This window comes from Pagrus pagrus (assembly GCF_965226575.1).
Source record: "Pagrus pagrus genome assembly, chromosome: 9".
NCBI lineage: Eukaryota > Metazoa > Chordata > Actinopteri > Spariformes > Sparidae > Pagrus > Pagrus pagrus.
This window is the reverse complement of record NC_140193.1, coordinates 10,204,291-10,492,648: the sequence shown is the minus strand read 5'-3', so window position 1 is coordinate 10,492,648 and position 288,358 is coordinate 10,204,291. Positions and strand designations below refer to the sequence as shown.

Sequence of the window (288,358 nt, the reverse complement as noted above, 5' to 3'; positions counted from 1 at the left end):
AGATAATCTGGATGAGTAAAAATTGGAAAGGAACATGAAGTGATGTGAAAATGTATTTTTTCAGGGTCAGCGGTGTTACAGATAATGTAACAGCTCTCAGAAAACCCGTTTCCTAAAATATATAACCATACAGAACTAGGTTGCATTGACAATTTTGTCTTGTAAGAAAAATGAATGCTACACAGATTGTTTTATAAGCGCCACATTGTATGTACTGTAGATCACTTTGCTTGGTTGGTTTTTCCCAGGCAATTTTAGCATATGTGCTCTTATGTGTTTTTACTGTACTGTGTGGTTTGATGCAGCAGTTTCCTTAATCCAAGACAGGTTTCTCCCATAGGTGACAATAAAGTAACCTTAACCTCAACCAGTGGCTGATAGCTCCCTCAAACTTCCTGCATTTCGTTTTTAATGTTTAATCTTTTAATCAGTTATTTTTTGGCTTTATCAAACACATATCTCCTATGTAAAGTACATTCATTGGTTACGGTTTGGGATTAAGAGAAATGGACTTTGATACGATCACTGCTTCCAGCTTCTTTCAACGATCCAACCTGACCGGCTGGACCACTCCAAGGAGGAGTGGTGAACGAGCCAGGATAAGAGTCATGCTAATCCATCTTGGATTTAAGGTTGCTGCTGGCTAATGTCCGGTAACAAGGAAATTAAATCCCATAACAAGCTTTGGACCCAACGGGCCAACAAAGTGCAGGACTGTGGCAGGACGAGGTGACGTGGACTCTGTGTTTATGTTAACGATGCTCGGTGCTCGAATGCATCAAAGTTGATGGAAAATGTTTCCCAGATGTCAAACCTTTAATGTGAGGATGAAAAGCATATTATCATCACTATCTTCTTACTGCTGTTTACAATCACACTGACACAAATTCACAAAACAGAATTATTTCCTTGGTGAATACGTGTTTCTGTATATATATATGTATATACATACCTGTACATACTGTATGTTTTATATTTGTATAGCATGGAGGAACTGCAAACTTTCATTTCATTATGCAACCCTGTGTTGAATCATGACAAATAAATTGGGTTGATCTGCAAAATGTTTGCTGTCAGCATGTTAAATTAATTTTCCATATATCCTGTTTTTTCTGGTCATGTTCAGGTAACTCAAGCACTTGGTTAAGGTAAGGGGACCTTTAGTCTGATTCACCAGATGCAGACTGTGGGTATAAGCCTGCCATTTGCCGTCTTTTTCAGTGTTATACTGTTCTTTCCTCGTCTCTATGGGAAATAACTACATCAACCTCTGAACTTGCACATTTCAAAAGGCAAATTACCCCAACCTGGTTGCTAACAAGCTGCTGTAACCTTTTCTTTTGTGGGTATTTAGCCATTTTAATGCCAAGGTTTGCCTCCCAAAGTGCAAATGTTCCACCAAAACAAGTTCCCCCTAGACACTTTTTGCAGGTGCACCACTCTGTGCCACCCAAGATGATTGTGATTGGTTTACAAACAAGCCAGAGCGTTTCCCCCCTATTCCAGTATGATAACTGCAGCCAGCCCTGTCCCCAGTGTTGACACAGCCCTGTGGAGATAGGTCTGGCTATGCAAGGCTAGGAAACCTTGGTCAAGTGCTCTTAGTTCGATATGCAGATGTGAGCTGTGTGATGCATTGACACTCTAAATATTTAAGCAAAACCAGTCTTTCCCTATCTTTAACCAATATTTCAGCAGCCTAACCAGGCTTACTGAGTGCACCGGTTTCCTGTGCCATGTGCTTGATTATGCCCAGCTGTCACTCTTAACACTGCGTATAATGACACTTCACTGGTTGGTACAGAGCATTGCTAGTGAATGGAAAATGCTAGAACTAGGGTTGCAATGGAGTACAATAAAATCATACAAGAATAAATGATAATGATTGATGCTTAAAACATCCAAAAATCCAGCCAGGCTTCGTTTCAGTCGATAAGGAAATGTTCCCACGTCCCTTCACAAAGCACACACACACACAAACACTACATGCACATTATTGTGGCACAGAACGGCTCATTTTTATCTTATCATTTGGGTATTTTAGAAAACAAGTGCGTCCGCATTAGGGGAATCCACCTTTTAAAGGTTGTGGTAAAGGGCAGCAGCCACAGGGGTGGGCAGGGCCCCAGCTGATATTGACAGCATCTCTAAGTGATGTCTCCAGATTCTTCATACATTATTCAGGCATCGACTGGGGGGACGACTCTCCCCAACTAGACTTCCCTCAGAGATTTTACACTGGCCTGTGTCTGTGTCAGCTTTGTTTAGGCTAGGGAGCATACCCGCAGGAAAAATACACTATTTATTTTCTACATATTTATTGGAGGTTTGCATTCAGAATAATCCCCCTGATCTTGTGTAGAAAAACTGCACAATAATAAGTAAAAAAAAGGGAAGTGTGATGTCCAAGCAAACTGTCATAAATTATTGAATTTTTGGATTCGCCTTCGTAGTCTACAGCTGTTATACCAATATAAACACGCTCTTCATAGGTCACCCCTGTGCTAATTAATATAGATAAACGAATGAATAATCTGCCCTTATCTCAGACACCTGGTAATTATGTATAATAGTTCAGAATCACAGTCATTTAACATGCTAATTAAAGGCTTAGCATTTATGGCTGTGCCTCAGAGGATGATTTTGTTAAAGAAACACAGCCTAACTGATGTTTTAGGCACCAGGGGTTTCTATTTCTTCAGATCAATGTTAGTCTTTCATCAATTGATGATCTTTAAGCTGCCACACAATTGTTCATTTATCTCAACAAGGGTGATGGATACAATTGACCTTCTCCTCCTAATGAAATGGCATTTGTACCGCCAAGCTGTGCACAAAATGTCTTGCTGCTCTCAGAACGGTGCTTGTTTGCTGCTGTAACGCCCCCCTCCCCCTTTCTTCAGTCCTGCTATCAAAGGTTAAAAAGAAAAAAATGGATAATTTTACAGTAAGTGACAGCTGCATACAGTCAAGATGTGGTAGATCTCAACCACATCTTCAGGCAGCAGATTTTCTGCAGCTAAAAATGTCTCATTGTGACACGTTTTTCACACATTGAGAGATTATGATACTAAATACCTTATACAGCATGTGTCGCTTCCTTCATCTCATTATGACATGTGCAATCTGTAATAACTGGTGAATTGTACACGTGAGTGCTGCTGCTGTTAGGTAGAAAATATCCTGCACTTTTTAGGAAGGAAACAATGTTTTGTACTTGGTGCATCATATCTTTATTTACTATTTGTGATGTAAAGTTACTAGGTTTAATGTTGAAATTAAACTACATCATACAATTCTGCAGAAAATGATTTAAACTTCTCTGTGGAGTTTTCCCTACATTGATCAATTGTTGGTTCGTGAGTCTGAATGGTTGTCCAATCTCTATGTGATGGCCCTGTGATAGACCAGTCACCTGTCCAGGGTCTACCCCAGCTTCACGTCCAGTGTAAGCTTGGTTCGGTATAGAAAATGGACGTGATGGGACTGTTGGAATTGGTTCTATTATGCTTGTGGACTGGTTATCTATCCTTTAGTTCCCTTTCCCTCCTGCATTCAGGGACATGTGAAGTGAATCAGGTGTGTAACTAGTGTGGTGTAAAGCAGAGGGAATTGCATGCTGCAGTCCTCTGTTCACGTTATGCCTTCAACGTGTGGTGGGAGGTGGCAGCGGAGAAGTGGTGGGAGGTGGAGCTTGCGAGGTGATATCTCGTTTCCCTTGATCTTGGCTGCGTTAAAGCTGCTCCACTGCCGTCTGTTGTGAATTCTGAAGTGCATGTGCTCTTTTATGAGTCAGAAGTACCTGTATTAATGTGATGTACAGAGTTACAGAAGCTGCTTTAAACTATCTAATCAGTTCTCCTGTGTGGCAGTCAGTTCGCATGTTTGGGTTTTTGGAATAAATTAAGCAGTGACAGAAAACAAACAACAGAAACAAAAAACAAACGAAAACAAATGAACAAATAAAAAAAAAAAAAGTCAAGACTAAGAATATACACACATGCTAGCTGCTATGTAGCCTCACAAAGCCACTACATGTAGCATGGCTGACTCTTATGAGGCTTTTCCACTGCATGCCACATTTTGCCGCTCTGAGTCAAACCCCTGCCGTGCTGATTTGCTGTTGCATCACCAGTTTTACAGACACACCTTTAAGCAGGTATCCCTGTTGCGATTGAACTGCAGACCCCTGCCGTGCTGGGCTGTTGTGCCAAGTCTAACCGGGTCGTGCCGAGCCAACACATATGAAAAAGCCCCACTAGTCTTGCCTTGGTGTACTTACCTGCCTTACTCACCCTCATAGATGCAGTGCTTTTTAGCAAAACAGTAAGTCTGTATGTCAGATGTGGAGAGGATATCTGTTCTGATCCATACTACAATAACTCCGTACCAGAAAGGTGAGCTTAAATAGAAATTTATATCTGAAATAAATGGTGTATAAATGAGAAATCATTTTAAAACAAGTTGCTAGTGTTAAAAAAAAAGAAATAGGTACAATTGCCTCATGTTGATCAAGCATTAAAACTAAAGCTTATGAATGAGGGGTTCTTTTAATGTAGATTCATTATTGCTCTAGTTTTGCCTCGAGGACACGGTTAGACTTCAATCAAACTTTGAGTTTGCTGTCAGGAGTACAGAGGTTGTGCCAGGCCTTAAACCAGAGGTGACCGTCTGATAAATGGAAGATGTCCAGGCTGTAAAATTTTATGTGCCATTCTAGGTAATGTGTTAATGGGTTGTCTGCCACCTGTGAGGGTGATGACACTGGTTCCTGCTCAGGGATTAATAATAACTGGCTGCATGAGGTTTGGGGTTGACACCATTGGTATTTGCCATGCTTACAATAATTATTATTCAGCTTCTTTTTTGCAAAAACCTTGCCTACGTATTCTACATATTCCTGCATAAGCACAACATTGTTATAGAATAGAAGTCTGAATCTATAGAAATATTAAGTTGCAACATAAACAAATGAAGTTTCAACATATCCGATGTGTCTTGCAAATCATTGTAACTGATTGGCTTAATAGACTTCTTAACTCTCACGCTTATATCCATGCCGACTCCTCTCATGAAGGCATTTTTTATATCGGCCATGTTGTCCTCTCCTACTAGTACATTTCAAATGGCAGTTTAAAGGTAGAGCTATTAATACTTAGTGATATATTAGCACTCACACTACTGCCTGAAGTAGTGTTAAAACTATTCATGCACACAAATATGCACTATCACCCGTCCTGCTTAAGTTACTCCTGGTTGAGTGTTACCATATTACATCCAGTCTGGCAGCCATGCAGTGCTCCCTCACATTCACTTGGCAAACACCCAGAATCAGAAAACTGATTACTGGGATACGCTCCGAGCAGCAGGCACACTCAAAATGAGGTTCTTTTGCTTATATGCCTCTCATGAAGACTTTATGGTTTCAGGTCATGATGGCGCTATGGCAACGAGGTTTGATATCTGCATCTGTTTGACACAGGTCTTACTCATTATGCCTCACACATACAGTACAGTGCAGTAACATCCTTCATTTTATTTTTGCAACATCTAGTTGTTGTTGTTGTGACAGGTTCAAGGGTTTTTGAGGGATAATCAAAACTCCCTGAAATGTCTCAGCGTATGTTGCCTGTTGGCATTGACATTCCTGCGAACCACGGATACGTTCAAACTTGTGTGTCTCCACATCTGGAACACGTTAGCTCCCAACTCGTCAAGTATGGCTGCTTGTTCAGTGGCCATATGCTTTAAAGTATGATGCTTTTCTTAGCCCTCTTGCATTAGATTTGCACAAACAAGGGTCAAGTAACAAACAATATGCACTGTCCGATAAGACTTTCAAAATAAAACTTGCTGACAAACTTACTATGATTACATATAATGAGTTTTTGTTGTTGTTATTGCCCATGTGACGGTCACGTTTTGGTTAGGTGTACGCACCAAAACTACTTGGTTACGTTTTGGAAAAGATTCTGTTTTCAGTTCAAATAACTACGCTGAAATAAATCAACTTTGACATCTGATTACACACAGGCACTCAAACCCTGGTCTCCTGGGGGAGAGTCTCATGTATGACCCATCCACCAACCCTGACCACCCCCTGACTTTTCTGGCTCTTTATACTACTGCACTTGAGGGTCACTAGTGGGGTAATTACAGTGTCATACTTTGAAGCATAGGGCCACTGACCAGGCTGCTCTATTTGATGTGTCGGGGGTGAGAACGGGCTCATCATATCACGTTCACATCACTTGTATATGAGCTGACTTTCATGTCCAGAAGTGAAGGGGATGGTGGTGTTGATACAGCTGGTCAAGACGGCTGACAAGCCAGAGGCTCCCGTTGGAACATTCAGCATTTCTAAGCATGAAACCAATATTCATAGATACAAATTTGGATATTTCTATGAGACGCTGCGACATTTCCGTCCAGGTTTGTGGCGACAAAACTAGGTGTTTTTTTTTTCATTCATATCTGTGGTTTGCATAAATGTATGTTGCCAACATTTTTTCTGGCAATTGGGCTGAAGACAACAATCTTACAGCTGCTTAATGAAAACATTTAAAATCAGAGCTCAGTGGATTCAACATTCAATCCTTTTTTCTCTATATACCGTATGTGTGCTATGCTAAATCTATAAAAAAAAAAAGATAATTGAATATAGGAAATATTATAAAGCCGTCATTTTGGGGGAATAAATTCGCAATAATTATATATTTTCAGCCACACTGTTTGCACGCCTTCCCTTCTTTCTACTTGGCTGAGTAAATCCTCTTTCATTGTAATGGTGGATGCTGTTCCTTTGTCAGAGTGATGGGGTGCAGGGCTGACATTAAACCAGTCCTTCTCTGTCCTGGGGGAGCCGCTGGTGTTCCTGTGCATCAGATTTTCTCTCTAATCTGTTTCTTCCTTCATCTCTCTGTGGGACCTGCACTTATCTGCGCTGTTGATGGAGGGAAAGGGCCTCAGACTGAGTGAGAATGGTGCCCTCGCTGCATTGAAGGTTGGGAACAAAAGATCTGCCATCGTCACAGTCCCCTTGTATCTTGCTGCAACTCTTTAAATAGCTCTTCTGATGGCTATAGGCTGTTATCTCCTATTCACTCATTTAGCCCCCCTTTTGCAGCTCTACAGGCCATTATCAGATCCAGATTCAGCTGTTTTCATTTCCCTTTATTGTAAAAACATGAGCATAGTTAGTGCTGAAACGCTTACCAGGCACAATCGCAAATGGCTGCTAATGCTGGGAGGTGCTGTAAAGGTTGCTGTGAAATTGAAGACAAGCTCATTGTTTCCACACCATTTGAACAGGCTACTAGCTGCGATATAAAAGCATTACTGATGGCGCGTCCCTTTGCTGATTGATTGTAGTATCTGGGCATCTGGTCTACAATCTGACATGTCTTTCTCTTGCTCTGCTAAAATTTAACCCAACTATCCAGTTAGCAAACAAATCCACTGAAACCGGGAAGCAGGCATTACATGGTAACAGTCTCTCAGAACTCAATGCCATTATTGAAGTGTCTGTATTTTTTTTCCCAACTCAATCAAAGGAAGAGGAAACCTTGAGCATGAACCTTCTTTTGAGTTGTGGTCAATGCAGGTTGGATCATTGTCGCAGAAATATGTTCAAAATATGCTGCAAAAAAATATATAACTATTCCAGCTTTACGCGCTTTAATGAAGCGAAGGTGAAATACCTTGTTTCACTCCTGTCACTGCATGTCTTTCAACACTTTGTGCAGGCCTGTCACAAAGAGAAAAAAAAAACATTTTAAGTTGTACACTGATTTCCTCCTATTAGGGAGAATCCAGTTTCAAACCAAACAGAGCTTTTCATGATGAAATAGAGTGAAATGACAACAGTTTAATGGCCTCTCCGAATCTGCATTAACCATGTGCCAGCTTGCACCTTCATAGTTTGATGAGTCATTAATACAATGTCTCAAAACTTAAATTGCATCATCTCTAAGCTTCAGTGGGCTGTAATTTGTGGCAATTACGCTCTTTCCTGTGACTTTATTTATGAATAATGAATAGGTGGACGAGTGGAGAGCTGCCACAGTCGGAGGGAGCTCGTGGTAGTGCAGCATGTGTGACCTATGTCAAACACCATCTGTCTCCTGTCACTGAGATGCATGGTACCCAGCTTCAGACAACTCATCCGGCCAGACACTGCAGGAGACGGTTGTGTCATAGCGTGCACAGTTGGTTTTATTTAGCCTTCGCCCTTTACAGTCTCATTAGATACCACTCAAGTCTTGAGAGTACTATGCACACTGACTTCACAGAAGGTGTGAAATTATCACACAAACAACCGACTTTATATAATGTCATAGACACACTGTACCAATCTGGATTCAGCCGGATTCTCGCCTGAGCCACTCCTGATTCTGCTCTGATTCGGAGCCGTGTACATTGCTTTTTAACTATTCAGATTCAAACGTGGATTGGTGAATACACCATTAAACAACCACCACTGCTGATGAAAATGTATCTGAGGTAATTCAGGCACAAATGTTCACGGATGAGGTCATGTGTTAAAGTTTTATTTGTGTTTTTCTGTCTCGTTCGCAGACCTCCCTAACCCGGAAGTAGTGACAGGTAACTAAATGAAACACAAGTAAACTTGTGGATTTCTCTGGGTTTCAACGTTGTTGGAAACATCTAGGATAATGTAGGTACACAACTCTACAAAAAATATAACAAAAGTCTTGTCGGTTTTAGACATTTCAATGCATAATTCCTACATATTATATCTTTGACTATCTAACTCAAATCATTCATTTCACTCATAGCAAACACAGAAAGTTACTGTCTTTTGGCTAGTCATATTTATCAAACTGTTATTTTATTTATGGACACAAGGCCACATTCATTTCATATAGAATGGAACGGAAAATGATTGAACGAAGGAACCAGGTATCAAAGCCTGGTCCATATTCCTAGAAAGGAGCCTCAAGATCTGTTAGGATGTGATCCATCTCATTTAAAAATGTAAGATATGCCTGTTCCCAGTCAGTTATGTGATATGTAGAAGTACTTACGCAGACATGCGTCCAGTTTCTTTGATTTAGGACCTTTGGATGTAATTTAACACTGCAGAACCAATTTTGGAATTACTTAAGGTGGTAAAAATTTAAAACAATGTAGCGATGTTGAAAGTGATTTTTATCAAAAATTACAGTGAGCCTCTGCTTCTCAGCCCTTTTATCATTAATTCCGTCTGGACTTCTCATCAGTATCCTTCCACATTAACTCCCTCATTAAAGGCATATTAAAGCTGCACCGAGCAAGATTTCCTTAGAAAAACACTCCCATCTTTAAAAGCCTTATTCACTTGGCGACAGAAAATGGTGTTTCCCATGATGAGATGGTTTAAATTCACCTCAATTAACCCAATTTAAATTCCTGTTTGATTGTCCTCTGAATCTGTCGCCTAAAAAGCTAGCAGAGAAACTAAGGCCCAATCCTGTTCGTGGTTTCTCAAGTGAACCCCTTGCCCAGAACAGAGTTACAAGGGGCAGCGGTTGAAACTCCACCTAGCATCCCTCTGTAAAAACCTTTGACTCTAATATGTCAACATAAGGTTGACAAGGAGGCAACATGTCACCAAAGTAACTGCAAACGATTGCTCACTGTAGCTGCTGTTAGCTACTGTAGTAAGCCCAGTTTACTTAGTTAGCCATGCAGTTAGAGGTCCAAACTGGGAGCTCGAAGCACTGAGGGAGTGTTGGTGTCATTTACACCCCTATCACAATCTTGCACTGCTGAGAGGAAGATGATTTTGAATCTGGCAAAGTGGGAGACCCAGAAAGAAATGTTGGCTGGGAGAGGTGGCAACACATAACGTCAAAACTGTTATTTCTTCACACTCCGTTAGAACATTTGAATTCATTTTTGATTTTGAATCTATTTGTATCAACAGAGGAAGTTTCGTTTGTGATATATACTAGTTAAATGTTTACCCTGCTCACGTTCTGTGTCTTCCCTTAAAGAAGCTGCCTCTAGGTTCCGGTTGTAGCGAGCCGCTTGAGCACATTTTGGCTCATTTAAAACGAGGCAGTGACAGTTCTTCACGGCGTCAGTTTTTTTCCTGATGTATCTTTTAGGGGGGACTCACTGATTACCCTCTTGGCGGTCCTCTCGTGGTTAATCCACTGCCCGAGACTAGTTTATGGTTCAGGATTTCACATCCCAATTGTGCGAAGAATCACTCCAATATCTCATGTCTTGTTTTAACAGCGTGTTGGTGTAACATCGCCGCCTCAGCACATTAACTATATTTACTACCACCCTTTTCAGCAGGAAATTGCCTTGGCAGGATGAAGGAGGACTAGGAGGGCATTTCCTAAATTTAAGTCCCTCTTCGATTTATAAATAGGCATTTCCAGATTCGTGTATCACATTTGTAATTGTCGCCTTGCTGTGGCCGTAGACTACGGCTGCGGGCGAGACTCTCTCCACTGTGATCGGTGGATGCTAATAGTGAATGATGTCAGGGGCAGAATAGGATATGTCATACACAGGGTGCAATAAAGCATCTGTCATTATTACATTGCGTTTGTTAATTTCATGTTACATCATAGGGAGTTATATGATAATGGGTTCGAGTGAAAATGTGTGTCTGTGCATCTTAATACAGCAGCCGACTCATAGAAATGAGCAGAACATAAAAGTATACACCTGTGGTATTTCTGCTATATATATCTAACTCTTTTTCTCATTTCCAGCTGAATTCAAACTCTTGTGTCTTGCTAACTCTCCATCATATTATCACACCTTGTGACCTGATTATTTTCTCCTTCACCTGTCAATCTCTGTCTTCACATGCATCATCAAAGCAGTCCCAGTTTGCCCGGCGCAGCATCACGACAAAGGTGAGATTGACTGCGTTGAGGATGTCGCCGTGGACCAACCTGACACGTGAGGAGGAGATATCAGAGATGAAATAAAGGGAGAAACAGTTGCCTAGAAAGTGTCAGGGGAGATGAGGGGGAGGGGGGGGGACTGGATCTGCTGATATGACCAAAGTTCTTTCGGGACATTGATTAAACAATATTTTTTCCGGCGGAGCATCGTTGAGGGAGCGAGATAAACAGAATGGAGAGGCGCGTGCAGGGTTTGGAAGAGGAAATCTGATATTTTTTTCTTTTCCACAACACATCCCAGCACCCTCAAACGCTCTCACGAAGAAAAGTCTGGAAATTAGTCTTGACTTTCAAAGAGACTGCATGTGTTCTTTTCCCTCATTCTTAGTGTCTTTTAACTGTTGATGCAGGCTTGACAGTGCAGATCCCGCAGGCAGCTACCCATACTGAGTGAAAATGAGACTACTTGAATCATTTCAATCAAAGTTCACCCCTCTGTGCGGTGTTCTGCTCTCACACCATGCCGGGGACGAACCTTGTGTGCCCCTGCTGTGCAATTTGATGACCTTCCACTTCATTTTGCCCTTAAGAGCAGCACACATGACGCGTCTTCAATCTACAGACAGTTTTCTGATGTTTCCATTCAGACATGAATTCGAGCCGTTCAGCTATAGCTTCATCTGTTGTAAGGCTTTCCTTTTAGCTTCATTTCTGGACACAGTCTTTATTTTTGTTTGTGTTTTCTCTCACAGCATTAACTCGATATTTCACTGTGTGACACCGTGCCTCTTTGACAACTCCTGTGCTTTTAGTAGCCTTAAAAAGCACTTTGCAGCAACACTGCACAATGATAAAAGCTATCCAGCAGCATGCTCATTGTGGCGGCAGAAGAAAGACATTTTTTTTTTCTGTAGGTTTTTACAAACTTCTTTTAACACTGATGGTGGTATATATATATATATATATATTTTTTTTTTTGTTTTGTTATTGCTGTTTTGCAGCACTCTAGATTTCTCTTTGTTCTTGAGATGAGCATCTCCAATTTTAAAAACAGTTCTTGCTGTAATATCTAATTAACTGAATTAATAGAAAATCAACTTATTATAAGCGAATAATGACCTTGAACTGGGTATTAGGCAAAATTCAACATGCGCCGCTATAACTAAGCACAGTATTATATGTAATTAAATGAAAGCAAAATATTATTGGTGCTCTGTCAGTCTTCTTGGTGTTATACAATATGTTTTTTGCATAAGCAAGCTTTGTCTTTTGCCATCTCTGCGGGAAGTTTCTCTGTCATCTGAATATGCTTGTTTCCTCTCTATTAGTATGATACTTGCATCAATATGTTTCATTCAATATATTTTATTTAACATGACAGGTGATCAGGGACAGACATTTTCATACATATGATTAATATCACCGTGAAACTTCCCCACACCTCTCTCCCCCTCTGCCACAGTGACACCTCTCTCCATCCTGTAGAGGGATGTCAGCAGACTCTTCAAGAGACAGAACCTGCAAAGCAGCTGGTCCTGATTGTGTCTTTCCATCCACTTTGAAGCACTGTGCTGATCAGCTGTTCAACGACATTTTCAACACCTCACTGGAGATGTGCCACGTACCAGCCTGTCCTCCACCTCCAAGTCCTCCGCCATCACCCCAGTCCCCAAAAAAACAAGGACCACAGGACCTACTGACTACAGGCCCATCGCCCTGACCTCTGTGGTGATGAAGTCCTTTGGGTGTGTTGTTCTGTCCCATCTCAGAAACCATCACCGACTCACTACTGGACCCCCTGCAGTTCGCCTACAGAGCCAACAGATCTGTAGACAATGTTGTGACCATAGCCCTCCACTATATCCTCAAGCATCTGGACTCCCTGGGAACCTACACCAGGATCCTATTTGTCAGGATCCTTCAGCTCTGCTTTCAGCACCATCATCCAGGCTCTGCGACAGGACAAGCTCTCCCAGCTGAGCATGCCCGACTCCACCTGCAGGTGGATCACAGACTTCCTGTCTTCCCAGCTGGGAAAACATGTCACTGACTCACGGACCACCAGCACCGGATGCCCCCCAAGGCTGTCTTCTTTCTCCTCTGCTCTCTCCCTGTACACCAACAGCTGCACCTCCAACCATCAGTCTGTCAAGCTCCTGAAGTTCATGGACGACACCACCGTGATTGTGCTCATCTCAGATGGGGATGAGTTGGCCTACAGGTGGGAGATTGACCATCAGGTGGCTTGGTGCAGCGAGAACAACTTGGAGCTCAGTGCTCTAAAAACAGTGGAGTTGACTGTGGACTCCACTGTCAACACGGTGGAGTCCTACTGCTTCCTGGGCACCATCATTTCCCAGAATCAGGTGAACATCAGCTCTCTCATCAAAAAAAAAGCCCAGCAGAGGATGTACTTCCTGCAGCAGTTGAAGAAATTTCAGCTTGCCAAAGACGATGATGGTGCACCTCTACACTGCCATCATCGAGTCCATCCTCACCTCCTCCATCACCATCTGGTACGCTGCTGCCACTGCCAGGGACAAGGGCAGACTGCAGCGTATCATTCGCTCTGCTGAAAAGTTGATTGGCTACAATCTGCCATCCCTCCAGGACCTGCACGCCTCAAGGACCCTGAGACGTGCAGGTAAGGACACAAACTTTTTGAGACTCTCCCATCTGGCAGGGCCATCAGGACCAAAATCTCTCGCCATAAGAACAGGATATTCCCATCTGCAACTAGCCTCATTAACAAGGCCACTGACCCCCACTGACACTGACCCACCTCCCTCCCCCTTCACTTACATTACATTATTGTTAAGTTTTAATCACCAGACACTGTTATTCTGCACATCGCAATATCCATCTCCCCTGTGACCTCGCACAGTCCGGGTCAAACTTTTTGCACTTTTGGATAAATCTGGACAGTCTTCACCTACCTACTACTCAGTCACACTCTACCTATATTTATATTCACACTCTATTTATATTTCTATTGTGTCTTTTTAGTATTGTTTGTTGTTTTGCACCTATAGACCACAGCAAATTCCTTGTATGTGTAAACTCACTTGGCCATAAAAGTGATTGTGATTCTGATTATGGAAGCAGAACAGCCCAAAATCTCAAAATTGACCTGTGAATGAAAACACAGTGCCTTCCCCTGCAGTGTTTCCCCTTAAGTATTCAATAGCGCTCCACAGACACCAAGACTACATAGAGTTGGCGGTATATTTTTGTTTTTCAACCCATGATTCCTTGAGATGGAGCACTTTAATCATCTCACCCATGGCCTCTGAGCAACTCGTACTGTGCCAAAGGAATACCAATCCTCCGCAGAACCAAAAGTGGATGAATTTCTGATTCAGAGGCACCCAAGCAAGTAAGACAGAGTAGTTGTTTAATAGAAGTTATTTTCTGCTACATTGGAGTAATTGGACTGGCTACAGTACATCCCCTGTAAACACATTTGTAATTGTGCTCACTCAGGAAATGGATGTCTGTGTTTTACAAATTACAGCTCACCGACGCTCAGCTCAGATACAGCACCCAGCTGTTCTTCAATATCCAACTGCAGAAGTATTTTCTCAGAGATGATGCTGCGAGGGCGCCGTGGTGTTCGGCATGCTCTCAATCTTGATCTGGATCTTCAAAAACAAATGAGCTCCGCGTACTGCTCGGCGACGGCATTTGCATCACCAAGGACGTGCATCAGGAGGCGCACACAAGTTATGTTTTGTATGCTAATGTGTAAGTGTGCCACTATGGAAGGGTGGGAGCAGAGGTTGAAGGATTAGAGCTCTCAGTTAGCTTTCATACCTGTCACTGTACTTATGTCTATGGTGCCATCAGAGAAAATGGCTTTCGCGAATAAGAATATTTGATGCACTCACGCACCAGTATGGAAAAGTACTCCTGAATTTTAAACCAATCTAATAATAGTTCCATGTTATTAGCCTGTCCTTTAAGCAGCACAAGCTAACTGTGTAGAACAGCATGATTGCCTTTTTGCAATGATTTTTAAGAGCCACGGCCAATAATTACACACTAAACAATGATAATGATCATTTCAAGCTGACACTACGCTTCAACTACGCTAATGTTCTTTTCCAGGATTGAGACTGTTTTTCTGTAGCACATATCAATACAAAACATGAATCAGACAACATGTCCTATGTAAAAGAAGATGTGATGTTGAAGCTCGGTGCACTTCATAGATGAGTTCTATTTAAAAACAAGCTGTGAACTGATTTCTTCTCTTTGCCACTTGAATGAAAAAAAAACCTGTCACATTCAAGTTGATGTGGTAAATTCACTAGCAAACAGCTTCCCAATTACACAAAATTATCATCCAATTAAAAGTTCAAGTTTTTTTTTCTGGCCACTTGTCAAATGTAAGCCTGTTAGTTTTTAGGCTTGGACCCGAAAAAAAAAACATCATGACAGATGGGTGAAACAAAAAGCGAGATTGAATGATAGGAAAGCTGTCGTCCAAAAAAATCAAAAGCAGGCAACAAAACTGACAACAACAGGCTGGGACACATCCAAAAAACTAAAGTGAAATACAAAAATAAATGAAGTAAAGACCAGGATGGAGCTCGGGGAACACAGGTAGGATTGTGAAAAAAACAAACAAACAAAAAACAAACAAAAACATGAGGAGCACAAACAGGAACAAAACAGACGAACTGACAAGGAGAGAGGCAAAAAGACTAAAGACTGGCGCTGCATTCATGTGCCTCTCGGATGTTCGCACTTCCCAAGTTTGTTAAGTCGTTGTTCTGACTGAGAAGAGCAAAGGGAAACGGATCATGTAAGCCAGGAAATATATCTCACAAATATGCATGTTATGATCAGCTCAATGTTTACTTTCATCCACCATGTTTCAGTGTTATATGACTACAACTCAGCAACCTGTGTACCAACTTTCCGAGTTGTTGCTCGAACTTGAGGGGGCTTTCACCTGAACTTTCAGAAAATATGTTTTTCCGATTATTCCGACACAACATAAACGTGCTTTTAAACACACAAGGGGGCAATGAACAAATCAAACACAGGTTTTCACAGTAAAAGGGCAGGAAAAAGACAAAGACAGGAAGTGGAACGTCACAACATGACACAAAAGGTTAATAATATGTAATATGCCTAGTTGTGTCTTGTCTCAGTTGTTAGGCTTGCCTAAATTAAAAAAAAGTACCAGCAATAGTACCAATGTGCTATAGTTTTAGGCCTGAAAACCAAAACACTGAGCTGACAGAAGCTGTAAAACTGACACTGACTTTTGAATACACATGCTTCAGTTTGGAAGATAGAAATCTGAGATAGGAATAGAAATGTGCTTGAAGAGTTTTTGGATAAGCGGGTACAGATCTTAAATGACGGAGGAGGCAAAATTTGGCAGCTCAGCGAGAAAACAGGATAATAGATCAAGGAGATTCAGTCATTCAGGGAAAGATGGGAGGGGGTTCTAGTGGACGAGAGGAGGTAGAGGTAAAGAGGAGAAGATCGCTGTTTTTGCTGTACGTGCTTGTAATACAGCTGAGAGACGATTGAGGAAAAACCCTCTAAGTGATGCATTGGGATAGAAGAGAAGGGCAAAGGCAAGAACAGTTATAAAAGATGCAAAAACTGAAAGCTGGCACCAATTTTGGTGAGCGAGAAATGTATAAGTCCCCGACCTATCAGGTCAAAGAAAGTTGTTGTATGAGGATTTAACCAGCGGGTGAACTTTTGCTTTTGGTTGTCATTCTAGTAAGGTTGTAGCAAGAAGTATTTGATGCTTTGTGCTTGGTGAGGACTACACTGTTTGCCTCAATATATACAGTATAGTCCATTCAGGTAACTTAGCCTTCACCCAAAACCAAAATAAACTGCATCTATTTACTGATCCTGCTCAAAAGTTTGTTCAAGGCTGTTTACAGAATGGGAGAAAGTAGAGTCTTTTCTCTGTTGCACTGAACTCTGAGATGTGTGTGAAGGAGAAACTCTTACTATTACTATAATATATTCTCTGTTAATTATTGTAAAAGACATGTTGCAAAATGTGGATACATGGCTCTGTAATGGCTCAAGAGCAAGCTTGAACCCAAAGGAACAACCCACAGGCAGGTCGATATAAAAAGTGGACTTGAATCAGGCAAGAGTCAAGACCAGGTAAACTTTACCAGAAAGGGTAAGGTAAAAAAAAAAAAAAAAAAATCCTTAATCCTCTGACCAGGCAGGCAGAAGAAATGCTGCAATCCATTGCAAGTCAGAAGGGGATTGTTCCGAGTCAGTATTCCCAACTTCCAATTCAAATGCATCCCAGTGCTGTGAGAAAAGGGCGGCCACAGGAGACAGATGTTTGTATGGCACGCGTCTGAACTTTACAAGCAACGGCAGCAACAGATTATGAGCAAATTTAGAAAGAGACAGGAGGAGCAGGCTTGTGCTGCAAAGACTTCTATCAAGCACAAATCAACTGTGGAGATGAAGATGGACATAGCAACTACATAGCTGTTACAGCATGTTTCACAACACAAACACTACATAATGAAAGAAGTGATGAAATGTAAATTGTTCACTGTGCAGTTGGTCTTGGTGGATATTGGATATTGCATTGGTGGAGTTTCTGACTTGGAATTCCAACTTAGGAGGTGCTGGGAAGTCGTTCTTCAAACTTATGGGTGTTCATGAGCTTTAAAGTCGTAATGTGGAAACATCACGGACACTGCAAAGAATATGTGCACGTACATTTGTATATGACAGGGAAAACAGTGCAGAATGAAGCCTGGGAGGTGGTTGTGACAGGCTCACTCCGGCCGAACATTGATATTTTGGGCGAAATGTGGCTCACCTTTGTTGCACATGATAGTTTCTTAAACCCACAGTATGTTATTTAGGCCGCCAGGGGTCTCTTTATCAAATCAAAACAAAAGACATAAGTAGCGTGGGATCGTGGGAGTCTTTCTTGTTAAACAACTTCCATTGCTGATGAAATCTATCAGCACGACTGAGGCAGAAATGTTCCATGGACAAGTTTTAAAGTTTTATTCACATCACGTTTAGTCTCGTCCGCTGACTTCCATCCCCGGTATCTCACTTGCTCACCTTCACACAGAAGGGAAAGCGAGGCCAAACAAATGGAAGGTTTTCTCAACGTGGCAAGTTTTTCCTCACTCAAATCGAGGGTCTAAGGACAGAGGATGTCGTTCACAGTACAGATTGTTAAGCCCACTGAGGCAATGTGATTGTGTCCCATATGAATAAAATTGATTTGATTTTGATTTGAAATGCACCTCAATTAGAACTACAGATTTTACATATATATATACATAATATACAGCAAGTGCGATTATTTTTAGACAGTTTAATGCAGAAATAGTAGCTTTATATCTTTAAGTTGGTGATGATAACTAAAGCAAACAAGCATGTTGTTCTGCTGACAACAAAACCCCTGTGTACTTAACTTAGTTACATTTTTGCATGCATTAAAAGCCAGCATTGTGTTTTAATTTAGAAAATATTCTTCCAAATCTAAAATCAGTTCAAAAATGTGCCGTACTCAAGTATATTCAAATTCAGGCATTTGCGCCATGTTTTTATAAAGGATATTTTTCACCCAGAATATTTTTGAGGCTTAGTTGTAACTTAAATAAAATCTTCTCCAAAGAAAACAAAGCTCTGTCTGTTATTCGAGAGAGTTTGTTCTTTGCATTTTCCACTAAATAAAAAGCTTGCAGTGGAGAGTCACAACAAAACTTAAGGCACAATGGAGAAAAAAAACAAACATATCGCTGGAGTCATGCAGTTATCTGTTCACTGACACGTCTGGTAGAACTGAATTAATTTTGATGTGATTGCAACGGCAATGATTATGGATGACCTTATAAATTGTTCCCGGAAAAATGCAAAACAGGTCATTTATAATGATGGATTACACTCAACAGCACAGCGGTATGACTCTGCAAGGTGCTTTCAATATGTTTGTGGAAACAATAACAGCCTATGACTTCCAGTTCGTGAGCGAAACCTACGATATACAAGTGTTTCCAACACTACTGCCACCACGTTGACTGCCCTGAACCCTGGCTAATCAGTCACATGACTTTTCCCGTCTACAGCAGATTAAAAGACTGTTAACCCTGTCACGAGGGAGAGGCGGTTTGGCATCGAAGAGAGGCTTGTCTAAATGTAAATAGGAACAGCATTTCTGGGTGAGCTTACCCTCCTCCCAGTACTCTCAGCTGTAATGGATAACACTGCCAAGTCTGCAATTACTCACTGTCTCTCCCCTGCACTGCTTTCATTACACCCTTTAGAATGAAGCCTGTGAAAAAAAAAAAATTAAAATGCATGCTATTTATGTTGATGTTTTGATGACCCTATTGAAGATCTGACCTCTCCAGCCACATCGCGGCTTCCACCTGTGATTGATTAGTACTGCCGTAGGCTGGGGGAATTAGGCTTGAGAGATTAATTGATACATTAAAAACAGAGTGATTCAATTTGCAGATTAGGACGATCTAAATACAATTAAAATAGCATAAAAAAGCCTTAAGCCTTTAGGTTTGACATAAAATATAATTGCGATGCATATTAAAAAATGGAAATTAATTACAAGGAGTTTAAAAACATATTAATCCAGTCAAAAAGTGGGCCAATGAATCTATCTTTTAGGACTGAATAATGAAACAGAGATCTCACAACTGTATTACTATTTCCCTCAATAATGGCTGAATTTCATTTAGAGGCTTCAGTTTCAACAACTCACAGGAGGTCGCCAGAATGACCACGCCCCCTTTTGCCTGAAAAGCACCGTGTGAAAGTGCCTGCGCCGAATTGAAAAAGGCTAGTACAGAATCACAATGCCTAAAAGCAGCTGTGTTGAACTTTCAACATAAAAAAAAAACATTAAAAAAAACACAGTTTATAATTTTCTTCTCTTCCCCAAAAGAACGAAGGACAGAGAAAAACTGTCTGTGGCTTCAGGCCATCTGCAGAGAGGCTGAATATGGGGAACTGTGGGACCTGGCCAGTCAATGTGTCCATTTGTGGCAAACGTTTCATCACAGCCTAGTTAATGATGTTACTGAGTAAATGATATATGTGACGACTGTGCCTGTAGATCGAAACGAGTCTTTGTGTTCATGTAAAGGTCTTAATGTGGAAAGAATTGTGGCTCTACTATAAAACACCTGCTTTTTGAATGGAGATTGGTTAAACAGTCTGTCCACTTGAAAGAACCCCAGGTGCAGAGGGTATTTTAATATTAAAACTCCACATGAATTGAGCTGACCTTCCTTCTAATAGGGAACCTTGTAAACACCATGAAGTAACGTGCAGCTGAAATGGACCTGTTTTCTTCTCCTCTCGGCTCGTGGTAAAAGGTTGCGTAATAAGTACAAATAAAGAATAATCAAAAGGACAGCACGAATAACAAAAATAATAGGTTTTATCTAACTCCGTGAACTGCATCAAGCTGTGATAGTAGCCTAAAGTGTCCCACACGCCCACGCATGAAAGGGAGACAATGGAAGAGATAAAGAGAATCGGGGAGAAAAGGTGAAGACAGAGAGAAGCACGCATGCTACGTTGTTATGTAGCAAGCAAAAGAGGTTTCTGTCAGAAAGAAAAATTTGCAGAAACACTACGGTTTGTGTGATACAATAGGGTAAGCTGGTAATGATGGTGACTCATATCTCTTTTCAGCAGAATGAATAAAATTGTCATATCAAAGCTGTGCTGAGTGACTGGACGTGTTCGCATTACTAATGAATACAATTTGTGAATGTATTTTTTGAATACTGTGATTTTAACGCATTCAAAAACCCGCCCAGCTCCTGGTGAACCGGCCCAAATCCTGTCCAACCGCCTGCACCAAGTGACAGTATAATACTGTAGCTGCAGTATCATCCATGGTTAAACGCCCTACAAAGCCTTGGTTCACTTGGATATTTTTATCTCTTACTTTGCCCGATTAGACCTCATCTAAGGCGAGTATTGGGGTACAGACTGGGCTTGATATTCATCTTTCTGACCTTACAGTCACTGCATGTCAGGGTGGAGAAGATAGCACATTTATCGTTCATAGTGTTTTATGAAAAGTCGTGCCTGGTTTCGACCTGAGTAATTGGCCAGGATAAGTGAAAAAACCTGTGTGGGTGTGAAGGCCCTTTAAAGCATCATGGCTGTCACCACCCGCCTAAGCTAGATAATGGAATTAGTGTTACTTAACTACAGCTTACTAAATGTGTCGGCGGCAGGTTTCTTTACGGCTGGAGATAAAGAAAATGCTTTTCATAGCAAGTTAAGACATTTCTTTAATAATTCATGTCATGGAATTGCAGCTTTTGCAAGTCAAATTTGCATTTTTTCAATCAGGCCCTAAAACGATGTCAAAACAGCGGTAAAAAACACAGAAACAAATGCAAACTGTTAAATTTGTGCCACATTTAGACAGAAACATACCTTCTCACGAAAGGAAACAAAGGTAGCAAACATCATATTCATATCGACTAGAAATGAAAGTCCTAATTTCCCTTTGCCTTGATTAAATCATTTGTAAACCACCACCACTCCTCCAACAATACATTGTCCAACCATGAATGGACCTCATCAACTCACATTTTGTGAACAATTATCACTCAGGACATCACCTTAAAAACCCATCACCTTTTAGTGTATGTTTCTTGCATGGCCACTGAGAAGTTTGACCTCTCCAGGCTCCCATTGGTTCATTTTTACAGCAGCAAAACAATCAATCCTCGTCCTCACCATCACTGTCTGGTTCAAGGACAAAATGTGGCGCATCATCCAGGGAGACTCTGTTTATCTACTGTCAGTTCCTCCCCGGCATCAGTGAGTCCAAAATCTCCGACCATTTGTTGTTGAACCGCGTTGGTGGTCTCGCTCAATCATGGCCATATCACACCAGGGTGACAGCACACGTGTTGTGGCCCTCGCTAACCAGCCGCATCCCATCACATACAGTTCAACAGAGCAATAAAGACTATCCACTCACCCCATCAATCAATGCCAGCATTTCCTTTTTTATCAAAAGTTTGCTGTGAATGCACGGCAGGATTATGAAAACAAACACAAACAGTTCTTTAATTCCCATAAATCCATACGCTGTGTTTGGACTTCATGATTCATTCTTGACCTTGGAAAAAGCAGTTTGACAAAAAAATACAAGTGATTTAAATTCCCTACGTAGGTCTCGTGATTGTAGTTGACATTCTCTGTGGTAACTGAGCAGACACTACCCAGTGATGAAGGTCACAAGTGTGAGTAGGTATCCCTTCGAATAAGAATGTTTTACCCAACGCAAAAAAGATGAAAGGAGCAATCCGCCGTTTTTACAGTGAATTATATTAAATTCAGAAGGAGTGAAAAAGTGGTAAATGACTTTGATTCTTTTGAGTTTTGTCAAGAAAGATATCCCCCCGATGGTGTCACAGTGTCACCAGGATTATCTTGGCTTGGGCCAGGAGACAAGACATTTTTTTTGTTTTTTTGCTCCTCCCACAATCGGAGGAGAAATCTGTGCGGAGAGCTCGGTCAGTCCCAAGGATCAGCCCAAAATATCTGTTAATGTGAGGGGTGCACAGATCCAGTCTCAAACCTCCCGAACTGCTCCAGACTCGTCAAGGAAGCCTTTGTAAACATAAATCAGCTAATGAGAGTGACATCCCAAAGCAGCGGACGGTGTTGCCAAGCAACGGTAAACAACCCTTTCCCTTGAGGCTAACATCAGCAAGCATACTACTGTTAACAGATAATAAATCCACGTCTCCCTGACCATTTTATCATCCAGACTCGCTTCATCTGCGTTTGTTTTTTTTCTCACTGCAAAGTATTAACTTTACCACAGCAAGATATCTCCATTTGTTGACATTTGAGATCACTCGAGCTGCTGCATCGCTCCCTCTGGCATGATTATCTTTACAATATCCTGTAGTGTGTGATGTGCCATTATTTTCAAGCTTTTTAAGATTAGATAGAAGAACATCTGCGAAGAATCTCCTTATGTGCGCGATGCTGCGCGATTATACAATCAGTCAGGATTTTCAAAGTCCTGTCGTGTGAGTGATTGAAACTTCCTGCATATATCTCATGATTGCAGCTGAGATTCTCCATGACAACTGAGCAGACAGTATAGTGGTATACCAGTGATGAAGGTCAAGGGATGTGGCTAAAGCTCTGTTAAAACCAATCAAGTAGGTGGAATTTAAATTTTTTTTTTTTTTATTAAACATCACGCAGAGCTTGTATGTTTAATCTTTCTTTTAATCTTCAACACAGGGACCACTTTGTATTTTTAAAACTACCCACAATGCTGCAAATGAATAAAAAAAAACTGTCAAGCACATCATTAATTCCATCATTCAACTATGTTTTCACCTTTCTATGAGTCAATCTTACCAGAAATCTGACCAACTGCCATGCATGAACAATTTAAAGAGGAGATATTATGTTGATTTTCAGGTTTATAATTTTATTTTTGGATAGAACAGGTTTACACGCTTTAATGCTCAAAAAACACATCAGTTTTCTCACACTGTCCAGTGCAGCAGCACTGTCTTCCCCCTCCATCTGAAATGCTCTGTTTTAGCTCCTGTCTTTTTAAGGGCTCCCCCTCCTGAATACCCAGTTTCCTCTGATTGGTCAGCTCACACATGCCTGACACAGCGGCACTAACAACAACAGAACAGCTGTGCTAAATCAATTGTTACGTGCCAAAGTAGCCGCTGGGCATAAAGTATGCAAATGTGTTACTCCGTGACAGTCACCGATTGAGGCGTTTCAGGAGCAGTGTTTTCTGTGGGAGAGGGAGCTGCTGCTGATACCGACTTTGACATTTTAAACTTTCAAGATCTTTTACATGCAAAAGAGCCTATACAACACACTGGTGGAAAGGAAAATAGCCAAAAAGCATATTAGGTCTCCTTTAATGAAAACTGACAAATGGTGAACCAGCATTTACAGAAATCAATCCATCTAAAATGGTTCATAATTGACAGTTTCAGGTTTTTTTTAATCACTTTTAGTTCACATTTTACTTTATGTTCATATTATGACAGTTTTATAACAATTAATGATATTAACAGATATTTTGGCTGCAGCTGTTAACAGTTTCATAAAGTAAACGCACATCCATTTTTAAAAACCATTCATTGCTTCCATTTAGCAGGATTTTTGAATGCGCTCTAAAACAGAGGCATGCAATTCAGAGTGATGTGTAAATGGTGAAAATAACAGGGCACCATGAGTTTTCACTTATGCATCAATGTGCTGCACTTTTAAGCAAATATTGTGGCGTGTTTACATGAAGCTCAGTCTGAGTTTAATTGCTCCAGTAAATGTCAGGGGGCAGGTGCTATGTTCTATTTTAAAAGCAGATGATAAGCTATCGTCTTCGCCATAGCTTGGGTGTAATTAAGGAGATATTCCATTGCACGGAGAAGCCGATAGCAATGAGTTCCTATAGTACTTAATACGATAAGTGAATTTAACCACAGCCATTTTCAGATATGGCTTCAGGAGCTTCCCTCAGGCTGACACTGACATGTGAGGTTAAATACTTCAAAGGCAAACAGACAGGCAACCCGATGGAAAGCCTGATTGTTACTTAGGAAGAACAGCTTTAAATAAAACACATAATCAGATAGCAAACCGCAGGCAGCCAGCCATAGTACTCTGCGGATGGAAAAGAGCATCCAGAGGGCTGAGATGCAGAGAGTCAGCTATCAGCCCCAGCAGCGCCGGGTGATTTGAATTTACTGTCAGGATTAATGCCATCCCTAGATTTCGATTTGATCTGCGGCTTTTCAGTTTGTGACTGATTATTCCGAGAGTGTTTCCCAATCTATGCAGCTAGGGAGAATACTCTGGGAGTTCTCTCCATGTGCCCTTTTGTGTGGGGGGAAACCTCAAGAAAGGCATGTCTTGCAGTCTCACTATAGAGCACAGCCTTGTCGCATGTGAATGTCAAAATGAAATTCTTTGTGATAACAGAAGAAGAGAGAGGGCAACGCTGGGAGTCAGCTCAGATTCTTTATTCACTGCTCGAGTATGAAAGCTTTGTCTGGATATTCGTTCCACTTCATAAATTACCAAACTTGCTCTTTTGGTGAATGATAACACCTCCTGGCCCTCTTTACCTGAGGAAATCTGAGGTAAAGGCTCATTTGCTGTCAGATTAATTAGCGTTGTTCTTATCATTCTGTTAGATGCTGCGCGGTACACACATTATTGTGTGATGGGTCAGCAGTTTTGTGGTTCTTGTCAAAGGGAAAGTTTCTTTTTTCTGAGGAGCAAGTTAGCCAAGTTGACAGATACTGAGGAAAGAGAGAAATTCCAATTATCCCAGGGTGTATTTCCCTTTGGATAAAAGTATGGGGTGGCAGAGGAATGTCAGGGCAGAATGGCAGGAACTCAAGAGGGTTATCACTCGCTCAGCCAATTACCCCACAATGGGTCAGAGAGAAAAGTACAGGTCAAACAAAAGGAGTCCATGAAAAATGCAATTATGGAGCACATGAAATTGCCGACCAATAAGCTTGTGTCCCAACAGTGAGACATTCCAACAGTGAAACTGTTACAGACAGAGAAAAAGTGGTGACGCCACCAATTTGACACATCGAGATCAATTTACAAGTCACAGGGATTAAAAAATTGGAATAATGTCTTGTATGGTTCTTCTCACGGATCTCACGAGGGAAATCTGGATACAGTGTGGGAGATGGCGCCCCGTTCACTCCTATGAAAGCTGCTCAGTGGCGCATGAAGCCAAGAAAGCTCAACCTCCTGAGTATAAAAACATTACCCAGGTCTTCCACATTGTGTGGCCATTAGTGCATTCATTGTACAGCTCTTCTAGACTCTCCAAATATTATTGGACTGAATGGTTCAAATTATGATGGTGAAATGAATCATTCTGCATTCTGTCGTGCTCAGTGGATACATTTACAGCCACTCTCGCAATACAAGCTTATGGGAAAAAGTATTTTTGGGCCCAGTGCATGGTTGGATGTAGTTACACGGTTTGGCCACTGAGAAAGCTGGCCACCTTACTGTTTCCTGTTTCAAAATGAACAACGAACCAAAACCAAGCACGGCTCAACTCCCGGTATGTCACCCATCAGTGGGAGTGCATTCTGGTTGTTGTAGGTTTTCTACCTTTTAGAAAAAAGGGTATAACCCCTTTTCTCTGTTTTCTCTGGTCATGTGGCACCAGTTTCAAAAATGTGTGTGTCCTTCTTCTGCATGGACATCCCAGTTTTATGCAAGGGTCATCTTTACATCAGTGAAGTACTTCTTTAAGTAGGAAGGCTATGACTTTTACTGAAGTAGATTTGTATATAACCTTACATCATCCAGATAATTGGCATTGTGTTTAATAATGGCATTTAAGATAGATGGAAAATTAGGATGGCCCCCAAACGGTACATGCACTCTGCCGAGGGCCATGCATTATCTAGAGCGACCCAAAAAGTCCTGTCAAGGTTGGAGATAAAAAGCAATTAAATGTTTAATGTGTTCAAGAAAGATAAAAATGCAGTACAGTCCAAAAGAACTATCGCTTAGGATTTCCCTTTACCAGCAGCTTAAAGCAAATCATTGATCACTCTGAGCCATCGCCATAAGCTGCTCTAATATCAGATTGAAACTTCTTAAAAAGGCCATTCCCAGTCGTTTGAGCAATCAGCTCGTCTGCAACTGATTTACCAAAACCTCCTGTAGGTCAGTGAGGGCAGTTTTGTACCCTTGATGGTTTTTAAACTGTCTACGGATGACAAGAAGCAAGGATTTTTTTTTTATTAGTTAAAGGAAGAATGTCGATCAAAAACAATTATAATTCTGCTAGTAACAAATTGATTTTACAATAACTTAAAATAACTACTCAATAACTACAAGAACTAACAGAGTTCTTAGAATATTTGGTATGGTGTTACCTTTTCTTAGTGGTCCACAATTAAACTTGAGATCTATTTCGGGCAGAAACATGTTATTTAATTTACAAACTCTGACATGCTGCAAAATATACCCAACGACACATATCTAACAACACATATTATTCAAGCTGTGCCTATTATTTTCTTATACCTCTTTCATTGCTCATTGGCAAAGTGTGGTGTATGACTGCTGCAGGACCCAGCTGTCTCTGTTGCTGCTCAGCTTCACTCCAGCACTCCAATAACAGTTGGGAAGTAGTTAGTAAATTAATTTGCATTCTTTGGTGATATCAGCATTTTACTGCCGAGTTATGAAAGCAGTCTGGCATTTGTTTTTGTGTTACATAATGAGGGACATGATTATTCTTAAATATGTTAACACCTTAAGGGAATGGTGTTCGCGCCATACGGTGGTCTGTTGGCTGTCGTACGACAGTAGAGACGATGTAATTGCTGTGGCTGCCCGGTAATGGCTGCCCACAACAGAACCCCCATCATGTTTAACAGCAGGCAGCATCCTTTCTAAAAATGAAACCCATGCAAATGTAGAGAATACAGCACGCCCCTCCAACCTCACTACCGAGGGAAGGAAGGCCCTGGCATCACTCAAAAGACACTGGAGCATCAACATCTTGCCGGCAGACAAAGGGAGATGCACTGTAGTGCTAAACGCAGCAAACTACCACACCAAAGTCACTGATCTGCTCAGTGATGCTAACACCTATGAGACACTGAGGCGAGATCCTACCAGTAGCTAAGAAAAGAAGGTTATAGAATATCTGCAAAAACTGGAAAAGGACAAAGACATTGACAGACCATTATATTACAGACTGTACCCCGGGGAAACCATCCCATGCATCTATGGGCTCCCCAAGATACACAAGGAAGGAGCACCACTCAGACCCATCATCAGCAGCATCAACTCAGTTACCTACAACATATCCAAGCACTTAGCCAGTATCCTAGCTCCTTTGGTCGGTAACACTCAACACCACATCAAAAACTCACAGGATTTCTCCAACAAGGTGAGAGAAATAACACCGGACTCAGACGAAACAATGGTTTCTTTGTCAAAACCTCTAAAAGATCCAGAGCAGACAGACAGGAGGAGACGGAAAAACGTAACAACAGAAAACAGAAACTCATGAGGATCTTCAATAAAAATCATATCCCAGTTCACTTCAAACCTACCAGCACACTGAGGCAGAAACCCAGGCATAAGCAGAATAATGTAGTTTATGCAGTTCAATGCAGCCAGGACTGCACAGATTTGTACATTGCGGAAACAAAATAACCCCTAAATAAACGAATGGCACAACACAGGAGGGCCGACTCCTGAGGTCAAGACTGCTGTCCAAAATCATTTCTTTGAGGACAACAATGTAAACATCTTGGCCAGAGAAGACGGATCGTTTGAAAGAGGAGTGAAGGAATTCATCTATGTCAAACTGGAATGACCGTCTTTGAACAGAGGAGGTGGCCTTCGACATTACTTATCACCCATCTACAATGCAGTACGCTTAGTTCCCTCCCCAGACAGCTTAACAACCATTCACACCTGGACTCACCTAGCCCCACATGCCATACCACGGATCCAAGCAAATGTGTCTGTGTCAAATCAACACTGTCATATTTCTACAGACTACATATATATCAGCCTACTTTCCTGTCTAGAGGCAGAGAGGATGGTGCTAGGCGACAAAGCTGCCAAGCCTGTGACTGCAACTGAGTCTGCAATCCAACATTTGTAAGCGTGAAAGCGCTTGATACTGTTCAGGAGACCTTGGGACAATCTCCAGCTGTGTTTGTGGTGTGTTTTGAATGAGATGTCATGACTTGTCCATCCTGCTTTGTTGGGACAAAACCAGGTATTTTTAGCCAAAACACGGTCTTTCATAACCAAGTGGCTGTAGGGCTTAAACCTAACCAGGCCCTAAGCACAGCGTTGTTACAACATAAAATAGAAAACTGAACTGACAGAAATGTGAAGATTCAACATATCTGTGGTTTGTAGACATTTATTCTGGCGATTGGGTTGTTATTTCTCTACAGCTGAAATATGGTGTCATCAATCGATTATAGAGAGGCCTCCTTGAAGTGCTGACCTCTTTTATAGTTGAATCATAGTGCTGAATGCAGTCAGCATGATAGAGCCGTGTCTTTGCAGCTGTGTTATAGTAACCTTTGTTATTCTGCCCACCGCCTCTCAATAAAAAAAGCAGCAACAGCTTTTCATTTTTGGCGAGAGAAGACAAAGGACAGGAGATTAGAAGAGAACAGCTACAGTTTCAGATCTGACTGTGAACTGTAACACACCTTCTGCACTTAAGCCTGCATTGATTTTTGAGGGTTGTCCAATAAGCTGTGAACACAACACTGAAATATTGTCACCTTACTAAGTTGATATAGCAAACATTTCAGCAAACAGTTGCCCATCTGCACATCCAGCATATATCGAGGAACAATTCAAAATCATTTAGAGTCATGTTTCTGAAGTCTATATTAACTCTTAGTATTTGTGACTGTTAGGTTGAATTCTCCACAATGATCATCAGCTTGTTGCGAGTGCCGTCTATGTCTTAGCGCTTTTTCAATGAAAACAGCTGCCTGAGAGTGCAGATAGTAAAGCAAAACAGATAGAGGAGACCTATTTTCGTTTTTTTTACTTTCCTTGAATGCTTTATATAGGTTATTGTGCATGTAGAAGATCTTGAAAGTAAAAAAGGTCAAAGTCAACACCAACAGAAGCTCCTCTCTCCCACTAAAAAAAAACACTGCTCCAGTCCCGCATTTAACTCCGTGAGTTAGTGACATCGCTCTGTCATGATGCCTCGCTGGTAGTTTGGCACATAAGAATTGATTTAGCACAGCTGCTCCTTTGTTGTTAGCGGTGCTGGCTCAGGCATGTGTGAGCCAACCAATCAGAGCAGACTGGGTATTCAGGAGGACGGGCCTCACAGAGACAGAATTTAAAACAGATCTTCTCAGACAGAGGGTGGATACAATGCTGTAGCACTGGCCAGTATGAAATAACTGATGTGTTTTTTGAGCATTAAAGCATGTCAACCTGTTCTGGTAGGAACCTGAAATAAAATTATAAACTGCAGCTGAAGTTGCAGGCTGTAAAACCAAAACAATGAGCAAGGAGACACTAAAACTCTTCGTAGAGCTGCTGGAAAGCTGAGTTATAACTCTTAGTGGGTTTGTTACTATGAGTGAGTCCTGTTACATTGTATTCAGTTATTTATTTCTGCTTTTGATAAAAAAAAGAAATAAAAAATCATCACTCAATTTGTAGAGACTTGGAAATTGTTCAATTAATCATGTCCTTGTGTATAAAAGGAATGTCATTCTATGAAATATGTGACAAATACATTTCTTATAATTTATTGCTATTTTTCTAGAACTGTGTTCCCTATTTAATCTAAAACATTCCTGAAGCCTAAGGATTTGTTAGAGGGCGTTCAAGCATTATTTTACCCCCCAGATCTTCCTTTAACAGTTGCTTCGTGAGTAGGCGTCAACAGCGACTGTATAATGTTTTCAATTTAGTTAATAACACTACTTGAAAACTTTAATTAATTCATGCATTCATGCAGGATTCCATTAATTTTTACCTCCCACACTTTGAAAACACTCGTTGTTGAAACAGAGTATAAAAAATAACCCTAACAGGTTAACTGGGTAAATTATATTAGCAGAATGTGTTAATTGTCAAGATGATGTTTCATCCGGCCCAGATTTATTTAAAATATCAACACTGAAACTCTAAAACATCTCGGCCACTTAAACATCCATGGCAGGCAGGAGTGCCTTTAATAAAGATGGCTGTTCAGCGTGATCATTGTCATTATGTACCAAGAGTGGTTCCATCCATTATAGCATACTTTTAAAGGGTAGATCCATACATTATAAGCATAGAACTAGAGAAAGAAACAACTGTTTTTTTTTATTTTTTTAGCTTTAGAAATATGTCGGAAAGGCTGGAAATATTCCCTCTATAGAGGCACAATTGAAAGCTGAAGCAGTTTTGAATCGAAAAACACTTCATGCAACAACTGAAAAATGAGAATGCATGTATAGGGACGGACCGGAGATAAAGGAAGACGTGAAAGTGCTTTGGGAGAGAATAGGAGGAGGAGAGAGAAGACAAAAGCCATGACAAAGACAATCTTAGGAGGCTGCACAGTTAAAGAATATCTATGTGTGTGTGTGTGTGTGTGTGTGTGTGTGTGTGTGTGTGCATGAGCAGTGGGAAAAGAAGGAGTGGGTGTGTTCACTTGGAGACAGCGGGGATGGCTTATTAGAAAATCATCCCTCTTAGCCAATGGTTTTTAAGAGTGAGGCAGATGTCATTTGACTGAGAAGTACCACCTCCCACTGCCAGCACATCCCCTTCAGTGTAACGCGGCGCTGTGTGAGAGCACCACTGTCCCCGCTCTCCTCTCTGCCTGTGCTCCTCGCTCTCGTTGTCCACGGGCACTTCTCTCTCGCCTTCTCTCTGATTCCTCTCCCTCTCTTCATCTGCGCTCACGGTCCTCTCCTCTCCTCTCTTCGCCCCTCCTCTCCCCTCCTCTTCTCTCTCTTTTGCTTTCTTCCTCTCCTCTTTCTCTTTCTCTCTCACTCTGTCCCACAGGCAGAGATAGGATCTGTAACAAGCAGCAGCAGCCTCACCAAAAGCCCAGGTAAGACCTTTTTTTTGGTGATTTATTTACTTTGCACTGAAGGGCTGTAAGACTCAAAACTGGCAACCTCATTGCACGCTCTCCAATGCGCTCAGATTGATTTCTCTACATTTCTAGTTTCTGCCCGCTCTGTTTTTGCTGCGATGAATCTGAAGTGCAGATCTGATAGTGTTTAAAAGGGACAGTGGGAGCCAAGTTGTTTCGTACCTTAGTGAGGCACTCATAAGGGGTTTTTTTATGAGTGCTTTTACTGCAGGTAAGCTGTGACAACTTTTGCAATCTGGCTTCAATCATCAGAGTGTACCTGAAAGTGCATGCAGGGCTGTAAAATCAAAGATAGACATCCTACAGAGAGAGAGAGAGGGAACAAGAGGCAGAGGCGAAGAGAATGAAACAGTGGCAGAGCAGGACAGACAAATGGGCTCTTGCTGATCAAAGGCGGCAGAAGGAAGTGAGTTAAGAGTTGCGGGAGCCATGAGCTCAGGTGTTCGCTCACAGATCAGCAGGTGACGAGTGGACTCTCCATTGATCTGGAGCAGAACTAAGCTGAAGCTAAATCCAATGAATTTGAGAGATTGTCTCTTTGTTTATGGAGTGTTCGGATGTGACTTCATGCACGGCAAAGAAAACCTGCCGGGGGAGTCTGTTCGTCTGTGTTCGGTGCAAGAATAGCGGATGCAGGACGGTCGCTCTCGCCTCTCGTCCACAGAGCCTCGCACATGTGTGGCTGTATGTTTGAATGGATCTCCTGCTGCTGACTAACTGACACAAATTGGAGATGTGTGTGCACGAATCATTAACTCTTAATGTGCTGGAAAAAGCAAAAGAGAGGATAATTAGATATACTCAGCTGCTGCTGGGTGATTCCCCCGGAAAGGTTAGGTCATAGTGAAGGGTTATATAGTAATTACTATTCATTGATATTCATATTCATATACGTTATACATTTGTGCATTTGTGAAATTGTTCTCAAGCTTTGAAATGAATGAATGAAGCAGCCCTTTTCTCCTTGTCTCTCTCAAGCAGGAGATGTGCGAGGAATTGAGTTCATGATTTCCCACCAGCAATGTTCAGCCTTTAAAGTTTAAATAAACAAGAGAAGGATGTAATGTTGCATCTTAAATTCAACCACGAAGCACATTAGTGTCACTTGAATCATGTCTCGTGCTGTCTTAGAATGACTTGAAGGCGCCTTGCAGGAAGACTTTTTCGATAATGATTGATGAAGATACTACTGGTTAGTTGAAAGGTGGTCTTTGCTGATAAGTAATCTCTGAAGTTCATCTTCAGCTAATATTTCCTCCCAGACCGATGCCCTGTCGCCTGTGTTTGTGGTACGAGCACATTAATCATGCTGATGAATTTAAATGAAATCTGAAAATAGCTCAGAGCAAAGTTAGGTCTCATAAGTAATACAGCGGTGTGCTTATATTTCATTCATGACATAGTTTGCAGCGCTCTCTTCGACTGTGAAGAGGAACGAGAGAAATAGCTTTGTGATGTGAAAAGACATTGGTTGTTGAGGTGAGAGAACATCCAAAGACACTAATAGCAGGAGGTGAAGCAGCAGCCGCACTTTAATCGCAAGGACCCACACTGGAACTTCATTTTAACCATGCTGGCCGCAGTCCACCACCACAGAGCCAGAGTGGAGCAGCATTCATGCCATTTGGTGGGCACTGCAACCCACACTGCACACAGTACTGGAGGAATCCTTGGTATGGGCTATGTTAATGACACATTCATCAATTTCAGCTACACAGCCATCAGCCAAGAATTGAAATTGATGTACAAAATACGTGTTGGTAATCTGCTCTGACATACCTTCATACAAAACAATGTGTGCATGTTATCTGGAGCAAAAAGAAGCTGCCTCAGCTGCTCCTGACACACAGCCGCTGTCATTAACCCAGCATTCGCACGGAGACCGAGAAAATACCCACGTATTGAGGAAATTAGAGTCAGAGAAATGAGGGGGGTAGCTGGTGCCTTTTCAGTCCGCTGAGGATTCTCTGCTGACAGCTACACTTCGTCTTTTTTCTTTTTTTTCCTGGTTGGTTGTGAGCTGCCCCAGGTGTGACAGGCAGCCGGAGTAATGGGGGACGTTTGACAGATGCATATTTCCAGCCTTGAATGCTTCATATAAAAAAGATAGACGGCATGGATTCAGGCTGAGCGGGGACAAACTGTTGGGCTGTGAATCACCCCAATGAGTGTGCCGCCTCTCGGCTCGATTGATCCGTCACGTGACTCTCGCAAACCCTTCCAAGTTACTAATTGCATCCCACCCTGATTATTGATTGAAATATGAGGGTGGTATATTGGACTCCAAAAGGCAGGCGGTGTGTTGCGCCCACTGAGGTATGTGGTCAAGTTACAGGAGGCGTAACCCTACAACTATGAGCAATCGATGATTTCAAAAAAGCCTTTTAAATGCAAAGGATGATTTCTGCATGGATTGCGTGTGTGAGTGTGTGTGTGTGTGTGTGTGTGTGCAAATGTCATTTCCGCAGCATCATGGGGGATTTGTTCTAATGTTTGAGACTTTATGTGATAATTAATCTTTTATAAGCCTATCAGGGCACATAACCAGGAGCCAAGGCCAAGAGATTACATTATGGTTTGTACAGTAGAGCAGAATTTTTCTTGGCAAACAGACTTCATCTGGCAGCCGATCTGTTCGGAGAGGAGCAACAGAGGGGATGAACTCTCACAGTTACTATATATTTGTCCCTTGTGAGCTCCTATATGATTTGATATCCCTGTACAATATCGCTTTACAGATCCATCTGGTGATGCTAGCTGTGAAGCACGCACACCCACTGGCTCTTTTAATGAAATTAGCATTTAAGTGTTTTGAATGCGTTGTCTCTCTTCAATCGTAAAACAAGCAAGATGAAGGCGACAGCGACGCAAACTTCTCTGAGAAGCTGCACTTCGAGCTAAATGCTTACATCTGCGTGCTAGCTCACTGATGTTTCACAGATTTATGTTTTGCCATATTGACAATCGTAGTTGCTTATAGCGGCTAGAACTTGTCCACATGAGAACAAAAGCCAATCACTTTGTCATACATTACAATGGTAAATCTCTTATGTGGAAATGTTTATTCATGTGTGTAAAAAGGTAATCCGTGAAATTGTCCGACTGTGCATGTACTGTATGTTCAAAATTGAGTTCACATGGTAAAAAATAGTGTGTGAATGTATGTAATTCACATGTAGACATGTAAATCTTACATGTGGAAATGTGTATTCATATGTGATAAAATGCAGTTCACATGTGGCATTATTTCGTTTTCACGTGTAAAATGTGGATATATTCTATTAAGATGCGAAATTGTGATTTTCACATGTGAGGAGTCAATGCTCAATGTGAAATGTGTAAGTAAACACAAGGAGCAGCTGAGAGTGATGGTAATGTCACTTAAGCCAGCATTTATTCATGAGCTAAACGTGTTGGACAGATTCAAATGTTGCCCTGATGCTGGTGGTAGAGGAAATGTCTGGGGAAAAGCCTTTTAAAATTCCTTTGTCTGGAAAAGATGAATGTTTAAATTACATTGTATGCCAACACATCCAGTACATGTCGCAATATTTACAGAGATATTTGACTGTATAAGTGAAAATTCGGCATGCTGGTGGCACTGGACGAGAAGTCAGAGGTTCACTAAAGTCAGTAGGATTCATCCTCTGGGGACCATGAATGACAAAACTTGAGTAGATGCTGAGACATTTCAGTCTGGACCAAAGTAGTCTGACCTACCGGGTGCAGACAGCCCGTCATTCAGCGCTGATTCCCACCTTCCCTCCGCTATCTGCATGTACTGTTTATGAAATCCCCATTGCTACGTAAAACATCAACCTCCAAGCTAGCAACCTACATGTTGAAGCTGGAAAGCTACTCTAAAATTAACCTGTTCGCTAACAGTATGAACGTAAACAAGCTCGAAGCTGTTACCTTTTTCTTCAAAGCCATATTAATACCAATGCCCACCTCAACATGTGCAAACCAAGTCTAATTGGTTTAAAGACATGAAAACAAACCAGAGTGTTTAATCCCCTGTATCAGGATGACAATTGCTGCAGCCGGATCTTTCTCCGGGGCTGAAACAGTGCTGTGGAGAGACTAGGACCAAAGTGTTTGACCAGCAGACATAGAGAGATGAAGCCCCGCTCCTCCTGGTATGCCCTATGTGGCCTTATTTTGGAAAAGAATTTCACAGTAGTGAATGGTAGGAAGCAAATACATTTTTATCCTGTTTGAGTTGTGCCGTAGAAATACAATTTTGCAGGTAAAGAAAGATGCAGTTTGTCGAAAAAAAAAACACCATTTGGATTTGTCGGGGAAGATTCTCAGTCATTCAGGTCATGGTAAGTGAGGGGGTTTCCTCCAAGAGGCTTCTTCAGCTCTGAGTTCACTTCAGAGAACTGAAGAAGCCTCTTGGATAAGAGGTGAATCGTCTTCAGGAAACTGAAACAAGTCCAGTTGCCTTCGATATAGCACTTAGAATTACCATTTGGATTTGTGTAAAATAGCTCAGTTAACACCCACATGGCTGTCACATTAGCACGGAAAATGTATATAGAAAATGTGAAAATCCCAGCTCTCAAGCAACGTTGACAGCTGCAGTTATGTGACAGCAGTTGTTCAGTCCTGTGAGCAGCTAGAATGCAGGACCGGTTCTACAAGTTTTGGATATGGTCATTAGGTTTATGACAAACCTCTTGAATTGAATAATTATCTTTTAATTTGACAAACATCACACGTGTAATACATGTCACTATCATATTATTTCATTTCCACATCCGAGATGTGATGATGTGTGCTGAGATGAAAAGGTAGATTTTCTATTTATGTGTGTCGAGGACCTAAAAAACACACTGTACTGGTCTGACAATGACTTTAAGAAGAAAAAAAAAAACTACACATGACTGCATGAACGATGAGATACCAAAAATACATTAATCCAAATAAAACCCACTGAAATGTTGATAAAGAATAATAACATTCAGATAAAAATAGAATAAAACTTTCAACAAACTGTTCCAGCCCCATATTCCCCTCGCAGTGACAGCTGTTCAGTGACTTTATGAATAAATAGCAGTCTTATTATTCCCAGCTTAACGCATACAGTATTATTACCACGATCAAAAGCACTTCATGTGATTTCTACTTACCTAAGTGCAATTTCTGCCTCGAGTAGGCGTGTGTAATATTTGAATGCCCTAATGGTGTTTCACATAATGGGGCTAAACAATGTGATTTTTATTAATAAAATCTACAGCACATTTGATTATTTCTTCGCATTTTTATAATCAGCGTTTCATTGTCTTAAGAGCAGCGGCGATTAGTGACCACTTCAAAAGGCAAATGGATCCAGTTCTTATTCATTTATGAAGAATAAAAGATCTGTGTTCAGTGTATTAAGTCATGAACCATGAGCACATGTCCTGTGATGAAAATTAAATGTGACACACGTTTTTCTTTATCTGAGAGATTTGCTCGCTACGAATGGACGCAGTTAAGTCCGCGCATATTTAGCGCAAGGAGTCTGCGTTACAGCACGTCTCTGTCCTGACATGATGCAATAGAAGGGCAGAGTAAGAAGAAGGCTATCTGTTAATGACATCCTTCTGCTAACAGGATTAGATGCATCCGAAAAGAGCCGTATTCAGTTAATATTCATATCAATGCAAAGAATAACAGATACAGAGCTCACACACAGGCTTTGGACACGTAATAATGAAATCACTATTCTCTTGAGGAAAAACTGATAATTGGCCATATGGTTAACGGCGTGAGATATGTCTAATGTCAGTGAATGCATGACGCCAGTCTATTAGTAAATCTATCAATCATTTTACATTCCAGCTTTCTAATATTATAACTCATAAAGTGAGTTGTTGCATTTTCGACACAAAGGTACATTATTTGTAAGTCAGCCGTATGGGTCATCCATGCAGACAGCTAATTATTTCCCATATACATGTTTAATGTTAGACAGGACTTCTAGTGGCTGTGGTAGTTATGATTGGAGCTCAGTAGTATAAAGAGAGGAGAGAGGAGGTGTGGGTGGATGGATGTGTGTCAAACCGAAAGTCAACGTAACATACTTACTTTAACCGTGATCGTGATGTGTAATTCAGGTAATAAACATGTTATGTGAACTTGATGTGGCAGTTTTGTACAAATATATGGTACAAACTTCGATGTATCTGTGATTTGCAGAAACATTAACTGCTAACATTATATCCTGCCGACTGGGCTGTGTGTTTGAACTTCATTGTAGCTAGCAACCAAAAGTTAGCTTGTGAGAGTTAAAAGTTTCAGAGTTAGCAACTGCCATTCTTCATTAATGATCTCCACCAGATCATCATTTGATCCGTGAGAGCTCAGTCTACTGGTTCACACATCTTCTGCAGTGAAATTAGACACCGGAGACTGGACTGTGGAAATGGAAAGTACAGTAATTTCAGTTCTGTCAGTCAGGCAGTCATCAGCGCCACCAGAGTCGCCTCTCAGAAATGTGCCGACCTTTTCACTTTCACCTGTCTCTTTCACATTTTCTCCCTGAAACAGATGATTATGCAATTCCGACATAATTAAAGTAAATTTACTTGACACCTGCACAGTGAATCCAATACTGCGAGGTAATTGAGATGTGCTCGATGGATGAAAAGCTCTATATTAAGAAAACATGCCCGTTCTCACAGCCCTCATTTGATTGTTGACTGCTGTCACAACCTCTTCATCTCCGGCATGAACACAGTACTGAAGTTCAAATTCAGTTATGAACTAACAGGAGCACTTCAGAGGTGTGGTGCAGCTGAAAAATGCTGCTGAACGCTGATTTCTTTCCTCCCACTTTCTCCTCAAGGCGGCTTTACTTGAATCGCCGGCTGAGGCATGTAGTCATATCATTAAACTGCTGGCTGTCACTTGTTTATTTTGAGGTTCTGTGGTTCATTTAAGCCCACTTACATTCACATCCACAGCCCTACTACTGGATACATTTTTACTACTCTGACCATGGCCTATAGAGCAAAACTCCGCCTATAATTGCTGGATCGCTATAGCGTAAATTGGCAAAATAGGCTGCTTCCGTCTCAATCCTTTCCGAGCATGTGTATTGGTTTCCTCGTGTTTGAGAGTGTCCCTCATGCTCCTCTGGTAGAAATTACTGCTATTAGCTTGTGAATTCGGTTCAAAGCTTAAAACCCAACTTCCTGAAAAGTGCATGGAGGAAATGAAACTCATTCCTGACCCAGTGGAGCAAGGAATGGGCAGGCTTCAGCTCCGCAGAGCGCATCCAGACGTCATATGGGGATCTTCCAGTGTAAACATTCTGTATGCATAGAACAAGAATGATAATCGCACATGTTAATATGCACCGCGTTCACCCTGAATAACATGCATTGGGATTAGCTGAGTGTTTGCGAGTGAAGAAAGCTGTTGAATTTATGCCATTCTTTCATGAGCGACGACTCTTTTAATTGCCACGTCCATTTGCCCTTGTGCTGTGGAAATTCCAGCCGACTTTAATGAGCGAGGAGCTCAACAAACCGGAGAGACAGTAGCATGTTTATGGACTGGGATTCATCTCTGGGTGGAATTCTAGTTACCTTATGAAGCTGTAAACATTTGGGTGTGCGTGAGCATGCTCATCAAGTGATTAACCATGACAGGAGCATCCAGGGATCCCTTGATCTCATTACCTCTGCTGACACAGGGCAGTAAAGCATCAGATCGGCATGGGATGAAGGTCAAATCACTCAAGGTGGACCTTTACTATCGTGAAGCGTGCCTTTTTTATGCGTTCTCTGTGTTTCGTTCACTCATTTGAATTCATTTTTTGTACCGTCATGCAGTAAGTATTTAATTTATTTAGTATTTTGCTCTGTCACTCACTGTTGCTCCAATTTTACAGAAAAGGTAATACAAGAGCCAAAGAAATGTACTCTATCTGCTGACAACTGTCAGCGTCTTTCACTGCATCTGAATCCAGTTAAAGTAAAGAAATCCTCCTCAGAAGAAACCCCTTTTAGAGAGCGTTACCCTTGACATAGTTAGTGGCAATGATTTCATGCTCCCATCCCTCTTCACATCAGCCTGATAGAGGGCAGGATCTGGAAGCTATTATTTGACCAGAAGAATCGTTATGCTCAGCTGGCCGATTGCTATTTCACATTGCTACTCAGAACACAAACACTTTTTTTTTTTTTCCCCCCCGGAGCCTACTGAATTTGCTGACCCCCTACACCCCAACAGTTTTCAATTACATTTGCCCCAACCCCCCACCCCACTTGGAATACAAATGCAGGAGCTTGAGCATGCCTTATCTCGGGGGTCTTTGTCAAGTAACCGGCTTATTTGTCTGAAGCTCTTTCCAGCCGGCCGCACAGGTTATTCTTCGGGCGTTATCCAGGTGTCAGGCAGCTGAAGGAAGCTGTCACAAACCCGGTCAGCCTCCCGTCAGCCCACTGGCCTTTAGCTCGGATCTCCTGCTTCTATCACCCCTATTAAGTTTGGATCACTGGCTATATACACTAAATCTTCTTCTCACATAATAGAATTAGTGCAGCAATACACTTCGCTCTTAATGGTCAAATGAGTCCTTTTTCCGCACCTCCAGTAAGGCCCTCTGTCTCAATTGACATTATCTTTTCAGTTATTCTCCCGCTGTCTTTGAGGTGTCACTGGTAATTACATCTCGTGTGAAGGGAAAAGAGTTGTTCAGGTGAAGAGAAACATATGACCTCTGGCGAAAACATGCTGTTCCTGCTATCGCTCTCATGGAAATGTGCGCCGGATTTGATGTGACGCCGCTTTGATATTCAGGTTTTGAATTCAAAGACCCTTTTGTCCTATGGACTCAGTACGTGGTTTTATTTTACACAAGTGGATGTCACAAGTAATGACTGGCAAATGGAAGATGTATACCTCTCCACTTAGTAATGCAGACTTAGAGTGGCGAGGTGAGAGCCCAGAGTGATCCCATTGGAGGCGCTTAAGAGGAGTTATTTTGATTCAGAGTCTCTTTTTAACGCCTCTGTTGCGTCTTGTCTGATTTACCATAAGTAGCTGCCTCCAAGTGCAAATTATGAAAAGGAAGATGGGAATATGTAATATGTGAATCCTTAAGGCTCCAATATTGCACGCTCGGTGTTGCTAAAGCCAAAGATGATTTCCCATTTTAAGGCAACTCTCATTCAAGTTCACAACATTTACAACCCGAACATGAAAAGACACAGAAGGGCTGAGACAATTAAAATAGTAAATATTCTAACTTCCTGTCTTTTTCCCTGACTTTTTCTGTGTACACCGGTTCCATTAGTTAATCATTCCTGTGTATTCAAGCATGTGTGTTCCCATCACTCTTTATTGGTTTGTCTGTGTCCCCTTTCCTTTCCTCTCGTCGTGTTTTACCTGTATTTGCAGTCTGGGTCCCCATGATATGGCAGTTTATAAATTGTTTTACTTTGTGCTTAGTTTAGTTTTTACTTGTGGATTACTGGTGCTTTGTTGCCAGCCTTTTTCACTGCCTTTTGTTTTGGATTATTGGATTTGGACATCAGCTATTATTAAAGCCTGCTTTTAGTTTTCAGCCCACCTGCCTCAGAATTCTGCTTTTGGGTCCTCTTGTGGTAACCTAGGCAATAGGACGGCTTGACTACAGGTCATGACCACAATTACAGTGACCACGTTTACATGCACACTGATATTCTACTATTATTCGGACTATGACAGTAATCTGAATTTGATACAAGTCATTTAAACAACTTTACGTTTGGATATTCTGAATTAGGCTGTATTCCAAATGTAGCATTTCCCAACAAAGACATGTGGGATACGAAACTTAAGAAGTCTAAATACTGGAGCAAAATTACTATTAACTTTTATAGAGTGATAGAAAGAACACAAACTGCATGGTTCGTGCACGTTGCAAGACAGGAGGGCTTCGCAGCAGGTGATTAAAACCACCCAGAACATCATTGGTACCCATCTACAGAGCAACAGTGACATCAGTGAAGTGAGATGTCTGCACAGAGCCCAAAGTCGTCTACTAAAAGACAGCAGCCAGCGCAGCCAAAGCCCGTTCACCCTGCTGCCATCTGGCAAAAGATACAGAAGGATCTGCTGTCATACCACCAGATTACAGAGGTCCTTTCCCTCAGGCTGTGAAACTCCTCAACTCATCGTTTGCACTCATCCTCTGTTTGTTTGTTTTTTTCTCTTATGCAGAATAAAGGTACTTAAACGATTTCATTCTACAACCCCTGTATTGGAAAATGACCAATAGATTTACTGAATATGCTGATTTTTTGGATTATAGGATCATTCTTTGGACATGTACATGCACATTTGGAATATGCATCTCAGTTGGGTATTCCATGTAATTGTACATGTAATGCCTCTCGCCTGTTTACAGTCTGCTCTGCACATTGTCATGGATGCCTTGTACACAAACCAACTGACCAAAAGTTTGCGAGGCTGGGGTAGAGATGCATGCCCAAAAGAAAAGCACATTTCTGGCTGACAAGAAGAAGAAACACACCCACTTAAACATTGTGATAAACCTGAATATCAACAGTTTTTTTTTTTGTATGCAAGTATTGAAATTACAGCCTTTTCAAGAAGGTAGTTGAAGGAATGAGAGAGGCCATGTTTGAATGGTCAGATAAGTCCACCACAGGTGGTAATTTTATTTTGATGCACACTAGCAAAATGGCACAAGAGACTCCAGCCAATTCACTTGATCATATTTTGATGTGATAGCATACTACTGTTGACAGAAACTTAAAATCTCACCTCCAGTTGATGTATAGAAAACCCGTGGTGACTGTGTTTCCCCACTCATCCAGATTCGTTTAACCTCCACCTGGTTGTTGCACCACGCTAATCTCCATTCTGTTTACGTCTGCTTCCCCATGAAATCACGCAGGAGGGATTATGTGAGGGGGGCGCATCGCACCCTCTGGTACTATAACCTTATCTGTAGTGTGTGATGTGCCATTATTTTTAAAATCGTGTTGTGTGTTTGAGATTAGAGAGGAGAAGAACGGACAAAAAACTGAATATTTTGTGCATTTAAATGTTGTCACTCCAGAAAACACTGTCATCTATTGAATTCAGTCTTCTTTTAGAACGTAAGGTAATCGGTCAGCGCAATTTAGAGCATTTGGATAGAAAAACTTCTGGAATACTGTAATACAGGCAGTATAAACACAGTAATAACGGAGGTAGGTTGCTGTATTTAGTTCATTTTTAGAGTTAAATATGCTGAGAATGCACCAAGAAACAGGGCTTCTAGGATTCCTAATACCACGAGGTTGTTATTACTCCATTTTTTTCTTTTTGTCAACATCCTCGTAAAAAGCGCAAAACCAACAATGCATTAATCCCTCTGGCACTCAGCCCCAAGCCCACTCATTCGCCCATCCCGCGGATGATGTAACTTTAACGGGCGCCGTATATATACTATTATTTAAAATCACTTACTTACTTTCCACCCACATTTGTGTGTCATTATGCTTAGACAGACAAACAAACTCAGACACAGATGTGGCTCTCATAACAACCTTCGCATTTTCTGACAGAATTTTTTTTTCAGTGTACAGTATCGTGCTTGGACTTTCAATGAGACCTCACCTTCAGTTTTACAGATTTTAAATATCTCATCACTCTGTTTAAAAGGCACTTTTGTGTCTGTGTCTGTGTGTGTGTGTGTGTGTGTGTGCGCGCGCACGCGCGTGCGTGTGCACATGCATGTGTGCGCGCGTGCGTGTGAAGAGAGTTTGGTAGCCGACGGCCCTGGTCTTTAGAAGTTAGTTATGAAGCGATGTTAGAGTTCCCTCTATCTCAATCCCTCCCTGCCACATATTCTCCTGCTCTCTGTAGCTGCACTGTCTTCTGTCCTTCTGCATGTGCTTATGACAGACAAGCATTCATTTCATGAATATAAAAAACCTAGACTTGAATACTGTAGAGGAGAGTTTCATGGACTGTCATTAAGTATTTTTTTGAGAACTATCAAGTCCAGCACTTTTTAGATTTAAATGCATACTGTACTGTGAGGATGAGAATGTGAGTACATGTAATCAGGCAGTGAAACTCTTTAATCAGCTGTCCACTGTGTTTTTTTTTTTACAAATTAAATTTAGCAGCAGCAAAAAAAAAAAAATTACTGTTAAGAATAAACAGTGATAGAGCAACGTGTTGGCTACCTGCCTAAATGGTAAGCAGATCTGAACAACAGAACCTAGTTACAATTTCAAGCTGTGCGTATCTTGTTTGAATGCTTTGTATGCATGAAACATTAAGGCACTCTCAGAAATGGATGCCAGATCAGTGATCATCCTGTCTGTCATTGTGATATACAGTCAAGGGCCAAGAGGCATATGAAGTTGCAGCAAAGACAATTAAATTATACCCTCTCTGATGACTGAAATCCTGGGAGAAATCCAGCCTGATGCTTTTATTTACAGCATCTGTTTTGCTCTTTTTGAGACGTGTGGATGAGCAGCTGTGAGGATCAGTTTTTAACGATAACATTTCACCCCCGTGCCCCGACACCCGGGGTGCAAGGATCAGTGTTGCAGGTCTTTTTTGTGCCGAACCTTTGCTCTCAACAGCAGTTGCCTGGTTCAAAAGGCTGCCTGTCGATGTGCTTTGTTCTCCATGGTAGAATATCCCATGGTAGTTCATTATTTCATTACCATCCAACCTGCAGCAGCAGGATGTGTGACGTGTAACCCTCTCCTCATTTGCAGTGCCACTAGATACAGTTTCCCTGCTCTTTTGCATCTAATTAGGACAGGCTGTGTGCCTCCAAACAATGGGATAATGACTGGCACTGGCTGGTTTCTTGTGCTGGTGCTGAGTGCCTCCTGGCCAAGCGCCAGAGCCTTGGAAAGGGAGTTAGTCCTTACACAAATGTGGCACAGTTACAGTATGATTGCCAGGGCCTGCTGGTGCTCATTGGTTATCCACATCACCTCGCGGGTTCTGGAGGGGCTTTGGATTAGTTGGTGCTTTAACTGTTAGAATTGTTCTACTTGACTTTCTATTCTATGCAGATTTCAGATGGAAATTGGGCTTGGGACGTGTTTTGTTCATTTGGAATTTGGTGGGTAAAATTACTACTGTAGCTTGTCAGATCCTCTATAATGATATGAAAATTGTCTGTAAAAAAAAAAAAGTTTCTTAATGAGTTCATGGTCTTAATCACTGGTGTCAAGTCTTCCTCAACACTGCATTATCTTCATTTTGTGAATTTGGGTCCCCGTTCGAAGTAAAATAGATTACAAAACAGGATTCCCTTTAGGGTGTGGCTACCTTGTGATTGACAACCCCAGCGTGTCCTCAGGTTCACGGTCAGATGCAATCAGGATATCCTCCCCATGGACACTTCTCACTCCAAAAAACAACATGGCGAGGGCTGTAATGCCAAACTCTAGGCTTCAAAACAGTTGTCCGCAAATTAATGGGTGACAGAGTTGAAGTTGGATGAGGTTCGCTTGTGTTGAGGCACAAAAATTCATGTCATGGTTATAATAAAAACACGGTTAACATTAAGGAAAGACTCCCAGATAGCAAAATTGTACCAGACACATTCATACGGCCCACATACCACGTGGAATGATGGCACTTGGGCGGTCCACTCGTGTTTGCCAGATCTGAGCGAACGGAAAAAAAAAAAAAACTGGCCTAAATCAGGGCCACACCTCATTTCTAGTCTGGTGGGCTGGATCTGGTCCAGTCATGACTGACATGTTGCCATGCTATGGTCTGCTTGTGGCTCAGAGCTGACAAACAGAAATGGACCGCCCAAGTACCATCATTGTTTCATCATTTGCGATCTAGGAATTGTGGTTATGTTTTGAAAAAGTCAGCGGTGACTGTCAGGGTGGTTGGAAACAGCCAACAAACAGTGGTCTCCGTTCCGACCACCCTGACTTAGTTGCTCTAATAACATCACCTGACTCATTTGCTCTTGTCATAAATACTACAAGATGGCTTTGTCTCTTGAAACCTGAACAATTGTTGTCATGACTGATGAAAAGACTGATGCTAGTATTCTTCTCGATCTTGCTGGTACAGAGTGTTCTTACTGCAGTACAGTGCAGTCACAAACACAATGCTCCAGCAGGTTCTCCACTCATAGCTCACTGTCTGAAAGAAACTAATGACAATATAATAAAGGACAACGGTGATGTTACCCCACATATCCAAGCATTTACTATCATGAGTATTGCAGTGATGTAGCACTGAAACACACGGTATAAAATTCACAGCCACTGAATTTTTCTTGCATGTTTTTTTTCCACAGGAATGATTGACAGTTACAAATGAAAACTGTTCTCAATTGAGATCATGCCACATAATTAACTTCAGTAATTTTGGCTGATCAAAGGTAATTTTTCTCAATTTTTGAGCGCTTTGATGGGTCATCCATCGACTTCTCCCGTGTGTAAAGGCATGTGATGTGAATGACGTCGGCTCAGGGAGGATTGCTTTTTCACTGTAGGACAAAATATACAAGATTGGACCAATGGAGAGAGATAGAACATTTCCAATGAACAGCCATCCTTAGTTATTGTGTCAGCTTTCCACACAATGCCACGGCCAACCTCGATAAATTCTATGAGGATCTGAGGATTAGACCTTTAGGTCTTTTACTGAAAATGTGGAGCCCTGCGACTCCCTTTGAAATAGTTATTCACTTCCCGGAGCAAATCTTTTCCCAGGCTAATAAATCCTTTTTTATTTTTTAATCGGATATTTAGATTACTCTTGACAGACATTTGAATATGAAACCTTGTGTGTGGTAAATGACACCACATGCCTTATTTGTGGCCAATCAATTTCAGGTTGTCACTATTTACTTTCAACAGAAATCGATGGCCACACATGCAATACAATCAAATTATTTTTGTTATTAGCTGTACGATGAATCAGGACAATACTGAGTTTGGATGTTATTTCACTTGCTCAAATGGTTGGAATATATTACCTCAGATACTCCTTCTTCATTACAAGATTTTTCCAATAGACCGTGGACATGTTGTTTTATTGAAATCTGAACACATTAAAAATGTAATTGACTTCCATTGGCTTTACATCATTCTCTTACAGACCTATCAGTTCAGCAACAGTATCCAATTTCTAAAGCGGTTTTCGGCATCTTCTGTCCTTTAAGGCATAGCTGATCAGATTGTATATAAGTGACAGATATGGATCTTAATTGTGGGTGGGCTTTATTAACTGGTATACAGAACAATTCAGTTCAGATATGCAGCATGATATCGATTGTCTATGAAATTTGTTCTGCCATTGTATCGACAGCTGTAGATTTAAACTTTTTATCAACACTGATGACTATGCCATTGTTTGACAATCGAGGCTGGATATGTAAAGTGCCCCGACAAGTGTTTTTTTTATATTTTAAAAGTCTTCCGTAAAAAGATGGTACATGGTATCAAGTGTACGTGATATCTTAACGACACCTTGAGGGAATTTCTTCACACATTTGTCAAATAGGATAAAAGTTATGGCATTTGATATCCAAAACGGTCAGAGGTTAAATGCTCTGTGACTTCATGATATACTGCACAAAATGTTCTGCCAATTATTCAGCGTAATAGCTCAGAAACCTCAACTTGACCGATGCACAGAGGCATACGACAATGAGGTAGCAAGTCCGGTTGTTATAGAGCACACAATGGCCATATGGTCGATTTTTAAATATAAATGATTTTGTAACTTATTCCACGAGTCAATTTGGAACAAACTTTTAACACAAAAACAAAAATAAAACACATTTTGACCAATTTCCAATTACAAATCAAATCATAACAGTTTGAATTTTGACACAGTGCTCCAAACATGTTGACTGCCAATAGCACATTGTAAATACATAAGAAAGTGTTATTTTTTACCATCTGCAGACTCAATACCACCAAGTCTTGTTCATAGTCCAGACTGCCCAAAATAAAACCAAGTATTCTGCATTCATATCAAAGCTGTGAGACATCTTCAGCTTGGCTGGGACTCTGTAACCCTGGTGAGGAACGTCTCCTCCAAGCTATGGTCACACAGCCCACATCCAAAACAAACACCTGCAGCCTGCTGCTCTCATTAACAATAACAACATCTGCCGTATAAGCTGTGAAATATGAGAGATAACAAAAAGCTCATTGCGCAGTTATGACACAACCTACGAATAAATTACACATCATCAAAGATGAAGTGGATATGACCTCATGTCCTTGACTAGAAAATTAGCAACTCTGTCATGTCTTGCAACAACGTACTGTACATCTATTCAGTAACCAGCGTTCGGTATTATTAGATCCCTGTATGTGCAATGTAAACATTGAGGGGGGAACCTATTAGGAAACCACAAACAAGACCGTGTCGAGGGAACATCATTTTCATCTACTACATCTACTACTTAACTAACAGCACTAACAAGGAGTGTGTGTGTGTGTGTGTGTGTGTGTGTAAAAGCTCTCGCAGATACACACACTTCACCAGCTGTACAGTGTGGTAAGGTGTTAGCGTCCACAACCATTACATGGAAATGGTTACCATCACAGACCTTCTGCTACAACCCGGATCAAAAAAGATGCTGCGTGAAACAAACAAACTGTTTTTTGATCATTCCACAACTTTTGTTGCTGGCATCAAACTCATGACTAAGCACGTATTTACAAAAATCAATGATTTTTGGTGAGGGAAAACATTAAATATATTGTCTTCATACCATTTACAATTGAGTGCATGTCATAAATGGTAAGCAAATGATCACATTTTGTTTTATTTATGTTAAAGCGCCCTCAACTCTTTTCTTCGTGGCTTATTGTATGGAAGTGTTTCAGCTTGTGCTATCTTAACAGGGCTCCGCTTGTTGACTCACAACACTGCAGTCGCTGATTCTGTTGCCTTCATTTGGCTGATTTGTTCACAAAACATTTTTTAATCTAACGCGAGGTCAAAGACTGTACGGACGCCCCGCTCAACAAGTTTGCTGAAGAAAAAAACAAGACAGTCTGACCTCTTCTCTCTATCACAGCTGATCGGCATCTGATTAATCAGATCAATTTGGCGTTAAATCAGAGGTCAAAAGAAAAGATATCAGCAATATTATTTTCAGTCAACACACACAAAAAGCACTTGATGTTGTTATTTGTACGTAATGACTGCTAAATACACTGATGGGTTCACTCTCTCCTGACTACTTTAAAATTAAGGCAACATGCCAACAAAATATTCAAATTGGCTTCCAAATTGAATTAATGTTTGGCTATTTTCATTCATATTTTCAGATGGGTTGTACTGCTACCAGGCAGACCATAAATGTTTCATACAAAGAAGCAACAGCTGCCAGAAGAGCCACAGAGAAAATACAAATGCTTTTGAAGCATCAGTGGTTTCTTGGAAAGGATGTAAAAAGGAACAAGGGACATAATTGAATTGAATTCTTGACTGTGGGTGAGACATTTTGAGACTTGGCGAGGGCTGAAGTCAGAATTGTTACTTTCAGGTCGATAATGTTAAACAGATGTAAACATTTATTTACATAATCTTCTTTCTTTTTGACTGTGTATACCAAAATACCACTATCTGAGGGAGCATCCGTGCGTCTATATGTACAAAGCACAGATAGGTGTGTGTAGATATGAGTTTTTAATGCACTACTTGATGTGGTAAGAATGCTTTACAACAGGACTCCTTTGTTTTTTTCTTTGCTTTCATCAGAGGAAATACATAAATAAGAAGAAATAGCTGCCACATAACACAGCTCTATGGTTGGATAATGGAAAAGAAATCTGAGGTAAAGTAATTATTCATTTCCATACATACTGACAGTACATTATAGAGGTACTCCTGTTTCCTGCTAGGGAAGACCGGGGGCAACTATAACAAGGGGCAAGCTCAAATTGCCTGAAGCAGAAGTGATGCAGAGCCATGAAATTCGTGATGCACATGGTCTTTGATGATCCCTCCCTGCCTGCCAAAGGGCAAACTGATGTCTCATACATGTCCAAGTTTTTCGGCCAAATCTCATTTTTGAGGTATTAAATTGTTTTTTTTTTTCATTGATTCTATCCGTATTTTGTAATGTCTGACATTTTTTAATCATCTAGTTTTGATGACCATTCTGTTGTCTAACATTTGATATCTTTGTCAAATGTTAGCTTTGCTGTTTCTAGCCGGCAGGGTAACTGGTGTCATGAGTGGTACGGTTGGGGGCAATTGTAACGCTGTATTAAAATTGACCCCAGCAACATCAAAATAGTGTGAGGCTTAGTAACAACACGCTGTAAGAAAAGTGTTGTGTGTTCACTTTAAATCCTTTTTTTATACTACATGACCCCTGTCTGCCTGCCAACAGACAAACAAGTGTATCACTTTTCGAAGTTTTTCTTCCGAGGCTATAGACTTGCACTGGAATTAATTTGGGATGGATATTAAATTGTTTTGATTGTCTATATACTTTGGAGTGTATTGTGGTCCCTTGGTATTTAAATGCAGGTGTTACAATTGCCCCAGTATGCTGGTCCAATTGCTCCTGCGCGCGGGGGCAGATGTAACATTTGACTTCTTGCGTTTCAATGAATATTGCGACTCTAGCCATCCAAATTCTTCAGCTCTTTCTACATCAGACACATACATTACTTTGTAGTTTATGCATGCCCAATCTTTGCTTACTTTTTGCTCCTTTGGCAGACTTTAAGTGACTTAGACTGTGTTGTTGTTACTGCACAGGTTGTACTTATAGAAGCCATAAATAAATTGTGTTAATTAAAAAAACAATGCTCTTAATTAAATGTGTTTTATTTTAATTGTCTCTGATCAGACAGATGCCACTGTGAGGTGTTGCTCGGTTACAAGTTCAAAGGCGTTCGAAATCCGTTGTGAAGTGGAGCATCTCTCAGCCAGTAATGTTACTCAGTTCAATTTGAGGTGTTTTACAGTTTTAGGTTACAGTTTGTCTGTTTCCCCACACATCACATTCTGTAGACGTACAAGAGCCAGGCTCACCATTGATCAAACAAGTAACACAAGATGTCAGTTTGATACTCTGAATTATTTTCTCATGGCTCTTTCAAAGTTGTTGTTATGAGGTGGATGAAGCGTAGCAGAAAATTGTTCCGGCTCTTTGTGCCAGTGTCTTCGTGGATCTGCTGATTTTATCACTGTCCTAGACGAGCCGGGGGAAAATTCAGGTGCTCGCAAACCCACAGATGGTATGTGAGTCTAGATTAGTGTGTCTATTGATTACAGTTCAGGTTGACTTTGACTGCCAGATGGACCATCAGCCATCAGGTTCATTTATTATTTATTATGATTGATATAATTCACTATATCAATGAATGTTCCTCTGCCTGTAGGTACTGTACGTCATTAAATATGTATTGAAAAAACATGCAGTTATTGTTACTGACTGTGAATGTCAATTACTATCCCACAATGTGAAAGCTTACAAGCACATTAAGTGATTGAATAATGTGATTACATTGTCATGATTGCACTCAAGCTTTATTGTTAAAATCATTAGAACGCATTTTGTCTTTATTAAGTGATTAACTTGATTGCACACTGATTGAAATAATTCACACGCAGGGCTATTTTTCCAATATTTTACCACCTAGTTGGAAATAAAAACTGTTGTTCACATGCTGTGTGAGTGGACCTTGTATTGTACAGGGTGTGATCACACCAACACACACACACAAGTCTATTCTCTTCCATAAAAAAACATTTGTTGCATGTATATATTTGGCATTGTGCAGGAATCTGGCCAGGAGGGTTTTGGCAGAAAAAGGCGCAGGACTCTGAATGTTCAAACCATCCCGACTTCAAGAAGTTGACCTGACAGGAAATTGAAAGAATTAGGATATATCCAAGTCAATCCCAATGAAACTGCACCTCGGATCGTTTGAAGCACAGCAGCTCTCATGTCTTGCCATCCCAGTGCACGTACTGTATTTGTCGGTAACTGAGGAAGGAAGGCAACTATTGATGCCTACAGTAGCGGCTGAACCAAACTCAAAAGAAAAGGATGTCTAATAACTTGGTGTGAATGCACCTTAGCTGCCGACCTCAAGCTGCTCTTATTGTCACTCTGTAAAGATAAAATACTCACCTACTGCTCTGTAATGTATGACATGGATTTCAAAGACAGATCCGTCTGGTCTTCTGTGTGTGTAATCTGTTCTTGGCCTAAGGCGTTAGAAATCAAAGACATTGATGGAAAGTCTGTAAGGACATCACCTCGACTATCAATACAAAGATCTTTATGAACTGCCTTGAATTGCTAGAAGGACAAAATATAAATCTGAAACAGTGGTCACAAGATGCTATATCGGAACAAGATTACGTTTGTGCTCACTATAACGGTGGTGGAACAGCTTACAACCAAGCAAATAGTCTTGTTGAAATGATGGAGCAGTGCGATTTTTATGATGCAATACAAAAAGGATAAGAAGGAAAGAAAGATAGCGGAAGAAGAGCAGGAGGAACATAATCTCTTCAGGTTTGCCCTTTTCTTGGTCAATCATTTTTTTCACCAACACTGTTTTCGCTCCTGTGTCTGCGGAAGTCTTAAACCAGAAGCTTTTCCCTCCTAAACTGAACCTGAGAGGTGAGCAGCAACCAGCCGCTGACTGATTGGACCTGTCAGCCCTCAAAACGTTTGATTGGATTTGGCGACGGTGAGGTCTCTGCTTTCACAAAGCGAGCCAGCCCAGGGTTCTCCAGGGAGACAGAATGTTCAATAAAGTCCCACTTTCGGCTCCCCCTTTCTCCTTCCGCTCTTATCCGGGAAGCACAATCAGATAAGTGCCTCGCCCAACAAAGGAGATAGAGCGCTCACACTGCTTGCCCATATGTCATGCTGCATCTTCCCACCAAGGAGTTGATAGAGCAACAATTAGAGCTCTAGTGTGGGAGGTTAAATATTCTGTTAATTGTTATCAATGTGTGAAATATTCCTGAGGGCGTTCTATTGAAGTGTAACATTTAATTATGACGCATTTGGAAAGGAAGACCACTTGTGGCTACATCTTCTTAGTTCAGTTTTATCCTGTTGGCTCACATGTTATGAGTGTACATCTATTCAGTGAAACTGAATCTGAAGTATCAGCAACTTTCTGAATATAACCTACTTTGGAGCTGGGAGAATTACTTAATATTTCATACATCTTAACTAGAATATTAAAACTGCACATCAAAGATGATCTTTCTTGACTGCGCAACTGGGCCCGAGTAAGATTTGCACATATATAATGGATAGTAAAACATAGAGGTTCAATAGGTGTTTAGGGAAGACTGAAGTTGTACAAATTGCTTTTCATTTTCTTTCTGTGCAGCGTAGACTTGTTTAGTTAGTGGTGAATGAAGAACCTTGGGCTCAGATCTATCAGTGCACTAATGTTAATATTCATTTCAATTTTCAAGATTCAAGATCAATTTAATTATAAAAAGAAAATGGCATGAAAAGATGTTTAAATAAACAATAGATAATAAAGACTAAAAAACTAATTATTGCAGGTGGGGTCTGGAAGAAAGGCCTGAGGAAAGAAGCTCCTGTGCAGTCTGGTGGCATAGATGCTTCTGCATCTCTTGCCAGATGGCAGCAGGGTGAACACACTGTGGCTGAGGTGAATGTTGTCTTTTAGTATCCTTTGGGCTCTGTGCAGACACCTCACCTTATCGATATCACTGATGCTCCGTAGTCTGATGGCATCACCGCGGATACTTCTGTATCTTTTGCCAAACGGGGTAAACAGACTGTGGTTGGGGTGGGTGTTGTCTTTTAGTAGACGTTGGGCTCTGTGCAGACATCGAGTATGCTTGGTAGATGGGTTTCAGTGATGTTCAGGGTGGTTTTATTCACCCATTGTAGAGCCCTCCTGCCCTGTTTGTGACGCCAGTTTGTGATGATTAAAGTCAGAATGCATTAGTTCTTCTCTAAGAAATACAGTTGTTTCTCAGCTTTCACGGTGGAGATGTGTGATGACCATGAGAGGTTCTCTGTGATGTTGAATCCCAGGAACCTGAAACTGCTTACTTGCTTCACCTGCGCTCCACTGATGTAGACAGGCCTCTTTTTCAGAATCATCAATCAGCTTCTTGGTTTTGTTGACATTGAGCAGTTGATTGTCCTCTGTGTGCCAATCAACTGGTTTGTTAATTTCTTCCCAACATCAATTCTCCTTTGCTGTTTGCTGATGTCTGGGAGTGCAGTCATGGGTGTACCGTGTGAACGGGGGGGGGGTCTGAGCACACAGCCCTGGGGGTCTCCAGTGATGAGCAGTAAAGCGGAGGAGGTGTGACTGCCAATCTGAATTGTCTGGGGTTTGTATGTGAGGCAGTCCAGTATATAATTTCCATCCATTATCTGCAACTTCTCATCCTGTGCAGGATTGCAGGGGGAGTGGAGACAATCCCAGCTGTCATTGTGCGAGTGGCCGTGTACACTTTTGACATATAGAGACAACCATTCACACTCACATTCACACCTATGGGTAATTTAGAGTAACCAGTTAACCTAACCTGCATGTTTTTTGACTATGGGACGAAGCCCGAGTTCCCAGAGTGAGCCCTTGCAGACACATGGAGAATATAAAAACTCCTCACAGGAAGGGCTCAGTCAGGAAACCAAACCAGGACCTTCTTTCTGTGAGGCACCACGGTGCTGCCCCAATATATAATACTTAATGATAATCATACAAAATAAAAAAATAAATAATGCACATGGAGTTACAGGTGCAACAAGGCTAAACAGAGCTCCAAATTGCCCAAATGGCCTGTTTCTGAATTGCACTCACAGGTCAAACAAACTGCAGAATTATTTAGCATGTCAGTGGGAACAGTCTCAGCGATAAGACAGCATATGCCAAACATGGACAACTGTGTCAGCGCAGGAACAAGGGTTGGAAGTTGAAGCTCGGCAGCAGAGGCAGAAAGATACTTCTGTGGACAGGAAAGAGTTGAATCAATACTGCAGGCCCACAGTCTCTGTTTAGAGACTTGGCTATTAGATACCTGCTCTGTAAATGAAGGACGTGTAGGAAGCAGCAAAGCGTGGTCTATATAAGCATTATAAACATTATTTAATAAATGCTCCTCCTCATACCTCATGCCTTTATTTCTCAAGGACATAATTCAGAAAGACTGCTAATCTGGGCTTTATGAACCGAGATATTCTTAGAGAGGATCATGTTTAATGAATGTCAGCCGCTCGGAGTTTAATTGCATGTTTATACGACTCCGTCATTTCCATAACGTCACACCCAGATCATCCGATGTTTTGCTCATTTGAAGTTGATTGTGTTTTTTTCTTTTTAGAACAGTGAGAGAGCACATTGCCTTGTCGTTTCTAGCAGAACACCTTCCTGGGTTGTATTTCTGTGAAGAGCTCTTTGCTTAAGTGTGCTGCAGTACATGAACCTCTAATGTAATGAAAATTAAGCTAAAAGCATCAAGTATAATAGATTTTATCTAGCCCAAAAAAATAACGAGTGGCCACGAAATGGAAAGTGGGTTGAAAGAATAAAGCTTTGTATAGATTCAGACAGGATTGTCCTCTTCAGGACTAAAATATCTCATTCAAATAAATAAATATGACGGCACAGCACTTAAAATCAGTGTGAGTGAAACTGTTCTTTTTACTGTGTGTTTTATGTTTATTTTTAACACACAGCTGCTTTTGTGCTGAGGATTGATTCCTCTTTTAATGTCAAATCTTTCATATACAGTAAAATAACACTGTCGATGACAAGTTTGCAATCCGGCATGTGTGTATGTAGCTCTGGTTTACAACGGCGGATCGGGGAGAGTTAGAAGAGGACGATTATCAGCCTATATTAAAATTATTGTTTCCTTGTGAATTGTCTAATGGCAGTTGTAAGTAGTTGAAGTAATTGTAATCATCATTGCTTTGACTGTATGGATTTGGATGAAGCTTTCCAGTATCAAAAACATGTCTAAACCTGCATTCTATTTAATGCCCAGCAGGGGGCAACTCCACTGGTTTAAAAAAAAAATAAGAAAGATTGTATGTAAGCTTATGAGAAAATGAACCTTGACTCAATGTTATTACCTCAGTAAACTGTTAACTATTGAGTTTATGGTCTCAATTGCTAGTTTCAAGTCCTCTTCAGTACAGTTTTATATTCATTGAACAACTTATGGTCCCATTCAGGAAAAAAAAGACAGTGGGTGACATCATGGTGGGGTTTCAGTGGTTATTGTAAAGACAATTAGTCTGGACACTATAATAAGTGTGGTGATGTGGTCTCCGGTTGCAGATTCGAGCCTGATGTGGTCAGTCCAGGCTGATCAACAACTATCTTATCAACTGCTCTGGAGGTGGAAGTCGGCTGCTGTCAGTTAAACAAGTTAAAACATGATGCAAGGCAATATTACAGTTTTTCTGGCTCTGGTTCTGTGAACAGCATACTGAAGTCAAGTGAGCAACCTGCGGTTGGCTAATATTATACATCTAAATACTAGATGAAAATGAAGACTAGCTACAGCTACAACTGACTGATGTAACTCACCTGCAATGTTCAACATAGCTGTATGAGATTAAATGTCTAAATAAGTTAGATGCAAGCCTGCTGACTGCCACTGTCATGAATGATGAATTTATTTACTTTGTAAAGTTATGAATCAGTTGCTCTGGAAATGTTTAACTCAATCAAATATGTTTGCCTCCATTGTATAGTGCTCCATCTCTGAAAAAGTAATGATAAAACTCCAACTTAATGATTCATGTAGAGTGTTGTGAATGCCTGTATTGAGTGGGCTCCAACAAAATCAAAAACTTTCTAGGTGACTCACTCCCTCCTTTGGATCTAAATGACAATTACCAGTAGAGGGTGAATGTCAAAGATGTGGCAAATTTAGCACAACAGTATTTGTTTCACAACTTACTAATTTATGAATTTTCTTGTCTCGTTGATCAACTTTTATTGGACTCTCCAGGGCTCTAATTGTAATACTGTATATATCACCTGAGTAATTCACAACCACAATACTTCTTTCCACTGTTATGCTTACAACACACACACATACACACACACACACACACACACACACTCACAGTTATAGACTTCCTGTCCATTAACAATCCGACCTGTCAAACAGCCAACGTCTTGGATGCTAACTAACTGAAGAAGTTTTATTTTTTATCCTTTATTTCGGCAGGGAGGACCCACTGAGACTAAAGTCTCCATTTCACTGGGTCCCTGCTATGATACTGTTAAATACTGATAAAAGTAAATTGATGGTCTTTGTTTCTAAAGTTAATGGGAAACATGCAAGGCAAGCTACAGTCCCAATGGATTTGTATAGCGCAAAGATAAGATCATTCGTCTCATTCCAAGATGTACCAAACCTTAATCCTGCCTCTGTCTCCACCCGATTAGATTACTGTACTTGTTTATTCTTGGGTCTGCTCCAGAGATCAATTGTGCGCCTGCAGCTTATACAAAGCAGAAGTTGCGGTGCAACTCATAGGCTGTAGAAAATTTTAGCACATTTACTATATTTTGGCTTGTCTTCGCCACTTTTTTTAATGCTTACAAAATCAATTTTCAAGTCTTACAGGCATAGGTTCGGGTGGCAGATTTCTGTTTGCTGCTCGGGGTCCTCTGATCTTTTGTTGCACACTTCCACCAGGGCCAGGCTGGAGACAGAGGGCACTCGGGTATTTTGCAGCCAGGGCTCCCAAAGTTCTTCAATAGAGTCTTGTTCGAGATCAGGAAAGCAATTCAATGTCCTCTTTAAAACCTTATTGAACATGTTCTCCGTGAGCATTTATCCCACTCTCTTTCATCTATTCTTTCTAAGAAGCACTGTGTTGGTTAGAAAAAGTGCTAAGCAGTCAAGAATAATGGTCTTATTAGTTGTGTTAAAATACATGGGATGATTTTCCAAATGGCTGAATAACCTGTTTTTATTGTCTGTAAACAAACAAAATGTTCTGTTTCTGGGGAAATTGAGAGCTGTGTTACCTGTCAAGTTTTCAATTACCATCAGATTCACAGCAGGCAGTGCCCTCCCCCACTCGCTCTCACATGTCTTTGTGGCACATTGTTGTTGTGAGGAAGGCATTATGCATTATTCAGCACAGCAGTTTTTGGTTAGTGAGTGTTGATCCAAGACTCCATTTCCTGTTTCAGATTCGTTTATTCAAATGTGACAGTTGCGAAGGAGCTGTCTTAACGCTCTGCTACCAAAGGTCTGAGTAGATTATAAGATTCAAAGAGAAAAGACAGTCCCATCCCTGCACTGTAGACTGTACAGAGACGGATGAGTCACATGCTGGTAAAGTCCCCCGGGGAGCATTCACCTGTATCTGTCTAACAAAGCCTCATCTACTAACACTGACAGAATGATGCCACTTTTCAGAAAGTAATTGCTTGTTTCATGCAATGTTAGAAGTTACACACAGATCACAGACAGCCAATGACAAAAGCAATTACAGTGACAATGTCATTTGCATCCTTCAGTTGCAACTTTCCTTTAGCCATTTTATTGGCAAATTAAAGCTTTCATCGATCATCGTCCTCACATCACCCTGTAAATACTCACAACAGTGATAGTCTTATTTTTTGACCAGCGGCCCTGCAGGTTGCCCTGTCAGTTGGTCAGTCAACAAAAGTTTCCACACCCTTTGGCGGCCATAGTTTAAGTCCGAGTAGGATGAAAACTGACTTGTAGGCCAAGTGTGTGTTGTGCGTTCGTGTCAGTTGGCATAAAGCATGCATGGCAGTGGGAGGGGCTATAGCAAGAAGGTGCAAAACCTCCAAACTGTTTTGTGGACTTGGTAAGGTTGGTCGCAAGCCAAGGGTCAGCTAATTAACCGTCAGGCCAATTGGTTTAGAAAGCAGTGTGGCAGTGGGGACATAAAACTCCAAAACGCATCTAACATAAAACTTTGCATGAACAAGTAAACACACATGTGAACACCATTTTGCCCAACAGGCTCTCACTCCTAACTCGTCAAATTCGGCAGCTTGGTCAGTGCTCTAAAGCTTCAAACTATGATGCTCTACCAACCCCTATGGTGTCAGCGTGGCACATGGAGAGCTCTACGATCAAGTTAACACTGATACATTGAATACAACATCCAGTTAGACTTTCAAAATAAAAGCTCTGTGGTTAAGTTAGCAACAATATGTAATCTACAACGTCTGAATTCAAAATAAATCGTGTTGACAAACAGTTCACATAGTATGACATATGATTTTTTGAATGCCATTAATGTTGTCAGACAGTCAAACTTTACTTAGTCTTGTTAACAAAGTAAGTTACATACAGTACATCACTCCGGGCATGTAACGTACATGACATCATTTACGTAATGTACAGACATTACATAGATTAAAAACAAGTCACTCTTGGTCACAAACAGGTCACTGTTTGTCTTCAAAGAACACAAAGGGAAATGCCTGTGAATGACCAGTCTAACCCCCTCAGCAACCCCCTCACTCTGACTTTCCTCACTCTTTATACTACTGCGATTGAGGGGAGCTTCAAGAAGTCGAACTAGAGGGGTGCCTACAGCCCACATGCCCACATCGAACCTAAAAGCATAGGGCCACTGACCGAGCTGCAGTATGTGACATGTTGGGAGTGACAACGAGCTGGTTTTGCCACATCCCCTTTCATAGCTCATGAACCGGTTGTTGTAGGCATCATTGAACTCAACAGAGTCACTTTTTCATTGCTGTATTAGCCCCATCTTCTATAATTTAACCCATTTTGTGATCCTTCCCACTTATCTAAAGAGTCGTCTGCGAGATCACTTCTACGCCAATCCACAAACACACAGTCTCTTACCGGAGCACTGTACTGTATTTCACTGACCATGATGTACTTTTTTGCAGCTTTTGTGAATTCGTGCTTGTTTTTGAGCAAATTCACTGTGTTTGAACATTCAAGGGCTGAAGCCAGTTTCAATAACATTTATGAGATTAGGTATCTGGCTCATGTGGTGACTTTGAAAAGAAATCAAAGCATGAACACGGTTAACTCTGTTGCAATCACCTGGAACATTGGGGGATCTTTTCGTCAGCAGCTCTGATGGGGGCTGTGACTATTTGCAATGGTATAAGTGTGTAGATGTGTTGATAGTTTTTCATTCAAACTGTTTTTTTTGCAAGCAACACCTCCTTGTCTGATGGTAGAGTGCAGTAGACTGGAAAAATGTGCATTTGCAAGGACACAAAAGTACAAAAGTAGAAACAAGGACAATTAAGTTCAGGATTCACTGTTGACATCTATAAAGTAATAGTCTGCCCATTTTATCTCTGTGGGTGTTTGCATAGACCCATAGTTTTCTCAGGTGACCTATATATAGGACAACACTGATAAGATTACAAGTTTCATCTATGCATCTGTCTGCCCCCGAAGACATTCTGCCTACCTCCAAATTCAAAAAAGTTGCTCATTAAGATCCAATCCCATAGTGAAGAATACAGGCTCTACAGGATGTTACACTATATCCTTAGCAACAGTAAAAGTGCCAGCAGAGAGTGGAGAGTTATTTCCAGCTCTAATGGGATCAGGACACTTTTATCTGGAGTTTTTATCAGTTGATTAACCAATGCATTGTTCCTCGCCAAGATGTAGAGAGTTGTTTCAGTCACCACAGGTCGAAGAGGTCAAGTCAAGGTGAGATCCAATCTGGCCAACAGCACTGTCCCAGTCTGGCTGGCCCCGGTGTAATTACACTTTCCAAGACTCCTGGTGAAGTTACAGATAAGGTGCAGGCATTGTTAGAGACTTGTGGACACCCTGTCCACACAAACTTATTGTTTCACATTTTTCATGTTAATTGCATTGTCAGGAGTGGGTGTTGCTGAGCATCATAAGCAGTTTCCGCGTGACATTTCGTGCTCCAAGTTGTGGGTGTAAAAAGCGTTGTGTGAATGATGCACGTTGTTTACGCCTTGATTGGCACATTTTATCTCTTATTCTCACTCTGCGCATGAACAGCTATACTACTATTGTACATTTTCATCTCTGAAAGCTCTCAATCAGTGTCTAATCAACTGAAAGTTAGGTTGAAATGGCCTTTTGTTACCAATTAATTTTAGTTGCAATAGTCGTTAAAAAATCTTCTACTGCTTATCTACAGTAAATGTGTTTAGAGTACACGTTTTCTCATGTCTCAGGCCATTCTCACTCCCAGATTGTCAAATACCCAAATTTTTTTCACACCCACTGGCATGTTATTTAGATTAACAAGGTAGTTTTTGGTGTCTGTGACGCACAGGGCTTCAACTAACTCCATGTAAAGCCATCCATGGCAGCTCTCAGAACAACACTCACAGCGAGTCAGGGGATGTACAGTAGTACAAGAGAGGGCTGGGGTGGATGGATGGGTTAAACACTGGTGACACTGTTCATGTCCTGTGCATGAAAAACCAAAAGTCATTATTGACTTATCTTAACTCAAGTAAGTACAGTATATGAACTTAACACAAATAACTTATGTGACATTACCCTAATCCTATAGCCTGTGTACCTAATTCTAACTAGATTGCGACCATTTCACAATGTTAACCACTAGTTATAAAAGGCTTTCGGGCAGACAGACTTCGAACAGGGTCTTACAGACGCCAAAGGGGACTTGGACCTGAGAATGAGAATGGGTTGGATATCTTTAATATAACGTGGGATATTTTCGCTGACCTTATAGAATCAGTCACAATGTTCTGGCTAGAAATCCCTGTTTTTTTTTTTCATTCTGTCATTTCAAAATGGTCACTTTATTGACTCCATTAATCCAAGACATTTCCCCCACGGGAGAACCAGACATTACAGTAAAAACACATAAGAGCACACGTATCAGAATTGCCTCTGATAAAAACAACCGAGCGAGTTCATCCCAAGGCCTTGCGCACTGTTACAAAGTTAAGCATATTTCTCAGAACATACATATCCTCATGCATAAATACAGTAGATACAGCCAGCAATATGACTCACTTACCTGCTTACAAACAAACAGCAATGGTGGCACCTGCACTAACGTTGGATCTGAGCTACCTCTTCTGTCAGCTCTCCTGGAGCTGCCCCCTCCCTGTCGTCAGTAAGCCAGCGCCATGACATGCATGTTTGATGCTTTCATAGCTTATTAATAACGACGCTTCCATTAACACCAGGTTGGAGACTTAATTTACCTGTTAGGCCACAGACTAAAGAAAACAACTGCTTGAGTTATTTTAAAACGAGCAGTTAGTCCATGAGAACATAAAAAAATCACATAGGTTGGACTTGGACGGAAGTTTGCCAATTTGCATATCTCTGAAATACAAATTAAAACTTCCACTTGTCTACCCTGAAGTGACGGTTGTGGTTAGCTAGATGTTGCGGCGATTTTGTCTAATAAGCAGTGACATTATTGGCAATAATCACCTTGTAACCTAACCTTGTGCAGACTCTTAGAGTCTTAATTGCATGAAGATGTGATGAGGATGAAGATTTGTGTGTGTTTTAAGCATCTACATATAAAATTAGACCACTTCTGAAGTTGAGGACCCTTATTACAAGGTTAAAAGAAGACATGCAGACAGCCCATTTAGAGGACGAGATCATTATAAAACACAACTGAAAAGAATCTCTGCATTGCTTTTTCATGAACCTTGCGTATACATTAGCTGGGAGCATAGCCACTAATCAGATTTATTTGTTGTGAAATTGAATTACCCATATGGTGAAGCTCAGCAAATATTTCCGACTAGCTCTCACATACTGCGAGTCCAGGTCACGGTCCTCGCTTCCTCCGTCCTGAGGCACAGTACAGCGGAGTAAATTTGTATCCCCTTGCGCATAGGTGTGTCTGATTGGTGGATCAAGTTTTGTGTCCCCCCCCCTGTCTGGCACTCTCATTGAATTACCACCATGTGGGCTCAGCAGCTGTTCCTTCTGGTCGCAGCAGGCCGCTGTCGTTAATTGAAGCGTAATGGGCTCAACAGCAGGGAAGGTCAGACAGAGCGCTCTGCTGATGCACAGCCCCTGTCAGAACCTATACACAACACACCTAGAAACTTTTCAGCTCCTCTCTGGGGTTAGACTGATATCAGGCTAAGAGAGATGTTAAATGCCAGTCAGCCATTTTCTTTTCTTTCGGCAGAGGTGATTCTCAATCGCCAGGTTGACACATGTATGATTCATAACTTACAAGAATTTGCCTCAAGCGTTAATTTCTGCAACAAATGGCAATGCTGTTTCATTGCTCATTGCTGTATGCATTGGTAAGGCACTGCAGTTCAAATGCCAACAAAATCTAGATATGGTTTCTTTGACTTTAGCATCCTTTATCTTTGCTTCAGTTTTATCTTACATGGTCGATACAGAGCCTCAGCTCTTGGTGTGATCTCTGTATGTCATGGTCCAAGGTTTAAGTTCAGTTAATTTCCTGTTTTAATAATGAAATAATAATTATATTCATTATTTATCCTCATGTGTCATGTTTTTCTTCTTTGTCTGTTTCCCCACCCTTTTTCTGTGTACACCTGTGTTTCATTTGTTTATAAGCCCTTGTGTAGTTAAGTCTGTGTTTTTCCTTTACTGTTGGTTGGTTCATCTGTTTTCATCCCGCCTCTCCCTTCTCTTCCTGTTTCCGTTTTCCTGACTTTATGGTTTGTCCTCCATTTTTGTATCACTGTTTTAGTTTGTTTGCCTCTTTGTTGCCAGCTTTTTTTTTTTGTTACTTACATTTTGGATTCTCGGACTTCATGTCATGATTCGGTTTGTGATTCTGTGATTTCCTGTTTTATTTTGAAGTTTTGCCCTCATGTGTCGTGTGTTGCTTTTCTTTTCCTCCCATTGTGTGATTCCCCGCCCTTTTTCTGTGCTCACCTGTGTCTTGTTTGTCAATCAGCACTGTGTGTATATAGTCTGTGTGCTCCCTGATGTCTTTGTCAGTTTGCCCTTGTTATCCACCTGTGTTTCACCTGAGTCTGTTCCTGTTTCTTCCAGTGTCACCCCATGGTAAGTTTCTGTTATTTCGTCCCTCTTGATTTTTCCTGAGTTGTGCTTTGCTCCTCTTGGTTGATACTTTGTTTTTAGCTTTTGTGTTTCAGCTTTGTATTTTTGGGATTTATTCTTGTTGTTTGGATTGCTCATCTTTTGTGAAATAAAGCTCGCCTTTTGTTCTTAATCCTTTTTGTTGTTCAACTTGCCTGCCTCTGTCTGCCTTTGGGTCCTTTTTTGGTGAACTGGAGAAAATTTTAATGGAACTTTATTATTTGAATTACATGAGTTGCCTCAGTAATGTTTTCAGTCCCATTACAGTCATTGAATTAGTATTGAATAAGATGTAGATTTTGGTGACTTGAACTCGAGAATTGAATGTTACGAACTAACATTTACACCTACACCCTGATAGGACAAATAGATTTTATTGGTCCCTGTGTTCTCCCCCGTGTCTCAGCTGTCTTCTCACTTCTGACTTTAGATTTCGATTTGTGCTAAAATAACTCATTAGTAATCTGAATAATCTGGTTAGAGTTAATTTCAGAATGAATATACATTGCTTTTTGCTTTTTGTGACCATATCTGGCTGTAAATTGTGATGCACAATGAAAAATCAAAGTGAACATTTTCCATTCAAAGTAAATGATTTAAAACGTATGGAAACCTGAAATCTACTGCAGAACCTGAAGCTTTATGTAGCAAAATGGCTCAAACCAGCTCAGGTCAGGTAGACAAACTCCTCCTGGTGAACTCCTCCACTGAAGGTCTGTTTTTGACTCCATCATCTGTGTTTGCTCCCTATGTATCGGCTGTGTAGAAAGTCAGCTCCAGCAATAGCATAGCCATTTATCTTGGTGCTTACACCTCAAAGCACCATGAATTATCCTCCGAGCTCCACTTATGTTCGAGGATTCAAAAAGATTTCATGGATCATTGGCATGAGATCAGAGTCGGTTTTATGAGTCAGAAAATCACAAGGCTATTGAACACGGTACCGTTATTGTAGGCATTGTTTGGCCAGCTGTACCTGATTCAGCTCTGGCATTAGAAAGTCCGTCTTTACACCACGATTCGCTTCAATGAAAGTGCCTTCAAATTTTGGGTCGTCCTTGTAACACAAGAGCTGTGAAAGATTCATGCCGTGGTGAGGCGCCCCAGTCAGACTCAAACTGGAGATGTAGATTCTTTTATGTATGTATAGATTGGAGTCTCCGCATGCTCGTGTTGGGACTCTATACATACATAATCTATACTGTTGCATCTCCAGGTTGTTGACATCTCCAAGATTGGAGTGCTTTGACTGCTACTTTTATTCTTAGCGTGACTCCTCAGGGAGGTTCTAGGATGCTTGATAAACACAGCCCACTTCACAAATGTAAGGCAACAGGAATAACCTGCGAGTTGTTTTTTGCCATTGACCTTTTGGCTCTCTGCTTCAAAGAACAAGGAGTTGTTTCTTGAAGATTGACATCACCACCAGATGGTACATTACCTCAACTAAAAGCCCTTTGTCCTTTTTTTCAGACTTAAAGTCATGTTGAAAACATCTCCCTGCTGTTGTACTGAGACTTGGGGGTTAGTCAAACGACTGACTTTTTACTTGAATAAAAGAAATCAGTGTTTTCTCAGTGAGTAGCTGACTGATTTCCTTATGGTCTGATTGTGACTTAAAGACATCTTTAGATAACATAATTTATGCTCATCAAGGTTGACTCCTGTGAGGGAACTTATTTAGCACATTATGTTGTGATGTGAGAGAATATGGTCCTTACATTTAATTTATTTATAACATCATCAAAGAAATGGTCCCACTGAAAGCATTAATGTAGGGTTGTTGTCTAATGATCCCGGCTTGTGTTCAAAAATTGCCATCAAAATAACTTAATTTCTTTAATTACATATTATACATTTCTCACTGTAATCTGTTTTTATCATTAGGATGTAACAGTATTTACATCTTCATCAGACCACTGGGAGAAAACTGCTACAAATAATAAAATGTGATGCAATCAAACAGTGGCAGGCTGTGTCTTATGTACAAGAATCTGTAGACCAGGGGCGCCCAAACTTTTTCCCGCAACTAAGACTTAATGGTGGATCAGGGGCCATAACCAAGCACCTATTGTAATATACGGAAGCTCTGAGAGGAAACTAGGAAAAAAAATTCTGGCAATCTTTTTTTTCCTGGTTAAGAAATATATGAAACTTTTTTATTTATTTTTTTAGCCAAAAAATCTTTACTTTTTTTTAAACTTTTACTTTTTTTACCTCTCTGGGCTTCCACAGTCCTGTCCAAGAGTCCTGACTGACATCTTGAAAAGGTGTCACTTTGCCCATTGAGCTCAGATTTAGAAAATAAATGATATTTAGTCATCCTTCATAATTAAAGGGCACGTTTACACCACAAAATTAAAGCAGCATAAACAGTGATTCATATTATAAATTTCTTTATCAATTTGTATGGGTGTTATCGGTTTCTATCTCTATGCATCTTAATAACATTCTTTAAGTTAACTAAAATAACACCTGAAAGCTGCATTTCCACTCAAAATCTAATCATCTATATAAAAACGATATTTTTTTTTTTATGCATTCTTCCAGTACTCTACCATAAGGCTGCTCTGATGTGCCATGTTTGCACGTTATCCTCACTGGAAACACTTCATTTTCTGTGCTATTCTATTTCCGTCTTTCCTGCTCCTCCTCTGCAGTGTGGCGGATTACCTGGTTAAGAAAGGAAACCTTCCTTTCTGTGTCTTTCCACTTTGTACAAGTCTCTTAAGCAAATACAATGGATGCAATTTTAGGTAGCATGAAGTACAGACTGAGGGGAAAAAAAACAAATTACAGGCCTTTTTCTGACATCAAAATCTCTATCAGGTTGAGTGAAGCTGCTGTTTGTTTTCCCTGACAGGGATACTTGTTGTAGCTGCCTCCACACTCGCAAAATATGAAGGATACGTTACGGAAAAGAGAGGCTTGAGTTCATATTACACTTCGTTGTTAAAGGAACAAGTTGTTCTTGTATTTGCATATTCATTAAAAGATTTTGAGAACGTTGACGCGAACGTCAAGCCACGTACGTGTTAGATCTGCTGCTCTGCTTGCATTTTCCCGATACGTCGTGTGAAAGAGACCTTTTTTTGAAGTCAAATGTCAGCACTCTCTGAATCTCACGATGTCAGGATTCACGCGTTTTAAAACCGGCACGGCCTCAGGTGAAACAGCTGATGCAACAGTGTTTACTTTTTGGAAATATTACGTGTGCAAAACCATGATTTTGTTCACTAAATAGGATTGTTTGTATTTATTCTAATCGTGGAAGTTGGAGGACTTCAGTGGGAAAATCACTCCTCACTCTGTTTCAGGAGCAAGGTTGTGGCTCTGAGGTTTATCCGCTTGAACTACTCAAACATCAGGTTGTGTGACTTCTAATATTAAAGATGTCGGTTTTTCTTTCCTGCTCTCGCAGCACACACGGGTGCTGACACAGGCGCTCTGTATCGTATAACTGCCTCAGCCGGCTGCCAAGTTAACATTTTTGTTCGACATTGTTTTCTTTAAGCTGGATCTAAAGCCATTATTTCCTTTCTGTTAAAACCACTTTTACAATGGAATTACAGAAATACCTTATCCGTTACCCAGTTTCACACACAAAAGGAGAAGCTGACAGCTGCCTGTCAAACCCTCGTCGCACATTGTGACTCGTACAAGATTGAACAGGGCTGGAATACAGACAGCCGAAAAATCACTTCTGCGCTCTGTTCCAAAAAGTATTTTTCTATATGTTTTCTGTCGTCAGTCCGTCTGAAAAAGTTGAGACATGACGTTCTCTTCATATTCCGAGATAAATGACGTTCTACTTGAACCCGTCTTTGTGGAGGGAACAAAGTAGAAATACTTGTGCAAATTGCAAGAAGCTTCAGGATCTGATGGCACAGCAGCTTGTGACTGTCACTCGTCTTATTTCTAACACATTCGGATGGGATTTGTCTCGTTGTAGGAGGCGGGGTGACTTCTACCCCCTACCTCAGTAATAATTACACTCACAATCACCTCCAGTTTTTTTCAGTGCACCCGTCTGTCCGTGCATAATTCCAGTCCAGGCCACCTTGTATTTCAAAACGGTATCCTTGAGATTTTTACAAAAGATTGGCCTTTCCTGATAGAGTTTAATCAGCAAAGCTTGCAATATGAGTTCTGTGTGACAGTGGTATTGTAATGGTTATCAACAGTCCTATTTCAGCAAGAAAACGATTTTTCTTGCACGTGGTGTCTATCACCTCCGTCTCAAATGTCTTCCTGAGCAAGTTCCTCAGTGACAGAGGAGCAGGGCAATTTATGGACCTCCCACTGGAATATTAATCCTTTTCAATTAGGGCTTAAGTCATAAAAGCAACCTAAATATAGGACTTTTGAAAAAGTTTCCATCAAGATAATGGTGCATAGAATAGAAACCACTATTGGGCCCAAATTTGTCAGCTACTGAAGCAAGAAAATTCAAATTGCACAAAGGGGAAGACACAATGCTGGAGAACAGCAGGAGTGCTTCAACATGTTTACACTGTGGATCATTTCTACATCGACTATGTTATTATGACAACAATGTTTATTGTTAGACGCTGCATTACATATTTTTGTCATAAGTGCTTAAGGGATCAATACAGGAAATCGATATTGATATTTCTACTCCCTGATATTGGAATAAATATTAGCAGGGCTCTAGTTTGTGTGGGTGGCATAGAAAGTTATTAAGTAAGATTACCTCACAAAATAGCCTCCAGACCACAGTAGCTATTATTCGGCAAACAAAGAGGAACCACTGAAATAAATTATTAAAAAAAAATACCATTTAATATAATAGTCTTTATTTGTATAACAAGGTTAAACGGTGCTTGTACAGTGAAATAAAATACAATTCTGTAGAGATAAGTTGAAAGGCAACTGAAACAACATAATGCAAATACACAACACCAAAGGCGGTAAAATGGAAAACATAAAATCAGTAAAGCCAGGACAAAAACATTTAAAAACGAACATTAAGCCTAGAAATAAAGGACATTTTTACTTAGACCAACCAGCTACCTTGAGAAGTTAATAAAGCCATTTTATACAAATTACTTTTAAAAGTGATTTAAAATTGGTTACTGCACAAACCAGCCCGAGGTCTGGGGGCATTTTATAGCGAAGGCCCGGTCGCCCTTAGTCACGAACCGAGCATTTGAGACAACGAAGCGTTTAGTGCTGAACAGTACAGTCTGACTGTGATTAGAAGAGCAGTTCTTTAAAGTAACCTGATTCATCTCTTCCTGCCACCAGGGGAGTGACTCGTGAACTCATGAGTTTAGCTTTATTAGTCTAATAAACAAACAGCTTTGTTCAATGCCACAATCATATAAACACACGCAAAATAGCTGTCATGAATGTACCTTTCAGTCCTGAGTTTGTGTGTGTGTGTATCCTATGTTTAGGAATGATATTTTGTCTATGAGCAAACAAATACCAACACTCATTTTCCATGTTTACCGTCCACCTACAAGAACACAAAATTGGTGCACAATACAAACCATCATGAAGTACAGAATGTGTCAAAAAATTAATCAATACAGTGCTATCCCTGCAGCTGCGGTCTTGAAATGAAATCCATTGTCCTTTTATTCTGAGTAAAAGCGTGATCGATTCGGAGACGAGACCATTGAAAAGTAGTTGAGTACTACTACAAGGACTTTTGTGATTCACTTGTTGCTTGTGGTCTGAATTAACTCCTTCTTCTTTAACGGTTATTCATCAAGAAACATCACCACAGTCAGACATGGGTTTTTCAAGCCAGCATCTAGCTGAGGTAAAAATGATTTAGAGCACTTCCACATGGGCTACTTGATATTGCCCTTCTCAAAACATAATAAATGGGTTCACATAAGGGAGAAAATGAAGAGTAGACCGAAGAGGCGCACAAGGTCACATATAAGATCACGGTCACAGACTGTACAATCCACAAAAATGGGGCGTGACGAGCCGAGTTTATGAAAATGTGCTCTGATTTTGCTCCCTCGTAGACTCCCTGAGACTATTCTGAAGTCCTGAAGCAGCAACAGCAACAAAAAAAACAAAACAAAAGGAAAAATGAGCACAATCACGATCCACTTACTCATGCAAATGAGATTCAACCATAGTGCGTGCTGAAGTGTGAGTGTTGCACGCTGAAGTCAATCATATAGCAGGAAGACATGAATGATTTAATGTATACAGTACGGTACCATCGTTCAAGAGCGACACCCTCTCCTGTCATCATTATGTTGCCATCATTCACGGACTAATCTTCACAAATTATTGTGTATTCTCTTAAAGCCTGCGAGGAGAGAAGACAATTCCTATCAAACGCTCGCACACTCAGCCAAAAGCCTAATTGCAGCTGCCAAAACATTGTCTGTGTGCTCGATACTAGAGAAGGCACTTATTCCCTTTCATGCTACACCCTACATAAACACCCGTGCAGTGAGTGAGTGAAAATTGCGTTCCGTCATCTCCATTTTCTGCTCATCAACCTCGTGCAGTGCCAACATTTGTGAGTGACATCAGTTATCTTATTGGTGAGCTAACAGCGCTGACTTATTTGTAGTAGACATGGCTGCGTGTCAGATCTGGGGCAGACATTGTTTGTAAATAAAACATTATATTATTCCTGGAGTACCTGACAGGTAGAGTTTACTATAGCACCACAATTCAGTCATCAAAAGACTTCTCCTTATTTTCAGCATGCTGTCGAGGTTCATGCATACAAACAGGTGAAGTAGGGCCTTAAATTAAGAAACCAATGAGAGGAAATGTAACGGCTGTCTTCAGGCTAGTGCCATTTCCCGGGATCCACACTCTCAAAGTGAACCGGATCAATATAAGGTTAAGATTTAATCCCTGGAACTCCCATCAATCAATACAGGAAGTCACCCGTTTGAGTGCCTTTCCTCGACACGGAACCATAATTCCCAGTAAAACTACCCGGAGCCAGCCTCGGCTCGTCTCCTCTTCTCTCCTCTCCATCCTCGGCTGCACTCTGATAATCCACACAGCTACAGACTCAGCATCCGGTCTCCCAGGCAGCCTTTCTCTATTGTCCTGAGCCCTTATCTCTCGGCACAATACCGGTGCCTCCTTATAGCACAAAGCGGCGACTTGTTTCCCCTCACCCCTCAAAATGTGAACTTTGAGCTCTGATGCAGTGGAGCTTAAACTCTACCCATTTCATGGTAGAGACTTCAAAAGTTCTTTTGTCAGTTTGAGATCTGTGTGTGCGCCGCGTACATGTGAGTGTGTGTGTGTGAGCTGCCTGTGCCTATTAGCACGTCTTTGTCTCCTATTGATTGGAGTTTTTGTTTGATGGCAGGGACAATCTGAGTGTTTGTTGGTGCCCGTGGGCAGGAGCTGTAAATGTTTGTTTTATTTTGATAAAACCAAAGAAATAAACTGTGAGGATCCGTGCACAGGAGAAGTCCGATAAAGGGTCTTTTCAATTAGGTGGGAAACGACTGTGCATCCCTGATGTGAGCCACCTTCTTGCTTTTTAATCCACCCCACAGCTTTGGGTTGATAATGTCAAACACACACACGTTGTCTTCCAAAACATTAATAAACACAATAGTTCATTGCATAGCAATTGGCTCATTGTTTCAAATATGTAGATGGCGCAGTGTGAGATAGAAACATAGCTGTGCGTGCCTGGGTTATTAGTGCTGCTGGCAGTGTTGATAGGTTTGGAAAGGTCAGTGAACAAAGTGAACATAATGTTCTGACATTTAGAAGTGAGAGAGTGGGAGAGATAATAATAATGTTTTTGATGACTCATAATAGAAAAATAGTGCCTTCATGCATGAACCACAGTCTCATCTGAGAATCTGAAAAATATTTGAATATTAAGTTCTAACTCGTGTTTTCAAGTTTGTTTGGAGTGTCTGGTGCTGGTTGACCTGTTCTGTACAGAGGCCCCGAAGTGCAAAACACAACAGCAAATAAGAAAACACAATCGTAAAATAGAAACACACAATTTTAGATTTAAAAAAGCACACAACCGCAAATCACAAAACACGATAGGAAATTTTAAAAAACACAAACGGCAATAGAAAAACACAACAACAAATTGCAAAGTCATGGCCTTGTTAACATACGTTCTGTTTTCAAATGTGCGCAATGTCACACACCTAGAAGAGTAAAATGTACTCGATGTTTATTCTGCAAATCATTTTTTTGTAGCAGCGTTGGGGAAATTAAGTCATGCCGTTGTATTCTTGTGCATCTGTTATTGTCAGATTACAGCACACATTGAGCAGTGAATGGGGTCAGTGCATTGTTGTCTGATCTATTCATAGAAAATAAAAGCAGTGAAGGCTTGTTGTTAATTGTGGATATTGTACTGATTTTTACAAAGAAAGCTATAGCAGCTACACATCCTCCATGTTCAGCTCTCTTTCACACACCTTTCTCCAACATGCTGGAACATTTTGACTTTTTTTTTTTTTCACATAACCCCGACTTACTACTTCACATCGCCACCACTTATCACAAGAACCAGGCTTTTAATTTCACCCATGGTTCCCCTCTCCTCCACGTTTTCCCCTCTTTATAATTGACTTTTTGCACGTTTCAGCCATCTCTGGACATCTTCTGCAGGCTAGGCAGGTACCAAACCCTCCGCTACCCCGCCCACACACACACACACACGGATAAATACACACAGCATAAATACACACAGCTCTCAGTACATTAACAGTTATTTTCCAGAGAGACACTCGTGGCTTCAGGGTCCAGGTGTCTCTGCAACTGCTGACCCATGTTATCAGCCTGCCTCAGCAAGCAGGCCTCCTCAAAATTAATCCTGACGCCGTCACGCCACCCCCCGTGCTCACACTGATGGCTCTCTCTCTGGGCGACAATCCCCTCTGGTCCCTTTGCAGTCGGGACTCAGACACGCTCACCTGCATACCCCAGCCCCACGAGACTTTCCTATCAATCGAACGGGAGAGAGGGAGAGAATGACCGGGATTACAGCCGGTGCTGCGTTAATTATAAGCTTTTTTTAATGAAGGGGAGGTGGAGGGTGGGAGGCCAGGTGGAACAGCCACCCAAAACAAATCCGATTACCCGGGAACGGTTTGTTTCTCTTTCAAGCTCTCCATCTCTCCCCATTCCGTCTTTTGTGGAATAATTTCCCAGCTCCGCTTCAGAAAGCACAGACATTTGTTTTTTGGTGTCTGTTTCTGCTCCAAATCCTTTTTTGCTCTATTTTGCACATCCTGCAGCAGCTTCTCAGGGGGGTGTAGTTACTTTATTTTCATCCAGGATGAACAACCTGAAACGTAACCAATTAAAACCCTGCTTAAAAAAAGGAAGATGAGAGATGTCCATCCACATCCTGAAGCAACTTCAAGCCATTTCTACTTTCCTCCCTGTGAGATTTGTCTTATTCTTATCGAGCATGTTCGCGCCAATAAATAGAAATGGGCTTATCATTTTGCAGCTTTTGTTCTGCTATTGTTCTGCACTAATTTGACATTCTCTAATATCCCTTTTCATGTCTGTGATGAAATATTTATGGTGCGATAAAAATATTCAGCGAGAATTGTCTGACTAACAATACAATGCTCCGTGGCTTTGTTTTAGGCACCACATCAATTAGCGTCATTTTACTCTAAAGGCTATTGATTTGCTTTGAACAGGAAATGTGTGAGCGAGTAAATGGTGCATGAATAGCCAGCTATGAAATTAAAAAACCTTTTATATCCTTAGAGCAGGCTTGATGTATGAAGGTATTCTGTGTTAAACATCGGGGTCTGTTAACAGGGCTGTACACCAATTTATCTTTTTAAATGCGAGCCTGTCTTCCGACTGACTCCGGATTGCTTTGATAAACATACGAGGCCGGGCTGCAATCGATCACACTGAGCACGGATTCTTATTCTGGATCAGACGTTTGATTTGTGGGAGAGCGTGTATGTTTCCACAGCCGAGGCCCGTTTTCATTTTTACCTCTGATTGGATGTTAGTCACCAACCAAGAAATGCTGTAATTGAGATGATCCGGGAACTTGTGACTCAAATTAAAAAAAATACACACAAGTGCGCCGAAGCGAGGATTTCCTCTCAGTGATGATGTTTGATGTAACTAATTTGATTAAGAGATTCACTGCAGCTCGTCCATATTTCAGTGTCTCCTGGTGCTACGTTTTTTTTTTTTCTCTCCCTTTTTTCAAATTCACCGTCTGATCACATTTGCTTTGTAATTAATCAGCAATCTTCTAAAGAAGCATATGCTTCCCGGCCAGCTAAATCTACGATTCAATATCCAATCCAAGCCAAAGCTGTTTATTATGAGCATTCAGAAACTGATAAAAAGGGAAAACATCACAACATGGAGATGAAAAAGATTCAATACCGAAGTAAATCCAGTAATTTTGTTAGAAAAAGATACTCAGCAGCAGACGGATGATATCATTTAACTGATCTTTATGTGGAGGCGCTGGGTGGGCACGACTGACTTTAAAACTCTCTGCTGTTATCAACGCTGCAACCCTGTCAGATTGCTTAACTAGCCATACCGCTGCACCTACAGCACAGAAAGGGCTGTAGTATGTTTGGTGCCACAACGATAAACATGCAGCTGATTGAGTTCACCACCCTGGCTTCAGGAGCAGCTGCCCGGGCTGCCAGACTGTTTGAGGCGCTGGCAGAGTAGAGATACCTCTCTCTTTCAGATACAGCCACATACAACATCTTAACAGTCTGGGGAAATGGTTGTGAATTCTTGGAAGGACTGCAAAAATATATAGTTTGTTTTAGAGATGGGACTAGTGGCAAAGCTGCACAGTTTGTTGAGGTAGAGGAGAAGAAAGTTTTGTGAGGTACTGAAGAGTTTGAGCATATGTCTAAATAAGCATTTTAAATTTAAAACTCTTTAACTGTCTTTTTTGGACACATTCGTATAATTCATGAATATGAAGTATATGATATGAATGACATTTGAAGGTCGTTTCTCCAATAAACAATGAATTTATTGGGAGAAGACAACTAAAAAAAAAAATCATTTGACAGATGGTGATGTGCAGTGGATGGTCGAGTTCAACAACCACCCACACGAGCAGATCATATTTACAGTATTATGTTACAATATAGAACTGTCCTTCACTAAAATCAGCCAGATATGTAGGTCTTGATCTCTCAAAACGATGCAGGCGGCAGGAGAAATCTCACCTGTCGCTGTTTAGACATCTGAATCCTGCCAGGTTGTTTTGTACCAACTTGCAGACGTCTCCAACACCTTAAACTTGCAGAAAAATAACATGTCTCGCAACTACAATACATGTGCTGGGAAATAGTGTAACACTGGCATGCTAGACACACTGCCAAGACAGGAAACGTCACTAAACGCACTCTCGGATGGATATTGAAGAAATAATCTAGCATATCAACAGCTTCCTTTTTTTAAAGATTAAATACAGTGAGGTGTCATGTTAAACCTTGCTTAATCCAATACAGCAGCCCTAAGAAATCCTTGCATCATGAAGGTTGAAAGAGGTGTTGACTCAAATTCATGGTCATTTTGGAAGTTGTAACACATTGTGGCTCCAGAGTAAACTGCATGTAATCTGATTAGCTGCCTTGACTGATGTCATTCAGTGGCTAAATTGCATTGTGGGTAATGCAGGCGCCAGATTGTAGACCACAATCCAGTGATCTAGCATTACACTCCTATAACAATGTTGGAGTCATTGTGGATGGTTTGAAAACAAATGATCAAAATTAATTCAGCAGAACCAGAGATATCGCCATTTTTATTCCATACATTCCTTCTTCCATGCCTACGTTACCCACAGTGCAATTTAGCCAGTGAGTTACATCAATGGAGGCAATTTATCAGATTACATGCAGCTTCCCCTGGAGCCACAAAAGACCTTGAAGTAATTTTTCATGCATGCAGTAGTACAACCCCAAGACCTGTAAACACACTCAATGTGTAAAATTGGAGGAGTTACCCTTTAAAATACCGTCAATGATATAAATATGGTAGACCAAAGATTAAAGAGCAGTTCTCAAGAAGATTTTTAACAAAAAACTAAACATTAATCTTCCTTTGGGTGTGATAAATTGTAGAGCTGTCATATTAGACTGTTGTAATTTTAGCTAGGTGTAACTAATAAACTGGCAACTGAGTGTTACTAATAAGATATTCTTAACTGAGATTACCTTTTTATTTAGAAGGCAGAATCTACATGCTAACACCTCTGTGAGGCGGTAGGCCTACTGTGCTTTGAACTAAATGCTCACAATGACAGTGACGAAGAATAAATACACATAATTTCCATGGTAATTCGGTAGCCTTAGCATCATGAAGGTTATAAAGTTCAGTGATTGTCAAAACAGTTTGAGTGGTATTAACTTAAATGTCTGGTTATTTTGGAGGTAGTTTGAGGTGCTGTTAATTAGGTTTGTCTAATATTTAATTTACCTTCACTGATATAAATATGGAATTAGTTTGAGATAGGATTTATTGTAGGGCTGTCGAATTAGATGGTATTAGTTTGTACCCAATAAATTGGCAACAGAATTAAAGGCATCGATTGCTGAAACTGCCTTTTGTTTATTTAGAAGGCAGAAGCTCCGATCTAAATGCTAACATCAGCATGCTAACGTGCTCACTGTGACGATGTGAACATGCTGGTGTTCAGCAGGTATAAGGTTTACCGTGTTCACCATCTCAGTTCAGTATGTTAAAACATGTTAGCATTCAGCATAAAGTACAGCATGAGGCTGAACAATTGTGGCCTTGATGGTGGTGCGAGATAAACCTATTTATTCTGATTTCTTAGACGTCTTGTTTTTTGGAGTACACAACAATTACTGCATCAACTCGATGCAGAAATCCACAAGAGGGGAAAACGGTGAGAGGTAGCACAAGCACTTTGACTGTAATTGAAGTCTTAAGTTGAGATTGAATAAAGATTAAATGAAGTGTTTGTCCGTACCTGAAACTTCATGTTCGCAATTGATTTTGCTCCCTCCACCAGGACCGCCTTTCTCCCATCCTATTTGTTGGCTTTTATTTAGTTAGTAGCCAGCCAGAAGACGAGAGGCGCAGCTACAGAGACAAGCTCATTTTAACCACAATGGAATGGCAAGGCAAGGCACTTAAAAGCCTTGGGAAATAAGGTCTGGGTTGCTGGGATCTGGGGTTTTTCAGAAGCCAGGAAGGGCAATAAAGGAGCAGAGCTGAGAGGTGGGGCGAGTTGGGGGTGAATGGGGGACGAGGGCAGGAAGTGTTAATAGAATCAGAGTTTCCTCTGGATGAGCTCTCAGAACAGGCTTGGCTGGAGGGTTGACATGTAATCATTGGATGTCATAGTAGAGCAAAAACCCAGGCTGCAACTCTGAGACTGCACTCTTGTCTTTGATATCGCTGTCACAATGTGACACAGGCTATGACAAATCATGTAAGCCTCGCGGTTTCTTGTAAAATTCAAAACAACAACCAACCCTGAGCTAATGCGATGTGTAAGCGACATTGCTCAAGTCTAAATATAGGAAATATAATAATCCTTTTTTACATGCACAGAAACTTTCTCTTAGAAACTTTCCGTTAAGATTAATAGTAGAACGAATAAGACAGAACAGATGAATGGATTATAAATCACAGCAAAGTCGTACCTCTCGACCGCTGATAGCGTATAAAGTGAAAGGACGCTGCCTCCAGGTCATGCATCTTTATGAAGCATCTGACACTGTCATTCATTCCTATATGCTCTTTTTAGCTTTTGCACACCTCTGCAATGCAAGACAGCAATCAACAATGCATCACGTTAAAGAAATATAATCTCGAACATGTCATTGCGGGAAGTGTCAGATTTTACTCTGCTGAGGTATCAGATGTTTTCATCAGTGTCTTTTTTTTTCTCCTCTTTTTGTCCTCCTCAGACCTTGTAGCCCGGGCTGACTCTTGTGCCAACCCCAGCAGGAACATCAGTGGGTGGGTGCCTGACAGAGCCAGCACCGGGGAGTTAATGCCGCTCAGTGTTGCTGGAGGTGTGACACAGTCCCAGCCCCCTACACATTGATTCACACAGGATTAAGCCACTGCATGATGCTTCAGGCGGGACGGCTGGCGCAGCTGATTTACCGTCCCTGTCAGACTTAACGTCTTTGGAGGCCTCCTCTGCCCTGCTCTTGTCCTCTGTGGAGGAACTAGTAAAAAGCATCTGCCACCGCACCAACCATATCACCCAAAGGGATGACTGGAAGTCATCTTGCTCAGGTACGGTGTATCTTGCAAATCATGCTGTGTCAGATCAGCCTGTTCTCACTTCAAATGTGTCAAATATAACAGCCTGGTCAGTGCTCACACGATTCAAAGTTTGACCCTGTAGTTATCCTGCTAGTGCAGTCGTATAGACCAAGAAAAGTCATCGTTCAGGGGTGGTTGGTTGGGTAATACACTGGACTTTTCCTCACACAGAGGTCCATGTCCTGTTTGTTGAGTCAAGAGAGACTTATTATGTTATGTCAGTAAGTAAATGAATGTAAATGATGTAATGCACGTTACGTTAGTGATGTACTTACGTAACTCATGTCGCATAACATTAGCGACGCGACTGAAAGTAGTTATTTTAACCCAAAATGTTATCTTTCCAAAAGCTAACTAAGTAGCTTTGGTATTTAAACGTAACCAAGTAGTTTTGTTGCCTAAACTTAACCAAGAACTACTTGGTTTTGGTGCCTCAACCTAACCCAACAGTGACCGTTTGACACCATTGATAACCGTCCAAAAATCCTAACAAGTCATAATTGATGTGTGAACTGTTTGAACTGCACAGTCATTCACATGCAAAACTGACGCTACAACAGTAGGTTAAAGAACCATAGTCTGTAACTTGAAGCCACTGACCATCCTGCCATATTTGACAAGTTGGGAGTGGGAACGTCTTGGTCTGATACAAATATTTACATGTGCTTACAGTTTGGGAGTTGATTATCAAGAAGTATTATGAAGTAATTTCTGGGTTTTATTCAAGGGTACAGATACATTGGCAGCATTTTTAATGACAGTAGCAAGACTTAAGCTAAATACAAAACAACAACTTTGAATTTGAGAACTGTGGTTAAATCTAGGACATTTAACCTTAAACTTGCCCTAAAGTTATGATATGGAAAAAAAGACGAATGGACTAATGAACTACTTAGGCTAATGTTTTAACACAAAGCTATTGATGAGGAAAACGGTGTCTTCCACCACCCCAAAATATCTTTTTCAGAAATTGATTTAGCTGCTTGAGCTGTTGCACTGGAACTGATGAAAATCTCACAATCAGTAATATTCTGTGTGATGCAATCTGACATTACCAGTTCTTGGAAGAAAGAAATGTAATGACTAAAGTTATCTGAGAGTTAGAAAAGCAGCAGCAACACAAAAGCTTGCTCAAACTATAAAAACATGTAGGCAGCATGATAATATTAAAAAAAATAAAATAATGAAACATTTTTGAGTGCCGTGGATATAATGTTTTGCTAAAAAAAAAAAAGAGTTCGAGGAAAAATTGTCGACAGTCATCAAAACTTTCCTCGAAAACTTCACGGAAGAAAAAACTGTTATCTGATGTTTCTTCTCAAGCTTTGTTTTGGTGAACATGAGAGTGCTGTGGAGAACACAGGTAGCTGCGGCATTGTTGGGTGAGCAGGAATGACAGAGACAGCACTTCTTTTCAAACAGAGTTTGGAAATGACAACTGGATGTACAGAGTCAGAGTCAGTTTGTTGTACTACTGCACTGAAGTGTGGCATTGACACTGAGTAAACAGATGCCTTTTCCACTTACCTTTCAGCAGACAAGAAGGACACCTGTAACCATGGTACAGTAGCTGTGCACAAACATGGTGACAGCTGTAGCCTCAAAATGTTTAGAAAACACAAAAATGAAAAATGCATCACAACAATGGGACAAAAAGTTTCAAAGATGAAAACTAGACTGACTTGTCTTTTGTTTTTGTTGACTAAAACAAGACTAGAAATGACAATCAAATGAGTAAAATGTTGCTTTTTTGTCAGATGACTGAGGCTAAAACTATATCAATATAAAGAGGTAAAATAATACTGGTCCAAACCCTATTGTCAGACGAAGAAGAAGAATGAGTCAATGAATCAAAGCTTTTCTTCTGTGCAACTTCTGTTGTGCGATGGAAGCCGGTCATTAGTTTTTGTCGACGGACTCCATTTCTGGGAGGATTTTGCTGACTGCAAAACGGACTGGAAGTTAGCTAAAGCGACAACAACGCTCACAGCAGCTTTAAACAAATCGTCCACAGGCTTGACAGAGAAGGTGCCATTTTTTACGTCACGTTACAATCCACTCACATATGGCCAGTAAAAAAGGGATTAATGCAGAACACTTTAATTTCTTCAAATTCTTCCAACTTACAAACTTCTAACTTTAAGGTTAGGGAAAGACAGTCTGGCAAAGGTCAAATCACAGTTATGGGTAGGCAGCTAAAACAGCTTGGTAAACATCGGGAAGGTGATTCTGGATAAAGATGGTTGATTGTTGAGATTCATTACCAGGTCGTCAAATCCTGATGCTTTGGGTAAGAATTCCGGGCTGATAACCAACCCAAAGCTTTGGTATTTGACGACCTGGGATGAGACTTTCTCTATACTCGCCTTCCCTACCCTTGAGGTTTAAGGGAGTTTGAGAAAAGTCAATAAAAAGGGAAGTGCTAATGGCAGGTCTGTTATGGGTTGGGAACTCTATACTCTATTCACCCCACTACATACAGGGCAAACTACTTTGCTTAGGCACAGATCATTGGCATTGACTGCAGAGGATTTGTCCAATATTAATGTGATTCCCAGTGTGCAGTGCCCATCCTTTATGAAAAGTGAGCAGAGGCTCAACCTTTTGGAAACATCAAATACATGGTATGTTTCAGAGATGTCATCATCCGTTCAGCTAACAAAATTGGGAAGTTGTCTTTGTCACAGTCCTGAATAGAATAACACCAACCGTGTCAAACGAAATTCGGGAATAAAACGGAGATGGACAGCAGTTTCCTCCCATATCAGTCCATACAGTGACAGCTGCACCCACAAGCCTGCGATCAAAGGAATACAAAAAAGACAAAACAAACTGATGTGTGTTGCGTTAGTGATTGTTTCAGTGCAGTCACGGTCATTCCTGCCAATGAAAACATCTGCAAAAATCTGCATGTTTTGGTGCGGATAGATTTCCGTTTTTATTTTGCCAAACCCAATTAAGAACAATTACATGCGCTGCAACAAAGAGAAAATACTTGCGGCTTTGTTAACCTGAATATACTGGAAGCGGTACACAAAGAAGAGCATAGGGATATGGGCAGGAATCTAAGCGAACGAGCCGGTTGGCTACATAATTGTTTGGAAATCCAGGGAAGAGGGTGGCATCTCTGGTTAACGCACTGGGATCAAATGCCTTTGTTCCCACTCCAGACAGAACTGGCTGTTTGGCTCGTTTTAAAGAGAGGCTGGAGGATCACATGGTGATTGTTCAGAGCCTTGGCACACCAAATTAGCTTTTGCCAGTCATTTGGAAAGACCTAATCAAGCATTAATTATTGTGACCACCTGCGAAGGAGAAGGCTGAGGAGTGTTGCTCATCTGTTCCCTTATGGCTGCTGCAGGGTCCGTACTCTCTGAAGCCAGTGAGCCCCCCGAACAAGGACCACAGGAGACAGTGAAGCAGATTGCATTCCATCAGATCATGGAGTATCTAATAGGATGCACAGCAGCATCTGAGCCGCGCTGCTGTTTGCCAGGTTTTCAGTGGCCACTGAGAGCCTGGCATGATTTCTTTGACCCAGATATTTAGCAGCTTAAGGGTTTTTCTTTTTTTTTTTTTAAAGATTTTTCAGGATAGCCTGTATTCCTCCTCTACTGACAGGCACAGGCTGGATGTTTCAGAGCTGTATGGACAGAACTCTTCAATGTGAGGGGGTTGAACAAAAAGCAACCGGTCATCTGCTTGTGTAAACCATATCTAACACTATGGTAATCTCAAACGTCCATCTTCGATGAAACAACGCCGTGATGCCTCGGGGTCATGTTTTCTTTCGATGCTTGTTTTTTTTGTTCAAGACCATGTTTTTCAATCAGTTGTGACATGTCCTGTCAGCCTGCGGAGAGCGCTGCCCGTCCCATGAATAGTCAAATTAGACTGGCTGGAGGGAGGATGTAATCTGGGTGCAGTCAGGTATGGCTTCCAGAGCAGCGCAGCCCGAGAGGTTGGCTAGTAATCAGCAACCAGAGGTGTCTAATTGGCGGCTGTGTAAGTACCAGACTACTCTGCTCGTTCATCCAAATAGAATAAATTCTGTGGTCATCAAAAAGTGTGAGACAGAGGCAGCTTTGATGGAAAAAAGTGCATATATTCTTTTAAAAGCAGAAGAAACAATTATATCACTACTCTCTGGGTTGACAGATTTCCAATAATATGTGCCTGGATAGTACGTGTGAAAGATTAGCATTGAGGACAGATACAAATAAGAGCTGTATGTTGAATTGCCAAACCCTGAATTTGAGTTTAAAAGCCTCTGACACAGAGACCAAAACACTTTAGATGACTATAGAATAACACATCAAACCCAGAGGAAAATTGGACGGTCCATCAAAAAACCGGGCCTCTAGCAGCCCACTTCTGGGAACCGAGCCATCTCTACCATGCAATTCTTTCTCATTAAACAAATTTTGCCCCCACTGAAACACAGCTAAAGCAGCAAAGTAAAAATCTAATTTCCCTGAATGAAGTCGAGCAAAAAAATAATCTAGCACCTGCCATTTTCAGCGACGCACCATGTGTAAATAATCCTGAATCTCAAACGCCTGCTGCCTCTCAGTACTTAATCTACCATTAGATACCCCCACTGATACTTAGTTATCAAGATGAAATGTAAAACTACTGTGTTGTGGTGGTCTGCAACGATGAAAGAAAATTAAATTAACGGATTTTCATATTGTCATGATGCACTTTAAAGGGACATTTAACCCCCATCAAAAATACATATATTTCCTCTTACCTGTGGTGCTACTTATCCTTTTAGCTTGTTTTTGGTTTGAGTTGTCAAGTTTTAGAGATATCGGCCGTAGAGATGTCTGCCTTCTTTTGATTATAATGGAGCGAGAAGGCACTCGGCTTGTGGTGGAAGAAAACCTTTGAAAACATCAACAGCAATGTCTCTTTCCTGCCAACTCACTCTCTCTCCTAATGCGTCAAATATAGCAGCCTGGTCAGTGACCCTCACTTCGAAGTTTGATGCTGTAGATACCCCTCTAGTAGTCTCGCATTGTAGGCTGCGCTCAACCTCTAGGATGTAGCAACAGTGCCACTGCAAACTAGTGTCAGAGGAAAGTTGGTCAGCACATGGGAGGGCAAACCCTGGCATTAAAATGACTAAATCCTTGGAAAAAGAAAAGGCAACCGCTGCTGGTTGATGACGGTCATGGCGTTAGCAGCCAGGTTAGTGTTGGGATAGCTTTCCAGTTTCGGCATGTAGGTTTGTTCGCTTGGAGGTTGTTGGTGATCATCATCAGCCGACATCTGGTAAGTCAGACTGCATGTTACATAAGTAACAGTAAATGACATACTTATTTACGTAACATGAGTGATGTAGCGCAAGTCAGGTACGTTACGTGATGTGAGTTAAGTCATGTTGTGAGATTCAATGTAGTCATTCTAACCCAAAGTAGGACCTTTTCCTAAACCTAACCAAAAAGTTTTGCTGCCTTTTTTATTATTTGTGTGTAAACCAGCCACTTAACGTCATAATGTGAACTGTTTGTCAGGAAGCTTTATTTTGAAAGGGTAACCAGACGTTGTATGTTACGTTTTATTGCTCACTTGACTGTGGAGCCCTGCACGTGCAAAACTGACGCTAGGGGGGAGGTAGAACGCAAACTTAACGCCAGTGACCAAGCTGCTGTATTTGTTGAGTTGGGCATGAGAACATGTTGAACATGTAGAAGAAAGGGTGCATCGCCATTTAGCTAGCCAACATTACAGCTTAGCTTACAGTTTCCCTCTGAATGATAATATCCACCATCCATCTCGACTAATAATCTCAAAATAAATAGTCTAAAAATATATCTTATACCAACTTGTGAATATCAGGAGATCGCTCAATTTAAAGAACTTTTTAGAGTTTCAGTTCTTTTATTTCTGTGATATGCAACAACTCCCTATGTTGCACAATTTATGCAATTTAATTTAATGCCAAATTATGTCTACAACGATACGCTAAGCTGTGAATCAGAAAGTGTTTAAGATTTTACGTCGAGTTCCACGCTCGCAGAATGACAAAAAACTGCAGGGAGTGTGCTGTGGGATGATAAGCCAATAATAACAAATCTCACAATACCCAAGTGCTACAGTGCAGCAAGAATTGTTTTTTTGGAAAATGAATCACCCTCGTCATGAACACCATAACATCAGTCTCTCAAAGCATCAGGTGTTGCAGATTCAATTCCATATTCATTAATTTTGCTGTTGGTGCAACACAATTAGAGGCCTAGTGAATCCAGGACTAATCCCCAACACTCCTAGGACATGAATCACAGTAGCAGGAGATAGGAATAAATGAGCTGCAATAAAAAGGTACTAATACCCTGTATTACTCCAAGCTTAAAGTCTCCCCTTCCTTCAATACATGTTTCCACTTCTACCTTGGGAGGCTGAGATGTGCTCAAGCCTCTCTGACTAATTATTTTTGGTCTATGTGGGAGGAAAAGCGGGGATGGTATCACACTCATATACAGGATTTAACACAATGAGACAGTATGAATCACATGTGTGAGAGTGTTACACACTTTAGAAGGTGACACTGAATGTCATGTTTCTGGGCTGGAGGTTTCAGTGGGACCTTTTCCACTTTCCTCACTTTTAAAGAGCTACAAACGATCCTCTGGCCCCACGTCTCTGGCAATTTTTGTGAGTGAAATGCTGATGAATGCCATGTTCTTCCCACAGGAGTAAGAGAGGAAGCAATGGGCTGGACTATGACTCTAAAAGATGACTTTGGGGTCATTGCCTGGACACGGCGAGGAGCAGGGAACTACCTCAGCCTCTTCCTCCTCTTGTCTCTCTTTTCCTTTTCAGTCCAGTCAGACCTTGTGTTTCCTAGGGACCATCATTTCTCATGGAAAGCAGGTAGGATGTCAGTTGTTCTTCTTCGCTGTGAATGTGTTAATCAATGTCCGTCTTTGACTTTTCAAATTCAATCACCCAGGTCAAATGTCTTTCATCTCTGGAGCAAAATCATTGGATGCAGTTAGTTATGACTAAAGGTTGAGCGATTGGAGAGAAAAAAAAAAAAAAATCGACTACCGGCCAATTGGCTGAAGGAGCGCTGCTGCTCAGCGTCACGCTCGAGTTAGCTGGAAGCTAACTGAGTAGCACAAAGAGGCCAGCAACGATGGAGAGAGAGACATGAAGAGTCAGAATATTTTCACATCTGTTCATATAGGGTTCATTTTGGTTGTTTTACGATGAGTTAAAAAGCATTTAAAATTGTCTAAGCTTGGTAAAAGAGAGACTTTACTTCTTGTAGGGTCGTATTTTCCTTTATAAATAAGGATAATGAGTCAAAGAGTATTTCCCTACTTGATATTTGAGTTTATTTTGTTAATTTATTAGACGTTAAAAGGGAAGAGAGTTTGTGGAACGCAGCAAACTAGCACACAGTGCTGTAAAATGGTGAATACCCAAATGCAGACACACAGAGGCAGTCAGGTTGAAAACAAAAAGCAAGCTTTAACAAATTAATGACCAAAAATCCCAAATCCCAAAGTGTGAACAATAAAAACTGGCAACAAAAAGGTCGGCAAAGGAAAATACCAAAGTAATACAAAAACTGAGGACAAACCAGAAAAGCACAGGTAACACACGAGGGCCTGGGAACAGGCACAGGAGCGCAGGAGATGCTTGGATGAAAACAGACGAACCGACAAAGAGTGAGGGGACAACACAGGCTTAAATACAAACTAAACTAATGAGGGGATGAAATGCAGTTGGGGAGACGCTGAGAACAGGGCAGTGTTAACGAGGCTGATGCAAGACAGATGTTGGAGGGAAATCAGGCTGAGGAGGAACACAGGAACACTGGAGGGAAACAACACTGGAGATACAGGTGAGGAGGAAGTAGAAAGTGACAACAAGACACAAGAAGATATAACTACAAAATGAAACGGGAAAAGCCCAAACCATGAAACACGAGTCGTGAGTCTGTTCACTAATGGCACGTTAAAGAAACAAACCACTTTACTTATTGGCAATCGTCGGTTGTTGTGCTGAAAATTTTACCATATCGCCTAACCGCATGAAATCCACACACTGAGATCCGCAACTGCACTCAGCTGCTTGTGATTTGCCTGGGGTAGCTTCAATGGTTATATTTGTATTTCCTACCAATGTGAGGATTTAACAAGACAGACCTCTTTGAACCTGTTATGGTTCTTACAGTTGGATATGCTGCATTGTGGTAGCCCACACACAGGCGCACAATCCAGTATACTGACTGTGCACACACACCAGAGCCTGACAGCCATTACTACTTCTTATTATGGGAGAAAAATACTGTACAATTACATTTATTTTCAGTGCAACCAGTTCTGTGGGGAATGTAATCCTCCTTTTTCTGACTCGTGTTGTTAGGAGCATAAACCTCAGGCTGTTGTTGGACGTCATGAAGCCAGGGGGGTCTTACACCTGGCCAGTTAGCATAATAATGCCTTATTTGTGACGGACTATCCATCCACAGCCCCGTGGTGACAACTGGAGCCATAATGATATGTATGTTGTGGTAACGTGACAAGGTTAATGAGACATTGGTGCACAGTAAATAATCATGTCCTGGTATGTTCTGCTGAGGATTTATTGCCTTAGTTATATGTGGTGAAATGCTTTCAATGAACAGCGTGCTGCATACAGTACATATATGTAATGTTCCATGAATGCTGAGTCTAAATGTATTGATTATTAAGCTTTTTCTAATGCATCCATGCAGTATTATATATATATATATATATATATATATATATATATATATATATATATATATATATATATATATATATATATATATATATATATAAATATAAAAAAAAAACATTCATCATATTCATGAGTGAACCTTTTGAATACTGTATGAAAAGGTCACGTCTTACCCTCACCCCCTTATAAAGGGAATTCGAGGTAATCTCAAGATTCATCCTGTAGGTACAATTGGAGCGCAATCCTTCACTCGCTTAACAAATTCAATTGAAAACGCATTTCCAAAGCAGCTTGAGGAGGAAAACTTGGCCTTCCCACACAAAAGCCCCACTTGCTGTGCGATTAGCACTTTCATTTCTCACTCTGCGGTTGGGTAATGACACTGCCCAAGTGATAAAGAGATTGATTAATTTCACTTGAAAGAGCGTATGTTCAAAAGGGATGTAACCGGGACACCAAGTGTGAGGATTTGACATCCTTGCAGGGCTAAGATGGCTTATGAGTTGTTGCTTAACTGGATATGAAAACCACTTTAGAAACAAGAAAGGAAATCTCAAACTTAACATGCCTCTCACCTCTGAATATATCCTCCTAATGTCGGTTTGACTCGAGGGAAAACTGAGGGACTGTAACATTGGGTATCGCAATGCTTTGAAGTTAATTCTAACAGCGGAAACTTCAGTCCAAGAACAGTCAGCTGTAAAATAAAATGTGTTGAGTTACAGTACGACGGGTTTTTTGGTATAGTTTGGTGTAAAATGAGCGGAAATTGCTCTTGGCCACAGATCTGTCTCACATCCACTGCTTCTACAGCTGCTCCAGGCTTTATATCACAAGTATTACGTTCATTTTGGCAAATATTGATTTAACTTCCCCGTGTCCACCACGGACATAATATAGTCCCATTTAAATACATAATTTGGCTGACAGGCTCCTTTTTAATTCCTCACTTGTCAATGCAGGAAAGATGTGCTCTAAATTATGCACAGCCACCCTATTGTGTGTTTGGTGGGTCTATCTAGGCCAGCAGCATTGTGGGGTAAATCTTTTGTGTGAGACAGTTCCCAGAGCTGTGGCTAAGCTTGGAGTCTCTGGCTCAAACAGAGAGCTGGAGCCATTTAAGCTTGACCTTCATCAGCGTCTCAGAGAGCAGAATATAGCGCTGAAACACTGCAGCTAATGGGGCTATTATTTAATTCTTTAAAAAGTGACTGTTCAAAGGCAGTCACTTTTAAACAGCCCTGCTTGCCCTTTTTAACGGGGAGGTACACATTTATCATTAACTCACAGCACACTAAAAGGCATGGACTATGAGGTAGTAATGAGAGTTAAAAACTACCATGTTTTCTTGTGAGGCTTATCATTCTCAACCACTGATGGTAGCAATCAGTTGTCTCAGCCGTGCGGCCAGAATAAGTGTTGGCATTTTGCATTTCTACAAACTGCGGATACATTAAAATGTGTACGTATCATTTCCAACATTCCTACAACACAGAATTGTTAATCCCAATTGTCAGAATAAAAAAATAATGGACGTTTCTTTTTGTTATAACTTTCTATTTGTTTCGGTTGAATTTTCTCTTTGTCTCGTGTCACAATTCTGTGCTTATAGTCTGGTTAGGTTTAGGCACAAAAACTACTTGGTAAGGGTTAGGAAAGCATAATGGTTTGGCTTAAAATACACGTTTTGGTCGGCAAGCTCACGAATGGAGATGGTCCGACTTCCTGCGGAATAGCCAGTTATGGTCGCCGCAGAAACTGCTGGAAATTTCTCCACAGCTCCTTAAAATATCCACTGGTGTGACTGCCACCTGCTTTGCTGCCTTGTTGGCTTGTGATAACAACACTAATTTCCCCTCCGCTTCCTGCTGCGACAGGTGGCTAACAAGATGATATGCTTTGGTACACATGTCAAGCTTGGACGTTACTGTGGTTTGCATAAACATTAACTGCTAACATAATATCCTGGCACCTTGGCTGATATTTTTCTGCCTAACCTAACCAAAGACTGACACAAAACTGAAAAGAAAATAATCTAAAAAATAATAAGCAAGGAGAATTTTGAGCCGCGTCAGTGGTGATAGGTAGTTTTTGTGCCTAAACCTAGCCTGACCATAAACGCAGTGTTGTAACAACATACAATCTAAAATTAATTCTGGAGAAATGCAAGCTGCAACTTGAAGAAATGTGAAATTTCAACATGTGGTTTGTAGAATTGTACATCGCCAACATTTATTCTGACAGAAAAATGTTACAGAAAATCAGTCCCTACTGTAAATAGCCTCACAACATGTCAGAGCTGTCGACTGGGAGAGCAGTGTGTTGTATTTATTGTGTCAGCGTTGTTGCACTGCTGTAGATTGCATATAATTAGTTTATGTGTTGAGGAAATATATTGCAGACAGGTAAACGTTTGCAAACTCCAGCGGTTGCCTCCTTAAATTTTGCTTTTGAAATTCCAGAGATCGAAAGCAGCCCTGTAAGCTTCAGGATGCTGATATCCTCCAAAACAGTGCTTTTAAATTGGATTTATTCCGACTTCCATACGCGTCTGCATTTACATGTAAACACAGCGCAGAAAGACACCGTGCTCTTCCTGTGTCAGCTTTAGTCGAGTGAAGAAGTAAGATCTTCTCTCCCAGGTTTTTGTTTGTCACCTTTGAGATCAGTGTAATTTTTCTCTATAAAAGACCTTTAAAATGCTGGGATGCACCTATCAGGAGTTATTTGTGTTTTCACAGCCTCGTTTAACCAACGGGAGAAGGAGCTGCTTTATTCTTAGATACAAGAGCTCATCCCAGATGGGGCTGTATTGTGCATCAAAGCTTCTGGTTTTCCAAAAGCAAAAAGAAAAGGAAAGAAAAACACCTTTTTTAATTTCTGTTTTTTTTTTTTTTGACAAGGGAATCCAACTGGTTCAGTAAAGTGAGGTTTCTTTATCTCTGAAGAGGAACATGTGATATCCAGTAACAATGCAACAATACATTGGAGACTGTGTACAGGATTAAGACTGCAGAGAGCACTATGATTAAAGGAATGCATTTATATTAAAGTAGCAACTGTATTTCCTCATTTGTATTGTTTCATTTATATTTCCTTTTTGGCTATTAAAATAAAACCACACGAGTAGTTGTTTTAATAAATCCTGCCAAGGTTCTCTGCAGGACTGAATAATTAAGCAGCCTATTGTTCATTTAAATTACGTGGGAACTTTGAGCCTTAAGAGCTGACGGGCAATGATTTTCAAAAGATTGAGAAATCAATAAAGGTTTTCCTTTAATGAGAAGGATCTCAGCTCTGGCTGTATTATTCAATGAGCTCACGGGGCTGAAGCACCAGGACGCGGTCTTTCCCAGGGGCATTGTGACTGTAAGAAAATATAAACCAATAGCGTGCAGTGATACAGTCAGGCAACATTTACATTTCATTTCAGGGTCTGAGTGTGTTTATTTGCAATTTCACCACACTGTTGCGCCATCAAAGCTTAAATCAAACATCGCTGCTGCAGTGAGCTTCTGTTGTTTCTGAAAAATAAGCTCAAAGGAGGCACTGTGCTGGGATGGAGTCTACCACAATTTCATATTAAACCAAATGGCACTGAATAATTTAGAAAGGGCTGTTCTACTTTATGGTGACAACGAATAAAAAAAAAAAATCACATAAGTCAAATACATTCTTTAGCCACTTGATTGCATGTGGACACTAAACCTCACACTGGCTTCCTCTTGCAAGCAAAAGTGCACCACCCCATCCGATGTTACTGTCACAGTCACTATTAGACCTCTTGGATGATAGAATAGTTCTATAAAGGGAGTCGAACTTGTTCTGACGGCGGTGCTGGAGGAAAAATGAAGGAATCTCCAGATCCAACGGGCTCCTTCCTCTTCGGAGCGTGACTGTGAAAAGTAATTGTTATATACAGAACTGGCCCGGAGGTGTGTCCATTTGAAATGTGAGACTTGAGATGAAGCAACAGAGAATATCACAACAAACAATAAATCATAAACGTAGGTCTCTTGTGACCAGTGCTGTAGGTTTAGAGACCCCTCACAGGGCTGATCAGCCGTGAGTAACGAATGACACACTGAATAGAAAACAGGTTATTGTAGGAAATCGGAGAATGTGTTTACAACACTGCCATAACTGATTACTCTCATGGAGCTGAATGCAAATCGAGTCTGGCATATGCAAGCACTAATATGAGAACACGGTCCTCCCTCACCGTGTGCATGAGTCTGAAAGTTGCAAAGGACCCATGTTTCAACTGTGAGCACTTATTCAGACTTGATTATTTTCATATCTGTTTTTCGTCCGATACTGGATTACAACATACAGCCCTGAGTGATGTTCTTTCCTCTCGTCTCACTGCGCTACCGTCCTCGCGATCCTGTACTGAGCTTTGTCATGGAAATATCCTATGAAGGACAAGTGCACAGTATAAGCCGGCTTAATTTACAAACGCATCTCTTCCTCTCTATTTGCGCCTGCTATGCACACTAAGCAGGCTTTTTTTCACACCTCAAAAACACGCTTTTCAAAGATGCTCTCCAAACTTGATGCCAGTCTCTCATTGAAATGTGAATGGTGGAAGTAAAACTTTTTTCATTGTAATATTACTTTCCTGACTATAAGTGGGAGCAGAACTGTGAAGAAGCAAACTTTCTTTTGCCTCAAACCCTCATTTTGATTGCCCACAATACAGTTGTTAACTGATTTTCATTGAGAAAGTCGTGACAGCAAAAAACTACATGAAATGCGACTTTTGCACATCCAAGCCACATTTGGAGGTGGTTTGAAATGAGATTCCAACCAGATTTCAGCAGATGCGCCTCAGTCCTGACTCTCTGACTGCCGATTTCAAAGCGTCTTTTGAGTCACTCGCAACGTGACAGAACAGCGATGACGTCCTATCTAAAAGTGGCAGAAGTGCATCAGAGCAGCCGAGCTGGATCGATTCTGCTACCAGCGGAGCAGTGTGGTGCGACGGAGGATTTCTGCACCGTGATTGTTCAGAGGGTGCGATGATGGATCTCCATTTCTCATGCTTACATGTTGGAAAGCCACGTCACCAGTGTGCATATTTAATGACGCCTATGTTATTACCACAGCAGCCCATGGGGATAGGTTGTCGATGTCTGGACACGCATGTCTGATCAGATCACTTGCAAATAACAGTCAGTGTTGAAGATCTGATTTGAGAGGCAAATCTGATTTGTCTATAGTCTGAACAAAGACGACCGCAGGGGTGCCCAAACTTCCTCTTTCGGAGGGCCAAAAGTGAAACTTACCAGCAGGGTTCGGCCCAAAAGCAAACACCTACTGTAGAGCATTTTTAAGATGCAAAATGGTACTAGGATCCCAACTGACTTCAAAGTGTCACTCTGCCTGCTGTTCTCGGATTGTGAAAATGAAAAATTCATCGGGGATTATACATATTTAAAGAGGTCTTTTTCTTACAAGATAAAACAGCATAAACAGAAATTGATATCATAATAATTAAAATTTTCATTTAAAGGTGCAATTTGTAATAATTTGCAGCCTGTTGAATTCATAAGTAGAACAAAAAGGGGGCCGCATCTCACCAGAGTTTGTGCTAAATGCTGCTAACAATAGCATTAGCTAGTTTACTCAGGTAGTGATGGAGCTAGTGGTCTGGACTGTGAGCTCCGAGCACCGGTGAGGTGTAGGTGCTTACACTGCTAGCACAGGAGCTTTGGACCTGGACAGGCCAGGGTCAGTAGATGCCTCTTAAACATGATGATTCAAATTCTTTGGTGAGACGACTTTGGCCCACGCACCCTGCTTCTGGAGGCCGTGGATTAAGGTTTCTCAGTGCCCTCACATTCCCCTGAGCGACTCAAGTGACTTTATAACAAAAGTCAGAATCTGTTCAGTTCTTTGTAATGGAAATGTAATTTACAATATGAACAGCTGAACCAATGTGCATTACAATACACCTTTAACACCCATTCAAGAAGTTGACTACCGAGGACTGGACTAAAAAAGTAGCAGTGACTTAGAACATCTAGAACATATCCTGTTTATGAACTTTTTTTCAGTTTCCCAGACAACAAGTCACAGAAGAAGACAAATAACTATTTGGTTGTACAACATGTAGCTCAGTAAGAAAACTATTTGAGTAAGATAAAGCATTCGAGCGGCACAAAGTTTGCAACTATCACAGAATGACATTTTGACAGTAATAGGAAACAATTTGAAATGTTGCACCATCTGCAGCCCTCAGCGCAACATAAGCAAGGCTAATGAACAGACAACGTCATCGGGCCCTTAACATCTGCTCCAATCCCAGTGATGGGACGTCCCATCTGGCTATAAAAGATGCTTACCTGAGAGGCACTCCTCCAGTTTGCTTGTTTAACTGATCAAGAGTTCTCCATCAAAGTCGAGACCACAGGTTCAATTAAAAGACATGAGTTTCAGTGCTGCTTTAAAAAGATTCAGTTTCTCATTTGACAATAACAATTTACAGCTGTTGCTTTTACACAACGTATACTTTCTTGGCGGGTCTTTGGAGTGTTTAAATGTTTGTTAACTGTTTGAGTATGATGAGTTGAGTGAACTCTCAGCAGTGCAGTACTTTCATTCAACTCATGAATTCAAATTAAAAGACTTTCAAACAAAGCAGTAGTGTAGCCAGAATTATTCATTTAACTGGGCCTGGGGGATATAAAGTGGAACCAAAGCAAAAAGTGAAGAGTAGATCAACCAACGGTTTAATGCTCTTCATTTTGAGATCTGATTATTCAGAGTATCTGTTAACTGTTACGCCTAAATCTTAAACATTGCATCGATAGCAAGGTTCTGGTTTTGTCTACACGCTCGACAACATGTGATAGTGTCAGGAAATTAAGGTGGCGAAGGTGAGCTGCAACTTTAGTTCCTCATTCACTGCAGCAATAAATTCACATTATTACATTACAGCACAGTTGTTGCAGCAATGTCTGTTGCACCACCTGCATTAAACACCTGCATGTTCTTCTATTGCTAATAGTGTGATAACCAAAGAACGTCAGCACCCAGAAGCAGAACTCAGACTCTGATGAGAAGTTGAACGGAGTTTATTGTAAGGAAAGGCAGAATGAATGGGTTGAGGTGATGCAGGTGGTGAGTGTCTCAGTGGAGATGTAGATCTGTGGGCAGGCAGGCTGGATTAGATGTGAACCTGGAGCATGGACGCTATTCAGTTAGTGATGGTCAAAAACACACGGAAACAAAACTCAAGCAAAAAGCAGCAGGAGGCCTTTAGGTCTGTAACATTTACTGTAAGTAAAGTCTAAACAATTTGGTGAGTGGCTGAAGAACTGAGCTTTAAATACTGCAGGCTGATGAGGAAACAGGCGAGCTGATGCAAACAGGAGGAGGAGTGGAGACGACCAGGGGAGATGAGTTGGACAGCCACTCCCAGAGACACACAACTAAAGACAAGAAAGGACACACAGAAAGGGAGAACAGGAGCCTAGTTCAAGGCCATGATGGATAGCTCCTTAGTAATTACAGCAGAGGGTCAAGGCTGTCGGTTTTGGTTTAGAGGTGCTGGAGGGTGGAGGAGCCTTCCCGACGTCGGTGTTCAAGTCTTTTACTCGACGTCTAGACTTTCTCAGTGTGCGGCCTCTTAAAAGAACTTGTCCATAGAGCTTCGTTTTGACATCGTAAAGGCTAAGGCGACCCAGCAATCATTCGCACTTTGAGCTTTCATTACAAGTTACGTGAAGTCTCTCTATTAGTCTGTTTTTTTTCATTTAATTTCAGTATTGAAAGGAATAATGAGAAATATTGTTTAGATTTTCTCTTTAACTTGCTGCTAACTTTAGATATAGATGGCACAGGCTGAGGCTACGTGGCTGTTCCAAAGCGGACTGAAAATAAAATTTAGAAATTTCAAGTAAAAAAGAAAAAAAAAGAAAACTACATTCATGTGAAGTTAATGACAATGCTGAGTAACTTCCAGGGCAGTGGATTGCAGCAGTTAATATGTGTTAACATAATCTTCACGTTTCTTGAGGTTTGTATGTTTCCTTGCACACACGCGCCAGTCGCTAAATCAGAAAATGGTTCTTGCTTTCAAATTGGTCTTTATTTATTGATTTCATGATGATAGCTTACAGTTTTTACAGCAAGCCTCAAAGGTTTCTTTTCCTTTGACCCCCATATGTCCATGGACAACCAACATATTGTATGGAATATAATATGATACTGTATAACAGGGTTTGCATTGAGTCATTTATCTGTCAGTCTGATTTTATGTTTCTATAGTTTTTATAGGACATGGCATGTTTGCTTACTTTTTGGAAAACACACTTTATTTGCATGTAATCACAATGACGACGGCTGCCATATGATTTGTCCTGCGGGCTCTGGTGTTGTGAGGAGTTTGACAGCAGCTGTGTATCCCTGTCAAAGTGAGATTTTTTCTGCTGCCTATAGAGAGCTTTCAAGGTAAATAAGCGATGATTCACACAGGATAGAAAGCTGCTGCTGCTGCTGCTGCTCTGCTCTCTCTGTTACCAAACCTCTGCAACATGCTTATCAGGGACGTCACAGCAAAACATCGCAGTCATTTAACACTTAGAGGCAGCAAAAATTAAAAAACAAATTAGCAAAGACAAAGCTACAAGTGACATTAGTATCGAGTTCCATCATCTGAGTGTTTTAATTGAAATGGCAGATAAGCCACAACGTGTTTTTTTGCCTGCAACCGCACATCAACAATCACACAATTCCCTCTCATTAAGTCGGCCTCCCTCTAACTTGAGGGGTGAGAATGTAATTGCTGCAAAAGCACTGGTCTGAGATCGTGAATGATGCTGCTCATCAGATGCACATCTGAAGAGAATAAAAACTTTTTGAGAGCGAGGCGATTATAAATGACGCAGTAATGACAGTGTTAGTGATAAGATAAACAAACAGTTTTGCAGCAGATAAGGCAGCAGCTGTGTGTCGTATTTCTTTTACTTCGCTCAGGGATGGTTTTAAGTACAGATATAAACAAATTTACCACAAAGACCTGAGGGAGGTACAGAAGAGCATTAGGGCCACGGTAAAAAAATAAAAACAGAGTTCTTTTCTTCACAATTCTTGACTTTTGAATCAGAATCCTGAGAAAAAAAGTCAGCTTTTAGGTACAGATATGAACAGGTGTACCGCAAAGACCTGAGAAAGGTACGGAAGAGGATTAGGGCCACTGTAAAATCTAAATATTCTTACTTTTTTTCTCAGAAGTCTGAGAGTAAAATCAGAATTGCAGAAAAGTTTTTTTTCCTCCTTTTCTAGGAAAGGGACATTTCTGTAGATAGTAAAAAAAAACATCTTGCTTGGCCTTCACACCAAAGAGACACCGGAGCTTTCTATAAAATCACGACAAAACCAGCAACTTCACTGACTCAACTGAAGTACTTCTGAGGCGTTTTTATAGAAAACTTACATGCAGCCTTTTTCTCACCTGACCATTTGTTACGACACACTCTTGATTCAAGTGTTTTCCGCCTGCCTTTTGTAAACACTGTAATGCTTTGAAGATGTTTCCTTCGTTCTATCCATATAGTATAAATTATGTAGCGTGGCATTACAATTCAGCAAATTCCTGCAAATGTGCACAAATGCTGTCTCATTAAAATTTGAAATAAAGGAATGTGATTTTTTTTTTTTTTTTTTTTTTCATCCACCTCCATGCATATCTCCCCTGGGTAGGCCAGATCTGGTACAGCGAGTCAGCCTGATTAGGATCAAGGTGAATAAAATTCAAAGTTGACTATTGATCTGAAGCTCCAATTAGATATTCTATATCTCAAGCTCTTTTAAAAGTCAAATCCCACATCCACTCTGCATTTTTTAAATAGTGCCTTGGGCATTGCGTTGACAAAAAACATGAACAATAGAGTGAATGACAAACGGATGCTCTGCTTTGTCTAATTTAAATGTGATCAGCATTGAAAGCAGCATATTTGCAGTGGCAGTGTGTATTCCAGCTATCAAAGCGACCTTGACAAAATTTGATGTGTCTCTTCAAAAGCCCCTTACATTGATTATGCAATTGAGATCTCATTTTGAACTTGTTTCCCCCCCCTGTCTGACTGGCAGGGAACTGATTGAGGTTGTCATAAAAGCTGGCCGCTAAATTCTCCTGAGAGAGGAGATTCCTAGCAGTCGGACTCCTAATCCAATGAGAATATCCTCACATAGGAGTTCGCTTTCAGAGCAGCTCTCCCCTCAGAAGTCCCTTTCAAACAGCACGGGGGCTTTCACATTGCCCTAATACAAAACACTTCTATTCTGGTCAAATCTCCCACAGTTCAATTTTCCCATTAGGGGCTTGGAAGAAGAATGGGGAAAGACACACAGCCGTGACTAGTTTGTAACTGGGGAGAGAAATAATTATAAAGAGCTCCTGTAGCTACTGGAAATATGTGTCCTGAAGTGCCATTGTGTAAGTGATGGGAATCAAAGATAAAAGGTTGTCTCATTACGGTACGACTCCCACAGCTTCAATTAATACTAATATATCAGTGCATGAAAGACATCTCTTCCAATTTTGTTTGAGCCACTTGTGTGCAGAATAGTTTCCTTAATACATCACTCTTAAATTCATTAGATAGAAGGATGGCTTTGATTAGAACATGTGAATGTGAATGCCTATTTGTGGTTTATTTTTTAGACACCCATTACATTTCTCTACTTTCACATGAAGCAACAAGTTAACACTTTTATGAAGACCACATATATAGTGCATTATGGTATTATAATGCATTCATTATGCTTCACGACTGAACTTATAATGCTTTTCAGGAACACTGTATAATAACATCAGTAAAAAAGTTAGTTAATAGTTTATTTAACTATAGTTGGTAGTTAATAGACAATATAACAAACAATTAAATGTTTCATAAACCATTTATTAACCATTTACAAAGTATTATAAACATCAGCTGCAACTTTAAAATAAACAATTGTTTAATAAATGGTTCACAAAGCATTTAGTTGTTTTTTTAACAGTGAAAAAATTAAAGTTTTATTAACACACTGCAACAATTAACTGTAGTAAGGACTTGTAATATGCTACTATAGTCAATGCAGTAGCCTATTATAAGTTATCATTGTATAGCAGCAAAATATCTTTTACACGGATGAAAATGCATTATATTTCATATTTCACCACCAAAAAAGAAACATTATGATGAAGCATTCAGTATTATAGGTGCATCAAAATGTACTTCACCTTCCTTAACACATGCAATGAAAACAAATGATACTGCATGGATAGTTGTAGCACACTATAAGTCCTTAATACAGTCGATTGTTGATGTATGTATAGGTTAGTATTGGGTAGTTATACTGTGTTGTAAGCCCCATCAGTTACCTCTAGTTTTAACACCTTCTCACTCCCAACCCATCGAGTATATACGAATACTAATTTTCCACAGTTTCCATACTGATACCAGCTGTGCTTTCTCTGACAGTCGGTACACACTGCAGGGTCGACATAGGCCGGCCTCCTCTCACTCTTCTGACTGTGGTCAGGAGTACAGTATATTACGTTAAATCCCTAATAACAATATTTTTAAGGTATTGTATCAAAGTTAGAAATACCACGCTCTACTTACCCCTCCAGCATCGGTTTTGCACACAAAGTGCTCTGCAGTGAAGTTAGCAACAATATGTAGGATGCAACGTCTGGTTAGACTTTCAAAATAAAGCTTGCTGACAAAATGTTTCCACATATTATGACTTTTGTACTGATATTAATGTTGTCAAACTGTCACACAAAAACTACTTGTTTAGGTTCCAGAAACATCAAACTATGGGTCACAATAACTACATTCAGTCTTATAAACTACATCACATAACTAACGTAAGCGATGTAACTCGCATCATGTAACGTAAGTAAGAATGTTGGACGGGTACTTAAAGCATCAAACTTAGTTTATAACTCAAGAGCATCCATAACTCTTGACTAGCTGAACTTCTTATTGTAAGTCTTATTATTATTCATTGCAAGTCACATCTACAGTAGAGTGTTTTATGACTGTTGTTAGAGTGCATCAGAAGGCATTATGTGTGTTTATGAGTGTAGTCATAAAGCATAATGAATGCATCATAATAAACTATGACTGTCCCCATAATTCCCTATAGAAAATGTTACCAGAAACAAATACTCAGACAAGCTCGTATGCTGTGTCGAGTTGTGTGTGCACCATCAACAACACTGCTGTCTGTTAAATATTGTCTGTGTCTCTGTAGTATCGCTGACAACGTGAGTCGAACCCACCAAATCAATCAGGGACAGTTGATTGTGATAAGATTTTAGATGGTCAAATAGAAACCCAAACAAATTAGTTATTCAGAATAAATTTTGGGAACATAGTTGTACCTCACAAAGAAAAATACACAATACTGAAAATGTGATTAGTCAACAGCTTCGGCTACTTTAATGCTAATTAGACAAACCTGCTGACTGGAGGTTCTCCCGTTCCACTGCTGCAAACTGGCCCGACTACAAAGATATCAGTAGGAGAGCTAGGCAGGAGCGTGTCCTGTCGCATCACTAGAAGTTGGGAGAGCTGAGTTTTGAGTGCTGATGCGAACGACCTTGCACTTCGCGTGTTACACATGCCTGTGTGAAGGTCAGGCACATAAAAAGACCGTAAAAGTAATTTGTCACTGCATGAAATGAACGGACAAAGCATTCGACATCCTCTGCTGCACACTACAAAATAAATTAAGCCTCAGTGTCACATAGCATTATTACTCTATCATTCCGTGCCTCATTTTTGTGCCGCTTCTTAATACGCACTATAAATGCTCTCCGGTGAGGAAGCTTTAGTTGTAATTGTAGTTCGTAAAAAAAAAAAGGCTATTTGCTGCTCTAACAAAACATAACAGGCCTGTTGTAATTACAGTACTTTTAATGAGATGAACTCCTCTTAGCTTTACAAAAACTGTAAGCCTGAAGGTCTCAGCCACACTGAGTCAGTATGAGTCCAGGGAGAAAGCTGCAGAAAATACAGGGGGAGCTCAAACCAAAATGCTAAAAATGGCTTAAAAAAAAAAACGAACTCTTTTGTGTTCATCTTCTTCATGGTGCAGTTTCCTTGACAAGCTGCTCTCCATGCTGGAGTGCTCCGTCTTTGTCAGCAAAAGTGCTTATACCCCCTACTGCAGACGGAGCTGGAAGTAAATAGGTTACCAACTGATAAGATTTCTCATTTCTTCTCGCAAGTTCCACTCCATTTCTATCACTATATCCTCCTTGTGTTTGATAACTAATGGCACGATATTTGTTTCCTGGGGTGGTTGTTTCACTTCATTTAAAAGATCTCTGAATAATGGAGGATGGGAACTCCTTACCGATGCACTACCCACAGTAAAGAGAAAAAGAAGGGAAATGTTAATAATGTTCTCTGTGTTTGAACAGCAAGCCTCTGCAGAGACCTGTTAAAATAGCCTACTCTGTTTACTGTGTATTTGACCCAGTGGGGAACACACTAGAGAGACAGCGGGGTGAAAGCAAATGGATTTCATTCTTACCTGAGAAAAACTCCCATATGAGTCATTTTCTGATTGTAGCGCGCTGTCTATCAAGAGCGCTTGTTTCATTTCACCCTTTGATCAACCGCTGTGCTGAAACAGACTAGTCAGAACAGAGGAAGAGTGAAAAAGAGAGGCTGCGAGGACGAGATTGCAGGGGAGTTATCCTACCGCTGTTAATGCAGTAGCCAATGCAAAATATAGGTTTTGAATAATGTAACTCATTTAAAAGAAAAATCAGGTTTGAGAAACGTGAGTATACGAGATCTGGGCTTTGCTCCAAGAAGCAGATGTATGGAGTTATCTGGATGACTTTGCTGAGTTGCCCTCTGCCAATCCCTACTGGTAAAAATCACCAATTTGCAACAGCAATTTCATTTTGGAGGAAACGTAATGCCGCATAGATTGGGTGGTTTATCATCATAAAGGGCGGAATGGTTTAAATTAACACATCTGGTTGCAAAATCTTGATACTGATGTATCAGTAAAATGTTCACTAACACTGTTTTATTAGTTTCTCCACAATATCTTGCAATACAAAATTTGCCCATATATCAACTAGAGCATGTTTACACATTTTAAAGGGGCAATGTGTAAGACATTTAGTTAAAAACTCAACAGAATTTGAATCAGTTTTGACATGATTACTATGTAACATTTTGAAGTTGGCATGCTAATAGCTAGCTCTGGCCCCTCCTGCTCCGAAGCTCCTGTGCTAGCTGTGTAAACACTAACATTCCCCTGGTCCCCGAGCTCCCAGTCCGAACCACTAGCTGCACGGCTAATTGAGCTAACTAACTAAGGGCAACTACAGTTAATAGCAGTTAGTGATTACTGTGGTGATAGGCTGCCCCCTATTTTGTTTTCAGTATGAATTATGAAGTACAAAGAGTATGAAGCACTTACACCATCTGTATGAGACACGAGATGTGTTTACTTGACTGACATTTTACTGAAATCAAAATCTTTCGAAAACTGTAGCAGAAAGTTATTTTGTTGCCTCGAGGTAAACTGACTGATGACTATGACTTGACTCTATAAAGTCACATGGAATCAACTAATCTTTCCTCATCAACTTGACCAAAGTAATAAAAAAAATGTTTATTTCAAGTTGATTTAACTTAAAATGACACTATTTTTGACATAAAAAAAACAACAATTTTTCTAACTTTGACTAAACTTTTGACCTGAAATGATGAGTTGTGTTGAGTTATGAAAACTAAATGTTTTAAGCACAACTGCATTTATATCAAGTCTATATGTTAATTACCTTAAATTACCTTCTGGGATTCAATCAACTTAAACTCTGCTCAGTTTGAGTTTGGATGGAGCTATCGTGGTGTCACAAGAACTTACCGGACTCCATCATCATGCATCATAAAGTTGCGGTCGGATCAACAGAGTCAGAGTTTTTCACACTGTTCTCTCTTTAAATTCTGTCCCTGTGCTTGCAGCATTAACCTTTCTCTGCTGCTTATATTATTCCTCTATCAGTTAAATAAACAAGAATATAGACAATCAATATTTCTTGAATGAGAGGTCAATCCCACCTACTTTCCCAGAATGGTTGAACATTGTGGAGCTTTGCAATTTGCGTGTTTAAGTACAGTTTGACTGAAATCGATAGGGAGAGAAATCCAGTGTGTACATACATAATTTGTCCCACCCGAACTGTTAACAAAGCTAACAGAAGAGTCGGGCAGATGTTAAGCACACACATACAGCACACACAGTCCTGAGCAGAGGTCTAATCAGCCAAAATAATTAAAATGACCTGTGTGTGTTTGCCCTGAATGTGCAGGGCCTCTTGGACTGGAGCCCCTGGCCTCAGATCATCATCAGACCATCACAATCATATTCTGAAGATACCAGTATAAATGTCTGATTTTTATTTTCACGCTTCAAAGATAAAAGTTGTCAGCCGTGTCAGGACTTCTTTCTTACTCGCTGATGTATAATAATTATAGAGTCATAAATCTCCTGCACTGACAGTAGCTGCAATGGACTGTTTTGAGAAGGGGCACAACTTTAACTGAACACTTCCTGATACAAGCCTTATTTTGTATTCCATATTGGGAATTTGATTATGTAGTGATATATATACACTGAAATTCAATGACTTATGGTGCATTAGTAATTAACCAGGGCCGGCTTTTGTGAACATGGATGACTTTAGCAAAGTATATCCCAAATGCGACCGATTCTATGACTATGGGGTTTAGGGATTTTCTGCAGCATTATTTGATTTGCATTAAGGGTTTATTTGTGAGTATAACAAGCCACATCCAGTTGTGTCTCTGCAGCGTGTCATTTTTTTTTTTTTTTTTCTCGCTCACTCTTACCTCTTGTTTATTCCCATTGCCCTGGGATGAGCAGCTAAATAATTCTTTGTTGTTGAGAGAAGAGGGAGAGCTGGATCGACCTGTCGGGCTCAGTGGGCACAACAAACCAAATTCATTAATTCTGCTAATGCTTGGCTTTCATCCTCTTTTTTTTTTTTTTTTCTTTTTTTTTTTTTTTTGTTTAGCACGGCTGTTTAATAATGTTTTGTGAGTGACTTCTTAATCACACTGTGGGCTTTTCTTTGCAATCTGCTGTACTCATGAGGTGAGAGAGGGCCATTTCCTTAATGTGCAAATGTAATAAATTCCACACGAGTTAACTAATACATCTATGCTATAATTTTCAGGCAAAATAAAATAAAATCACTTACCACAGTAATTATTTAGAGCTCACAAGATAATTATCAGATAAATATTGGTTGGTTTAATTTGGCTAAGTCAGACAGCTGAAGCCTCACGTTAGCTTTGACTGAACTGGAATGCATTTTTTATATAACAAGGGATGTGTAGAGTGTCCTCCATCTCTTACATTTTGTGGTCATGTTAGAAACCACTTTGTGGATAATATGGAGAGGAGAAAGGACTACAGAGAACAATCAGTCTTTAAATGTGTATTTCAGTTCACTATAGTGATTAAACTAAACCGAGAGTTGATTTTTCCTTCCGTCGGATGTAAAACACCACCACCTGCTAAAGGTGTCATAGCATAATTGATTTGACGACTTTCAAAAAGTTGACACTATGCATTGTTGTAGACTAATTGTTCATCAGTACTAAGTGTCATCACGCATCACAGTAAGCTATTCAGAGGTTTTGAGATGGACTTCTAACAACAGCAGATGGACATAACTTCAGTTGTTGTTGAACATATATCTGTTTAAGCAATCATTTTATAAGTTATATCATGTTTAATAAACAGAATTTCAGATGTCTAAGGAAGGAAAGGTTCCTGCTGTCCCTGCAAGAAAGCTGTTGCGTTGTTACTGCATAAAACAGATCAACCCTACCACCTCAACCCTTAGATTGGTCCCGCCTACATTAGTTAATCCTTTATTGGTTCAATTTGAGACCCCTTTTTGGTGACAATTCATTATTGTGATTGGGTGAAAAAATATGTTAAATCTTTTCTTTTTTTGCAATTAATAAAAAATTCTGCTACTTTATGGGATTAGTCGTTGACTTATAAAATGCAGTAGTCTTGGATGTCCTGCATCAAGCACGTTAGCATGCCAGCATTTGAGTACAGCTGAGACTGCGGTTACCCTAACCCATATTATTTATATAGCCAAATCACAAATTGCATCAAAGGGCTTTACAATCTGCACAATCTGTATCTTAGACCTTGAGATCTTGCTTCAGATAAGTAAGAACCCCCTCAAGAAAAAGCGTTTCATGTGAAAAAAAATGAACAAGTGTCAGTACGAGCGACAGAGGACGGATCCCTCTCGCAGTTAAGAATACTAGATCAACAAAAATATCACAGTATACACAAATTATTGATGAAACAACACCAAGAGTATGGATCCAGCAGGACGTCGCACAACTTCAAGTGTCGCCAGATAGATAAAACCTCTCACAACCTCCTCTGACCGTGGAGAGCTTGGAAAAAAAACAGGAAAGTCCACACAAACACAGGAGAGGCACACAGCATTTACACAGACAGAGAGACAAACAAACACACAGAGAGTAAGGCAGGATAACATGCAAGCTGGAGAGAGCGGGGGGGAGAAGAGAGGCTGAATCTCTGAAGGGGAAGTCATGAATTTTGCAGGTATGTGGTCATAAAACATAAAATATTTGACAAATTGAAAAATTTATACCCGATGATCAGGGGAGCATTAAAGGCTGTAGGTTGTATCTCCTGGGAAGCGTGAATATCAGTGGTAGTTTCATGTCCATCCATCCAATACAGTGGTTGGTGATTATTTCAGTCTTGACCAAAGTGGTGGACTGACTAACCAACCAACCGACTGACACATCACCATTATCATCCCCAAAACCATGCTGCTTGCCCCTTTAACTATGTTGCAGTCGTTTTATTTACTGTTAAAATATGAGTAATTCCAACTTTTCCGCCCCCAGAAATTGCAGTCACGTTGAAATAATATCACATTGCAGATATTCAGAAGTCCTTTAATGTTTTCAGGGAGAGTTGGCACAAATGTTTTTTTTTCATAATTATTCATCTCAGCAAAGTGACTTTACCTCAGGACTACATCTCTCCAGCCTTCAAACCCTGGATCCTGTGAAAAAAAAATATTATTGAATTTCACAAACCTGAAGTCGTAAATGTTGAACTTGTGTGGAACTCAAGTGGGAGTGCAGTTCACAGAGATTTAAATGAGGCGCTCACGAAGTTGCATTTCAATAAGATGTAACTAGGGGAGAGAACACTGGTGAAATGATAAACAGACAGCGATGGGAAGAGGGTGCTGGTGGGCTTTGCTGTAGGGGTGCTTTCGGGACTTTCCTTGATCAGGGATCATGCTCTCAGACTGGCTGATTTGGCAGCGTGAGGCCCGAGCCAAAGAATGGCAGCAGCAGCTCAATGACAGAGTCGGAGTACCCAAAGAAGCTACTCATCACAAATGAACTCAGGCCTGAGAAGCTGGTTAAGGCAGAGACTCAAAAGTTGCTAAAGCTGTGTATCAGTCTCATGTGTCGGCTGAGGTTGTGCACTGCCGTCTCTAATAAGCAGTAACTTCAGTGACTCCTTCGGTCCTTGAGGCAGAATTTTACAACAACTGTTGAGAAACAACTCACCCCTCAATCCCCAGAAGAGGTGGTGTCAAAATGCCATGGATAACAATAATGATCCAGAGATGAGAGAGCACAATAAGAAATCCTTGGTCCCTGCTTGTATTTTATAACAGTTGACTTTAAACACCTCACAGATAATGGTACTCAAACACAGCCTTGACACATAAACACTTTCAGCGGGTTCACATTTAATACAGCAATTCTGGGGACACGGAGATGTACAGACATTGTTTAAATGGTCTTCAACATGTGATTTAAGGCAATGCAAAGGATGGAACAGAGTGGATATTCATGCAGGAAACTAATTTCATAATGGCCCATCAAAAGGGCACAGCCCGGGCTTTACACTGTAGACAATGACAAAAAAAATCAGCATTCAACGCACAATAACATTGACCGACCAAGTAACAGTTATCCACATGCATCACATCCACAACTTGAGAACCATGTCGATTAATAATGCTACTACATCTGCTGTAGACAGCACCAATACATGTCAGTCAGTAGCTTTCAGCTATTAGTTAAAGCTTTTTGGGTTTTTGCCTTTCCTTTATTGTGTTATGTAGCGTTTTTGTGCATATAAAAGGAAAAAGTGAAAAAGCCCAAAGTCCACTCCAAAGAGAGTTACTCTCTCCCACAGGAAACGCTGCTGCACTGCCTGAAACTCTGGAGTCGAGTCTTTACTTCCGAAATTATTTTCATAAGAGACCTGCTTAATTTGATAATAAAATGAATGGGAAGAAACTACAGGTGAATAACATTTGAGCCAACAGACATCACCATGAAAAATCCTCGGTAGTTTATTATACAGTTGTTGTTTTTTTTCCTATTACAAGCTCTCTAAAAAAAATATGTTCAAAATACATTAGGCATTATCCTATTTAATATGCACTATGCATACATGTCCAGAACAGAAATCTAACATACTATACGCACAGATGGAGAGAAAGAAACCAACTGAATCCACCAGCTTATAGCTGAGGAGCAGCAGTCAGAGGTGGTAATTAGTGGTGCACTTCCTGCTTCTCTCCAAGGAACCTAGAAAAGAAGGAAGGGTCATTATGCCACCGAGTCTTGCTTTGGTGCCAGACAGTGGTGACAGCTGTATTTAAGTCTCTTGAAGTTTTAGAAAACCACTAAAACCCAATATATCTACATGGTATGGTTTCTTATGACCTAACCTACTCTCTGACGTGTGTTCTGTGATTTTCTGGAGGCATTTCTTCATCATAATTCATACGACGCAGATATGTTGAGTTTGATTGTGTTTCTCCATGCATCTCCCATAGACTACAATACTGCCGGCAAAACAGTCTGGCCCCAATGCAAGATTCAGTGACGTAATTACCCTTTTTTTAGGTTCCTCGCTTCTCTCCTATAAAGGCAAGAAGACCCAACCAGGAAGTCAAGAGGCTGAGGGCCAACTCATTATTCACACTCACAAATACAAAGTGATGTAAAGCCTACAGGATCATATGAAGTGCCATTTGGTGAAGTACATAAAGGTTTCAGAGTTCATCATGTTCTTGATGCTAAATGCTCGGTATGTACCAGTGGAGAAACAAAGCCCTGTGCAACGTTCCCCTCCTCCAGAGGTCAGACAGTGTGTGTTTAATAACCATACTGCTGTCGATTTAAAACCACAGCACATCTTGTTTTCTAGAGTTTTAAACACCACAATGATGATCTGAAACAAGTCTTTTTTTTCTTTTCCGAGGCATCTTCTCAACTACATGACAGAGTTGTAATTGAGTTTAAATGACTTTTTAATTTAGTCTTTTGTGCTCTATCAGAATCCATTAAGTGGTGATGTCTCATCCTCACAACAATATATCACTGGGCATTCTTTAGTTGTTACATTACTAAGAAACCGTGACCCACTCCATAAATAAGGAAATACTGTCAACACCTATAAAAAGAAATAATGTTCACCATATTTGTAGCAGTAGAATGTTGTATAAAGTATGAAGAAACCCTTTTGTAAAACCTGCAGTGTACAGACAAGAATAAAAGTGGAACGTTTTGTGTATGTTGCGCTGATGAAATGGAGATGTAAAACTGAACTTCCTGCTTGATTACTTTAATGACCAATGACTATGTTTAGTATGTTAAAGCACATATTATTGAAGATTAGAAGTTGTTCTTTTTGTTGTTCTATTGCTACCAAAGCATTTGATAAATCTCTAGTGTGAATAATGAGATGCTATTTAAAACATACATTGTATTTACATTTATAATCTTATAGGAATACTATATTGAATGTCTCTTAGGTCAAAAAAAAAAAAATTATTATCATCTATTGGTTTCAGGTGTTTTTGTAGAGCATCAAGAAACCAGTAACCTCTTGTGACAAAGAGGATGTTAAAACGAACCTGCACTGTCGGCTCATACTGTGACTGATTTGGAAAAATTCAATGGATTTGTGCTCAGCTCAGTGATTATTTAAGTGTTGTAAAGGAAATTATAAAAAAGGCAATTTGTATGACACGTTTTTTGATATTTAATGTTAAAATAAGCCAGTAAGGATATCCAGTTAAATATGTGCTCATTCAGATTTCCAGAACATAAATCTAAAAACTAAAATCAAAGACTTTTTTTAAAGACTGTATTTTGGACATTTTTCTTTCCACTAGACTGAAAGAAGACATGCCACAGAAGCAAAAATAGTCAAAAATCTCAAAATTGACCTGTCAATGGAAAAAACATTGTTTCCACTTGTATAATGTCTCCCCTTGAACTTTGCGTTATGTTCTGGATCGAAGCACTTTCGCTTTTATCCAGAGTGATGTACACCTCTGCTCAGATTAAAACAAGACCATCAGCCTCAGATATCTGGTGGCAATCAGATCATCCTAGTCATTATCACTGACCACGGGTGGTGCAGGGACTGAACTCATCAAGGGAGCAGAAAGAGATAATAGCCTGTATGCGCTGTACTGTACTATGCAGCCCTTACGGCCTTGTTTTCAACTGAGAAAATTATTGTTTTGCGTGTTAAATTGGGAAAAAAAATCAACAGTCAATAGAGTCAATATAGCGTTTGAAGAGTGTTGCATTATATAGTCATTATGTTAAAGGAAAAGAAATCTATTTATTTCTCCCTATCTTTATTGATTAAAGAAAACTGAAGGTATGTGTCTGTTATTGTTGTCTCTCATAACTCCCATAACATAAATAGAGTGCAAATAGTACAAATAATAATAATAATGTACGTCAATTTCTCTCTGGAAGGGTGTTTATGCTCACCATCCTCCTGAGACGGTCCTTTTCATTGATTCCTGCGAAGAAATGAGAACACATCCTTTACCAGATCTGATGAAATTGTGTTTGGCTTGTACTGTAAACGTGTTCTACAAGAAAAGACACTTAGCTACAAGTTTTCAGGGTGTAAATGTGCAGGAAACTCATGGCACATAATTAACATGAGTTGGATACGCCATGCATCATTTTCCTACCCCAAACGCCCAGCGCTTAATCACGAGGAGAGAAGCCAGGTGAACTTTTAATTAGGATTTGTGGAGTGATGTTTGATCTTTTATTAGCTTCGCCTTGGAGGTAATATGATGGCCTCTGTATTTCTGTGCGTGACAGAAATTGTCTGCTCCCAACAGGAAGACGCCTTTTGAGTTTAATGACCATAGCTTGTACCTGGTGTCACAGGGAGGCCAATATAATGACTGTATTTCTGGAATTATTTCTCATCCAGGTATGATATTTGCACTGACCCGACTCCGTGATGAAATGACATATTATCAACCCCGTGACCTTTCTACTAACAGTAACAGAGAAAGTGCCTTGGATTTTCAGTTCTTGAGTTCCTCAGTCTTTTATCCAGGAACAGTCTCTGCTGTTTGCGTAGAAAACTGATTAATAATCATAACTGTGTTGTCGTTTTCAAGCATTCCTCTTGGGTAATGCGCTCAGTGTATTGGAGAGGAACTGAAAATACAATGACAAATCATGTTCTTTTTAGGGCAACCCACTGGGAAGTAGCAGCAGCTACCTCCAAATCAGACAGGGGTATTTAAGACTTTTCATTATCTAACTGTCTGTGAAACACTGTGACTTATTATAACATGATGGCAGATATCCCACAGAGGACAGGTGGAATCTGCGGAGGGTCCTGGGAGATGAGCTCTCAAAAACATAATTGGCTTCAAAACTCTCTGCCCAGCTTGGTGAGAAAATTGGTCACGGCTAGTCTTTAGTTTCAGAAGCTAATGCGGAAATGCTCTTGATTAATGTCCGGTGGATCCTAAAACCCCAAAATGTCAGCCGAAACATGGCCGACACCGCCCCCTTTTCTCTCTCTCCCTTTGCCCTTGATTGTCTTTGGAATTAATGTTAACTTTCTGGGCTGTAAACAGGTTAAAGGCATTTGTCTTTGTGGTTCAAAGAGCTAGCACAATGCTGACTCAGAGGTAATCCCAAAATGTATTTTCAGTCTTGGATTGCTTGCAATACAGACCAACAGTAGGGCTGGGTGTTTAATTAAAGTCTTATGATACTGGTGCCCAGACACTGAAACAATGTGTGACTATGTACAGTATGTGTGACACCTAGTCAACATATAATATATTGCACATGTAAGTTTAATATGCTTTTATTATGGCATCTCACTAATATTGTCTTAAGGCCCCTTATTATTGTCATTATCCTTACATTTAAGAAGGTGGAACCAGAAAATATTTGACATTTTTCCTTCTTCTTCTTTCCTTTTCTGTCGATCAACTTCTCAATTAATCGACTTATTGTTGCAGCTCATCTCCCTGTTCAAAACAAGCATGTGTTTTCAGTTTCAAGAGACGGTCCAGTGCACTCCCATCATTAACTCTACTTGAATAATTATTCATCTTTTTTATTTAATTTTTCCAACCATAATTAGCACTGTAATATAATTAGCACCCCAAATTATAATATTTTTTTATGTTCTGTGGCTGCAGCTTGAGCATCAGCAGACATAAATAGAGTACAGTGTGTACAAAAATTTCACTTCCAGATATCCATTGAGAGCACGAGGTCCCAATAGTTTTGTTCTTAAGCAATCTTGTGTTTCCCTGATCTGTACCGTTGCATCAGCCTCAGCAACACTGACTTATCCTCCCTATGCCTTCACCATGTACATGTCAGTGGGGCATGTGATAAGTGAATGTTGCTGCTGGCGGTATCATGAACGTAGCCAGATTTATATTCCCCCGGCTGAGATTGGATACCTCAACATGTGGATTTTGATTTTAGTCCAAGATGAGACCTCTAAGCGTTCGCGCCTGACAGGTAACATATACGGTATGATGCAGGATGTGCCATGTCACATTAAAAGACGGGTGCAACAACAACTTCAGGTGAGTGTTGTGCTATAGGAAATATAATCAATACAACACAAACCACAGCCTCCAAAATGACTGTGAAACTGAATCAACAAAAACTGAATGCTAAATAACTCATAAAGGTAGGATTTACTGCAGTGCTATTATATAACACTTTATTACAGGTGTACCGAACAATGTGGTTGCACAGTGCATAGCAGGGAATATTCAATTCACACTCCGAGCTGCGACTGCCTCGTCTCGATTTCTGCCTTGAGTTATGAGCCAAAAAAACCTAAGCCACACAGCTGCTTTTCAGGGTGGGCTGCATCAGGTTTAATGTCATTTAAAATCCATGCATCACACCCACGCCTCTCCCTGATGTGCGCCCACGCTTACATAACTGCTTTTCTTATTTCGTGTGTATTCAAGAATGAAGAAGACAATGCCGAGCTCTCAAGGACTCAGCTCGCATAGTGGCATCACAGTATGAAAAAGGGTCTGATAGCTTGTCCGACAGTTACAAAACAAGCTTTTAATTATAGGCACATTTTTGCACGATACATGTTTTCTTTTTAAGCTTCGAGCTGTTGACTGACTGTCGTTTTTGGAGTCTGAGTCACTGGTTGAGGAACACTTGACCCGACAGACAAACAGCTTGCCGCCAAGCGCTATTGTTATGATACCCTGACACCTACTGCCCTATGACGAAAGGCTTGATACAAAGGGGGCATTTCAGTTCATTGTCCGTCTGTCCTTGTCACATGTGTCCGAAAGTACAGATTCCAGTATTTTTGCATTGGTGGATATATAACGAACTACATTCAATCAAGTTATGTACTTAAGTACAAAGGCCATCTTGTCCAACTTCATACTTCTATTCCACATCTCAGAGGCAGGTATTGTACTTTTCACTTCTTTTTTCTGACAGCTTTAAAAAATAAGATTAAGTGTTCCTGTTTGTGTTGAGGAACTTCTCCTTCCTAAGCTAAATAAATTATTTAAAATCTTGGATTTTCTTGACAATACATTGTCACAAAGCTGAAAACATGCCTGTTTTTCTAAGCTCATGAAAAGTTTACTTCTAAGAAAAGTTTTAGTTCTCACAGGACAGTGATGCCACAAACATACGATGATTTTAGCTAAAATGAGCTCAATCGCAGTAAAATCTGACTAAACCGGCACTGCTGCTGTGCTTCTGACATGCCGTTTGGATAACACTTATAGCTGGATAAAAGTTGAAGTCCGAAGTAAGTTAGTCCTTTTGTAAAAACAGTAGTGGTTTAAGGATTTGTAATCCCAAATCTGCCTTTAATGTAAATGTTATTGTTATTTTTATTTTGTTTACTCAGTAATTAAATGTAAAAGTAATGCATTTCAAATTGTTTTTAATAAATAACACGTAGTTAACGTCTAGTTAACATGAGAAAAAAAACAAACCATTGCATTTAATGCGACCCCTTTTTACATTGAACTTATGTAACAGCATTAAATGAAAAACTGACATGTAATTATCAATTTATCCTCTGTGATCATGGATTTTCAGTACGTCCAGTTAGATTTAATTGAGGAAGATAAATCTCTCATCATTTTTATTTATTTACAAAAATAACAAAGCAACGTATACCCTTCGTTCATTTCTGCCTTATATTATTAATTAGATTTTGCCCGATTTGTCATGTCATGTGAGGGAGATGAAGGTGGTACACCTCCAACTATCAGAACTCCCAAACTATCCATTAGTTTGCTGTCCTTTCCAATAAGTCTCCCGGAGCAATGGAATCGGATGTGTCTGCACATCTCTAATGGACTCAGTGATAACAACTACTGTGGCTTCGCGGTGGCTGATGGCTTTGTTTGGCTCCCTGATAAAGACAGGCCAGAGACTGTTGTGTTGTGTATTTTGGCTGAGGTGATCGTGGGGGTATCAGTGTACAGCAGCATACAGCAGCCCTACAGAGTATATTGAGCGATTTTTCAATTTCACATTTGAGAGCATACTGTATTATTTCTATATTGTTCTTCCACTATGAGGTGAGAAATAGAAAAAATACGAGTTTGTTGCAGCCGAACACTGAGCTCTTGCCGACTTTGGCATCAGGGAAAGTAACGTCTTCTCTATCTCATGTGGTTTCTTCTGTTGCGTTATTAAGTTGCAATAAACAGAATTTGAGAGATGCTGCTGGATGCTATTTTGTCCAGTCATTATTTATTTGACCTCCCACAGATGAACATAAAATGAGGGAGCATCTGATTAATATCTGAGGGACATTGGGAGCACAGATGACAGATGGAGGATAGGTGAAGTATTTAGCCTCTGCAGGTTCCACTCTGCAGGCTACCTGACGCAGGTAATCGCTTCTTGTGTCACCGACTCTCTCTTGGCTCGGGGTCCTCATTGAACTGGTCCTCACCTCATCATTTTGTGGTTGATTAAAGGGAAAAACAAAATTGCTCCGATTGAAGTCTGCACCATGAGATGAATCTGGAACATGAAAAGCCTGTGGACAAAGATGCTTTCAAACACAGTGGTGTATTCATGGATCACCAGCCATGTTTTAGTGACAGTGAGGCAGATGTTTTTTTGGTGGACTGGAAGATCAATACTGAAGTGTTCAGTATCCTGATGTCTCCTTTTGTGAAATGTCTGTCTACCACACACCTTTCTTCAGTCAAGTAATTTTACTTAAATGCATTTTGAGTAGCCAATAAAATCTAGGGCAGGAACAATACCTCGTCCTTGCTTCCCCCATCTACTCATGGCACACACAGAGAAAAAGAAAAAAAACACAATTTGATGGTGTGAGCACAGCTTCAAGTGCTGCTCCGCCAGAAAGAGCACAAAGCCTGCCTCGGTGTTATTAACATAAACTCTTGATGCCTCTCAAGGCTTTTTGAGTTAAAGTACGTGATGTCTCTAGCATCGTACAGCTGTTTTAATGCAAGTTGAGCAGTGTTGAACAAACAGACATCTGTATAATTACTGTTATTAAACAAAAAACAAAGAAAGACGTCAGATCTTTGGCATTTTGTGTATACCGACGCAAGCACTGTGAAATGTAATAAGTGTTATTTTCTAGCAACGTGTTCCAGTAAATTGCGCTGAACCTTTCAAATGTAGAAGACAACTTGCAGAACATATGGTGGCATAATGAAAAACGAGGGTCTGGAGGCCAGAGCAGGGTGCAAAGTCTTCAACTTTTTTAAAGAGTCCTGTCCCTGTAACAGTAATTATAATGCCAATCTCTCCTTAAAGCGCCATTAACTGATGTTTCCGGTCACCTGAGGACAGCAGAGCAAGATATTATCAACATATTATCGCCTTATCAGTGTCAGAGTCGTTGAAAGAATGCATTACTTGACTTATTTACCTCCTGTACAGGGTAATTTGTTACACTACTCGTCGCACTACATGTGCGTTTTTCAGCAATGTTGCCTGAGATGTACTGTCATATAACAGCCATTTAAAGATATAATGTTAAACCTGACATATGCCCACATATCAGCCTCCTAATGAAGAGGACATGCACAACATCTTTCTTTAATGCTCTTCATGGCAGATGACACGGGCCAAACTCTCTCAAACAGCTCACTCACCAAAGTCTAGCTCACTTGACCTGTTTTTCACTAAAGCAGTGATTATACTTATTCGTCTTCTGCTTCTCTTACAGTATATACATATATATATGCCTATACACATAATATAAATTGATGTAGACATGAGCCGCTAAAGGAGAAAAACCTTCAGAGGGCCTTGATCCGGGCGCTCTCCACTGCAAAGGCTACCCATTGAAAAAGAGAGAGTGAAAGATACAATTAATGCAAGGAGGGGAAAGAGTAAAAAAATGAAACAAAGTACAAGATTCCCCACACTGGCAGACATTCAAATATGAAAGTGCAAAAAGTAATTTAAGCACAGTTTGGGTCAGTGGATTTTCTATAAAGATAATCCACAAGTATGACATTGCAGAGATAAAAACAAACCTTCAATAGCTTCCTTAAATTGCAAACTGCAAAGCATCCCGCATTAAAAGAGCTGTCAACACATAAAGCAGTCTGTAGCTGGTCGACTTGGTAAACAAACTTGACGATGCCTGATTGTAAAAACAAAGGTTGAGATGAACGAGTGCTCGTCCATACTGAGTTACGGTGATATATAGTTAATCTTTGAGAGGATGCACCTTCCCACTGTTTTATTTTATGGTGCTAAAGCAAGTTCATATTTCCCAAAGGTATAACGGCAGCTTCAAGACAGCTTTGACAAATCTCAATGTCACCAATTTATTCTGGCCACGTCAACCATCATGCTAACATTTCAGCCTGGTGGATGCTATGATGAAGGCCAAACATTACCATGTTGGTTGACATGGCCAGAATAAATTGGTGAAACTGAGATTTGTCAACTCAGTCCTGAGGATTTGTGTGCGTGCTACATTTTTACCGTCGGGTATTCAGAAGTTACGATAAATCTATGCATGGATAAACCGCAGACTGATATAGAAGTGTGGCTGCCTCAGTGTGAAATTTTAGTTGAGATTGTGCTAATGTGCTTTTTTTCCAAGATAGAGACTCATCAAGTTATGATAATGTGTTCCTCATCAGAGTCAGCAGAAGACCGCCCGGGCTGAAAAGCCCCTCCACGGGGGAAGTAGACGGTATCACAGTGTTAAATTTCATGGGTATCGGGGGAGGTCAGGCTGATCGTTACGCAAGCGTGCACGAAATGGCATGTTTGAGGATTTATCAGCTGGTTATGCAGATAATGGAAGAACTTTGAACTGAAGAAAGAAGGTAATTGATCAGTAACTGAAATGTGATTACAGTTCAAGAATGCATACGTCACTGCGTCACAGACAGACAAATGTGATTACAACACTGCATCTTATCAAGTGATGGCGAATGTGCTACCAACCAATCACGTATTTACACATTAGGATTACTTTGCGGCTCTGTTTTACTTTCTACCAAAATACAAAATAACCTCCTCCGCAGCTGAATGTTGCACTGTGTTCACCATCTAACAACTAACCTTGTTTGCCGTTTGGTGCTGAGCAGGTACTGTAGCGCATAATGGGTTAATCAGAGCTTTTTGGAGAGAAAATAGCTGCCTGCTGCAGATGGAAAAAAGGTTGATCAGGGTGGTGAGACTGAACCAAACAGCAAAACTGCTAAAAAAAAGGCTGAAAAGCTCTGCAGAACTGACAGGTGGAATGACCCCGTACACATCCCTTACAGTCTCTGTGTGACCTTAACAAGGTAAACATAACTATGTAATAGAGGAACCAATAAGAGCATGTTGATGTGGCTCCTTTTAAGCACTGAAAGACCATTTTTGTTGTTTAGGTACTTGAGCACCTGTGAGACATAGTTTACATTGTTCTGGGAGATGAAAACCTTCCTTGACTCGGTTTGAAGTGCTCTCACCTCACACTTGAGCAGAAATAGAGCAGCACTTCAGAAATCGCGGCTCAATCTGAGAGCAGCTCAAGGAAAACCTCTGGGGTGCGTCAGTAATCACTGCTCAAATGAAGTTTCAGCAGATGTTCAGCCATGACAACCTTGTCAAGGCTCCCCTCAAACTCATACGAGGAGTAGCGCTTCATAGCCCCTGCACAGTCAGCTTTATTCCCTGTTCTTCCTGCAGTGCTTCCAGAAACCAGCCAATACATTTCTGTTTTTTCTCTTTCCAAGTCCTTCATTTCTTTGACTCGAAGCCTCCTGCACTGTGTCTCATGAATTTATGTTGAATTATCCTGCGTTGTTTATCAAAAAATAAGTCGTTTTTATTGATTGATTTGATTTTGTTTAGCTTAGTTAGCATGTTTAGTACTGCAACTTCGTTTTTACCACCGTGCTCTATGCTAAAGTCACAAAATGCACATTGATTGCTGAAGAGACAAGTTTAGCACCAGTGGAGTTAAATTTGGAAGTGTATTTCTTCTTCATGGGTCCTGCCCACACCCATTTTCAGTCAGTCAGCGTTGTTAACACATGCTCACCTCTGCCACTGGGTTAGGTTGCCAGGCACCACAACACATATCCCATGCAGAAACTGAAAAACACCCTGTATGAAATCAGGAGATTAATGGGAGACATTGCAAATCCAAAGCACAGCAGGAATAATGGTTACAAGGGGGCTGTTGACAGGTATGTCGGTGGTGTCCAGTGGATACAATATTTATTGACAGATTACCAGGGAACAATCCTCTTAACAATTGTCAGATTTACACCGCTGGATGTAACTTTTTTTGTTTTATAGAATAATCACAGGACAAATCATACAAAATGCTGCATTGCCAGATATACAATTGTCCCTTTATCTCTGTCCTGCCATGGCCCTTGTCACCTGCATTATCAAAACACCACGGTCTTTCCTCAGGTTGTTGCCTGTAGATATGGCCATTAGTTCTGCTCCTGTGCTTACGGGGGAGAAATCCCAGGTCAGTGGAAGACAGTGAGACAGAGGAGTGAATGACATCCTATCCAATTACTTGTCACCTCTACACAGGCTGGTGCAGAGACTAGAGGAGACCACATGAGACAAGCAATTACACGGAAAAAGATTCTGATCACCGGAGAGGTACAGCGCACCTCTGTCTGGCCCCCACTGTAGTCTCCATGTCTTAAAGTGATACCAACTGAAGTACTGTGGCATTAATAAGTGTAAACACATTGATTCGCAGAGAAACCCTGGAGGGGGTTTCCAGCCTGAATCAAAGTGGGATCTATATGAATAAATGAAATCTTAGAGGAAATACATTATGTGCTTTGCAGATAAACTGCCAAGTCTCCCAAGGCCAGTTAATAGAACAGCCCAACATTGATTTCAGGAGAGGAAGTCCTGTCTGGATTCGGCCATGAGCATATTTAGCAAGACAGCGGGACATGCCACGTTCACTATTAGGAAAAGATGAAATGTCACTGGCGTTGGATTTATTGTCGAACCGGAGTATAGAAAAATGGTGCCCTGCTGTGTTGTGCTGACACAACATTACACATAATCGTATGCCATTTGTCAGCCTGTGACTGTTTGGGACTTTACACCTTTCAGTTATGATCGCATTTTACAACCCAAATTAACTGATGTACAGCAGAGTCTGAGAGGGGAACCAAGTTAAGTTCCCAATTAACCCATTTATTTACACATTAATTAACCTAATTTCAGCGTGCTTTTAGTGTAGTCTGACGGCCCTTTCAGGCCCAATGGGTCAACGCCACCCCTGTGCTCTGAAACCCATTATTTCCCGGGGCTTGTGCCCCAGCACACAGGCTTTTTTGCTGTGTCAAACAAAACACTGCTACGCGAGCGAACCATCAACCCAGTCTCACACCAGAATGTGTAATGGCTACATTTGTCCACAACACAAGAAGTATTAGTTTAAATAATGGCACTAAAATCGTGAGGTACTTTTAATCTGCCTGTTCTTTTCTTTTGTCCTGCATTCATGTCACATGACTGTCAAGTTTCTGGGAAATGATAAAACATGGCATACATATAATTTCATTATCAGTGGAAAATACAATGTTTCAAAAATAGTTTTCATATAACAATGGGTATTGCTGATATTTTTAGCTAGGAATGCATGTTTTATTTTCATAATCTTTGTTCAGCGAAAGTGTACGACCTTCAGTTTGTTGTTGTTGTTTGTTATTACGAAGATTTATTCAGGTTTCGCCACAAAAAGTGTAAAAATACAACATTTTCTATTGTTGCTATGGTGGTTGCTATGGACTCTCTATTTCTGAAACCACATAGCTTGCACGTTTGTATTGTTATCTTTGTGTTGTGTAGTTATCTGAGCTGTTGTCTTATTTGTATTATGCTTCCAAGTCCGGCATACATCCTGGACACGCCCAAGGAGCATATTCATCGTAACACTCAACCCAGCAGCAGTTTTAAAGGGCCACTAAGAGAGCCTCATGTTTTTTTTTTTTTCCTCAGTCCCATCTTAATGTATCTCTAACATCTTATAACTGCTGTTACTGCTTTTATTGTACTGTATATCTCCTAACTTCCTATTGTATTGCTTTGATTTAGATTGTATCATCTAGGACCATTTTTTGTTTTGCCTTCTCTGTATTATCAAATTCTTGTATTTTAGGTAGCTTTTATTTCTTACACCATGCATACCTGTATTGAGGCAGACTCCGACCCATCTTTTGTAACTGGAAAGCACATCGGGTCGGCTCATGTTTTTTTTTGAATGCACATTTGAAAGGTTTAGCAGTGTAAACTTGTCCCTAGATATACCGTAGAGTGTTAAACATATAGAAGCTACAGACAAATCTGACTGACTGAAAGTCAACATCAAGCTCCCTTACAAAATCCATTCAAAGGGTCCAGGATCTTTATCATGAAGGCATGGAAACCCAGGAAAATGGTGCTGCTCATGGCAGCTGCTTTGATATTTTATCCCCCCCCACCTTGTCTTGACTTAACAGAACGGAGCCTGTGTTTTCAACAGAGCCCATTTGAAACTCTCTGACAGCCCAATGCTGTGGGCAGGTTAACATATACAGAGTAGTAGCAAAGACAAATGGGACTTAAGCAATGACCCGGAAAAAATATATCAGGCAGAGCAGAAAATAAGAAATGCAAGCTTATTCTTCATCTGTACAGTCACAGATACAGATGAATCGTTCTCCAGCTACCGGTGAGCAAAGGTTTTCACCTCAGCTGAAGGTGGGTATGCTTCAACGCAGCACAATGGTCTCAAACCAACGGCTTTAGCACACATTTAGTCATGTTATAGTTTGTATGTGTACTTATTTTACATAAAATACTTAGATATATTGTAAAAGGGTGTCTTTGGATATAGATTATTGTTGTCTTTCTCAAATTGTTGTTGGTGCAATGTCAGTCTTTCCTGGCATATGAGTACTATATTAGCCCAAAAGGTAGCCTTAAACTTCCTCTGATTGAAATACTCCTGAGTTAGATGATACAGAAACAGAAACACATGTTGTATCTCTATTTACCTTCATGCATTCATCATATTGTATTGTTTGTAGGCTCGTAGACATACTGTATTGAGGTTCTGCTATTGTAACACATCTTTAGTCAATCAACAATCAACATCTTGGTGATTGAAAAAACTCTTTGTTGTGTGGTTGCAACCCAATCGATGGAGTAAATGTTGCCTAGGGACCTTTCTGCAAAACCACAGATATATTCAAGCTGTCCGTTTCTTTATGTTGCACCTTTACATCTGTTTACATGTAGGTTGAGTTTTCTATTTCTCTGCATCATGGTTTGGCTTAAAATACCTGGTGTGCTCACCACAACCAAGGATGGAGATGGTCTGACTTCCTGTGAATAATAGCCAGTTTTGGTCTCCACAAAACATCTGGAAAATGTCCCCAGGTGTCCTTAAACATATCCAGTGATGTGACTCAAACTGCAGCCATCCAGTGGGCAGTCTTGTCTTGTTGTCTTTTAATAATGCAACCTCCACTTCCTGATGCCTAATACGGTGCCTAACAAGCATATAATGTGAACCTGATATGCCACATTTGGTACACATGCCAACCTTGGACGTATCTGTGTTTTGCACGAACATTGACTGCTAACACTGTATTCTGACGACTGGGCTGGTGATTGAAGTTTGGAAGCTATGTTATATTATCATCAGTGTTTTTGTGTATAGCGGCGGTGACAGTGTAACACAGGAAATATATCGGCGCTTGTTTATATCAAAAGCTGCTGAATTGCCACCTTCCATGATTGCATATAAATATGGATCATTGGCGTATTTATGCAGCCGGTCACAGAGCCGTGTTGTTTGTTTTGCTCTGCAGGCTGAAGAGAGAAAAATCCCCAGAAACCAGAATGTGAATACATCAAAAAGGGCACCGCTTCGTTATGACTTCTGTTATTTCTTGTGGCTCCACCTCACACTGTTGTCTGACTGCTGTGCAATTCAAACACTGTCCTTTCCCCGCACAGTGATAACTCTCTGAAGGAATCATGCTAATACCGACTAAAGATGATTGATTATTCACTTAGAAGTCTTCATGCTGGTATTAAAATTATCCTCCTCATGATCTACTGCAATATCGATTTGAGATAAATCAGAGCAGAGGAGCTTGTGTGGTTTTTACAGTACAGAGGGTGAGAATGGCTCTGTGAACCGTCACACCTCGTGAAGTCAGGGCAGAGAGTCCAGATGCTGTGGATGTATTTGTCTTTATCGCGGACAATCTTGGACACCAGTAATCAGATTTTCATTAAAGAAAGAAAGGAAACGAGTTTTATTACGACACTTCGGCGTTTAAAAATGACATCGTATGGCTGCAGTACAGCACACATTTGCTTAGTTACTGATTGGCCCAAATGGGTATTACATCACTCAGTGGACACAACATGTGTTAGTGTTGTCTTGTTTATACTGCTGGCCATTCAGTTAATGATTAGGCATTCAAGTAGGTCTGGCACTGGTGCTGTAGGGCTGAATGCTAAATTATCACAAAAGCCCATTGGGGCCATGTGTATAGTGCTGCAGCCCCGGGGTGCTTAATTCATTAGTGTGGGATATTGAAGCTGCATTTGATGCTTTGCCTCGGGATAATGCAAGCTGCAATAAGCATCTCATTGTCAAGCCAAAACACAAATACCATAATGCATTCACTTATTGAGCATTTATGGAAATGTCTGATTTATATTCAAGCAGGAAGGTCAACCTTCTCACAGTGGCTGCTCATTCTTTTTATTATCACACATTATTTTTAGCTGCAGGTGATGATGACTTTTTTTTTGTCACTTAATTTACTTGTGAATTCTCCCCCTGAATGAATTTTTAACTCCTCTTGCTCACAGTTCACAAATAATCCCTGTAACCTGCTACATAAACAGTTGGTTAAAACGAGCTGATTCAGGCCTTCTGGAGATGGATTGACTGGCTGATGATAATCTGATGAATTTCTGCATATATGAATGCTGTAATTGAGGATGCACCTAGCTGCTCATAAATTACAACTGATGGAAGTGTGGCATGGGGGACGGCTCCGTGCATAATGAGGCTCAGTGGCACAGGTATCATTTAATTAAAAAGTGTTGTGACAAAAGACGCATGTATCCAGACAGTCAAACTTAACTCAGGCAGAGAAGTCGAAGATGGATGGTGAGTAAACTCAGCAGATGTTTGTGGGGAAAATGCACAGAAAGCTGCAGCGTGGAGAGAAACAATATTATGTTCCCCGTCCAGAGCTGAGGTATCTGATTTTTTTTTTAGACAGTTCAAGATATTTGTTGATATGTTGTAACTTTACATTTCTTTTTGTTGCAATTTGACGTTTGATCAGGTTCCGTTTTCAATTTTATCTTGAGACAACACTGTTTTGGCTTAAAATACCTGTTTTTGTCGCCACAAACAGTTAATATCCGTAAATTGTTCAGATGTCTCCTTAAAAACATCCAGTGGTTTCACACTTGCAAATGTTGAAACACAGTTGTGAACTGTCACTGGCTTGGTAGCCTTGTCAACCCAATCACCGGAATACACGGTGGCAAAGTACGCTTCTGCAAATCCACAGATAAGTTAAAACTCAATGTTTATTTATGTTGCAACTTAACATTTCTTGAAGTGCAATTTTATACTTTTTCCCTTATCATGTTATCATGATATGACACGTATTGTGGAAATTTCTATATGGTACACACTTATCAGTGGTTCGCTGAAATGTTTAATGCCTACAAATTATACTGCTAACTAGACTGCAATTTGATCAACAAATGCTCAGAAGAGCTTTGCATCTGTTTTTTTGTGATAGGTATCATGGCGAAAAAAAAATGGCACCCTTTCATTCAGAAGCTCTCTGGGCCTGCGTCAAATCCAGCTTTTTGGGTGTTAAAGTTTAATGTTGCACATTAACAGCTCTGACACGGTCGCCTGAAGTTGGAAAGTTCAGTAGAAATTGTATAAAGACTTTACTGAGCTTACTCAATGATGCTTTTACCAAATGTAATTAAAGGGACCAGAGAGGCAAAAAGATTTCACAGTGGTGAAATCACAGTTTTCTCTAGACGAAGCGCCGCTCGCTGCTGTTTAAACAACAACAGTTTACTGCTTTGCTGTTTGCTTCTTCTCTGTCTCCGTCTGTCTGGTTTCGGGGCATGGTGAAGATTGCTTTTGTTGTGTTACTCGTTATTGTCGTACAGCTTTGCTATCATTTGTCCAACTTAAGGGTTGAACTGAACACTGCTGAAAGAGAGAATACGGTTTCAGTCATGCAACATTGGCTAAATTTAATTTCTCTGTTTTCCTGTGTTGTACTGAAGTCTGCTCAGACTCTTACAAAGTTTTTCTCCCTATTACCAAGATGTAAATGGAATAGTAAATATAGCAGGGGCCCGTGGGGGTGCTGGAGCCCCCCGGAGGTGTAAGCAAGGCGACATAAGTGCGACAGGAATGAAGGAGCTGTGGGTGACTGGTTCCTCCTGAGGGGCTGACAGATGCTGATGCTGACAGATCGAGAGAGTGATTATTCAGAGCTCTGGAGATGAACTAGCGCTTGTGTTAGCTGGCTCCCCTGGCAGCGGAATCAGTCCCAATCACACCTCCATAAATCACACACACATATCCCTGGCACAGTGTGAAAACAGCACCATTGAGCAAAGGTGGTCATGCTGATGAAAGAGTGGTTATCAGGATGGAGTGCCATCAGTGACCACAGGAGCAGAGCACTCAGCTGCTCACTGTTGACACTGAAGCTCTTTATAAGCTCAGCTGTGAATTGCTGCTCATATCTTATTTTTGTGGAGGGCTTTTCATGTCTATTTTAGGGTGTAACCCATATAAGATTATTTATTTCGGTCTTGTCAGCTTTGACTGAATCGAGAACATCTCTTCAAGCACATTACAGAGCAGGAATGTTGGAGGTGGGGTTGTGACTGCATGTTTTTTAAAATTAAATTTGACTGATATGTTGTGTCTAATTTTTCTCATCAGCACGACGTAGATGTTATCGCAGCCGCGAGTGATCTTGTGTACCCTTTTCCTCTCTTCTGACAGAAACAACACGTCTCTCCTGTTCAAAGTGCTTCAAGTGTCTTTCAGGTTGGCAGTTTACATCATGTAACGCCAGAGTTCAAACCATTTATTCAAAATGTCGCAAAGTCATGTTGGTTCAGTTAAATACAATGTGCTGCAGCGTAAATAAACACACAGATATACCAAGTAGTGAATGGAAATATCCAAGATAGTCAATGACACATGCTGTAGTGAGAATCTGAACCCATGTGTTGATTAAAGTCCACTTTCGGCAATGCATAAACTTGAGGCTCCTCTTCTCATGCGCCTGTTCTTCTATTTTCGGCTATTTTTGTTTGGCTTCATGTTTTATGCAGCTCATTTTCAACTAAATTTAAATATTGAATCACAAGCCTTATTTACATATGGCCTTTTGATTATGAAGGCTAATGTAACAAGATATTTCTGGCCTTCAAGTTCCTGTGATTTGACCTCTTAATAGCACTCCCGCTCCCTATGAGGCTAATTAGCCGTAAGCCTGCTCGGTCCAGTACTCTGTTCGTAGACAGTGATGGAAAGTAACTAAGTACTTTCACTCAAGTACTGTATTCATGTACAGTTTTAACATACTTTTACTTTGCTGGAGTATTTCCATGTTATGTTACTTTATACTTCAACTCCATCACATCACAAGATGGAAGAAACCTCAGGAAGGGCCAATGAGGAGGGATCCCTCTCCCAGGTCTGTCAAAACAGTTTTTTTTTTTAGTTTAAAGTAATGATTATAAAGTCATAGTACGCAATTTTTTACTTAAACTTGCAATCGACACATTCTGCTTCAACATACATCATGAAGTAAATGTTGATTGCACAATATAATGGACATAAAATATGGAAACCATCCATGTTCACAGCACGTTGGTTCCCTATAAACCTCGCTATCGCTACAGTATATAATTTTATTTGCCACTGGGCATGCAGTCACCCTGAGAAAGGAAGGTTAAGTGGCGGAAGGTTAAGTGGCTGAAGGTTAAGTGGCAGTCCATTTCTTTAATAGTCTAAATGATTAAATAAACTCATGTTTTGTCTTGTGTTGTTGTTATTTGTGACTCTTAGCAAAACAGAAACAATCCAGTTGTCTTTATAGCAGCGGCGCCAACAATTATACCACTTGGAAACACGAGGTGGGAAATGTTGTTTGTTGCCACTTTAATTAAAGAATTTGAATCATAGAAAGTTGTTGACTATAACAAAAGGAGTGTAACAACAGCCCCTTCCCACAGGGGCTTCCATCCCACCCAGAATCATTCCAGTGTAGCTTCAATGATATCGTAACGCAGCTTTTTCTACATTTGTCCGCCTCGTTAATACTGGCAGACGCCGAATGTACACTAATTGCTCACAGTCACGGCAACACTGAAAAACCACAGTGTAAATGTCTCAATACACCATCACATGTAGGTCATATTTTGTTCCACATGTCCATGTGATCTGAATTGGAGTTGAAATGAAAATAAAAAGCATCTCTTTGCTGTTTATGCCAAACATGTCTTGTGAGAGAAAAGGTCTGATCTTATTCACATCTCGCTGCAGTGTGAATGAAGATGAAAGGATGATAATAATTATTGTGACAGTATTTATGCGCGACATAAAACACATGCATCTGCTGCAACAGCCTCGGCGTGTTTCACGCTGTGTCAGACAAAGACGGCCATGTTCTCGTTACTGCACCTCTTTATGTTTATTTGCACGTCCCAGTTCCTGAAATTAAACCAGTGCACAAGTCATTTATCTCCTCTCCTGTGTGAAAAAACTCTTTCTGAATTAATGTAACGGTTGTAATTCTTTATCCTTTGTGCTTTTGATATGTTCAGCTGAAGATCATACGGACATAATAATGTTAGCTACACTGTAAGTCCCCATTAACATTGCAAAGCCAAGATGAATAAACTCAATGATGTGCTTCGATGAACTATGAAACAATTCAGCAGTTTGAAATATTGCCCCCTTAAGCAGAAAGCAACAGCTCCAGAGCAGCTCTGTCATGTCAATGATTGGCCAGGAAACAAAGTGTTAACAACAGATTTCTCTGGCAGGAAAATGGCATAAAACAGTTTCAGCTAGTTGTCATTTGAAAGCAATTTACGAAGCAGTAGGATCTCATTATTACATCAATTTAATTCCAATTAGAAGAAATGAATCAAATTATCCTTTTCATAGCATGTGGCAAAATAACTGGATGAGAAGTGAACGCAGATAATCACATCGTATCAGCAAATTGATTTCATTTTTTTCCCCCTACTTTTTCTGATTTATGTCTTTTGAAAATGAGGACAGAAGGTCAAAAACTAGATTAGCGGGGCACAAATCCATTTTTTGGATGGAGTTCTTATGAATCGCAAATCAATTTAGCATTTCATTCAATTGCATTTCAATTTGCCCTTTTTCTAATAACCTGATCCTACACATCCTGCAGACATTCACACAGCGAGGATAAGCGTATCATGTTCATGTGTTCCGATATAGATCCGAGAACATATTGAAGGACGGTAGGCCGAGATTCAAGTCCTCCACAAGAGGCGTTGTCACAGAAGAAGCAACCAGAGAAACAGTGCGGTGCAGTGGGCTGCCGACACTTGGCAACCAGCTCTCTTTGAAGTTTTAATTTCCTAATTTATTCTTTATTAACAGGCCAGGACCATTAACCTCTCGTTAACCAAATGCTGTTAGGCTGCAGTATGTTCATGATGACAGCTGTTTTCATGAGACTGAACATCAATTTGTGTTATGTATTCTACAGCAGAATAAAGTGAAGTGAGCGATGTGTGTTGGGAGAGTCTGATAGTTATTAACAGCGACTCCACACAGCCAGCCTGTTCATTTGAACCTCCGGTTACACTTTAAAATAATGGCACAAGTTATATACTTAAGTAATGCCAAGGCAAATGCATGACTCATGATGATTTAATGCATGAATCAACGCAGGATGTATTATGAGTTCCTGTTGCTCATCGTTAACAAATGATCAAGTTACTATGACTTTATTGTCACACTTAATCAGTTAATTCAGTTATTTCACTCATTAATCGACATGCAATCAAATTAGCTTGATTCCAGTTACAAATAAATGTTATTTATCTTACTGCATTTATGTTTATTGGGTAAATGTTGGCATCTGACGACCAGTTTGGTTTGCTGAATATTTCTATGAGAACAGGTACTGCTCTGCTTTCAGAGAGGCAAAGCAAATACATGTTCTAATGTGATCATTTAATATGTTCACATGTTTATTTATGTGTGAAGTAACTGTGAACACTGATGATCTATTCAGTGTGAAGTAATCACATGAAGTCATAATGACTGGATAATTTCTTAATGATGAGCAACACGAGCTCATGATAAATCCTCAGTCAAATCCAGCCCGTGTCAAATACAGCAGCCACGGTCAGTGACATGAGTTACATCACTTACATTACATAAGTTACCAGACTGAACATATAAGTATGATCTTTTACTAAACCTAACCAAGTTTTACGACACATTTATGCAAAAATGTACCCAAACACAAGACACACACAGAGGCAGACAGGTAAAGGAACAAAAAGCAAGCTTTAATGCTGATAACCAAAGTCCAAAATTTATAAGGCAAACTACAAAATGGCAGCAAGGAAAATCCAAGAAAACTAAAAAGTTATCCAAAAACAGAGAACAAACTGGAAATATTTTTAATGTTTGACTTTACTAATGTATTGTTAATCCTGATCCATATATGAATAATCCACAAATAGTCAAGTTTAATCTTTTTTTTTTATTAGTTAGTAGACAGCAAGAAATAAATGCGTGAGGAAGTGTGTGTTTAAGGTTGGCAGGATGACTTCGTTGGAAAGTGATGGATAAGGGGATATTATGGGAATACGGGTGTTTAACCTTGAAAGAAGAGAGATTATGGTGTCAACAGTAACTCAAATGTGATAAGGGTTAGCTCCTGTGAGGATAAGACAATATTATGTAGAGAAAGAATGATGTAATGGTACTGAGCACAGGAATGATGACATTATGGTGTCTAAAACTCAGAAATTCATTTTGGGAGGAACTTGAAAGGACATAAGTTTAGTGAGACTTAGTTTTGTTGTGCCTGCTTCTTGACAATAAAACCCAATCTTCATTGAACTCTGAACATTGTTTGAGTGCATTTATTTTTAATAAAATGTGGACGGAGATCTGAACTCATCCGGCCAAAGTGAAGATTTCCTTTTCCGCTAAACCATAAAGCCACGTGGAACAAATCGGGAACACGGGGAACACATGATGACCAGGGGCAAGACGAAAACAGGACTGACGTGGTGGAAAATGAGACAGGTGTAGAAAACAGACAAAGGGAGGAAGTGGAAAGTAACATTAAACAACATAAAATAGGAAATCACAAAACTAAAAGCCCAAATTGCCTAACCCTAGCCAAGTATTTTTTATTCCTCAACCTAACCAAACCACAACCGTTTGAGGATGTTAATAGTCCAAAAACTGTAACTATGTGAATTGTTTGTCAGCATGCTTTATTATGAAAGTCTAACCAAATGTTGCGTGACGTAGCATATCATGTATTGTTGCTAACTTGACAGGGGAGGCTTTCACATCCAAAACTGACACGAGGGTAGGTAAAGTGTCATAGTTTGAAGCTTAAGGGCACTGACCAAGGTGCTGTATTTGACAAGTTGGGCGTGAGAACCTGTTGATTACATCATCATGAGTCGCGCATGAATTAAACATTATTTAAGTATATGATTTATACCCTTATTATGAAGTGTTACCAAGCCTTCTTGCTGTGAGGCGAGAGTACTAACAACCAATGCACTGTTGCACTGTCCTCTACCTGTCACTTCAATTTTACTTTAACACAGTTTTCTGCCCCATATGAATAAGTAAAAAGTCATATTTCTTTTCTTTTCATGCATCTTACATCAACTGAAATACATAAATTTATGTCGAAATCCATATTTTTTTTATAGTGTCACATCATCCCTAGATGTGAAGGTGGCTGTGAAAAGTTTGCAGCGCCCCTTCTTCACAGAATTATAATCTGTGGTCAGCCTGAATTCATGCAAGTATTACACTTTAAACTACAAGTTGATGCTCATGCAGGTTTTCACAATGAAAGAGGAGAGAGACGGTATCAGCGATTTTGTTCCCTCTCCGACCACGCAGTGCTTCTATGTTCCACTGTTTGTGTGACAAAAGCACAGTTATTTTCACCCTCACACTTTGATGCTGCCAGTAGTCACGGCCAAGTGCGGTTCTGTATCACGCAGCGGGCTCAACCACATCATCACTCCGTAATGTTAGCGAATACCCGAAATTCAGGCTGCCACTCTCGCACAACTTAACTTTGTGTGAAATTTATTGGACTGAGCTTTTTCATGAGGAGTGAAAACAGCATTTTGCACCTTTTGTGAGTGTAGCTAGTTCAACGTGGCCCTAAGCTTTATGTGTCAATACGACCTAATGTTGTCATAATTTGTGTACACAATATTTATGTGTCGGAGTTTGTTAAAATAAAATTTAACCAGAAAAAAAGATTAGAGTTGCCTTTCAGAATACTCAAAGCCCCCCTCCAGTCAAAAATGTGTTTTTCCTCTTGTTCCAACAGTTGAGTGTTGGAGCTTTACTGTGTAGGACGATGTATGTACACAGTTTCATACTAGTAGGCTGTCCTCGCAGTCATTGCTGAAAGTGTACATTTTCTCTGTGCTCATTAAAAATCTGATTTTAAGAGGCGCGTCTACAGGCATGACTTGGGACACCAAGTGGCACCAAGGTAATGTTTGATGACATCCTCTCCTCTGAAGAAACTGCGTCATTGATTCTGTGAAGGGTTCCAGTGTTCATTTTGGTCATGTTTTAGACTGCAAGTGAAATAAAATCACAAAAGAAAACAAACATTTTGCAATGAACCAGCCTATCCCACTGATTAACGTGATTGTATGTTACCAAGCCGCGTGTTATGGGTTAAATCAAAGGACCCGAACGCAAGACAGACAGCGGCAGTCAGGTTGAAAACAAAAAGCAAGCTTTATTGAAGTAAAGCTAAAAACCAGCTGGCTGGGGCAGCTCTGAGAACTTAAATAAGTACACAAATACAAAAACCTAAGAAGCACTGGGAATACATGCAGGAAGGAAAGAAAGAAAGAAAGAAAGAAAGAAAGAAAAACACATGGACTAAAGAATAAATGAAACACAGTTGAACAGGGAAAAAAGCTCTGAACAGCCAGTGCTATCGTAGTTATAAGTTTTTCAGTTTTTAACAGTCTGGACCAAATCTACTGTGAAGATAAGAAGATTAGATTTTTTTGTCTAATAAATGTGTGCGGGGGAACTTTAACAATTTACAAGGAACATGTATTTATGACAGAGTCAATCGAGTTGACTTTAATTTTACCTCCTACTCTGTTTTTGAACTTTGCAAACAGACCCAGCAGGCATTGACTGAATCAACTGTCACGACTGGTGAAAGATGAACTGTATTAAAACAGGTTCACCACTTTCCCCTTTTGAAGTTTGATGTTGTTGGCAGTTCCTAAAACTTTGAACATGGACAAAGAAACTCATGTTTCTCTCTGGGTTTGAATTTTTGCTCTGTACTCAATAAAGGGAGGTAAATGTTATACTAAGTTTTGTTTCTTTTGCAGACATACATTTCTTTACAGCAGAAATTCCATTTAAGACGTTTTTTAAATAATTCCAGCCAGCAACTGTGTTGTGCTTTAAGGTCAAATCCTCATTGTGCTGCAAGCAATGAGCCAGACTAGTGCAAAATACCAGACATGTCCTTGGTTGGTTCATTTTGTTTTGTACTTCTGGAGAAGAAATTCAAACTCAGAATTTCTATATGTACAGTTATATTAATGAGGTAATTATACAAACTCAGAAATATTTATTTGTTCCATAACTGAATGAACACGCTGTTCTATCAGAAAAATAGGGTCCTTGTTTGAAGCTGGAAAGGTGCAGGCAGGGTGCAGCAAACACTGTATAAACAGTAAAGTAAAACAATATGAAATTGGGTTGTCCTTTAATGTCAGTTAGTTTGTTCAGTTTATTAAGTCATGAAAACAGAGAGTTTGTTTAAGCATCTTTGCAGTCACCTTTGAAGAAGTGGCTTTATATCAAACTTATTACTTATTGAAATAAAAGCTATTGCTCACAAAATGTTGCAGTTCAGCAAAATGATAGCATATCTGACAATAATGCCTGAGTGAACAGCAACTCTGGTTGCCTTGCTTTGCCCAAGATATTGATCAGTTTGGGAACAAGGACCCTAATGAATCTTGTCCCTTGAGACCAAGAAACTAACCTTATAATTTTATACATCGATGTCTGCTAGTTGTTTGATTAGTTTGTGTTCCTTTCTTCCTTTCTTTTTCAGTTCATGAATAAAGCAATCATGCAGGTTAAGTGAATGGCCTTGAATTGTGCTTGATTGCAAGCTGCCAGATAGCTGCAATTTTGAAAACATCTTTTTTTTTTTCTTTCCCCCCACCAAAGCTTCAGGTTTTAATGAAAATGCCCTCTCCGTGTGTCTTCTCTTGGTTGCAGGCCAATGGGGTCACTGTATGGGCGAGGAGTGTGGTTCTGGCGGGGTTCAGACGAGGACAATATGGTGTGTTCACAAGGAGGGCTGGACGACCCACCATACCCACTGCCAGCACATGGACAAGCCAGAAAGCCAGCGGCACTGCTTTAAGGTCTGTGACTGGCACCAGGACCTCTTTGAGTGGGATCTGTCAGACTGGGGGGGCTGTGTTCTTGTCCCTTTCTTTGCCAATGAGCTCATGCCAAGGACGGCTGAGTGCATCACAGCACAACATGGCATCCAGAGGCGCAAAATCCACTGTGTACGCACTTCAAACCGTACCACAGTCACCTCACGGATATGCGAGTTCTTTTCCCAGAAGCCAGCTGTGGAGCAGGCATGCCTCATCCCCTGCCCCCAAGACTGTGTCGTTTCAGACTTCAACTCCTGGTCAAGTTGCAGCAAAACCTGCGGCGCTGGCCTGCAGCATCGGACTCGACATGTCTTGGCCACACCGATGTATGGAGGTGCAAACTGTCCCAACCTGACAGAGCTCAGGACTTGTTCTAGCCCTGTTGACTGCCCTACTGGGGAGGGCGAGTACCAGTACAGCCTTAAAGTCGGGGCCTGGAGTGAGTGCCGACTACCCCATCACAAGGACGCCCTGTTAAGTGGTAGGACCACAGTGGACTTTTCCACCAGCCACAGTGAGAACAATACAGTCACACTGCACACACACGCTTCTCACCACCACTCCCACCAACACCACCATCATCATGCGCACAAGTACCCCATGTCATGGGAACTGGAGGTTGGATACCAGACACGACAAGTCCGCTGCACACGGAGTGACGGCAAGAATGCAATGCTGAGGTAAGCCAAACACAAATGCTGCAAGTTGCTTCAACTTTAGCTGCACTTCCACCACCAGCTAAAGCTCTTGTTGGTAAGATAATAGTGTTGCTTTGAGTTCCCCAACTTGTCAATTACTGACACTTTGGGATTGTAGATGGGGTCACCATTGATGAGTTGGGAATGAGACTCAAAAATGAACTATCTTACCAGCAGGAGCTTTAAGTTCAATCCAGTTCAATTCAATTAGTTTTTGTTTTTTTGCGTTTCCATTGGCAAAAGTTGTGGATGGTACCAATAAAACCACTCCATTCCGCCATGTTTTTTTGATACCCTTCTAGGTTAGAAGAGAACTGAGCTGATACTAAAAGGTGGTGTTAAAACACTGCAGACTTATGGTTGGTCAGAGACAAATGGAGCAACCAGAGTTGTCTTGATATCTTTTTTAGGGGTCTTTTGTCTTGCTTCCTTCAGCTTTTTCTCAAACAAAGTTTGTGTCCCACATACCAAGTAGAAAGAATACAAATCATTTGATTTTGTACGGCAGAAAAGTGATGATATATGTGAGCGGCGCAGAGACAAGGTTATCAGTAAGTTGTACATCTGGCAGTAGAAGTTACAGTTAATGAATGCTGCCGCTTCTCAAGACCAAAAAATGGCTTGTTTGTTTCCCAGCAGCTAGGAAAGTGAAGGGGCTTAGTACTAAAGCCCAGGTAACAGCCCCGTCTACATATACTGTAGGAGTCCTGTCTGCGGTGAAAATGCAAAACAGATCAAGGTTTACAGTTCTAAAGTGGAACGAACTGATCTGAACTGAACTGCACGGTGGAAGCATGACTTTTCATACAGTGAGAATAAAAAGGGTGAACCTGAGATGAATACATGAAAGCGCGGTGAAAAATATGGCATTTCATTTCAAGTCCAAGAGAAGTTCAATCTAATAATGAAAGCAAGGTGGCTGTGTGAAAAGAGCTGGTTTGTAGTTGTCTGGGGAACGGACCTGTACAGATAACTGGATTTGTCAAACATTAATCTCTTCTTCCACTGGTGTAGCATATGACAAAGTTATAACAAACATGCTCTGTAGCAGAACGTGGGTGTCAGGTGAAATATTCCTAATGGAGTTGATTGTTTTTATGGTTCCTCCACGCTCGTATTGTTTTGTAACATGACAGGGACGTGATCAATGGTCATCCCCTCCTCATGATCCCAGTGGGTCGTTTGCTCCGTGTGGAGGCGTATTCACTGAAACAAAATGGCTTTTATCGATGGTGGTTATTTATTCAATTATAACTAGATTATGTGGGAGCTGGTGTTTCTCCGGCATATTAGCATGGTGGCGAGGCTCTATTGTGGTAAATGTCAAGTGCTGCTCCTCTCCTGTGCCTACTGTTTGAGTTAACCATGGTACAGGATTTGATAAGAATGGATTTTTTTCTGCACAAGCTAGCACACAAATGAAGCAATTTTACACACACACACACACACCTCCATACCCACACATTAGAAATATCAACACTCCATCTTGGGCTTTCTTTTCAAGGAGAAGGAAAATCACTGCATGTATATATTAAATTGACTGAATGCCATTAAACCTTCTACTTGTTGGAAACTGACACTATTAGTTGACTGTTTTAATCAATTGCTGACTGCCATCTATGGAAGATATAGTAACCGCTTATCAATAATATCGTGTTGGAATGATGCATTCTTAGTGTTTGACATTTCTTTTGAAGGAGACCTACTATGCTTTTTCATGTTTTTCCTTTCCTTCAGTGTTTAATAGGTTCGTGTGCATGTAAAAGATGTTCAAAGGTAAATATTCTGCTCCTGAACATCTCGTCAGCAGTCCCGCCTTAAATTCCCTGACTTTGTGACATCACACTACACCACCATGCCACACATTTGCACAATTTATGCCTAGCAGCTAGTTTGGCACGGTAAGAATTGATTTAGCCCAGCTCTTCTGTAGTTGTTAGTGGTGCTATTCAGAGGAGACTGGGTATGTCTTAAAGAGACGGGAGCTGAAACAGAGCATTTCAGACAGACAGGAGGGGAATACAGAGCTGCAGCACTGGACAGTATGAGAAAACTGATGGGGTTTTTTTTCTGTAAGAAAGCCTGTAAACCTGTTCTAGTTACAACCCAAAATAAAAGTCAGGAGCAGTGCATTGCAAAAGCACACAGCTAAATAACAGCTAAGCAGTGGCAGCTTTAGGGTTTAAACCCTCACATGTACAATACTGCATTAAGTTTCATGCCAATTTTGATGTGATGCGTTTCCTTCGTCCCTTGCTGTTCGGATGAAGGGGCTTAAATTTGGGAGTCTTGTTGTGTGTTTGATGCTCGCATGCCATTACCCCTGACAAGGCACACAAGGTTCACTGGCTTTATGGCTTGAGTGTGAAGAGACCATTTACAGTACACTGCCTGATTAGCATGGTATTTACTAAGGAGCTTTTGAATATGGATTTCCCACCTGAGTTCTGCCTCATTCTGCTTTTCTAATTACACCCTAATTACAAAGTAAAATTCCAAAATGAGCATTGTACTCGCATCTTAATAACCTAACTAATTAAATTGTCCAAATTAAAGAATGGGAGCTATAATTACATGACTAATGCACTTGTTTCATATTTCAATGAGCATATCAGCTCTTTGTACCATTTCTGTAAAGGCTGAACTTCATGTCTTCCTTTTTTATAATGATGTATGATAGCTTTGAATGTTGTCATGAAGGAGTGGAAGCCACCAAGGTCATTTATTCATCAGGAAATCATGATATCTTTGAGTTAGTTCTCCTAGCACAGTGGTTCCCAACCTTTTATGTACAACGTACCCCCACAGCCGTGTTCGATTAAATCAGGTGACCCTTCATTGATGCAGCCATTTATGTTCAAATTAGTTCATTTATAGGTCCTGTGTGTAGGATTCAGTGGCATTCAGAAGTGCAACCAACTGAACACCCGTGTCTAACCCTCACCTACAATGGCTGCTTAGACCGCAAAATGCAAGAAACACAAAAACCGTGAAAGGTCAACTTGTTCTCAGTCCCAGCTTGTCAAATTCAGCAGCTTGGTCATTGCCCTAAGATTCAAACTACGACGCTCCATCTACACCTCCAGGTCATTATTTCACATGAAAGGCTCAGCGGTCAAGGTAGCAACATATACAACAACCAGTTAGACTTTAAAAATAAAGCGTGCTGACAAACAACCAGTCTTTTCTGAATTTAGAAATTCTGCCTTTGGATTTTGTGCACCGAACAAGTGAAATTATCTGCAAAACATTCTCAAGATTGACACTCTTATTACCCCTCGACAAATTGAAGACGATTATCTCAAAACACTTTTCACTGAGTTTTGTTCTTTTGAAATATTTCACAACATTATTGCAAATGAGGGAAACTTCAATGATTTTTGAATGAAATGAAAATTGAATTCAAACAGCTCACATATGATGATTTTTGCACTTCAAAAACACCAAAACTGCTTGGTTAGGTTTAGGAAAATATCCTGCTTTGGGTTAATATAACTACATTCAGTCATCAAACTGACGTCGGTCACGTCATGTACCTTACGTGACGCCACATACGTTATATACGTAGGATAACTCCCCTATGTTACATACATTAAAAACAAGTCACTCTTGACTCTTGGTCGCAGGTCTTGGGGAAACTCCAGAGAATGACCCAAGGACACAAGGGCTCATCTCGCTCTTTATACTACTGCACAAAGGGCTGTTTCAAGGAGAGACACTCGAGGGGTACCTACAGCATCAAACCTTAAAGCTTAGGGCCACTGGCCAGGCTGCTGTATTTGATGTGTTGGGAAAGAGAACGGGCTAGAAAGGACCTCTCTGGAGTTGGTGTTGAGTTTGTTTGTTCTTGGCTACTGTAGAAACATGTCAGTGCAACATGGCGAACTCTGTGGAAGAGGATCCACCCCCTCGGTAGATATAACAGGTTCATTCGAAGGAAATGTAAACACGTTGATTCTTAGTTTCAATTGATTATATACTTATGAAATCATAATTCTAAATCTTATATTGTATTTCTGCCACTAAACCCAACATACTGAACCTTCAAAGTTCATTTTGAATTGGATGTTTTTTTTAAACTATGAATCATATACATTTTCATATAATACATATTCATACATGTACAGTTGAACTCTCAATTTTGAGATTTTTTGTTTTTATCCATTACTTTTAGCTAACTACATCTCCGCTCGCTTGCTACAGTAACTAGTTTTCATGCACTCTTAATTGCAATTATACACATGTGGATGTATTATTAAATACATTTTTTAAAATTTGTTGAGCTCTACTCTACGAACTCTCTATGTACCCCCTGCAGCAGAGCTGGTACATGGAGAGGATGAGTACCCTCTGGAGTACAAGTCCCCCTGGTTGGGAATCGCTATCCTACTGTAGCAGATGGTATTTCTTACAATTGATGTGATTCTGACTTAATAAAATCAAATCTCTCTACCAATCTATTTAAATCCCAACCACACCTAACATCTGTCACTCCTCTGTTTCGTTCTCTCTAACTTTCTTGCAGCAACTCTATTCTCAATCTCTGGCGGGGTTACAAAGATTTTATTTAATGAAATTAAGCTTCTTTGATGTGTCACAATTCAACATGTTTTTCCTCTCGATCTGCAGTCTCTGTACCAAGGACAACAACCCCCTCACGTTCCAGGCGTGCGTGATGCCCAAAGACTGCCAGACGTCTGATTGGTCATCGTGGAGTCCCTGCTCGAAGACCTGCCGTTCCAGCGACCTGTCTCCTGGTTACCGCCTCCGGTCACGGATCATGACTCAGATTCCAGTCGGAGGGGGCAAACGATGTCCTGCCCTTGAGGAAAAAGAAGCTTGCAACATCATGGGAGATTTACTTCCAATCTGCCCCAGGTAGTTCTCAACAGTGATGGTTATCATCTCACTCTGAGCTCACAATCCTCAGAAACAAAAGCTGTTCGTGCGCGATCTCCTGATGCAGATGTTTATGCATCAAATGTCAAAGTCTAAAACCAAATAATGATTTCTAATTTTGCCTCTCTGAGCTTTTTCACCTGAACAATTATGCGGGGAAGCCCAGAGGCTGCAAATATTCATGATTTCACTATTGAATTACTTTGTGCATATTTTTCAGCATTCCCTCAATTATCTTGTGGCACCTACAATAACCTTCTGTACTGTTGGGAGCTTCTCGCTCAACGGACATGACATGGATGACAAACAGTATTTGACAGAGCCTCATTGTTTCAGGAGTGTTTGGGTTAAGATAAAAGGCTTTTGCCTAATATCACATGCAGTAAACAAAGTAATCAATAGAGAATTATTTTCCCTGTTGGTAGATTCTGTTTTATTTGCTAAATCTACATGGAGTGCCTGAGAGCAGAGGATTTACATGATTAGGGAAAACTCATTACGGAAATTAAGCATTTGATAGATTACTACAGGCTGTTGTTCTGGTAAACCCTTCCAATAATATTGCTTTATGCACCACTGCATTTTTCATAGTTGAAACTAAACATTTGTTTAGAAGTTTCGAAATCAAAACAATCATGCCTCACTCCTCCTGACATACTGTGAGAGAGGCTTTTACCAGAGACTGCTCCCATTAATTTGTCTTTTGCTTTGTGTGGCTTTCCTGAAACAACACCGTTGTGTATACTGATACTTTATCCTTTTTCAATACGCTCATTTATCACTTGTTTCTGAATGGGTTGTGGCTTCTGAAAATCCATCAACGTTTCAACAAGATTATCTCATTGTCAGAATAAAGTACTGGCAGTTAATGTTTCTGCAAACCACCGATATGTTCACATTTCTTTTGACATTTCTACAAAACGTGTCGTAACACGTCCGCATTGCATGGTTGCGACGAGGGGATGGTGGTGGATTTACAGGCGACAAGGCTACCAAAGCAAGTGACTGCAGTTTGAGACTGCATTTTCAACATTTGTAAGCATGACACCAGTGGACATTTCAAGGGGACCTTAAGAAAATTTTTATTTGTGTTTGAAGCGGTATTTTAAGCCAAAAACATGATCTTTTCCCAACCCTAACCAAGTAGTTTTTGTGCCTAAATCAAACCAGACCATAAGCACTGTGATGTCATATCATAAAATAGAAAATAAACCTAAAGAAATGTAAAGATGCAACATATTTCGGTTTGCAGAAACCTACACTGCCAAGATTTCTTGTGGCGACAAAATGTTCTTATTTTGGACTAGAAATAAGGACATTTCTGTGTTTCTGGTATCCAAAGCAGGTATTTCAAGCCAAAACATGACCTTTTCCTAACTCTAAGCAAGTGGTTGTTGTGTCTAAACCTAACCAGCATCACAACGTAAAATAAAAAAAATGGACCTAAAGAAACGTACAACATATCCGTGGTTTGCAGAAACCTACCCTGCCAGCATTTATTCTGGGTCGACTTCCTAAAAGAAACAGTGTCTTCAATCGTGACGCAATTTAATTGCCGTTTCCTTGTTTGCATTGCAAATGTATTTACATGCTTGTCTGCTCTCTGTCAGGTATGTGTGGAGGGCCACTGACTGGGAAGAATGTCGCATCCTCCCTTTACTGAGCCAGCAGGATCGGCGGCAGGCTAACATCAGTATTCTGTGCGGCGGTGGGATCCAGACCAGGAAGACCTACTGCGTTCAAGTCCCTGATGACTCAGCACCACATCACAGGAAAGAGGGTAAGAAAATCTGCATTCATCGCGGTTGACCCAGCGGTCGGTTGAAGCACATGGCAACTCAAGAGATACCAGAAATAAAGTCAGAGTAAACTCAGCGGTGTGTTTTCATATAAGCTGTGAGCATAAATTATTAAAGTTAAGGTTAGCAGCAGAGCATTATGTTGCACCAGGAAAACAATCATGAGCACGCTGTGTTGCTGCAGCTGAAGCATGTTCAAAGTGCAAGCAGTCAATGAGGATTATCATTTTATTCGGACTGTGCTTTCCTGTGCTACAATACACTGCAGCTGAGGCTTTGAACAGCAGGGATCCACCACTCTACATGTGAAAAAGCTCATTTTACCTCAGAAGGTTTATTGTTCTTTTTTTGTTTGTTTGTTTGTTTCAAGGAACTTCAAGCAACTGGCATTTCGGTGTGGCATCAGTATATATTTTACTCAGTTTGACATAAAATGTTTGCACTTCTTTCATGCTGGAAGCCTCACAGGGCAGTATGAAAATGGAAATACCCGTACTTACGGCATACTGCAAAACAACTGTTTGCCTAGAATGTATTTCATTTTGCAGGTGTGCCACACCTCTTGGCAATGTTTGACATTTTCAGAAATACTCTTATTTTCCTTCCTCTCGAGGGAGTTAGATGAAAAGACGGATACCACTCTCATGTCTGTATAGTTTATATAAGGCCAGCAGCCGGTTAGCTTTGCTCAGCAGAGAGAATAGAAAAAGAAAAATACAGAAAACATAATAGGTAACCTGGGTCTGTCCAAAGGGAGCACAGTAGCTCCTCTCTATCTCTTTTCAATCCGCTATTAAGCCAAAATGTAAAACCAACACACTGTGGCTGTACAGGGGGTATGTTTCCTGTGCTTCCTGGAGTCTTGACTTCACCAGGAGCTTGTTTTTTTTCTCTATTTTGTGCCATCTCGCCTCTTCGCTCCTCCGTCCTCCTGCCTGTGACTCTGAAATCAATCTCAGCGCGCCATAGTAAAGGATGTCTCAATCCCTAAAATTCTCTTCGGGAGAGAGGAGCGAGGACGGAGGGGGGTAGAAGCGAGGATGCACGGGTCTAAGTATTTTTCGGCACCCTTGACCAAAGAGGTGTGATATAGAGCTGGAATATTCAAACTGTGGCGGTGGCAGGACTCCTTTGTGTTCCTTTCCTTTATGTGACATTTATGTGACATTATGCCACGTTGTGAGCTGCATCAAAGTCAATATATAAGTTGTCATGAACACTGTTCTGCTCATCAGACAGAGATCATAAAATACAACAGTAGACGACAGCAAAACAATGGGCGGATGATGCGGTCGTGCCACATGTCATATTTAGTTGATGTTACTTTAATATACATCTCCGAGGCAGTGACACTCATTTTGTTAAATGCCTATTGCCTCGACTCCTCTCTCCTCGCGTCTCTTCCTCAACTCCTCCGCTCGCATCTCATGTCAGACGGACTTAGACACGCTGAGAGGAGTCGAGGGGGTACAAAAACAAGAGGGGCGGGAGGTTGAACGACTGCGCCGCACCAAAAACTCTATAAGGAGTAGTGTGACGAGCAGAAAATGACTCTGCAAAACACCAAAGACTAAGTTACATCAGATCAGCTTTCATAAGTAATTAAGAGCTATTGTGAACTTTGCTGCAGGTTGAAAAGTGCACCACTGACAATGAAAAATGGACGGACCCTTCCGACTGTTAGAAATAAATTAATCCAACATTTGCACTTGTGTAAGGATGATAATAGATGCAGAGAAAAAAACATTTTACCGTTTATGTAACAGTAATTTTCATTACATCAGAACTCTCATTTCCTTTTCAGATAACAGCCAATCTCGCTAGCATCTTAATGGAAATACCCCTCTTGGAGTGCAGTGTAGAGGATATTTGTAAAACAGTAAAAAAAATCCATTATTATTGTTATTTTTATTATTATTATTGTCGACCCTGCTGTTTATGTGCTCCGAGTCCAGACAATTGTCATACAAGCACGTCAGGAAAGAGGGGACCAGCGGCTGCCTGTTGAACATTGGTCATCACCAGTACTGTAACTAGCTTAGCACAAGATTTCATGGAATATCTCTGCCGCTGTAGTCGCTGTACACATGAATTATCTAATGCACACAAAAAGTGGTATTATTACAGCCAAAGTTCAAAAGTATAATTCCTTTAGCGTTTTCAGCCTCACCTCAGTCTACAGTTAGTGTTAGTGTGGGAAACCTAACCGACTAAATCACTTTAATGCGTGGGTGGACACAGTAACTTGAACACCTAGGATTGCATTATATTGTACAAGCATCTGTGTAATTGCGGCTGGCCTGGATTGTAGGAGAAAATGGGCATTTGTCACAAAACAAGTAAAACAGTTTTATAAGGTGGAGAAACTGTTGCAAAGTTGCAGGGCGCTGTGTTTTCACATTAAATCTAATACGGCACATCAGATAAAGTATTAAAGGGGATGAATTTGTTTACTTTGAACATCCAGCAGAACCTTCTCATCCTTCCCACTGTGAATTATGCTTATTTTATTATGCATTATGTTCGTATCATGCAGATTTAACAGCCTGTACTAAAGTGTAAACAGGTGGCTTCAGATAATGAAGTCAGTTAATATAGAGAATTAAAGTTAGAAAAGAAGAAAGGTACTGTAGTTGGGAGAGAGCCAAAACAAAATAAAACTTTAATTTTTTTCCTGGGAGTTGTGGAAATTTGGAAACTCTCACTGCATTTAATAAACATTACTCATACATACTTTCTGGGCTTAAATGTCCAAGACTTCAATGTGTTTCTAGCAGTGAGTATCATAAACTGAGTATTGAATGTCTGGTCAGTTTCATAATCATGGTAGTTATTTTTTTTTTTTTTTTCGGATCAAATCGGTGCAATCCTGAGCTGGTGATGTGATTTGCAGCCAGAGACTGTGAAGCACTGGTTATTATGTCACTGAATCTTACTGGTGGCAGACTGTGGTGACAGCTGTATTGAAGTCTATGGGAGATGCATGGAGAAACACACTAAAATCCAACTTATCTAAGTTGTATGAAATGAAAATGAAAGAACACACTAATCAATGGCTGATTTTTAAAAAAATGTTTTTAAAATGATTGACAGGGCTGGTCCGAGCGATTATCACTGACGAGGCTGCAGTGGCACTGCGAATAGGGCTCCTTTCCCAAACAAAATCGAGGGACGAACAACATGTTGATTAAAAAAAATCTGTGGTTAACCTCCTCTCTGAAGTGTGGTCTTTCATTTTCTGGAGGCATTTTTTCATCAGAAGTCATACGACTTCAATAAAGCTGGCACCACGGTACGGCACCAAAGTAAGATTGGGTGACATAATGACCCTTCCTTCTTTTTTAGGTTCCTTGGTACTGATCAAGCAGGCAGCTATGGTATCAAGTTCCTGCCCAACTCAGCTGCAAGCAGGGCTCAGCTGTCAATCATGACATTTGACCTCCTTTTTATTGCATCAAATAACTAATGAAATCCAAAATGATGAGAAAAATGAACTCTTGAACATATGTCAGCGTCTTAAGAATGACAGATCATCAAATCAAAGCATTGATGTTGTTTGGTGTTGATACCAAAACTTGTATTGTCACTGGTTTAAAAAAAAACAAACAGATACTTTTACTTTTTACTGCTTATGGTGCATATACATATACCGTATATGCACTGTGCTAAAAATATACACAGTGAATTGCAGCCTGTCTCGTTCTGACTGTTTCAGAGTATGTGCTTACAGCCATAATAGCAGGAATTAAAGCCTGTCACCAAGTTGTTTCCATAAGAACACAAGATTACAACGTCAACTGTGCCAGAAGCAGAAGCGTAACATTATGCATGTCAGCGTTTCATTCCATGTTAAACAGCATAATTTAGGTCTCATATATAGCATATCTGTCTTTGGATGCAAAATAATGAACTGACGACTGACTTTTTATTGAATTGATTAACATTTTGTATCTATATTAATGTCCTTGGAGGCCTCCTCCAAACCAAATCAACTTAGCTGGTTTTCATGCCTTTATTGTGTCTGTCTGCAGCTCTCAACTATGCATGTAGGAGAGCTTTTGCCTTTTTCTGCACTTGCCCATTTTTGACCAATTTTGAAGAATATACACCTGATAAATGTTTCACAGTATAGACCTTTGACCTAACCCTCTTCACATTTGCCATTCTCGCAAAGTTTTAAGATTGTGTTTTTCAAAGTTTCCGTTGTTAAGCGGCGGCGGCTCTCCTCATTCTGCATGCTACTCTGTCTTTTCCCTTCTTCTTTATTCCAAACAAAGTCCTCATTCCGCAGCCAGAATCACAAAACTCATCACTTCCTTTTTAGAGAAAGTTTTGTTGGAAAGAACGAGAACATTAAAGCTTTAGAATAAAAGAGAAACACCTGAAGGCTGATCCTCTAATCACAATTGTAGTTATCGCTCAGAGATGAAAGCAACAGCTTAGATGTATTTGTACTCAAAATGTAAAAGATTTAGTCTGATCGGCTGTGTAAACAACCCAAAAGCACTGCAAGTTATCCAGGTTGCATGCGAAGCTAAAGTTAATTACTTTCGGTAGATACGTTGATGCAAACAGAGATGAGAAAGCGTGCTGAATTTGGTTGCTGCCAGAATCACCAAGGCAACCAGTGACGCTGTGCATTTGTGAACTGTGGCAAAAAGTAATACTCTCTTCACAAAAATGTAAATTAAACAAGTTGAAAGTTTAAGGCTTATACAAAATCAATCACTACAAGAAAAAAACAGCCGCAAATGCATACCAAGTATTTCATTCATCTTTTTAATTAAGCACAGTGGGTAGTTTGTAATGGCTTTCAACTATAAGGTCCTGTTTTGCAAATCATACTCCATAAATTACCATTTATTTAATAATAAGATATTAATTTTGCCTCATCCGTATTTTCCTATATTGCCGACTTGATGAGTCCCAGGTGGCTTTACTTCTCACCAGAGGTGTATTTGGACAATAAGCTGAACACAGAATATCAATGAGGGGCAGCTCTTTCAACAAAGTGATGTAACTTGGGACAAACATTTATACGTCAACTATAATGTGTACCTTGATGTGACCTGCACAGATTAAGCTAATTTAGACAGATGTGGCTGTCCGCCTGCAATATGGAGATCTACTTGGTTTGGTAATGTTTGCTCCGGTTGGATGTCTCGTAACGCGACTGACAAACACAAGAAAACCGCAGTCTGGGGAACAAAGCGGACAGATCTGTACAACGCACTTTATGAACGCGTTTAAGCAAGCATCTCATTTTTACAAAGGGGATCAAACACCATGTAAATTACTTTTGGTGAGAAGACAAAATGCACAATGGATATTTAGTGGATTCCTCTTTGGGCTCTCATTTAAATGGAAATTTGCCACTCAATGGTGTGCGGAGCTGCATCAAAATGGAATATTAGATTGAATAAGTCCCTGTGTTGTGGACAGGCAAAAAAACCCAGTCATTCTGTGTGAGAGACTAATGTCAAAGCCCATTACAGGTGGCTGAGCTCTCTGTGATCTACAAATGATACCAGCCATGCTTAATAGTGAATTGGTTATACCGTGTCTTGCCTTGATATTTCCCTATTCAGCGCCTGTTTACTCCCTCAGCCGGCCGCTGCCCTCTATTTAATATTCTCCTGAGCCGGGCTTGAGGTACGAGGTGCAATTTTCTTTCTCTTCTTTCTATTTTCTCCTTTATTCCTCCACAATATGCTTAGCTAAATCTACCCTGCCTCTCACCGTATTGTACAAAATTTGAAGCTAGACTTTACCAAGATACAGTACAACCCACTCTCTACCCAATCAGAGTGAAATTACATCTGTACTTTTCATCGAATGACGCTTCTCGTGATGTTTCTTTATCCTCTTCACTGTCTTCACAACATCAAGCAATTATTTCTGCTTGCATTCCAATTTCAAATATGCTTTTTCACTCACACACACACACACACACACACACACACAGAAATGCACTCCACCACTGCCTGTGTGTTGACTTAAACCCAGTATTTCCTTGCCTGTGTTCCTTGTCTTTGTTCAGTGTCCAGGCCTGTGAATGCCAGGCTGTGCGCTGGTGAAGAGCCCCCCTCCGCCGTCCAGCACTGCTCCATCCCTTGCCAGCACCCCTGCCTGCTCTCCCAGTGGTCACCCTGGGGCGCCTGCCTACACGATAACTGCAAGGAACCACAGGGAAAGAAAGGTATGATGGAGTAAATTGGATATGAGATGGAACAAGCTTTGCATGGTTTCCCAAAATGTAATCAAAAGAGCTCAGTGTCTTAAAATACATGTTCAAACACTTCCCCATCATTCATGGTTTGTTAAAGGGAAAGAAAAAAGCTGTAGCTTGTTGAAAGAGGTTTTGTTGTGCGCACATACTGTATGTACCTCAAACACCCATGTTCAGCTCCAAAGACTTATGTTTTGATTTATATGGTTTATAGCAGGGGTGTCCAAACATTTTCTGTTCGAGGGCCAAAACTGCAACTTAACAGTGGGCTACCGGCAAAAAAAGACAATTTCCTATAGTATCATATTGTTTTGTTAAGATGCAAAATGATACCTGGATCCCAAATTCCCTTTACTGACTGATTTCCTGCACAGCCCACCATACTCAGATTATTAAAAATAATAATTGGGGATCCAACATAAGTAAAGAGCAGTTTTACCTCACAAGAAAAAGAAAACAAAATAATGTTTATGGTGTTTCAAATTACAGTACATTTTTAATCTTTTTCCTTATGAAGCATCTGGTGGACCAAATTGAACCTCATGGCGGGCCACCTTTGGCCGCGGGCCCCACTTTGGGCAGCCCTGGTTTACAGTGACTAACATAACATTACATTGTATTGGCCTAAATTTTCATCTTTTCATACATCATCCAAGAGCTGAAAAATATGTGTGCAATCCAGGGTTCCCTCAGATACTTGAAATCGTTGAAAGATTACATTTTTTGAAAATAGACATAATATACATAAATCGATGAAAGTAATGGCATTCATAGATTTTGTGCAAGGAAAGTCTTGTTTTATATTTCTTTTAAATTTGTTGTCTGTGAGCTTCTGTGAAGCCTGATTGATCTCATTTATAGAAATTCTCAATGCTGTAACAGTTACTACACATCTCAAACTATGCCGTGTTAGGACACTGTATTTGAGAGAATTGGGTTTGAAAGTCTTTGAATTAGATTTTTAAGAAGGTATTGGAAAGGGGGTAATCTTAAATTGTCTCTTAATCCAATCTGTTGTGGAGGAACATTGATGTCCAGTGCACAGGCGCAACACCAGCAGAGGTAAACAAGGTACAAGTTTGGGGCCCCCAAAAGAAATCTGGGAGAAGAGGTCCCCAATGGTCAGTCATATTGGGACATTTTGCATTTTTGCAACTATAAAACCCCCTTAAACCATAGAGGCATTATACTGTGCACTACTGCTGACTCAAAATCAATACTTTGTATGTTGATGGCCTTATAATGCCGGTTACTAACAATTAAGTTGATAATTTATTAATTTAGGTTTCAATTGTTCTGGTTTTGTGTATATTAGAACATTTTAGTAATGTGAAGATAGGGAATAAAAAAATTATATTTTTTAAAAAATGTGTTGGTTATTTGAAAATGTTTTTTGGGATTTTTTTGCCTTGGGCCCCATCAGACCATAAACTCGCCACTGGTCCAGAGTTTACATTTTAGTACATGAAATGAGTAAAGGCAACTGTTTGTTAGTCCAACATGTGCAACCAAAGACTAATGTTCTTTCTAAAACACCATCCAGATGACTGACATTAGCAAACTGCTAGCACCAGTTATCACCAGCTGGTTCATGTTCAGATTGGACAACAACAGCAGCTTTGAGAAAATTGTAACAATCCTCCCTAAAGAAGTCCAGGGTATTCTTTAAAATGCCAAAAAGAAAAAATGTCCCGAGACAAATCATCCTTCCAACGTTCTTGAAAAGCAGAATACTGTTCTCTCATAATCATGCCTGACAGATGGACGGACAGAGGGATGAATGCATCTGACCCAATCATCCAAAAAGATTTTACAGATAGCTAGCTAACAAGCTGATATGATTTTAAATTGAACTTGATAATTGCACAGATGGGCCAGTGGTGAAATCATAAGCACTCAGTCAAAAACAATTAACTGTTGAGTTTTATTGCAGATAGCCACATTTACAATCATCTGTTCGCAGCTATTGTTGCTTAAGAGCTGAGTGCCATCAATGTGGTCAACAAGGGGCTTTATATTAACCCGGTTTGTACCTTGTATGTTTTCAATTAAGCATTGCACCATGTTTTGAATGTCTAAACAATAGACTGTGTCGTGCTTTTGGCAACATTGAAACTGAAAGAGAGATAGAGCTACTGAGGCAGACGGAGGCTAAGAGAGAGAATGACAATGCAATGCAAGAGAGCGATGTTGTCAGAGCAGGAGAGAGAGGCGGCGTATGTTTGAATCCTAAATTGTTTGTTGATAAGCGGCTGGCTGAGAGGAAGTGTGCTCCGGAGGAAGGCAGTAACATGCATAAACTGCCGCAGACGAAAGACAGAGCGAGAGCACACCTGTAGTTCAGCGCTCAGTCCCCGGGAGGGTAGAAGGAGCATCAACAGACAAGATGCTTCCTGTCTGTGTGTATGCTTCTGCGTAGCGCGTGTGTCGGTAGGTGTGCTCAAGTATTCAGCGTGCTCGTGCTGTCTGAATGTTCTTGTCTCTCTTCACAGGTGAACTTGTGTCATATCTCAGTGCTTCGCAGAGGCTCGGCATTGTGTGTGCAGTGCAGTGTGTGTGAGTGTGTGTGTGTTTCATAGTGCAGAGCTGTTAGTGTGTCAGTGCAGCGCTAAAAGGGCAGCATGACCTCGCCCCTGCCGTTAGTAAATGTGCATGAAAGCCCCCCGGGGAGCAAGTGAAGTGTGGAATTGTTCAGGTCAGTGCCCACACTCTTCAACGCTGGATCTCTATGGGATGAGCCAGCTCCACTCTCAAACAGTGTCATTAATATATTTCAAGGGGTGGAAAAAACAGCTCACGCTGTTTTGCACTAGGCTCTCTTGTGGCATACTGTCTTTTGATGGCATTCATAAAGATCCACAGCCCGCAGCAGATACGAGAGTATGAAACCAACAGAAAATCACTCGCAGCGAGCTCTGTTGCCGGCGAAGCAATGAACAGTTATTGAGTGGTAGGCATTGTTATGATCCAAGTCGTTCGCCCGTGGTCCTTGAGCTGCACAGAATTTCTCCTATTGAATGTGCACTTAGCCTTTATGTTTCAAAACATCGGCATAAACTGTGATCCGTCTCTAGCCGAAAGGCCTGCGGGATCCCAGTGTTCAGGTAGACGAGCCAACCAGCCAAGATGCTTATGCTGCCCCAGCTTTGCTCTCTGGAAAATTACAAATTCAAATTGCCTCGCAGAAGCTTTATGTGCTTTTCACTTTTTTTTTTCTTTTTCCCATGTTATCTTGGCCTATCACATTTTGCAGCTATGAGGGAAAATGAATTGGGCATGGAAGGTTACTTTATAGAATGTCAGTAATGCCTTTAGTAGACATCACAGAGCTAAAGGAAGGTGTATTTCTGAGTAACAGTGTGCTGAAAATCACTGGTTGGCCCTTGTTTCCCTGAAATAAACCTGGTATGACCAAGAAACCTTTCAATTATTAATATCCATGGGGGCATGCCCACACCAAATTGTTTTTTGTGGTTTGGATGTGAGTAGCAGTAAGTGCTCTGGGCAATACTGCAATCGATCCATAGTCTCTTTTCTCTTGGAGAGCACACTCGGGCAGCACTGCGGATCAGACTCCTGAACTGGTGCCTGGCACCAGTAGATGGTCGGGGGATGTAATTTGTAGAGTGGGTATCCTGGGGTTAGACAGGTCTTCCTACGGAGGAAAAGAATGTGGGACCTTTCTGCCAAGTGTCAGAGCTGCGGTAAAATGAGTACGGCTCCCCAAGAAAAGCTGCTGCTCAAGTGTCGTGGACATTTACCGGAGGAGGTGCTGGAGCCTAGAAATAGCTTTTTGATCCCACCATTTTTCATCTCCAAGAACATTTTTCTGTGTCATCTGGGAATTGGAAGAGCTCAGTAGTCGATAGAGACTGGAGATTAGAAGATGAGGTGTCTTCTCAGTGGGAACCTTTTCATGAAGAAATGAATATTTTATGAAAAGTCCAGCTTTGAGAAAGATCAGTGTTGTAGAGAGGGGGATATGAATCCAAACTGATGAGGTAATTGGCTTAATGATAATGATTGTGTCAAAATGTTGATCATGTTATTGGACAATTTGCCAATAACATATTTAAATTGTATTCAGAGCCATTTGTTGTTAACGTCCTGTCATAGCCCCTTAATGATCTCACTGCCATTGTCATCAATGTTGTCTAAAAACAGAATATCATCCATCAGTATGTCTACAGACATTGCTGATTCATAACTAACACAAACCAGCAGAAAGGACATTGTTAATAGCTGGAAAACAGGGTGAAGTGGAAGTGCTAAGCTGGTCCAAGATGACACTCCATGGAAAATTATTCTTTAGGCATTAACTGGCGATTTCTCTTCCTCGATATTTCCTCACACCAAGGTTTTGCACAAATAAAGACAATTGACATAGCTTAAAATACGATAAATATGAACGTGTTTTTGACACAAAATGTGGGATGTTCAGGATAATAACACAAGTCCAGCGATGCAACAGCATGTTCTTTTTCACGCCTCCTGTGTGAACAGCCCAGTCGCCAGGATATAGTGTTAGCAGTGAATGTGTCTGCAATACATCCAAGTGTGTCATAGGCTATGTATCATATTGGCATTTGTACAAAACATCTCATTGTATTTAGATGTTTATTACCTCATGTGGGTGCTAAGGAGGTGGAGCAGTTGGTGGTGGAGTTACAGGTGATGGGGCTACCGAACGAGTGACCAAGTATGAAACCACTGGATATTTTTGACAAGGGGCCACCGGCTTTTTCAACATTTATAAGCATGTCACTAGTAAATATTTTTAAAGATGAGCTCATGACAATTCCCAGCCATGTTTGTGGCCACCAAAACCGGATATTTTTCACTGGAGATCAGGCCACCAGTCATGTTTGTGCAGACAGAACCACATGTTTTTAAGGAGACCTCTGGACATTTCCAGCAGGATTTGTGGTGGACGTAACAAGTATTTTAAGCCAAACCATGATTTGTTCCTCGCCCTAAACAAGTGTTATTTGTGCTTAAACCTAACCGGAGCATAAGCACAATGTTGTGACAAGAGAAATAGAAAACTAACACAAATAAACGTAAAGATGCAACGTTAATAAACGTAAAAGTTTAACTTATCTGCAGATAAGCAGCAGCAGCATACTTACAGTAGTCGAGATTTACTCTGCTGATGGGGTTGGTTTAAATGTGTGGTTCTCCTAACTTTAAATGGCTCACAGCTGCTCCACTGTAGTGTGATACGATTGAATCACAAATAAATCAGTGAATAAGAAAGCCTGTCAGATTTGTATCTGTTTACAGCCAATAATCTAGTCAAAGTTTAAAGAACAAACAAGTCTTGCACACTGATGTTTTATAACAGACGGCCTTTTTATTTCACTGATGTTTTTGTTGAGCCAACAACATCAAGCAACTTTTCAACTTCCTCGCATATCGTTTGATATGCAGTTCTGAAAAGCATCCTCTATTCATTTATTTAGTTATTTATCTTTATTTATTTATTCCAGCGCTGATAAAGACTTTCAGGCAATCTTTTGCATTCCAGACATGCACAAAATGTGTCTTAGACAGCGCAGCATTAGATTTTATAGATCAGCCGTACAAATCCGTTGAACTGCAGCTGGGCTCATTTACATCTCTAATCCTTTCCTGCAAAAATGAAAAAAAAAAATAAAAGTAAATAAGATTAAAGATTAAATAAGATAAATAAGACAATAATATCTGGTAGGCTTAGTATATAAACTTATTTGCAAAACCACCTATATGAGCTTGTTGGAGGGCCCATTCAAAAGCCAATTTGTGCCTATTCAGTCAAAGCAGGATGTTTGAGGTCAAGGCCTGACTCACATTGATTAAGGTCAGGTCTCTGTGCAATCCAGTCGAGTTCCTACAAACTAGTGCTGCACAATAATTGAAAAAAAAATGACATTGCAAGATTTGGTTTTCTGGAATATATATTGCAATATGAAACAAACAGCCTAATTTTTAATTTGAATTGCCATTCTAACCATTCACAGACCTCACTTTGTGAACAGTGGCAAAGTCATGATGGAACAGAAAAGCTGATGCCATAAAGTTGGAGCATCTTTGTCTCAGTCTTTGTATCCTGCAGCAGAATGAAGGCCTTTCACTTGAACTAAGGGGCCTGTCCCAAACCCTTACAAACAGTCCCAGCCCATTGTCCCTCCTCCACCAAACTTTACAGTTGGCGCCAAGCATTCCAGGTGGTGGCGTTCTGAGTCATCCATCCATCGATTGCCAGATAGTGGAGCATGATTTTTCTCTCCAAACATACATATTTTTCTTGCTGGTCTAGAGTCCAGTTGTGCTGTGCTGTAGACTCCAGCTGACGCTTGGCATTGCGTGGTGCTGCTTTGGCCATGAAAATCCATCATGTGAAGCGCCAGCAAACAGGGTGTGGGCTTCCAGAGGCAGTTTAAAACTCTGTAGTGAGTGATGCAACAGAAGATAGGCAATTTTTTATGCTCCACGTGCAGTCTACACTTTGTGGCTGAGCTATTTTTACTCCTAGGTGCTTCTGCTTCACAATAACAACACTTACAGTTCACCGAGGCCAATTTATTGGGGCAGTAATTTCATGAACTGACTTGCGGCAAGGGTGGCATCCTATGACAGTGCTAATTTTACAGTCTCTAAGGTCTTTACTACTCTTTCTGAATGCTGTGTTTGTTGTTGCAGATTTCATGGTTATGTGCTGGGATTTATGCACCTGTAGCTTTAGCTGTGGCTGTGGCTGAAACACTTAAAGTGGATGATAAGTAGGGCTGCCCACTGACTTTTGAACATCTCAGGGTTCCAGACTCATTTTCCACCCTGGCTGCTGTGGTGCGGCTAACGTTTTAATTTAGGTGAACTAGCACATAATTAATGGTCACGCAATATACATTTTAATATCTTAACACATATGTAAACTGGAGTAAAGGTGTAAATACATGTTTTCTCTCACCTAGATAACATGCAACAAGAAACTGCACTAACCTTAACTGTTGAAAAAATAAACTTCTTAATTTCAGACACACTGATGCGATCAGTGAAAAGTGTCAGTCGCACGTGACAGATTTTGGGGCACATTTGCAACCAAAAGAGTTGCACCCTGGAGCCCGCCCTGCAAATACTGTTTATTCTTATGTGACAAAGGAGACCTTGTTACTGTGATGTTTTAGCCTGGTTGGAGATCTTTGTCACATGTATTACAAAGACACCTTGAAAATAAAACTACAGTAGTTTTAGAGAATGAGCTACACAGTCGCATGGGATACCAGATTTCATGTTTCATTATTACTTACGTGTTCCTCTGGCTCTGATCTTTGCAATCACTGCTTGTCCTCGCTCAGCACAAAGCCAGCGCACCACTATCAAATCATTATTTCTTTTACTTAACCGCAGAGCAAAGGACTTGTTTTGGTTCACATCAGATAGCATTAACTGCTCAGCCTTGGGTCTTCATTTTAATCATATTATATCTAAATTGCATCATAGCAGAAGTCAGATGTGTGCTGCTCCCTTGGGCTACTCTACATGTATTTCACATTTATACCGGAGTAAAAAACACGTCATCGAGTGTTCATTATGTGTTGCCCTGTGTGCCTTTTTCTGCCCCGTTGGACCTAGAGAAGATTGTGAATTTTTTACGTGATGATAAAAAATGGAAACTGGTAATAAAATCAGAGCACATCTATGATCCTAACAACTTCACAATCTGATAATGAGTATCACAAAACTAAACTGAAAAAATATGCATATTTGCACTGTTTTAGAGACAGTTAATGAATAGATTTCAGAGGGATCTCACCTATTTTTAAATTATTCATGATATTTTTTTCACATACCCACAATTGTACAGTACATTCTTGTAAGTCACATAAGGAAACGGTAGTGTGATTCAACTCATTAAAAAAACACACTGTTGGTCTTAATTTAGACTGTTCTTACGCACTGCTATTATCTTCTCAGGGCTAATGTCTATAAAAAAAAAAAAAGAGATTGATGAGCTGAGCGGAGGGACATCACATTTCTGCCACTACAGTGATGTTCAGTACTGTAGGTGCCAGCATGGAGCCAGCACACCTCAGCCGGTAGCCTCCAATTTAGTAACAGCAGCAGCAGCAGCAGCAGCAGCGGCAGCAGCGACAGCAGCGACAGGCCAGTGAGACTCAGTAATTGGAGAGACAGGTGTCAGCGTGAAAGTTTTCTACTGTAACTTGACCCCATTCACTCAGACTTACTCACTTCTTTAAACACCTTCTCCTTCACCGTGTCACATTGCTCATTATGTTGCTCACCTTCCCCTGTCTCTCTTCTCACTTGGGAAACTGAATACAAGAGGAGATGTATGAGCTGCTTTTATCTTTTTCTACTAGATTATCAATTAGATATATTCTATGTATCTGTTTGGAATATCAAATAGGGAGTATTTTTGGATAAACAAAAATCAAATGAGGAGGAATGTGAGTTTTGTGCGAGCCTTGTCGAAGACAGCGTTTAGATGTGTGATATGCTCAATATTTTTCACAGAACGTACCGCTGACGAGATTAATCGAGTTTGCAGGGAATACGGAGCTGGCAGGAGCCTGGCTGAAAAGGAACCAGGTGATGGTCATTAGCTGGAATCCCTCGGTAGACTCGGGGAAAAGGATGGGAACAAGAAGGGCTGACAACTCCCAGCTTGTATGAAATCTGGCCGTTTGCAGTGAAAATTAATTCCAAAATGTTGTATTTTGGTATATCAAAGCTTACACTACAAGACCAAATCACATGAAAATCACAGACCTTTCTCAAACTGGAAATAGTCGGGCCCAGTGGCCCAGTGTCTCGCCAAGGTACACACCTGTATGAAGGTGCCAATGACAGGTTTAAAAACATAGTCATTTCAAAGGGGCACTATGTAGTTGTGGAGAAGGAATTCAAACTCTGAATTTTTACAATTTCAATGAGGTGATAATACAAACTCAGAAATACATATATATTTTTTTTTTCCATGACTGAATAAACAAGCAACCTGTTCTCAGAGGAAAATAAGGTCCCCAGTGATTTCCCGAACTATAAGACACATCTGGCGGGGACGGGAGAGGCGTGCAGAGATGGAATATTTTCACATGTGAGTTACTTGGTGAATTAAGGATTTATTTTAACCATACCAAAGATGAAGTGGAAAGACACACCAAGACTCTATTGGTGAGTTTTACTGAGCTAGTTTATGCCATGTTTGACGATGAGTTAACGAGGCAACAAAGCATGTCTTCTGTAAAAGCGAGAAACATGAGTATTTTGTTTCTTGACATTTTGTGATTTCATTTTGTTTGTTTATTGTGCTTAGCCGCTAGCCGGCATGACATTATATCTGCCAGCTGAAACCACCTGGGTACAAAGTGGTATGACAGACAGGGCCAGGCTAGCTGGTTAGCATGCTATCTTCATTAAATCCGGGCAACACAGACATAACCTCAACACTGTGGTTTCTTCACACTCTTTTAATAATGGGTACTTCCAACCTCGGGTCTCCCAGTCCATGTCGTGGATGTTCTTCTAAAAAGATCCGTGGCACTCAGTTTTTTAAGCAGGACCAAATAACGTCTAGATGTGACAGAACTACATTAATACAGAACCAACATTTGGTTGCAAGAAAGTGAAAAACTAGTGGAATTGATAACTGTAACCATTCCTCAACAATTATTTAAATGAATACATGTTGCCAAGTTTTCTGAGGGTGGCAAACTTATTAAACTTGATTTAATAATAAATTAAAAAGTATTTGGAGTACAGCTGGAATAGTTCTGGAATAAAGCATTGTAATATGTTCTGGTAGTCACACAGAACTTATGTTGCATGTGGTCAGTAAGTCAGCATAGTTTCAGACCAACTATGAGATGGTTATAGCTAACTTCCGCTCCAGGCTCATTTGTATGGGATTGCACCTAATGCGGGAACCCTCCATTTGCAAATGGAAGTGGAAGTGGATAGGGAGAGGATGTGTAGGGGGTGGTTTGAGAAAGGCCCTGCCTTGATTTACAATCTCATACCTAATACTTTCCACGTGGAGAGAGTGGAAATGGATTCTACGTCTCACTCAGCACCGAGCCACTTAATAGATCATACTGTGGACAGCTCCTGCCACTGAAAATGAATCTAATAAATTAATGTACCACTTGTGCCTTCATTATGAGATATCTCCTTCAGTCCTAAAAAAGGTGAATAACTTAAGAGATGAGTAAAACCACTTGTTTCAGCTGAGAGCATGCCTCTATCAGGCATACTTTCATTTCCAAAAGTATTACCATTCCAGAGTTTTTTAGTTTCCAACAACAACAATGTTGTTGTGAAGAAGCCACGGAAAGAACAAACCCTCCTTCTTTTAAACTCCTGTTTTCATGATTCAGCTTTAATGGTTATCAATGAGACATCGTTGCTTTTGTTGGGAGCTGCTGCTGCTGCTGCTGACAAAAGCATAGTTGATAAAAGACCTAAATAATTCATCACAGAGACAAAGCCCAGTGAAGACTACATCTTAATACCGTATTTTATTAAGTGGCTGAGACGGGTCCTCTAGACTTTTTATGTGAGACAACATGCTTACTGTTGTCTTATTTTTTGTACAGGAATAGCAATAGCTTCTCTGACAACCCGTCTCTGTTCCCTCGCTAACCTTCCTCTTCCTCTGTCAGGTTTCCGACAGAGGAGGCGAGAGGTGTTGTGGGAGTCCAGCAGTCCTCTGGAGACCTGCCCCCATCTGGTCGAGTCCGTCCCCTGTGAGGATCCCGTCTGCTACCTGTGGCAGGTCCAACAAGAAGGAAGATGCGTTCCCACTAAAAGCCCCTGTGGTCCTGGAGCTGCAGTCCAGAACGTGACCTGTGTCAGCGCTGAAGGTAATGTCCTTGATTTGCATCATAAGGAAGCAGTTCACGTAAATATTTAAATCCTCACTCACACCATGGAGATTTGTCCAGGAAATAAATGCGGAGTGAATTTTTTTTCAGCTCCATGTCACCTTCCTGCTGCTTTTAAAGAACACTTTAAAGGACATTTTGGTAAATATGCTTAGTTGCTTCCTTGCCAAGACTATGATGAGAAGCCATCCTTTTTGTTACTTTTGGACAGCAGCCCAGTCGCCGGAATAAAATGTTGTCACAGTATGTTTCTGCTGATGGTGGTGGCGTGATAGCTGGGCGAGTTGGCTGCCAAGTTTGAGATGGGTTTTCAGCATTTGTAAGCGTGAAACCACTAGATATTTTTGATGGGAAGTCAGGACGTCTTCAGCCGTGTTTCTGTCCTCAGAAAATAGGTATTTTAAGCCAAAACATAATCTTTTCCTCTTGCTAATGAGGTTTTTTTGATCAGAACAGCGTTGCGCAACACAGAATTGAAAGATTTCACCTCAAGAAGTGTAAAAGTTTGAACAATTTCATGGTTTAGAGGAAACTGGCATTGCCAACATTTATTCAGGTGATTGGGTTGTGGACAGAGTACTTTTGCTCTGTTATGCTATGCTAAGCTAGCTCCTGGCTGTAACATCATACTTGTGGGATCAATCTCCCCATCTAACTCTTGGCAAGAAAACCAATAAGGCTATTTCCAAAAAAAGTCCAACTATTCTTTAAACAATTAATGAATGTTGTAAAAACGACTGTTGGGTTTTCGCTGTCAGACATCATCCATGTGTTCAGAAATCAAATTATTACACTACAGAAAAAAAAGTAAGCTCAGTAAGTTTAAAAAGGTGCTAAAGTCATCAAGGCCACAGTAGAGCAAGCCGTGGTCCAGACACATAATGTTATCAGTGGCACTGTGACGCATGAACTATCAGGTATAATGTGATCCATTGTGCTCAGTCGTATCATCACATTGGGTGATAGGAACATCAGTGTTAATGAAGCATGAATTATTCATGAGGGTCCATCACTGAGTTTATAGGCACAGAAAACATTGGCCTGATTAAAAATCAGAATCACAGCTTCCTGCGAAGCATTAATTGCTCATCTCCATAGATTATAAACCTAATTGCGCCCCTTTTTTGCCTGTGTTTTATTATTCTGTCACAATGGATCATGTGTATGTTTGTCAAGAAGGCAGTGGAGGGTCCAGATTTATTAGCCAGCGAGAGAGTGTAATGAGTTTTGACAGGACAGCTAAGAACGCAAGCTTTGGTGGGTTTGAAGAAAAAGGCTTATGAAATTATCTGCAGCGGATTTATTGTTCGTGAATGTTGACAAGTTGTTCACTGTTCCTTCCTTAATTGGCTTATCGAACTTTCCATTTAAGCACGTTATTTTCTCACACAGTCACAACAGTGTCAGGGCCAAGTTGTTAAGTGATGCAAAATCCTGTAAAGGGCTCCGTTTCTCACACAATGACACCGTAGGCTGGCATAGCAGTGTAAAAGGTAAGGACCGAAAGAATCACTGAGCATGACAATATGAGTCACCGATAATACTGTGTGCATGAAAACTAAATAACTATTTCCATTTCAAATTTAGCGATTGGCGATTATTGAAATTAATGGTAGATTTTAAGTGGAACTGTCATCGCGTGCACATCCACAAGGTCGACCGAAAAAAACCATTGCCTGTCTAATCTGCACACACAAAAAAAGGCAAAACTACTATAAAATGTTCAAATGTTCAAATCTGTTTATTTGATAAATACATATTTCTGGAGAATGATTTTTTTTTTTTTTATTATGGATCTCTGTCTCTCTGTTATGAATAGCTGTAATAAAACATAACTTTAATGAGGAAAGATGTTCGGCATGCTGGCAGGCCTTGTGTCAAGGATTTGACACCAACTGTGTCAATTCATTTCATTTCGATAAAATGCACCATCTACATGCTCATTACACCTAATGATAACCGAACCAAGCACAGTTCCAAAACCAACTGCTGCTATTCTTTCTTTAATGAATTGAGCGGTGGACAGATGGAAAAGTAGATAATTAGACGGACAGAATAACGTCTGTTGCTGTGATTCTTGTTTTTTTTTGTGCAAACATCTCAGTGACCCCTTTTGATCGCGGTCATGTTTTTCTCCAGATAAAATGTGCTTTTAGTTGCTTTTCTGTTATGCTCCACGTATAAATTTACTAGACCTTGGGGAGAGCAGCCACTAATTGCCAGTCTGTCTGTGCATTCAGACTCATAACATCTAAAGTCTTCCTTTTCAGACTCCACACAAGAGGAGATGATGGACATTTTGTCCGTGTTTAGTATTTAATTTAGACCAGTCTGCAAAGTCTGAGTTTCTTCACACATTCACAACTCATTAGAACCAATTTTTAATAAGCCATATATATAATCAGTTTTAAAATAGGCCTAAGTCACTCATTTCCAACATGTATCAAGATTTAGGTTAACGACTGAATGTGTTATCGTGTTCATTTTACATTTTAAATAGACTGTTATCAGCCACCACTCATCCCGGATATTTTCAATGCAGCTTCAATCAAAGCAATCTAAATCCAGCCCTCGAGGTGGACTGTTGGTGGCGTTATCCGCAGCATCTTGTGGTGCCTGTGGTGTCTGTGAAGAGATTCCAGTTATATTTTACAGTACTTTACAGTTCTGTGGAGAGAGACATGGGTGTCTGAAGATGTTATGGCAGGAATCTTCAGAATGATGGCGAAGAATAAAATACCTGCAGACATACACTGTAGGCTTAGTTTCAATCATTTCAACTTTTTCCAAAAGTGCAGAAAATAGTTGACAGGACAGTGGAGAGACGGAAGAGAAAGGAGAGGTAGTGACATATCTGGAAAGGTGAAAGTATTGTTTGCAATAATAAACAGTGAGCATCTATGATGTTCATGAATGCACATGTCTATCAAAGGAAGCAGCTTGCCTTCCCTTCTAATCATACAATACATTAGCTGACCTAATGTGTTTGGTTTAAAGTCTGAATTGATTTGAGCTCCTTCAGAAGTGATGGGTTTACGAAAAAAAACAAAAACGGGCTGCTGCTGCTCATCTTGACCTCACCTTACCTCGTTATTTGCGAAAAGATCTAGTTTCACACTGTCCCCAGCTTGAGCAGCTTCCTTGCTCATTTACTGAATTCAAATAGAAGTAACCCTTCATCAGTACGAAGCGTCATGTCTAAATCTGTTCATTTTAATTGATTTTGAACCAGATGTTATTTTTTTATACAGTTGAGCTGAGTTTGGTCAAGTTTGCATTTTCTCTACTGTCACATGGGTAGGGAGAAATGGAACATTTCAGCCATCTGGTACAAAACTTTAAGTATTTCGACTGTTTATTCCTTACTTAAAGTAATCTATTTTAAGTATTTATCAATAGTATAAAGCATTTGTCCACTATGTTAGCTCTTTCCCCTTTTTTAATAATGACTTTTATGGGGTTTTTTTTATGGTTGAAATACAATGAGAAGATATGGCTACCATTTATACTTTTAGCTAATATTTTCAACACTTTTCCTGTTACTTGTTATCGATAGAATTTTCTGCTTGCTTTGCCAACTACGTTGTGTTCAGGTGTTAGTAAATGGATATATAGTCTATATACACACGGATTAGAGAATTTCTACCCATTGGCAACAGCAGAAGTATCCCTTGGGGGACAAGGAAGTCACTGCATCAAGAGCATGCTTTTAAGTTTAAAAACTTTTTTGTTTTTTTTTCAGTGTATTGAGTCACTTGGGACACGCATTTACAAATGCTCCCAGTGTGTATCTGCGTTGGATGATGATCTCACAAACAATATAATTGGTGTTGATTTAAACAGTTATTTACTCTCTACTGGAATGAGGTACGTCAGTGTTTGAAGTGGCAGGCACCATTTAAGATTGTGAGCTGCAGTCAAGTAACAGACGCCCAAGAGATATGTAATGTTTTTTCCACTTTACTCCCTGATTGAGCAAGCATTTCGTTTCCAATTTCTCTGCAACACTACTCCGCATTTCAAGCCTGAAAACTCAGGCAGAGGAAAGTTTTGGTCTATAAAAAGTGATAAATAGCACTTTACCAGCAAAGTTGAATCTAATGGCTATTTAAATTATTATCTACGGCTGCTCAAGCAATCAGAAAACATTCTCTGTTGCCTAAATGGCAGCTTTTATTGTTTAGCAACGACACAAGGTAGTTCCTAAAACCACTCAGTGATGAATGAAATTGAATAGACTGGCCCAGTGTTTGAGGACATTTTGGTTCTTGGCCATGAGTATGACCCAGAGGGATCTACGCCTGGAGAAAAAAACTTTTCTCCATCACATAATCTCTATGTACTTCCCCTCACCTGTCTCCTGCCATCTGCCACTCCACTTCAGGGTGTGTAGATAGAAGCACAGTCCACAATGAGCATGGCAAACATCAGTGGCTACAGTATAATATGTATACAGCTACTACAAATTAGATCACATCAATTCATGCATGGACACCTTTATTATCATTGCACCTCATGTTGAAGGCATAATTTGTGCTGCTATTAATATATTTTAAATTAGCTGCAGTGTGTTTCAGTGAAGTCCCAATATGTTGAATGTGGCACTGTTAGTCACTGGTATGGATGAGCTGTTTAATTTTACCTGTTAATACATGATGAGTACTGACACTGATAACACTGGTGAAACTGTCAAGGTGTGATATAGCAGTTTTCTTGGCACATAAGTTGTCTGGCTGTATGATATGTTCTTTGTACTTTTTGCTGCTTGATATTGCTCCTTACTCCGTGAGGTACTGTTGTAAAGTAATAAACCTTTCATAGTTTTAGTGAAGACGGAGCCATAATTTCTGAGAATCCAATCTGTCAATAATGCCGAGACTAAAGCATTCAATCTTCAAACTATGTTATCTTCCACTTTGCAAAACACAATTGTCTTCCACATGTGCATGTTAGTCATGCGAATAAGAAGTTGTCTTGCATGCAGTTTGGAGCTGGAAGAAAGTGCATCCACAGTTGTTGCAAGATGAGTTAAAAAAATTAAGGCGTCTCCCGCAGGGAGGGTAATGGGCACTTATTGTATTCCACAATAACGTTATTGGGCCGTAAATTGTGGCACAAAAAAAAAAAAAAAAAAAAAATGCTGTGTTAGTCTCACCCACTGGCTTTTTGCCTCAGGCGGAGTAAAGTTGTTTTGACAGCTCCCGCTCGCTGCACAGCGACCATTCACACCAGAGGGGTGAGCCCCATTTCCTGGACTAACTATCAACCGCAGCACATGCTGAGTGCACCTGTGACAGACAGCTGACATGAAAGATGTAACCCCTCATGGTTGCACGCTGGCTAACCTTCCTAAACCTACAGACATTTCAGAGCCCAACAACAATAAGTCAGTAGTGTGGTCGCCATCAGCCTGAACTATCCCTGCTCGACTGGTAAGCAGCCCTGTCTGACTGCCTCTGATAGTGAAGTTATGTGATTGACAGGCTAATACAGTAAAACCATTAATTAGTGACCCGGGCTAGTTTGTCAGAGTCCACTTTGATATTCACAGCGATTTTGTCCAATTTGCCTTGTTGCTTTTGCCCACAAGCTTTGTCTTAAAAGCTGCCGCACGCAGTGGATGTGATTATTAACTTTTAAGCAAAGGCGAGGATTGTAGGTTTTTTTTTATATCAACCTGGAAAAATAACAATGAGGAAGATTAATTGGTGGGTGGGCGAGCAGAATAGAAATCATGTTGAAATTGTATGCAGGAGGCAGTGGTATTATATCTGAGTAAGAACCCCAACTACAGATCCCTGTATTAATAATGCAAAAGGACCCCTAGGGCAGCCATCTATTTGCAGAGCCCCCAACATGTAGTCTCACACTCACACACATAGACACACATTGACACTCACAAGTGCGTGACTCTGGATTCATGTTATCATACCATTTTTTCTCTTTAGGCAGTGTTTCCAGCAGGCAAAGCTTTGTGGTTCTTTTGTTAGTTTTGTTTGCTAACATATTCATTAGTCCTTTGTGATTTTCAAGCTGAGCGATTGTTGAATAATTACTTATTTTTCTACTGTTTGTTAAAAGATAGCAAACACTTCCACCGTTGGCAATAATACATCTAAACAATTCATAAAATCTGCCTGGAGCACGAGGAAACTGCTTTTTTTCTGCATGACAATGCATACCACATTCTTCCATACATTTCTTAAATGTAAAATGTAAGCATGTTATTGTAAATGTGTTGAAATAGCTTAATATACTTTGGCTTGGCTAGGGTTAAAGGTCCATTCTCACATCTGTGTGACTGGAGATTACAACCGACTGAATACCTCACTGGAGCATAAGTGTTTTGTCTGTTTTGGGGGACTGTAGAAACATGGCTGACCTCTTAGGAGAGGACCTGATCCCTCTGTAGATATAAAAGGCTCATTGTAACGTAACAAAAAAATAAATAAAATAATAAATAATACATACACTACTGCACACATAGTTAAGCATATTATTTTCCATTTCTTCACAGATCTCCCTAAATTCAACGCACTGAGCCATTTACCAGCATTGATTCCACCAGTTTGTTCAATGTTTAATGCTGTAGACAAAAAGAAAATGCTATAAACTTCACGTCATTGTTGAAAGAGTGCCATAAATATTGTTTTACCGCATTTTTGTAAAGATGGCTAAAAACTATGATTTTGGCACGTCCTCTACCTGAAAACAATGTTTTACTTTCCTCTGCTTGGCAAACTGATATTCTCCAGCCACTCCTGTGAATGTAATACAAGTAATAAATGTTTCCTGCTTAACTTGATAAAACTTTCTGCTGGCAGTACCAATTTAAAGTTTTTAAACACTATCTCATTGTTCATTTTCACGTTCCAAGTGCAAAATAGTCTCTTATCGCCACATTTTCATAGAAACTACATAGATGGTTAAGATAAAATACTCAGTGTCTGTCCCTCTGAATATGGGTCACAAGGGTTGATTCACAGAATCTATTGCACATTACCTTTTTTTCCTCTTATGCTCACTTTGTATAGCACTGATGCCTGAAATAATTACCTGGGTGGGAGCCATGGTGAACCAAGACAATGTATTTCCCACTGCTTAAAATTGCCCTGCCAGTTCAAAACAATTATGTAAAGTATGAGCACAGGCAGTTCCTGTTCAAGTGCTGCAGCCTCCAGATCTTTGCTCATGTGGTGTATTATAATATTTTTCTTTTTATAATTGTACTGTATTTTACAACACCAACTTCATCACTTCACTAACCATGTAATACAGTATTAAGGGTGGAAAAGTTTGATCCAATCACCAAATTAATTTGGTAGCCACAAACACAGCTGGAGATGTCCCAACTTCTTCTTAAAAATATCCAGCTTTGTTACCATGAACATGGTTGGAAATTATCCCAAGTCTTCTGAAAAAACATTCATTGGTGTGACACTTACAAATGTTGAAAATGCAATCTCGAACTACAGTCACTAGCTTAGCAGCCTTCTTGCTTAACCCAACCACCATCCCTGCTGCTGTCAGGTCAAAAACATGTAATGTGAATGTGATGTGCACATGTTGTAGAAATGTCAACTCCGTACGTAGACATGTGACATACAAATGTGAATGTATCAGCGGTTTGCAGAAACGTTGAAGGTGCAATATGTAATTTTTTTTTATTGAAAACATTCAAAAAGAGATATCTACTGAAGTTCGCATGTTAACCAGCTAGTCCTTGCCCATTCCAGTCCAACGCTCCTGTGCTAGTGGTGTAAACACCAACACTCCAAACTCCCAGTCAGGGCCACTAGATGCACAGCTAACCAAGCTAACGGCAGCTACAGTTAGCAGCGCTCTGGTGATATGATGACCCCTTTTTGTTTTGAGTATGACTACAACAGCTGGCCAATTTTATACACATTGCACCCTAACCCTTTTATTCTGGCGACTGGGCTAAAAAGTATCACTTGCACCAAATGTTTGAGAATAGTTTGTTTGCTAACTTTCACTGCAGAGCTCTCATCTTATGTCTAATCGCATTTCAACTAATGAAAGGTATAATGCAAACCATAGCCCGTGGGACTTTAACAGTAATTTTAGCAGACTAATGTCTCCTAGTGGATATACTTTGATGGCTGGAGATCTCTGACGCTTTAACTTTACGGGCGAAAGGTTTTCAGACTCCCCGAGGGAGTGTGTCACATCTGTCTGATGAGGCGATACTTACGTTTTTCGCTCTCCACTGCCCTCCTCTGCATCAAGGGTATTCATTTGGAAAGGAAGAAAAAGACAAATTGATGACAAATCTGCCCTGGGGTTGTTATTGTTAAACCATATTCCATGATGTAGTGGCAGAGTTCAACCGAGTTAATGATACTGCTGTGTGTGAGGGTATATCCAAAAACAAAGCCTCGGCTGCTGCTGGCATGCCTGTTTCTGAAATTGATCTCTCTCTCTCTCCTGGACACGGAGACCTTAGAGAAAACTGTGGCACTGCTAACTCCAACGAAAAAAAATCACACGACGGTATTTTTCTTGGGGTATTATTCGGTCATTAGCATTCATGTGAGAATATTTTTCTACAATTTAGTTTTTAATCACACAATAAGAGAGTCATTATCATGGAAGTACAGTAAAGAGATAGGGCTCTGTCTTTCCTTTGGCTGCCTCGCTCCTGAACGAAGAGTTAACTGGGAGCTGTGATAAATATTTCATAACATGACTGCGAGATGAAGGCTCAAGGATGGCTTTTAAAACTTGCTCAGAATACCAATGGGATGGCCTTATAATTTTTTTTTATATAAAATGAAATTCTAATTGTGTTTGACAGAATTTTTTGAACACTTAAGAAGGAAGACTGCTCGAGTTTGGTGTGAATCTTTTATCGAAGAGGAGATTCGGTTCTCTGAGAGGATCAAAATCATTTTTCATTTGGTAAACTTAAGAACATCACTATGCTACAGATTATAAGAACCAGTTCTCAATCTTGCTGCTATTAACAGCCAAGTAGGTGTTTTCATATTCAGACGGTATCTAGATTGAGCCTGATTATGTTCACATGCGTCGACAGTGAGATCCCATCCTGATCTATGTCCATGTCAGAACTGGACACCTCATCAGCACCACATCTCCTGAAAGAAAATACAGAAAAACAGTAAACAGCCCAAACACAAGACAACTGTGACAGGCCCCGCATGTCAAAGTAGCTGACCATATATTTTTAGTTGCACTCTATGAGAACTGCATTTACACTTTCTGTCAATGTGATCAGAATGAAACCAGGCTCATCTCCCGGAGGTTGTTTGTGTATTTGGATCACAATTAATTAGTCTTCATTCACATGTGCATTTTTATGTGGGCACATACTGCTCTGCAATCTGATCAACCCAAATATATGAGATGTTATACTGTTCTACTTTCTCTGCGCTTCTCATTAACAGTGTAATAGGCCTCATCTTGAAAGCTGATGTCTCCATTTCAATTTTTGTATCTCGACTTGTCTTCATCAGGGGAAGATGTGCCCGTTTCCCACTGCGAAGGCGACCCTCCCCCCACAGAAGTGGCCTGCGAGGTGGCCTGTTCTGCAGACTGCGTGGTCGGCTCCTGGTCTCGCTGGTCGGCCTGCTCACACAGCTGTGCCACCAAGAACGCAGAGGGCCGACAGAGTCGCACTCGCACAGTGTTGGCCCTCACAGGGAAAGGTAGAGGAACGCGCTCTATGTCTTCTTTGGCCTTCTATGTCAATGAATTGCTCACGTTGCATTTGTGCCTGAGTCACATCAGATAGATTTTCATTAGCAGTGGTGGTTTTAAAAGTGTGTTCATGACCGGCGAAGCAAGTTTGATTGCTTCAAAAACATCATTTGTGTTTATTCACGTTAGCTTTATACACCTCAAGCAGCCAGACTGCTTTACTGTACATTAGTCATAAGCTAGCAAGCAACGGCACACACCGAGGGTGTGTATGTCTGTGTGTTTGAATTTATGTCAATCGCTAGACTCAGCACTCACCAGAGACTCCTTAGAGAGACCCTTAGTGGCATGACAATACTAAGCGCTACCAGTACTAAGATTTCGATACAAGTCTGTCCCGCTAAACCTACAACAAGGTTAAGAGAACAGAAATAAAACAACACAGTAAGAGTAGTTTACTAGATGACAGTTCTGACTTCTGAAAAAAAAAACATCGAAAATCATTTAAATTCATTTGCAAGAGCTGCATGTGGTTAGAAAACAAATTGTACTATGACTTCTTTCAAAATGGAGAACTCAAAAACTGCAGGATGTATTATACTGTCAGTGGGAAACAAAACTAAGGAACCCATAGACAAACTCAAAGCTCAACTCGGCAAATAAAAAATAAAATAAAATAAAGATTGATTGAGCCAGAGTTTTTTATCAGAATGTTTTCACCAGCACTGTGGGTTTGCTTTGGCTGTTGTTTCTGTGGATTTCTTATGGAGTCTTATTTAGACATTTTTCATCTGAGAAACATTTGAGGTTTGAGTTGACCATCCATTATCGAGGGCTCTTTTTCTGGCCAGTATTTTTTCTGCAAGTGTGTTTTTTTGAGTCAGACAGCAGAGCCTTGGCAGCCGGCTCCTGCCCATTAATCCCTGTAACCAAACACATATCTGCAATAACAGCTGATGAAAGAATCTCACAGCTTAAGTCAGGTTCCAAACTGTGTTGTTTATTACTATGTTGCTGGCTATCTGCTTGCTGGCAGAGGTGCTGTGAGTGTGTGTATGTGTTTTTTGTGTGTGTATGTGTGTGTGTGCTGTATTTTTGCTCATACGCCTGCTTGTTTTTAAGACTGTGTGACAGTAAAGAAAACTACAGAATGCAAAACAGACTGGAAGCTGGAGGTGTTTATTCGGTCTTGGTTCGGTGACAAACTCATTCTCGCCCTTCTCTGAGTCACTTTAGGGCACTTACCGTTCTCCAGACGACACCTATGATCCTACTTTGTGTAAACTACTCCCTGCTTTTACTTCCATTGAAAAATACGCAGACAAAACACCAAAATGTAAAAATAGCACAACACAGTGAGGCTGTCACTGCACAGAACTGAAGGATGACGCTGTGTAAATACGCCTAAAGTTGCAATGACTCATTTCCAATGTGATGATATGCTCGTTATCCCATATTTTGCACTGTATCTCGCACTTAAGGTATATGCACTCTACATGTGAGTTTTTGCCTCACACTGGTTACTGACAGTGTCACCCGTCTGCAGGTAGAGAGGGAAAAGTCACACGGCACTAACAATGCTGCACTGTGATATTATTATAGCTGTGATTCCCTACTGCACCGACTTGGTGAAAAATAGAAGTTTTTACACATTTCATGCTTTCAGTGTTGTCATTCAGGACGCATATAGAAGAGCACAGTATGTTTCCAAATAATGACTAAAAAATCCGTCACATAGGATCCAGGGAGCAGCAGGGACCGGAAAGGATTGTTATGGTGTAGCTGAGGGCAGTGTTTAAAATGGCCCCCGAGTTGTGTTGCGGTGACCTTACTGTGACTTTTCATTTGTAAAACAAACTTCTGCAAGTTTTAACTTGTAATGTGTCTGCTCGGCTAACCCGAACAAACATTTGCTTTTGCCGCTAAGCAGCCAGCGGTCAATGACAATATTAGCACTTGACTTCCAGCAACTCACTACAGCTTGTTACTTGAGGTGAAGTTTATTTTTCTCGTTTGTGCAAATCACATGCACGCCCTGCATAATAATGTTGATTTGTTGAACTAGCAAGCAAAGCGCTGTCTTTGACTCTTTGATTTTGTCCTGTGCGTTGGTGTCCAGATGGGAAAGAGTGTCCAGCTGCTGCAGCCCTGGAGGAGTGGAGGGTCTGCAATGACCACCCTTGTATGGTGTTCTACTGGGAGGCCTCAGCCTGGGGTCCCTGTATCGAGGACGCCTCCACGGATCTCAATGGAACCAGCTCCTGGAATGGGACCCCTACCTGTGCAGTGGGTGTTCAGATCCGCAAAGTCAGCTGCACGAAGGCGAACGTTGGACCTGTCATAAGTAAAAGGTAGAAGCTCTCTTACCAGGCATATAGTGTAATTTCTACTATGTCTATGGTTTGTTTACAATAACTTCCGGGTAGAAAACCCCAGCATCATGTAGCTTACATACACTTTAAATGTCTATGTTATATCATCTTATTTCATTCATTTAAAATGCGTGTTTAAATCTTTCACAACTCACTAACATCAGGTTGGAGACCTAATTTACCTGTTGGGCCACAACAGTGAGATGCAGCTTGTAACCGTTTTGGTCTGTGTTTCTTGGTTGATGGAAGCTTTGAGAGTGAAGCAGAAGACAATGAAGTTAGACAAATTAATTAATTTAATCTGCTAGGTCTGGATCTTTATATGGATCTTCATCTAATTGTTCTCACTCAATAGGCCTGACGTTTTTCAACAAGATGCGTGCATTATTCCCTGAGAAATAAACGCCCTAACTCACAATGTTAAAGAAAGTGAAAAGTAAATTCCTGGATCTATCCTTTTAATCCCAATCCACACCAAAAGTTAATTGGGGGTTATGAGGGACTGAGACCCATCCTCCATCCAAGTTTCATGTAAATCTGGTCAGTAGTCTTTGTGTCATCCTGCTGACAAACCAGCCAACAAACGGAAAGATGAAAACATAACCGCCTTGGCAGAGGTTTTTATCCACCACTTGTCTACCCAGAAGCGATTCTATCTATATGTACTTCACTCCTATAATATTATCACCCACATATCACCTGTTTTAACCTTTGAGACTTTCGGGCAGCGCTGTGTCTTCACAGTTTGATGTGTTAGGTTGCAGGCATGGAGTTGCAGGCATGTTTTTCAGCATCTGTTCGGAGGCGAATCGATACATTCCCTCCCTCCTCTCTTCCTCTTGTTTACCTTTGGACGGTGTTGAGCCAGATGTACTTACGTACATGTTGGCTCCATTTGTTTAACGCTCTTCCCCGCCTGCTTCTTTTTTTTTTCAAATTGCAGGTAGATTGATTTGTTTTTTTATTGTACCCAAAAGGGATATCAAGCTTTGTGTTATTTTCAATTGAAAACGAGGCCTAGAACACATTAAACAGGTGTTTTTTTTAGTGATATGTCAAAGTAATTTGACACTTAGCCGGAAGAAATGAAGTGAATGAGTGTTTTGCCTATTTTGAACAGTTAATAACTAGAATTATATGTCTATGCCAGCTAAAATGTCTATAATGGATTCATTATGCTAGCATAAGAATTTCTCTTTGTAACAGAATATTTTCTTCTAATATCCTTATCTGACACTGCTGCTTTGCTTAGTTTTAGATAGCAGGAAATGGTTCCCCAGAGAAACATGTGGAAAACTCATGGATGAGGAGTTAAGAGCTTTGTAAAATCAGGCGGAGGAGTTGAGAGGTGATCGTGTTTCTTTCGCAGAAAAATCATTTAAAAAAGCGTCTGACTTGAAGATATATAGTGTATGCTTTTACTTGCTGACAAATGACCCAGAGGACTTGATGCACTGTGAAACGATATCCCCAGAGTTTTGTACACTGAGCGCTTCTTCTGTGCTTTCTGCCTGTGTTCAGGATTGTTTTTTTTTTTTTATGTGAACCTGAGATTCATTTTGCTTATGCTCCACCATTATCTACTCTTCTTTCAGCAATACAATATCAAACACTGCTAAGGGCTTTTGTGCTGTCACCGTAATGATGTTATAGCCCACACCAGGAAGATAGATTTATAAATAATTCACAAAGTTTGCCCTTCTTTAGCTCGATATATTATTGACAGGGCCATAAAGTGGATTATGGAGGCTTTTTTCTTATGAGCGCCCTATCTCCCACCACAGAGGCTTTAATGAAAGCTGTCATTTCTGCCTCCCCAACAAATCTCGCCTGTACGGTATGCTGTGAATTCAATCGCTTCTTTGCTATTCATATCTAGCAGCAGAGTGTTCATTTAATGGAACAGCACCTAACACATAGCCCTGCATGTTGCTGCCCGTCATAGTTGATTTCGATTATCAATAACAAGTGACTGGGCCTTTCTGCTGTCTTTACAACATGTGCAGAGACATGATCAAAGCTTGACTGCGTCCATATAGAACATACAAAAGAGAGATAATCTGCGTTATGTTTCCTAGACTCACAGGACTGTCATTTTCACTGCTGTAACCCATATTTATTTTAAAATGTGTTCGTGCTGAGTGTTTCTAAATTGTTTCTATCTAAGGAGCAGGTGCTTCCTGAATATATTTGATGTTGTGCTGCTTGAGAAGGGTCAGCTAAGTCAGTAAACATCTAAGCATTTCATGCTTAGCAATAATCTCCGCAGTGAGCAGTGGCTCAATGAAAGGTTAGTAGGTGTTTCTCGGAATCATTACGGAGCCCTCAGGAAAACAGTGGATTGATTTTTACTTTAATTTCTGCTCCCCTTTGTTTCACGTCGAGGATAACATATTCATTAACAAGCCGCAGCAGTGGAAATGAGCGTGCAACGTACAACAATCTTTATTATAGATGAGCACTAAATGATCTTTTCTCCAACAAAGCACTGTAATGAGTACTACATGGAACTTTTAACTGGTTATGAAACAGTCTCAATTTGATACTGAGCCCTCTGTATGACCTACATAAGCAAACAAGACCATCAGCAAGAAGATTGACTATTTCTGTGAAGCGATTATAGTCATTCTTAATTAATGCCTGTCACCGGATGGGATTCCGACTTATCCTGGTTCGATAAGTCGTGTAATTAAAACTACTTTGGTAACACTTTATAATAACTGTCTCAAGACTCAGACTTCAGACTTCACCTCCACCCTGCATAGCATGACTCCCTCCCCACCCCCCCAAAAAATGATATGCACTTGTATGTTCTTACCCTTAGCACGTACATCATAGCACTTTTGTAATTATGGTATCCTTGATAAATACCAGCTACTTTGCTCAGATGAGGGCTCGAAAATTGTTTCTATCTTTTCTTTTCTACCTTATCGATGGTGATATGTTGTGGTTTCTTTCTTGTGACAAATGTACTTGTTGTAAGTCGCTTTGGACAAAAGTGTCTGCTAAATGCCCTAAATGTAAATGTAAATGTAACCGTCATTGATAAATGGTACATTTAAAGCTAGTTCAACTGTAGTTAATGGTTAGCTCACTGTTAGCAAACAATGAAATGCTATGGATGAATTGAGGAGTCGGACAGCCTGAGAACAAAAAAAAAACACTATAATCTGGTGTTATGGCATGAAGACAAAGTTTGTTTTGTTTCACTGTCGTCATATTACAGATTTTTATCTCAAATAACCTTAAAATGAATATTTGAGTTTATTTAATATTACCTCATCCTGCAAACACCTGTGTTTCAAAAAGGAAAATCACAAACACTGCTTCCTGCTTTTACCCGCTTCCAAAACAAATGCAAATGCTAGCCAGGTCAAGAGTTTCGACAGGAGGCGGTGCTGCGGTTGCCAGAATCAACACAAAATGACATTTTCTTGTAGCTGCTTTAATATTCAATTATTTTTCTGAGTTATGATCTTTGTATTAATTATGTTCAGATTCAGACAAAGTACAACAGTTGGTGCTGGGGTGTAACAGTAAATCAATACTTACTCAAGCTAAAATATTAACCTGCATAAGTATTTAACCGACCTGTAATTGTATGAAAATGATGAATTAGGTTTTGCAAAGAGACAGTCAACAACGTATGAGAGACATTTAAGATTCCCAACACCAAGACTGCGAGTCTGATTCCTTCAACTTTGGCGCACCGCACAATATTCCCTCAGCTGCTCTGTTACGTTGCCATGCCCTCTGGCATGCATCACTGCAAAGAGGGAGAGAGAAGAGGAGGGATAAAGCTGAGGAAGGTTGGGTTTTATGTATCTTGCCTCCTTATGCTTTGGCATACTTTGATCTCATTCCTGTGCGTGCTGGCTTTCTGCAGTTGCTAGGATGTGGCACCATGCTGGGTCTCTAGTGAGACCTGGATCTGGTTGTCGAGCAAAGGCAGTCAGTCACTTTTTTAAAAAAAAATATGTGACGTGTGTGTGTATGTGAGTGCACATGTGTGTGTGCATGTGTTGGTGGGGGGGGGGGTTGGCAGCTTGTTGATGAAGACATCAAAGCTCAGACTTATTTGATTTTACATAGCAGCATTAATCCGCACCACTTCAAGGTTTCACAAGGCACAAAATGAAACACAGCCAAGGGGTACATTACAGATATGTTACACAAGATGTGTAGCAGCCGAAGTACAGGGGGAAAATGTTATTAATTTTCTATTTCATAACTAAGAAATTGGTAGAAGTCTGTGCAGTCCACTTTGAAACCTGGTTGCGGTGTCCTTGGTGTGGCAGGAATGATTCATTGGTAAACAGTTTGCATATCCTCACTTTTCTCAGGTTTAATTAGCAGCCATGCTGTGGACTTTGATTGATTTTTCGTCCTAGAACACTCTGTCTCCTTGGAGGCAACAAAAGACTTCTGTGGCTGCTCTGCACATGTATATGGAGAGATAAATGCACTCACCTGGTTGTTTAAACTGATCCTAAATGTGTTTACCCTACTTTTAGCCACACAGTCCCAGTAACGAATCTGATGTGTGTGTGTGTGTGAGGTGTCATCTATGTCATGTATTATGCATCTTTGCATCTGTAAGAATTTATGTACTGAACATTGTAATTTGTTAGTAATGCAAATTAATCATTTTTAAACCTTAATTATCTTATTATTTATTGGCCCCCTGGCAGCAGTGGAAGAAGCTGACAGCACCAACATCAACGGTTATCACCTTATAAAGTTGATAATTGTCTGATTTATGTCTGAATCCAACAGAAACAATCATCATAAGAGATTTAATACTAAAGGGGATAGAGCGCTGTCAAAGGTTTGTCAGACAAGGAAACATAATTATTGGCAAACGTATAGAAAGTGATAATTTTTTTTAAAAACTCTGAGCAAGAAGTTTATATTCTTCTGTATTAGAATTACAAAAATGTATAACTTAACAAGTTATACAAGTTACATGATCCTTTAACTAATTTTATGTGTGTTTAATCAGCGGTTTTCCTCCTTTTATGACTTCTATTGTACAGTTTCCTCACCATTATGATAATTCTTTATTAAGAGCCCTTTTAATAAGTGCTGGTTAATAGGTTACAAGGCCCCTTTAAGTCCTTGCAAGATGCTTATTAACATTAAAGAAAATCCTTGTTCCTGATCAGCTCCTCTGTAGAGCTCTCTTTGGCTCCCACAAACGGGGTAATTTACCTGGACATACATTATTCATTTTCTGTATTCATTTGGCTTATTTAAAAATATCTAAAAACAAATTGCATGTGTTCTCAGTCACTTACTGTTTCTCCATTGTCTCTATAGTTTTTATTGTGATAATGTCTGCCCTAAGGCTGTAACTCTTTTTACTATTTGTTATTGTATCGTGTTTTCCAATTGTTTTTCTGAGTGGACCCCTCAGAAACAAAAAGATAGCTTAAGGGTTTCAAGATAACGGTCTGACTACAGTAGATTTCCACTACACAATTAGCACGGCAAAATGAATTCACGATAACAATATTACCACTATATCTATAGAAAACAAATGCTAGCGATCAAATCTCATCTTTAACTCTGTTTACTGTGTTTTACCCTCAAATTGTGAGTGTAGGGAGGTATATACGGTAGTCTATAATCATAACTGTATAAAATGTAAAAAAAAAAAATCATTAAAAACAATTACTATCAACTACTCAAGTGCTGGTGAAAAGGCAACCAGTGAACTCAAACAAAAGATGCACAAGGTCAAAAATCTCCACTGGATTTTTCAGAAGATGTTATCATATGCAAATTATTAACATTATATCAATATTTCATACTTGTATGTTTAATAAATTACAGCAATTTCAGCATCCATTTGTATTATTTAGTTTTGTTTTGGTCTCCTTTAACTCCTGAGAAAAATGCCTGGCTCTTCATTCTTACATGCTCCTGTACTATATATTCCACCAGTCCGTTACTGTGTCTGCTGTTTAAAAATCGTGTGTTAGTGTACAATGGTTTCTGTCAGAGCTTCTCACCTTAAACCAGATTCCTGTTGTGGCTGCAAAGGTTGATGAGAATGAAGTTGGGGGGATGGAAATCCCAAAAATGATCCAAAACAGACTAAAAGGCTTAATAGAGCTGGGAGGAACTGCAGAGCTGGGTGATAATTCATCAATACAAGCCACCCTGTTCATATTACACATAGTGTGTTTGATCTATTGTTGATATAAAACATTTTTACTAGTGCAGCTTTAAGATAATTGGGTTTTAAACCTGACAATGAGCCATAAAATACAGGCACTTATGCACTTGAGTAGCAGGAGGATTTTTCTTTTCACAGAGCAATATTTGTACCCTGGGATGCGACTGGACATGTGAGAAAACTGTACATTTTTATATTTGTCCACCTTTTGCCTGAGCGGGCAGGCAGGGGGACATGTGATCAATCATGTTTTCTGTGGGGAGATGTGTGCTGTCAAGGACAGGGCAGTTGTCCTGTTACCGGGGCAACTCGGGGCATTTATCATTCATGGCCTGGGGGATGAAGAGAATTTAAGACCTCTGTTTGTTTGTTTGTTTGTATGTTTAGGTGTTCAGATTCTGCTCGTCCAGAAACCGTCCGACCCTGTTTGCTTCCCTGCAAGAAGGACTGCATTGTGACACCCTTCAGTGAATGGACAGCCTGCCCGTCAACCTGTGTGCCAGGTAGCCCTGCTATTCTCTGAATTGTCTAATGCCTGTCTTGTCGCTCGACAACCTTTTGAAAATTAGTCAGATATCCATTGCTACAGTAGCGGGACACAGTATGAGGAAAGCTTCATAAAATATGAGGTACTTACTGTGTCGTATAATATATGTATTAGTAAGTGTCACCAGAGACTAGAAATTGAAAATGTTGTGCTCTCACTTAATGTCCGTGGTGTATTCAATGATTACATTTAAGTGTAAATGACAGTGTTAACCGTCCATTACATAAAGCTGACACATCACGAGGAAAATGGATATTTAATGGCTTTCAGTATGTGTACTGTAAGTATTTTGGAAATCCAAAAGTATGTAATTGTTTTTTAAAGAATTGTGCAGCCATCTCGTCTCTGTAAATATGCTGTAGTCCATTGGGTCCGCTGATGATGTAATCACTTTCTTAATTGCACCATTTTCAATGTTTAGTAATTAGTGTTGTGTAATGAGCCTTGGAGCGGGAGCCAAATGAAGCCATTACAATGTGATGTGTCCGAAAACAGACTGCAGTGAAGTGGAGGACACTCCAGCCACAAGGGCAAGCTAATAAGGATCAGATCAACTTTAAAATGATCTGTTTCATAGCCACCTCTTAGAGATGTTAGACTGCACGGGTGATGTTGTTTTTCTACTTATTGATACATTTCGTATGTCTGCCGTTTGTCCCAGTATCATTTCCCTTTCTCTTCCTCCTGTAAAACATTAGCTTAAATTCAACTGTGCTACTAATGTGCCTCTGCACGCAGCCTTTCAGTGAAGATTGTGTTTCTTGTTCAACAGATAATGCCACTGACGCCACACAGTCGCGATACAGGACCATCATTCAGAGGTCTGCTAATGGAGGTCAAGAGTGTCCAGACACACTGTTTGAAGAAAGAGAGTGCGAACCACTTCCTGTATGTCCAGTGTATAGGTAAAAACATAATTTACAACCACCCATTTTCCTTTCTTATCCAAGGATAAGCTGTCTTTATTTATCAGTTGTATAATAGCACCACGAGAGAAGAAAGTGGACTGTATTGCACCTATTATTCGAATAATTGGGATCAAAAGGGTGAATTATTGTCGTGAAATATTTGAGATGTCTACATGTTATTTTATAATAGCCTTAAGAACAGACACAGTGACATTGGCACTGTCATGCTGCTCACAGTGTAATGTTATTATTGTTAATTCTCGATGCATGTTTGTGTTCAGTGACACAAACTGTATTGCAACAGCACAAAAACAACATTACATGGAAATGTAGCCACAACCATTTGTTCACCTCTTAAACATATCAGTTACTGCTATTAATGTGATTAGGAAAGTCACTGATTGATTGATTGACAGCTTTGATAGTTATTGTGTGATGAGGAAGCATCGACATCAGACCAGCCTTTCACTTCTGTTTCAATGTCTGTATCTGTAGCATATGTCACAGACATGGAGAGAATATACACAGCAGCTGTTTTCTTCCTCTCTCTTTCTCTTTCAATGAGGGTAACAGGAAAGCAAGTCATCATCTTTTCTGGTCATTATCAAAGGCAGATTCCATGTAAAAATATAGAGCTGGCAGTTCAGCGCCGCTCATGCAGGTTATGTGTCCGGCCGTTAGGGGATTCGGTTTTACGGTGCTTACTAACTCGGTCAATAACCAGTGAATCATTGAAATCTTATAAAATACAAATCACCTCCAGCTTTTTGCAAGTTTTCCGAGCAGCAACAACTGAAATGGACAATATAAAGTATTTATGGTGTTGAATGTGAATTTGGTAATAAACAAAGATCCCTTAAGAAATGGCTTATATTAGAATAACATTATGCAAATTGAAAAACACACTGTTCTGTAGGTAGATAAACATCAACCAGTTAACAAATTAGAATATGTAAATGTTGCATACATTTACAACAAAATCACATAATTCTTTACTTTACTTATAAGCTTACTGAGACCAATCTTTATGGTGTGCTTTTGTTATATTAGTGCAGTTTGTATTTCACCACTTACTGTTTTGCACCTTACTTTAAAATAAAGTGCCTCCGTCTCTACCGACCTTTTGATAATCAATATTAATTCATTAAAACATTCCACATTAAATGCTGTTTATTTCAAGGAAACATATAAACGTAAACGCCAGCGGTAACTATGTTTGTACTATGTATGTCCTTTAGTGTGTTCAATGAATACATCATTGCACATACCATTCGATTTTTCAACATAGAGTTATTATGTTGGCCGCATGTGGTCCAGATCACCAATTAAAAACAAAGAACAAAATTGGGGAAACTTTCGCCTGCTGTGTAAATGAAGCTGTAATAACACAATACCATTCCAAAGTATTTCTCTCTGTGTGTTTTCATGCAGGTGGAGGACACACAAGTGGCACAGCTGTACTCTGGTTCCAGATTCTGTCCGACGTGGATTACCTGGACCAGGGGAGGCCTGTGGAAAGGGTTTAGAAACAAGAGGCAGGTGTTTGCTTTCATTGTTGAACCATTATAATCGCTACACTTGTCAGCTGCTGCTGTATCACCGTTTAAGCTTTGCTCTTCCATCTATTTACTCCCCTTATTTAATGAGACCTAATAGCCCTTTCAGATCTGCTCCTTTAACAAGCAAGTGATGGAAACATAAAAGACAGAGGCAATTTGTCCAGAGAGTGGAACGAGATGAACCTTTACGTCTGTCGTCCTGATGATCACATCACAACTCCGGTTTCTTATTAATGAATGCAGCAAGTCTGATGGCCACAAACGCATCTCAGCCGGTTGAAAGAAACAATCAGCCTCGATACACACAATACCCACAAACACTTGTGTGGACTGACATGCACAATGGAGTTTAAAAAACATTTTAACAACCCGTTTATCGCACACAACAGAGGTGTCTGACGAAATGATAAATTCGTGCTTCATAGCTTGACAATCTGGGGTTATAAAGTCTGACACTGAGAGAGTCTGTAAATCAGCAAGAAGAATAAACTCACGGAACACAATTCATTAATTACGTAACACAACAACAGCAAAGCCATAAACGGAAATTATACACAATCCTTCACGCAATCTGGTTCTCCTAAATCAGAGGTGCCCAAACTCTTCCCCTTGGAACTAAAACTAACTTGTATTTCATCGTATTGTATTGTTTAGATGCAAAATGGCACTAGGATCCCAAGTAAACATGACTGACTGACTGTGCGCAGCTCATGAAAAAATGATTACTTAGGGATCCTACATATTTAAAGAGCTTTTTAATCTTAAAAAACATCTGGCAGGCCAAAGTAAACCATATTGCGGGCCACCTATGGCCACAAATTAATGAAACAACATAATAGGTGGTGGTCCGCAGCCTTTATACTTTCATAAGTTATCTGAGTTACACATTAATTAATTAATTAATTAATTAATTAATTAATTAATTTGAAAGCAAATGTAACCCCTGCCTTTTTTGAGAATAACAAAATGAGGGGGAGGCGGAGTGCTTTACTGTGCCATTATCTCTATGTTTCCAGGAGTGGAGAGCAGCCTCTCTGCTGCATCCTTAGCTCTGGGGACAGGCAGCCACTATGTTCAGAGACCTTGACTAGGCGCAGGCTTTTTGAGATGAAAGATACTGAGCACCGAGCTATCCTCTTCAACTTTTGTTTAAACTCTGCAGTGCGGGTTGGTCAGCTGGTCTTGTTTGCTGCTGCGGGAGTTTGAGTATTTGAGTGATGGCGTAGAAAGGTCACCACGTACTTCACGTTGGTCTCGCAAAGGTAACCACTGAGTATTAACGAACATTACCATCGCAATACACAAGCAGAAACCCAGCACAAGGTGCACTAAGTGTCTTCAGTGCCCAATTGAAGTTAGCCAGGACACAGCTGTTTTACATTGCAACAACAAACTGTTGTAACACCCGTGGGTGGACGTGCCTGGAACTGTTGATGACTGTCTGCAGTGTGTCCCATACAGCATGATTACCTGTATCATGATACAGCCATTACTGTAGGCATCATTTATTGTATTGTCTCCTTGTAATTACCACCCATTATTGCTAGTGCTTTCTGAGAGTCTGAATGCGTTGTGTGTTTTCTGGGCGCTGCAGACTCCTGTGTGCCGTCCTTGGTGAAGAACTCCATTTCTCCAAGTGGAGCTGTGAGAGCCGCTGCCAGTGGCCCAAATCGTTAAAAAGCCAGAGTGTTAATTGGATCATTTCAGACTTATTTAGAGAAAAGCAAATGTCCCAATAAATCCCAGAAACTGGCTGTTCTATCTAATTTACAGAAGCGATTGGAGTGAAGTTTTCAGTGGCTCTCTGTGCCACCGCGACAACTTTCTAGCATTTCTGCTCAGCTGCTCACTTTTACTGGGCGGTATAATTATGACTGACATTTCTCAAGTGAGTTTCGATGACTTTTTGGTGAGAACGGGAGAAGTGAGTGTCTGTGGTGTTGCCAGGTTAAGAGCAACCCTCATTGACCTTTTTAAAGCTTTCTATTTGAATATGATTAGAAAATGTCTAAGTTAAATACCTGTGACATTTCAAAAACTCAAGTATGAGTCTGGAATTTGCATTCGGTAGAGAGACCGTATTTGAATATAGATTTAAGAAACAAAGAATGTAGCCAGGGTTTCCTTTTACTGAATCATTTCCAGGAAAATTACATATAAATGTCAAATTGGGGCATAATTAGGGCACAATGATTGGGAGTAGGGCCAAACAAAGGGCATACAAACCTTGAATAAGGCCATATAACAGATTTAATGGCAGGAAGTTATAGCAGGGGGTTTCACAATTATGTTATTCAAGGACCTTTAAAGATGCTGCGTCGCTCTGCCAGAGCTCTCTACACGCCATCATCAGGCCACATTCAGCACAAAGTACAATGCAGTCTGAATTGAATAATAGCATTGCTGATAATATGATGAAGATGTGGCTTTATTTTCTTTTGTCGTGTTCATGTAATTATTCTCATCAGTGTGCAGTTTTGATGATATTTTCAATATCAAGTCCAGTCGCACAGTATGCTTCATTCATTGTTTCATTTATTCGCTGTGCTTTTCTATTTATCTGTTTCTTTGACATAAATTTCAGTTACCCTCAGTATATTCAACATGTTGTTATTTTCCATGCACTTGGTATTCTCTGTTGTTGCTGTGTTCACAGCAGTGGGAACGAAGCACGAGATGGTATCTACTAAAAACATTTTATTTCATTTGAGGAACTGAATATGAAAAAGCACGTTGTGCAGTGTTATCATTTCAGACATTCAACCTGTTCTACCGCAGAATATAGGCCAGCTCTCATGTTCTCCTCTGCATTTCACTGGGTAGCCCTATATCAGCACTAGTGTTGCATTTACATCCGACACTGCATGTGGGGAAAGCTTCTCCTGCTCCAGAGTGTTATTAATTAGTGTAATTAAATTTACAGGTGGGCAATCTGATGATTTTGGATAGTGATCAATCTGAAATGCATCCACAGTCTATGTATTTCAGGTGAATTGTAGAGATTGCAGTATTTAATGTCCTTTTGCAAACCTCACATGACCTCCTTGGCTAGCAGATCTGATCTACGTGAACAAACTATTAGCTCAATTTACTCAAATATAGACGGCTATGCTGATTGGATGAATAACTTATCATTTCAGCTCTATTTCAAGGCTATAGTCTACAGGGCATTTTAAAGTTGAGACAAAAGAGCACAAATTAGTCAATCGTGACTATTTAGGCAATTAAATAGATGATGATAGTATCTTTTGGCCATTTTATAAAATATCCATCTGTTATTTAATTTACAAGTCAGCAGTGATAAATTATAAACAAATCCTGTGCCTGGTTTTATTACCAGGTTAGGTTAATTTGCAACTCTACATTGATTCCATTGTGAATAATAACCACATATGAACATATCGAAATATGAGTATGTATACATATTATCCTCAAGTGTTGAAGTGTTTGGGAGTGTAATTATGTTTGTCTGTCTCCTTTTTCTGTTATAATATAACCTCTATTGATTCTATTTCTGCCGCTTCTACATCTATTTCCATTGATTTTGTTGGTATGAATGCTGTTTTCCAAATATATCTAAATGACGCCGTTTCCCACATTTGCTTCGGATATTGGGCTTTGCATCTACGAACAGTGAATGGAAATGCATCAAACCACAAACTGTATCGTGTGTGATGCACTGAACTTTGATCTGACCATATAGTTTCACCCTTAATTACCCTTACAGTGTAAGTATGCCTACAGTAGTTTTTCACTTTCCACTTTCACATATCACCGGTGATATTCTTCCTAAACCAACACCTCTCTTTCATTTTGCTTGAGGTGTGCATCATATTGGTTGCCACAACTGTGTAACACATTAAAACAGCCATTACAGAAATGTTCAATTAGCAACCATTCAGTTTCAGTCCAGTTTCAAACAGTCTGATTGCTGGAAACATTGGCTTAGACATGTACTGTACGATTAGCATCAAGGCCAAGTTTGAGGCACATGCATGTGATTAGGTTTCTGCTTTACAAAGCCAATATGCCCTCGGCTTCGGCAAAATGCTTCCTCCTATCTCCAGTGTGCGTCTGGCCCCCATGACGGATGCAAGGCTGCGTGTTGAATGAATGCTAATGTCTGACCGAGTGTAAAATGAGGTGTGGGCTGAGGTGCTTGTGCTGACCTGACATGCCGGGGGTCACAGATAACAGGCATTACTAAATCAGACAAGATTTGAGAGCAGGAATCCTTTCTTTGCCAAAAGGAAATCTTTCACAGAAAAGAACAGGCAACTCTGAAGCGCATATATGAAGTTGTAGCTGATAACTTGGAGCGTGCAATGGGCCAATGGATTTCACACTAACTACAACACACTGTGTCTAATTTCTGCCAACTTGTGGCTCACTACCAGCTGGATGTGTTATATCCCTCCCTGAGTAGAACTGGAACTGTTTTGGAAAATTATTCAATAGAAAATGAGTCATGCTGATCTTATTCTGCTGCAGGAGAAATGAGTCTTAATGGCCATGATGAATCTAATCCACATTACTCTGCACATAGAAGAACGCTATATGAGCAATATGGCTGAATTAACATAAAGATTATACTCGATGTTAGGGAGGTTTATGTGGATAAAAATCCTAGTTTTAAAAGTAATCACAGAAAATGTAACAAGTTCTGGGTCAGATTGATAAAAGCAATTGATATTTAAAAATCCAGAGTGTGACAGCCCTCTTCAAAGCTCCTGCTACCAACTGGCCCTCAGAAGTGATCACCTTTCTAATCCAAAGTAACTGTATAATTAAAGGTAATCCCTGTCAGTGGCGGCGATGCCATGACAAAGATTTGAGAGGAGATGATGTGAAAGGCCACATAAATGTAACCACAGGCTGAAATTATTATATTAAAAATGGATGTCATCCAGTTCACAATCAGAATGTCAGCACTTGCAGGGCTGGGCTCGTCTAATAAAAGAGTCTTGGGGTGACAGAATGAGGTTGTGACCGGTGGAGTAGGTTGGGCAAGAGAGAAGATAATTCAAGGTAAATGGACAGAAGTAAATGTCAACAGGGACGCTTAATTATTCCCACACTGGTGCTAATTGGACTGATACTGTAGCAGCTGTTAATGATCTGTTGTTTAATGCAAGATAAGATTCACCTTTGAGGGTTTGCCATAGTGTCATCGCTCTTTAACCCAAACGCATACGTTGAAATACAAAAGATTGTTTTTTGTAGCTGTGATTGTGAACGTTACGTAAATGCACTTCAGTAATAGCTATCATCTCGCTTTCAATGCCTTTGTCGAGGCCCTGTATGTAAATGAGCATCCCACACATCCTCAGCAGACATGTAGAAACCCGACAGTTTTTGTCAGAGGGCAAAATTTAAAAGTCAAATAGAAATCAATAAAATGGATTAAAGGCATGTTTGTATATCAGTGAATCCTCAAAGACACGGAGGCGTTGGGGGGCGTTTCTTCACTGGTAGCGGTGCCTTGCTTGAATCCCAGAACAATGCATTTGAACGTTAATATCCTATGTAGCGTCTGTCTGCTTTTATGTCTTGTTTAAGAAAGCTACGGTCCGATCAGCTGCTACTCTTCAGTCGCTGATGCCTGACAAAGCTACAAAAATGTGTTCCTCCACCTCCGTGTCTCTCCTGCAGGAGCAGAGTGTCAACACCTGCTCATATGTTCACTGTTTTTCTTTCTATGAGATTTATTCTATTGACCAGGTTTATCACTGTTTTTGAGGTTTTTCATTTATGTCACTTCCCCTTTTAGCCGGTGCTGAGCGATGTTGTGAAAAGTACCCAAACATTATACTTGCCCTGCCCTGTTTCTTTAAGGAGCCACGCTCCTCTTATAAGCCAGGCTTGGAGGATGATGTACGACTCCCAGATCCACTACAGTCATACATCATTTTTTTTTTAACTTTGAGCACAAAATGAACAGTGTGGGTCATCAACATTTGCCAGGAAAGGACTCAGAAAAATATTAAATATTATAAAAATGCCAAAAATACACTGGAGGGGGGCTTTAAGTGCTGTACTTTAATAATTTTCTTTGTTACATTCAATCACTGGGGCTGAGCCGCTGCTCTGACAATCACATAGTTATTATTTCCACAAACTTCCATACCAAGTATTATGCAGGCTGAAATATCAGGAAAATGTCTTTACCTTGGTAGCGTTTGAATTAGGTGTGCCACTTGATTCACAGCATTACCGTCACCAGTTCGCTTTCTGCAGAAATGATACAGTCAAATGAAAATGTAATTCCCCCAAGAATGACAAAGAAGTGAAGGCTGATCTGTAGCAAGATGTCTCATCGCTTTACATTTTGTTGAAATCAAACTGGTTAAATATCCTTCCCGAGATGGAAATTTAGATCTTTTGTGTCCCCAACTTGCATTTTGAGTCATTCATTAAACCAAGCGGCACGATATATCAGACACCGAGACGCAGCGCAAATGCATTATTCAGTTTTTTGTTGTTGTTGTTTTGTTTTTTTTCAAAATAAGACCGACATCTGAGACATCAAACTGGAGGATATACTTGAAGTTTCAAAACAAAAAGGCGTATGTGTGTTAGAAACACAACGAGCAACGCAGTGAGGTTTAAGTTAAAAAGTGCATCAATAAGCCAATATTTATATGTTCACACAAATGTCTTAAGAAAAGGCGTATCTTGAAGCAAAGACATTATACTAGAGTCACAGGAATCCTCATTAGTATGCAAATAAATGCAGCGAGGCGCTCCAAAATCAAATCATCTACTCTACAGAGGGAACCTGTGGTGTCAGGAAATCTACTGTAGTTAGTATTCTGGGAGACGGCTCTCACAAGAACACACACCTGACGTGCCAAATTTCTCAAATTTTCTTTATGTGAACAAGGACAGTTTTCTCTTTTTTAAGGCATAGTTTCGCTCTATTATGAAGCCACTTCTGACGTACCGCACACATCAATCCTTCATGCCTCCTTTTGTCAATTTGTATTAAAGTGAGCACTTTCTTCCTGGACTACTGTTAGCGCTGTCTTTTTTCTGACAAAGAGTGGACTCACTTCTTTTGATAGTTCTCATTTATTATGTAAGAGATATCAAATAACTGCAACAATCATGTTCAGGGGTATTTCCTAAAGTTAAAAGCAGCCACACAGGACTGAAATTCTGTTTGCGGTAAATTGGATGCTACATCAGGTGTTTAGTTATCCATCTGGTCTCGCTGTGTGTTCTAAGTACCTGATAATTATTCCTAGCACACACAGGCACTTATTGCCGCTACAGTACTGGGATGTCTTTATCCCTCATTGATCAGATACCTATACTCTGGTTAGAGAGTGTATACATCTTTCTATCAAAAGTATTTAGCTCACACGTTAATCTGTTACTGTGGATGTTTGGTTTAATGCAATGAATCATAGTTATTTCATTTAGTCTGATGAAGGTGTTGAATTAGCACTTCATAAGATGTGAACATGAAAGCTACACAGGGATGTTCTTTATAGCCATGAGTTATTTAATGGCTTTCCTGTAGCCCATTAAACCAAACATAAAAAAAAAATGAATAATAGATCTTTCCCTCTCTGATCGTGTTCAATCAAACTGTGAATATGAGGGTAAGCTATTGCTTAAATTAGGGTTATTCTAGGACAGACGACCATGAAAATATCTGTAGGGAATTCAAACAATAGCAACGGCTGAACATAACTGAACAGAACGACTTAACTTGGTGAGATGCGATCTGTTCTTTGTGCATTGTCTTGTGTAATTGGAGTGACAGTCTTGCCTCCCTCTGTGTTCACAGGAGTCAGTTGTGTTGAGGAGAGCGGTGAGTCGGCCAATGTGACAGAATGCCTGCGGTGGGCTGGCCCCGTGCCCCCTCAGATCAGAGAGTGCCGGGTGGCCTGCAAGGACGACTGCACTCTAACTACGTGGTCCAAGTTCTCTGAGTGTGCTGGATGTGGTAGCTCCCGCAGCCGCAAACGCTCCCTCTCAGGTAAAGGCTTGACTTTTATTCACTGAATGTGAGGCACAAAAAACTCTCACACTTTCATGTCCAGCTGAAGAATGATTGGATTCCTGGATCAAACATTTCATAATGACTGGAAAATCTCAATTCTCATAAACCACCCTAGACGCCAGAATAAATGTTGGCATTGTATGATTTTGCAAACCACAAATCTGTTAAAATGTTGGTTTCTTTATTCTATAACCTTACGTTTCTGTTCATTTAAATTGTATGCTTTATGTATGAAATCGCTGTGCCTATGTGCCTCAGGCAATACATAGCTGTGTTTATGGTGACAAAACCAGTTGTTTTTAATGAGGGACATCTCCATCCCTGTTTGTTGCAACCAAAACATGATGTTTTCCTAAGCCTAACCAAAAGGTTTTTGTGCCTAAACCTAACCAGAGCATAAGCACAGCATTGAAAATTAAACCTAGACAAATGTAAAGTTGCAATGAAAAGAAAGTTAAGTTTTACATATCTGTGGTTGGCAGAAATGTACATTTTATTCTGGCAACTGGGCTTCATTTTCAGGGTTGTCGTCATTGCAGAGTATTCTTTATGTGCTGAAAAAGTCCCTGCGCTGTGACATATATAGCAGCATCCAGTCCGACTTCCTTCCTCCTTCTGTTACTGTAACTTCCTACTGTCCCTGTAGTGTTATGTCAGGTCTTAAATTAGGTCTCTCACAGCTTGTAATCCCTTATTTCAGTGCAGATGGCGAAATCTGAATTACATGCCGTGGTTGCAGACCATGCTGGATACTATTTGTCTTCATGAATATTTGATCCGATGCCGGAGGGGCTGTAGTAAACATACCCTGTCTCCTTCTATAATGCTCTTAGAATCCAACACATGAAATCAGCCGTTGCTCAGTGGCGGGTTTTATTTGAAAAGAGCGTGTGCTCATGCTCAGAGGGTCGTAATGGTCATAATAGATCCATTTTTCAACTATTTTATGCTAACTTTAACACTTCTTTAAATTTCTCTGTCAGGTAAATTGATGAAAAGCAAACCCACTGTGGGTGTTAAGCTCGAGGATGTGGTTGAGGAAGTTGGCAGCTTACCAAGGCCTCTGCTTAGATAATACAACTACCTTGAAAAGCCTCCTGGAGTCATATAACCGTGTAGTTTGCGCGTCCAAACTTCAAGTCATTTCTGAAGGTCTAAAAGGCTGTTGGAATACCGAGAAGTGGAGAAAAAAATTCCCATCAACCAAAGTCGGCATATGTTATTGGCGGTTACAGTATAAACACAACAGCCTGATTACTAATGAATGAAGATAAGGATGGAAATTGGCAAGGTATTCCTGCCAGACAAAGTAAACACAAGGAATATAAATCCTTCAGTTTGCATAGAGCATATTATGACAGGTGTTCCTGAGGTTTGTGTATATAATTTTTGGGATGTCATAATTTAATAACCTCCCTCGTATCATGCCACTTATTACCCGTAACAATTGTTTGTTTACAAGCGAAACAAATTGAGGGCTTGAAAGGAGAGCAGCCACGCCTCAGCAATATGTGAATGTTAACTTTTCTGACAGCTTCTGACATCCCTACCTGCCCCCCTCTCCTTCACACAAACACACACACTAATGCAAATCATTGGATTTTGTATTCACAGGTTTGATGTTACACCTCTGACGCTAAATGGCTCACTCAGAGACCCGTGTGATTGATTTTGGGTAGAGTTTTGGGTGTTATCTGTGTGTGTTTTGTGTTTATGACTCACTTGAACTGGATACTGTATATATGTGGCAGTCTATCCGTATAAGGAGAGCAGTGGGATGTGTGGTATTTAGCACTGTCACTTTAAAGTGAGACTGTTCTGGTTTTGAGGTCCACAGGGAGGCTGCTGCCTTTCTGTGAGGAATTTGCATGTTTATCCCACGGGGTTTCCTCCTGGTGCTCTGATTCCCTCACACAGCATAAAGAAGACAGGCAGATTAGGTGAACTGATTAGTTGAAATTGCCAATAGGTGTGAGTATGTTTGTCTGTCTGAGTGTATCTCATATATAGACTGTCAACACCTGTCCAGAGTACACATCTGTACGCCTCTTGCCGAATAGGTACTTGGATACTGTGTAGTAGGCTCACATTACTTTCCTTCTTTTTTTGAAAGATTAAAAGAGGCTGGCTGACTGGACATGGCTCATCAATTAACTCCGACACCCAGGTGTATTTCGTGCTCATGCGTAGCAGTATTGTAAAGTTAACTTTGGGCTTTTGGACTGAGAGAGGCAGCCCACACCTGTTTGACCACGTGTCTTTTGCTGAGAACTGTTGATGCGAATACCTCCAGATTTGTTTGCTGGTTGGACCAGCCAAACAACAATTAAACTGGAACAAGGATGTCTGTGATGAATACCATTTGGGCTGGCCACTCTTGGGGCTTGTCGTGAGTTAGCAGCTGATGCCAACTTGACAGGGGTAAGCCCTACTGCCAGCCAGCAATCTTTTTTTTCTTTACATGTTTCCATTTTCGTTCACAGACATGCACACACTTCGGGCTCTATTTAATGCCCATTGCAAATGTGTCACCAATAGTTTTTGACCAACACAGCTGTCATTTTCATATGCAGTGCCCATGTTGTGTAAATAGCAGATGTCAGCCTGTCCTCATCAGAAAAACTACAACAGTCGCCTATGAAAACAGCTTATTAGGACCCATATTTACAGTTTTTGTGAGGTGGCGACCTCTAGCGCCTGTAGTAATTATTACGGCTGCAAAGGAGGAAGTGAGGAGAAGAAGTACAAAGAGCGACAAACAAGCATAGGGCTTTCATTCAGGAGATAACTGTTCGTGCCCAGTGTGACACAAGAAGTCAAAGTTCTTACCAACATAGTGATGTTACATCACATACATAACGTAACATAAGTTGCTTATGTAATGTAGGTATGTTTGAAACTGAAGTTCCAGAAGTAACTCAGTCGATTTAACCCAAAACACACTGTTTTCCTAAACCTAACCAAGTAGTTTTGTTGCCTAAACCTAACCAAACTGCGTGCATATGACAATGGGCCATACACTGCAACGATCATGTTGTTTTGGGAGTCGAAACTTGCAGTATCCTTCCTGCTATTTAAAGTTCAGATTGTAATATGCGCCTCCATAGGGAGGTTCATAACACACATAAAGGGAGTTGGACATGCCCTAAATGCACTTGGGCCATGCACTTTAGACGCTGCCCGATCGATAGTTTAATAGTGCCCCAAATGTTAGAGAGTGACCACGGCCTGGAAACTACTTTCCAGTCATTCATGTAATAGATACATTAATCCCCTCATGACCTTGCACAGTATAGGCAGTTTAAAGAAGGAATCGCTATTAGCCCTGTGATGGAGTGGTCAGAAGTGCACGTTGCTCCTCCTGCATGTTGTTCAATGCATGCAGGGATAAACCCGTTAAATCAATACCTGCGACTCCCTACAGTGTATGTTTCATGTCCAGGCTTCACAACCACAGTGGCAATTACCATCTTTATAGACTAATATGATCCTTGGCATATGATTTGCATCTTTAAGTGCTTGCATTAACATTTTTAAACAGCATATACATTTAACTGATTCTGATATGTTAATAAAGTTACAATAAACAAATGACAGCTTGAAAGACGACTGAAAGTGTCCTTCCACCATAACAGCAAAACACAAATTAAGATCTCATTTTCAAGGCTGTTGCAATTATGATGTTGTTCCTTGTCAAGACGTCTGAAAACTTTAACTATTTTTACTCTGAATGCCAGTTTTTCTTGTTTGTTTATATTAATTATACCGATGCCCTAACATTAATGGGGTAATGATTTATTGAGGTTTTAATGACACACATTTATGCAGATTAGCTGTAATCTGAATCTGTCTCCTGTCAGGATGAAATAAATGTTTGTTTTTTTTCCCATTGCTTTATTGGCAAGTGTTGAGTTGTAGCTAATTTCTTTCTACAGCAGCATGTTGACTGTTGTATGTGTATTCAGACGTTAAGTTCTGTGAATTATTTCTGCCACAGATCAGAGAGCAGAGTTTGTGCGTGTAGCTGTAAGAGCTTAACTGCAGATAAATGGTTTAGCTACACTATCCAGCTTTGTTACTCAGCCATTCAGAATTGTTCCGACTCTCTTCTTTGTCAGACTAAGCTTTTAAGTACCTTGTGTGTATCACTTAGCCTGGCCTTTTACAGAAATACTGTAGTTCTAATGGTCAATTTGCTGTTTGGAAGTAAATTGATTTTATTTGATTCTATGGTCCTGTTTTTTTTTTTTTTTTTTGCTCTTGTGCCCTCTCTACGCCATGTGCTCTGTGAATCCTTTCTTCAACTTTGTTTCTGCTCTCTAAGTGTCTGGTAGTATGCTGCATTTTACTTTACTGTTTAAATTTTATTAATTCACATTTTTTTCATTTTTTTATTGAATGCACCATATAAATATTGATGGAGAAATTTAAATCCACTTCTGAAAAATCCACTTAAATTTCCAAGAAAGGTGGTGGAAAACTGAACATATAGCACTAAGCTGGTGCAGGGAGAGGATTTTTCTGGGATTTATTATACACCGTTCTCACAGTACATGGATTTTACTGTCAGGCATTATACTACCAAAGAGGCTAGAGAGACTTGTTGTTTTATGACATTAATTCTATGCCAACTGTTCTAGGATTTGTGTTGTGAGCTACATACATAGTATGTAGAAAATAAAAAAATGTATGTACCAATATAAATGATGACAATATTCTCAGTTATGCTTTGTGAACAATATTAGCACTCATTACAATGATTGAATGCTTTGTCACCTACCTTTTAGATGTTGGAATAGCTGTTCCCCCTGTACGTCACTCTCCTAAGATGTTATTATAATCAGTTACAATGACCCTTAAAGCAACCATGTGTAAGATATGGCCAGATTTTTTTGTTTAAAAGATAAAAAAAAAAACATTTTAGCAGAATGTAAAGAGACAACAGAATTGGCGTTATGTCAAAGATGTCAATGTGTTGCAGAGATGTCCTCTGAAGTTATCCTGCTAACCAGCTAGCCCCGGCCCATCCTGTCTCATAATACCACTACGTCAAGAGGTGATGGTCCGATGATGATTGGCCCTGTAGATTCAGCTGGTAGATATATGCCAGTGGCAAGTCAGTGAGGTTTCACAAGCACTTTTAGCTCTTAGTGTTATAAATGAACAAAATAAACTCAGAAAACTGCATCATAGTCCCGGTAAATGCTGGAAATCACCTTCGTACTGTATCCCAGGTCATTAAACGGACCTCAGTTGGTGTTGGGGGCTGTTCATTCCCAGTTCCGCGTCCAACTGTGTTCACTCTTAGGCTACTAAACACAGTTGAGCTGAGCCCGGCTGCCCTTTGTGACTCCCCTTGTGATCTGATGTCCTGGTTCAGGCAAACTATAGAGCCACCTGCTCCATGATAAACTGAGTCATGGTAGCTTGCGCGGAGGACAGTTAGCAAGGGGCAGCAGCTCTCAGTAACTCTGGTGATATGCTGCCACCTGTATTTTCAGAGCTACCTTGGCTGTGTTTTATAAATTAACACCTTTAAAAGAATGAAAAAGAAGGTTTTCTTTGATTAAACAATCTTTCTTATAATTAAACTAAATTTTTACATCCTGACGGACATGGAACTTGATATAAACTGTTATTTTACAAGAATCGATTCAATCATTTGGCATGAACAGTGTTTCTTGAACAGGTATTGTGATTTTTATCAGTTTAAAACATTTTAATCAGATCAATGACAGACCAAGGTGTGATGCACTTATCAAATCACATGAAGGAGGTTCCTGTTTACATGTCACTATTCAGTTATGTCTATCTGTTGACATCTTTGTCGAGCTATTTCATCTGTGGCCATCACACAGTCAGCATTTGCAGATGCTTCTCAGGTCACTTCTGAAAGAAGGCTGCAGAGTGTCATGACTGTTAACGGGGAATGAGCAGAGGAAAAAGTCTTCTAGTGATCTAATATTTTATTCAAATGCATGATGTTGAAACAAGTTGGATATTGCACACTTAAATAAGATTGTTTGTGATGCCTGTTAGCCTATGTGGCGCTTTTGCCTTTAATGTAGTTGTCAAAGTGAAGTGATGTTACACTGGCGCTCTTCAATCAAACACCAGCAGTGTCGTAGATTGAACAGATTGTTGGTGAATTGCAGTGCGGTGGCAGTGAGTTCACATGCTGTGAGGAATGTTTGCAATCAGACCCACTTCAGAAACAGATGGGCTGCTCATTGGGTACACAGGACACCGAGGACTCCCTGGATCCATGAAACGGATAGGGGCGCACAAGTGTAGCAGGATTAGGAAACCTGCAGCGCAACTTTCACAAGGCTTGTGTTTGACTTGATTTTATTGTACAGTTGTACAAGTGTCTTATTTGTTATTGTCAATTATGACGATAACATACTAATTTCCTTCCTCTTTGGGGACTGTTATTTGTTAAAGCCACACATGCTTGTTGTTTAAAAAACAATATGTTTTCGGGCTCTATTCTGTTGGGACCAGCAGGGTTCATTTTAACCAAACAATAAGGAAATAACCACTTAAATGTAGGAACATAAAGCAATATAATACCAGGTGTCCCCTATAAATACAGCAGTTTCATTCTTATTTGTTTCCTTTTAAATTAAGACTACGTAGCTTTAGAAAGGGGAAAAAAATGAAACCCCTTCTCTTACAAAGGAAAAGTTTTGTTCCTCAGTTCATTACGCTGAAGGGTTTTGCTGTAACAGCCTTACTTGATCTGGTGTGACCACTAGCTTAAAGTGGCTATCGTAAGCCAAATTGGCAAACTTTACATGCATATTACTTACTTACTTACAGTAGATACACGACTACTCTGCAGCATGTCACATGTCAGTAAACACAACATTACTCACCAGGAGACATGTTTGGTTGCTACTTGGACCCATTAAGGTCATCTGATGATGATGTCTAAAGCCAGCTAGCTTACCTTCTGCGCCTGCATAAGATGAAGTAACTCTCCACGCCACCAGGTGTCAGTAGTCTGTATTCGTCATTAAAAAAAAAAAAAAGTTCAGGAATATACAAACTGTTGTTATGATAAAGCAGCATTTTTCACACCACTCTCATTAATATAGCTACTTTTAGTCAAGAATATGTCTGATAAAAAGTTGCAGATGTTACTGGCTAATTGTCGGAGGTAAAGAAACAAGAAAGCCTGCTATGATTTAGTGACATCATGGAAACAACAGCGACATGATCAAGAGACTTTCCCTTCCTTTTTCCGTTTTTCTTCTCAGGCACTGAAGGCAGGCACTAAGAAAAATTTAAAATGTTTCAGAAAAAGTTAGAACGTCTCACATTATGGGCAGAATTATTCTAGAAATATAATGCTGTTAATTAGTTTGCCAATTATTATCTAAATTTCTAATTAATATCCACCAGTTCGTGGATCCACTGCTGATATATGTAATACATGAATAAGACTAATGGGTCTACAACTGTGCTAGCAGCTCTGTGAGGCTGCATCCCTGCGCAGCTGTGCGTCTGACCTAAGGATGGCACTTGAGTTTGGCCTCCTCTTGTCCTCCACTTGCTTGTGGATCTTAAACCCTTGAAGTAAATTAGTGAACATATGAGGATTTGTCAGAAGCTTTTCATCCAGTTGCATGAGCTTTGTATGTCTCTCTGTGTTAAATGCGACGAACTGAATGCAATCCCTCCGAGGAGGCCGGTGCTCTCATCAAATGCATCATTTGATTATAGCCTTGACATCTACTTCAAGAGGCATTGACAGTGGTAACTATTATTTCTTTGAGCCATGCGAACAATGTACTATGGCAACGGTAATATGTCAATAAAAGCGGGATATTTATAGTTGCTGAGGACAGAACATCACAGCTCTCCTATATGATGCTCTTCAATGATGCGAAGCAGACAATCAATCATGAGGAAGAGTTTTGAGTGGTTGGACAGCTCGACAGGCTGTATCTGTTACTTGTCCAGATATTGAAAGTGACAGTGTCTGAGAGGAACACATGCCTCTCCGCTGCTGTGATGCTTTCCTGCTCATTCTCATCTATTAATACTCATCGGATATAATGGACAGGATTAATTATTTGAAGCCTGAAGTGAAGTGCATTGAGAGGTTAGCGCTAATAGTCATAATGGAGGTTTTAATGGAGGTCTTCAGCTTGGAATAAAAAATTCATTTTCACCCTCATTAGACAAAAGAATTGAAGCTGGAAAGGAAAAATGATGACATGTTTCTAGTGTTGTTGCATTGCACTGAAATATTTTGACACCAAGTTTTACATTTAAAAGAAGGATCAGGGTATCACCTGGCAACCCGCAACTCTACAGCTACAAGGGGTTAACAGAAGCATGACAGGAAATATCTGAGATCATTAAATGATATTAAACGATACATGGCAGACTGAGGGAAAGTGGGTTCTCCAAAGAGAGAATTAACAGCGCTTAATCACAAAATACCTCCTGAGCTGAACATCACTGACTAATGATAGAACAGTGCATGGACAGCTGTGCAGCTCATTAATAATAAACAGTAACCGCTGCATGCTGGTGAGAAACCTTGGATGGAGTAGGAAGCGAGGGAATAAATATGCACCAGGAGAAGAAAAAAAAGGCAGGAGATTTTTAAGCAGACAAGCCTTTCTGTATTTCATTCTTCGTGGGAGAACAGCTACAGCAGTTTGACTCTCCTTGTTCTTCATGGTAACACACAATGGCTGTACTGTACGTGAGATGCCTAGATAAGATGCATTTGCATGCAAATGACATGCAAGAGTTAGAAATTGTTGTTTTGTTGAATAAAAAGATGATCTCGTTTATGTTGTGAATTCTACTTACACGGAATGATTTGCTTTTATATTGTGTGGAAAAAACAATTACTCAGATCTTTAGAGCGTACACTTGTAATGTGTAACACAGACATTAAGCGTGCACTGTTCCCAAGCTGCTTTAATGTAAGAGAAGAATTAAAGTTTAATATACTTTCAGATAGCACTAATCATTCCAAGGGGTCATCTGGAGTTCCTTCTGAACATGCATCACAGAGAAAAGAGCTTCCTTGCCACCAGTCATGGAGCACTTTAAAGCTCTGATAGGCTTTTCATTTGTTATGTTAGATCCCCCTGAAGGAAATCAAGTCGAAATAAAGGGAAGAAGAAGAACTACTGAGTAAAGTGTCCAACCCGTATATTATCTCACATTTTGCGTTGTGTAACCAGACATTTAGAGAAAGCCATTCATTTGACCGTCTGTCATGAAACCTGATGTGAAAAGTGGTAAATACATCAAAGTTCAAATGCCCTTTTTAAAGAAACAAAAAGTGAAAATCGCCACATTTTAAGTAGATGTCTTGTCAGCGTCGATGGCTATTTTCTACAGTCAGTGGTTGATGGTAAATGTAGTCAATTGAAACTATAAATGCCTCTGTTTGTGCCATATCGACCAAGGAAGCTGAGTTCTGCTGCAGCAAAATCTGTTTCCGTCACCAGTGATGTAGTTGGTAGTCAGGAAGAACCATAGGCTGCTGCTGCTTGGATTTCTAGTCTCTGCCTCTGGGCAGCCCGGATGTGTGCTTCCTCATAAACAAAACGTGTTGTCTTGCTTGTTAACTAGCTCCATTTCCAACAGCTGAATTTGCATCCCCAAAAAATGCATGGGGAGGATGTTATGGGAAAGGATGCATTTTTGCGTGCAGTGCATTGTGGTACGTGTAGGCACTGCTGGTAAGGCGCCACATGAGGAGAACACAGCTGCTGGTGCATTGCTGCAGCATCCCTTTTCACACTGTCTTGAACGCTCCGTGTTAGCTACAGAGTGAGACATCTCGCCTCTTTTCAATCATCGATGAGAGTTGCACGTGTGCATTTCTTAACTGGCAGGATGTAGCCAATCAGAGGCAGTAGGGTGGGTAATGCCGAGCAAGGTAGTGTGATCTAAAATAATGCAGCTACAGCAGTAGCAACTGTGTGTCTGCTGACTGACTGGAGTTTATATATTTTATAATAAAAATATAGAAATGTATATTCATATAGCGCCTGTTACATAGTGACGCACATAAGTTATGGAAGTAAAGGTTCGACTCCGAACCAGGCGTGTTAGGGAGTGCAGGAGCAGTGTTTTCTGTGGGAGAGAGTAACTCTCTTGGCGTGGACTTTGGCAGAGTAATTGTCAATGGAGTGGGTGCAAATACTCTTCCTTCCTGCAGTATTCTCAAAGATTAGCAGCTGACAAAACTCTGTCTATTATGTGATGAACAAGTTCTCATAACTTTTTAACAATATAAATCCTGCATTGTGCAGTTACTTAAAAACGTTTTGTTATGAAGCAGCAAAATCAGGATATGGTGGGTTACTTGTAAAGAGCTTCAGACAAGGTGGAGGACTCACAAGCACGACTCAAATCCGCACAGTAAACGTCCTTTAATACAGATAAGGAGTCCATACACAGGCAGGCAGTCAGTTCAGGCAAAAAGGCTGAGTCGAAAGAGCACGATCAAAGATCAAAACCGGGAGCACTGCACAAGAAAGAATGCTGGAACACTTGACACTAGGGACAAGACGACCTGGCACAGAGAACAGGGAGCACACAGACCAAATACACAAGGAAGGTGGGGGTGATTAGAGTTGAAATACATCAGTACAAGGCAGACAATCACAGCTAAAAGCCAAAACAACAGAACAGTAAAATAAAGCAGATGTCTAAAAGTTCAAACATGAACGCAGGAGAGAAACTAAACTTCAAACCACAGAGATTCAGTTAGAAGCCACACAATTACTGGGAGCTTATCACACAGAGACTTTCAAACTGTTCTTCCCACTGGTTTCCTGCATAGATATGAGTTCAGTATTGCAATTGACACTTGTTTGAGGGGGGAGGGTCATCAAGGGTTGCCTACAGAGCAGAGATGTCAGCACAGCCCTGTTTTGAGGCAGATTGGGCGCACTGTGGCCCCACTCTGGAGATGGTCCATCCACGTTTAGCCGTGACCTGGCATGCAGGATGGTCTCCAGGACCTAAAACCTCACACAGATAAAACATTCCTAGCCTCACTTCCGTCCAACAATTTAAGCTCAGTTTATAATAGTTATTACCAGTGATCCATTTTACTGACCTGCTGACATTGTAAGATTACGAATGCATTATAAATGATCATAAATAAGTGATCAAAAGAAGTCATTGTACTTTATAGTTTCATGTCTATGTTCATCAGAGTTCCTTATTTGCCATGAACTGATTGAATGTCTCTCTATCAACTGATGTTTAAAGCAAACAACACATCTAATCATGTATTCAGCAGCTCATACTCTGTTCCAGTGATGGAAAAAACCCTGCAGTGTTCATCACCCACCCAGTGCACACTAACTTTTCCTTGATTGTCCATCTTCTACTCAGGTCGCAGTAAAAAGAAGGACCATTGCCTGAATGAGAAGTCGCACCCACTGGAGGAGACAGAGACGTGTCCCTGTGATGAGTTTTTGTCCCAGCCCTATGGGAACTGGTCGACTTGCATCCTCCCTGATCCTTCAGCTCTGGGGTCCCTGAAGGGCTGGATGAGCCACCGGGAGGTAAAGGAGTGTGGCCAAGGTCTGCGCTACAGAGCGGTGGCCTGCATCGACCAGCAGGGACACTTGGTCGACCCCACACTCTGTACAGACTCAGGTAGGACTCAGAGAAATATATTCAACTAATTAATGTCGGCCCTTGTTCATGTTAGTTGGTTTCTGATCTGTATAAACAAATATATGTAAATGAATGCATAAAAAGGGACAAGCTTTTGGTAATGGAAGCGTTCTGGTTTCTATTTGTAGTCGGAGTAGTATTGACCAATCGAATTTGATTTAGCTTTGGTGGCATGCAGGCGAACAGTCCATGTGAAGACCAGAAGAGGCAGAATGCATTGACAACAATGTACAAGTGACATATCCGTCCTACATCATCTAAAAGAAATATGTTCATTTAAAAGACAAAATGAACGGTTTTTGCAGCCGTGCTGACTGTATCCATGCGTGTTGCTGTTTTCTGTTACTGCTCTTCATGGATGTAGCATGGTTGCCTGCAGTATGTAGTGAGATGACGTCCACATTTTCAATCCCCTCTGGCAAGCATTGATTGGCAGTGCTTGAAGTGGGCCGGTGTAGAAGCACTTCTACATTTTGCTCTTTGGTGTCCCATGACTTCTTCTTACGCACCAGCACTTCTCAGAAGCTGCCAGCACTCTTTTATGCCCTCTCTATGTTAGATTCTCTGGGCGATTCATAATGGCCCTAAATAAACTGTGATACCAGGGGGCACTACGAGACAGTCACCAGTCTGCGGCCTCGCCTGCCTGCGTCTGTGTTTTTCGATGCTGTGCGTGCTTCTTTTGTGTGACACACTAAAAGTAGTGAGAGAAAGAATCTAGAGACGCACACATGCCAACGTAGTCCACTGGCCATGGTCCACTGTGTCTTTGCCTGGCTCAAACAGTGGGCACAACACCAGACCTATTGGAAATCACTGAGCAACTCTCAGATGTGGGCGGCAAGAACCAGACTAACACTGTATTGATTTCAAGGACTTCTATCAAAAGTGAACGATGCTTCCAGAAGGCATTTTTTGGAAAATGTCAGTTATTTTTAATTAAATTACTGCCACTTTATTTTCTCCTGAGAGAGGCTGACTTTATACTTTTATCTGCTCTTGGGTAAGATGACTTACAGGCTTTTTAGTTAAATAAAATCAACTTTATCAGTAGATGCCAGTATATTTATGCTATGCTGTACATAAGCAGTCGGAATAATCAGAAATTAAACTGTCATGTTAATGAAACCCTATTTGTAATGCAGTCTAATGCAGGTGGTGGCTATTGGAAATGTCTTTGTCCCATTTTTCTGCACATTTCAGTGTGAGAGACAGTTGGTTAGAATCATGCTAATAAAGTTATCCGGAGACAGCAAACAAACAAAAAGCATAATACAGTGTGAAAACCCAGTTTTAGTTTGCCGTGTTGGCACAGTGTAGGAATGAGACACTCATTAGTCAGATAATTATCTCCTGGTGTCACAGCGAGCAAGTCCAAGGTCTGGCAGAGCGCAGGCCAGTGGCACGTCTGTCTGACATTATTAATGTGATCCTCACTGCAGACGCTGAATCAGGCCTCCCCCTCCCGTCTGCTAATGTTCAATTTCAGGCTACATGGTGGAGGTTTGCCACATCCCTTGCCCCCTGGACTGTAAGCTCAGCGACTGGTCGGCGTGGTCGGCCTGCAGTGCATCCTGTGGGAGTGGGTTGAAGATCAGGTCCAAGTGGCTCAGGGAGAAAGCTTTCAACGGGGGACGCCCATGCCCCAGGCTGGATTTGAAAAACCAGGTAAGAAATGAGCCAGTGCTTGTATTTCCTTGGCATCCTGTTCAGTACGAGAGGGAAACAAATTGTGGAAGGTGACTGTTGTTATTACAGATTATCAACCCAATCGCCAGAATGACTGTTAGCCGAGTGCATTTCTGCAAAACCACAGATGAGTTAAAACAGGACGCTTCTCTATCTTGCAACTGTGTTTGTTTGGGTTGGATTTTCTTTTCCTCTGTTGTCCAAATGCAGCGCTTATGCTCTAGTTAGGTTTATGCACAAACATTGCTTGGTTAGGTTTAGGAAAAAATCATGGTTTGGCTAAAAAATACCACGCTCACTGATGAAGATAGCCCAAATTCCTGGGAAAAATACATAGTTTTTAGTCACCACAAAAACCACTGGACATGTCTGCAGCTCTCCTTAAAACACCTGGGTTTGATGCCACAAAAATTGATGGAAATGTCTCCAGGTGTGCTTAAAAACATCCAGTGGTGTGACTCAAACTCTAGTTACCCATTTGGCAGCCTTGTAAAAACACCACCACATCTCCTCCACCTCTTGCTGCATCAGGTGGCTAAAAAGCATTTTATGTGACCGTGATGTGCCAGGTTTGGTAGACATGTCAACCTTGGACATATCTGTGGTTTGCAGAAGCGTCAACTGCTAACATAATATCCTGGCGACTGGGCTGGAGAAAACTGATGTCAATATTATCTGTCTGTCATTAAAGTGGAAATTAAGTCATATTCATGTCCTTTTTAAGCCAATCTGAGCCATCGTCTGACTGTATTTCTGTCCCAAAAGATGAAAAAAATACAGTTCCTCATTTTAGTTACCAGAGTTGACCTCATCATCCATCTACATTGTTCTCGACTCACTTCATCCCTGAATTGATTGTTTCCAGGGACACATATAATAGAATGCAAATAAACCCCGAGTCCACTCATGTTTACCGCCAACAGCACATGTAACAGGAAGGCCATGCTCAATGTAAACCGATTAATCTGCATATTGCAAATAGCTTCCACAGCGCCCCTCATTTTACACAGCATCCTCTCACTGGGAACATTAGTATGATGCATGCATCTTTATTTTTTACACATCTCCAGTATGCGTTTGGAATACATTTTCCTTCAGCCCTGGTTGGGTTACAGCCCAATGCCATCACGACACAGTGGAATTGTTGCATTCTGCTCACATTTCAATGACAAGGTTTATCATCCATCAGCCAGTGGGACTCCTGGGTGACCTGTTCATTTTCTGGCGTCTTCAGACAGACATGCAAGACATGCCCTTTCCTTGACATAAAAACAGGGCGCTGTTAAGTAACAAGAAGAAGGGGGGCAGAGAGGGAAAGGGGACAGATGGGAGCTTTTGATATTCCATAGTCAGGTTTTATCCGTAGCGCTGAATATTTTGTGACAGCATCTCTCTCATGGGGTCGTGGTTTAAAGAGGGGAAGTGTTTTATGAATGCTTCAGTACGCTTGAATGGGTTTGAAAGGACACTTCAGTTTGTAGAGGTCAGTATGAAAATGAGACACGGCTGTGTGAAAAATATTCCACTGTGTTCGAGTGGAGATCTGTGTACAGATGGTTAAGTGCCCACTAACAAGGTCTATATGGCCCCTGTAGTTATGCCCTGTAATAACCCTCAACACTGAAATTGGAGCTCGCGATTGCCAATGCCCTCGCGGATTTATCCTGGGGGTGGACAAGGCCTCAGCGTTAACATTATCAAACTGGCAGCTATTTAATGTACATCTGTCTGAGGTGTGGGTGGACAGATACTATAACCTTTCAATAGGTATTGTTGTGTTAAGCAAGAAAACTCCTGGAGGATAAGTGGTTGCTTGACATGGACTCAAAATACCTGCTTTCTCCTTGAGCTGGTGCACTTCATCGTTCAACCTTCACGCCTTCATTTGCGCTCAATCCGATTTCCATTTTTTACCCCTACCTCGCATTTTCAAGCGTCCCCTTGACCATCAGAACAGAGTTACAAGAGGCAGAGGTTTAAATCTGCCCCTACGAAATGGGACAACCCTTCAAGACCCTCATACATCATCTGTTGCCATCGATGGCGTTTCTGTAAATCGACGCGATTGGACATTTCCAATATGCCGTCTGTGGCAATCCTGGTAGCTATTTTCACATTGCAATTTTCCATTTATATGATGGAGATAGAAAAGCATGGACGCTGGCAGTTTGTTGCCAACTTCAAGCTATCAATCAAATAAAAAGGAACAGTGCTTCATAGCTATGCTTTTTGGCTAACATTAGCAACCTGTGCTCCTATCCTGCCTGTCTGCACTGATATTAGATGAGTGTTAACAGCAGCAACTTCACTGCTGCTGCACTACATTAAAGGGGTGGAATGCAACATTGAAATACCCAAAAAATGCAAAACTCTAACTATAAACTAGCTTGGAAATCTCTGTATATGAACAAGTACAGTACAATAACATAACAGGGAAAAAATATGGCCCTACAGCTTGGTGAAATTGTTGTTCTGTGCCCAGTTTTTCTTCTAGTGGTCCTTATACGAGGCTATTGCCTTGTTGTACAGCTCCAGATAATCAGATACCAACATTATCAGCTCCTCTGTGTTTGCTTCTGATCCGTGTCCGTCCCTTTCTGTTTGATTGGCCAATCCCAAACGCTACCGCCATAACTTCAGCATGATGAACTCTGAGTGGCAGAGAAAAATCTGTGCACGTTCACGGCAAAAATCTCTTCTTAGTCCAACCACTGCGGTCGAAATCGCTTTTCCTCTGCTGCCATTGCCTCATTGAAATGACTGGAGGCAGCGAGTTACTGTGACGCGGTGTTAGAAAAGCCCTTAATACTTTGCCCTACCCCTCTATCCGAACAAGAATTGTGACACCCCACCAGCGAGTGTAAATGTGCAAAACGGAAAGGTAGAGCTAAGTGGTAGGGGCACAGGGGGTGAATTGGGATTGTGCCTCTATCTTTGATGCTTCATTTAGTCTCTGTTAGGGTACAGTGTGAGAATATTCACATTCTTAATGGCTACCCTCCTCTCCTTCAAACACTTGCCCTCTTATCACCCACTGTGAACTACTCTCTCGCCAAAGTGTGGCCTCGCTCCCACCGGCAGATGTTTCCCCTCGAGCCGAAGGCCAGAAAGTGACTGGCTTGACAGAGATGAAATTTACAGCGCGCCACAACTCATCCCCTCATCACATGGCTGAGTGAGCAAGAGAGATAGGTAGAGAGATAGAGAAGGGAGAGAGAGAAAGTGCCACTGTGAGAATAACGAGCGGAAACGGCCACCCTCGAACACACAGTCCGACAGACTGTGTAGGAGTTGTGCTATAAGGTAAGCTGTTGCTGTTAATTAGATAGTCTGTAAGATTTCCGACATTGGGAAAATGCGATCAAGAGCAAATGTAATCGAGATGAATAATTCATGCATCACCTCACTGAAAACCTGTCATTGCAGATCCCTTGGCCCCTAAGAATCAAGCATTCAAGTGGGAAGAGAGTAATTAAAGAACAAACTTTCAATGGATAGTTACTAATTGTACTTTAGGTGTGCTTTCTATTGACTGTTTGCAAATTCCCCTCCCAGGAATCAGAGTTTAGCAACTGTAATCCTCGCAGCAGGCCTGTCAGGTTTTTGATTTCTCCACGTTGAAGCAGTGTGCGCGGAGCTGTAATAAGACTTCCTCCGTATCTCCTCTTACGTGGTCCTAATTAGATTTGGTGGAGTTCACACTCCAGCAGTTCCACCCAAACTCGTTATCCGAACCAGCGTTCGCCAAACACATCAGTTAGTCCGTTTCTCTCATAACAATAAAAGTGAAACACACTGTTTGAGAAGACAAACAACGACGCATCGTAACCACTGTCTTGCTTGGCCAATTATATAAGCTCAGCAGACAAACACAGTTATGTTATTGTGATATTTGAAAGTATTGCATCAGAAGAAACGCAGCTGCATATTCTGAAAGTTGAAGTTGGTGTCTTCATTAAGGACGGTTTGACTAGACATGGCTGTTGCGCCTGAAGTGGAATATCAAACTTAAAACATTTCTATTTTAATGCAGTCCCATTGTGGAAACTTGCACACTTTTATAAGACGGTGTAGGTGAGTAGGATGTTGATAGATGTAGAGTGATCCTTTCTTCACATGCATCTGTCAACAAAACCTTCCTGTGGACACACACCATATTCTAAGAAATTACATAAATTATCATATTTAAAGCTGCTGTGTTTCTATTTTGCAGTTAGCAATGCCCTCCCTCCTTTATACGTCACCACACCTTCTCGACTCCTTTCTTTTTTTCCAAGGCAGCTCTCCTTAATTCTGTCTTTTCTTCAAGCGTTTTCATCACCTGGAGCGCTGGAATTGGTAGCTTGACCTGTTCCGCCATTGCCGATGTAGGTACCAGGACAGGAGGATCCGTCTCTCTGCCTGTTACCTGAGCAGCCATGATCGCCTTTTTATGGATTTCTCTGTCCTGATTGAATGAAGTTAGCATAGATACCAGAAAATGTGAGACATGGGTTACTGACCAAACACTCACAGCAGCTTTAATATATAGATATCTGCTTTTTAAAATTAATATCAAAACACCCGCAGATATTCAAACGGTGATGAACTGATGCATCTTCACACATTGATTTCACAGTACAGCTATTTAGAGCCTGTATGTGAATACAAGCTTCCCTGAGAGACTGCTACAGAGAGCTCAAAGATGTCAAAGCAGAGCTCACTGAGAGACACAACACACTGGATCCATAATTACAGGAGACATTTGAATTTCATCAAAACTCCCACAAGTGTCTGCCAACAAATGCAGAGATATCAAGTGCTGTTTGTGTTATTTCCATACAATTCAACACAATTGTCTCGACTGTCTGCCAGCCCCTGTGCCAGTCAGATAGTTGTTTTTCATTCTATTAATGCCTGTGGCCTTGAACCCATCCACTCCGGCTCTGTCCTGTGGAGAAACATACTGTCCAACTCTGATGCAGCGAGGCTATATGTTGCATGTGGTGGGAGGCTTGTGTGAATGTGAATAGGGAGATGCCTGGCAGGCACAAAGACAGGTGCCTGATTTTGTGGTGATGAGCCAGCATTGGACACTGACTTTACTTTTTGACTTTGTCAGTTAACTCTTGTATTATGCAGCTCGTGCAACAGTAACAAAACTTATACAACAACTACTTTAAAGCCCTTTTTATTGCCTAGTTTAAGTTGATTGTTCAGCTTTTGCTGCCCTGCTGTTGTGTGATGTTTGGGCTATATATTCTTTATTTTTGCTCTTGTCTTTTAATTGTTTGTTCTTGTGGGTGTAATTGACAGGGCCCCCTTAAAATCAAGATGTCGCATCTCAAAGAGTTCAGTGGAACATAGTTATCAGAAAACGATCAGCGCTTAATAGTTATGCCCCTGCACACACCACGTGTGTCACATGTTGAGCATGGGTCCAAATCATGAGGAAACATTCATGTAGTTAATACCGGTGAAAACACCGTCCTACATCCTCACGTGAAAGGCCTTATATATTTTGCTCATTCAGGTGTCATACTTTATACTTAGTATGTTTACATGCTTGAATGCTCAAAAAAATGCTTTAAAAAAGGAGCAAAATACAATCGTTGAATTCAAGTTTTTCTCTTTTACCGAACTAAAATGAGCTTAAGCCCCGTTACCTTGTTATAAAACACACACTCGCACAGTTTTAGTTTGTAGTCCTGATCAGAGACACTGTAAATCACCCCAGTAGTGTATCGCCTGTCTTCAAACTGACATCAATCAGCCTCAGAGAGCGTGCTCAGTCCCAGTCTGCTATCCAGCTGTGTTCACTAAGAAGCCCCTTGACTGAGCCCAGTTGCCCTTGGTGACTTTCCCCATTATCCAAGGTGGCAGCGTGGGCAGACTCGAGCCTGCTAATAAGGCCACTTAGCTTCACGGCTAGCAGAGCTACTCGCTGACAGCCGCCAGTCGCTTCATACAAAGATAGCTACAGCACGCAGTAGAAAGTCCAGTACAGTGAGTCTGCTCTGATTGATCAGCTCACAGGCCTCAGCAGGCACCACCCACCAAGCTCCTGCATCTGATCTGCTGGTGTTTTTCTACACCCATGGCTATGCCTGGGCCATTCATGAGGGTGGTGACTTGTAACATTGCAACCTTATGGAAGTCCTGACGGCTCACTTGAAGGCCCAGTTTCTCCACACATGCATTTTTTCCATTGGTTGAGGATTTTGATGCTCTTTGAAGTTGTCTCTCTTCTTCTACACCAGGCTGCTAATAAAGAAGGGCTTTTATTCTGCGAGCTGGCACGCCAACAGTCAGATCGTGCTACTTCAGGACAGATTTATCAAGGAAATAATCATGTGTGTGCTCCACATTCACTGCTGCTGACAGCATCCTGCAACTCTGAGCAACGACCAATCTAATACCAACAGTTACCCATAAACACACTTAAAGGCTTGTTTTTCTGCCCATGCTGTTGGAGGCTTGGGATCATTGCAAAATGATTTTATTCCTATGTATCAACACTGAGTTCCCAAGCTCATTGCTTTACTTCACTAAATTGAGCGTTTGGAGCTTGCTTGGTGCTCACATATCATCATCCGATGTCTTGGCTCGGTTCAGCTGCGTGTTTGTCTCCTTGGCGATTGTCGGTAAGCTATGAGAGTGCTGATGCTGCTCACTGTTTTTCTCAGGACGCTTTGAGCTGCTTCGCTGTGGTGCCTGAGTAAAAGAACAGGCGAGAATACATTCGAATACAGTTCATTATAGGTATTAATTTATTGAGGGGTTTTCATTGCCTCCCACAGAGCTGCTGGTGCCTGCTGGTGTGGCTGCCAAGTTAAGCTCTTATGGTGCTGCTATCTGTCCATGCCCAGGTTTTTTTTTGTTTCCTTTTTGGCAACATATCGAGATGCTTCGTGCTGCTGGTTACAACAGCAGCAAATTTTGACTACTTATGTCAGCACTTAGTGTCGAGGTATTGAGGCCTCTATTAATGTTGTTGGCATTGTTTTTGTGAGCTTTCTCCTATTGTATCTCTGTAAACTGCGGTCACTGGGAGAAAGTTATATTTGTATATTGGTTTCAAATCCCTAATCCTCACATATTCCTTGTTTTGTTGGCTCCGAGGCAAAAACAGCATGTCTTTTGGGTCATCACGTTCAGATTTTCTCCACTTACTTCAGCTCAGCAAAGAAAGAAACATTGAGTTATTCGACAGCTTGCTCAGCTGTTTAAAGATCATAAATGAGGCCTAAACAGCTGAGCTCTTGTTAAACTTCTCTGGATTTGCTGCTGGACTACGATCACACTCGATGAACTCACGGCCATCTGCTGTTTATCAATGCTGCTTTTCATAGAGGAGATTTTGCCTGCACCAAGCCAAGACTCGTGAGCTTGTAATTTGAATACGTTAATGAATTATCTGCTGCAAAGCTGATGCCTCTTATCGTTACACTGTGTATCATGGTGTTTCATGGTAGTCAGTTCCGAGTCCATGCTTATCAAGAGTCCGGAGAAGCTCGTCCTTTCTCTACCTCAGACCCCTGCATGGTGAGCACAGCTATGTACTGTATCTGCTGCTTATTTCCTACCATTGTGTTGACAGTGTTGAGTCCTGTCTCCTTTCTGTTCTTAAAATTACATCTTAAGAGCACTCAAATAGTCACTGTTGAGTCTACTGTATCACTGATGGACAGTGATACAGGAAACTACATTAGGATGATGTTTATAGAGCTGCAACAATTATAAAATTAATCGATAAGTCGATCTCTTTTGAAAATTGATTAATCGTTTCAATCATTTTGCAAGCAAAATTATGAAAAATGTGCTGGTTCCATCATCTTAAATTTAAGGATTTGCTGCTTTTCTTCATCATTTAAGATAATAAATGAAGGATCTTTGGGGTGCATCCATTTCAATGTAAAAACAAGGAGTTGTTTGTGGACAGGTCAAAAAAGTTGGATGATAGCCAGCTAAAGCAGGCACTGGCATAACCATTTCAAGAATGTCAGGCTGTGTGTTTTGCCCATGGACACATGTGGACAAGAGAAGCTGGTTATCAAACTGCCAACAACAATCCTCTGTACTTTCTTAGCTACGGCAGCCTGAAAGTGGAGATGCAGGTTCTCTATTCTTTCCTCAAAAACAAGGTGGACTGGACTGACAACATGGGGAGATATGCTCTGCACAATGGACAATGGTTTCCCTCGAGTATGTGGGGTTGTAACCATCCATTATGTGCAACACTTTCCACCCACTGTGTAGGTCTGGAGTGTCCTTGGCAGCTCGTCTGGCGCCAGGATGCTCCACCTATAGTATATGAGAGAAGCACCTCCTCCCTACTGTTTTGTGGCTCTACAGCCACTGTTACCTTCAGTAGACGACAATAAAACCTGAATTATAAGACGACCATAATATTATCCTGGTGTTTTTAACTGCATTGTGTATAAGCCTCTTTGCAAATTATCTTATACAGGCACAGCTTTGAGGTTTTACAGTAAACAAGAAACAAAAAAAAACTGGCCCACACACTGCAGGGCTACAATATCCACTTATTTAATGCTACAGAATAGTGATGATTCGAGCAACTCGACTGTTCTTCAGACCAAAGTGAGACATGCACGACACCATTGTATGTACACAGGAGAACAGTCACAGGAACAGTCATATGAAAGAGTCTCTGATGAGTAAAAATGCAAAAGTACACAAATATATGCATATGCATATACATAAATAAGAATTGCACAGTGTCGCTAATATGAAGCCCAATTATGAGATGGCACTTAAAAAGCTGCCTCTGACGGTTAGTGAGTTGCAATACACTAATATATAAACACACACACACAAGAGGCTATATCATTGAGGGAAGATACAACACTCTCATAAAACATCATATAACAAGAAAAAATAGCTATAGCAAAAATACATTAGTATACAAGATTATATGTCATAGTTATATTTACAGTAAACAAGCAAAACTTTGTTGAACCACTTGGTCACTCTCACTTGTTTAATATGTTCAACTTTTTTATTTCTCAGTGCCTGATGCTTTTAATTGGCCTTGTCCTCAGTTGTCTTCACAACATTGGACTGTAATTCATCAACATTTTGAAGTAAAGTCACACTGGATTCATTCCTTTTATACTGGCTTGGCAAAAAAAAAAATCTGAATAACAGGATGAAGCCTAAGCGAAGTTGGCTGTTCTCACCGAAGACGAAGGAGTTCCCAAAGTAACTGTGATTAATCTTCTTGCAACCCAATTGCCAAAATAAATGCTGGCAATGTACCTTTCTGCAAGCCACAGATACTTTGAGACTTATCGTGTATTTATGTTGGAACTTTAAATTTCTTTAGATTTAATTTTCCCTTATATGTCTTGGCTCAAAATACCTACAGTAATTTGGTTGCTACAAACATGGCAGGAAATATAAAAGTGTCTTTTCAGACTCTTGAGACGCAGCCTCAACCTGTGGCCACTGGCTTGGCAGCCTTCTCACCTGTAACTCTTCCACCATATATCAATATCATACGTACATGTAGGCCTATATGAACTCATCAGTGGTTTGCAGAAACATGAATTGGCAACATTTCATCCCAGTGGCTGGGCTGCCTCTGGGGACCATTAATATCTTCAACAAATGTCATAACAATCCAATCTTCTTTGTTTCTGTCATCCATCTGGGTGCTGCCCCTTTGTCAATAGCCAACAACAGCCCAGAGCAAGACTGCAAAATGGCTGAATCCTGGATATCAATAAAAAGATTAAAGAGAACAAATAGATTTCTTGTTTTTATGGAGTTCACCCGGGTGCTAAAACTAATTTCTCTCCCACATTAGAACGAAAGACTTCTGGAGCTAGCTTCTGATGCAGCTTCCTAAGGCCAATGAGGTGTAATTAAAGTAGAGCAGTGCTCTTGCATGTGTAATGCGCCTACTTTAGTCCCAGCCCAAAAAGCAAGGCGTCTCCTTGCATTACAAACGATGCATAATGTTAAGGCAGCCTGGCAGCCAGATAGGCTACCTTTGGAGCCTCTCTGTCTTTGCTTTAAGCCTCTGGCCACTCAGGTGGCCCTTAGCATTTACTTCAAATACTGAGGTTAATCATCACTTCTCCTCTGTAATTAGAAAAACAAATTGTGTTAAGTAACTGAGTGAATATTAAATAAAGGCTCATCATTTGATACCTGGGATTACTTTTGTAGAGACTAAGTTGTTTCCAATTTATAATCTAATAAAACATAAAAATAACCACCAAGCTCTAGTTTTTACTCGGCATTAACTCAATGAAAGAAGTTTTTATTTGTTTCCTTGAATTTAACAGTTAAGTAAAATTATTTGACAATGCATTCGCATAATTGCTTCTACCAATTAATTTTCTCTTCGCCTCTCAGCCTTGGACCAAATGGCTTTTTGTTGTTATGCCAATGATAATAAAGCAAATAGAAAAATCATCCTGATAAGACTACACAAAGAGACGAGCAGTAGAATTAACATTTGAGAGGAATAAACTTCAGACAAAAGGGCGCAGATTGGGCCTCCAGGTGATGTTGTGATCTTAGCAGGGTTTAAATGTTTGAGTATATTGCTCTTATAAAATTTGGGAAACAGTGGTAATAACTCTGATACAATAGGGGAACTCATTCCCAAATGTTTGTGTAACCGTGTGAAAACCATCTTTGATAGCGATTATTAAAAGCTGGCGCAGGGTTAAGTGCTTGTGAAATGTCTCTGCTAATGCATTCCTGCCTAGTTGAGCTGTGTCCCCGTAATAGATTACAAAGTGAATGAGAAAAGCAGATTATATCAGAGCAGGAAATAGAGCTTGATGGTCAAATAATTTGTGTAATTATGGATAGTCACGTCATTGCCTCGCGGCAGAGCCAACACAGCTGTTGATCCAAGGAGGATGTTGGGCATAAATCTTGTGAGGCCTCAAGTTCTTTGACGTCCTTGGTAGTTAAGAGTCATAATTGAAAGACAGTTGGAGGGAGAGGCTATGATATGTAATCCAACTCAAAACTGAAATCAATTTTAGAGCAGTTATGTTCGTGTCACTTGAGGCTACGTGTGGGTGTTCGTGTGATACTGATTGAAAATGGAGAAATTACAGCCGATTGATCATTGCAGGTTCACAGCGGATATGCTTTGTTATGCAGTACAGTATTGTAAGGAAGCCCTGAGAGGCAAGTGAGAAAAAAGTCTGGTGATTTATTTTTTCTAAAAGCAGAAATGGACAACTTTTTTCAAATTCCCCCCTCCTGCTGTTTCCCTGGCACCGAAAAGACAGCGTTAGCAACGTGGCTACCGCTAACAACCTGGTTACTGTTCAAAGCAAAAAACATTCACAAGACTTACAATTTAATTTAATTTGACTTCCTGTCCCAATCTCAGTGCTATGAAAAGGCAGAGTAAAACAACTGGTTGTATTAAAAAGTAGGTAAAAATGCAGGTTTTGTAACACCAGCGCTCTCCATGGAATGAATGCCCGTCCGTTCACTCTTGTTTTTATCTCGGTTTCTATCACTCTTCACCTTTTTTGCCTCCTCCATCAGCAGGGGTTCTTTATCTTTTGTAGTGTAGAGTTTCTAAAGTTATACCAGTTGCCACACTGTTACCTGGGGATAGTTTTTATTGTTCTTAGACAACAAATCCAGCCCAGTGGCAGACCAGATAGCATAGTGAAAGCAAGGTTTACAGGGACCCAACCTATACGCAGATGGTGCTATTTTTCTAGTTTTTTTCCAAGTTACACAAATCAAAAAACACTTAGGGTCTTATGATGATAAACCGGCCGTAACCTTTTTTTCCCACCTGTTCTTAAGTCATGAACACAGGAGAGAAATAATATTAGATCAAAAATGCTTTGCCAGATTTTTATTTTTTTTTTGCACTTGCCCTTTAGGAGTTCTGTAATATTGAGTTCCAGCGAGCTCACAGCTTTATTTTCAAATACAGTAAGCTACATGCATCAAGTTCCACCGCCAGTCTTGCTGCTTTCAAGAGACCATCTGAGTCATCCCACCATTTTAAATCGTCAGGAAGTGTAAGGGGATCACTTTGTCAGATGACATACTCGTTGTTGTGATTCAGGTTTCCAAATTAATAGTTTTGCATCTGTCGGTTTGTTGGTACAGTGTTGGTTATTTGAACAGCCAACACACATTTTAATGCAAATTGTTTCCGGCCGTGTGGCTGCATTTCATCCTGTCTCTCATCATTTACTCTCACTTAGATTTCAGTTCTCAGCAACAAACAAAGGTTGTTTTTGCATCAGTACAGTGTTGTCTTTTCTGAAAAATCACAAATGTATGTTACTCTCACTGACAGTCATCCTAATGGCTGCTGTAATTGTAGGCACACTCTCAACGTATCATCTCAAAAGTATATTTAAGGGGTCATCATCACACGGGAATAGATCGCACTGTGTTTCTCAGAGGAGCCATTGCTTTCTAACTCGTCCCTGGGCCTGCTGACAGTATTAGGGCAGTTTATTTGAAGTTTTAGTCACACAATGACAGTTAGAGAGATGTATAGAAGAGAGCCCTCCTCTTTAATGCGTTCTATCCAATTTTCCCTCTGTTTACAATAAAATAAAATCCCTGCAGGAGGGCCTCCTTCTGTATATGTGTGTTTATTTGTGTACGGGTGTGTGTGTGTTTTCTTTGTATGTATGCATCATTGTGCAGGCACTTAGAGTATATATGTTTGTCTTTCTGCATGGGATTCTCATCAAGTCTTTGCAGATGTGTATGTTTTTTGGATGGGAGTGATAACCATTATCTCATACAGCCATTGAGAGAATTTCATAAGAATGCAATTTACTTTCCGTCTTGTGCACATTTATTTTCTATAAGACTGGGACCTTAAATTTAGTCATCATTCGGTATAGCCTCTTCACTGGAAATGAAGATGGTTTAAGCGGATTCAGATATGCAAAGCAAAATCATGAATGAAAGAATGAAGTTCGAAATAGTGGCTATTTTGATATCCAGGGGGATTTGCAGCTAGCATTTACACTGATCGATGCTCTTGCTATTTGTGACGAAATGCGGCATATATTCTTCTCTTGCTCAAACAAGCATACTATTAGTCTAGTGAATGTCCAGTTAAAAGGCATCTGTGTTTAGAGATCATGCAGCCTGTTCTCACTCCCAGCGTGGTCAGTGGCCCTACACTTCTAAATATGATGCTGCAGTAAGCCCTCTAGTTTCACTTCTTGAGGCGCCTTGTAGTTCAGTAGTATAAAAGAGAGCAAGAAAAGTCAAAGTCAGGGGCAGTTGGGGTGGCTGGATGGGTCATCCACTGGACTTTCCCACCCGAGAGCAGGGTTTGCATCCTGTTTCTGACCATTACAAGGTTACAAGACTGAATGTAGTTATTTTAACTGAAAAAAAGATCTTTTCCTATTACCTAACGGTAGTAAAACATATTTTTTGTGCCTAAACCTGACCAAACCTTGACCATTTGACAACGTTGATAACTGTCAAAAAGTCATAGTATGTCATAATATGTAAACTGCTTGTCAGCAAGCTTTATTTTGAAAACTAACTGGACCTTGTATATTACGTATTATTTGACGAGGTGGGAGTAAGAATGTGTTGGAAAACTTGTGTCTGTTCTGTCTTGGTCCACAGAGTTTTATTTAAATGTCACGTTCACTGTGCAAAATAATTGACAGCCTTACCGGTTTCTTTCAAAAACACAATAGTTACTGTTAGGAACCCTGTGTAGACACAGAGCACACAGCCCCTCTGAGCATATGCTCGTTCACGCCGACTTTCCCTCTCACCATCTCCAGACAAATTAATTTCTCAGAGTTGCCTTCAGCTGCAGGTCTGGCCATTGCACAGCTGTTGCAACCAACTGCAGCGCTTTAAAATTCTCTCAACACTATGAATCATTCAGTTTGGCAAAATATCCGGGACTGCAAGATTCACTAGATGATGAAGTACTTAATCATCCTTTGCTCATTAATGAAACACGGAGCAGAATGCAGTATTTTTTAAATCAAATTTAAGCAGAACTATGCATTTCTGTCACTGCAGGCAAAATCTAAACTAATGATCATATCATTGTTCTTCTCTCCCCTGCCCAACTTCTGGCTTGTCATGCACTGCTAATACGGACATCCACGCAGGCTCAGGTCAGTGCCGTTCATTCTGTACATATACTCTGCTTTAGCTAATGAAGACAAAATGCATGCCAGATCTGTCCAAGTCACATATACTCCTGTGACCCCTCTGGTCGAGAGAAAGAACAATAGATTGGAGAGAGTGCTACGCTGATGGAAATTATTTATGTCAAAGTGCATTTGGATGATAGTCCATCTGCTTCTTTTAACCGGAGGGACTGAGATTGACATTTTTTTACGGAACGCTAGGACTTCATTATATTGTCGGTAAAACGAGAGAAAGAAATTGAGCCTCATGATATTATTCTTGTATTCCTTTTCTAGGAAACAAATATATGTTTGACTTTTCAGAAGCGACTAAACGAGAACAAAAAGAGCAGAAGATAGAGATTGTCCCTGTAACATAAAGCTAATGAGAGAATCCGGTCTGTATGAGCTGATTATCGCCGATTCCTCTTCCCTGTGGGGTGAGAGCTCCATTTTCTCCACTTGGGAGAAAATCCCATATTTCCCTGGCCAGCTTTAACCTGCCAACAAATGATTAAATATCTATCCATTACCTATGTGTCGTGGCACTATAACCAATTTGGTAAGCGTAGGGTTATGCGATCCACGTGGTTAAGAAAATAGAATAAAAAGGGTACGTGTATTGAGGAAATTGACAAGAAAGTTGTTTTTTCCGGTGATGAAAATGAGTTGTTTAGCTGGATTTGTGTTTCTACAGTAGCAGTGGAGAAAGTGGGAGCAGAGCACTTGCCAGTTTACCCAGCAGGGGCATCTGCAGGGACAGATGGGAGATGATGAGGGTGTGTAATAGGCATCTGTGTGGCCCGTAGGGGAGGGAATACTCCACACTCATTCTCTCTCTCTCTCTCTCTCTAGACTGCACAGACACACACACACTTTCTCACACAGACACCCATTACAGCTTGTCATAGCTTTTCCCACAAATTGTCCTCCAGAGTATACCTTTTACTACCGCAGACTGTTACATAGATTGAGAATAAACATGTGTTTACAGGAGCATTGCGCTGCCCGTTCCCTTGGTTATACACACGCGCCAGAGCCTCCGGTTGAGTGGGGAGAAGTGGACAGGCTCAACATCCAGCCAATTACACCCTCGGCTGAAGTGCCGATTGCCATGGTCATTTTCGTTTTACGCACCCCATGCTGTTCCCTCCATATCATGCATCCGTTTGATTTCAATGTGAAGAATAATACTTTCTTCTTTTCCGCAGTGGTAGCATGTTAAGTGCCCATCAGTCGGTTCAGCGCTCCTCCGTGGGGGAAGACGCACATTCTTTAAATAAGGCCGTTAACGCTCTGTTTTAATTTCCATTACTCACAATCTATTCCTTTCAATTACGCTTTTTAGCCTGTCATGCTCTGAATGCAGAAATATTTGCTAGTTCACACTGACATTAAACTGCATCATTTGTGGCAACACTAAATAATTCTTCCCGTAATTGGGAGCAGGCAGACTTCAAAACATCCCAGGGAAGCAATATGCACATCCATAACTGCACAAGTGCTTGATGTTGGGAAATAAACGCCAAAACAAGAGAATACGAGCACGTTGTGCTCTTCAGCACGAGCCTAATAGTGATTCAGAACGTTCAGACGTATAGCTCCAAACTGAAGGCAACAAATAACACCTGAAGGCAAAAATGAGTCATTTTTTGTGAGATTTACCAAGGGAGAACTGACAAGGATTACTGGTTTTTAACCTCAAGACGCTTCATTAGTGTTATTTTTACCTTTATTTTACCAGGAAGTCCCGTATGAGATCAAAACACTCTTTTACAAAAGAAAGCTGGTCAAGATACAAACATACAACATGATATACAAAAATTTACACTAAAACAGAAAAGCCTCTATTGAAACACACCACATGGCTCCTTCTCCACACTGAGTGTCCCTGACAGTCTCCAGCTCTACACATGTAGCATGCTTGTGTGGGTATTCACTTTGTGTGTGTGTGTGTGTGCTGATCTGTTTATCTTTTCAGGCAGCACACTCAGCTGTTTTCTCTCTGTAATCCCTCATACGTCTCCCTTTCCTTGTGTGTATGCGTGTGTGTGTCTGCTCATGCGTGCATTTGCACATGCGTGCGTACAGGTGTACGAGGCCGTGCGGTGCCACCGGGAATGCAGCCAACACGAGTGGAGGATCGAGCCCTGGTCCATTTGTACCATCAACACTGTGGACGACCTGCCAGCCTGCGGTGAGGGAGTCCAAAGCCGCAAGATCAGGTCAGTGAGCGGGTTAGACTTGGCAGACATTGAGCCTGGCACTGCAACACTCACCGCAAGGAGCAGACTGGCAGCAGTCCTGTAGCTGGCACTCACACTGGTCCTGACACTTGCAATGCCAGGGGAAAACAAACAGTCAAAACAAACTACTGCTTCCTAATGAGTGTTGTTTGATTTTTCTTTTTTCTTTTCTTTTTTTTTTTTTTTTTGCAGTGCCTTTTTATGGGTACTTAAAATAGCCACAGAGGAAAGCAGTGGAGTGCTGACTTTTGCACGCGCCATTGGAAACACACAAAGCCAAATTGGGCAACTGTGTCGTCGTGTCAAAAGTCAATTGCAACTTGTCTGTTGAGTCACAACCACAGATCTAAAACTGGTCCCAGTTAACCACCCAGAGGGCCTCTTTCAATGAGTTGAAAACATCACATTATCGTCTCCATTTTAGACATTTTCATGCAGCAAACCTGCCACTTTCCAGGTTTTAACACTAAACTCAATAGTGAGAGATTGCAGAGGCGCTGTTTGCTGTTGAACTCCTGTACTACATGATCAAGAAATCAATGACCGGTTTCTGATTTATGATGTTTTCACCTCTCCTCACACCGGACGAATCTTCGAGCAACAAATCTGTTCTGACTTTTGTAAGAGTTGGGCACAACTGTACGGCAGGTGTTTTGGTTAAATGATTAAGTGGCGTCGTGTACTGTGCCTGGTAACATGGTCAGAGGCTAGTTTGCTCGTAGTTGAAGTTTTGAGTGAGTTGTATCCAGTATAACGACGGCATTGCAAAACAAAGTAGCAGGCCACAATTCACACTGCTCTATGTGTATAAATTAAATTAAATTAAATCCAAGCCCCTTGGAAATCGGAAAAGAACTGAGAGGCGAAGGACTAATACGCATTTGCAAATTAATCTACCATTACTACTCATCAACCTTTTCAAAAGCACAAGTTCTTTCACTAAAACTAGAAGGTTTTGGAAAATGGCCTTCACATTAGGAGAGAGAGACACCAAAGTAGACTTTTCACAAGAAATCAATCAAAAACATGGGTCAAAGTCAAACTAAACAAACAACCGATGCTGTCATTTATGCGGTAAAAACAGAAAATACCCTTTTTGAACCCATGCTTCAGTTTTATATGGCTCAATGTTTGGTGAGCCCAGACACATGGGACAAATAGTCCCCGTGCAAATAAACAAGCAGCCAAATCTCACATGTGAAAAAAGAGTGTCATCTATTTTAAGTCAGAAACTTAGAAGCACCCCAGAGACTATTTATACAGCTGCATCTGCTGCTCTGCTAGGTGTGTGAAGAAGGGAACAACGAGCGGGGAGTCCAGCAGCGTGGAGGACAGTCTGTGCGATCAGGATGAAATGCCACCCAGAGCCCAGGTCTGCTTTCTGGCCTGCCCCGACGACTGTGTAACAGCACCCTGGGGACCGTGGAGCAACTGCCCCCTGGTAAGAAGCAATTACTGAGTTTTATTGGTTAATTGACAGGCGGTGTGGTAAGTGAGATTATTCATTGTTGTCATTAAAAGCATGTTCATAATAATCAGCATGCAGGGGAACATTTCGAGTCAAGCTAGTGTGGAAGGGAGAGAGTTAACATGGACATGAAAGAAGCTTTTCAGTTCTTTTAACAAATGATTTGATGGAAACTTTAGTGGCTGTTAATATATATAGTAAGTGTATATGTATGTAGAATACTGCCTTAACTACACACTATTGTAGAGTATACAATTCACATTTAATTAATTGTTTTACTACAGTGTTTGAGCATTAAAATTGGTTTATAAAGAGCTTTTTTTTTTACATCTGAATTATTTGGCTGTTCTTTACTTACATTTTATTCTGAAGTAATGTGAAAATATTTTGTTTCCATTGACACAAAGTGTTGAGTTTCGAGTGCGAGTATCCACAAGTGTGTAATGTTTCGTTAGATTTTATGCTAATATAGAGGTTAAAAACAACATTTCCATGTTCTAATTACACATTGGGGAAGTTAAAGTAATAATTAGCAATAAAATCTCATAAGTTAAAGAGCTCTCATCCACCCAGCTGTTCTGTAACATTCAGCGCTACTCCTACAAATTAAAGTCGCCATAAATGCGCCTCCATTTTCTAATTGGTTAGCCCTCGGGCTTAAACCATGCAGCATATGTTTCTCCAATGTTTAGCCACAGGCTACCGGTCACACAGCCATGTAGCCACGTTATAGGTTTCCTGTCAAAGATAACAGTTCAACAGACTGGAACATCGCAGTCAGAGACGGAACAGGGTGGGAAAAAGAGACATAGCGATAACTTAATTAGTCTGAGTTTTCTCCTCGGACGTTTAGTCTCATTCAATCTTTCAGTCTGCGAGCTCTTGGCAGGACTCTCATCATCAGTAAAATGCAGCTGTCTGGTACATTTGGCGATATAATGATGCTCAAAACTGTTAACTTGAGAGCCAATTAAACTGTAACAGCCATATAAAACTGTTATAGATGATATATTTCTACAGTTAAAGCAACCCTGAAACATTTAACACATGTAGCATAGGGGGAATGTGTGGAGATGATGGTGTTTGTGTTTGAATTTTTTATTTTTTTTTCATACAAGAAAATGACTAAGTGGGCAAAGCTTGTAACAGGATTTCACTGTTGTGCGGACTGAAATGTTAGAGCTGCACCAATTGATTTTTGGTCACGAGGAAGCAGAGGAACTCATGCCGGAGTGAGATGTTACAGATAAAGTTGAGATGTGAGGTTTTTCATGTTTGGGTCAATAATAATGAAAAAATAAAAGTGAAAAGTAAAACAACTTTTGAAGCATCTTCAAAATGCACAAGGAAGTTGTCTCTTCATCTCTCTTCGTGACCAGATCTCTTCATCAAGTCGATGACGGGCCCCAAACACCAGTCGCTGAGTCATTCTTGATACTTCATCTCCGTTTTCTGTCTCTCAGACATGCATGTCTCACCTTTACTTGCCTTGACGTCTGGGACGTTACGCTCCGAGCCGCTGATGAGACATCTTGACAAGACACATCTCAATTCCAGGCGTCCCAAAAGCCGAATTTTTCTTCGCAAATAGTCCACTGTAATTGGAGATAGTTGTATAGCTGTGGGCCATTTCTGTACTCAGCTGGAATGAGGATGTTGTGTAGTGTGTGCGGGATTGTGATGAGATCAGCGGTGTTGTGGGGTCCAGGGGTGGCAGAGTAATAAAGGAAAGTATCCTGGTTAATAACACCGTGATGGTTCCCTACACTGTTCACATATATTCACAGTGACATGATGGCCAATGATTCTCTTTCCCCACAGCCTTCTTTTACCGAGGTTAAAGCCAACTTTGTCAATAAAATGCAATCATGGGGGATTGTATTTAGCTCCGAGACCTCTGCAAAAGATACACACCACACAGTATCAAGAATAAAACCCAGAACAGTCTTTATGGTGAAGCACAAACACTGCATTAAAGTATTGTGTTTGCTCAAAGGATAGGCTGAACCAACAGTGCACAGCACACATGCAGACTCACTCTTAGGTTTATTTAAATGAGTCAACAGCAGTGAAAGGAAGAGAGAACAAGAGGGCTTCCTCAACCTGGAAGGCAGGGAAACGCATTCAGCAAACATCAACACTACTACGTCAATACCAGTTTGGAAAAAAAATTGGCAATAACGTAACTAATGCTCAAACTGTAGGGCTAAAAGTTAATACCGGTTGGTGGAGCATAGGGATTTTCTGTGGGGTACACCTGGGCTTTTTTCCCGCAAAGACTTAACACATTTCTGCTTTGCCAAACTTTCTATTCATATTCAAGAACACGTCTATCCGTAAGCTGCTTCCTCCAGCACAGCTTGGGGTGAATGTGAAATGGTCAGGAGGATGAGACTCAGCAATTTTAAGTCCGATGTCACACTGTAGCTTCCTGTGGGGAAAAAGGTAAATGTCCCTTTCTGTTCCGAGTGAAGGAGATTAGGAGAGGATGTAGCACGAGACAGACAAGCTGACGGATGGTCTACTGATCTGTCCGATGTATGTGAAGAGCTTCTCGATTATTATTTCTCACGTTTTGGGGGGCTTTTATTTTCTGTCAGTCTACTGTATACACAAAAATGTATTGTTTTTTTAATTACATACACGGCACACACAATCCCACGATATTTGCTTCTTCACGTGTGAATTTCACATTTGCAAACATGCGATTGGCTATTCTTACATGCGAACCGACATTTTAACATGTATAAATATGATTATGTCAGATGTGAACTTTTTTCATTTATGTATGAACATTTCCAAATAATAGATTTACTATTTCACATGTGAATTACACACGTTTACATTAGAGTGCTGATCAGGACGCAGGTTTCTGCCCAAAACTAAAATAGTCTGGAAGACATGATAGACACTATTTTCTTCATTTTGACACTATTTATTTATTTATTTTGACACTATTTATTTATTTTGACACAATGTTTATTTTGACACTATATTTATTTATTTTGACACTATATTTATTTATTTTGACACTATTTATTTATTTTGACACTATTTATTTATTTTGACTCTATATTTATTTTGACACTATATTTATTTATTTTGACACTATTTATTTATTTTGACACTATTTATTTATTTTGACTCTATATTTATTTTGACACTATATTTATTTATTTTGACACTATTTATTTATTTTGACTCTATATTTATTTTGACACTATATTTATTTATTTTGACACTATTTATTTATTTTGACTCTATATTTATTTTGTCACTATTTATTCATTGTGACTCTATATTTTTTTTATTTTGACACTATATTTATTTATTTTGACACACTGTTTATTTTGACACTATTTATTTATTGTGAGTCTATATTTTTTTTTATTTTGACACTATATTTATTTATTATGACACTGTTTATTTTGACACTATTTATTTATTTTGACTTTGTGTCAAGTGACGTGATTGAACATGATCCAAACCCGGACATCCTTCCTAAACTTTTGTCCGAACATGTCCGGGTTCAGGTCGGGTACCCATGCACTGGTTCATATGTGATCGGCTTTTTTCAAACGTGGATTCAAATTTCCTCATTAATTAATTAATTAATTAATTTTGTGAACCTAGTAGGTTTTTATTGGCCTGGTTACTTCACAGTTCTTACGGCGGTGTAAAAAATTTTTCTCAACCTGCTTCTAATCTATCAACAAAGGCACAATTGAGCCTACAGTTTGCAGAACCTGAAGCTTTATATAGCATACATGTGCTGTGATACAAAGCATCTCCTCTTCCCTTGAGATTACTATTGCATGACAGCAGGTGTGAAAACATTAAGCGTAGACTGACTGCAGCTGATTCATGAGCCTCACACAGAGGTCCCTCATTAGGAGGTGACAGTGATTGAGGTTCTGGTCCTGCTGCATCAGGAGCAGAGGGACAAATGCAGCTCGATGTGAAGACCTTTATCAAAAGAATCTTTCTTCCTTCCTCAGGGAATGAGATGACAGTTTCCCCACACATTTTCACACATCCTTTGCTTCTCCATTCACAGATTTCTGTTCCCATGTAGTGTGACTTAAGGGATTTGCAAATTCTCATCCTGCTTCCCTTGTCCCTTGGTAGATGTGGGTGAAGTAGCGCTCTTGTGCTCATAATTGCTCTCTCAATTATTATCACATTCGTCATCATCTGACTTCAAATGCACTGTCTAAATATCAGCGCTACGGTAAATTCAGGTTTTACCCAGTTTCAGACATTCGGTCTGAAAATACAGTATTTATAGCACACTGACGGCAGCGGTTACCGCATGTGTGTCAAATAATGTTGAGTTCTATTCAAACAAGTGTCCTAGTTCTTTTCAAGGCCTCGGGTGGCGGGACATAAAAGGATGTTTATACCGATTTGTATCAGTAAATTTGCATTACCTTCACTAAGAGCTCAACACATTGTCACACAGAAACAACTGTGCCATGACAAAGATGTTAACTGGAGTCTCAGTACATTATTGTGAGATACTATCTCCTTTTATGTATTTTCAAGTGCAGAAATGGGTTTCTATTGGTGGGGGGAAAAAAACATGAACGAGTAATGGATTATTTAAAATAATGATGATGATAATTTTGAAGAGCTAGTTCAAGTATTTTTCTTACTTATTCCAAGTCCACCTTGACAGAGAGGCAAGATGCAGTCAAGACTGGAGAGAAAACAACACTTCTAGGAAAATTCTAGGTTACCGCAGTGAAATTACAGGTCAGAGACTCATTTTAAAAGATTATTAAAGGCGAAGGGTTGGGATGATGAGGTAGGCTGTAGCTTGCAAAGAGCCATAATAAGTCCTTGAGAGGTCTTCTTTAGATTTAGTATTGAAATTAAAGCATACATGACTTCCTATACGAGTTTTATGTGGCAGGTAAATTCCTTTCCCAACAGAAAAGGCTCAAATTATGAGTATGAAGGGAGAAAAGGAAAGGTGTGATTTATAAATTGCCAGGGTTTTCCTTTATTTCTAAAAATCTAATTTCACTTCACATTCGAATAAAAAGGTTAGAATTATTTTAAAATGGTTCTCGTTCACCGTTGCAAGGAGTTCACAAGCTCCTTTGTTAACTCAAAAACCCTCCTCTTCCCATATCTCTCCCTTCCTTTTAAGTATAGTCAGTGTTGTTTGATCTTTGCAGCAACTTCTGTTTTTTTTCTCAGTAACTTCTTTTTTAGTTTGATCTTCAGTGTGATCAACATTTGTTAGTTGCCTAGTAGAAGTGCAAAGATGCACACAACATCAGCAACAACAAGAAATAAGTACAACAAAACATATATAACACGCACACAGACACAACAAAAGAAACTAAAACAAAAAGACCCAAACATAGTCAGACAATACAGTCCTCTGTAACACCCGAGGTATCACGTATACACGCTCTACATCCTTGAAACATCACCAAAATATGCCATGTCCTCACCCTGATCCAACAAGGGTGAAAATACAAGATATAAAAAAAAATAACACATAAACTGCCACACTGTGTATATATAGAGCTGACTTTTTGTTAAGGGGAGGATTTCAACGTTTTAATTTGCAGCCAATTCTCTCACCACATCTGTACTACTTGTCACTTAATTAACAGTGACTTAAAGAGAAAGTCACCTCTCAACAGCAATGAGGCAGAGGAGGCTGGTGATTTTTTTTTTTTTACTTGCAAAGATTACATAATTTGTTCACATACTGCACCACTAACAAACTGAATGGAGTTATATAATCTACTTAATAATAGCAGTCAGTTACACAACTTCAGACTTTTACAGTAGTTTGTCCTTGAGAATGAATACAGGAAGCATGAATTACTATAGGTCTTTCTGATACAAGTAAAAAAGAAAAGGCTGAATGAAAACATGAGTCAGGGACATGACATCCTCAGCTGTATTTTTAAAGTTAAGTGTGTTATTATAAAATCAAGCACGTTTTATTCATCAATTCATCGTTTAATCAAGCCTGAACAAACGATTCTGTAATAGAAATAAATCATTAAAAACCCCTGTACAGAGATTGCTGTGCACCTTCAAGTTATAATTTCATTATGGAAGAGAATTTAATCATAATGTTTTAGACGGAAGTTAACACATTGTGTCCAAAACTGAACCTTTGCCCTCGACAATGACGTGTTTTTGTCGATGTTCTCATTGTTGTGCAGCAGTGTGACCAAGAAACAGCAAGGAACAGGAGCAGACACATACTCCGACACCCGGCCTCGGCAAACTCGGCCTGTCCAGACCTGATCCAGTCGGAGCTCTGCGTCCTCAACAGCACCTGTTTCACCTACCAGTACAGAGTCTCAGGTAGGACGACGAAGATGAAGCAGTAAGACAGGGCAAGGTTGACAGCAATGAGACTTTGTGAAAATTCAAAATCATGAGCTCAGTGGTGCTGGGTGTACATCTGACAGTGTGACTAAAGTACAAATGTGTCGCTTGTGTGTGTGTTATTGTGTTGCAGACTGGAGTACATGCCAGATGAGCGAAAATGCCATCTGTGGTCAGGGTTCAAGGTTGCGTCTCCTGGACTGTATTCGCAGTGATGGCAAGATTGTGGATTTGCAGAAGTGCCAGCAGGTAATCATTGTGTCATGGTGCCTCGTTTCCACACAGCTCCGTGTACAAACCAAGTCCAAGTTTGTTTTTGTTTTTTTTACTTTAATATTCTTTTAATCAGCACAGACACGGCAAGACGGCGTACACGATACTCTCTTGGGGTTCGAAACGCTACACGACACTTCTCCCTCTGTTTTACTCGTGGCTGTCACTCCTAAAATAATGGCAGGTAGAAACTAATATTTACTCTAAGGAAAGGGGACATAGGATGCAACTTTACACATGTAAATAAACGAATAGAATAATAGTTAAAGTGCTTCAAACAACAATGAACTGTAACTGAAAAGTCCAAAATAGCCGTAGAATCATTCCTACTGGAATATTGATATAATTTACTGCTCAGCTTAACAAGCAAACAATCAGTTTAAATAATAAAAATAACCAGAAGAAAATTTACTCTGTGCGGTAACTAAGGTTACGCAAATAATAACACATCAATTTATTTTATGTTATACCTTATACGTCGTCTTGACTTTGCAGATGGGAACGAGCGAGCGGGAAGTGAAGGGCGTCAAACGACAGAGAAAAAGGCAACGCTGAAATCCTTCCAAAATTGTTTGGAGAGTTTTTTTTTTTTAAATGTGAAGTATTGATTTATGCAGCAGTACTCCATTTCCTCTTGTGTTCCCACTGGCTTATACATTATTGAAAGGCCAGTTGCCCAATTTATTTAAGTGAAAATGTCCCGGAGACACCTTCATGTTTCACTAAGCAGTTTGCCACCAAGCCAAACACAACTTCATTTTATTGCCGTGGCTTAATCATGCAAAGACAGATGGAGGTCCTGAAGATGCTGCAAGTTACTGTGAATTCAATAACAGAAGCAGCCTCCTCAGCGTTGGGGTTGCAGCCTGGATATCTGTCTTGTTCCACAACCTGCACTCCCCTTCCAGAATCATATTACACTGGAGGTGAAGAGGGGGGGTGATGTTGTCGCCTCTGCGATTCATAAAAATTCAGGGAACTAGCTCAATAACATGCGAAGGCGAGGTTAACGGTAAGATTGTTTAATTGCAACATCTCCACTGTCCCGAAATGAACTGCCGCCTGTTTAAAGAAATATGGAAATGGAGACGCTCTCACTCTCTTGTTAGTGGATATAATTAACTCTCCCTCCTCACAGCTCTGCTCTTGTTTTCCACAGTTCGGTCTGATCAACAAGTGGAGGCTGTCGGAGAGCTGCGTGGTCGACTGCCCCGTCAGCTGCATGCTCTCTGATTGGTCGCCGTGGGCGGAGTGCTCGCACACCTGCGGCAGCCGAGGTAAACATGTGCGCAAACAAACTTCACTTTAAACCAATGGGAACGCCGAGACCCGATAAACAGACACGGAGTCGACCACATGTGCAGCGGCTCATTATTCCGTCTACTCAGGCATTCACCAAGATGTTGAATTGTGCATGAATACATTTAAATGCATTAAAATATTTACGAGTATGTGTAATCCAAAGCCTTATTATACAGAGAAACAGTGCGGTGAGGTTTTTAATTCAGCGATGTATATATTAATACTCCTACTTCATTATCATTCTATATGAAGCCCAATTAACTTTTGCTTCATGAGGTTATATTTAAAGAACAGCGGATTCATTTAAGCTAAATTTTATACAGCTGACCTTTATGGATGTCATAAATGATTCAGTGTTCCTAAATAAAATATACACCCTTCCTTTGCCTGATTTCAAAAATGCAATTAGTAATCACCAACCTGTGGCATGCTTGGCACCACTTTGAAAAAAAGCCATGTTGTAACCTCATGCAATATGTAGAAGTTAATGATTTAACCTGGATGCATACGTTGTTTCTCGAGCCATCCGAAGCCAATCTCCCAGAGAGAAAGCCTCTTATTCTGTTAATTAGAAACTCAACAGTGCCTTCTTAAGTTCATTAATTTTAAATTCTCATCGGCTGTCTGTCTCCTCACAGTTAACCCCTCGTTCCAGTAAGCTCACGCTAACGCGGGCCTTCCAACTGGGGATTTATACTCAAGCCTTTCGCTCTGTCTCTGCCACTCTCTCAGTTCCCTCTCACACATTGTCAGCCTTGATGAGGGATTTGCGTCGTATCTGTGTCAGACGACGCGAGGATCTTGTTTTGTCGGGATGCCATGGGAGCGTTAATGTTTCGGGTTTGATTTTTGAGATGGCAGAGCTGAACGTCCTTTTGCTGCGTCTGCCTGGGGCCGACGGAGCGCAGCATCTCCCCCGGCGTACCACAAACGCACACAGCTTCTGTCTTGACTGGATGGCTGATGGAAGCCCTGCCTTCACTGAGACATTGAGCTGTTACTACATAGCACAGCCGCTCTGTGGCCCGTCCTTTTTACTGTTGCCATTCACCAAACTTTTTCTTTCACACATTATTAATGACTCAGCTGAACAAAGCACTTGTGTGGGAAACTGTTGAATGTGAGCAAAGAGTGTCACGCTGACATAGATGTATGGTGCTGTTGTGCTTATTCCTCTCTGTCACAGGCTGGAGAGACGCCACAGCCTCTTTTCGCCCCCAAATATACGATCATCATTCATTTCAGCCACTCGTTTTTTATTAACTGTTATTTTATGGTGCTTTTTGTTTGTGCAATGATGCATTTGTTTCTGTCAACCCGACTCGCTTGCAGTGTATCAATTCCACAGCGTTATTGATTTTTTATTTGCAGATTTTTCATTCTTTAGAAGCAAACTAGCAAACTAACAGTGGCCCTGAAAATGTCACAATTTTGCACGCAGCTCCATAAATGCAGCTTGTAAATGTACTTTCTTGTGATTTATTGTTCTTCATTAACGGTGAGTCGGTCTTAATCCTCTGCAGGTCAGTCAGTGCGCGCCCGGAGAATCCTGCAGGAGGCTCACGAGGAGGGTCGGCCTTGTCCCAACCAGCTCAGTCAGACCAAGCCGTGTCCAGTAAGGCCCTGCTACACGTGGCTGCTGAGTGACTGGTCTCCGTGCACTGTGGAGGTATGACCTGCACTGTGAATACAATCAGAAGTCTGTAATAGTTGGCAATGTTTGTGGTCAGTTTTTAGTGCTATGTTGCAACAAGGATATGCTTATGGTCTGGTTAGGTTTAGGCACAAAATAAACTTGGTGTGAGGGAAATACCTTACCTGGTTCTTTCGCCAACTAGCTGGTTTCATCTCATTCTTTCAGTACTATGCTCATCTACCCACGCTAAGTAAGAGCTTCTTAACAAAGTTAAATTGACCAAACATCTGTTGGTTAATCTCACAAATGTCACATTCGTGTGTGCGCGTTCATGCAGGGGGCAGCGTGTGGCGAGGGGCTTCGGAGACGGAACCTGTCGTGCGTCGTCCACTGGGGCGACGGGTCTGAGTCTCCTCCTCAGCCAGTGGAGGAGGACGAGCTTTGCGGAGACAAACTGAGGCGACGGATCCAACAGGAGATGGAGCAGCCCTGCTTCGTGCCCTGCCCAGGTAAAGCTGCTCTCAAATATACTGGCCTCGCATCTTTGTTATTCAAATGTGTGTTATTATTGTTGTAATTGCATGAACTACACAGCATATTGTAATACTGTGATATGCGCGAAGAGAGCAAAACTACATAATTGCATGAATTATTTATTACTGTGGTCATTTTTGGATTCGTAATAGCAATAATTACTTGCCTTGGGACACCTACATTATAATCAATAATTATGTTTTTAATGCAAACTCATTTGCTGGAATCTGTCAATACACTGTGTCCTCTTCCAAGCCGTTGACATTTCCAGCTGCTAAATAATTATTGGAAAATCAATAAAAGTCATAGACTAACTAATGACCCTTTTAGCGCCACATTATCTGGATGGGCACATTCAGTAACAGCGAGGAAAAAACAATACAATGTCCATTTGTGCAACAGAAAGTTCATGTAAGAGCACTAATGCTGCAAAAGCCAGCACTGAACAACTACAAGAGAGAGACGTGTTTTCGATCGAATACTTGGCAACACTATGGATTTTTTACACCACACAATGTTGCATCCTTGAAATAGGAAGAGCAAAAAGTCCTCCTGTGATAACTGCGACAATTAACCGATCACACTGCGAGAGAAATCACTCGCATAACACCACATAATTAGCAGCTATAGGAATTCTGCATGGTGAGAGCCTTTGCGTCAGCACATGAGTAGAGAAATAATGCAACAGCAGAAAGAAACTAGTTGTAACTAAAACAGCTTTGATGACATGTATTGCAAACAGAAATTACATTACATACACATGTTATTGGGTTCATTGTAGCTCAGCCTACTTTATCCTTATGTCCTAATTTAACATGGTTATTTTACAAGATGATGGCAACACATCATTACAAGTGCAGGTACAGCGGTGTAGGCTGGTGGTAACAGCAGTAATTATACCCAGAGATACAGGACTGACATGTTGGGGATACTTGACAATAATGAGCTGCATGTGTTGTCCCAGCGACTGATGGGATGAACCTCATCACAGCTTAACATAACTTTATTTGAGATCTGTAAAGTGGCAGTCCAGAACTCCAGGAGTTTCGAGTTCCCGGAGAGAAACATAGAAGAAAAAGGGAAATGCGTCTCCGTCTCCAAGTATTTTTTTTAAGTGGCTTATATAACTACCTAGAAATTGCTTATTGATCAGGCCCATTATATTTCTGTGTCATGAAAGCTACAGGGGGTGTGTTACAGCTTATTATTCGGCAAAACTGCATGAAAAGATAAAAGCAGTATGTGGGAGGAAAACATTAAGAGTTACTGAAACATTCAAAAATATTCAGAACTCCACAGTAATTCACTGCCCTATATAAGATTCCTATGACATACCTTTTGAGTGAGCTCAGCACACAATACTTTAACATTTTATGTTATTTCTGACACCGCTACAATATCCTTAGATATCATGTGTTGTGGCTTTTATTCAGCTCAGTTTGTCAAATGTAGTTTTCCTAATTGTGTAGTGACCTACATAAGATTTGTCTGTCGCAGGTGCATTACTACATTTCGATCTTAGACAAGTTACGTTACTAAACTGCATCATGTAAGATCAGCTGTCATAGTGAATGATTACTGAGTATATGAGGTGCTAATTGCACAGAGATTACATGCAAATGTTGAGTTAATGGCTTGCTCGTGTGTTCAAACCATACTGTACAGCCCCAGCGCCCGAGAAGGTCCAGATAAATGTGTTTCTCTTGCAATTTCAGCTCTGTTATTCATTCACTGTTGGCAGTCTGCAGCACACATCACATCACATGCATGCTGTTTCTGACAGACTATGATGAAAAGTGCACCAGTGCTTGGAGAGCGCTGCCAGTACGGGAGCTGTAAAAAAAGAAAACTTGGTGCATCTTGGCTCTGCCTGTATCTTAACAGTGGAGAGAACTTGGCATAGAAGAGACTGAATTGATGATTTAAAAAATGATTTAGTGTGACTTTATGCTCCTGCTGTTTCCAGTATATCAAAATTGTGATTGCATGGTAGTGGTGTGCAGATTGATCCGGACGTTTCTGTCGTAGGATCGATTTTCATCTCCGAAGACTGATATTTAAACTCAGTAATTTTGGGTGAATGTGTGCTTTATCATCAACAGCAACAGCAGAAAGAAACTACACAATCGCCAAGATATAGTTGACATAGGAACTACTTCTCCTTCCGCCTGTCGTAGTCATATACAAACTACAACTCTACGTGTACAGGGAGTTGATATTGATGGCGGCTCATGTGTGGCGCTTTTTCAGTGTAACCTTTTAGACATTTTGAAATTAAGTAAAATATAGGAATTAAACTGTCACGCGATGCTTTTAATTGATCGTTTAAGTGAGATAATTAGGGACCCTTAACATCAAGTATCGCCATGGAATTTAATTGTATCTGTGCACAGTGAAATGGTCAAACTCATAATTATAAAAATCACCACAGCAACAAGAAACCGGCCAGACACCCCATGGTGCCTACTGGTGGATTGTTTTTTTCTTTTTGAATATCCATTTTTAGGCCACATTGTGAACGGACGGTTTGCCGTTAGTAAGGGAGCTTCTGGCCAGCTGACAGCTATGACCCAAATCACTTGTCACTGTCAGGCTTTCCATGCTGAAAATCTATAATAAAGCTTAAGGCACGCTCAGTCAACATGCGAGCCATCTCTACAAGTAGCAGAGAATACACCAGATTTTTTGTCATCTATAAAAGAAAAACACAATCATTATCATCTGATAAAAAGACAACTCTGATCTCCTTGGGCATGGCTCTTGCCAAGCGAGGCTCTTGTTAGCTTTTGCTATGAAGAGACACCATCTTGCAGTGCTTGCTTTTGCTCATCTGTCTCTCGCGCGGCTCTGATCCTTGCCTTGATTCATCACTCATCCCGCCTTTGCTGTGAGCCTTGGCTCAGGATCAGAAGTGTTTGATGGCCGGAGCAGATGTGTGTGTATTTGTGTCCGTGTTTGTGTTGGTGTGAAGGTGGCCGGCGCGCTGTAGGGGCCAGAGGAGGGGTTGTCCACATCTATGTGATGTACACTATGTGTGTATTGGTATTGCTGTTTGCTGTGTGCTGCAGCTTTTGCCACAGCGTGTTTCCACAGCCATAGCAGCATGGGGGGAAAGCTGATTGAGTGGATCTGTATAAAGATGAAAGATAATGAGATGCACCAATCCACAGACAGACACTAATGGGCGTTCAGGGCAGAGTATCTGAGGGTTGTTCTGGCTGAGGAGCTGTGGCAGCAGGTGATATTTCCACTACAAGCTGACCCTATCGAGGATTACATAGGATATTAATGCTTGACCTTCAAGGAAGCGAGTGTCTGTGTGTTATGTGTAGGCTGAATGAAAGCATCAACCAGCCATTATCCACTTAAAAAATGTTCCCAAACCAATTGAGTTTTGCGTCTCCGAGGAGACCTGTTCCAGAATTGGGTGCCGCCTTTACAGCTGGGCTCCGAGTTATAGCTTGTATTGTATAATTTATAACTCTGGTTGGTCTATTACTTCTGAATACCCACTGGGCTGTCTGAGTAATTTGTTTGTGCGTTCGGTACATTATCAGCCGCAGATGTGTGCTGAAGTTGTTTTGGATGTCTTTTAAATGTTCCAGGAGCTAGCAGGGGAGCCAATAAAATGATCCCTGAAATACTGTTGGCGAACTGAATATAAACCACCCTCAAACGTCTGAAAAGAAAGTGTTAGGCAGTGTTGTTGACTAAGTCATGTCTGTCATTGATGTTTTTTTCTGGCTCTTTTTGCCCTCAGGAGACTGCCATTTGACTGTGTGGTCCTCTTGGAGCTCGTGCCAGCTGACCTGCCTGGAGGGGCGAAGCTTTGAGACCACGGGGCGCCAAGCTCGCTCGAGAGCTGTCATCATTCAGGTCATGGAGAACCAGGGCAGCTGCCCACATCAAGTCTATGAGACCCAGCCCTGTAAAGGTACCCAGGAACCACTTAGTTACAAATGTCAGAAAACATTATTTTATCTATAGTTATCTATAGTAAAAAACCTCTGATAAACCTATTGTATGCTACAGTGCCTGGTCAGCAACAAACAGCAGACATAGAAAATTAGTCACTAGCTGCTGAACATAGTGTCTCGTAGTATCTAGTGTCTAGTATTATTAGCAGAGCCACATATTTCCCTCAGGAAGTAGTGGAGTAAAAGAAGCAGCTTCAAGGGGATTTTGAGCAGAAACTACAAATCAATACTTCTGCTGCTTCATCTGTGTGAAATTGTTCGTTAACATGTTAATGTGTTGTTTCCGGTAACTAAGTAGACCAAAAAATTATATTACTGAGGTTTAAAAGGTAAATTAACAGGAAGACGAGCTTTGTTTTACTGAACTCTTCTCCTTGGATGCTTCAACAACAGAATAGGTCATTTGCCAATGACGACGTATATGTGATTAATGTTTTAACACAGTTTGGTTATGTTTAGGCACCAAAACTACTTGGTTAGGTTTAAGAGAAGGTCATGGTTCGTAATAAGTACATTAATCATGTAACTGTACATAAGTAATTTATTTTAGATTAAGTATGTGACGTAAGTGATGTATGCTTGATAAGTCTAATATAAGATGAAATAAGTTAACGCTGACTTTATGGTTTTTAGGTGAAAGTCCTTCGTCGCTTCACGTCCTCCTTTGCTCCCGTCATAAATCTTACGACCACTAGAGGTTGCCGCCTAACAAAAAACGTAAATGTGAGACGTAACAAGCTGCTCAATACACATGACCTATATGGCTGTATTTCCTGGGAGATTGGTCTGAGCCTGCTTTAATTCAGTACAGCTTAATTCCTCCCTCCTCCCTGTTGTTACACCGCCTCCGTTGAGAGTTTGAACATTGGATATCGGAGAACGGAAGCCTCTCATCCTCAGATGGATCAATGAAGTTGACGACTTCAAATATACGTTCAATAAACTTCAGATGTAGTCAAGAGGGCCACAGAAAGATATTTATTTCACCTTGCTGACATCGAACAAACACTCCAATGTTTATCAGCGTGCATCAGGGCACTTTTACCTTGAAAATCCGTGAGAGTCGTGTTTACACCATCCACAACTGAACACCCATCATCAACACAACAAACACTCTGGACTGGAGGCTTTTTTAGGGTCTCACTAAGTATGAACCTGTGTGTACAGTGGTAAAAGGCTGAAAGGTGACATAACAACTTCTTTCTAAATGGCTAGCCCTGCAGTAAATGGCAGTTTTGTGATTGCAGTGGCAAAGCTATCATTGAAAGGAGAGCACTTAAAAAACTACAAATACGATGAAGAGGCTCATCATTTAAAGGGTCAGTATTCAAAAATAGAAAGGTTACACTGTGGCTGCTACACCACTGATAACTGACTGACCTCAGGGAGATGTGTGTATCTCATCCTGGAGTACTGTATTTATTGCTTCTGAATCTCTACTGCAGTTGTAACAGCTACTCTGTGTCCATCAACACTTTGACTCCCTGTGTTGAGTTTATTTTTAGCTAACCGTATATAATTATGAGTTCCTAAACTTTTTTCCGCTGTTTAATAATATAATCTTCTACGTCCTTGATTGCTTTGCCTACACACCTTCATATACCTAATCAGCCACCTAGTGTTTGGGCATGTGCCAGCTCTCTCTTCCCTCATTAATTAGCTGATTTTTAAAGTTTCATTTAAAATGGTAATTGTCCAGCACCTAACCCTAACCCTTGTCATTCAGATTAATTCTGTGCAGCTAAAAGTACATTTTAATAGAGATACTATACTTTTTAAGTCCTTCCTTCTATCAATGATTATGCCATAATGTTCAACATTGCATATGCAGCTAGATTCATTTAAAGGAGACATATTATGCTAATTTTCCAGTTCATAATTTTATCTTGGGTTACTACTAATATAGTTTTACATGCTTTAATGCTCAAAAAACACATAACTTTGTTCATATTGTCCAGTGCTGCATACTGTATCGCCCCTCTGTCTGAAAGCCAATCAATCGATTCTTACGTGCCAAACAAGCCGCGAGGCATAAGTTATGCAAATGTGTGACGCGGTGATGTAGTGTGATGTCACAGAATTTAAGGCGGGACTACCGACGAGGCGTTTCAGGAGCAATGTTTTCAGCGGGAGAGAGGAGCTTCTGTTGGTGCAGACTTTGACCTTTTTAACTTTCAAGATCTTTTACATGCTCAAGAACCTACTGTATATCAACACACTGAAGGAAAGGAAAAAAAACAAAAAAAAATATAGGTTTTCTTTAACACATAAAGTCAGGCAGTGTCTTCGACTCTCTTCAATTCAATCATCCCCTATAGCTCCCCCAAAGGAAAATAAGTGCCGTCCTCGGATAAAATAAGAGGTGTCTTTCATACATTTCCAGCCACTTTCTACCATCTCATTTCCTCCAAAACATACCTTTGTCTCGTAGTGTAGTGCTTCAGAGGAGGTGTCGTTTTCTCTATCCCTTCAAACATAATGTGTCTTATAATGTTAAGTAGCAAAGCAGAAGGAGAGGTGGTGGTTACTGTCCACGGGAGCCAAATGACAGGCCCGCATTCCCAAAACAAACCGCTACTGAGCATCGTCTCTGCTGTTTCTACAGGAGGAAAATGCCACAGTTACCAGTGGAGGACGGGAGGATGGAGCAACAACGTGAGAGCAGTGTGGTGTCAGCGCTCAGATGGTGTCAATGTCACAGGTGAGTAGTCGCTGTATGTTCTGGCCACCTTAGAGGGTTTTGTAGAAGCACTTGCGGGAGCACACGCAGACACACATTCTTATATAAATATGAATATCTCTCCGGCTTAATGCAGACAGCGCTGAAAGTGTCCCAGTTCTGTTTTTGTTCCGCCGCAATGAACTGAATCGTGTGAACGGCAAACAGCTCCACGGAGTCACATTTTTCAATTCAGTCTGGATCACATGGATATGTGCTACAGTATCAGATCAGAGGAATTAGTAAGCACTGCCATGACAGTGAGTATCTTCTCTCATTCATCTGAGAAAGCTGTCACACGGGTGATTTTGGCAGAGGTGGTTGTAGCAGCTGGTTTTGAAATACATTCAGAATCGATTTCCTTGTTGGCTCAGGAGATAATTGAAATGTTCGGAAACAAGTGAGAAAGGCGGATACAAAAACTGACGCGATGTCTTTTGTAATTTCAATCTCGGGTTATGATATTAGTTTACTTTTTATGGGTTATACCCTGCAATAGGTAGCATCCGTTATACTGCCCCTGCAAAAGAATCACTTGGCATCGTTTCACAATTGTGCACGAAGGCGGCCTTGCACATGGATGTGGATACACACACACACACAAAGAATAATTTTAGCATAGTGTTCTAGTTGAATTTAACACCTTATTTGATCTGCCTTTTCGCAGTGCAGCCTCTATTGATTTCTTCTCTCCCTCTTAACATAAGTAATCAATAAGCCAGACTCTGAGCTGGGAGGCTTTCAATCCATATAAATATAATCATGCATTTGTATTTGTGGGAAGCAAAGCAGGCGTAGAGAAACAGAACAAAGGTAATAGTGCTGTGGGAACGAAAGCTTTAGGCGAGCTTGATGATGTGCTGTAAATAGTGGGTGAATGTGATCTTATCGCTGTAAGGAAGTGTTTCTGGCCCAGAAGGAGTAACCTCGCTCTGCAGAGAAGGCAAGAGCCCAAGGCATTACTCTTTGATATTTTGACATGCAATTTTCCATGTTGGAATTAAAAATGTTCACAGATTGATCAGGGACTCTGATAGGCAACTGAGCACATTAATCAGGTGTGACAGTACATTAATTTAGTGATCAATGGGTAAAGGAACAGAAATAAGAACCTGTTGTTTCTCTCCAGGGGGCTGTTTCCCGCAGAAGAGGCCGACCACGGTCAGACACTGCCATCCTCCGTGCACGAAACCCTTCTCGCACTGCACACCGGTAAGATCATTGTACTTTGATAAGACAGCTGGGATCTCTGTCATTCTCACTGTGTATTTTTCCTGCTGCTATCACATTCTAGGTGAGGATTTAAATGGACTTTGACAGATGACATATATTGTTGCCATTAAAGGATAATTGCATTAATACCAGTGGACGTGGGCTCAGATTCTGATAGAGACTACACCTAGATGGGGGGAAACTGCACAGAAAACAGCCATGAAAATGACAAAGAATAGCCTGAGCTTGACGTTTTACTGCCCCTCTGAGTACCCTCCATGTAACTGCACTGAAGCTTCATCTCCTTAGGAGACACTCGGTCTTAGAAACTGTTCGCAAAACCCTGATTGAGAGTCTTTTAACATCCCACTTTACTTGTTTGGTGACCTCAACTGCAGGAATAAGCTGGCAAGAATAGCTGCCAGAAGAAATAATGGGGAAGCCCCAGATGAAGTGTGCTGTGAGGACAAGACATGAAGCTTTAAGATTTCAGTCTGTTCTCAGCCTTAATTTTCTCAGTTTGAGACTGAACTCTGAAAGGCACTACATGGTGCCTTTGGCAACTTTAAATATGTCAATGAAGTCTTTTATTTCAGGTGCAATCAGCTATTTAAACCCCAACCTGAGCCACACATCTTGCCCCACAGTAAAAGACCAGTGTGTAGGATTTAGGGGAATCTAGTGGTGTTGCAGTTTGCAACCTACTGAACACCCGTCTGTTTGGGTTGTCCTTTCTGGGCTACTGTGGAAACATGGGGGTGCAACATGGCAGACTCTGGAAGAGTACATGCTCCTCTGTAATTATGAAAGGCTACGTGTCCACAGGATCTATCGTGTCCTCGCTTCCCATCCATTTTCTATGCAAGCAACCATACATTGCATTCTGGTGCATTTGCGAAGTGCTGTGTTTCGATACACAAGGCGTTGTGTTGTGTTGTGTGTTTTTTGGTTTGTCTGTCTCAGATGTTACTTGCTCCAATGTGGTGGATGATAAAGTTCTGTTCTCCGCCACTGAACATGTTTTTTTTAATTGCACTTTTGATGCTTAATGCTGATGAAATGCCTGTGAAGTTTCGGTGTAATCTACCCCCTGAGGAGCACATCTTAATGTCACTGTTGGAATAAATCAACCTGTGTTGATAACAGAAAGTTCTTAAAGAGTAGAGTAAAGCAGACTGGTCCTTATACATGGCAGGCTGATCTGTCAGAAGTGTTTCGTTTTAATGGGAAGTAACGATCGCAGGTGTCTTGTGTTGGCTGTAAATGATGTTCTTCCTCCTCCCCATGCAGAGCGGTGTGTGTGGGTGTGAGAAGGGTTACACTGAAGTGATGACCACACACGGCTTCTTGGACTACTGCACCAGAACCCCGGGGGTGGACAACAACAAGAAGGCGGATGTGAAAACCAACTCTGGAAGATTAAAACCAGGGCCGTCTCAGGCTCAGGACCTCTTCAACGAGTGGACCTTACGACCTGTTGGCCCAGGTACTGAAATGGAAATCATCTTTACAGCTCAGCCGGCATGCCTGAGATCATTCCTGCCTTTGATGCAGCCTTTGTAGCTCTAGGATCAGTGGGCTGGGGGTGGAATCCATTCTAGGTCAATGTTTTTACTTGGGTTCATCATTATGTGCTGTAAAAGAAAAAAAACTCAATGGATCATAAAAATAGTTGCTCCTCTCTGCAGTGTATTCGAAAAGAGAATAAACCTACTGCTTTATTCTGAAACGTTAGAAAAAAGTTTCAAAGATCTGCAGACTAAAGATGTAGATGTACGTATGTTTAAAACTTTGTATTAAAACTGCTTTTTGATTGCACAGATGGGAGAGTAAAGCTGTGGGTTTACGCCGTGACTGCCGTCGGATTCATCTTAATACTCTTCATTATTGCATTATCATTCCTGGTCTGGTACGTACCATATTACATTCTTTACGAGATTCTTCACTGTGCAATTTCCAAGAACAAAAGCTGTAGGTCACACGCGTTGCAGATGAGAACAGACTGAACACTGAGAAGCAAAGCAAATTCCTAACCACCTGCTTCCCCCGAAAAAGCACCTTGTCAAGTATGAGTTATATTCCTCACAATATTTTGTCTGCTGTGTGCTGCTGGTATCAGATAATGGAATTCTTTGTAGAGGCTGAAATCAAGTTGGGCTGCTCTGTGCTGCGAAGTCAGATACCCTGTCAGCTTTTCTTTCTTGTCTATTATTTTTTCTTTTTTTTTCAGTAAGCCGACCAAAACCACTAAGACGTCTCCTCCTCCGCAGAAGCCCCTGACCCTGGCCTATGACGGTGACATGGATATGTAACCAGGCTGCTATACCTCACGAGGACGCGCTCGGCCTCGGACAGACTCCTGACTGCGTTCAGATTGTTAGCAGGCACGTCCATCACACACCACTGATTGCTGGCCAGTTTGAGCTGGCTGTCGTGCCAACTGTATTGCAAAATGCAGCGCACATGATTTGCTGCTGAAGGGCGATGGAGCCCTGAATTTTTGGCTGCAGCCAACTTTCCTCCCCGCAGATGAGGAACCAAAGCCGAACATGAATAATGAAAATGAGATAAAAGGTCTCTAGACATAGGGAATAATGGACCTCTGTTTTTTTTTTTTTTTTAAACTGCTAGCAATGTGAACACTCGGTTGAAGCACTGTTTTCAACACACAAGACTTAAGGACGCCTGAAAGGCAAAGGCAAAGTGGATCCACAAGTGTTGATTTTGGACGTGTTTCTGTGGGACCGCCTTGTTATCTGTCTCGTATTTGTGTCGTGAGTGAGACGAAGCATCTCGAGCCAACAGTCACTCATGGCATTCAAAGGTGGAACACCAGAACGTTTGACATTTGACTTTGTCTCATCAGTGCTGGATCTTTGTAAAAGGAAATGTCACAAGCCCTTTGGGTAAACAAACAGCCTTTTTTTGAATTTCTGAGAATAAACAAGATGCTCTATGCACTACGTTAGTGCTGATTCACTTTTGTTTTTTTGTTTTTTTTCCTTTCAAATGACTTTTCTAGTGTTTTAATTGTAATGCAAGTTGTTGCCGTCAGATTGTGTTTTGTTGATGATGCCATATGTTGTGTAAATGTGGAAACCAAAAGCAGGCTTGCCTTGAATTTAACAATACAATGATGCAGTAATTTCCCCTCCCTGATACTCGTAAGACTCTCGGCCAAGTATAAATTGACAGAAAAAATAGAAAAAAGTACTCAAAATCATTACTGAAAATGGCTGCTTCGGCAACAATGCGGTCACGAATTAACAAAGAACAACATTCACAGACGGTTAATGAATTACCAGCATGATAAAGATCATACCTCATACACACATTTCCATGAAATGCAAAACAAAAAAGCACTGATCACCAAAACAGGTAGATCTAGAAATTAAGAATTATCCACTGGAGCAAATATGCTTTATTTCTTTCACAAGATCGTCACACTTCATTTTCTTTTACACCATTTATTTCAAGGTCAGCTGACACATAGCGAGGGGAGAAAATAGCTTCTGAGTTCTTTTCTTCTGTATTTCTTTTCATTTCTGCACTATGGAGTCGGGGCTGAAAACGTTAAACGACATCAAATACCAAATATTTGTGAGCACACATTACTTAAGCGAGCCATCTCTTATTTCTGTTTCTCTAACTCCTGCACAAAAATAAAGACTGATATTTATTCAGCCCTGAAGTTATGTAAGATTTACACTTACACCACCAGGCATTCATGATTTTTTTTTTTTTGTGCATTATCCCAAAGCGTCCCAGTGGACCATGATTGCTAACATTTAGTCACATTTAGACACGGATCCTTCAGTGCATTATTCACACAACCCAGTGGAGGATTAGGTTCCTGATACTCTGACCGGAGTTAATGCTGTTTCCCTCTCTGCCTCCACAAACTGAAGATTTGGTCTTGTGTTATCTGACCTCCTTCTGAATGTATTTTACCAGTAACTCTATAATCTTAATGGTTGTGCAAATATGGTTGTTACACGTTGTAACAATTGTATTACAACAGCTGATTGTACGTAGGCATGCTTGATCCATTTTGGCAGAAAGTGCTCCGAGTGGCCTTGCAGAGATTCTGTTTTACAAGGTGCCAAACATCTTAGAGTAGTTTCTTTTAGGCAGTGGTGTCTAATATTTGGCCAACAAAGGGACATATGGTAACTGTGAAAGTCGATGTGAAAAAACCGATCATGTCTAATTAACATGATCGACCAATTAACAATTACCTGGGCACATTTCCATTATAAAACCGAGAACAGCCAACTGACCTGATAAAAGAATTCTATTTGGGAAATCTAAAAAGTATGTTCACTCATTGTTTACAGTACCATGCTATTTGTGTTACTATTGTGTGTACGTGGAGAGCTGGACAAAAATGCAAATAAATTGTGGAACCATGTGAAAATAAAAACGCTGCATTCTCTGCTCTTTGTTGAGTTCAAACTGTGTGAAATCTTTTCGAAAGAGAGGCTCTTCTCCTGCTGCGATCTTCATCGGCTCCTTGACTCTCAGTCCTGATAAATTGTAATTACTGATACAGGCTCTGAGGCAGAGCCCAGAATATATAAGCAGCTGATAAGATTCATCTTGCCCTCCAGTCAGATTCCCACTCCGATAATCCCAGGATGCTCGCAGGTTGTGCGGGAAATAGTGTTTAAATCTTTTGTCTCATCTAATTCATTTATTTAAGACTGTCACTTTTGTTTAAGAGAAGGTTGAATTCAAATGCTTGTGTCATGGCCATCTGATCGGCGGCAAACACGTGGGTCTGATCTTGTCATGTCCAATTCATCTCATTTTTTACTAGCTCTCGAGACATATTTGCAGGTTTCAGGGAAGCTATGCGAACAGTCCGACGATGGCAGTGTCGAGTTTTAATCAGGATTCATCTGTTACCGCAAGCTGATCATTCTAATAAAATGCAGCATGCTGTGCTTTGGCAGAGCAGAGTGAGAGCTTGATGAATATTTAGTCGGAGGAATGCGTAACCTTTTAAAATAATGAATGTTTATTATAATTTAGTACTGATTTATTATGGGCTTGTCTACACCCCCACAGAATGATGAAATTCTTTGTTTTCATCATCTTGCTGGTGGTATTCTGTCTCCTAGAAATGAATCTGTCACTGTATTTTCCAGAAAAAAAACTTTTTGGACAGTATTTATGGAAATAAGGCTTCATTAACATCAATTTTTGATGGGAGAACAACAGGAAGACATAAAAGGAGGCCATCTTGCAGAAAGTACCATGCTGGAATTAAGTTTAAATGTCTAGGACGACCCGGCAGGCAGTCTTAATCAATAGCACTGACAAAGCCTCTCAGATGAATAGTGAAACATCTGCAGTATGAGTTTTGCAGTTGACTGTTATTATATTACTACAGAAGACAAAGATGTTTTGGATTATAAAGAATTAGAAACTTTGGTTCAAACTTTAGTTTCCTCTTGCCTCAATTGCTGCACTTCTCTTTATGTAGGAATCAGTCAGTCAGCCCTGTCACACCTGCAACTGGTTCAAAATGCAGCAGCGAGAATCCTCATTGGTACCTAGAAAACAGACCATATCTCCCCTGTTCACGGCTGATTTTAAGTTTGTTTTATTCATACTGCACTCGTTGACTCTAATTCTTAAATTAGTTTTGAAAGCAGAATAGTTTACCACAAACAGTTAAATCATTCCCCTCCACTGATCCATTCAAAACCCACCTAAACATCTCTCTTCCTCAGCCCACGACGAGGCTTCTTCATGATGATAATTCACTCTGTCATTCTATGCAATGCTGTTTGTTTGTGTTTTTATCTATTTATTATTTATGAAATCTCCTTGTAAAGCACTTTGCACGTAATGCACGTGCACAGCATTACATAACACAAACAATAGAAGTGTGTGTGTGTGTGTGTGTGTTGTAAGAGAGAGATTTTAATGAGTATCTGTGAATCAGACAAAGTTTGTCAGATTTGCTTTCTGCTTCATCAGCTGATGAAGGGAGTTCATTTCAAAGAGGTGAAGCTTGGTAGAAAAACACTTTTCCGCCCACTTTGTCTTCTCGGTTTTATGTACAATCGTCATGATTACACGGAGACCGGTCGCCTGTGATCTGAGAGCACAGAGGTGGCGCATACAGAGAGAGCAATGAGGCCGGATAGATAAGATGGCGCAAGCACGTGTAATTGATAAAGGGACTTTGAAGTTGAGTCAGGCGCGGACTCTGAGCCAACGAAGGAAGGACAAACTGATTTAATACGGTCAGCTTTGTGAGGCAATGTTTTATACATGCTGAAGGTTTAATGTTTTAAAGAGAGGCCAGAATATATGTTTTCTTCAAGGTGTCCTCAACAAACTGTCTTTGACGTACTTTTACTTGAACAGAGCTCTAATGGCCCATGTCCAGGTAAAGCTGAAAAGATATGACCAAGTCCCAAAACAAGGCCACTGTGAGTGCCGAGGATCACAGAGAAGACTCACAGAGGTCCTTGAGGAGAATTAGCCACGTTGGTGCATGTCTAAAAATGGATTTTGTTGTAGTCTTTTCTCAAACAACTACACTTTGGATCACTGGCTACTCAATCACATATGAGTAAAAACTCCTCTCTGGATTCCCTCCCTGGATTTAAACCTTATCAGATGGGGTCTGTGGCCTAATTACAATCTAATTTAGGTTCTTGGCCTACTTCCTGTCTGACGCGACTATATGACAACTGGGAAATCTGGGAGCCACGGACAAACCAAGAGACTTGGCATTTCCTTCATTCTCTCTCCTTTAAATTACAGTGTATTCTTTTTGTTTATCACAAACTGATTGTGAAAGTATAGGAAACATCATATTTCTTTGTGTCTCTTGTATCTCTCTCTCTTGGTAAGAGCATATTACAGTATTGTACCTCACATTTTCTGCTGACCTTATCAAAGCACTCTAACGTGTCTTTCCAGACACTGGTCTCCACGCAGTGAGCAAACCCACTTTGCTGAGACTTGAGCTAAATCATGATAAACGTCTGCTTTTATTCTCGTCAAAAATACATTTTCTTTGTGTAGTGATGCTGAAGTGCAGCATTGTCCAGGTATCTCTGACAAAACTAAAACTGACATGATGAATTACTTAAAGGATCGGTTTAATGCCGATGGTAAATCGGGTGAAGTTTCCGGCATAATCTAAGTCTCCGGAAGCCCCAAGATCCCAAATTGATTTTAAAAGACTTTATTTAAAAACCTAAATCTTCACTGTATAGCTGCTAAGATATAAAAGCATTAGCGTGGATACATGAGCTCAACCACATGTCAGGGGTGTAAATATTGTCTTTTCAAACCAATTTGGGATCTTGAGGGTTCACCATATGAGCTGTATGAACCATTTTATGTGTTTTTAGTACAATACTGATCCTCATGATTCTTCGCCAAACTGGCTGCTGCCTCGAGGACACAGTATTTGTTCATGTATACTCTGCCAAGTGAGCTGCAGAGGCACCTGCCTAACCTTATTTTGATATAGTTACCTATTTGGATCGCTTTTTTGGACTACAGCCTTGTTTGTCTTGTGACTCTGTAACTTCCCCAATAAATCATCAAACTCAGCCTGTCTGCCTGCTTATGTCTGTGTTTTGGTGCTATCCTTGTCACGTGTATGCACCAACAACATTTACAAATAAAATACAAATGTCACATTACTTTTATTACTATTTTAAACAAAATGATATTTCTTTTGATCATCTCTGCTGAAGCTGTCCCCGCTAAAGCCTTTCTTGTACTCCCTATGATATTCAGGGACACCTGTGAGCCAAATACCAAAGGTCATTCAGCCACCTGATTGGAAAACATATTATGGGAAACTAGTTTTTCTTTCAAATTTCAAATATTAGAACAGCGACTTAAAGGGTAACTCATTAAACAAATTAAAGTATGTTTACAGGTCTTGGGGAGTACTGCTGCATGTCTAAAAGTAGCATAAAACATGCTGTGGCTCCAGAGGAAGCTGCAGGTAACCTGATAATTTGCCTCCAGTCATGTCACTCAGTGGCTAAATTGCATTGTGGGTAATGTAGGCGCTAGGTTTTGAAAAGAATATAGGGAATAAAAAGGTGGTGTCTCTGGTTCTGCTGTATCGATTTTTGATCATTTGTTTTTAATCTGTCCATAATGAGTCCAGCTGTTTTGAAATCTAGACCAGTGGTTTGTTTTTTAAAACCTGGCTCCTACATTAACCACAATGCAATTTAGCCACTGAGTGACATCACTGAAGACGATTTTTCCAAATTCCTGCAGCTTCCTCCGGAGCCACAAAAGGTTTTGTATTGTTTTATTTTCAGTACTCCCCAAGACCTGTAAAAAAGAAAAAAACTTTCATGTGTAAAATTGGTGGAGCTACTCTTCAATCTTCCCCAGGGTTAGAGTTATAATCTGAGTTTTGTGGGAGGTCATATGTGGACAGCTTCAAGCCCATCAATTCACACCTTGGAGTGATGTCTTGTGATCGGATCTCACTTCCCAGCTCTGGATGCAAAAGCACATCACTGGAACAAACTGATACGTTTTATACATAAAGAAAGAATTATCTTCATGTAAAACATCTGCCGAATGAACAAGTAGATCCAAATAGTTAAGAATGTGTTGTAGACAACGTTTCACAAAGTTTTCACAGTCCTAATCAACAAGTCTCAAAATTGAGCGTTTTTTTAAGGGAGTCTGGTGAATTTCTCCACTTTGTTCTTTCTCCAAAGTAGGCTATATGTTATATTCTTAAATAAATGTGCTGTTAACAGTGAAATCAGTTGAAACACTGTGTTCAAACACCTGCTGGGAGGATGCACTTCAGACACGGAAGCAGCAAGGAAACTGGAAAGAAACAACTTTATGTATTGTATTTAATGCCGACTTTACAAGAAGGCACCAATGATTTATAAATTTGGTAAAGCGATTCACAAAGTTCAAGCACAAGTTTCTCCTCATGCGACAACTCTTAAAATTAAGCAATTTGTAAGGGAGTCTGGGATATTGTCAGTAATAGTGACTACACTTCATTTCCTGGTCCATGTCCATGACTTTTACACAAATAAAAAAAAGCTTATTATTTATTTACTTCAGCTTTATTCAGTAACACAGCAAATGTTTTGGTCACACTAGCACACCGTGCAACACTCGACATTAAAAATGTTTTAAAAAGTTATCAATGAAATGCTTTATAAACCATAGTAAACCAATTTTTTATTATAAAATTACGACCGATTTTTTTAATACTTTGTAAACTGTTGAAATTCATGTATAAACATTATGTGGATTTTATAACAGTGAAGTAAACATTAACTTAACTTGTGTAATTTAAAATGTATTGATGGTTTACAAATTAAGCCACTGGTGTGTAACACAGACTGGTGTTGTGTAATTGGATTATTTTTTTTCTGTTCCCCTTTTTTTTTTTTTTTTTCTGCCACTTTGACCCTCCATAAAAGAGGAGCTGTGGGAGGTGCTCCTTCTTCCAGCCTGCAGAGCTTTCCGGACACACTCACTGCTGCACGAACGTGTAAGTGAAGAAATGTCGCGTTGGCTTTTGTCTCAATCTGTCTTCAACACCACCCGCACAGGGACTATGATGTGAAGGCTGATGTGAAGTTCGCACATTACGCGCTCCTGATCGACGGATCACTGTCCGTGTGTGTGTGTGTGTGTGTGTGGGGCTGTTGCTGCTTCCGCTGCTGTGTTTACTGTCTAAATACACGGGCAGCTCCGTCGTAATCATGAAGATACGACGCGCAGCAATTGGAGATTTGCTCCCTCCTGTAGCCGAGAATAATGACGTTACAGTCGGAGAATTTGGTTTCATGTTGGGAGGCTGGCCCTTTGGTTTCCAGCAGCAGGTTCAAATACACCGAGAGAAGTAGTGCATGTGATAAGGGCCAATTTGCAAAGACAGGCTCTAAACTGAAACAATAATATCCAAGTGGAGTTGATTTTTAATATGTGTATTTATCCCAAAAACAACCCCGCTAATGATTTATTCCACAGTGAATCCTAGAATGACAAACGTGACAGCCAGACTGTAACTCCCCATCCAGATCTCCAGCACCACCCACGCTGTTTGACTGATGTGTGGTGGGTTGAAGAGTTCACCTGCAGCAGAAAAATGTGTTTTAGCAGAAATAAAGGAACACCTGGAAAGAAAAAAAAACTCATGCACACACATTTCTTCTGCTGCTCATGGAAATATTTGCCTTTTTTTATTTTTATTTTATTTTATTGCCAGATAACTTGCCATGTCGTCTCCACTGAGAAGTCTGGTTTGTGATGATGGAAGGTACCAGGAATCCTTTCAGCTCTTTCTGGAGCGCTCCTCTGAGCATCAGTGTATGCGGGACTTCATCCACGATCTGCTGCCAGATATACTGGGCAGGTAGTCTTTCTCACACACACACACACACACACACACACACACACACACACACACACACACACACACAGATTTTACATGAGCCAAATTAATCAAAATATAATCGAAATCACAATATGGCTTAGTGTATTATCCAAATCACAGAAGCTGCAGAGATGTCCAGGCCTACAAATCTTGTTCTCCTGATTTAAGAGAACAAGGATAGACCGGCTGATTATCTGGGTCGTTATTCAACATTATTCTGTTCTTTAGTGTCCGGTTGCCAATAACAGAGGTGTACTCTGGATGTTTGAGGGCCAGGGGTGAAAAAATAAAAAGGGCACCGTATGTCCGCGGGCACCATATTTTGTCCACTAGAGGGCTCTTCATCATGGTTAAATTAGCATCTAAGACGGCACTTTATGAGCGTATTTGTCGAACATTGGTGTTTTGTTTTTTGATTCTGGATTTAAAATTGAATTTACTGCAATTCTCTTTACATAGGACTTTAAAGGACTGCATGTACTGGCACCGGATTACCTTTCAGAACCGCTCATCCTGTACTCCACCTCTCCACCCCTCAGATCCGCTGACCAATTTCTGCCCTTAACTCTCTTTTCCTCAGCCTATGAATTAACATTATGAAGAAAAACCTCACCACTCTTTGGTTTTTATTGTCTTTGTATCGTCTATGCTGCTTGTGTCATGTTTTGATCTACAGTATTCCTGTGTTTTACTTCCCGGGGAATTAGACGGGGGTTTAGGCAGTCAGGATTAGCCTGGAAACAATGACTGCTTTGCAATATGTGAAAGACAATCTGGAGGAGGAGTTGCACCGCTGGTCAGCATAAATACTACTGACATAATCAAAGGGAATATGGAGCTGGTGAGTAAGTGGGTGGAGCAGGTCAGGTGATAAAAGCGGCGGGAAGGAGATAAGGGTGTGCCTGGTTCTGCAATGACAGGAGAGTTAGTAACAGGAGGGAAAAACAGGTTCAGTGAATGAATGAATACTAGACACTTTGAAACATGTACTTTCATTGTTTCAACAATGTTAAGGCCTCATGAGCTATAAGTTGGTCAGCATTTATCTGTCAGACAGATCTTCAAAGAGAAATGTCCACGACACCAGCCCAAGAGAAGGACATATAAATGTTATAATGCAGCTACGCTATTTAGAAATGTGATAAAAAGCTGAATTCTGGAGCATAAAGCAACATATTGCTGCCTTAGTCAGCCCATCAAAAGGTCCACCAGATGTTTTTAGAGGAAAAAAAAAATGTATTTAAAGGTGCAATATGTAAGAATTTCAGTCAGAAGCATTAAAACATGAACTAAAAACATCAACAGAATGTGAAGTATCATGTTGAAGAGGTACTGAAGTTAGCATGCTAACCAGCTATCCCCGGCCTGTCCTGGTCCAAAGCTCCCATGCTGGCAGTGTAAGCTCCTACACTTCCCCGGTGCTCCGAGATAACAGTCCCGACCACTAGCTCCATTGTTACCCGAGTTAACTAGCTAATGGTAGATACAAAATGCCACCAATGCAATTATACATTGGACGGCTGGCAAATTATTACATATTGCACCTTTTAGATAATTATGATATCGTTGTTTATTTATGCCAAGGGAGAAAGTTCAGGCCCCCCCGGTTTAGACCAATCTCAATCCTAGAAAACGATCTGTAGATATTATATCATTTCGTGCTGTTCGCCACTGATATTCCCATAAAACCACATATTTGACCACACAAATGTACATATAGATTAACCAGCTTAACAAAGTGTTTGTGTGTGCTTATGGAAATTCCTCTTCTTGCATTTCTTCCATGTTGATGTATTTAAATATGGTGCTATTTTACATATGCATGCAAACGTATCTTCTTTGAAAATGTTGGATTCGCTGTATAATGATGCAACCTTTGGTCATGCTGATGAATAATGTGCGTCATTCCTCGAACCCGCACCGTCTCTGGTGAAAGTTTTATGCATCTTTATCCTGGTGTGAGTTACAGAGACGCTGTAAACTTTGGGAGATTATAAAAACAGGATTAAGGACTATTTGACTACTGAAAGCACACGTCCTGTTTCTGAACATGGGTAAATTCATTGTCTTGATGTGATTTGCTTTGATTGTTTGAAGCCAGTCGCTTGTTTCTTTTATATGAAATTCTTTATGTGGTTTGTTTTTGGTTGTTGTTTGTTCCTTTTATGTGAAACTTCTGATGCTGCCGTCTTGGCCGGCAGTCCCGTGTAAAAAAAAAAGAGATTCTGAATCTCAGTGGGAATAGTCCTGGTAAAGTAAAGGTAAAATAAAAAAATCTAATAAAATATACAAGCTTGAGATGTAGGAGGCCTAAACCCATCTCTCTGCTCTCTATCGGTGTCTGAGAAGCAGATCAGAGAGGAATCTGGAGACCTATGACTCACGAGTTAATTAAAGAAAAGTGTAAGAGCGTTATTAGAAATCAGACAGTGAGTGACGGAACATGTCAAAGCGACATTCAAAGCTGCAGTGTTGGAGATGCTAAAACGGTACGTCTCACGTAGCCGAGTGTCAGGCAGAATTGACAGTTACAAGTCCAAAAATGTGACCCACATTTGGCAGGTTGGAGGATGTGAATTTCCGAGTCTTGACTGCTCTGAAGACTCACGGCGTTTTTTTTTTTCTGCTCTCCCCGCAGCATCGGAAATGGAAAGTCCCATCTAAATGTCATTGGAGTTGGAAGCGGAGCCGGTGAGAACGCACGCTATAGGACACTTTTACTGCCGAACTTACCTTATGTGCTGTGTGACACTGTAAATAGCTGTTGCAGACAGCGAAGGTGAGGAGGCGTTGTTGAATCAGCTTGCTATAACATATCCTATTGCTGCACTGTCATTTATGGCTGCAGCAGTAAAAACCTTCGCCCTTATTATGACTGTCAAGGGTTTGCATCTGTCCAGTTGTCAGATTAATATTTTGCTGTCAGGGTGACCCGACCAGTCCTTGATTTTACTGGTTTCGGAGCGCTCATGATACAGCAAGGTTAATTTGTTTCTGAGCAAACCCACGGCTCGCCCATGAGTGCTATTACCCTTCACTTATGTCAAAGCCAATCTTTTTAATTTACCTGAGCTGTCATGTCAGTATCATAATGGAGCGATGTTACAGATTCTCTAATGGACTGTAAAATCCATTAGAATGACTACAAACTCCCCCGCGAGGTATTATTCAATCTAATCAGAAAGATTCAGCGCCCGTCCAGATCAGCTTCTTTACTCAGATTTATCCCTTTTTATACAAAGCAACTTGTCAGCTCCAATAAGAACCAGAACAAAATCACCTGCCTGTGGCTAAATGAGATTGAAATGAATATCGCAGTGATAACTCTGGGTAACTCTGAATCTTGCAACATTAAATGTATAATTTCCTGCAAAACTGACAAGTGCTATTAGCGATTTCCTGCTTAAATTAGAGGATTGTGATGAAACGCTGCTTGACTAAATGTGTTTTTTGGGGGTTTTTTGAACAGTTTGGCTGTTGTGGGGAAAGTAGGTCAGAATTTTATTTGCAAGACATTTTCATAACTGTGTTGGTGCCTGTAGGTGAGATTGACCTTGAGATGCTCTCCCAACTCCGTCTGAAGCACCCAGGGGTGACGGTGGATAACGAGGTAGTTGAGCCTAGCGGGCAGCAGCTACATAACTACAGAGGTACTGCCTTTATAGACACACGCTTGACTCACAGACATAACACACATTTACCCTATATCTGTGTTCTTATGCCCCCAAAAATCTGTTTCAGTACTTAATTTGACAGCAAATAAGAGTTAAATATATATATATATATATATATTGCTTTATATCATTATTTTATATTGTTTTGTTTAATGCAGAGAACTCATTTTAAAGCTGCCTTTTGGCTTTCACACTGATACATAAGTAATGCTGTCATTCATGTGTTCGTAGGGTACTGTCTTTCAACCCTCAGTACCAGATTCAAACCTTCATGTCAGCGAGTATAAACCTTTTCTGAAGTGAATGAAACACTGAATCCCTCCCAGCTCCAAGTCTGCTGCTCTCTGACCAGTAGTTTCACATGCAGTACATCTGCTTCTGATACCACAGAGAACATATACTAAAAAATGAAAGACGTCTGTAGGGTGGTGTTCCTGACGGTCCTCATTTCTATCTTTCGTGTCATCTCCCCTTTAAGTGCTCGTCATGTTCTCACATCATCCTTCTTTTCCTTGGGTGTTTTTCGGGGGGTTTCTGTAGGTGGCTCTCTGTTCACACGCATCTCAGCCAGAATTAGTGTTTCTAAAAGCACTAAGCGAAACATGTCGGAGTCTTTTGTGATCTGAAGACTTGCCTGTGCTTGTCTCCTTTGAATCAGCACAAGAGACAGTTCACAGGGAAGTCATGGCTGTGTGTGTTTACAGAAGACAGCTGAAAGGAAATTAGTTCAAAATTTGTTGATTTTAAAGCAACATTATGCAGGTTTTGTTTATTTACCTTAAAATAACAACTTCAAAATCATGTTGATGGTACAGTGTGTTGTAACAGGGTGAATGGTGTCGTTGTCTCAGCCACTCCGCCCCAATCACTTGTTTCTGCACTATGGACAGACCTGGGATTTATATTTACAACAGTGGTGTTGCACTCAGAAACTCTGGGGGGCGCCAAATCACACAAAATGTACATTTCTACATAATGTTGCTTTACGTAACAAAAATGTTCTATGATTATGTTTGTAATACTTCAGTTATACCTAGACAAGGCAGAGTTCATCACATCATTAGTATCTGACTCTTCTTTGTTGTGTAAAAAATGTTGGTTTCCAGTTTGACAAGAATTCATTTGTTAAATACTCGGAGGACTATATTGATTAAATATACAAACTAGCCTGGCACACACCTCCGCCAAGGCCCAACAGTCCCCTTTAATTCAGTCATGCTGAATTTTAAACCATTCATAATGGCTTCATTATGATTTAAGCTCACCAGATCTGCAGACCACTACGACAACGAAACAATGCAGATGGAATCATAATCTCAATTATGCCGAGGAATAATTATAGATTTTTATTTGGATCCTCATTAAATTATACTTACCAATAGTTCACAATTTGATTCTCTATTGTTTTTACAACATTTTTAGAGAATGTTACATTCTCAAGACTCAATTATTGAATTTAACAAAGGTCAGATCTTACAACTTTGCAATAAGACAGACAAAATGATGCCAAGGATGACATGGGAAAAGCGAAAGGTCAGAATATATTAAATTCTATATATATTTGGGGTGTCACAATTTCAAATGATATCGAAAATGAGCGCTCAATTTCGAGAATCAAATTCAAATGCGTCATCGACAATAACCTCCAAAAACACTTCAGAGGACACAGATAGCTTACTGAGAGATCCTTTATTGATGCGAAGAGAGTTGTCTCTGAGAGGAAAAAACTGAAATGACTTAAACTGATAACACTGCCCAAGATCCTTGATTAATTTATTGAGAAGATGGTTAACTCTGGACAGGTTTGAGAAACCAAGCTTTGTAAAAAAACTACATTTCTATCTTGTGTTGTTAATTGTTGAATACCTTAAGGGAGGTGTTGTTTGGAGTCTTTATTTTTGTTGAATATTATTTGAAGTTGTCTAACCTGCAAGGTGCAAATACAAGGACGAGTAGAGTAGTAAGTAACTCAATATAATCAAATTTAAAAATACATAACATACAATGCAGCATTGCTGATTCAGAGTTATGCATTTTGTACCATACAGTGCAAAATAGACTTTACACATGGTAATACTAATGATAATAGTACAATAACAGTATAGTGTAGTACACATGTTATGTATTTATGGGTCATTCTATAATGAATAAGTTACGATAATGTGTTGGCAACAAAGTTAAAATTGAAAATAGAGATATTCACACAAAGCAACATGTGGTCACAATGCAGATTCAGATTTTTGAAGTTGTCACATTATTGTGAAAGGACACTCATGTATCACTTACCCTCCATAACTGCTTTCTGTGTCTGTTGATGCAGTTTTGGTGTCGAAGAAACCAGAATTAGATTGGATCAAATTTCACTGGAACAAGAATACTGCCGCTGAGTTTGAGGAGCAGTGGAAAGAGAAAAAGATGACGAAGAAGGCTGACTTCATCCACATGATTCAGGTTGGTGCTGCCACTGTGGCGCTTCTGGCCCACAGACTGTGTTCCTGACACATCTAGGTCATATTCATTTGGCGGAGCTCCACAGCAATTAATCCCATTAGAACATCTGTCTAGCATAGCGTTATAATTAGGTGCTCTCCGAATCCAGTTACCAGCTCATTATCTGTGCTGAAATCGACAGATGCTGTACTATGTGAAGGATCCTGGAGCTACCGTCAGCTTCTTCCAGAGTCTCCTCGACAAGAATGGGAAGCTTGTGATCATTCTGGTGTCTGGTGAGTGGATGGATCTAATCTTTACTTATCAAGGCATATCATCTTCTCTTCACTCTGGTTAATTATGCAGTTTACACTCAGTATACTGTACCTAGTGCTTATACATACAGTACAGTATTCGGATGGAAAGTAGTTTAAAGGATGTCTCTCAGGCAAAAATGCTATTACTGTGGTTTTCAGAGTCAGGATAAAAAAAAAGAGAAACCTTTGCCTGCTGTTTTGGTATAAACTACTCAAATTCATTATGGAGTAAGTGGACAAAGCAGTCCACATTTATTACTGTGAAAATCATTCTTCATCATTACCATTCATATATGTAAAATTGTGAATTTATTTCAGTAATTAGCTAAACAAACATGTACTTTCAAATGCTTTGCTTTCATTTGCTTAAACGTCCTCCTTTGTGTCCACAACACTGCGATGTCAGTTTGTCCAGATTACACATGGGGTGATGTGATAATTGAATTTCACAATTAGCCTGTCCCACATCGTTGCAATTCACGGTAATCATCGCAATAATCTTCAAAATATTCTTAAAACTTTAAAGGTGCAATATGTAAGAATGGACCACCTGTCCATTTCAAACTTCAAACAAATAAGAGGCAGCATATCAACAGTTTAACTGCTAACAGCTGATAACTTTAGCTGCTGTTAGCTAGTTAGCTCTGTTAGCAGTGCATGTAGCTGTCTCATCAGCTAGAGTCTGCCTGAACTGTTTAGACCACTAGCACATGAGCTTTGGACCACCGGAAGGAGAAGGTTTTCAGGGGGAAGGTGGTGGGATCCATGCTGTGGGCTAGCTAGTTAGCATGCTACGTTTAGTCTTTGATTATTGCACCTTTTTAAGATTAAACTAAAATTGCATATTTTTATTGCAGAGGGGACACACATCTTTCCAATCATAGAACCTTAAATAAGTAATCATACATCATAAGGCCCTCCTGCACAAGTAAAGGAAAAATAAACGTTGGTGACCTCATCTCCCCGTTGCTCTTTAGTTTGGAATCCGTAGTATTTACACAAATCTGATTTAACTTGTTTTGAAGTTATGTCTTCAGCCATGGTGAAAGGCTTAGGCAATTCAAATTAAATCAGGAAACCAGTATAAGACTGCATGTCAGTGAGCTAGACATCTTTTTTAAAGTCATTCATGTGAGGATATTCATGATTATCCTGATAATGAAAACTCAGCATCATCAACTTAATGTGTATTTTTTTAATACGATCCCTGATAAATCTTTCATCGTCCCATCCCTAGTCCAGACGGAAGTATCACAAAAATTATTGGATGGATTTCTGTAAAATTTGGTACAGATATTATTTCCAAAGGATGGACCTACTGACTTGGTGATCTCTAAGCTCTTCCTGTGGCTACCAACAGGGCTTGTTTTTACTCATCCTGTAAAATATCTCAACATTCAGCAGATGGATTGGCCCAATATTTTGTACAGATATTCATGGCTGTCATATGATGTATTTTAATGACTTTGGTGATCCCTCGACTTTTCTGCTAGCGTCAGCATGAAGTTGACATTTGTGGTCTATTACATTATTGAATGGATAAAGATAAAATGTGTTCCCTTAACCTTTCAACGAGTGCCATCATGAGGGTCAAAATTTGTTCACTTTGGTTTACGAGCAGTTACATTTCCATCACTCTCAGCTGTGCTTGTTTAATGTTAATAAGCAAATGTTAGCATGCTAACAAACCAAATTTAGATAATAGGCACAGTAAACACTATACCTGCCCCGGGACAAAAGGGAACTCTGTACACAAGTTAACTTAAAACCCTTTAATAGTGCAAACAGACCAGCATTACGACTCAAGCCAACAATGACGTTAGGTAAACAAATATGCGACCAAGAGCAGATTAAACAGGCTTTCTAATCTTTTGTATAATGTTAGCAAGGGTGGGAGTTGCCATAGCCAATGTCCGACTGCCACACTGCACTATACTTAACATATTCACATTTGAAACACAAATGTACATAGATACAATTTATCTTTAGGTTAAATAGTTGTTTTTAAAGGTAAAGCGTCCTTCAGTCAATTAGAGACAACACATTTACTTCTTTATTCACCACCTCACCTCAAGCACAGGGTGAGAGTTTGTCTTTAATGATGCTTCAGAGCCATGGTTAGCCTGTATATAACGCGGAGCAGCAGCACAATCAATAGAAGGAAAAAATACTTAAAAGTACAGTGCAACGGTCATCCGTGTGGGAATTACATTTTTAAAACTCAAAGAAAGACCCACCAAGACTTCACCAACATAAGCTCACATGAAATCACAGCAGTTTGGCGGCACACACACACGTTAACAACACGTTTTTAAGTATAACGACTTTGTAGTTGTCATTTACATTTACATTCAGGGGATTTGTGCTTGATGGACGTCTTTGCAAGTATGTGGTACGAGCATACTCATCCTGTCTCTTTTTAAGCGTGCTAATCTGTTATATCGGCTGCTGTAGTTAAGTTCACAGACTTCAAACACCAGGTTGCTGCGACTATCAGTGTTTCCCTGGGCATGCACTGGGAGTACAGACTCAGCATTGCAGCGTTAGAACAGCCTCACAGTGCCACTGGCATGGCTGTAAATTCTCAGTCTTGTTTTCATGTCATCTATTCCAGGTGAGAGTGGTTGGGGAAAGCTGTGGAAGACTCACAGGAGAGAGCTCTGTAACACGGAAATAAGTCAGTGTGTGACCACAGGAGACATCAGAAGCTTCCTGGACTCCGAGGGATTGAGCTACCAGAGCTACAAGCTGCCATCTCAACTAGATATCACCGAGTGTTTCACCGAGGGGGATGAGAAGGGAGAGCTGCTGCTCGATTTTCTCACGGAGGTGCTGGACTTCAGTAAGACAGCCCCACCTGAGCTGAAAGCTAGTGTCATGAAAACACTTCAACAGCCAGACTGTAGTGTGGAGTCCAACGGCAGAGTTATCTTTAACAACAACCTTGAAGTGATCGTCTTAGGTCCACGCTAGGGGTGTCACGATTCTCCAAATCCACGATTCAATATGACTTTTGATTTTAAGATCACAATTCGATTCGATTATTTAAAAAAAAATCAGCACTGACAGCTATGCTATACTAAAAGCGAAAGAAATGACCATTCAATAATAATCAACAAAACACAGAAATTGTTACAAAGTTTGGTGTCTTAAAACCTGTCCAGAGTAAACCATCTTATCAAGTGAATTAATCAAGGATCTTTGGCAATGTTATCAGTTTAGTTCAATTCAGTTTTTTTTCTCTGCGTGTGAACCCTCGTCTTATTAATGAAGGATCTCTGAAGCATCTTCGTTGCTGTCAGAGTTACTTTTCAGTGCGTTTGCATGGCGTTGGAATAATCGGAAAAATGTAGAGACCAGACGCACATGAGCGCAGCAAAGTCGGAAGAATGACTTCCGAACTCTAGAAGTGGGACCAATCCGAGGAGCATGTGAATGGAGCGTAAGAGTCTGGAAGTGCAGCTGCAGGCTATCGATAAGCTAGCTGTGTCTTCTGAAGTGTTTTTTATTACCTTTGGATGCGCACAAGTCGGCGTGTCGTGCGGGGGGTGGATACCCTGATCGTCGATACTACGTTTGAATTTGATGGTTGAAACTGAACACTCATTTCCATCAGTTTTTGACTGAAAAACTCAATTGTGACACCCCTAGTCAGCTCACTTAAAAACAGCCTGTTTAAAATGTGAAATTAGCAGTAGAATGATAACATAACTGTTAATTGGTTTTAAACATGGTGATTGTCTCAAATTGTATTGTTTATAATTGACTGTACATAAGATAAGATTTTAGCCTGTGTGTGAAATGGCTTGTTTTACATTATCAGACAAACCTGCCTCTACACAACCTGGACCTGATCTCCAGGGGTCTATTTTTTCTAACAGTAGTTATTTGTTGTCGATGCTAGAATTATTTATCAATTGTATCTAATTGTCTATGTTTGCGCAAAATGTAAGGGACTTGATTGTATTTTTTTTTTTTCTGAACAAATTATTTGTACAATTATTATGTTGTCATAAGCCCCCCAAACAAAACATAAAGTTATGTTTCAATCAGCTTCACATCAGCTTCAGATTCTGCCGTCATATAATCTTTATGGGCTACAGCTGGCAGACCGTGCTAGCAGCCCCATTACACCGCTGCTCTCATCAGATCATATTACTTTGGAAATAAAAAAATAAATGGAAAATTGAACATTTAATATTCCGTGGAGATTTAGTGATGGATTTTGTGTCTTTGCATTCACACTTATATTTGAATAAAATTTACATCACTGAGAGACAAATTAAAAACCAGAACCTGTTTCTGCTGCCTTTCTATTTTGCATAGTAGCTGTTGTGAAATTAACATTTGACAAATAGAAAAATGTTTGTATCCTTATCTCAGCTATAGTCCCAGTTCCATATTAATCATTGTTAGACTTTAAAATACACACAAATTAGTCTCATAAGACCTATGCAAATTTATTTTCCAGTCAGTCAGAAGGATTTTTAATATAAGACTTATAAAAATATGGTATTGGACAACATCACTTGAAGATGAAGTAGTGCCGCTAACTACACGGTGGAGTTAATCAAATTGATATTCAGCTGATGTAGAGGTTCCTGTGTGGCTTATAAATGCAGAAATTAAATATATCAATCAACCACTGAAGTACAGGAGGGTGTGTGTAAAAACTTGGATAACTCTACACAACTTAAATCTGAGAATACTCACAGAAACCACATATATTCAGCCTTTCAACCTGCATTAGTGCAATGTATATACAGATATGCAATATATTGTTTGGTTTAACACAGGAACAAGTGTAGGCACTGGTGTCACTATTTGTCTTTTGCCAAAACAACCATCACTGTTATATGAAGTATTGGCACCATCTTGAGGACACTTTTAGTAACCGTCTGCAAAATACAGGACCGATCAATAATCACCCATTTATCCAATATCTATCTATCTATCTATCTATCTTTATATATATATACATATAAAGAAATGAGTCTCTCTCTGTCACAACACTAAACATGTCATTTAATTAAAATTTGAAAGCAAACAAAAACTACAAACACATTGTTTTGTTTGGTTTGTGTTTACCTGAAATGACTGGACTATATTTAATACATACAGGGATCAAACATGAGCACACAGACAGAGCTACCGTACCTGCAGTAAAATAAACAGTGCCTGCAGCTGTTTGGGTTTTCTTTTTTAAGGTTGCTCTTGACTGTATCACATTCAACACAAGCTTGAAATCTGTACTTAACCCTCACTAAGGGAATGTGGGTGACACTGTTACTTAAACATGAGCATGTTAACGATCTAGTGAGAAAGTGTATTGCTGTATTAATCTGTATTTATATGCAAAGAAAATGTGATCTGAAGCCATTTTTCTGTTAAAAAAGAAAAAAAAAAAAGGAAAAAAATGCACTGCTCTCATTACCTGAAGGCAAAAGATCCCCACGTCAAGTGAAAAATGATTAAGAAAGTCATTTAGCACTGAAATGCTCCAGTGGATCCATTCAGCAGTCGACAGAGGCCGACAGGAGATGTGCTCCCTGGTGTGAATGTTGAAAGCAGTAATATTCTAGAAACAATATGATTTGCTTTTTTTTCTTCTGATCCAGAAGAAGTGCCATGCATACAGTAAATGTTGGTTTCAACTTCTCCAGAGGTTTCTTAAGTCAGTTAGAAATGACCAACCGGGGTAGCTACAAACACCCTCCATATTTAATTAGCGTAGGCGTAAATCACAGGGGGTGATGGGGGGGGGGGGGGACACAATTTTAATATTAACTGAAATGGTACGTTTTTAAATTTCAAAAGTTTGCAACTGCCTCACTTTGCCTCAAAGTGAGTTGGGTGCCAGTTAGGTGCCAATGATTTGGACATCTGGTTGGGATTGTAGTAAAATACAAAGACACTGGATGCTGGCCAAGTTTCAAAGAATACAGAAATAAAGACCCAAAATGTCAGGGTTCTGAGTTCTTGTATTCAGCAGTTATTGATCCTTGAGTTATTGTTTTGCTTTAACAAAAAAAATGAATCATCCAAAATCCGTGAAATGCCAAATACCAAAGACTAAACACAAAAGTCAAACAAAATACAAACCAAAAGCAAAGTACAAATCAAAACGCAAGGCACAAAGCAGGAATAAAACAAAGAGGATGGGACAGGGAGACACTGGAGAAGAGGGCAAAGCAAAAAGAAAACTGGACAGACAAACTGACAAAGGCAGAGGGGAAGACAATGACAAGGACCTTAAAAGACAGGGGGTGATCTATACATTTAATCCATTTAATCTTAAACAAAACCGCTGCGTAAATCAACCCTTTTGAAAGACCTTTAGAAAAGGATTCATATTTTTGGAGATACATTAACATTTTCTGTAATTGGTTGCCAAATTCTTCTAGATGTTTAAATCATCTCTGCACAATCCTACAAAAGTTGATGTTGCCATACCGCAGAAATCTGTGATTGTATAAATATTTGCACACATTTTATCCAGTTAACTCCCAAGTTCTTCAGCGTGAGTGTCTATCCTCCTATCCTGCAGGGTCACACGGGGCCAATCCTAGCTCACATTTAGAGAAACCCTGACCAGGCCTGCAGTGTATATCAATGCGCTAACACATATACACACAGACAAACACATCCGCACTCACACTTAAGAGCAAATTAGAGTCGCCAGTTCACCTCATCTGCATATGTTTGGACTGTGGGAACTGGAGCGCCCCGAGGCTCCAGCCAGCTGGTGGATTCAAACCACTTATTGTTGTGCAGCAATGCAGATTTTGTTGTTTTGTTTTGTTTTGGTTAATAACACATTTAGAAGTCTGTGTAGCCTCGATGGATGTATGTATGAGACCTTTTAGGGTTTTGTGGTTTGCAGGATCAAAAAGTTTCGGCTAGACGTTAGACACGGCTGTGATGTGAACGTGATTCGAGCAGAGAGTGCCAACGTTTTATTCTGGCGACTGGGCTGATTTTTAACTCTTGGCCCTCATGTTTATACATATGCATCTACTTTTCACAACTTTATTCAAACATTTTTAGCATTCATTTTAAAGGTCCATCTTGGATAAAGCTACCTCCCAACTTCTTCTGTTAGAAATGACCAGAATTTAAAGAGTTCAGTTCAGTAAGCTCACCGTTGCAGTGTCATGCAGGAGACGTTTCGCAGAAGTAAAATACTGACCTGCAGCTGGTTACTAATGAGATGCTTTCCCAACCCAGTCGCAAGGATAAATGTTGACGATGTATTTTTCTGCAAACCACAGATACATTATGTCTTCAATTCTTCTTGTTGCAATTTACATGTCTTTATGTATGTGCAGTGACATCGCTGTGCATGTGGTCTGGTTCGGTTCAGGCACAAAACACTTGGTTGGGGTTGGGACAAAAACACACATTGGCTTAAGAAAATCCAGTGGTTTCTCGTTAAAAATAGCCAGTGGATTCCTGCTTACAGCAGTGGTCTCTCGCTCGGCAGTGGTCTGTATCTGTGGTTTGCAGAAATGTACAGTGCCAACATTTATTATTCTGACCTCTGGGATGCATTTCATTTATCAGTGTAAAAGCAACCATAGTAACCCTAAAGTAATGTAGAATATACTTGCAAACATAGCAGTGGGTGCTTCCAGTAAGTGTAAAAAATGTTGAGTTTAGTTTAACTTTTGAAACAACATTCTGTTGAGACTTACTCAGAAAAGTGGTGTTGAAATAGCTACTGGAATACAAGCATAGGAATCTTACGGGACAGCTGCCAGTGGCTCTGCTGTGCAACCAAAGTTCATCAGGAAGAGTTATGCAACACACTCTCATGGGAGGGCAGCCAGCCAGACTGTGGGAGGGGAGAGCAACTCTCCCCAACTTAAAGAGTGGGAGAACATCCGACTCTGTGTCTCTACTCTCCACACGTTTAAGGTAAATGAATATTTAAAATGTACAGTTGGTGTTTACCTTATTTACAAGTTTGTTTTTGAAGAGCTGTTGTAGTTTTTGCATGCATAAATCAGTTCTATTCATTTGATTTGCAGAGAAATTCATCATGGCTGCAGAAACGAAGCAGACTTGTTATGAGGGCAGTTCTGTCGATAGTTTTCAGTTCTACCTGGAGCAGTCAGGAGAACACGAGGCCATGCTCCAGTGTGTTCGCAACATCCTGCCGGGAGAAATTAAAAGGTACAAGAGGAAACGCTGGAAGTGCACTTGTTTGTTAAATCCTCAAACTGATTTGACTTTTTACCCGGACTCAGTAGAGGATTTGGATGCCTGCTATATGTCTTTTTGTGCAGTCTGGGGATAGTGAATCATCAACTCGAGTCCTCATATGAACTCTCCCTGAAGTTGTCATTTCAAATAGAGATGAGATTGTCTTTGATTTATAGATGCAGATATAAAAGTGGCAGTAGTGCTGCAGGACAACAACCATAATGCCCTTTATGTGGGGCTAAAGTCCCTGTTTTAGTGTTTGTGCCCATTTTCCATGTCCAAACATCCCCGATAACCCTGAGGTAACTCTAAAAGAGCACTATGTAGTTTTGGAGAAGAAATCCAAACTCTGAATTTTATTATTTACAATATTAATGAGGTAATAATACAAACTCAGAAATATTTAGTTTTTCCATAAGTGAATAAACAAGTTGTTCTCAGAAGAAAAATAAGGTCCCCAGAACACTGTTTGAAGTAAGAAAGGTGGCAGGGTCCGCCACATATAAACAAAGAAAAACAGCATGAAATTGTGAAATGGAAAGTTTGTTTATTCAATTTATTAAGTCACGATAACAAAGAAAAAATCTGTCAATGAAGATCTTTCTCTTCTGATTAAAAATGTCTTCCCCAAAACTACATAATGCACCTTTAAGTAATAACTATTTGCTTTCCACATGTAGTCTCTAATTAGAGGGAAGATTTGTGCATAAATACACTTCTATTATAAATAATGCATAAAAATGATACTACTTGTATTAGAGTTGAAGGCTGAGACACTGCAGTTTTTAAATGTTTTATATATTTTTAAGTTAATAAAGAGTGATTTTTTTTTAAGTAAGAAATCTCAGAAATAAGGTGAAAAAACTGCCAAATTATTGGTATTGAAAACCTCCCAATGACATTCAGATATGAACACTTCTGTTATCACGTACTGTTTGCTTTGTTCACACTCAGTTTTCTGTCTCTCATGTGTTGATGCAGGACTGGAGCAGATCGAAGCAGCCTGGATGTTCTCGGTGTTGGAAGCGGTGGAGGTATATGATGATGAGATACAGCAACTGGTAGCTGTTGTATAAACACGCGTGGTTGTGGTTACTAATTGTAGTGTAATTTGCACAATGGCAACGCTCCATGAATGCGACAGATTGCGTGTGTTTACAGACGCAGATTTATTTAAATACCAGAGGAAAATACACTGATGTATGATGCTCGTGTAGTATTTCCCCTGCAGACAGCCCAGCTGGGGGCCACTGCCTCTGCAGGACTCCTTGCTGCTGGAAGAAGAAATGACACTTTTTCAAAAATAATGATGCCAGTGAATTTGAGTTATATTCCCTCGAAAGTTAAATGCAAATCCACACAAATACCCTATTTAAATACAGGATGCAGTCAGAGTTTTTAGTTGAATCACGTGCCCTGCACTTAGTTTCTGGCAAACTTCTGTCTTGAGCGTGCATCAAAGCTAAAAGACAATCTGGCCTCTTAATAACAAACTGCTTTAACTGCTGCTTCTAATCATTAACAAACATAATGCATAATGGATTTAAAGCTGAATATGTTTATTACAGAGGGTAGAAGCAGTGACACAGGCTGTTATTGTATTGCAGCTTTTAATATATTTCCAGTTGAGGAGGTGGAGTAGGTGGGAGGCAGAGAAATTTTATCCAACTATCTCAGTGACAAGTGATCGCAGAATTATACTGGGTCAATATTGTAACAAAACTACTTACACGTTTGAGCGGAGAGTTGTGTAACGGTGTTTCAATCTGTGTGTATTGAAAGGGCTGAAAAGTCAAACTTTTAATAAAGATATATAGATTTTTTTCTTTTACACATTAACAAAACAGATTAAGCACATATGGGTTCTGAAAACACATTTGCAGATTTGTTTTTTAATTATTTTTTTATTTATCCATTTTTTTTCTCATTGCCAGTGCAGTGAACATTACTGTTAATATATCAAATTTAGCCAAGAGAGGCTAGTTTTCATCTGTCGTCTCTGGCTGGGTGTAAAGTTGGCAACCTAAAATCCCTAGCCAAGCCATAGAAAAGATAAATCAGTAACGACAGCTACTTTTTGAAGCGAGCCTGCAACACACAACACTTTATATATTTTCTTTTTCTGACTCACTCTTCAACATAGAGAAAGTGCTCTTTTTGACGTAGCTGCTAGTATGTTTGCATATTAGCGTTTAATGTGTGATTTGTTATTTTTAATGCCTTTGCACGCAATAGATTAAATCATTTTCTATTCTATTCTCTTCTAAATCAAGAAACAAGAAACATTCCTGTACACATTCACATCTCAGTATGAATTTAGAGGTTATTTTACACATTTATAAATCTGATTACACACATGGATTCAGATACACTACTCTCCACTCTGATGATAGTTTTGCAACAATAATGGCCTCATATAAGTAATTTAAAAGATCAGGTAACCATTGAAGTCAATAGTCAAGTGCCCATATGAGCAATAAAACAGTTTTTGTTGTTGTTATCATTCCTCCTCTTCATACGGGCCCTGAAGAGAGAAGAGAAGTGATGAGGGACAGTCTGTTGTCTGAGCAAAAATACATTCAAAAGTGTGTCTAAATTGAATATGAGGCCTCAGCAGTCCCAAATCAAATCCATTGAGAGCCTTCAAACTTTTAGTCTTTCTAGAATGATATTCGCTCTTTGTGTTACTGTCCCTCAACAGCCGGGAAAAACTGTCTCCGCAAAGACAAGGGGGGAATTTAATACTGAGAAAATAGTAGCTTTAGAATATGCCTCCCTGATTTGACTGTTTCAGACTGCTGAAGCCTCATATTTACTTCTTTACAAATACAATACACTTACAATGGATAATACTGACTTGAAAATTATGCAAAAGTGTAACTTATTCTTTAATAATAATAAAAAAAGCTTGATTCTGGATGTTTTTGTACAGAGGCCCAGAAGGGACAGGGAGGGAAAAAGAAATCTTGCAAAACTTTTTCTTGTCAATTTTTTTCTTCCCGTGTCGCTTCTGGGGCTCTTCATTTTTGAATTGCCATTGATAGTGAGGAGCAGATATTTTATTTCATGCTAAATATTATTCTGTGGGCAGAATATCAGTCTGTCAACCAAGACTGGTTGAACTGTTCATCCTGCGCATCATTGGGGGGTAGGATATCCTGATTAGAGACCGTATCTGAGGGAGGGTTGGTAGGTTATAGGAGGACACTTTGGTCAAAGCTCATGCAGTTTATGTAAGGCCCTCTACAGGTCACATCAGGACATACTGTAGATTGCATTTATGATTGCACAGTGGCAACATCAGAGGGTCATGTCCACAATGAAGACTATGGAGCAACACACACCACCTCTCTCGCTTGACCTAAATATAGTGAACATATCAACCTGAAATCAATGTTGGATGTTTCAGAAATGTTTGCAAAAGTGCAAAGAAACATATTGTGGCGTTTTCTCACTGAAGCAACGTTACACTGAGGCTTTCCTGGTTTGTTCCAGGGGAGATGGACGTCCAGATGCTCACCCTGCTGCAGTCGACGTTCCCTGCTGTCCCGATATCTGCTGACGTTGTGGAGGGCAGCTCTAAGCTCGTAGACAACTTCAAAGGTATTGATCATTCAAAAACACCACCGGTGAAATGTTTTTGTTTTATAATGTATAGATATTACTCTGTGTACAAAAAGAACAATTAAAGAACAATCAACTACTCAATTACTACTGAAAAGGAAACTCTGAACTCATGAACAAAAGGAGACATCTTTGCTGGATTATTCAGATGAGATCATCGTATTTGTATTATAAACATTACTGTATATCAATATTTCATGTAAAATAGTATACTTGTATGTGTCGTTAATTATACTTTAGTTAATAGTTATTTCACTGTTACCAAACAATGAAATGCTCTATAAACTAGAGTTGCAACTAATGTTCATAATACTTTGTAAATGTTTAATAAATACTGTGTAGTTCATCTATAAACAGTATTTGGATGACCATTATAAAGTTGCAACTGATGTTTATGAACCTTTACAGTGGCTTAATTAATGTTTTATAATGCATTTTGTTGTAAACAGTAAAGAAACTATTAACTAAAGTTTAATTAACTATACATTTGCCATTTATGAATTATGGTTATGATAAAGTGTTGCCAATCAGGCTTTATACGTCAGAAAAACACAGAATTTTGTGTATATTCCTAATAAAATATGCCAAAACAGATGTAGTGTAACTTCTAAATCAGTTGAAAAAAGATCTGCTGATGTGCTGCCAGATCTGAACACAGAGATCATATTTTTATCTGGTCGTCTGGACAAAGGACCCCTCAGCAATCGAAGCTTTCCCTTTTAATTTTCCTTACTTCTGCATTTGTTTTTGATCATAACACTAACTCTGGCACCATATACTGTATATATCTGACCATCATTTAAAATGCTCCCACCATATCTCAGTGGTATTTTTTATGCCTGACTCACAGCTTTGGTAGCGAAGACCCCCAACCTTCAGACCATCCCGTTCGCGTGGCACATCATGCACAGCGGGGACTACGAGAAGCAAGTCAAAGCAAAGGGAGACATGAAGAAATTCGACTTCGTACACATGATTCAGGTATGTGTGTGTGTCACTGTGTAAGTATGAGATTTATTTAGCCACCCACTAAGTCTTCCACTGCTGCGTGTATATTTTTTAGTACTATTAATAGTAAAACATACTGTATCGTCTGACAAAAGTGTCCCTGATTGAACTACAGTGAGTCACTTCACACTACAGGCCTTGCGTGGATGCCATCTTTAATCCGCAAGGTCAAATTAAAGTTTCCAAACAACTGTCTTCTTGACAGATGATCTACTACGTGGATAACCTCTCCGATACGATCAAGTTCTTCCACAGCCTTCTGAAGAACAACGGCAGGCTCATGATGATCGTTGAAGCGAGTGAGTAGACCTTCTTCCCTCTTGCGGCAAATAGAAGAACAGAGCCCTCTTGGGGTTTTTTGTTATAAAAATAATTCAGATGACAATAAAATTACCAAGATTTTATTCCTCCTGGAGTGAATGTACTTTCTAATCTCATTCTATCCAGAAAACGGTGGCTGGGACACCCTGTGGAAGACGTACCATAAGGATCTCTGTGTCCACGCCATCACCGAGTACCGCTCGTCAGCAGAGGTTATCGCCTGCTTGAAGAGCCTGGGTCTGAAGTATGAGGAGCACGCCATTCCCCACGCCTTTGACATCACCGAGTGCTTCAATCCAAACAGCCAGACCGGAGTACGTCTGCTGAATTTCATGACAGCGAGAGATCAATTCTACCAGTCCTTCACCCCTGAGATCAGAGCGGGGATTTTAGATCTGCTCAGAAACAAGTGCAGCACTGAGAAGGATGGCAAGGTGTTCTTCAACAGCAGTCTGAGCTGCATATTCGTTCATGCTTGAGTTTGTGCTATGACACTTTTATTCACACACTCAGATTTCTTTAATCCAATCTCTGCCGTGGCATTTGATCAAAACTACAATATATTTGCCTGTTTCCTAATATGGAGTTCACTGTGTGCTGTGGGTTTCAGCATATATTCACCTCATTTACTCCGTATGTGTACCAGCAAGGTCAATAAAATCTACGAAGTGACAATTTTGTGGTCTCAATCACTGCCACAGACAGCTCCTGCCTGAAAAAATGTACATCCTGAGAAAAGCAACTATATCCAACTGCATCCTTTTTTTGAAAAAGGAGCTTTATGAATCGATTTTATATATAATATTTACCAAATGGCAGACAGACATAGTTTGCAACCAGCTGGTAAAGATCGTGGAGCAGCTGCTTTACATTATATTAAATCAAATCCATTCTGCTTTCCTATTGGGGAAATTCCCAAATCATTTCAATTCCATGCCACGTTCTCACCGCTACCTTGCACCCAGGCAGACTGAAACATAGCACACACACAAACACGCCGCTCATGAGTCAATGATGTTCGAATGCCAGGCAGCTGAGTTAAGGTGGGTCACACCCTGATCACAAAAAGCCTCGAAGAAAAAAAGAGTATACTAGGTAGGAAGAATGACAGGAAAGAGGAAAGTAAGATGGCAAACAGGTAAAAAAGAGAGAGGGGAGTCTAGCTGTAAGCTTTTATTGTGGTATCATTATCTCTGAATCCCTTAATTGTTACTGCAGTGCCGCCATTACTGTAGCCGATACAATTAGGCACCAGATAGTTCTGTCAGGTTATGAAATGTATTCAGTAAAGAACAACAAAAGCGCAGTGAATGTGTCATATTAATTTAGATATTTAATTAAGATTCTTTTAGCCCTATGTCTTGTATTTTGAGTTATCTTGTGCAGCGCAGTGTTGCTCTGCTGGACGTATAGTAGGCAGTTGTTTGCAAAGTCAACATACAGGATGATATGTCAGCTGAGATCACAAATACTGTGTACTGAAGGATTAAGCTGGCTCAGGTGTTTTTTCAGCAATACTGGGCGTCAGGTCAGAACACAGAGACTCGACTTGGATTTATATAACTTCAGGTCAGCCTAGCCTTTAAGGGAATAAGTGAAAAAGAATCAGAAATCTCTCATCAAATGTACTGGGTGTGCAACATGAAGGCAGAGGAACAAAAAAGGCAGTGAGGGACTAACTCGACACAAACTTTCTCCCTGACATCAACGTAACCGCACGGCAGCTTATAACACAACTTTCTGTTGTGTTAGCACGCAACAGGTGAGGTTAAAGCCGACTGCAAAGACTGTCTCCTGTCAGAGGGGATTTTGGAAGCATGTCAAGGCAGGCGTAACAGGAGCCCGTTCTACACACTGCGCAAAAACACCTTACACTGTTGTGTCAATAAAATCAGGAACATGTGAAAAAAAAATTTGAACTTGCCCCTCAAGGCGTCTGTAGTAAAGTGTTAAAGAGTTGAGTGAAGAGCGTTCCATCACTGTGGCAAAATACTGTGGTAATCCCACTACAATAGGTGTCCCTAGGAGCACATTTTTGCCATAATCACACACACACACACACACACACACACACACACACACACACACACACACAAACCCCTCTGTGATTATTTCTGAATGCCAGACTGGAGAACAGTTTCTCAGAAGTCGTCTACACTCACTGTTTACAATATCTAACATTATAGTCAAGTAATTAACCTTTAAGTAATTCATAGATTACAGAGAGGGAGATTAGCAATATAAACACACACTCTTTTAAAAGGCCTCGCCATGGTGCTGTTTACCTTAAAGCCACCAGATGGTACTATAAGTCTGACAATACAGCTGACCCTGTGCCTGTGTTTCACTGCAGTACCTCCAGTAGATGGCACACTGATCTTACAATTGGACACGGCATGACAGTCAGGAGTGAGAGCACCAACTTTTATTAAACATAACCAAAAACAGTTTTCCTAATGTGTGGAGATGAGTTACATTTGTAGCCGTTTGTTTGTTGCCTCCTGCACCTTCGGTTCCCTCTCAGCAGGCTGTAACACGGACACCTCTGACAGAAGCATGAACACACAGTGTCTGTCGGGCTGCACGCGCCCAGACTCACGTCAAGCCGCCGAGGTCTCGTCTCGAGCTATCTGGCAAATGTATTCTGGCTGCTCATTTACCTCATTAGCTTTAATAGATCAGTAATTGAAATTCATCAGAAATTCTTGTCAGTGCACTCCCCCCTGATGTCAGTGGGCTTTCAGCACCTGCTCAGGCTCCATTACCGGGGGTCCTCGCTGGGCCCCCTCTCATACCACAGAGTGACAGAGCATTAGTCACAGGGATAATCAACCTCAAGACACTGTTTGCAGCTAATGCTCTTCAAGAACTATTTACTTCACATGCCAGTTGGTGTCCTATCACAGAAGAAGTTCTCAGCTCGATAAATGTGATGAAATGTTCACCTTGTTTCCCAGATGATTGATTACGCTCAGAAGTGCTGAACAGCTGGATGTTGTTGTGTTGTTAGCTGCATATTGCTTTTATTTACTCTCTGACAATTGCTCATTAGCTGATGGCATTACGTAGAGCCGTGTCTCCAGAGTGTTTGATGTACATTTATGTTTTCTCTGCAAGCTCGCAGTCACTGTGAGGTTACTGAGCGCTGAATCCATAAATACTTCTTTGCCACATGTGCGGGTCAGAAATGGCAGCTGTGCCAAAATGTTGATATGGTTGTGAGAGGCGTCCAGGTGAAAGCCTTCTTCAGGAAAGGAAAGTCCATCTGGCCGGCTATCAGAGCCGAACCTCCAGCCTGTGGGTGCTCATCAGTGTGTCTTCACTCATCTGTAGTGTAATGAGCTAACAGGCCATGTGTTCAAAGTTTGAATATTATTATTTTGTCTTGACCTGAGAACGCCTCAGTTTTCTTTTGTTTGTTTATTTTCTTTAAATGTATTTTCTGACGTAGAGACTTGTTTCACACAATAAAGACAGTCCATCCCACATTTATTGTACAGTATGTGCAAATCGCCCTGTGTTTGTATGCCTAAAGAGGAGGGTTGGTTTAAAACAGGGCTGCCCAAAGTGAGGTCCACTGACCAAAGTTGGCCCGTCGTAAAATCTCATTTGGCCCGCTCTCATTTTCTAATGAAAATAAGTAAATCAATCAAAATAAAGTGAATCGCGGTTTATTCTGTTTTATTTTTGTGAGGAAAAAAATCCTCTTTAAAGTTGCACTATGTAATTTTGGGGAAGAAATTTTAATCCGGAAAGAAAAATCTTCATGAATCGATTTTCACGACTAAATAAGATGAATAATCAAACTGTCTCAAGGCTTCCATAGGACGTTTTTTGCATCATAATGATACAAAACAATAGGCGGACCTCTGTTAAGTTTCAGTTTTGGCCCTCCAAAAGACGAAAAAAGCTTTGGCACCCCTGGTTTAAAATGTCTGAGTATCTAAAAGCAGCAGAGCAGAAGAGTCTCTGCATTATGTTATGTCTTTTAGTGCTGAGGCTTATTGCAGGGGAGGTACTTGACTTTAAGCCAAGGCTGCCATCATTTTTTGTGGAATCAATTGAATAAGAGAGCAAGGTTGGGTATGAAAAGGACGTAAATTTAGCCAATTAAAAAAATTAAATCTACAGCTTTTCAACACAAAACTACAGCGAGACATATTCTAAAAAACTTGCACAACATTAACGACATCTTGAACGTCTACTGCTGTTGCACAATTTCCTGTGCAACATTAAAGGAAGTCATTTTGTTAAGGGTACTTTACAGCCAATTGTTTGACATGGACTAGATAATGCAGGATGTTGTCAGTGTTTATATCCCTTATACAACCAATAACAACATGAAAGTCGAAATGATGTCTCTCGTTTTTCCTTCATCATTTGTGGAACAACTTCCTTCATAATCTTTTATTTCCGAAGCTTATGAAAGCAAATGACACACAGTAGACAGAATTAAAACAAATCATCTGCATTTTATGATACAACTGCCAACATCCCACTTATCTTTAAAGACAACATGACATGACATTTCTAACCTCGCTCTTTGGCCAAATAAACTCGTAAGATGTCTATCGTCTTTAATACAGCCCCTCTGCTCTGGTCCCCTCCGCATGGAGAGTAAGTATTAGACCAGAGGCGTCTTCTATCAGCCATCATGTCAGTGCGCAGACCTCTCTGAGACCAGAGCAGGACATACACTGGCCCTAAAATACATCACACACACTTTAATGGGCAGAGGCTGCGGCCGGGGCTTGAAATATTGCTCTGATACCAGTCCTGTAAATGGCCGGCCTCTGCGGCGTATTTCATTCTGGAGAATTAGTCGTGTTTAGCAGCTGCTGTTATATAGCAGCTGTCGTCCGCAGGTCTGAGTCAGGCGGAATGAGGCTGTTTGATTGACGATTCTTGGGATTTTTACCCCTTTTAAAATTCTATCTCAGATCAATTAAATCGCTATAAAACAAGGTGGAAATTCCAGTTGCAGAATTCAGTCTTTTTCTGTCACTGAGGTTGAATTGTGCTGCATGGAAGTGATCCTATAGCCTCGCAGGCTTAAATCAATCCAAGGCGATTAACCACAAATCAGAATGGGTGCAACGGAGTGACTCTGCTCTAATCAAGTTTACCTTTGTCTGTCTCATTAATCTAGCGATTGGAGGCCTTGTAGTCAGATTTTCAGGACTGTTCCTGTGGGTGTGAATATGAAGAATTGTCATAAGATAAGCTGTGGCGCCATATTTATTCTGCACATCAGCAGTGTGAGAGATAAACCAGGCCAAAAACGCCACTAATTGACCCCGTTCGGTTCATATCTCGATCAATTACAGATAACACAACACATTTAGTGACTTCGTAATTTATGTATTCCAGTTTAGGCCTTTTGTTTTTGTGGCGCAGACTGTAAAACTTCTCCTGTCAAGAGGAAAAGTTCAAGCGAAACTGAGGCGACTTCTGAAGAATTTTCTACGTGCCTGACAAACGGCGATAACAATTTTGAGAAACAACTTGATATTGACTCTAAGCCATGCTCTTTTAAGCCCATATTTGCTCATTTTGATAAAAGTGACAGTGACTCTCGCTGTCACTTGCTCACTTTGTCGACTGAGAGAGTTCCTGAGGGCGAGATCCTCCTTAATTACACTCAGTGACGTTTACCCTCGCTAAACAACTCAGTTCCCCACACATGGTGCAGTGTTTGGGGCTGTGCTTGTCATTTACTTACTAAAAAAAAAAAAGCCTCATGTAGTGTCAGTTTCTTTTGCTCATGTAGTTCCTGCTCAGACATCTAAGGTTAGATTGATACATGAGTTATCAGCGCTGGAACAATTCTTTTCCACCAAAATAAACCCTATATATTTTTTTAAATATCTGTTTTTCCCAGAGTTAATCAGTGCACTTGTGATGTGGGTCAGGTCTGCTTTAAAAGAGAGAAAGGAATTTAATTAGTCTGGGATTCAAAGGAGAATAAATGAGTGAATGTTTAGAGGTTTAGTGATGCTGTTGCTGTTGAGGATAAGCATGGAAATCTTTAACAAACACGACATCGTGGCATTAAAACGTCCAAATTAAAAAACACAGAACATAGTGACTCTCAGTGACTCCAGTGTATCAGCAGAGGCCTTTAAAAATCCTTATCAGTTAAACCCTGCAGATGATATCTGCTGTGTTTTATTACTGTTATTACTGAGGATGAAGTCTGCCTCTCCTGCAGCTACGTCAGTGGACAGATACAGGACTCGCTGCACTAAAAAACTGTTCATGACACAGAGCAGTCCTGCCAGAAGTTAATACCAGTAGCGGGGATATTTGTACTTAATCCCTGTCATGAGAAAAAGAAAATAAGACCTTACATTTCCCTGCAGATCTGCTGTGGCTTTATTATTCTTCAGTGCATTAATCAACTAGTATCTCGTCTTTTGCTTTTATTAAATGCCGTTTCTGGCTCACATCCATTCATTGGATCTTAAGTATCCTCCCTCTCAGGGGTGTGGGCTTGATTGTGCATAGGAAATGAAGTTGGAAACTTCAGAGCTCTATTTAAAGTGCGGGTCCCTGGAGCAACCTCTCTGTCTTAATAACTTACGATCAGGATCCCCCGGTCCTTTATTTTTATTCCGCCTCGCCGGTGTTCCCGCAACTAAACCCATTCTAATGAAATGTTCTGCTAAATTGTCAGACGGATCTGTGTTACATCCATAAAAAGGGTGTTTACAGCCCTGGTGAGAAGCTGCACACAATAAAGATGGTTGTTTAACTTGGTAATTCACAGTGCAGGTGAATGTGGGTATTTGCTATCTCATTTAGGAGCTGCGAGGCACTCTGAACCTCGCTCACCTCTAATGGGGAGTTTCCCTGCAACGCTGACTACTACTGAGAATCAATGTGCCACCACAAATGATGCATATTATTAAATTCTTTGTACACTTTGAAACAATTACAGCTTGAATCAGTGTTTCACGTCCCTGCGTGGAAATCAGGCGGATGGTTTGCAGCACATAAAAGCAGGCAGCCAAGTTATGAACATATGCATGTGTCTGATGTTATTATAAAAAGGAGGATGGGATTTAGGTTGTAAAGTTCCAGGGCTGCAGTATTATTAAACATTCACAACACTTAGGCCGGGTTTCCCTGCATCTGGAGGTGCGTCGCAGCGTGAATAAAATCATGATGGATTAACAGATGTCACATCATGCTACATTTGTTCCGGCGCTGCTCAAGTATTTGTGTGTGTAGCATTTTTTTCCCTCGCTCTCAGTTCTCGCAAGGTTCGATCCTTCCAGCAAATCAATGCAGGTATTGATGGGCGTCAGATAAAAACCATTACGGCAACCAGCTCTAATTCCTCAGCTGAATTGATTTCATTTTAAATGATCCATGTACATCCAGCGGAGCACGCCGCCGCCACCACTGCGAGTGTGTTTTACCTTGACTTCACGCGAGAGAGACGTTATTCATCACCAGGAGAATGTCCCTTCTTCACACCCCAATAAAAAGCAGAGTAATGAAGCTTCTGTGGGCGCTGTCACCCCAACACTGCTTTATAAAGGATGACACAATTATATTTTACCAGCTCACCAAAAATGCTGACAAGCCCCGGTTCAATAAAACGCAATCTGTACCGAGAGGAGCACGCTGGTTTCTTTGCTCTGGAGTCATAGCTCATGAACTACAGGGTGTCGTTGCCTTGGGATGCTCCTCAAAGAACATTTTCTCCTCACAATTAAGCGGGGAGAAAAAAAAAAAGTGGCTGTGATGATATTAGGAGTGATATATCAGTTTTGTTTTAGAGAGGTTTAGTCTTGTCAAGCTCTCTTGTATCCTGTGCAACATATTCTTTCTCTCAGCCCTTCATGTCTTTTCACAGGCAAATTTTGAACTCTACATTTTTTTCCCCCCCACTCAGAAATGCATAAACAGGCATGACATTTGCCTCTGAGCAAACAGAGGCTAATGCTGCATTACCGTCAATCAGTCAACTTTGTAAATGTTTGTTTAAGTATGATGGATGACGTGTCGACAACATTAAAAGGCGACCGCTTCCTAAACCTGAAATCTTGCATATTCAGAGACAGCCGGCGTGATGCTCCAGACAGCCGACCGCCGACGCCCTGCTGCTTGACGCTTACCAGCGGCAGGATATGGCTGCTTCTTAGCGGACAGCGTGTTTTTTACTTGGAGAGAGACACATCTGGCCTTGGATAATCTCTCCTTAGTCTTCGACTGTGTAATACATGCAAAGCTCTGCTCCATGTAATTCCCCCAACTGCTCTTTTTCCCCCTGACAAGGGTAAAAAGGCCGGTAGTATGAAGTATATTGCATTTTTTTTTTCTTACATACTCTTACTGTTGCCAGTGGCTGTAGTTCATCCAAACAAAAGTGACTTAAACATAAATATGACACAGAGCAAGAATTACATACAGCAGAAGCTTAATAACAGGTTCCTGCTTGTAAAATGTATTTTTTTATTCAGCTTTCTGATGATTAAAAAGCCGAATGATCAGTGCCCTGGTGAGTGAAATACAACAGTCCAAAATGCATGTACTGTACTCATTTACATTGTTGATGGTGTGCAAGTAATCCATAAAAATGTCATAATTATGCTTTGTGAAAGGAAATCAGGACCAAATTGAGACTGAACATCATGCAATGTTAATGGTAATGAAATGTGCGGTGCGTAGCCGGATGCCTCGAGCCTCAGGAATATAATATGTACTAGCAGTGTCTCACTTGTTTATTTATTAACAGAGGAATTGTCTGCTTCACTTGCTATCACTGACGCTTGACAGCTGCAGAGTCCAGGTGATGCATGAGCCAATATGTGGACTGGAGAGGGCTCAACGTCGCACATCAATATGAAAATCAGTTTCTGGCAGAAATAGCCCAGGGCAGTACATCCAGCTCCAAAAAGTGACTAATCTTAGGGTCATAAACCCTGCACAAGACGCCTAGGGTCTTTTTTAGAGAGACAGAATTCAGAAATGCCATCATTTTCCGTTCCACAAGCCAAGGACCCTGCTCCTTGCATTAGCAGATTTCTTTTAATAGTGTGTGAAATAGTGGGGTTGCCAGTACTAAGCAAGAGCAAATAAAAGAGAGAGAGAAGGGGGGGATAGTGAAAGGTGACCTTAGTCTGTGGAACGCCAGATTAAAAACTTCAAATGCTCAGCCAGAGGCTCTCCTAAAGAAACAAAAAGACCACAGGCACAATGTTACAGTAGATGGAGGTGGCTGCCAAATATCATCTTCTTACAGAGAGGGATTATGAATTTCACAAGGCAATGGTGGTCCCATTGGTGAGAATATTAGTCCGCATATTGTTCTCCAGATCTGCATATATTTCTGTTTATTTTTTCTTTTCCTGACTTTCAGAACTTCTTAGCAGTGGTTTGGCTCTGAAACATTGCGCAGACTATTTTGGCACGTTTGATTCCCAAAGTAAACCTTCATGTTTTATGATGTCTTTAATATGAAATACATGAGAAACCAACTAGTTGCCGGTGGAAAATATGATGCCCATGTTTTTATGCCAAAAAAAAAAAAACTAACTCTGATCCCTATCCACATTATGTCACAGCTACTGAACATCTATATCTATTACCTCCATCACACTGGACAAAAAACTGTGAAAACCATGGATGTGTTGCAACTTCACGTTTCTTTAGGTTCCATTTTCAATTTTATGTTGAAAAATGCTGTGCTTATGGTCCGGTTAGGTTTAGGCAAGACAAACAGTGCATGTTTTGGCTTGAACACCCGCTTTGGTCGCCACAGACACAGCTGGAAATTGTCCCGAGGTCTCCTTAAAAATATCTAATCGCATAACGCTTCCAAATGTTGGAACACACTTGAACTGTGGTCACTGGCTTAGCTGAATTCCTGATCATTTTTGCAGCTTTTTCAGTGCGATGTAATGGCGTGCATTGACGGTTCGGACATTGGCATGTATTCATTTCCTATCCGTCTAGTTTAAAAAAGAGACTGAAGTTGTAACAATTTTGGTGTAAAAATGGCAAATGACTTGTGCTTTTTGCTCTTTGAGACCACTGTAATATCTGCAAGTTGTGAAATGATCACTAGCACAGAATCAATGGATTAATTAGCTTTGATTTGGCAGAAAAAGTATGCAAAAATTTAATAGGCTTGATTCTTTGTACTTTGGACATGTAGAAAGGGAATAAAACTGTGTTTTTTAGCTAATTATTTTCAGGCAGAAGTTGCAGCACCCTGATTATGTAGCAATGAGCACACTGCCATTCACTGAGTGGACACCGCACATTATAGGTGAACAGGCAGCACTTCTCCAGTCCCTCCAGTGACTTGATAATAACTGAGCTTTCTTAATTACTGACTCGGCTTCCCGGAAAAAAAAAAATAGCAAGAAAATGATTTTACTCAAGAGGAAAGTGAAACAATGGCCCTCCAAATCCTTGAATGGATTTCTATCTCAAAGCTCATGGTGGAGACAGTTTGAACTGTAGCATCGGCGGCTGCTTTAATTACTGTTCAATGACTTTACTCTGAGTCCTTGACCCAGTTTAGATTCCTTATCAAAAAACAGCCATGCTCTGAGAAAAGATTACTTTTTAAACTTTGGGAAGAGGGGAGTGCAGACAGAAAACAAGCTAATGATATTGCACAAATACATGGAGGGGGACACAGCCCAGAGCCATTTGGAAAGCAATAGCCCATTCCAAGATGTGGCATCGGGCTGGCATCCACACAGCTCTTAAATTCCTCTTCTCGAGCCAGATGGCTATGGAATTACACATTTTTTAATCTAAAGCTTGAACCTCTCTAGGCTTGGGGAAATCTTCTTGGGATAGCCATTTTGGATTTATTTCCAGAAGAGACAGTTTCTTGCCCTGGGGGCAACATTTGATGGTAAATATGAAGTTTGACATTGAATGTCCTGAGTCCACTTGGTTATAGCTCACTCTGAAAGATAAGTCAAACTCACAAACTGGTCTGGTGAGTTGAACAAATAATTATAAACTAACTAAAACTAAATAAACTATTTTTTTCTTTACTTTTGAAATGAACTTTGTCATTGCCATTGCATAAAGATATATAAATATGCTACGCTAGCAGCTAGTTAAAAAATATTGAGTAAACTGAGGATGTCGAAAAACAAACCCAGTTTGTGACGTTTGTGATGCGTTAACAAGGGAATTAATCTCACCTTTGTTTGGTAAAAGAGAGAAACTTGAATTCAGAAGGTGTATTCAAGTTTCTTATCAAGCATTTCATGTTTGGTATGTTTCTTATCAAGCATTTCATGTTTGGTATGTTTCTTATCAAGCATTTCATGCTTGGCATGTTTGCCAGTAAAGTGGTATTTTACAACAGGACAGGCCGGGACTAGCTAGTCAGCATGCTGACCTCAGTAGACATCTCTGCAACACAGCACATAACGTCAACAATGTTGTTTCTTCACATTCTGTAGATAATGTTAATTAATTTTCATTTTAAAATGTTTTGAAATAAAATTCTGGTCATATCTTACATATTGCTCCTTTACATATAAGGCTACGGCCTGCAGTCAGTTAGCTTAGCTTAGCATAAAGACTAGAAGCAGGCGGAAACAACTGGCCTGGCTCAAAATCTATAAACTGCATATGAGCAAATCTAATGCTCACTAATTATCAAGTTGCATGCTGTTTGTTTAATCGGTGCAAAAAGAGTGTAAAAACGAGCATTTGCAGCAGTTTGTGTCTGACTGTTTCTTAGCTCAGAGCAGTTGCCAGGCAACCAAAAGAGAGCCAGGCTAGCTGTTGCTAAGCTGTCCTAAGCTAACCAGCTGCTGGCTGTGGCTTCATTTAACGATCAGATATGAGGGTGGTATCTACTCATCTTACTCTCAGCCAGAGAGTGATTATTTCCCAAGCTGTTGAGCAGCTCATTTAAGCCTGTTTGTGTTTTGCAGATTTTAATACCAATCATTAGAAATTACATTAATAACTTCATTTATTCTAGTATTTGGAGCATTGTTTTTTTTTCTCTCTGCTTTTCAAAGCCGCCGTTCAAAAGGAATCGAATCAGCTCCGATGGGTGTGTGCTGACAGAAACACTGGCATACTGTTGAAACACTCAGTTAAATAACACAGCAGTCAAAATCTGTGACATCTATAGGTCGCTCAATATATACGCTGGATCAATACTACATTGTTTCCTTCGGCAGCAAAACAAAGATGACATTTTGCAGTAAGCCCATAGAATGCATTCATATACAGAGCCTGACCTACAGTGACCAAGACTTACAGTTCAAGGACTAATGTCCTATACTTGAGAAGACATTTCCTATTGGACTTAAAGAAAAGTCCAGCAGCTGTCCGGTGGTCTTTCTTACACTGTGAATGCAACATCAAGCAATGCATTTAAAGGTTAATTAGAAAAATTATCTGTTGGAGCTGAAAACAAATGGTACCACGGAGTCCCCCTGCTGGCAGACGAGTTAATCTATGGCAGGTCTCCTCGCCGGTCCACCTGCGATCTGTCTCCGTCACTCTGCTGACAGTCCCTGCGGCCTGCTGAGAGGATACGCTCCATCGCATCGCTGTGACTAGCCTGCTAATGAATACAGAAGAGCCCAGGACGTCCAGACGCCCACAAAGCGGCTGGGAAGACTCCTCTGGCCGCTCAGATCATTCTCCGGCCGGATGTCGGCTCAAATGAAGCGGAACATGGCTGCTGGTCTGAGAGTGAAGAGAGGAGTGCCACTCAGCTTAGGCTGTGATTGCTCTGATGTTTGAGATTCATTCGATGAACCCCAATATATCCCTAAGGGTGAGAGAATGGGTTGCAGTCCATGGTAGATCTGATAGAGAGGGTTTAATATGAATGAAGATGGTGCTGTAAAAAAGTGAGAAGAAACAACTTTCAATGGATTGTAACGTGGCTAAGTTTGATGTCGATCCAAATGAACACATTTTTTATGGTACATTAAAAGACAACATTAGGGTTTAGAAGCTGGAAAGGATATTAAGGCAGGAAGAAAGACATTTACAGTAGTGTGTGACTTCACTAAGCGTTGCAGGTAGCATTTCAACATTGTCTCAGGCTATTGAATCAACCATGTTTTGTGCCTTCGTAAAGCCTGCGTGCACACAGAAACATAAGCTGCTGATAATGGACTGTGTCGCCAAACATCTCCATCAAAGCTGCGTGTTTCTCGAGACCCAGCCGTCACGTCGAGAGCCGAATATACCAAACATCAATGAGTTAATGTGTACAAATTGCAACGATCCTGCTAGATGACTTCCACCTCATTGGAAAGCATGCCCGTCTGGGTCAGAATGCTGTGTCACAGCTTAATTTATTGTCCGTGCTGACATTCACAGCCCACCATTAGAGAGCTCGGTGCGTTCATCCTTTCATTAGCAAACAAAGTAACACCGGCATTCAAATATAAGCTACTGTACTATCAACACAGGAAGAGGAGGGAAAGGGACGGATGCAGGAAGCTAATAAATCAATGTCAATTTAGATGTCAGGTGCTTCAAGGCCTCCTGATAAAAATGTTATTTTAAAACAGGCAGTCCAGCTGTTTATTTCCCTCTCTCTGCTGTGATTTTACAATTCAAACTGTGATGTGTTAAACAAAAGCTGGACGGTTGTAATGACTTTCCCTGAACAGTGTCTGCCCTCATGAAAACAAATTACATACTCATCATCATACTCAATTTTCATCCTTTGGCACGCTTTAAATTAATAGCACTATAGTGCATATTTATAACATAAATAAGGTTGTATGTAGGCTGAATGTACATTAGTATATTTACATCAGTATACTTAAAGTGTACAAAGTATACTTGAAGTTGTTCAGCACATAAATGTACACTAAGTACACTTCAAATTGTGCTTTAATTACAACTAAAATATACTTAGTACAAAAGTGTTCTTTTTTCCAAAATAGCTAACTTTAAGTTAACTCATCACTTGAAGTGTACTGATGATTAGTCTGGTTACAAGTATACTCGGGCATGCTAATATTTAATATAGCATAACATATAATAATACTAAAAACTGCTGGTTTATGGCTTATTTAGGTCCTGGCCTTGGACAGTTATGCAGTATCACACTGGTGTTACATTTGGTGTGTACACTAATTTTTTATGTTAGCGAACTTCATTCAACCTCATCTACTCAACATCGAGACGTTAGTTTAGTGGTGCCTATTTTGATCTTAACTGCTGTAGTTAGTCAGGATTGTTGAGCAGATCTCATTATCAATCCAAGTGAGATGAGATTCCCCGTGGATGAGGCCAGATGTTGGCAAGGGCAGTGGGTGAAGTGGCTGAGAGACGACCACGGGGAGCCTCTTTCTGCAGGCGCTACAGGTACGCTGCTGTCTGTCATAACACAGCACACACACAGACACACAAACACACACATTCATGGCCAATATTTGCTTTTTATTAAATATAAGACAACAGGCAGTCGGTGTCATCCGCCTCTGATATGATGGATGTGATTATACAAACATTGTAAAATTGTTGAGTACTGCAGTTGTTTAAAGGTCAGTGTCATCCTGAGTTTAAATGCTTTGTTTCAGATTTTAGTTTTCTGTACGAGTACCCGAGAAATGACTTAATTACAGTAATATGAGTAGCTATAATTAGTTACTTCCACCCTTACATACAAGTACCAAAAAATTGTACTTAATGCAGCACTTGAGTAAATGTACTTAGTTACAATGCATCACCGTGCTTGCTTTCCTTGTATACATATAAATGTTACGGCCACAACAAAACAAACAGTTGGCTCTACCTTGTGCCCTGCAACATATTAAAAAGGAAACCCGAGAACAAGTTTGCAAAAGAAAATGAATGTTTATTTAAAGATAATACCAAAATGAATCAAAACTATGGGAGTCTGGAGGCCAAAATGGACAAAAAGATGGAGGGAGTCTGGGTCAGCTATGCAGTGCAGTGGGCCGTAGGACCCAGAACTTTCCTCCCTAAACTAAGAAAAGGCAACACAAACTAAACAAAGCAAGCCACAAAAACTGGACTACCAGACCTCCATCCTCAAAAGAAAACAAAACACCAACAGAGGACAAAGAGAGATAATCTAAAACGGTCAGGACAGAAGAGAGCGCCTTCTCCTCCACCCTCCCTTTAATATGTGGCAGGGCTAATTGCCTGACGAGCAGCACCTGAGAGAAGGGAAGGAGAACAGAGGAGGAGAAAACACAGAAGGGGGGAGCGCGTAACACACAGCTGATTAATTTGAGTCAGGCAGCATTGCAAATACAAGTTAGAAATACACAAATTACAAACAGTGAAAAGCTGGAGCTGTGTTGTGTTAATGACAGTGTTTTCTGTGGCAGATGGGTGGTGGTGTGATCATTTCTCAGTAGGTTGCAGTGACTCACTGTATGAATGTACTTCTTGAGAAACAGTTGAAAGGGGCTTAAACTCCGAAGTAACTTAATCACATTTACAGTGGCTGTTACCGAAGCGGGTCAAATAAGGTTGAAGTTAGCAGCATGTGTCAGCTGGAAGCAAACAGCGCTTTGATATGTGGGTTTTTTAAAGCAACGTGAAACGTCGGAAAGAACTCCAAAGAGGCCGAATCATCGGTGCTCAAACCGCTGCAGCATCCGTCACAAACACCGCAGATTTATTTCACGTGTCAAAGGGAACAGTGTGGCAAATCCACAAATGCTACACGCAGATAAACAGCGTCTGCAAAGGTTAACAGTTACAAGTTGAAAGTAAGCAGCAGGTTTATGACAAATATTCATGGTAGAGTTTTGAATAAAATATACATCTTATTGGCATCAAAACCCACTGTGACCCTACTGTACTCTGAAGCTGAGTTCAGAAAGGTGATTTATTAACATTTTCCTTTACTGGTTATTATTACGTTAAATTCACCAAGACAGACGTGTTTGAGAGATTAGAAGTGTTGTAAACATACACACTGTTTCACCAGATTATCTAAAAGATGTGAAAGCATGGTGTGACAACTGTGGATGCGTGCTGATGACACTCAAAGTAAAGTTAAACCAGGAAGTCGGTCTTTAACCTGTGATGGATGTTTGGAATAATATTACCATTAACCTTCATCTTCTCCTCCAATGTATAAAACTCATCACGTTAGACCTTTTTTTTGGCAAAACTGTCACCAGATCTCAGCACCAAAGCAACAAATCCAAGTCTCATCACCAGGTCGTCAAAAACTGACACTTAAGGTTGGTGTTTGAAGAGCGCTGGTATTTGACGACGTGGCGTTGAGGCTAGACTTAATTTCTCCAGGTAGTAACATACTGTTGCTTTAGGTGGAAGTTATTATGTAAGAATTGTTGATAAGTTTGTGGGAAAAAATATGTTCTTTATTCAATACTTTTTGTTGTTTTGCCTTTATAATTTTGATCATTTTATAATTTTGCAAGCCCAGTCATCAAGATAAAATGTAGACGCTTATTTCTAAAAAAAGTTAATTTTGTTCCCATTACAAGTTCATGACTTGACTGTCATACTGGGATGTGGAGGGGATGGCGATAGAATTGCCGCTGAGAATGCTGCCAAGTCGGTGACTGTGTTTCAACATTTGTAATGTGAAATCACTGGATGTTTTTTCAGCAGCGTTTCTTTTGACAGAAGCCGTATATATTCAACAAGAAGTCAGGACATCTCCAGCCACGTTTGTAGCGACCAAAACGGGTATTTTCAGCTAAAACATGATCTTTTCCTAACCCTAACCAAGTGGTTTTTGTGCCTAAACCTAATCAGACCATGAGTGTTGTCACAACATAAAAGAGAAAATTGAATCTCAAGACACACAAAGGTGCGGCGCAAAGTTTCAGCTTGTAAGGGTTTGCAGAAATGCACTTTGCCAAAATGTATTCTGGGGATTGAGGTGATTTAACACGTCACCAAATGCAGTAAAGTTTTATTTACAGGAAAAGGTATGGTGCAGTGAAGTAGGGAATCATTCTCCATAACTGCTTCATGATATACTGTCGAGTGACAACAAGTGGCAAACACAACAAAGTCAGTATGAATATAACTTATACAATTTTAAAATAAATGTTGAGATGATGTCTGCAGTCACTTGTGCCATTTTCTAAAATCAGACCTTCATTAATGCATCAGCTTAAAACAGTCTTCCAAGCTGTTTCGACCATCTCCCGAGTCAGACGCCTTTATGGGCGCAGAGCTATTGTAACAGCTAATGGGAATCACAACCTACAAACTTTCACCAGCGCATACAGTAAGTACATGTGTTATATCAGCAGGGTTGGAGTCGAAAACTGCCCCCAGAAGACCATAATCATTGTCCTATGAGTGATAACAACCACTTCATTTACTTCTACATTGACTATGATAGGGCTCATTCACTGTGATCCTCAAACGACATTATATTACGAGGAACACGGGCATGTCTTGGGTGTGACAGCACGGGGGTGTGAAATCATGTCCCCTTTCATCAAAAGAGTTATGATCAGTCAAGTTGGGCTCATAACAAATAGCAGGCTTTGCGCTTTTATCAGCAATGCCGTGACCCTCAACGCTGTGACCTCATCATTAATATGGGAAGGCCGGATGATAGATCAAAGCATGGTTCAGTGGAGCATCCCTGGGCCAGAGCTGGCCTTGAATCGTTCATCACACTATCGCTGTGGGGACTTTACGAGGGTCCAGGGAGAAAGGACGCTCTCGAGGCTGTCACATTTGTTTTACCGCTTTTGATAATGGCTCCCTTTTTAAAAGATGATACACGCAGAAATTTCTCATTAACACATGGCTGTGATTTTAGCTGTGATGACATCCTCCAATGTTAATAAAACTGGACTGTCACAGAGCGATTTCGACAATCTGTTAAATGCTTTAGTTGGTTTAGTTTGGTTCAGGTTTTCTAAAACTTACAGTGTAGACTTATAATACATGTCAACAATACTGAAATACAGAGCAAATAATGAGCAGACACAGCTAACATGAGAACATAGTTCATGTGGTTGTTGCTTATTTACCGAGGACAGGTCAATACTAGCAGAGTGCAGCGCCAAAACATGTCTGTGTTCAAAATAAAATCGTTGGGAATTGGCAGTTGTTTGAGAGTTAAACTAGGGAAAGTGAGAAGGCTGTTAAGGTTTAAAGACACTTCAGTGTACTAAGATTTTTTTGGCAGTTCCCCAGGAAAGGTTGCCTCCTTAGTAGTGAGAAACAGGTAAATGGGAAACAATGGTGCATGAAGGTTTCAAGGGTGGTTAGGTCTTGCACTGAAGCAGGAACGTCGGCAAAATCTTCCCGTTATCAAACTGTCCAATCCCAAAAATATAATCATATAATATAACCTAAATGCTGAGCGAGCAAGGTGCGTCTGACAGATGTTTCCTGCTCAGCCCGGCTCAGGGGGGAGGGAGCGAGTGGTAGCTCTTAGAACATCTTTTCATTTGCAATTGATTAGTTTTGATTTCAGTTTAGTTTTGCACATTTTTTTTTTCCAGTTTTGCTCTAATTCTAATTTTTTGTGGTTGGGTGCATTACTTTGACTCACACGTGCACATGATCATTTTTAACTGAAGTAAAAGCTGGCAATAGCAATGAGTCATCCATGCTACCTACACCTTTACGTGGAAACCAGGAGCTAAATATCTTTATATGAATTCAAATTAGTTTCTGAACTTTGATCAGTCCCTTCAGTTTTATTGATTTAGAAAAGGTTATGCTTGGCCCAAGGGGTACATTGATTTAACAATTACTGAAAATATTTAGTGTTGCATTTTTACTTTAAAACCATATTACAGAACTGAAGGTATGATGAGATATTGCCAGGGATTACTTTGTGGCATACTCTGGCTTCTATGTTGCCCTTTCCTCACCTCACAGGCTGCCCTACTGTTGGCTGATACATGTGTGAGTGAATTCAACTGTTGAGTCCAACCAACAATAGTCTCTGCAGCAATAGTCATCTGCCAAATCTCATCACAGCATTGATAGTGAGGTATTATTTTTATGGTTAATGTTGCACATCATGTTCTCTGCATCTGCAGGTGAATAACCACAGGGGTCAGCTGCAACAACAACAATGGCTCCTCTCAGTAACCTATGATTTTAGCTGAGACCACCTGAGGCAGGCTGATATCACTACTCATTACGACCACTGCAAATCAAAAAACCTTATCTAACCTTTTTAATTGCATCTCTTTATATGGATTATTGTCACGGGCAGCAGGTGAGGCTGAGGATAGGGAAGGCTAATCATACTTGTTTTAACGACCACGGAAAACAAAGCTATTTATTTACATTCATTAATTAGAGCTTTCACAATAACCACTCAAAATCATCTCATCCGCACTGCTTCAGCACTATGGACATAGGCAAACAAGCAACTTAAGAACAGTCCACCTTCAGTAGGAAGGCAGGATCCGGCACAATTTAAGACTTTTCATAAAGAGTATTTTCTTAAACAACATTAATGATTAGATAGACTGCTTTCACTAATTTAAAATGTTTCAGTGTGCGGAGTAATGTCACTGCAGGCAGCAACGATCGTGGCGCATTATGTAGCAAAACTAAAAGCTGTTTGGAAAACCTGACAGACAGAAGAAACTCTCCAGAGGCCATAAACTACATATACACCTGATTTAGATGGGATTATTGTGAAGTTATATGTATTGTACTGTATTTTAGCCTGTTTTAGTTCAGTGTTTTGTTTTACAGTCGAAACATTTTCTGTATGTTTGAGTATGTATGTTTCTGTAAGCTCTCTTCAACACTCCATGGACCACTCAACACAAACATGCCCTGACAAAGCCACTGCTCAGCAGCAAATGGCAGAGAAAGGTACAGAGCGGTTGGCTAAACATTGTCAGTGGAGACCAAGAGAGAGTTAAAGACAAAGTACAATTTAGCTGCATTTGTTAGCCAGTGAGAAATGCACCACCAAACAGCAACAACAGGATGGCATTGATGTTAGTATACTGTTTTTAATATAAGGACTTCAGCTACTACACACCTGTAATAAAGTATTCAACACATGTTTTCACCCTGAATTTCCCATAAGGCAAAGGTAAACACAGTTTTTCAAAACATTTCACAACCTTTCTTATTTTGTAAGCTTTCAACACTTCACTGAATCCTTGAAGCTCACACCTGTGTAATCACACCTGTGTATTTACATCAAATAGAAATGTTCTTCTTTCTATGTTCAGCCTGACGTACTTGGTATGAGGAAAGTTCTACCTCTGCCATACATTATGCATATTACTATCATACTATCCTCTAGAAAATACTGTATAATAAGTCATGAATATCGACCTGTCATGCATTATACTAAAATATATTAAATGTACAAAACAAAGTCTTACCTGTTTCGAGTTAAGCCTTCCCTGTCCAAAACTTTGAATTAGGAGTTACTTTTGGAATTAAATGAAAACTTTAGCAAACTCAAAATATCAGTATTGCAAATAGGGTGAATCTACCAAACAGGATCTCGCCAAACTTCGTTTTAAAAGCTAATAAGTAATAAATAATCGTGCAAAAATATAAAAAATATAAATACATTTTAAAAAATTATCTTTGAAGCATAGATGACACAAATGCTTTCCCTAAAACTGCTTTTAAAAATCTGTAATAAAAGTCAGCAAACATTTCTTCTCACCGGCCTACATGACTTCATGTTTTTTGTCCAGCCAGCCACATCCTTCAGGCTGCTTTTCACCTACAATCAGAGGGACAGTTTCTTTCAGCACAGACAGACATAGCTCAACTCTACAGGTAGCAGCTGACATGACTATTAGTCTTTCTTCTGGTACTTGCAGGTGTCAGACTCGCTGGTACTCACTTGTCAGAGCTGCTCTGTGTGCTGTCTGAGGTGATTCATCTTCTTGCCAGCATCATTAACTTCCTTGTGAAAGGACTGGTAAAAGGAGACTCAAAGCAGGGCTCCAAAGAGTTTGTGTGCCTTGTCAGAAGCTGCTTTCCCTCCTTTGTAATCAGATCGAAACTTCTCTTCTCTACTCTACTCCTCGATGTACTTTTGTTGCTTTTAATTGTTGTCCTCAGTCGCCTCTGTCTTAAGATTGGAAGACAGTGTCCTGAAAATGCAATATTTAGTTAATTGTTTAAAATGTTTCATGAATGTATTAATCTCATCCAGACACCATTCAATAATAGAACAAATGTTGCAATTATGATTTCAGAGTTAAGAAACCTGCTAAAATTACAAAGAAGAAGTGCGGTCTTATTATTAATGCCGCCACATTTATCAGTAAAAAACAAACAAACGGACCATAGCGTAAAATAACACCCTAGGCAGTATTCTGTTTTGTAATTTCCCCATTAAACTAATGACTTTCTGTCTTTCACCATTAATTGCTTCATTTCAGTTCTGCTGCAGATGTTTATTCTCCAATAACATATATTCGCTGATTGTTTGCTTTATTTAGGCTCCTAAATGAAACCACTTAATTAGCGATTGAAATGTAAAGACCTGTCAAATTAACCCCGTTTCCAGTACATTACATTTCTGCATTAAAACCGAAATGAATTCTTACCAATAGCACAAGATAGCAGTATATAGGTCACACTTGAAACAAATGAAAAATCTGGGATTGATGAAGCTCTCAAAAAGATGTTCAAAGATGTCATCGTGTGCTCCCGTGTACGAGAGCAATGGCCCGCAGCAATGATGAAAGCATATTTCCTGCTTTATTAAATGTAGCATAACACTCAGGAGTTTAAGAGAATTACTGAACCTGAATTTGCTTTGTATTATGCTTGTATTAAGGCTGCAAATGGTCATATTTCTTTCCTTGTTTTGTGTATCTTAAAGCCTCTATTAAACTTCTTTTTCTTGAAATACGAGCAAATGAGATGTGTTAGATCTCTGAGATTGTTTTCTTCAGGCAGAAAATAAAATGGTGCTCACCCCCTGACCTTTTCCTCCAAAATGTACCTCTCTTTCAGCTGCTTGATAACAAGTTATTATCCAATATGGCAGCCTTTTGAGAGCTAAGTGGCAGAGGGTCTGTGCCGGGGTGTTATTAAGCTGGGGTATGGACTCTTAAGGACTGTCCTTCAACCTCCGAGTGTTTTATTATGAAAGCACACAGCTTCATTTTCAGCTTGAGTCTTCTTGTCTTTTTACAATATTATACCACAGAGGAAATCTTTCACCATGCCACTTCTCAAGCTGAGTGGAGATATAGATCAGAGTGATTTTATGAATGTGTTACTGTCAGAAATATGTATTTATTTTTCCCATTATTGGTAGCACTTTACAATAAGGTACACAAAAAGGTGACTATTTACTAAGGGGCGAGAGAATGAAATTCAGGAATGAATCAGGAGCAACCTGATAATTCAGTGTTATTGACTAATTCCTAAATAACTGTGTCATTTGAGCAGCTACTATATTGATGAACTGGGTTAGGTAATGATCCATTGGGCCACTGGGTAATGATTAGTTTGCAAATATCTGTGAAGGCGCACAAAAATAGTAACTAATGATTAAGTAATCAGTAATTTACATGTGTACTTGGTAACTTCTTTAACATTTTAATTGAAGGTGCGCAAAAGGAGTAACTAATGATTAAGTACTCAGTAATTAATTTGTTTACTTGGTAACTACTTAGTATTATGTTTCACTTGAAAGTACACAAAAAATAACTAATGATTAAGTAATCTGTAATTAATGAGTCTACCTGAAAACTACTCATTATTATGCGTTACTTTACTTGAAGGTACACAAGAAGAGTAACTAATGAATAAATAATCAGTACTTAATGAGTCTAATTGGTAACTACTCAGTACTATGTTTTACTTTACTTGAGGGTGCACAAAAAGAGTAACTAACCTTCTGGTTCAGAGTTAATCAGTAACAACTCATGAAAATAAAGTGGTCAGCATATCAATTCACAGATATTTATGAAGTAATCATTACCTAATGATTCATTAATATAGTCTGGTTTTCTATATATCGCCCAGTCTATTCTCTAGTAACTTGTCGTTATCAACTATATTCAGGAATTACTCATTAATATTAATTTATTATCAAGTCATTCCTGATTCATTCCTCTCTCTTTCATTACATTTATGTTTACCTTACTGTAAAGTGTGACCCCATTATTGCAAATGGCTTTATTCTTGTCATTAGAATTTAATATCACTACAAAGTACATGCATTATTTTGATCTAATGTAACTAAATATATTCTGTTTTAATAGAGTTGTCACCAATAATAGCCCTAAGTACATTTATTGTAATACTATACAGGCACTACACAGGACTGTGAGTTTATTGCAGAGGAGGATGGTGAAGTAGTAAGGAGGAAGAACACTCCCAAGATGATTCTCGCTCCTTGTTCAATAATGCAGCTCTTAGAGGATACACGCCCATTTGTTTAGGATCATTGTTTGCTCTATATATGTTGCAGACAATTGAGCCAGCGAACCTCCTCCTTGAATTTACAGTGTTCGTTAATAGGGTTATAGGAGGGGAGCAAAAGAGAGAGGGAGAGAGAGAAGGAGTGCTAATAGGAAAAACACTGAATACAGGGGGAGTTTCATCTCTTGTGTCTCCACTTGATTAGTTTAACAGCTCCTTTGATCTTTTGCTGTGATTGAAGTGTTTAAGTGGAACATGGGGGGCAATGGCAGAGCCAGAGAGCAGGCGCCGAGTAATGTGCCACCACATGCCTATGAGGCACAACACCTTAATGTCAGGGGGAAATTAAAACACTTTTCCATTACCAAGGCTCTTGAATCTTAATTCATTTGTCCACACACAATACAAAGTAGGTGACAAGGTCAGTAAATACTCATTGAATAAGACGTGAATGTTGACCTTTGAGAGCAGGTAGAAATGAGAATAATTTCAAAATATATACATATGAGACGGAGAGTTCACATATTTCAGGTTTGGAAGTGAATGGAGCCTTTGCACTGAGGGGGCAGTTTCCATTGACTGAAGCTAAGAGCAACTTTGCACATTCACATCTTCAAATGGCAAAATATTTTACCATCGATTTTCAGGGATCCTGGTGACGTAAACTCCAAACAGGTCGTTCTTGTTTTGATCTGAGTGCTCTCAGCCAAAGGAAACTAAAGGCAGAAGAGGAAAGAGAGACTCAGACTCAAATTTTGTGTTGTACAGCTAGTTTGTCCTAGTATAATAGTGTAATAAGGAAAAATAAACACATGATT

General features: G+C 40.4%; 3 protein-coding genes across 3 annotated transcripts; all 3 read left to right on the top strand.

Moving 5' to 3' along the window:
• The first annotated feature begins 63,439 nt into the window (after positions 1–63,439).
• thsd7ba (thrombospondin, type I, domain containing 7Ba) lies at positions 63,440–238,665 on the top strand. The gene is made up of 29 exons (XM_084361504.1): positions 63,440–63,510; positions 77,451–77,787; positions 84,517–84,696; positions 131,047–131,896; positions 136,544–136,792; positions 138,424–138,593; positions 144,653–144,811; positions 155,506–155,706; positions 165,225–165,416; positions 167,528–167,759; positions 174,349–174,464; positions 175,281–175,413; positions 176,848–176,951; positions 184,771–184,962; positions 196,372–196,638; positions 198,149–198,327; positions 214,572–214,705; positions 216,011–216,167; positions 222,389–222,533; positions 222,691–222,806; positions 223,990–224,107; positions 225,656–225,801; positions 226,106–226,277; positions 230,063–230,236; positions 232,885–232,980; positions 234,128–234,210; positions 235,501–235,696; positions 236,032–236,119; positions 236,441–238,665. The coding sequence occupies exons 3-29, from the start codon at positions 84,534–84,536 to the stop codon at positions 236,520–236,522; spliced, it is 4,914 nt and encodes a 1,637-aa protein (XP_084217630.1). The 5' UTR covers positions 63,440–63,510; positions 77,451–77,787; positions 84,517–84,533; the 3' UTR covers positions 236,523–238,665.
• Positions 238,666–243,676: 5,011 nt separating this feature from the next.
• Positions 243,677–255,248, top strand: LOC311262738 (histamine N-methyltransferase-like). Its single transcript, XM_084362394.1, has 7 exons — positions 243,677–243,736; positions 244,457–244,603; positions 247,263–247,315; positions 248,167–248,274; positions 250,619–250,749; positions 250,931–251,024; positions 253,660–255,248. Exons 2-7 carry the CDS (start codon positions 244,467–244,469, stop codon positions 254,016–254,018), a joined length of 882 nt encoding a protein of 293 aa, XP_084218520.1. The 5' UTR covers positions 243,677–243,736; positions 244,457–244,466; the 3' UTR covers positions 254,019–255,248.
• A 3,625-nt stretch (positions 255,249–258,873) lies between these two features.
• On the top strand, positions 258,874–264,878 carry LOC311262356 (histamine N-methyltransferase A-like). Its single transcript, XM_084361692.1, has 7 exons — positions 258,874–258,962; positions 259,076–259,220; positions 260,232–260,284; positions 262,746–262,853; positions 263,725–263,855; positions 264,088–264,181; positions 264,330–264,878. The coding sequence occupies exons 2-7, from the start codon at positions 259,087–259,089 to the stop codon at positions 264,680–264,682; spliced, it is 873 nt and encodes a 290-aa protein (XP_084217818.1). The 5' UTR covers positions 258,874–258,962; positions 259,076–259,086; the 3' UTR covers positions 264,683–264,878.
• Positions 264,879–288,358: the final 23,480 nt, after the last annotated feature.

Coding starts and splice junctions, on each gene's coding strand:
- thsd7ba (XM_084361504.1), top strand. CDS start 84,534: ATGGGCTGGACTATGACTCTAAAAGATGACTTTGGGGTCATTGCCTGG. Junction 84,697..131,046: donor TCATTTCTCATGGAAAGCAG/GTAGGATGTCAG, acceptor TCTTGGTTGCAG/GCCAATGGGGTCACTGTATG. Junction 226,278..230,062: donor CTGCTTCGTGCCCTGCCCAG/GTAAAGCTGCTC, acceptor TTTTGCCCTCAG/GAGACTGCCATTTGACTGTG.
- LOC311262738 (XM_084362394.1), top strand. CDS start 244,467: ATGTCGTCTCCACTGAGAAGTCTGGTTTGTGATGATGGAAGGTACCAG. Junction 244,604..247,262: donor CTGCCAGATATACTGGGCAG/GTAGTCTTTCTC, acceptor CTCTCCCCGCAG/CATCGGAAATGGAAAGTCCC. Junction 248,275..250,618: donor GCAGCTACATAACTACAGAG/GTACTGCCTTTA, acceptor CTGTTGATGCAG/TTTTGGTGTCGAAGAAACCA.
- LOC311262356 (XM_084361692.1), top strand. CDS start 259,087: ATGGCTGCAGAAACGAAGCAGACTTGTTATGAGGGCAGTTCTGTCGAT. Junction 260,285..262,745: donor CGGTGTTGGAAGCGGTGGAG/GTATATGATGAT, acceptor GGTTTGTTCCAG/GGGAGATGGACGTCCAGATG. Junction 262,854..263,724: donor GCTCGTAGACAACTTCAAAG/GTATTGATCATT, acceptor CCTGACTCACAG/CTTTGGTAGCGAAGACCCCC.